The 288,358-nt window shown below is 41.9% G+C and overlaps 4 protein-coding genes and 2 non-coding genes across 21 annotated transcripts; 5 read left to right on the top strand and 1 right to left on the bottom strand.

The window, feature by feature from the left end:
* The first annotated feature begins 58,380 nt into the window (after window positions 1-58,380).
* Window positions 58,381-74,835, top strand: clptm1l (CLPTM1 like). Of its 3 annotated transcripts, none has more exons than XM_034161042.1 (18): window positions 58,381-58,605; window positions 62,105-62,330; window positions 62,541-62,635; window positions 63,439-63,628; window positions 64,632-64,807; window positions 65,867-65,945; window positions 66,286-66,403; window positions 66,601-66,695; window positions 67,122-67,206; window positions 68,986-69,089; window positions 69,216-69,281; window positions 70,149-70,199; window positions 70,302-70,384; window positions 70,477-70,511; window positions 71,019-71,074; window positions 72,379-72,423; window positions 72,669-72,784; window positions 72,868-74,835. In XM_034161042.1, exons 2-18 carry the CDS (start codon window positions 62,166-62,168, stop codon window positions 72,950-72,952), a joined length of 1,644 nt encoding a protein of 547 aa, XP_034016933.1. In that variant the 5' UTR covers window positions 58,381-58,605; window positions 62,105-62,165; the 3' UTR covers window positions 72,953-74,835. The 3 variants fall into 3 exon arrangements, with proteins under 3 accessions (XP_034016933.1, XP_034016932.1, XP_034016931.1); XM_034161041.1 differs by having other exon boundaries at window positions 64,629-64,807; XM_034161040.1 differs by having other exon boundaries at window positions 64,623-64,807.
* Window positions 74,836-77,997: 3,162 nt separating this feature from the next.
* rplp1 (ribosomal protein, large, P1) lies at window positions 77,998-85,628 on the top strand. The gene is made up of 4 exons (XM_034161277.1): window positions 77,998-78,226; window positions 80,226-80,300; window positions 85,240-85,351; window positions 85,500-85,628. The coding sequence occupies exons 1-4, from the start codon at window positions 78,155-78,157 to the stop codon at window positions 85,580-85,582; spliced, it is 342 nt and encodes a 113-aa protein (XP_034017168.1). The 5' UTR covers window positions 77,998-78,154; the 3' UTR covers window positions 85,583-85,628.
* A 1,860-nt stretch (window positions 85,629-87,488) lies between these two features.
* On the top strand, window positions 87,489-87,561 carry trnav-cac. The gene has a single exon. It is a non-coding gene; the product is annotated as a tRNA-Val (tRNA).
* Window positions 87,562-94,778: 7,217 nt separating this feature from the next.
* On the bottom strand, window positions 94,779-202,618 carry LOC117502231 (focal adhesion kinase 1-like). Of its 14 annotated transcripts, none has more exons than XM_034161272.1 (37): window positions 202,431-202,618; window positions 153,384-153,410; window positions 145,471-145,715; window positions 143,665-143,834; window positions 139,623-139,710; window positions 139,252-139,331; window positions 138,957-139,019; window positions 135,803-135,857; window positions 132,860-133,000; window positions 132,551-132,628; window positions 132,181-132,288; window positions 130,411-130,528; window positions 128,966-128,996; window positions 128,144-128,208; window positions 127,648-127,734; window positions 123,253-123,270; window positions 119,839-119,895; window positions 119,012-119,032; window positions 117,271-117,368; window positions 116,969-117,053; window positions 116,434-116,534; window positions 113,939-114,054; window positions 113,423-113,523; window positions 112,607-112,696; window positions 111,982-112,186; window positions 111,750-111,861; window positions 111,587-111,661; window positions 108,398-108,499; window positions 107,377-107,481; window positions 103,434-103,496; window positions 101,959-101,998; window positions 101,768-101,871; window positions 99,709-99,717; window positions 97,416-97,571; window positions 96,374-96,454; window positions 95,422-95,507; window positions 94,779-95,342 (listed from the first exon to the last, which is right to left on the bottom strand). In XM_034161272.1, exons 3-37 carry the CDS (start codon window positions 145,669-145,671, stop codon window positions 95,216-95,218), a joined length of 3,237 nt encoding a protein of 1,078 aa, XP_034017163.1. In that variant the 5' UTR covers window positions 145,672-145,715; window positions 153,384-153,410; window positions 202,431-202,618; the 3' UTR covers window positions 94,779-95,215. The 14 variants fall into 14 exon arrangements, with proteins under 14 accessions (XP_034017163.1, XP_034017157.1, XP_034017164.1 ...); XM_034161266.1 differs by lacking the exon at window positions 202,431-202,618 and adding an exon at window positions 175,779-176,006; XM_034161273.1 differs by lacking the exon at window positions 153,384-153,410.
* A 3,097-nt stretch (window positions 202,619-205,715) lies between these two features.
* trnah-gug lies at window positions 205,716-205,787 on the top strand. The gene has a single exon. It is a non-coding gene; the product is annotated as a tRNA-His (tRNA).
* An 11,439-nt stretch (window positions 205,788-217,226) lies between these two features.
* On the top strand, window positions 217,227-285,250 carry dennd3a (DENN/MADD domain containing 3a). The gene is made up of 30 exons (XM_034160797.1): window positions 217,227-217,375; window positions 221,354-221,446; window positions 223,663-223,818; window positions 223,946-224,078; window positions 230,283-230,398; window positions 230,492-230,610; window positions 230,703-230,814; window positions 230,912-231,031; window positions 231,127-231,225; window positions 231,320-231,439; window positions 232,901-233,016; window positions 236,071-236,226; window positions 237,991-238,087; window positions 254,719-254,822; window positions 257,385-257,590; window positions 257,660-257,819; window positions 258,045-258,201; window positions 261,149-261,371; window positions 264,124-264,203; window positions 264,461-264,640; window positions 265,376-265,546; window positions 271,622-271,751; window positions 272,071-272,178; window positions 274,084-274,181; window positions 278,639-278,793; window positions 281,585-281,651; window positions 281,823-281,895; window positions 281,992-282,110; window positions 282,220-282,357; window positions 284,924-285,250. Exons 2-30 carry the CDS (start codon window positions 221,366-221,368, stop codon window positions 285,116-285,118), a joined length of 3,789 nt encoding a protein of 1,262 aa, XP_034016688.1. The 5' UTR covers window positions 217,227-217,375; window positions 221,354-221,365; the 3' UTR covers window positions 285,119-285,250.
* The last annotated feature ends 3,108 nt before the right edge of the window (window positions 285,251-288,358 follow it).

The following is a 288,358-nucleotide window of genomic DNA, read 5'->3' as shown; positions in this document are numbered from 1 at the left end:
CAGAGAATTTGGCAGTACATCCAACCAGCCTCACAACCGCAGACCACGTGTAACCACACCAGCCCAGGACCTCCACATCCAGCATGTTCACCTCCAAGATCATCTGAGACCAGCCACTCGGACAGCTACTGAAACAATCGGTTTGCATAACCAAAGAATTTCTGCACAAACTGTCAGAAACCGTCTCAGGGAAGCTCATCTGCATGCTCGTCGTCCTCATCGGGGTCTCGACCTGACTCCAGTTCGTCATCGTAACCGGCTTGAATGGGCAAATGCTCACATTCGCTGGCGTTTGGCACGTTGGAGAGGTGTTCTCTTCACGGATGAATCCCGGTTCACTCTGTCCAGGGCAGATGGCAGACAGCGTGTGTGGCGTCGTGTGGGTGAGCGGTTTTCTGATGTCAGTGTTGTGGATCGAGTGGCCCATGGTGGCGGTGGGGTTATGGTATGGGCAGGCGTCTGTTATGGACGAAGAACACAGGTGCATTTTATTGATGGCATTTTGAATGCACAGAGATACCGTGACGAGATCCTGAGGCCCATTGTTGTGCCATACATCCAAGAACATCACCTCATGTTGCAGCAGGATAATGCACGGCCCCATGTTGCAAGGATCTGTAAACAATTCTTGGAAGCTGAAAATGTCCCAGTTCTTGCATGGCCGGCATACTCACCGAACATGTCACCCATTGAGCATGTTTGGGATGCTCTGGACCGGCGTATACGACAGCGTGTACCAGTTCCTGCCAATATCCAGCAACTTCTCACAGCCATTGAAGAGGAGTGGACCAACATTCCACAGGCCACAATTGACAACCTGATCAACTCTATGCGAAGGAAATGTGTTGCACTGCATGAGGCAAATGGTGGTCACACCAGATACTGACTGGTATCCCTCCCCCCCCCCCTCCTTTGCTCTCTCAGCAAAGGAGAAGTGCTCACTATCACAGATTTAGACTGGTTTGTAAACAATATTTGAGGGAAATGGTAATATTGTGTATGTGGAAAAAGTTTTAGATCTTTGAGTTCATCTCATACAAAATGGGAGCAAAACCAAAAGTGTTGCGTTTATATTTTTGTTGAGTGTAGATACACTGTAAATGAAGTGCAAGATGCTGTCAGTTACTTGGAAATGTTCATGTATCCATCAAAGAGGACTGACTGTAAAAATGATGATTTGCATTAACAACAACGCTGATGTTTAGTTTGTCCAGTTATTTATGACCTTTGAATATGGTGGAACTACATATAAAAATGGTTGTAAGTCCTAAATGGTTAATCTGATGTTTTTGTTAATGCCCTTGAATTAAAGCTAAAAGTGTATTCCTCCTCAGCTCCCCCCCAAAACCCAAAAGCATGAAAGCTGCTTAAGATGGGTGATCCATCACGGTGATATTTAATCAGCTATATTTTGATCAAAGTTATGTTATGGTTGCATGGTAATGTAGCTGTAAGCATATATTGTTTGTCATGCACAACTGCACAAAAACATCCTTTATTAATGCAATAAACAACAAAATTCACATTATCTTTTTCATGTCGACACTTCATGTTTGCCTTTAAGGTTTAATTCTTTTTCAGAATACCTCATAAGTGCTTTTGAGAGGTCAACTATTGAATCTCAAAGCTATAATACTGCTATAAAATCTTAAGGCTCTTATTGGTTCATTGCAACATAATGCAGAAAGATTAATTTATTGACTTTTAGCGACACTGTGTGTGCTTCTCACTAAGTGACATATTTTATTCTTTAGTACCGTATTGGCTCATATTCGTGCATCAGCTCATTTTTTGAGTTATCACATAATTTCACAGTTTATAAGTTCCTTTATTTAGTTAGTTAGTTATTTATTTTGCCCAGCAGGACACCAATATGGTTGTGTGTTGACTTCAAGGTTCAAAATATAACAAGTTTTGGTTCTTTCAGTGGGACATATATAGTGCAGCAGATAACTGAAACAATCCCTCACATGGTGATACACGCATCAGATTTGGCATGAATGTTCTTCATAAATCGGTGTTTGAGAAAACAGTGTTGGACACTTGAAAATCCAATATTGCGGCCAGGTTGGCGGTCAAAATTTAAAAATGCTGCCTATACCACATTATTTGTCTGATCACAATGATTCCAAAAAGGTATAGTTTGGACTATCTGTGACTGAATGTTATGGAGTTATGGGGCAAAAACATTAAGAATGGTGACAAAGGTCAGTTTCAGTTTCTACAGGGCTTAAAAGTTAAAGTCGCTCCAGTTTTCGTAAAAAGTGGCGCACATTATTGGTTGAACTAACAGGATTAACAAATGGAATATTTTTGAACTGTGTTGAATGCTTGGTTTGCAAATTAAATGTCAAACAATGTCAACGTCCATTGGATTTTATATAACGGCTGAGTGGATCATTGTCATTAGATTGGTGCTTTGTATGTCACATGACATGGATTATTCGTGTTATGTGCCGACGTGGGTTGAGGAGCGGACCTGCGTCTGACTGAACCCAGCGCTAAATAACCAGAAAGTGGTTCCAAAAAAACAAAACAATTTTATTATCCCCCTCTTGTGCAATACTCGGTGTACAACATAAAAGTGCGTTTGTCTGGCGGAGTGAAGGACGGCGCGCTGTCCAGCGCCCAAAGGGATCGAAGCCCGGTGCTTCTGGACTCACATTCACCGCCAAACACCCCCCAGGTGGACACGACAAACTGACTCTGTGAAGGATAGAAGAGGTGAGGTAAGTCAACAGCTACAACTAACATCCTTCACAGGCACACACTATCAGCAACACATTCAGGTCTGAATGTAAGCTTTATGTAAATGAGCAGCTTCTCACAACAGGTGGAGGATCATCAGTCCGCACGCCACGGCCGTGAGAAGCGAGCTGCACAATTCTCATCAATGTTCAAATATACTGCGTAACAAAATACCAAATTACTATTAACACTTATTCAGACAATCAATCACCTCTGATGTGTGCTGACAGCATGTGTCCCTCACCCGTCCTCCTTCACAGGCACGGTCCTCAGCGTCTCACAAACGAACATCACAAGGTCGAGTTCCCGGCAATTCTGCTTGAATCACTCATGGCTTAAATGCAGAACGCCATCTCATTATCTGCTTCAGCTGAAAGTCTTTAAGTTTGCACGTGAGCATCATCCACAGGTGCTGCAAATCATGCTGATGAGGGTGAAGGACTCTTCTGCCAGCACCTTCTCCACAGACAAAAACCAGTTTGCATACCACCTGGAGAGCAAAGAAAAGAAAACAACACAAAAACATCCAGCCAAACCCCCCAACACACAACAGTACCCCCCCATCAACGGGAAGCCTCCCGGCGACTGAACAAACCAGGCCCGAGAACAGCACCCCCCTCCGGGGTCCATAACAGCAAGTAGATGGCGTAACGCTCCCAAGGTCCATAGCAGACAGCAGGACAGGGCACCACGGCTGGAAGGCCGGCTGGCATCAACAAAACCCCAAAAAAGTCCCATATATAACCCAACATACAAAAAAAACACAAAACCCACCCAAAACCTCCCCAGGGGACCGTCCCATCCAACCCCGGGAAGAAAAGAAAAACTCCCAAATATAAAAACCCAACACAGCCCCAACAACACAATACAAACATAAATTCACAAAGAAAAATAATAAACAACCCCCCCAGAACGACTTGCAGAGCCCAACACCCCCCAGAAGGCCTTTACCGCCAGTACCAGGAGAAACAGCCAAAGCCGGAATCCCACAGAGGTCCCCAGGTACACATGGAGCAACAGCGCCCCCCAGAGGACCGTACCATCAACCCCAGGAGGCACCCTCCCCACAACCCAGGAACCCCAGACCCGGCCACACTTGGCTAGTCGGCCCCACAAGCCAATTCCCCCCCAGAGGACCGTCCCATCAACCCTGGAGGTGGAACCTGGAAGGAAACACAAGAAACACAAAAATCCAACCCCCGGCGGACTTCATTAAACTACCCCGGGGGCAAATAAAACAACCAACAAACCGTGTTACCTCCCCCAGCACCCTGAAAGACCCCAGATCACTCCCAGAGCCCTTCGTCAGCTCAATTTTGGCGAACGGCACAAAATTACTAAGCCGGGGAAGGAAACAGGAAAAACTAACCCAGTCCCAACCCCGAAGCGCAGCGGAAAACCGGAAATACGTCCGGTGCCCCTACCCGACCATACCACCAGCCTATCGGGTGGGGCGGAACTACCGAAATGGCGAACGGCAACAGATTGTCCCACCCCTCCGACTGAGGTATGTTCCCGCTGCACCACACCCCGGCAACACCAATGACGAACGGTCAAAGGCCCACCGAGGCTGGAGTGGAACTGGGTCCTAACCAAACCCAAAAAAACGCCCCTGACAACCCCCCCCCCAGATGCAGAGGTCTTCTGAGAAACACTCAGCGTGACCAACCTGCACCACCCCACAACCCACAAGACGAACGGTCTTAGGGCGAGTGAGGTTGGGGTTAGGGAAGCAGGGAAATAAAAAACAACAAAACAAAACGACCCCATCCCAAACAGAAAATACCTAAACTCAAATAATAAAAACCAACGCTTGACTGAGTCCAGCCGAGCTCCGAACCGCCAGTCATTCACTCCACCAGAACCGCCTCTAAATCCCCAAATTTATAACCCCTTACAAAAAAACAAAAACAGCCCAAATAATTTTTTTTTTTTTGTGTGTCCACTATTATGCCTGTCCCAGAACACCTGGAGATACGTCATCACTATTTTTCTTGACGCTTATGTGACGGGGCAATATGGCGGCTTCAGCTCGTCCGAGCTGCATGGACTCATCCGCAAGAGGAGCCAGAGGTCCCGTCGGAGGAGTCTCAGTAGGGCGAAGAAGAGGCAGCCCAGATCTGTGTCGGGGAAAGCCCCGAGACGAAAAGACCCGCTCTGATGTCCGCCCTCTCTCGCATCCATGCTCCTTTATCCGATCATCTAGACGAATAACCAAAGATATTAGCTCATCTAAATCTTTTGGTTCGTCACGGACGGCTAGCTCGTCTTTTAATGAATCGTTTAAACCATCCACAAACACTCCTCTTAAAGCTGCGGCATTCCAACCGGACTGAGCAGAAAAAATTTGGAAATCCACAGAATAATCCACCGCACTCCTCCTCCCCTGCCTGAGATTCAGCAACCGTTACGCAACGGCGTCACCTCGGAGCAACTTCGTCACATATGAGACACGGCTACCATCAGAAGAGAAGGAAGCCGGTCGCTGAGCAAAAACCAGAGAACATTGCATCAAAAACAGAGCACAGGCTTCTACATTTCCCACATAAGGCTCCGGATAACAAATAATTGGTTCGGAAGCCGAATCTCTGGGTGACGGAGTTATCTGCACCGGTATCGATGGTGCCGCAGCTGGAGCAGCAGGAAGCGGAACGGCTTGCGCTGCTAGCTCCGTAACGCTGGCATCTGTTTGTTTAATTTGGTTTGCGAGATGCTGTAATTGCTCCCATATTTTCTCCAAGTGTTCTTGAACTCTTTCGGCAAATGGAACCGCTTCTGCCGCTGGGTCCATTTTAGAATGGCCGGGAACTACTGTTATGTGCCGACGCGGGTTGAGGAGCGGACCTGCGTCTGACTGAACCCAGCGCTAAATAACCAGAAAGCGGTTCCAAAAAAACAAAACAATTTTATTATCCCCCTCTTGTGCAATACTCGGTGTACAACATAAAAGTGCGTTTGTCTGACGGAGTGAAGGACGGCACGCTCTCCAGCGCCCAAAGGGATCGAAGCCCGGCACTTCTGGACTCACATTCACCGCCAAACACCCCCCAGGTGGACACGACAAACTGACTCTGTGAAGGATAGAAGAGGTGAGGTAAGTCAACAGCTACAACTAACATCCTTCAAAGGTACACACTATCAGCAACACATTCAGGTCTGAATTTAAGCTTTATGTAAATGAGCAGCTTCTCACAACAGGTGGAGGATCATCAGTCCTCACGCCACGGCCGTGAGAAGCGAGCTGCACAATTCTCATCAATGTTCAAATATACTGCGTAACAAAATACCAAATTACTATTAACACTTATTCAGACAATCAATCACCTCTGATGTGTGCTGACAGCATGTGTCCCTTACCCGTCCTCCTTCAAAGGCACGATGTGTCAAACCCAGGCGCGGTCCTCAGCGTCTCACAAACGAACGTCACAAGGTCGAGTTCCCGGCAATTCTGCTTGAATCACTCATGGCTTAAATGCAGAACGCCATCTCATTATCTGCTTCAGCTGAAAGTCTTTAAGTTTGCACGTGAGCATCATCCACAGGTGCTGCAAATCATGCTGATGAGGGTGAAGGACTCTTCTGCCAGCACTTTCTCCACAGACAAAAACCAGTTTGCATACCACCTGGAGAGCAAAGAAAAGAAAACAACACAAAAACATCCAGCCAAACCCCCCAACACACAACAATTCGTCCCATTTGTGTTGCATTGCATTTAGAGTGCGATTTGGTTCCATTTAGAGTGCAAATTTGGTTCTATACGTTTGGTACCATTGCACTCGGTATGCGCGCACACACTTGCACGCCTGTGACCATACACGCACGTGCTCACACACACACACACACACACCGAGCACGTGCGTACACACGTGCAGCAGTGGAACACCAAAATGTAAGTCCCTTTTTTGTTGTTTATAAATTAATAAAATGTCAAATGACAAGGATCTGTTTTAGCCGTTATATAAAACAAATAATGAATGTTTTTACATTCTTTCGATGGTAAGAATGAGGTAGATGGCTACTTCGCCTCGTTGAATGGTATGTTCCAGCTTTCACCTCATGAAATATTCGTACCATTGAACTCATAAACATTCATTATTTGTACACTATGGCATGTGACATATGTTACCCTGTAACGTGACAACTGAGCATGACATATGGTGCAAACTATTCCTTTTTAAAACCCTGTTAATTCAACCAATAATTTGCATCACATTTTACAAAAATTGGAGTAACTTCAACTTTTGACCCCTGTACAAGCTGAAACTGACCTTTGTCACCATACTTGTTTTGTTTTGTTGTTTTTTACCCCATAACTCCATAACATTCAGTCATAGATAGTCCAAACTATACCTTTTTGGAATCTTTGTGATCAGACACATAATATGGCTTTAAACATGATTTGAACATTTTTTCAATTTTGACCCCTGTGTAGTTTTTCATTGACTTCTACATGGCCACCATATTGGATTTTCAAGTGGTCAACACTTTTTCTCAGACACTGATTTGTGAAGAATATTCATGCCAAATCAGATGCTTGTATCACCAAGTGAACAATTCTGGCCAAAAGTCATACTTATCTGATCCACTAATAAACTGAATGATTGCCATAAAAACATCAAAGCTGCAGTATGGAGGATTTTACGAGGGTACTTGAAAAAATTCTTGGCCTTGCCCAGAAAATGTAATTGGAGAAAGAGTGTACTTGCATTATTTTTCCACATGGTCTCCCTTAATTTCACTGCTCTTGGTCCACTGATGTTCAAGTGTCACTATGTCTTCACAGCGGTAATGTCACATGTTGAGACAAATCAACAAGGCCTCCTCATGGAGGCAGCCATGTTGCACCGCCATGTTGATACAGTAACCCTAAAGAAATACACATACATCAGTATAAGTTTGTGACAAAGACAAAGTTTGGTTTAATTAACTAGAGTAGTGGTTCTTAAACTAGACATCCATCATTCTATGCCTGAAAACCTCCAAAGGCAGAAGTACTTGTCTGATACTCAAATCACTTTACTCCTTCAAGCAGCACTTACACCTCAAGATCATATTGAACATCAGAAGTCCTCACTCTGACCCTAAAGGTCAGTCCCACCACCTCATTCACCAGAGTTCCTCACCATAGCTGAGTGTTGCAACGTACCTCAGCTGGTACGTTGAAGGAGTCTTGCCTTGGGGTCTAGTGGTTAAGCGTTGGGCTTGAGACCAGAGGATCCTTGGTTCAAATCCCAGTCTGACCAGAAAATCACTAAGGGCCCTTAGGCAAGCTCCTTAATTCCCTAGTTGCTCCCGGTGTGTAGCGAAAGCCTTATATGGTAGCACCCTGACATCAGGGTGAATGTGAGGCATTATTGTAAAGCGCTTTGAGCGTCTGATGCAGATGGGAAAGCGCTATATGAATGCAGCCCATTTACCATTTAAAGCAGTTCTGTGAAGTGATGGATCCAACAATGTGCAATACAAATATATGCTCCCAAACCTGACCTGACTGTCCAATTTAGAGGTGGTGATGCTCATCCAAGCACCGCTTCACATTTAGGTGCAAATCTGTTGCATCACCTGCAACAAGCAACAACAAAAGGCCACCATGTGAACACTCAATCCCACATTTTGAGATTCTGGTTGTGAAAATTACAAATAGCATCCATGTGAAAGTGCACAATTACAAACTTTAGTGTCTGTTTGAAAAACCTACATTAGTTTGCTGAATCAGTTCATAAGGTGACTCCCATAGTAGGTCAGTTCCTACAGATAACCTACTTGCCCAAGAAAAATTTCCTTTTCCTTAGTCAGCAATTGCAAAAGGCCACAGTTGACTCTCAGCACGGAGCTGCTGAATCCATCCCCAGTCATACTCCTTTTAGCCGCTGATCAACTACACTGAAGCACTTGGAGGTCAGAGGGCCTGGAGCACATCAGCAGGTATTGACAGGCACAAGACCGGCTTCTTCACTTTTCACCACATATTTTCCTCCAGAGTCCTGAGCTTTTAGGAGGTACTGAGGTCACATTTTGTTCTGATAAAGAAGTTGTGCTGCAGTGTAAAGTTTCATGTTATTCCAACAACTGCGTTAAGCAGCCTATCAAAAGTTGTAAGTATCGAGTTGAATATTGGGAGCAGGGGTGCTGCCAGGAATTTTGGACCACATGAAAAGAAATCTTACTGGGCCACTCCCATATTATTTTGTCAGAATTATAATTGGGCCCCTAGAATCCTTCTCCATATTCTCCTCTTTTCATCACCCCTGGTTGGGAGATATGAGAGTTAGATTCAGGTCAGTGAGAGGGTTAACGTCAACCTGGCTTCATTTGATGGGTCAAATAGGTCAGACAAGCCACAGTTTCACATAAATATTAACTGCATAAAAAGAAAGACAGTAGCTCTGGCTGCTCCCTTCTTTTCACTCAGGGTCACCACAGCAGATCCAAGGTGGACCTACTTGTTATAACTTCAATTCCAATGAAGTTGGGACGTTGTGTAAAATGTAAATAAAAACAGAATACAATGATTTGAAAATCCTCTTCAGCCTATATTCAGTTGAATACACCACAAAGACAAGATATTTAATGTTCAAACTGATCAACTTTATTGTTTTTGTGCAAATGTTTGCTCATTTTGAAATGGATGCCTGCAACACGTTTCAAAAAAGTTGGGACAGTGGCAACAAAAAACTGGGAAAGTTGATGAATGCTCAAAGAACACCTGTTTGGAGCATTCCACACGTGAACAGGTTAATTGGAAACAGGTGAGTGTCATGATTGGGTATAAGAGGAGCATCCCCAATAGTCTCAGCCATTCACAAGCAAAGATGGGGTGAGGATCACCACTTTGTGAGCAAATGCGTGAAAAAAATAGTCCAACAGTTTAAGAACAATGTTTCTCAACATTCAATTGAAAGGAATTTAGGGATTCCATCATCTACAGTCCATAATATAATCAGAAGATTCAGAGAATCTGGAGAACTTTCTACGTGTAAGCGGCAAGGCCGAAAACCAACATTGAATGCTTGTGACCTTCGATCCCTCAGGCGGCACTGCATTAAAAACCGACATTACTGTGTAAATGATCTTACCGCGTAGGCTCAGGAACACTTCAGAAAACCATAGTCAGTTAACACAGTTCGTCGCTACATCTACAAGTGCAAGTTAAAGCTCTACTATGCAAAGTGAAAGCCATACATCAACAACATCCAGAAACGCCGCCGCCTTCTCTGGGTCCGAGCTCATTTGAAATGGACAGATGCAAAGTGGAAAAGTGTGATGTGGTCTGATGAGTGCACATTTCAAATTGTTTTTGGAAATCATGGATGTCGTGTCCTCCGGACAAAAAAGGAAAAAGACCATCCAGAATGTTTCCAGCGTAAAGTTCAAAAGCCAGCATCTGTGATGGTATGGGGGTGTGTTAGTGCCCATGGCATGGGCAACTTACACATCTGTGATGGCACTATCAATGCTGAAAGGTACAACCAGGTTTTGGAGCAACATGCTGCCATCCAAGCAACGTCTTTATCAGGGACTTCCCTGCATATTTCAGCAAGACAATACCAAGCCACATTCTGCACGTGTTACAACAGCGTGGCTTCGTAGTAAAAGAGTGCGGGTACTAGTCTGGCCTGCCTGTAGTCCAGACCTGTCGCCCATTGAAAATGTGTGGCTCATTATGAAGTGAAAAATACTACAACGGAGACCCTGGACTGTTGAACAACTGAAGTCGTACACCACCCCTGCTAATAAATAGCAAATGTATTATGATCCTCAAATATGTAGTTTTACAATTTGGTATTTTACAGTCAATAGAATTTGAAAAGAAACACATCCAAGATTAGCAATTCTCTGTTTATTAAACCATAATGTTACAATGTCTGTGTGTCAGTTCAGGGGCGGAGGAGCGGCATCCTTCGAAGGCTGCAGATTTGATGTTCTGAGACCGTGTATGACAAATCAACCGTTCTGAAATGAGACGGTCTAGCCCGTGGTGCATTCTACTATTGTGTCATTAGCTTTTCCCGCCCATACACCCGCTGTCTAGCAACCTTAACAGTTGCATGCAACAAACAAGCATAGTGGATGTAACCCGTAGTTTAGTAATAATTTTCAGTAATTAATTTTCCTTTAAAGATTACTTTAAAGATTAAAGTATTAAGGATCACTTACTAGATTTGTTTTTTTTTTTTGTTTGTTTGCTTGCTTGCTTGTTTTTTGTTTGTTTGGGTTCTTTATCAACCATTTTGTCTTGGAAAAAAAAATCATATAATGACTTTTGGTATTGTTTGTGCCATGAAGGATGCAACTGTTGTATCCCTCATTTTCAAAGGACAGACGACTGCACGTCAGCCTCATTCCAAGGTGCCTTCAAAATGAGACAACCTCGTCCTGCCAGTGTGACTAATGTAGTAGACAAATGCAGGTTTCAAAGGATGCTGCCTGTGAATTGGGACATAGCCAAGCAAGCTCATCTGGAAGAGGGACACATGGCACACAGTGGAAATTAAATACTCCCTTACAAGCCTGACATGTATATTGTCCTAGGCCAGTAGCCTTACTAGTCTATGATGTAAGTCTTCCTAGGTGAGTAACCCCCAAGAAAATGCCCTGGCATTTGCAAGAGGTTACTGGCTGCATGTTAGCTGGTATGGCAATATTTTACCCTTCAACAACATTTTTACGAGCCACAAAACTGGATTTGGTTTTGTGACATTAACTGCGAAATGTGTAGCAGGTCCTCGCGTCTACCTCTTGGAGATCAGATTTTTGCGACTGCACTCTTTGAAATATCATCCTCTAAATACACTGATGGCTTCTCAACCTTCCAAATGGATTTAAATCTGCTTTATGTATGAAAGAGTGATGAGGAGTGGGTCATCAGCACCACTTAATGTTGCCATCCTCACTTTCCAAAGGCACACACGCACGTGTGGCGGCTCACACGCACAGACACACTCGCTCGCTCTGCACGGCTTTCACCACGCCAGCTGCAGAGAGCCTCCTGCCCCGAGACGATAAACTTTATCAGCCAACACACACCTGTGCGTGTGTACTGCTGTGTGTGTGTGCACTGCGGTGCATGTGCGTACACACATGCACACAGGCCCGCATTTGGTGCTTTGCTCTCTGGATGAAGTAGACACCTGTTCCAGAACACGTGTGTGTGTATATGTGTGTATGCTCTATAAATGATGTCTGAGGGAGTCAGCTAACACTCCTGACATGAGTACAGCACACACATCATTGCACACGACGTACAAACACACACTTTTAATGATCACAAATGGTGCAAAGGAATAATGTTTGAATAATGGGAAACCAAACGCTTCTATCATTAACAGTGAAAATAATAATGAATTCACAGTCCAAACTAAATGTGTAGATCCATATTCAGCATGTTTTACTGTATGTCACATTTACAACTGTTGTAAATGTAACATACAGTGTTGTTGTAATGACACTAGAACTTGATATTCCAATAAAAGGATGGATGTTCATGAATTGAAGGTATATTTTAAAAAACACATTATTTAATGCTCTGGAGTGATTTATTTCCCCTAAATTTTACATTTTCTATTCTTATCATCTCTATATTTTGTTCTCTCTATATGATATTTATCTAATAGATTACAATTTGTTCATGTAAATGGGGAATCTGTTGTGGCTGGGGTGTCTGGCGTGCCTGGCTGGCTTTTGTTCTGTCTTCTGTTTCTGTCTTTTGTTTTTCCTTCCAGGTGGCACGCGTTTAGGACTGAGTGGCTGTGTGGCTGAGTTATCAGGACCTCACCCTGATCACCTGAGGCTGATCATGTGCAGCTCATCAGGACTCACAGCTGTGGTGCATCTACATGGATTGGAGCATGGTGGCATTTAAGTCTGGAGTACACAGTGTGTATTTGCCAGAGACTCGACCTTGTGACCAGACGGGTGAGATCGTCGTCTTGAGAGCCATCTCATCATTATGGATGCAGAGAACGTCCAGGTTTGATGCCATGGTCTGTGAAAGAGGAGGGGGTGAGGTCTCACGCTCGTCAGCACACTTCCTGAGGTACGTTAGGTTTTGTGACTAACATTTGTACAGTCAGTAAATGTGGTGTCCCTCACACCGTATTATATTGAGCTGTTATGTTAGTCGTTTAATCAGCTTCCACTGCAATGATAATGTGAACTGGATGTTCCATGCCTGCAGGGTGGGAGGCTGATTAGTAATTAAGCCAGGAAGTGTTTGCTGTTTGTGTACACCTTTGAGCGGTCTCTCTGTGTGTGGAGTGTGGACTCACATGATGATTTCTTCTTTCACAGACTCGGTTTGTCGCGGCCACCTGGGGGGTGTCGGCGGGGTCCTTGGGTCCGAACTGTTTCTGGCTCCGGACCGTTTGTGCAGCTGGGAGCGCACCGTATACCCACCTCGCCAGTCCGCGCACTCATTTGTTATACTTTAGCACGTCACTGTTATGTTTATTAAATTTTGTTATCCTTTGTACTGTGCTCTGCTTATTTCATACTGGGTCCTTCAAACGCTGGTCGGTTCTCAGTCCTGCGTCCAACACATAACAGAATCTTCTTCACAGACTAAGGTTAATTATGGAGTTCCACAAGGTTCTGTGCTAGGACCAATTTTTATTCACTTTATACATGCTTCCCTTAGGCAGTATTATTAGACGGTATTGCTTAAATTTTCATTGTTACGCAGATGATACCCAGCTTTATCTATCCATGAAGCCAGAGGACACACACCAATTAGCTAAACTGCAGGATTGTCTTACAGACATAAAGACATGGATGACCTCTAATTTCCTGCTTTTAAACTCAGATAAAACTGAAGTTATTGTACTTGGCCCCACAAATCTTAGAAACATGGTGTCTAACCAGATCCTTACTCTGGATGGCATTACCCTGACCTCTAGTAATACTGTGAGAAATCTTGGAGTCATTTTTGATCAGGATATGTCATTCAAAGCGCATATTAAACAAATATGTAGGACTGGTTTTTTGCATTTACGCAATATCTCTAAAATCAGAAAGGTCTTGTCTCAGAGTGATGCTGAAAAACTAATTCATGCATTTATTTCCTCTAGGCTGGACTATTGTAATTCATTATTATCAGGTTGTCCTAAAAGTTCCCTAAAAAGCCTTCAGTTAATTCAAAATGCTGCAGCTAGAGTACTGACGGGGACTAGAAGGAGAGAGCATATCTCACCCATATTGGCCTCTCTTCATTGGCTTCCTGTTAATTCTACAACAGAATTTAAAATTCTTCTTCTTACTTATAAGGTTTTGAATAATCAGGTCCCATCTTATCTTAGGGACCTTGTTGGGAAAGTGTAGGTACACGGACCCACAACAGGGGGCGCAAATGAACGGACAATGGAGGAAGTCAAATAACAACACTTTACTGTTGTGAATGGGCACAACAAACACAACAGATTACAACAATAGACAACAAGTCAAATCACAGAAGGTGTCGTGTGGGCAGGCTGGAAGATAGAAGACGTCTGTCCAAAGCAGAACCGGAACCACACGATTTCCTCCGCCACCAGACCCCGGGAATACTGGAGCCGCCAAGTCCCGAACTCCCAGGTGGCCACTGCCTTCGCGTGTCGGACCTGGTACTGCTGGCGAGGAACAAAAAAAAACAATTAAATGTGGGCGCGTTTACACCCAGCAATCCACACGGCAGGAAAACTACCTCCACCTCTCGTTGGAAAGAGTCTGCTATATAATGCACAAAAGTCACAAAAGGTTACTGAAAAGATCTCACGGTCAGCTGAGAACGTTACCTTCCAGGTAGAACGATATCTCGGCAAAGAGGTGGAGACGTCGTCCTGCTGATGTACCCCTGCTGATCAGGTGATTGGTAACAGCTGTTGCAGGTGATGCGTGACAGCTGTCACCCTGGCTGCTCCTGTGAGGCAGCTGCGCCCTCTGGTGCCTGGAGCCCGCACTCCAGACAGGGCGCCCTCTGGTGGTGGGCCAGCAGTACCTCCTCTTCTGGCGGCCCACACAACAGGACCCCCCCCTCAACGGGCGCCTCCTGGCGCCCAACCAGGCTTGTCCGGGTGGCGGCGGTAGAAATCGGCCAGGAGGGCCGGGTCCAGGATGAAGCTCCTCTTCACCCAGGAGCGTTCTTCGGGACCGTACCCCTCCCAGTCCACCAAATACTGGAAGCCCTGGCCCATCCTACGGACATCCAAGAACCGGCGTACAGTCCAAGCCGGCTCGCCATCGATGATCCGGGCAGGAGGCGGTGCCGGACCCGGAGTACAGAGGGGTGAGGTGTGATGCGGTTTGACACGGGATACATGAAACACAGGATGGATCCGCACTGAGGCCGGAAGCTGAAGCCTCACTGCGGCTGGACTGATGACCTTAAGGATCTTGAATGGGCCGATATAACGGTCCTGTAGCTTGGGGGAGTCCACTTTGAGGGGAATGTCCTTTGTGGATAACCACACCTCCTGCCCTGGCCGATACGCAGGGGCCGGGGGCCGCCGACGGTCTGCATGGGCTTTTGCCCTCGTCCGGGCCTTTAGCAAAGCAGAACGGGCGGCACGCCACACCCGACGGCACTTCCGTAGGTGGGCCTGGACCGAGGGCACACCGATCTCTCCCTCAACCACCGGAAACAACGGGGGCTGATACCCCAGACACACCTCAAAAGGGGAGAGGCCGGTGGCTGAAGACACCTGGCTGCTATGGGCATACTCGATCCAGGCCAAATGGGTACTCCAGGCCGCCGGGTGCGCGGCAGTCACGCAGCGCAAGGCCTGTTCCACCTCCTGGTTTACCCGTTCTGCTTGCCCGTTGGTCTGAGGGTGGTACCCGGACGAGAGACTCACCGTGGCCCCCAGTTCCCGGCAGAAGCTCCTCCAGACTTGCGAGGAGAACTGGGGACCGCGATCGGAGACTATGTCTGTTGGAATCCCATGCAGCTGGACGACGTGGTGGACCAGGAGGTCCGCTGTCTCCTGGGCTGTTGGGAGCTTCGGGAGGGCCACGAAGTGGGCCGCCTTGGAGAATCGGTCCACTATCGTGAGGATGGTGGTGTTACCCTGGGACGGCGGGAGGCCCGTGACAAAATCCAGGCCGATGTGGGACCAGGGGTGATGAGGCACAGGCAGCGCTGGAGTAGTCCTGATGCCCTGCGATGGTCAGCCTTGCCCCTGGCGCAGGTGGTGCAGGCCTGGATATAATCCCGGACGTCGGCCTCTAGGGACGCCCACCAGAAGCGCTGCCAGACAACTGCCACGGTTCTTCGCACCCCTGGATGACAGGAGAGCTTGGAGCCGTGACAGAAGTCCAGGACTGCAGCCCTAGCTTCTGGTGGGACGTATAGTTTGTTCTTCGGCCCAGTTCCGGGGTCCGGGCTTCGTGCCAGGGCCTCCCGGACGGTTCTCTCTACGTCCCAGGTGAGGGTGGCCACGATAGTGGACTCCGGGATGATGGGTTCCGGTGGATCCGACAACTCCGCTTTGACTTCATCTTCATGTACCCGGGACAAGGCATCCGATCTCTGGTTTTTGGTCCCGGGACGGTAGGTGATCCGGAAGTCAAAACGGCCGAAGAACAGTGACCAGCGGGCTTGCCTGGGGTTCAGCCGCTTGGCGGTCCTGATATACTCCAGGTTCCGGTGGTCAGTGAAAACCGTGAATGGCACAGACGTTCCCTCCAACAGATGTCTCCACTCTTCAAGAGCCTCTTTCACCGCAAGGAGTTCTTGATTGCCGACGTCATAGTTCCGTTCGGCCGGGGTCAACCTGCGGGAAAAATAGGCACACGGGTGAAGGACCTTATCGGTCTTCCCGCTCTGGGAAAGCACAGCTCCCATCCCTGAGTCCGAGGCGTCCACTTCAACCACTAACTGGCGACTAGGATCAGGCTGCATCAGAACGGGTGCAGACGAGAAGCGCCGTTTCAACTCCTTGAACGCGGCATCGCAACGATCCGACCAGGTGAAGGGGACTTTTGGTGAGGTCAGGGCTGTCAGGGGGCTAACTACCTGACTGTAGCCCTTAATGAACCTCCTGTAGAAATTTGCAAAGCCGAGGAACTGTTGCAGCTTCCTACGGCTAGTGGGTTGGGGCCAGTCTCTCACCGCCGCAACCTTGGCCGGATCAGGAGCGACGGAGTTGGGGGAGATGATAAACCCCAGGAAGGACAAAGATGTGCGGTGAAACTCACACTTCTCGCCCTTCACAAACAGCCGGTTCTCCAACAACCGCTGCAGGACCTGACGTACATGCCGGACATGAGTCTCAGGATCCGGAGAAAAGATGAGTATATCGTCTAGATATACGAAGACGAATCGGTGCAGGAAATCCCGCAAGACATCATTAACTAATGCTTGGAACGTCGCGGGGGCGTTTGTGAGGCCGAACGGCATGACCAGGTACTCAAAGTGACCTAATGGGGTGTTGAATGCGGTCTTCCATTCGTCTCCCTTCCGGATCCGAACCAGGTGATACGCATTTCTAAGATCCAGCTTAGTAAAGATTTTGGCTCCATGCAGGGGGGTGAACACGGAATCTAATAATGGCAACGGGTATCGGTTGCGAACCGTAATCTCATTCAGCCCCCTGTAATCAATACATGGACGAAGTCCGCCATCTTTCTTGCCCACAAAAAAGAAACCTGCCCCCATCGGGGAGGTGGAGTTCCGGATCAGCCCGGCAGCTAATGAGTCCCGGATGTAGGTCTCCATTGATTCGCGCTCAGGTCGTGAGAGGTTGTACAGCCTGCTGGACGGGAACTCAGCGCCTGGAACCAAATCAATGGCACAATCGTACGGACGGTGCGGGGGAAGAGTGAGTGCCAGATCCTTGCTGAAGACGTCAGCAAGATCGTGGTACTCAACCGGCACTGCCGTCAGATTGGGAGGGACTTTGACCTCCTCCTTAGCCTGGGAACCGGGAGGAACCGAGGATCCTAAACACACCCGATGGCAGGTTTCGCTCCACTGAACCACCACCCCAGACGGCCAATCGATCCGGGGATTGTGCTTTAACATCCATGGGATGCCCAAAATCATGCGGGAAGTAGAAGGAGTTACAAAAAACTCAATCTCCTCCCGGTGGTTTCCAGACACCACCAGAGTTACTGGTTGTGTCTTGTGTGTGAGTAAAGGGAGGAGGGTGCCATCTAGTGCCCGCACCTGCAATGGCGAAGGAAGCGCCACCAGAGGGAGCCCTACCTCCTTTACCCATCCGCTGTCTAGCAGATTCCCTTCTGACCCCGTGTCCACCAGTGCTCGGGCTTGAAGGGTTAAATCCCCGCTCAGGATTGTGACTGGGAGTCGTGTGGCAATTTGTGTGTGTCTCACTTGAATGTCTTGACCCCCCCTTAGCCCAGTCTCTAAGGGCGAGTGTTGACGTCTTGGCCGTTTGGGGCAGTCTCTCTGTGTGTGCTCTGTTGAGCTGCAGAGAAAACACTCTCCACGGATCAGCCTCCCCATTTTGGCCCTATGCGTTTCCCTAACAACGTCAACAGGGGGAGCTGTTGCCCCACAAAGCGCTGCGGCTGTGGAGCGTGGGGAGGGCGGCCCCTTTTCGAACCCGGAAGGGAGAGGGGCGGCGCGTATCCGGTCACGTCCTTCGCCTCGCTCCCGACGGCGTTCCTTTAACCGATTGTCTAATCGTATAACGAGATCAATAAGCCCGTCCAAATCCCGCGGTTCGTCCTTAGCCACCAGGTGCTCCTTCAGGACCAACGATAGTCCGTTTACGAAGGCGGCGCGGAGGGCAGTGCTATTCCAGCCGGACCTCGCAGCCGCGATGCGGAAGTCGACTGCATAAGCAGCTGCGCTCTGGCGCCCCTGTCTCATTGACAGCAGCACGGCTGAAGCGGTCTCTCCTCTATTTGGGTGATCGAACACTGTTCTGAACTCCCTCACAAACCCATCATATGTCAGAAGGACCCGTGAATTTTGCTCCCAGAGTGCTGTAGCCCAAGGGCGTGCCTTGCCGCGAAGCAGATTAATCACATAAGCTATCTTACTAGCATCAGTCGCGTACATGACGGGACGTTGTGCGAAGACGAGCGAACACTGCATAAGAAAGTCAGCGCATGTCTCCACACAACCCCCGTACGGTTCTGGAGGGCTTATGTATGCTTCAGGGGAAGGTGGGAGGGGTCGTTGAACGACCTGTGGAACGTCACTATTGTGCACAGGATCGACAGGAGGGGGAGCCGCAGCAGCGCCCTGAGGGCGCGCTTCCACCTGCGCGGCGAGAGCCTCCACCCTGCGGTTAAGGAGGATGTTCTGCTCGGTCATCCGATCCAGCCGAGCCGTAAAAGCGGTGAGGATTCGCTTCAACTCACCGATCATTCCTCCTGCAGACGCCTGTGCGCCCTGCTCTTCCATTGGCCGTTCAATGGCCGGTCGACGCCCCTCGGGGTCCATGACGTTGGCCGAGATATCCTGTTGGGAAAGTGTAGGTACACGGACCCACAACAGGGGGCGCAAATGAACGGACAATGGAGGAAGTCAAATAACAACACTTTACTGTTGTGAATGGGCACAACAAACACAACAGATTACAACAATAGACAACAAGTCAAATCACAGAAGGTGTCGTGTGGGCAGGCTCGAAGATAGAAGACGTCTGTCCAAAGCAGAACCGGAACCACACGATTTCCTCCGCCACCAGACCCCGGGAATACTGGAGCCGCCAAGTCCCGAACTCCCAGGTGGCCACTGCCTCCGCGTGTCGGACCTGGTACTGCTGGCGAGGAACAAAAAAAAAACAATTAAATGTGGGCGCGTTTACACCCAGCAATCCACACGGCAGGAAAACTACCTCCACCTCTCGTTGGAAAGAGTCTGCTATATAATGCACAAAAGTCACAAAAGGTTACTGAAAAGATCTCACGGTCAGCTGAGAACGTTACCTTCCAGGTAGAACGATATCTCGGCAAAGAGGTGGAGATGTCGTCCTGCTGATGTACCCCTGCTGATCAGGTGATTGGTAACAGCTGTTGCAGGTGATGCGTGACAGCTGTCACCCTGGCTGCTCCTGTGAGGCAGCTGCGCCCTCTGGTGCCTGGAGCCCGCACTCCAGACAGGGCGCCCGCTGGTGGTGGGCCAGCAGTACCTCCTCTTCTGGCGGCCCACACAACAGACCTCATAGTACCATATCACCCCAATAGAGCGCTTCGCTCTCAGACTGCAGGCTTACTTGTAGTTCCTAGGGTTTGTAAGAGTAGAATGGGAGGCAGAGCCTTCAGCTTTCAGGCTCCTCTCCTCTGGAACCAGCTCCCAATTCGGATCAGGGAGACAGACACCCTCTCTACTTTTAAGATTAGGCTTAAAACTTTCCTTTTTGCTAAAGCTTATAGTTAGGGCTGGATCAGGTGACCCTGAACCATCCCTTAGTTATGCTGCTATAGACTTAGACTGCTGGGGGGTTCCCATGATGCACTGAGTGTTTGTTTCTCTTTTTGCTCTGTATGCACCACTCTGCATTTAATCATTAGTGATTGATCTCTGCTCCCCTCCACAGCATGTCTTTTTCCTGGTTCTCTCCCCTCAGCCCCAACCAGTCCCAGCAGGAGACTGCCCCTCCCTGAGCCTGGTTCTGCTGGAGGTTTCTTCCTGTTAAAAGGGAGTTTTTCCTTCCCACTGTTGCCAAGTGCTTGCTCACAGGGGGTCGTTTGGACCGTTGGGGTTTTTCCGTAATTATTGTATGGCATGGCTTTGCCTTACAATATAAAGTGCCTTGTGGCAACTGTTTGTTGTGATTGTTGTGGCGCTATATAAATAAAATTGATTTGATTTGATTTGATTCTGTTGCTGTATCTTCAGAGTGCATCATTGATCTTTGGGCCCTGTCCCAATGGCGTTTAGGAGGATTTGCGTATGGATTGCGCACAAAATTGGCCCATATTCGCCAAACATCCGCAATATCCATGTAACATGCCTGTATGAGTCGGCCATTATCCGAACATGTCCGTGATCATCCACAGAGGCACGCATGTCCACAGCCAGGATATTTGAGCTGTTCAAAAATCTGGATGCGGATAACATCCGCCTTACATACTCCATACATACTCAATTCATACACAATACATACTCACTCTATGCGCTATATATCTGCCGTTAACCGCTGATATCCACAACTGATGGGGATTTGCAAAACAGATATATATCGTGCCCATCATGTCCACATCACAAACTAAAATATGTTGTAGCGAATGCATACAGATTGGCCACAAATAAAGCGGTTTTATTACATCTGCTTTGCAGCTGATTTGCGGACAATCTCTGAATGCATAACAAACACGTCACGTAAACCCAAAGTACTATATGTGTTGTGTGTTGGGGGGTGTGGCTGGATATTTTGGTGTTCTTTTCTTTTCTTTGCTCTTCAGGTGGCATGGAAACTGATTTGTCTGTGGAGAAGGTGCTGGCTGAAGAGTCCTCACCCTCATCAACATCATGTGCAGCACCTGTGAATGGTGCTCACATGCAACCTTAAAGACTTTCAGCTGAAGCAGATAATTGGATGGCGTTCTGCATTTAAGTCATGTGTGATTCAAGCAGAACTGCCGGGAACTCGACCTTGTGATGTCCGTTTGTGAGACGCTGAGGACCGCGCCTGGGTTTGACACATCGAGCCCATGAAGCAAGGAAGGGTGAGGACACTTGCTGTCAGCACACATTAAAGGTGATTAAGTGTTCGACTAATTGTTGATAGTAACTTGGTGTTTTGTTACGCAGTATACTGGAATTGTGATGGGAATTGTGCAGTTTGCTTCTCACTGCTGTGGCGTGCAGGATAAGTGATCCTCCACTTGTTGTGAGAAGCTGCTCATTTGCATAAAGTTAAAAAATACAGACCTGAATGTGTTGCTGATAGCGTGTGTCTTTTGAAAGATATTGTTGTAACTGCTGACTTACCTCACCTCTTCTTTGCTTCACAGAGAGTCAGTTTGTCGTGTCCACCTGGGGGGTGTTTGTCTGGTGGTAGTGGGTCCAGGAGCGCCGGGCTTCTATCCTTTTGGGCGCTTAAGAGCGTGCCAACAGTCACTCCACCAGAAGGATGTTCTTTTAGTTTTGTACACATTATTATGCACAGGTGAAAAATAAATTGTTTCTGTTGTTGGAACCGCTTTCTGGTTATTTTTAGCGCTGGGTTCTGTCTGACGCAGGTCCGCTCCTCAACTCGCGTCGACACATAACAATATGAGGCAGAAAGCGACATACCTGCCAGTCAGTGCCGGTCCAGCTGTGTAAATCCACAAAGACGTAGCTGCTGCAATCCAGGACTTTTATTTAACACCAACAAAAGGAAGAGTTGCTGTTTAGCCACAACTCATGCTGAAGTCTGTTCTCTGTGATACTCTCAAAAAAAAAAAAAAACACATCCTACACCAGAGTGGCTTCCCCCCTCCCGCTATCCAAACTCATGAACAGTTAACCCTCGCATGACAAAATGGACATTAACTCTGTGATCAACTTGTCCAAGTCCAGCGCTTGCTCCAGAGGCTGTATTGTTGGTGTGAATAGTGATGCCGAAAGGAGCGAGTGCACTTATTTTATGACCGTAATGCAGATGCCGTGCACGCGCAACACGTGCGCGATGCATTCATAATACACTCGTAATACTGCTGTGATAATCTCAATGTGTCGGATCAGTTTCCTCACTACATGCGTTATATAACCGTGATTGTTCATCATATATTCGCTATATATTATTAATATATCCGTAATTCATACTGGGACATTTGTCATTTTTGGCCATTTTTGTTGCAGACGACAACGAACGCCTGCAGTTTGTGTCCTCAATTCATGCTCAATTAATCCTCTCCCCAGTGGGACAGGGCCCTTACATTACGCTGACAAGAAGACAATCTGATCTGGAAGGGTCTACATGTCTAATAATTTCCTACCAAACTAATTTTTTTGTAGGAATTGAAAACTCTTTTGCATCGGCCGTGTTTGTTTGCAAGTTATGTTGATTTTCATAAAGTGTAGAGTCAGTTGACCACCGCATATTAGTTTGGGGTCTATGTGGCGCTGATGCAACTGTGCACATTCATGAAATCAGCACGTCTACCATTCTTTGTTTTTTTGGACCATAAGTTGACAAAAAACAGCAGTGTAATGGTACACAAAAATCACAACTTGGTATGTTTTCAGTGCAGTGGAAACAAGAAGCACAACATTAACTCAGCCACATGGGGTGTGCAGCCAGTACATTCTGAGTGCCGGTCCCAAGCCCGGATAAATGAGGAGGGTTGCGTCAGGAAGGGCATCTGGCGTAAAACAAGCCAACCGAATTATGCAGACTCAGAATCGAATTCCCATACCGGACCGGTCGCGGCCTGGGTTAACAACGTCCGCCACCGGTGCTACTGCCCAACAGGGTGCCGGTGGAAATTGGGCTACTGCTGGGCAAAGACGACGAAGAAGAGGAGGAAAACGTTACCACGAACAGCGGGAGAAGAAGAAAACTAGAAGGGTGGAAATGAGAGTGGGGACTTTGAATGTTGGTAGTATGACTGGTAAAGGGAGAGAGCTGGCTGATATGATGGAGAGGAGAAAGGTAGACATATTGTGTGTGCAAGAGACCAAGTGGAAGGGAAGTAAGAGCAGGAGCATCGGCGGTGGATACAAGTTGTTGTACCATGGTGAGGACAGGAAGAGAAATGGTGTTGGGGTCATTTTAACGGAAGAGTATGTTAAAAGTGTGTTGGAGGTTAAGCGAGTGTATGACAGGGTGATGAGTGTGAAGTTGGAAATTGAAGGGGTGATGATGAATATCATCAGTGCATATGCCCCACAGGTTGGTTGTGAGATGAAGGAGAAAGAAGATTTCTGGAGTGTGTTAGATGAGGTGGTGGAGAGTGTGCCCAAGCATGAAAGAGTGGTGATAGGAGCAGACTTCAATGGCCACGTTGGTGAAGGGAACAGAGGTGATGAGGAAGTAATGGGTAGATATGGTATCAAGGATAGGAATGGGATGGAAATGGCTGTGGTGAATACCTACTTTAAGAAAAGGGAGGAGCACAGGGTAACATATAAGAGTGGAGGAAGGTGCACACAGGTGGACTACATTCTTTATAGGAGATGCAAGCTAAAAGAAATCACAGACTGTAAGGTGGTAGCAGGAGAGAGTGTCACTAGACAGCACAGGATGGTTGTTTGTAGGATGACGTTAGAGGTAAAGAAGAAGAAGAGAGTGAGAGCTCAACAAAGGATCAGATGGTGGAAGCTGAAGGAGGAAGACTGTTGTGTGAAATTTAGCGAGCAGGTGAGAGAAGCACTGGTTGGAGGGGAAGCAGTTTTGGACAACTGGAAAAGTACTGCAGATGTGGTGAGGGAGACTGCTAGGACAGTACTGGGTATGACATCTGGACAGTGGAAGGAAGACAAGGAGACTTGGTGGTGGAATGAAGAGGTCCAGGAAAGCATAAGGAGAAAGAGGTTGGCGAAAAAGTTTTGGGATAGTCGGAGAGATGAAGAAAGTAGACAGGAGTACAAGGAGATGCGGCGTAAGGCGAAAAGAGAAGTGGCAAAAGCAAAGGAAAAGGCATATTGTGAGCTGTACAAGAAGTTGAATAGTAAGGAAGGAGAAAAGGACTTGTACCAATTGGCCAGACAAAGGGACAGAGCTGGAAAGGATGTGCAGCAGGTTAGGGTGGTAAAAGATGCACATGGTAATGTGCTGACAAGTGAGGAGTGTGTGCTGAGAAGGTGGAGGGAATATTTTGAAGAGTTGATGAATAGTGCAGTTACAAGGAGTAGAAGTGGTGAAAGTAGATGAGTTTAAATATTTGGGGTCAACTGTTCAAAGTAATGGAGAGTGTGGTAGACAGGTGAAGAAGAGAGTGCAGGCAGGGTGGAGTGGGTGGAGAAAGGTGGCAGGAGTGATTTGTGACCGAAGAATATCAGCAAGAGTGAAGGGGAAAGTTTACAAAACAGTAGTGAGACCAGCTATGTTGTATGGTTTAGAGACAGTGGCACTAACAAAATACAGGAGGCAGAGCTGGAGGTGGCAGAGCTGAAGATGTTGAGATTCTCTTTGGGAGTGACAAGAATGGACAAGATTAGGAACGAACATATCAGAGGGACAGCTCAGGTACGACGGTTTGGAGACAAAGTCAGAGAGGCGAGATTGAGATGGTTTGGACATGTGCAGAGGAGGGACCCAGGGTATATAGGGAGAAGGATGCTGAGGATGGAGCCACCAGGCAGGAGGAGAAGAGGGAGACCAAAGAGGAGGTTCATGGATGTGCTGAGAGAGGACATGCAGGTGGTTGGTGTGACAGAGGAAGATACAGAGGACAGGGTGAGATGGAAATGATTGATCTGCTGTGGCAACCCCTAACGGGAACAGCCGAAAGACAAAGAAGAAGAAGTCTTTAATGTCTTTCCAGATTGTTAGAAATTTTTTTGTTCCTGAATTCTTGTGAGATATATGTTTCAAAAATAAATACAACTTATACTCATGTGTGACTTAAATATCTTCATGATGAATGTTTTTTGACAGATGCGAACATTTATCCTTTACAGTCTGCACATAGATACATAGCTTTCCCAAATATGTGCACACTCAGTAACCCATATAAAACTCTGCTATCATCCTGGCCACCTCCTCTGTTACACATGGTGTGTTGCTTGTTTCTCTAGCTCTCTTCACTGTCCTTGGTCTTGCTGCAGACACTGCCATTGTCAGCATTAGTCACTGTCACTGTTATTGTCATTGTCACTGTTTGTTTAATGGTGCTTTTTTGTGTCACCCTCTTAATTCATGGAAAAAGAAAACTTGGTGCTGCAATATTAAAAATTATATGTATTCTTAATGGCAAGAGACAGCTGTTACTCATACTAGAACGATATGTACAGATGAGGGGTTAAAAAATTATTCGGTTGAGCAGGCTGTTCTCTGGGACATACTGAGAATTTGTGGGATTCTCCTCGAAGTTGCTGACATTATACCCAACCTATAGCATGGTACTGTGAGGGCTGTGCAGAGCTGGAGTGAAATATCATACTTTTTCCAACTGAATTCTGGTGTTCCTCAGTGATGTATTCTGGCTCCTACACTGTTTGATGCTAGCACTGACTGGGATTGTTGTCGAAGCCCGTGGCTTAGGTGCTTTTGCTGGTGAGGAAAGGTTAACTGTATGGTGCTGTGATCTATGAGGATCTAATGGATGTCCTGATCCTGCTTACAACACTTGATTAGCTGAGTGAGGAACTGGAATGCCTGGGTTTGTGATCATTCTAGATCAAGACTAAAAGCTAGGCTTTTAACCCTTTGCGTGTTTTTAGGAATCCGCTAGCTTAGCGTAGCTACTAGCTCTTAGCCGATTTAGCATGGCGGCTTCTCCTGTCTCTCCCGCACTTTTCTGCTCTGGGTGTGAAATGTTTAGTTATTCCTCGGCCTCCTTTAGCAGTAATGGTACTTGTAATAAGTGTAGCTTATTCGTAGCTTTGGAGGCCAGGCTGGGCGAATTGGAGACTCGGCTCCGCACCGTGGAAAATTCTACAGCTAGCAAGGCCCCTGTAGTCGGTGCGGACCAAGGTAGCTTAGCCGCCGTCAGTTCCCCCCTGGCAGATCCCGAGCAGCCGGGAAAGCAGGCCGACTGGGTGACTGTGAGGAGGAAGCGTAGCCCTAAACAGAAGCCCCGTGTACACCGCCAACCCGTTCACATCTCTAACCGTTTTTTCCCACTCGACGACACACCCGCCGAGGATCAAACTCTGGTTATTGGCGACTCTGTTTTGAGAAATGTGAAGTTAGCGACACCAGCAACCATAGTCAATTGTCTTCCGGGGGCCAGAGCAGGCGACATTGAAGGAAATTTGAAACTGCTGGCTAAGGCTAAGCGTAAATTTGGTAAGATTGTAATTCACGTCGGCAGTAATGACACCCGGTTACGCCAATCGGAGGTCACTAAAATTAACATTAAATCGGTGTGTAACTTTGCAAAAACAATGTCGGACTCTGTAGTTTTCTCTGGGCCCCTCCCCAATCGGACCGGGAGTGACATGTTTAGCCGCATGTTCTCCTTGAATTGCTGGCTGTCTGAGTGGTGTCCAAAAAATGAGGTGGGCTTCATAGATAATTGGCAAAGCTTCTGGGGAAAACCTGGTCTTGTTAGGAGAGACGGCATCCATCCCACTTTGGATGGAGCAGCTCTCATTTCTAGAAATCTGGCCAATTTTCTTAAATCCTCCAAACCGTGACTATCCAGGGTTGGGACCAGGAAGCAGAGTTGTAGTCTTACACACCTCTCTGCAGCTTCTCTCCCCCTGCCATCCCCTCATTACCCCATCCCCGTAGAGACGGTGCCTGCTCCCAGACTACCAATAACCAGCAAAAATCTATTTAAGCATAAAAATTCAAAAAGAAAAAATAATATAGCACCTTCAACTGCACCACAGACTAAAACAGTTAAATGTGGTCTATTAAACATTAGGTCTCTCTCTTCTAAGTCCCTGTTGGTAAATGATATAATAATTGATCAACATATTGATTTATTCTGCCTAACAGAAACCTGGTTACAGCAGGATGAATATGTTAGTTTAAATGAGTCAACACCCCCGAGTCACACTAACTGTCAGAATGCTCGTAGCACGGGCCGGGGTGGAGGATTAGCAGCAATCTTCCATTCCAGCTTATTAATTAATCCAAAACCCAGACAGAGCTTTAATTCATTTGAAAGCTTGTCTCTTAGTCTTGTCCATCCAAATTGGAAGTCCCAAAAACCAGTTTTATTTGTTATTATCTATCGTCCACCTGGTCGTTACTGTGAGTTTCTCTGTGAATTTTCAGACCTTTTGTCTGACTTAGTGCTTAGCTCAGATAAGATAATTATAGTGGGCGATTTTAACATCCACACAGATGCTGAGAATGACAGCCTCAACACTGCATTTAATCTATTATTAGACTCTATTGGCTTTGCTCAAAAAGTAAATGAGTCCACCCACCACTTTAATCATATCTTAGATCTTGTTCTGACTTATGGTATGGAAATAGAAGACTTAACAGTATTCCCTGAAAACTCCCTTCTGTCTGATCATTTCTTAATAACATTTACATTTACTCTGATGGACTACCCAGCAGTGGGGAATAAGTTTCATTACACTAGAAGTCTTTCAGAAAGCGCTGTAACTAGGTTTAAGGATATGATTCCTTCTTTATGTTCTCTAATGCCATATACCAACACAGTGCAGAGTAGCTACCTAAACTCTGTAAGGGAGATAGAGTATCTCGTCAATAGTTTTACATCCTCATTGAAGACAACTTTGGATGCTGTAGCTCCTCTGAAAAAGAGAGCTTTAAATCAGAAGTGTCTGACTCCGTGGTATAACTCACAAACTCGTAGCTTAAAGCAGATAACCCGTAAGTTGGAGAGGAAATGGCGTCTCACTAATTTAGAAGATCTTCACTTAGCCTGGAAAAAGAGTCTGTTGCTCTTGTTGTGTGGGCCGCTGAAGAGGAGGTACTGCTGGCCCACCACCACCAGAGGGCGCCCTGCCTGGAGTGCGGGCTCCAGGCACCAGAGGGCGCTGCCGCATCATGGGAGTAGCCTGGGTGACAGCTGTCACCCATCACCAGACACAGCTGTTCTACTCAGCACCGAGGTATATCAGGAGGACGGCGTCTCCACCTCAGTGCCGAGATATCGCCTAAGACCAAGGTAATATTCTCTGCAGGTACACATTGCATTATCAGCTAAAACTGCTAAAACCTTGTTTTCAGGACTGGTGACTACTAAAAACCTCATTTTGGGATAAGTACTCACCTTCCTGCTATTCTTGCCAAGAGGTGGAGGCGGCTTCTCCCCTCTCTGTTACGGGGTGCGTTCATCCACTCCTGTGTGTTGTTGCTCTCTCCTGCCAGCAGTACCGGATCCGACGAGCGGAGGCAGTGGCCACCTGGGAATTCGGGACTGGCGGTTCCAGTATTTCCAGGGTTCGGTGGCAGAGGAGATCTGGGTGGTTCCGGTTCGACTGAGACAGACGTCTCCTACCTTCGAGCCTGCCCACACGACACCAGCGGATTCGACCCCAAATTGTGTTTGTTGTATTACTCGTGCTGGTTTCTGTAGTAAATCTTATTTACTCTCTCCATTGTCCGTTCATTGCGCCCCCTGTTGTGGGTCCGTGTTCCTACACTTTCACAACAGGATATCTCGGCCAGCGTCATGGATCCCGAGGGGCGTCAACCGGCTGTTGAACGGCCAATGGAAGACCAAGGCGCGGCGGAGGCTTCGGGAGGGGTAATCGGTGAGTTGCAGCGGATCCTCACCGCTTTCACCTCTCGGATCGACTTAATGACCGAGCAGCACGTTCTCCTAAACCGCAGGGTGGAGGCTCTCGCCGCACAAGTGGAGGCGCGCCCTTCGGGCGCCGCTGCGGCTCTCCCTCCCGAGGACCCTGCGTGCGAAAGTAACGTTCCACTGGTCGTTCAACGGTCCCTCCCTCCGTCCCCAGAAGCATACATAAGCCCTCCAGAACCGTACGGAGGCTGTGTGGAGACGTGCGCGGACTTTCTTATGCAGTGTTCGCTCGTCTTCGCTCAGCGTCCCGTGATGTACGCGACTGATGCTAGCAAAGTAGCTTATGTGATAAATCTGCTTCGCGGGGAGGCACGCGCTTGGGCTACAGCGCTCTGGGAGCAGAACTCACGGCTCCTTCATTCATACGATGGGTTTGTACGGGAGCTCAGAACGGTGTTCGATCATCCCAACAGAGGAGAGTCCGCTTCAACCGCACTACTGTCCATACGACAGGGACGTCGGAGCGCAGCTGCCTATGCAGTCGCCTTCCGCATCGCGGCGGCGAGATCCGGCTGGAATAGCACTGCCCTCCGCGCTGCCTTTGTAAACGGACTGTCTCTGGTCCTAAAAGAGCACCTGGTGGCTAAGGACGAACCGCGGGATTTAGATGGGCTCATCGATCTAGTCATACGACTCGACAACCGGTTAGAAGAACGCCGTCGGGAACGAGGCGAAGGGCGTGGCCAAGCACGCGTCGTCCCTCTCCCTTCCGGGTCCGATCGAGCTCCGCCCTCCCCACGCTCCTCTGTTCCTGCGCTCCGTGCGCCCATGGCTCCCCCTGCTGACGAAGCTATGGACACGAGCAGGGCAACATTTAGGGCACCTGGAGCACAAAGGAGGCGGGCCCACGGAGCTTGTTATGTTTGTGGCTCGAGTGAGCACATGGCAAACGACTGCCCCGAGCGGTTAAACTCCAACGCCCGCCCCTAGAGACTGGGCCAGGGGTGGGCCAAAACATTCACGTGGGACACACCCACATTGCTACACGACTCCCAGTCACGATCCTTTATGAGGATTCAACCCTGAAGGCCCCAGCACTGGTGGACACGGGCTCTGAGGGGAATCTGCTTGACAGTAGATGGGCCAGGGAGATAGGGCTCCCTCTGGTGGCTCTTACCTCGCCTGTGCAGGTTCGGGCGCTAGATGGCTCCCTACTCCCACCAATCACACATAAGACACCTCCAGTAACTCTGGTGGTGTCAGGTAACCACCGGGAGGTGATCGAGTTCTTCGTGACTCAGGCCACCTCCCGTGTGGTTTTAGGGTTTCCATGGATGCTAAAGCACAATCCCCGGATTGATTGGCCGTCCGGGGTGGTGGTTCAGTGGAGCGAAACCTGCCATCGGGAGTGTCTAGGTTCCTCGGTTCCTCCCGGCTCCCAAGCTAAGGAGGAGGTCCGAGTCCCGCCCAATCTGAAGGCGGTGCCAGCCGAGTACCATGACCTCGCTGATGTGTTCAGCAAGGATCTGGCTCTCACGCTTCCTCCTCACCGCCCATACGATTGTGCCATTGATTTGGTTCCAGGCAGTGAGTTTCCGTCCAGTAGGCTGTACAACCTCTCACGGCCGGAGCGTGAATCAATGGAGACCTACATCCGGGACTCATTAGCTGCCGGGTTGATCCGGAATTCCACCTCTCCGATGGGTGCTGGTTTCTTTTTTGTGGGTAAAAAGGATGGCGGGCTTCGTCCATGCATTGATTATAGGGGGTTGAACGAAATCACGGTTCGCAATCGATACCCGTTGCCCCTGTTGGATTCGGTGTTCACCCCCTTGCATGGAGCCAATATCTTCACCAAACTTGATCTTAGGAATGCCTATCATTTGGTTCGGATCCGGAAGGGAGACGAATGGAAGACGGCATTTAACACCCCGTTGGGCCATTTTGAGTACCTGGTCATGCCGTTCGGTCTCACTAACGCTCCCGCGACCTTCCAAGCATTGGTAAACGATGTCCTGCGGGACTTCCTGCACCGGTTCGTCTTCGTGTATCTGGACGATATACTCATCTTTTCCCCGGATCCTGAGACTCATGTCCGGCATGTCCGTCAGGTCCTGCAGCGGTTGTTGGAGAACCGCCTGTTTGTGAAGGGCGAGAAGTGTGAGTTCCACCGCACTTCTTTGTCCTTCCTGGGGTTTATCATCTCCTCTAACTCCGTCGCCCCGGACCCGGCCAAGGTTGCGGCGGTGAGAGATTGGCCCCAACCTACAAGCCGTAGGAAGCTGCAACAGTTCCTCGGTTTTGCTAATTTTTATAGGAGGTTCATTAAGGGCTACAGTCAGGTAGTTAGCCCCCTGACAGCCCTGACCTCTCCAAAAGTTCCCTTCACCTGGTCGGACCGGTGCGAGGCCGCGTTCAAGGAGTTGAAACGGCGCTTCTCGTCTGCACCAGTTCTGGTGCAGCCCGATCCTAGCCGCCAGTTAGTGGTTGAAGTGGATGCCTCGGACTCAGGGATAGGAGCGGTGCTCTCCCAGAGCGGGAAGACCGATAAGGTCCTTCACCCGTGTGCCTATTTTTCTCGCAGGTTGACCCCCGCTGAACGGAATTATGACGTCGGCAATCGGGAACTCCTTGCTGTGAAAGAGGCCCCCGAAGAGTGGAGACATCTGTTGGAGGGAACAGCCGTGCCATTCACGGTTTTCACTGACCATCGGAACCTGGAGTACATCAGAACCGCCAAGCGTCTGAACCCCAGGCAAGCCCGCTGGTCACTGTTCTTTGGCCGTTTTGACTTCCGGATTACCTACCGTCCCGGGACCAAGAATCAGAGATCGGATGCATTGTCCCGGGTGCACGAAGATGAGGTCAAAACGGAACCGTCGGATCCCCCGGATCCCATCATCCCGGAGTCCGCTATCATGGCCGCCCTCACCTGGGACGTGGAGAAGACCGTCCGGGAGGCCCTGACCCGTGTCCCGGACCCCGGAAACGGACCAAAAAAACAGACTATACGTCCCACCAGAGGCTAGAGCTGCAGTCCTGGACTTCTGTCACGGTTCTAAGCTCTCCTGTCACCCAGGGGTGCGAAGGACCGTGGCAGTCGTCCGGCAACGCTTCTGGTGGGCATCCCTGGAGACCGACGTCCGGGACTACGTCCAGGCCTGTACCACCTGCGCCAGGGGCAAGGCCGATCATAGGAAGACCTCAGGGCAGCTACAGCCATTGCCCGTGCCTCATCGCCCCTGGTCCCACATCGGCCTGGACTTCGTCACGGGTCTCCCGCCGTCCCAGGGAAACACCGTCGTCTTCACGATAGTGGACCGTTTCTCCAAGGCGGCCCACTTCGTGGCCCTCCCGAAGCTCCCTACGGCCCAGGAGACAGCGGACCTCCTGGTCCACCACGTCGTCCGTCTGCATGGCATACCATCAGACATCGTCTCCGATCGCGGTCCCCAGTTCACCTCACATGTCTGGAGGAGCTTCTGCCGGGAACTGGGGGCCACGGTCAGCCTCTCGTCTGGGTACCACCCCCAGACCAACGGGCAGGCAGAGCGGGCGAATCAAGAACTGGAGCAGACACTTCGCTGTGTGACAGCCGCGCACCCGACGGCCTGGAGTACCCACCTGGCCTGGATCGAGTACGCCCACAACAGCCAAGTGTCATCAGCCACCGGCCTCTCCCCGTTTGAGGTGTGCTTGGGGTATCAGCCCCCCTTGTTTCCGGTGGTAGAGGGAGAGGTCGGTGTGCCCTCGGTCCAGGCCCACCTACGGAAGTGCCGTCGGGTGTGGCGGGCCGCTCGCTCTGCCTTGTTGCAGGCCCGGACGAGGGCGAAGAGACATGCAGACCGGCGGCGAGCCCCGGCCCCCAAGTATCGTCCTGGGCAGGAGGTCTGGTTGTCCACGAAGGACATTCCCCTACAGGTTGATTCGCCCAAACTGCAAGAACGGTACATCAGACCTTATAAGATCCTCAAGGTCATCAACCCCGCCGCAGTGAGGCTCCAGCTTCCGGCCTCACTGCGGATCCATCCAGTCTTCCATGTTTCCCGGATCAAGCCTCTTCACACCTCACCCCTCTGCACCCCGGGTCCGGCGCCGCCTCCTGCCCGGATCATCGACGGAGCACCGGCTTGGACTGTCCGCCGGCTCCTTGACGTCCGTCGGATGGGCCGGGGTTTTCAGTATCTGGTGGACTGGGAGGGGTACGGCCCCGAGGAGCGCTCCTGGGTGAAGAAGGGCTTCATCCTGGACCCGGCCCTCCTGGCCGACTTCTACCGACGCCACCAGGACAAGCCCAGTCGTGCGCCAGGAGGCGCCCGTTGAGGGGGGGGTCCTGTTGTGTGGGCCGCTGAAGAGGAGGTACTGCTGGCCCACCACCACCAGAGGGCGCCCTGCCTGGAGTGCGGGCTCCAGGCACCAGAGGGCGCTGCCGCATCATGGGAGTAGCCTGGGTGACAGCTGTCACCCATCACCAGACACAGCTGTTCTACTCAGCACCGAGGTATATCAGGAGGACGGCGTCTCCACCTCAGTGCCGAGATATCGCCTAAGACCAATGTTGGGTATTTTCTCCTCCAAACATTTTTAAACCTTTAACAAGACAAACAGAGTCAAGAAACACCAGTGAGACAGAAAGTCAAATATTACGCGCGGAGTGCGGCCAGGCTGTACACCAAGGCTACACTAAAGTCTGGCCTGCTTTTCCGCTCTTTTTATTAAGAGACGCCCTCATCACATAAACAAAAAACTTGTCCTAAGGGTGGGGGTGATGACGCAAGACAAGTTTCTTCCCGTAACATAAACGCATACGTCAATAAGTGCAGCTGTAAGGAAGGACACTTTCTTTTACACAGGTCAGCACATCTCGTTCGTCTGTTGCAGTTATCAGCTGTTCTGCATCTGCCTGAAGTGTCCTGTCCTTCACACTCCTTCACACTAAGCACCACATCACAACAGTCAAAACGTTCTCTTACTCCCAGTCGTTAAGAGGCTGCGAAAACAAAGTTATATTATAATAATAAGTACATCCAGCCCTTCATTCCCAGCTCAGATTGACCCCAGAGTGCTAAAACAAAATTGAATTCTCAGGCTTGGTTAAGACAGGTGCAAAACAGCACAACACCGTTCTCATGAGAAAGAAGACAAAGCTAAAACAAGGTTGAATAACACATACATTCTCAGGGTGAAGTGCAAACAGCACAACACCGTTTTCATAAGACAGAAGACGAAGGTACAAATGTTTAACAGTGATAACATATATATATATATATATAAAATCCTTAACAACCAAGGTAATATTCTCTGCAGGTACACATTGCATTATCAGCTAAAACTGCTAAAACCTTGTTTTCAGGACTGGTGACTACTAAAAACCTCATTTTGGGATAAGTACTCACCTTCCTGCTATTCTTGCCAAGAGGTGGAGGCGGCTTCTCCCCTCTCTGTTACGGGGTGCGTTCATCCACTCCTGTGTGTTGTTGCTCTCTCCTGCCAGCAGTACCGGATCCGACGAGCGGAGGCAGTGGCCACCTGGGAATTCGGGACTTGGCGGTTCCAGTATTTCCAGGGTTCGGTGGCAGAGGAGATCTGGGTGGTTCCGGTTCGACTGAGACAGACGTCTCCTACCTTCGAGCCTGCCCACACGACACCAGCGGATTCGACCCCAAATTGTGTTTGTTGTATTACTCGTGCTGGTTTCTGTAGTAAATCTTATTTACTCTCTCCATTGTCCGTTCATTGCGCCCCCTGTTGTGGGTCCGTGTTCCTACACTTTCACAACAGCTCTATAAAAAAGCCCTCCGTAAAGCTAGGACATCTTTCTACTCATCACTAATTGAAGAAAATAAGAACAACCCCAGGTTTCTTTTCAGCACTGTAGCCAGGCTGACAAAGAGTCAGAGCTCTATTGAGCTGAGTATTCCATTAACTTTAACTAGTAATGACTTCATGACTTTCTTTGCTAACAAAATTTTAACTATTAGAGAAAAAATTACTCATAACCATCCCAAAGACGTATCGTTATCTTTGGCTGCTTTCAGTGATGCCGGTATTTGGTTAGACTCTTTCTCTCCGATTGTTCTGTCTGAGTTATTCTCATTAGTTACTTCATCCAAACCATCAACATGTTTATTAGACCCCATTCCTACCAGGCTGCTCAAGGAAGCCCTACCATTATTTAATGCTTCGATCTTAAATATGATCAATCTATCTTTGTTAGTTGGCTATGTACCACAGGCTTTTAAGGTGGCAGTAATTAAACCATTACTTAAAAAGCCATCACTTGACCCAGCTATCTTAGCTAATTATAGGCCAATCTCCAACCTTCCTTTTCTCTCAAAAATTCTTGAAAGGGTAGTTGTAAAACAGCTAACTGATCATCTGCAGAGGAATGGTCTATTTGAAGAGTTTCAGTCAGGTTTTAGAATTCATCATAGTACAGAAACAGCATTAGTGAAGGTTACAAATGATCTTCTTATGGCCTCGGACAGTGGACTCATCTCTGTGCTTGTTCTGTTAGACCTCAGTCCTGCTTTTGATACTGTTGACCATAAAATTTTATTACAGAGATTAGAGCATGCCATAGGTATTAAAGGCACTGCGCTGCGGTGGTTTGAATCATATTTGTCTAATAGATTACAATTTGTTCATGTAAATGGGGAATCTTCTTCACAGACTAAAGTTAATTATGGAGTTCCACAAGGTTCTGTGCTAGGACCAATTTTATTTACTTTATACATGCTTCCCTTAGGCAGTATTATTAGACGGTATTGCTTAAATTTTCATTGTTACGCAGATGATACCCAGCTTTATCTATCCATGAAGCCAGAGGACACACACCAATTAGCTAAACTGCAGGATTGTCTTACAGACATAAAGACATGGATGACCTCTAATTTCCTGCTTTTAAACTCAGATAAAACTGAAGTTATTGTACTTGGCCCCACAAATCTTAGAAACATGGTGTCTAACCAGATCCTTACTCTGGATGGCATTACCCTGACCTCTAGTAATACTGTGAGAAATCTTGGAGTCATTTTTGATCAGGATATGTCATTCAAAGCGCATATTAAACAAATATGTAGGACTGCCTTTTTTGCATTTACGCAATATCTCTAAAATCAGAAAGGTCTTGTCTCAGAGTGATGCTGAAAAACTAATTCATGCTTTTATTTCCTCTAGGCTGGACTATTGTAATTCATTATTATCAGGTTGTCCTAAAAGTTCCCTAAAAAGCCTTCAGTTAATTCAAAATGCTGCAGCTAGAGTACTGACGGGGACTAGAAGGAGAGAGCATATCTCACCCATATTGGCCTCTCTTCATTGGCTTCCTGTTAATTCTAGAATAGAATTTAAAATTCTTCTTCTTACTTATAAGGTTTTGAATAATCAGGTCCCATCTTATCTTAGGGACCTCGTAGTACCATATCACCCCAATAGAGCGCTTCGCTCTCAGACTGCAGGCTTACTTGTAGTTCCTAGGGTTTGTAAGAGTAGAATGGGAGGCAGAGCCTTCAGCTTTCAGGCTCCTCTCCTGTGGAACCAGCTCCCAATTCAGATCAGGGAGACAGACACCCTCTCTACTTTTAAGATTAGGCTTAAAACTTTCCTTTTTGCTAAAGCTTATAGTTAGGGCTGGATCAGGTGACCCTGAACCATCCCTTAGTTATGCTGCTATAGATGTAGACTGCTGGGGGGTTCCCATGATGCACTGTTTCTTTCTCTTTTTGCTCTGTATGCACCACTCTGCATTTAATCATTAGTGATCGATCTCTGCTCCCCTCCACAGCATGTCTTTTTCTTGGTTCTCTCCCTCAGCCCCAACCAGTCCCAGCAGAAGACTGCCCCTCCCTGAGCCTGGTTCTGCTGGAGGTTTCTTCCTGTTAAAAGGGAGTTTTTCCTTCCCACTGTAGCCAAGTGCTTGCTCACAGGGGGTCGTTTTGACCGTTGGGGTTTTACATAATTATTGTATGGCCTTGCCTTACAATATAAAGCGCCTTGGGGCAACTGTTTGTTGTGATTTGGCGCTATATAAAAAAATTGATTGATTGATTGATTGATAATGTCCTTACCTTTTTCAATAGAATGTAGTATATATCAATATGTTCTACCAAATGGTTGACTCAGAATCAGAATGGAATTTATTGCCATGTAAGTTCTCACATCCAAGGAGTTTGATCTGGTGTTGTTGGTGCATAAACAACAATAAAAAAGAAAAGGGGAAAAAAACACGTCTGTAAGAAGTAAAAGAGTCAGATAGCCAATTAGGCAAAAATATGTTCACTGTAAAATAAATATAACGTAGTGGAATGAGACTGTGCAAAAGCGTATGATTGGTGTGCAGATGTACAGTACCTTTCAGTGCAGGGATGACCAATCTGTACTGTACTTTGTGGAAGTGGGGGGGCAGGGTAAATGGAGGTCTCCGGCATTATTAGTCTAGCTGCGGATGGAAAGAAGCTGTTTTTGAGTCTTGAGGTTTTAGTCTCGATGGACCTCAGCCATCTGCCAGAGGGGAGGGTGACAAAAAGTTGGTGTCCTGGTTGAGAGGAATCGGTCACAATCTTCCTTGCTCGCTTCAGGAGGTGTACGGGTCCTGTAGGGATGGCAGGCTGAGGGGAACATTAAAGGACTAAGAGCTTTCTGGACTTTCTGGACTCAACCATCACAAATCTATGCATATATGGTGAAAGTGTTGAACCTTGAGAGACATTTACTTATCGCGGCAGTGCCATTCATGGGTCCTCTGTGTTTAAGATCAACAGACACCTGGAGAGAACATATGGAGTCCTACGGTCATTAGACAGAGGTGTTAGACGATGTCTGTCTTTAGGGTGCTGGTGACCGCCTATTTAAGGCAACTACAATTAGTCTTTGGTACAACCCCAATTCCAGTGAAGTTGGGATGTTGTGTAAAATGTAAATAAAAATAGAATACAATGATTTGCAACTCCTCTTCAATCTATATTCAGTTGAATACACCACAAAGACAAGATATTTAATGTTCAAACTGATAAACTTTATTGTTTTTGTGCAGATATTTGCTCATTTTAAAATGGATGCCTGCAACACGTTTCAAAAAAACTGGGAGAGTGGTATGTTTACCACTGTGTTACATCACCTTTCCTTCTAACAACACTCAATAAGTGTTTGGGAACTGAGGACACTAATTGTTGAAGCTTTGTAGGTGGAATTCTTTCCCATTCTTGCTTGATGTACAACTTCAGTTGTACAACAGTCCAGGGTCTCTGTTGTCGCACTTTGTGTTTCCTAATGCACCACACATTTTCAATGGGCGACAGGTCTGGACTGCAGGCAGGCCAGTCTAGTACCCAGTCTAGTACCTGCACTCTTTTACTACAAAGCCACGCTGTTGTAACACGTGCAGAATGTGGCTTGGCATTGTCTTGCTGAAATAAGGAGGGACATCCCTGAAAAAGACGTTGCTTGGATGGCAGCATGTGTTGCTCCAACACCTGGATGTACCTTTCAGCATTGATGGTGCCATCACAGATGTGTAAGTTGCCCGTGCTATGGGCACTAACACCCCCATACCATCACAGATGCTGGCTTTTGAACTTTACGCTGGTAACAATCTGGATGGCCTTTTTCCTCTTTTGTCCTGAGGATACGACGTCCATGATTTCCAAAAACAATTTGAAATGTGGACTCAGACCACAGCACACTTTTCTACTTTGCGTCTGTCCATTTCAAATGAGCTCGGGCCCAGAGAAGGCGGAGGCATTTCTGGATGTTGTTGATGTATGACTTTCGCTTTGCATGGTAGAGTTTTAAATTGCACTTGTAAATGTAGCGATGAACTGTGTTAAAAGACAATGGTTTTCTGAAGTGGTCCTGAGCCCATGCGGTAAGATCCTTTACACAATGATGTCGGTTTTTAATGCACTCCTGCCTGAGGGATCGAAGGTCACGGGCATTCAATGTTGGTTTTTGGCCTTGCCGCTTATGTGTAGAAAGTTCTCCAGATTCTCTGAATCTTCTGATTATATTATGGACTGTAGATGATGGAATCCCTAAATTCCTTACAATTGAATATTGAGAAACATTGTTCTTAAACTGTTGGACTATTTTTTCACACAGTTGTTCACAAAGTGGTGATCCTCGCCCCATCTTTGCTTGTGAACGGCTGAGCCTTTTGGGGATGCTCCTTTTATACCCAATCATGACACTCACATGTTTCCAATTAACCTGTTTACCTGTGGAGTGTTCCAAACAGGTGTTCTTTGAGCATTCTTCAACATTCCCATTGTTTTGTCCCATCTTTCTTGAAATGTGTTGCACGCATCTATTTCAAAATGAGCAAATATTTGCACAAAAACAACAAAGTTTATCAGTTTGGTCACTAAATATCTTATCTTTGTGGTGTATTCAATTGAATATAGGTTGAAGAGGATTTGCAAATCATTGTATTCTGTTTTTATTTACATTTTACACAAGTCTCAACTTCAGTGGAATTAGGGTTGTACTACGTCATTTTATAGGATCCTCTGGAAGCACAGGAATGGCCTTGTGTTAAACTTATAGAGACTGAGATAAGGAGTACCACTGATTTGCTGAAGAATGTCAGCAGTGACGTTTTGTCTGGTGCATTTCTCTGGGCATGATCCATCGCACAGGTTCTTGAGCACTGAGGATCCCAGAGGTTGCAGAAGGCCAAGATGAAGCCCACGTTTTCCCTGGCTGCAACAGATTTTGAGATGTAGTGCTGAACCTGGGCTATTTGGTTAGTTGCCATCTGGGTCCATGCAGTTCTCAGATGTAATGCATGGACCTGAACTGTACCATCCTCATCATTCCGACACAAGTTCTGAATTCAGCCATTTTATTCCAAAAGTTGAGTTTATATGAGACATTTCAGTTCAGATTCTCAGTCATTGTGACTATTGACAAATTATTAAGTTCAACATAAATGTAGGTAATTGAATCCTGTCAGCGGCAGAGTCCCTTACTCGAGTCGTTATGAGTCAAGGGTTAGGAGACCTTCACGCTCACAAATAATCCACCAACCCTGAAAAGTGCCTCCACTGATATACCAGCTCATCTCACTGTGCAAATATTGACCGTTTATTTTTTTCTGAATCTGGTGGTTGGGTGCAACATGAATATCAGAGAGAGTAATGCTTTTTATCTCCACATGTGGCTTTCAGAAACGCATTAAACTAGTTGATGATGTATTCTGAATTCAAAATTCAAAATGAATAAATTGGGAAAAGTCAAGGAAATGTTTCCAGCAGAACGGCATGTATTAAGCATGGATGGCGTTTATTTTGAATTTACTCTGCGCAACACCATCAAGGTGCCACACCAATGTCACCAAAACACACATAAACAGACATCCATGCATGCACACAAGCTCCAGCTCTACTTTAACCAACCGGCTCCGCGCCATCATTTTCTCTGCCACAGTGCAACAGTGACTCCTACTGGTGGATAACCAGTACTGCAGCTGTGCGTGTGCGTGAGTGGGTGCGTGTGGGTGTGGGTGTGTACTGTAATTACTGAAGATAAATCTTGTTAATGAAACAGACGGAAAGAAGAGGACTCTGGAGAGGGAGAGGATGGGCACGAATAGAGTCGAAGGAAAGAGAGAGCAAAAGCAATACAGTGGGAGAGCAAGAAAGATGAGAGCGAGGGCTGAGTGAGAAAGAGGTGTGCAGGGGGAAGACGAATGTGGAAGGAGAGAGAGGTGTGACGGGGAAGGAGAGAGTGTGGCGTTCGGTTTTGTTGCATCATACAACAGTAATGAAAGAGTGGTGAAGAACAGAGTGGGAAGACGAGGAGGACAGTTTGAGAGAAAGAGATAGAGACGAGAGAGCAGAGAAAAGGAGGCAGACACTACAGGAGAATCTGCATTTTTGCTGGGATATGTGCACAACAGCATCACCGGAATGCAAATGTTCATGCAGATGAATGTGAGCAGCCTGCTGGCCAGACAGGGAACAAATGTGCAAAACCTGCACATTTCATGCGCGCACAACAGCATGTATGTGGCGTCAACAGGCAAACGCATCGATATTACAAAGAGAGTTTTCATCGACGTTTTCCCACGCAAATCTGAAAAATCCAAGAGGTTTGACGTTGTATAAAGGAGCAAAGATAAATCTCAATTTGTTAAAAGATTAATCATAAAGGAATTTTTTTAAGTTGTTCGAGCAGAAGCATGTAAAATGTGCAGGTCTGACATTTACTGACCGAATGTATGCGCTTTGAAAAGTGTGAACCGGTAGAATTGAACTGTCACAGCCAGAATGTGCACTTTGATCATTTTCTGTTTAGAGGAGAGGAGGATAAAAAAAAACAGAAAGGAAAAAGAAGGAAACCAGAGAAGAAAAACAAAGGAAGGAGGAAAAACAAAAAAGAAGAATGGGAGGAAGAAGAGTACACGGAGGAAGAGGGGATGGAGAGAGACGGAACGGCTGAAGGATGAAAGCCATCATCCACTAGGTGACGAGGATACGCTCACATCACATACTACTTACCCAGGATTCATAGTGTGAGATGAGTTCCCAGCATCCCTTTCATCTCCACAACACCAGGTAGTGGTCTATCAGAAAGGACCCGGTGGACACACTGTGCCACAGAGAGTGTCGTATCCAGTTTGGTCCATAAGTATTTGGACAGTGATACATCCTTTTTTGTAATGTTGCCACCTCACTCATTCATTCATTCATTTTTTTCAACCTACTTATTCCAGTTAAGGGTTCAGTGCAACTAATAAGGTGAAATGAAGCAGCTGAGATGTGATGAGCACAGATTTTCATCTTTAAGTCAAAGGTTTCCATTGGATTGAATTGGTTGATTCCTTCCCCACTCACTGAAATATTTCCCTCTTCATTCTTTTTCATTCATACGTGCACTCCGCACTCCGCGATGTTCATGTGCTCTCTTCTGATAATCACAGGCAATGTGTGAACTCTGATCACACCATTAACCCTCAAGCGACCAAGTGGGATCATTTATGACTCCTGGCATATATTTTTGTGCACCATTTTTATAATTTTAATCATAAAAAAGTTTCTTACCATTAATTTGTCAATCTATTTGTCTGGCATTTGTTCATAGAATTTTGCAAGGATCGGCCGTTCCGTGTGGCAAGTATAATCCAAAGTTGTGCAGGATCACTTATGACCCTGGGAAGATCCATGAGATTGTCGACATTATAGCTTCAGATCACATCTCTCTATCTCTATCTCTCTCTCTTTAAACTTTAAATAAATTACTCTTATTCTTTATATAATCATTTGTCACATTTGCACAAAGAAGAATCTAATTTCTTCTGTTGGTTTTCTGTGTGAGAGGTTACAGATTTCCCTTGTGCTCATTTCCCAGCTGTGTCTGTTTTTAAATTCTTATTTATTTATTCTTCACAGATTGTATCTACACTCATGGCTGCCTCAGCGAGAGAACATCAGATGTCTCTCTATTTCTCCTCCTCCATCTCAATCCCATACATCTGTCCCTTCAGCCCTCCGTCGGTTCGTCCCGCTACATTCCACCCGTCTCTGCATCGCCACCAGGACGAAGGCTGCTCTTTCCAAATGACACACAGAGATGAACAGATTGGTGAAGGAAGAAAGAGGAGAGGGAAAGACAGGATGATGGCAGGAAGATAAATTGTAAAAAGAGAAGAAAGGGAAAATGAAGTGAAAGATTGAAAAATGAAAGAATCACAACAACAGATTAAGAGACAGTCTGAATGTGTTGAAATGAAACAGTGAAGCAAAAGAGCAGCATATCTACAATGTCTACATTATTTGGAGCATTAATTTCAAAAGTGAAAGTAACATATGTAATGACAGCATTACACTTAAAAAAATGAAGCATTATTTCCCATTGAAATAAATGGACTGCATTTAAATAGCACTTTTCCATCTGCATCAGACGCTCAAAGTGCTTTACAATAATGCCTCACATTCACCCCGATGTCAGGCTGCTGCCCTACAAGATCCTCACTACACACTGGGAGCAATAGGGGATTAAGGACCTTGCACAAGGACCCTTAGTGATTTTCCAGTCAGGCTGGGATTTGAACCGAGGATCTTCTGGTCTCAGGTCCAACACCTTAACCACTAGACCATCACCTCCCCTGCTGAACAAATTGAGAGAACACTGCAGTTTTGTCCTGTTATGTGATCATTTTCACATTTGACAAACAGCCAAATACAAATCTATTGGGATGCACAGACTTGTAAAGTCAACAGATTAAACTACCGAAAAGTTCTATAAAGCTGATGATCGTGACGCTTATGAGACATGCATAGAGACATTTTATAGTACAAAAACTTTAATTTACATTCTTAATAGAATCTAATGAGAGAACCATTTCCATAATCTCAAGTATTCTGTCTAATATTCTGCAGTCATGGAGCTTCGATGCTGAACTTCAGTTCATCATCCAGCGTAGTAAAATCTACAAATACACCTTTTTATTGCGTCTCAGTCTCTCCCACTTTAAATCTGAGTAGATGTACATAGTATGCACTTAAATGGTAGGAAGACTTGAGGGTGTTCAGGAGATTCTTTCCCCTCAGGCACTTTGATTTAACTTCAGTCTATGCAGATTGGGGGGGGCTGAATCAGCTGTGAGTTGAAACACTGTTGGAGAATATTACTATGTAATGAACTGTAAGTAATAACAGCGCTGCAGAGTTGTCACTACTTACCGTATTATTCTTCATTGATGTCCTTCTGCATGACAAAACAGAAAATGTATTGGCTTCTGCATATTGTTCACCAGCTGAACAGATCAGTCAAAATACAGCCCGTGTGCCACTGCTCGGAATGCATATGAGGCATTGCAGTTGGCAGCAAAGTGTCTGCTGTGCAGTTATTGGAATGTTTCACTTTTAATTTTACTGATGTATTTTCTGGAGCACAACAGGGACAGTGCAGAGGAGCATGCATTTACACTGCGGATACCCTGAGGGCAGCAAGACACCTTGACCCCTTCCACCCCTGAGTAGGACACTGCCGAGGTCTCAGTAACACAAGAAAAGCAGTAACACATGGTAGTGAAACCTTTCTCTGCATAGAAGTAGCAATTTACACAACAAAGTGCATGAGCAGAATGAAAAAGAACCTGGTAAAGCCCATATTATTGGTGAAGTGGCAATAACTGTGATGCATGAGGACTATATGGAAAGCTCTCATGCTCTTCCAAGGGCCCCTTCACACATAGTATGAATAAGTACAACTCAGGGTGACTCACAGCGGAACAGCTCATATGAGTCAACCACGAAAACATCGAGCCGACGGGCAGGTGTGTACAATACCGCTGCGACGGTTCATGCACATGGGAACAGAGTACAAGTAGCTGCTGTGAAAATAAAAAAAAAAATAAAACTGCATGTCACCCATCGGATTCGAACCTGCACTTTCCAAAAGCTCTGATTGCCAGTCAGAAACTTTACCACTAAGCTACCATCTCTGTCCAATAAAAGCTGTGGGGACATGGACATATTCAAAAAAACTAAATAAATAAAACCACACATCATATAAAAACACTGCATTTTATTGAATCCCTCTTATCAAGCGGGCAATACAAAGTATGATCTGTTTGTTCCTCTGTAGATGACCCATGGTCACAGACGTACAGTCATGAAATAACATGAATGAGAAGCAGGGTGCTCTTCTAATGTCCACATCTGCTGGCGGTGTGTCCAGTTGGCCCTGCATGCATGTCCTGCCCGACACACGTGTCTTGTGGATGGCGCGCCACAGGACAGACACCGCGTCATGTGGAACAGAGCTTACGTGGGTGGCGTGACATTCATATTGCCCGCTGTGTGTTATGATCTGACGGTCCAGATCACCTGGGGTAGCCTGTCAATGTGTGTGGCATGTGCGCACTCTTTGCAACAGTGATATATGTTTTTATGTATGTCCACGTAATGAAAGCAAGCAGACACACGCACGTCACAGTGGGCGGTTGTTAGTTCATGTCCGTCCAAACACGGTGCGTGTTCCCCAGCCATGATGTCCAGAATCACAGATCTCCACATCTGCTGATGTAGGCGGCCACACAACCTGTCAGTTCAGCACACACACCAACGTGTCACTGTGTCTGTTTCCAAAGCCACACTTGTGGGGCACAAAGACAAATTTCACATCCACGTGGACAGTGGTCGTCTGCTGACTGTTTTCGTGATGACAGTATGAATGGCTACATGAGTGCTGTTAGATGTTCGTGCGTGTCAGTTGGAATTTGGCCGACCCCTGCCGCGAGAGGGTTCGATGGGCTCTCACAGCGCACACTCTGACTTTCAGCTGCTGGTGTGCGCAAATAGTTGTAGCAACAGGTGTACGAGGCGTTGGTGGCAGCTACGATTTTACACGTATTGTATACGATTCCTGCTTCATACGCACTTCATGTGCAATTCGACCAAATTCACTCTATGTGTGAAGGCACCCTAAACAAAGGGAATAATGAAAATTGTTGAGTGTGACTGGTTATGTGCTGCCGCGGATTGAGGAGCGGACCAGCATCTGACTGAACCCAGCGCTAAATAACCAGAAAGCGGTTCCAAAAACAAAACCAATTTATTTCCCTCCTGTGCAATAATTGGTGTACAATATAAATATTCGGTTGTCTGGCGAGGTAAAGGACGGCGCGCTCTCCAGCGCCCAAATGGATCAAAGCCCGGCGCTTTCTGGACTCAGATTCACCGCCGAACACCCCCCAGGTGGATACGACAAACTGACTCTGTGAAGGACGGAAAAGGTGAGGTAAATCAACAGAACTACAATACATATCCTTCAAAGGCACACACTATCAGCAACACATTCAGGTCTGAATTTAAACTGTCTATAAATGAGCAGCTTCTCACAACAGGTGGAGGATCATCAATCCGTACGCCACGACAGTGAGGAGCAAACTGCACAATTCTCGTCAGTGTTCAAATATACTGCGTAACAAAATACCAAATTACTGTTAACACTTATTCAGACAATCATCACCTCTGATGCGTGCTGACAGCATGTGTCCCTCACCCGTCCTCCTTCACAGGCACGATGTGTCAAACCCTGGCGCGGTCCTCAGCGTCTCACAAACGAACATCACAAGGTCGAGTTCCCGGCAATTCTGCTCGAATCACTCATGGCTTAAATGCAGAACGCCATCTCATTATCTGCTTCAGCTGAAAGTCTTTAAGTTTGCATGTGAGCATCATCCACAGGTGCTGCAAGCCGTTAGGCCTGCACGTGAACATCCTCCGCAGGTGCAGCCAATAGTTCTAATGAGGGTGAAGGACTCTTCCGCCAGCACCTTCTCCACAGAAAAAAACCCAGTTTGCATACCACCTGGAGAGCAAAGAAAAGAAAACAACACCAACATGTCCCGCCACACCCCCCAACACACAACATGACTAGACAGAAGAAATCAAGTATTTGTTTTGCTTCTTTCAACCATCAGACTTCCAAAGGTTGAATAAAGCAATGAAATTCATGAGTGATGTGCAGCTGTGGCAAACAGCCGCTAGATCACCAACAAGAAATTATTCAATCAACCATGTTCTATGTATGTAGAAGAAGTAAGTCCTGTAGGCCTTGAGGCCCATTGGTGCTAATCCCTGAATTCCAGAGTGTGACGCAGATGAAGGATGGTACGCCAGTCCATTGTGTGATTTTGTGATTTGTAACAAATTACAGCTGGTTGAACTGACACAATGCAGATGAAGTGTCTTATTTAAGGACAGAGACAGGTAGCATGAAAGGGAACTGAACCCATCTCTAAGCAATGGTTACCTGTTGGGAAAGTGTAGTGACACGGACCCACAACAGGGGGCGTAAATGAATGGACAATGGATGAGCCAAAAACAACAATTTACTGTTGTGAATGTGCACAACGAAATACAGACTTTCACAGAATTTGTATGCAGTCAATATACAAAGGTGATGTGTGGGCAGGCTCGAGGATAGAAGACGTCTGTTCAGAGAAGAGCCGGGTCCCACACGATTTCCACTGCCAACGGGTCTGAAGCACACCGGAGCCACCAAGTCCTGAGTCCCCAGGTGGCCACCGTCTCCAGCTGTCGGACCTGGTACTGCTGGCAGGAAGCAGAAACAGTTAATGGTGGGTGTGTGTGTACACACCCAGTAAACAGTCAGCAAAAACATTCTCTCTGTAGTCGGATGGGAAAAACACCTCCACCTTGAAACCCAGTTCACAGTTAGTGCGGAGTCAATCTCCTACTTAACGTAGTTCGGAGTGAGGAGTGAAATCCGTTCACAACTCGACCATCCACGAACCCCAGCCTCCAGCTGGATGTAGCGAGCTGAATCACTTGCAAACAGATCACAAACGAGAGAAGCAAAGCACGTGCGTAGGCACAACTACGGCTGAGAAGTTACCTATTTGGTAGACGATATCTTGGCAGCGAGGTGGAGATGCTGCCCGGTCTTTAAGGTGATGGTGGTTTGGTGAAGATGAGTGACAGCTGGTGTTGATGATGATGAGTGACAGCTGTCACTCCCGGTTTCTCCTGTGAGGAGGTTGCGCCCTCTCGTGCCTGAAGCCCGCACTTCAGGCAGGGCACCCTTCTGGTGGTGGGCCAGGAGTACCTCCACTTCAGCGGCCCACACAACAGTTACCGCTGAACTACCATCTACCATCTGAGCTTCTATTTAGGTTCATATTAATAAATGGTGGTGTATTCATTACGTCTCTGCCTTTTCCTTCTAAAGTGAACTTGTTGCCTCACCTGACTGGTTCTGTGAAACTTCAGTTTGTTCCACAAGCTGAGATCCCACCTGCATGGTAACCATTTCTGGGGTGAAGACGATGTCATCCAGCCAGCTGAAGCAGTTTTGTTGGTTCAAATAGCAACCCCCCTTTTGTGACGGGACAGCATGGCTGACAATTTTGGACCTGTTTAATTTAGGGTTCACAGCATTTTGGCCAAGCTGCCTATTTCTCAGGACATGATCCAGCATGTAGGTAAATTAGTGCTGAGGAAGCCACTGATTGGAGAAGGCCATGGGGACGTTCATGTTTCACCTGGTTATTTACAAGCGGTGAGGATGGACCGGTTGTCAACCTGAGCGGTTACTATAAATGTGGGTTCCCAAATTGCCAAGCAAGGTCAAACTTGCCAAAGGTTAGTCACTGGGGCCAAGATCATGTATGCCAGCCTGTTTGCCCGTCCACTCCTCTCAGGTCATTTACCTGATGATTCTAATCTTACTAAATCAGTGAAGGTTGACCCTGAAATTTTTGCAAAGGACAAGCTCAAGAATTTGATTTTCAAGACCATTTGGACCAAACTTGACACACACTTAGATGTATATCACAACTGCCCTGGCAAGGTCAGCCAGAGGTCAAACATTTAGGTGAAGGTCAAGGACATTGGAGTCTAATGTCAGATTGCCGTTGCCCATAATGTGTAAAGGCTATTTCAGGCACAGCAGCCAAAAAGATGGAGGAATTAGTTCAGAAGTGAAGCATTATCCTAAACATTAATTTACATGATGAGAATCAGTTATATAAATGTTTGCACATTTTCTTACAAATGCACATTTGTAAGAAAATTCTACAAAGTGTAAGAACAAATGAGATTCTTTCAGAAAGAAGCAGATGTTACAGTTAAAAAAAAATATCAGAGCAAAATTTCTTTTGACAGGGTGTTGGGAGAGGCAAAATGTAAATGGACCCTCTTCATACCCCAAGGGTACCATCACCTAGTAACAAACAAAAAGGAAATGACTTTAGCTTAAAGTAGACCAAAAAACCATCACTGCATCGCTTCTGCATATTAATTATTTATATTAACCTGGGACAAAGAGCAGACAAAATCTGGGGGGAAAAGTAGAAGAAAGACTTGTGTATTAAAGCTGCTTTGCTTGGAGGTGACTTTGGCTCCTGAGCGTGAGATGAGGTTCGGTCTGTCAGATCACTACCCTGGATAGATAGCTGCCAAGTCACATGAGACAATGTCCATCTCTCTCCTCTTTCCATCCTCTTTTTCTTCCTTCTCCCCTCTTCCTCTGTCACTTGCCCATCTTACTCTCTCAGGTACGTGACTGATAATTGATATGTTATCAGCCAATGACCTTGTGTCACAGGCAGCTGCCCTCCAATTAAAAGCAGGTATATTCCTTGCCAGCAATGTGCAATGAATGGAAAATATAAATGAGAAAAATGCACATTTGCAAAGCTCACCTGCACTCCCGTGCAGTAGGATATAGATGTTTGCCATGCAGGGTCATAGGTCTGTGTGTGTGTGTGTGTGTGTGTGTGTGTGTGTGTGTGTGTGTGTGTGTGTGTGTGTGTGTGTGTGTGTGTGTGTGTGTGTGTGTGTGTGTGTGTGTGTGTGTGTGTGTGTGTGTGTGTGTGTGTGTGGTCTTGGAGGACAGTAGAAGGGTATCCAACTAACTTTTCAATTCACTCAATCAGAAAGAGTCAGAGAGGGGGTGGCGTCAGACAGACAGAGTGGATGAGAAAGATGGAGTGAGACAGAGAGTGACGAAGAGAGAAATAGTGACAGCAGAGAGGGAGGATGACATAAAGACAGATGGAAAGAGGTTAAAGATTCAGATAGACGGAGACAGAGCAGGGCGAGGAGGCAGAGACAAGAAATTAAAGGAAGGCTGTAGGAGGCGAGAAGACTGGCAGCGTGAGAGAGGAAGCCTGGAGTTGTTCAATTAGTGGGAAACTATAGGAAATGAGGAGGGGGGAAGGAAGGACACAAGCAGGAAGCAGAAAATAAACAGAAATGTTTGAAGGAAAGAAGGGGTTTTAAATGTTGCTGTGGTTCATGTTAGTTTAATAGTGTTGTTAGTGTTATTGATTTATTGTGTTTTTGTAATTCAATTGGTTTAGTCAGTTTAGTTAAGTGTCATGCTGCCATTACCGTGAGTGAAAAGTGTAGTGCTTTTGATGTCTTCTGCCATGTTTGTTTGTGAGTGTGTAAAAGTTAAAAGCACCTGCTTGTGGCAGAATGCAGAAAAGACAAAAAGCTCTGTGTGCGTGCGTACATGTGTATAATTTTGATTACAAACAAACTGGGGAGAGCTGACGTTTACCATTTGGTATGCTTATGTATTTTGTGTCAAGGACAAACAGCGCCAAAACGGAACATTGATAGGACTAATATTTTTGGAGAAACTACGGATATTAACTAATAACACTGAATAATGAGATCGTTACATTCTGAACAGCGGGTGGTAAATTGTGTATATATTAAAAATGTGCATGCATGATTTTATTTAGTAAGTTCAATGTAAGTACATAATATAATTGTAAATGCATTAAAAATGCATGGATGACACAAGAAAGTGAAAGCACTTATTTCCATTGTGATCCATTTAAAAATCAAATTATGAAATAGAAGTAATAATAAAACAAAATAATAATAATCATATGTATATGATAACAAGAACCTAAACAATTTATAAATACATTAAGACAGCAAATTAACATTAAGAAATTATGTAATTAACAGGAAATAAAATGGTTGAGTTCTTCTAAAAACATTCTTGACTCACACACCATTCCAACTCATTATAGAAACTTTCTAAATTTATTACCAAACTTGAAAAATGTCAGCTACCTATTTTATAAATGCTACCCACTCTAGAACCCATGGATCCCCACAGGCAACATGCTAGTTTGATTTTAACATTGAAAAGCCCGTTTGATGTATATTTTGTATGAGATTTTAGCTCATGAAAACCCACGTCTAACAGGACTTTCACCTTGAAACTTTTTCTAAGGTAAAAATTTATGGAATTGGAAACTAGTGTTGGCTGAGGCTCTATGAGCACAGTGCTCTAGTTTTTCATTTGAATCCTCTCTGAATCACAAAGGGTGTAACTAAGAGGAAAAAAAAAACGGTGCCATTTTCAATGTTACTGAACCAGAAAAGGCAGAATAAAATTGTTCTTATTTTCTGACACATCACGCTCACAAACGTACCCACTCAGTAGCCTGCAACCACAACCTGCTAAACCTGGCAACATACTGCTGAAATGATGCAAGCTGTTGCCGAAAGGACCACTCTGATGATTATTTTCAGCCTCATCGGGAGTATGTGCACACCACAGAGATTCTTTAATACACCTTTACACCCGGCAGGACACAAATCACCTCCCAAATCCTGTACAGGATGATGGATTCCAGCCTGAAAATGTACCGTCTGGTAAAAAAAAAAAAGCATCACATTAATCTCAAAGTTGAACTTGCTTTGATGATGTGGAGTTTATATTTGATGTAATCGATACATTTCAATTTTGCTCAGAGTTACTGAAAAAGTTTCAACTTCTCATCCTGTAAATGATAAATTCCCTGCATGCCCATATTTTTACATGCATTTCTTGCTTTGCTGTAGATGCTGCAGGCTGGGAAATGTCTTTTTGCCAGAAGAAAACAATCGAACAAACTAAAGTCCAAAATGATGGTTGTCATATGAACTAGCCATCAAATCCCCTCATAGATTTTATGGGGGATGTTTGTTATTATTTATCTGCTGCGGTCGCTAGAACACTAACCTGGCCAATACATTACTGCTGAGTTCCTTATAATTCATAGGTGGGAAGTCCTAACTCAAAACTTCATCACTTTAGGCCAAGGGAGACCTGGGGCCTCATGTACAAACACTTGCTTTGTCTTTCTACTAAAAGTTGGCATACGCCAAAACCCTGAATCAGGTGCAAGCACAAATATATTCAGATGTATCAAAGTGTGCATAGGCATGAATCCACACACATTCGGTTTGTACATCCCACTGAACGTGGAATTTAGCACACATGCACACACACCAAACTCCTCCCTAGCCACGCCTCTATCTGAATATGCAAATGTATTCAAATAGTCTGGTTGTGTCATGCTGCTGGTACTATAAGTGTAAAGTGTTGTGTGCTTGATGATGATGTTGTGTGTAAAAATTAAAGAACTTTTAGAGACAACAAACAAAACCAACGAAAGCTGTGGTTAGATCGCCATACTCTCACCTCGCTGGAAATGGAAATTAAATAAGTATGTTTGTGTGTGTAAATGCTGAACTGAGCTGTGCGCACACACACTGAAGTAAAAAGATATTTGGTGCACAGCAGCTTATAGTGTGTAACATTAACATTACACATGCTTTTATTGACAAATACTGAACACAGTCAGAGGCTTGTTAAGAGGCTCTCTAGTTCCACCATCAAAAAAAAGAAAACATATTAATAATAATAAAAAAAAAACATTTGAATGTGCACATGCCCAAATGTGTCCGCGCTGGTTTTCATTAGGAACAATTACACAGATAACTTATTTAACCACCAAGCAGCTCCTCCATCACGCACCATGCAGCCTCCAGCCTGATGCGCATTTGTGCACCACACATGATTTGAACATTGATGGAATAAAAATGTTTTCTATTAATAAAAACAAATTCATCATGTGATGGCGCCTTTATAGCAATATGTGTGCACTTAATAGTTCCGATTACATTTGGGAAACCGGCTCTGGCTGCAAAATGCGCTGTAATGTTGGAATGTACTTGGATGAGATTCGGATGACTGTGTTCCACACAGCTGGCATGGTTCAGTGCAAGGTTGACTGGCACACACCTGACCGATCAGCCATTTCACGCTGGAATGCCCATGATGGATGCCTTCATGGTCAGCACCTGTGTGGGCACAGACAACCCCTGGCTCCTCACCGTATTGCGCTATGGGTCCACCGAAGTTCTGCGCGCAACTCCAGTAACAATGGCCTTGGTAATCGAAATCGGTTTATGAGCCAGTTATCGTCATTTGCAAGTAAATCCTCACGTTCCCTGAATGCATGCTCACGTTGGATTGCACCATTTGCAAGGTGCTTTAACAACACAAACGCAGCCATTGTTAGTGCCATTTTACGCATCACTTTGCGCATGCTTTTATATCCATCCATATAATTGCAAACACGAGTGCGTTAATTGTCCATCACTGTGTCTCTGATGTGCACATCATTCTGATGACTTCTTGTTTTCACACTGTTAATGGTTTCCAGCATCACCTTTACATGTCCACAGTGGAAAAATAGCTGTAGAAACGTACGTATGCCACCCAGGATTTTTGCATGACGCACCACTCATTTCCACGGTCATTTCACTTTTGATACATCTGAAAATTGGCATGGAAACGGACATACGCCAGGTTTTTGTGCATAAACACGCTTTGTACAAGGCCCCATTTATAACGTTTCCAATTCACCTAACCTGCATGTCTTTAAATAAATATAAGTACATATAAAGTCATTATAATGTCATTTGACTTTATAGCATTTTATGTTCTGCCAGGGTACAGACCATTTAAAAAACAGATTGTTAGAGTTTTCACTTAATTATAAGGAAGTTCGGCCTATTACAAACACACATCCTTCAAATAATTTACCTGTTGGCTAGCAACTGTGCTGGCTAGAGGTGGGCGATACCAGGAATTTTCGTATTGATCCGATACCAAGTAAATACAGGCCCAGTATCGCCGATATCAATACTGATACTGATACGTTTTCATATTTAAGCTTCATAGATCCAAAGGATCCAAAAGACCTAGGATAGAATTTCACCAAACATTGTACGTGACAACAAAATACTTTATTATCACAATCAACATTTTTTTTTAAAAATATCACTCAACACAACTTAAAACAAAATCTCCTGAGGTAGAGGGCTGACAAAAGACAATACAAGGGTGCGCTGCTCTGTGTTGTGTGAGACGGCGCAGTGCTGCTCTTACAGACAGAGAGTAGACTTTGACGAATCTGTGTGCGCAGCAGTCAGTGTGTGCAGGAGAGGAAAAAAGCTTGAGTATCGATCTTTACACGAGGATCGTTCAATATCAATACCAGCGTTGGTATCGATATTAGCGATATTAGGATCGATCTGCCCACCTCTAGTGCTCGCAAGCTAGTCCTGTCATGCCCTATCTACTGCTATCTATGCTAGCTAAAGGCGGTATTGTAATGTTACATAAATGATACATCACATGCATTTAGCTGTATGGCAATACTGGTAGTACTAATACATTGTTTTACATGTTAATCTATTTTTTCTAGCAGCTGTGCCAACTAACATGAAGTTTAACAGGTTCAGAAATGCAAAAAATACATTCTCTGGCCACTTAAGTAACATTAAGGTGCTATCCAGTTAATAACGTTATTAAACTGACCTTGCCATTATAATGTCATGTATTTGTGTAACATTTATTCCACATTAAGAATATAATTACTATAACACCATACATTAAATCTATTTCTATAGACAAATTGAATTTATAATTAGCAGCAATATGTTCATGAGAAAACGTAGTGGGGAGGTGATGGTCTAGTAGTTAAACAGTGGGCTTGAGACCAGAGGATCCCCAGTTCAAACCTCCATCTGTCTGGAAAATCACTATGGGGCCTTGGTCAAGGTCCTTAACCCCCAAGTTACTCCTGGTGTGTAGTGAGCGCCTTGCATGGCAGCACTCTGACATCAGTGGGTGAATTTGAGGCATTACTGTAAAGCACTTTGAGCTTCTCATGTAGATGGAAAAGTGGTATATAAATGCAGTCCATTTACTATTTTTGACAAATAGGCCCTGAGGCCCATTGGTGCCAATGCTTATCGCTTAATTCTGTAGTGTGAAGTGGATGGACAGGATGGCAGTTTAACCTTAACAAAGGCGTAAACCATTTACAGCTGGGTGGACTGAGACAATGCAGATTAAGTGTCTTGTCCAAGGACACAGACAGGTAACATGAGCCAGATTCAACCCCAGGTCTACATATTGTTAGGCCAGCTCCTTAACCACTGAGCTACCTGTATATGGAGCTACATATTTTTGTACAAGGCAGCTTATAAAGTGAGCAGATCATGATGGTTCTTTTTTCCTGGAGCTGTAATACCTAAAGACATAGCGACTGAAAACATGTGGCCAGGGACACATTGTTTCTGTATGGGAGGTCATTTGGAAATGGAGTGCAGAATAGCCTTCTCTCTGCCCCTGACTGGAAGGCTGTCTCTGTCTCCCCCTTGGTTTCTACATGCCCCTGACTGTGAAAGCCCATAAAGAATGATGGATGTTGATGGAGACACACAGAGAAGCGATTATAGATCATCACAGAGTATCGAGGAAGGACGGAGACACAGAGAAACTGAAAGCAGCAGATGACATTAACAGACTCAGCAAGTCTAGCAAGTCCAATACCTCGATTTTCTGGACATGGAGCAGTTGCACCACAAAGTGGTGAAGAATTTAACACCCACCACAGCTATAAAATTGTAAGAATATTTACTGTATAAGCACCATGAAGTTTCAAACTAGAAATAACTCATTGTGGCCTAGCAAGTCAAGAAGACCAGTCCTTAAAAATAAATAAATAAATAAATAAATAAATGAAAGCATCTCTGACTTTCAATTTTGTAACAAAAGTTTAAAATTATTTTTTTTTAAATTATGATTTTTGAAATGTAATCGTAATTGTAAATGTAATGCAATTGGGGATGTTATCGGGCGGTGGAAGGAGTACTTCGAGGATTTCCTCAATCCCATCGTCACGTCTTCCGAAGAGGAAGCAGAGACTGGGGACTCGGAGGTGGACTCATCCATTACCCAGGCCGAAGTCACCGAGGTGGTTAGAAAGCTCCTCGGTGGCAAGGCTCCTGGGGTGGATGAAATCCGTCCTGAGTACCTTAAGTCTCTGGATGTTGTGGGGCTGTCTTGGCTGACACGCCTCTGCAACATCACGTGGCGATCGGGGACAGTGCCTCTGGATTGGCAGACCGGGGTGGTGGTCCCTCTGTTTAAGAAGGGGGACCAGAGGGTGTGTTCCAACTATAGGGGGATCACACTCCTCAGTCTCCCCGGTAAGGTCTATTCCAGAGTACTGGAGAGGAGAATTCGACCGATGGTTGAACCTCGGATTCAGGAGGAGCAGTGTGGTTTTCGTCCTGGTCGTGGCACACTGGACCAGCTCTACACGCTCCATCGGGTGCTCGAGGGTTCATGGGAGTTTGCCCAACCAGTCCACATGTGTTTTGTGGATCTGGAGAAGGCATTCGACCATGTCCCTCAGCGAACCCTGTGGGGAGTGCTCCAGGAGTACGGGGTCCGGGGTCCTTTGCTAAGGGCTATCCGGTCCCTGTACGACCGCAGCAGGAGCTTGGTTTGCATTGCCGGTAGTAAGTCAAACCTGTTTCCAGTGCACGTTGGCCTCTGCCAGGGCTGCCCTTTGTCACCGGTTCTGTTCATTATGTTTATGGACAGAATTTCTAGGCGCAGCCAGGGTGTAGAGGGGGTCTGGTTTGGGAACCACAGAATCTCATCTCTGCTGTTTGCGGATGATGTGGTTCTGTTGGCTTCGTCAAATCAGGACCATCAGCGTGCACTGGGGCGGTTTGCAGTCGAGTGTGAAGCGTCCGGGATGAAAATCAGCACTGGATGCCCCCTGGACGCCTCGCTGGAGAGGTGTTCCGGGCACGTCCCACTGGGAGGAGGCCCCGGGGAAGACCCAGGACACGCTGGAGGGACTACATCTCTCGGCTGGCTTGGGAACGCCTTGGGGTTCCCCCGGAGGAGCTGGAGGAGGTGTGTGTGGATCGGGAGGTCTGGGTCAAGCTTTGCTTGAGCTGCTGCCCCGTGATCCGACTCCAGATAAAGCGGAAGAAAATGGATGGCTGGATGGATGGATGAAATGTAATCAGAAGTAATAAAACAAATTCATGGGATTTAAATTATGTTATTCTTAATTTGATTAAGTTAAACATGTAAATGCTGTTCAAAATTGTGATTACAGGTTTGGGTTGGCCAGTATCTACTTCTATAAGCAACAGATCTCATCATAGTGTCTCAAGGTTCTTGAAATGGAACAATATCTCCACCTGGTGGAATTTTATCTTTAATGCAGGTACAATAGAATAAGCAAAGTGGCAATGCATCTGCACATGTGTGGGTCAAACGGGGTCAACAATTCCAGCTACCAAACACACACCACCACCACCACTGAATTTTGTATACGGTACCGTTAGCGGACTGTGAAAGTTAAGGCTTACAGGGATTGTTTCAAAGGCTTTAAGCCTTAAGCAATGTATACAGTAATGACAGGTGCACATTGTGCTGTTTTCAAATGCTCAAACGGAATTTATAGGCTTCAGAGGTGGCTGAAAACACGATTGCAAGGCTCCGCCAAGTCCACTCAAAGATGGAAAGAAGAAGAAATGTGGTTGTAAACCTCTGTTCATTCTACACAAATTCCCCACAGAAGAGAAAGATCCAGACGGACGTAAAAGATGGACTAAAATTGTAAGTTTCTTGCAAACATTTATTTTGTTAATATCCTGAAACCGTGCCGAATGTGGTAGATGGCGCCGTTTTCGTGCATTGGCTTATGACTGTAATGTTGCACCATGATTGACATGGCGCGTAATATTGACATGTTCTATAAACAAACTGTATGCATGCACAAACGTGACACCAAAGAGGTTATATGTGAGACCCACCTTCCTTGTAGTCATTACAAAGCCGGTGGAGTAGCAATTTCTCATCCCTGCTTAGCAAATATTCTGCAGTATCGGCTAACATGCACTGTGGCCATAGTTTCAGACTCTGGACTTCGTCTAACCATCCGTCAGTTGCCTTCAAGGGGTCAGAAATTTGTTTGTCTCTAACTATCAACAAGGAATGGTGGACATTTTCGACAGTATATTCTGTCGACTTATATTCGACAGTAGCTCTCTCTTCCTCCTTTGTCAACACCAATGGTAGTTTCTGCACACGCAAGAGCAGCCAGCTCTTCTTTCTGTTTCTGTCTACTGCCATATGCAGTCCTGGTTGTAACAGGCAATCCGTGGAGCTTACAAAAACACTTTAAATCGTCAACTTTCCAGCGGTTGAAATGGTCCAAATCACAGCACTCCTCGCTGCTTTCCGCCATCTCTGAATGTGGATTGGTAGCCGAAAAATTTAGCGTACCCATAATGCACCGAGATGTGCACTTCGCTTATTAATGCGGGCACAGCAGAGTTTTGCCAAGAGCTTTGTATGATGTAACTAAAAAATCTGCTCTCCTGTGATTCGAAGACTGGGACTTTCAGAGCCTTGACTGTGAACAGACGGTTTTGTCTTAAGCCAAGACTGGAAAATTCCGCTTGAGGATTTCAAGGTGCACTGTGACTCCCAGAATTTCCATGTGATTAAATTTGGGTTTTTAATTTGAGACTTAAAATATACTTTCAAAACTTGGACCTTCAGTTAATTTTTTTTTATATATATATAAGATGTATGATCTTTTTTTTTTTCTTCGACGAAGAACTAAATTTACGGCAGGATTTGATTTATTTCAAGGCTTCTCTTGCTTGTATTCCCACTCCGTGCCGAGTGGTGGCGGTAACAACATCATTTCATGAAATCTGTGATTTCGTTAACAGCACGTCTCGCGTTATCGTCGCTCCAAATCTCGTGTGAGAGACAAGGAAGCGAGTCGCGGAAATGAAATAAGTCCACCTCATACTTTTGTTTAGCAGGTTTCGGGCGGACCTGGTTTTGTTGTCTTTTTCTCCTGACACGACGAACATGGCAGAATAGCCGACATGTCCAGCAGCGCTGAGGGAATAATGTGGCCGCGTTTCGCCGCCGTTCCGTCGTGCTGAGGTCGTTCTGTCACTGACAGCTTCACCGGTACGTTTATATTTTCTGCAGAATGACACAAACTACTCACAAAACTCATTTATCTGCTGAAAACCTCAACGTACGTCAATGTGTTATACATACAGCCTTTACTCGGCCAAGTCCACATGGACAGCTCCGTATTTACAGTTTCTGTGATTTCTTTGTATCTACTGTATATGTGTTTGTAGAATTTCAGCGTTAATTCACAGGTTTTAGTGAAAGTATTGCCTTTGTCATAAAGGAATTACAGCATTTATGTACATGGTGCTTCTATTTTCACACCTTTTTAAATGATCAGGATTGTTCTTAATGAAGATAATCACTTTTACAACCAAACAGATGGCTACATGAATGTCTTGGTCTATATTTATAAAGACCAAAACATGTACTCATTAAGAGGTACAAACGTTATTGTCCTGTATGGAAAAATCTGCTTGGAGTCAGTTGTGTTGTTTTTTTTTTTTAACGTTTGCCAGATGTTTGCTATCCATGTATTTTAAGGGCAAATAAGTATGTATTTTGTGTATTACTGTCCTAAATAAATTCAATCAAGAAATTCTCAGAAACGGAGTTGCCATGCAAGAACGAGCTCAGTGAGGGAAGCCACCAAAATAACTCTAAAGGCATTACAGATGTTCCATACTGTATGCAAACTGGGACAGTCTTAGATTAATTTTTCTCACGGGTACTAATCGGCAGAACCGGAATGATAATACAGTTGACGGAATGATTGACAGAACAGCGCCTTACTATGCCCCCTACTCTCAAGATATTGATAACCAATCTCAAGATAATGTAATAAAATGTTATCATACAAACCAGAAAGTCCCCCTGTTATGTTCAAAGCAGAAACTTGTCTCTTTTCAGTCCCAGTTAGCACTAAAGGCTGGAATAGCAATCAACAAATTGGAAAGTTTACCCTCACTAACACTAGATGGCACCACACAAGCTCCCATTCTGTCATTCCGTCACTGTTTTGTCAAGAGTTTGGGGCTTCTAATTAGGGAATATCACATATAACAGATTGTGGAATATTTCCAAATCACAAACTGTGTTGAACACTGGGTTCTGTGGCTGTGGTTGAAGAAACTATACATAGTGCAACTTTTGTCTGTTGCATCATCAGTTAGACAGCTTCATGGTGAAGTAACACAGAGCAGGATTTTCATACAAGAAAACAGATCAGATCTAGGCAAGCGCGTCCCGTGTACCTTCTTGCAAATTGTAGCTGATATCCTAAATGTTATTTTTAAGAAAATCCTTCTTTGGTCCACTCCACTGTGGTGTGTAACTGACAAAGCAACAGACAAAACCTGTACACAGATTCTCTCATCACAGTTACAGAAAAAGGTGGCTTCCCTCATTTGTCACCTTCTAAAATTAACAGGGTCCGATGGTTCAGCCTTAGAATTCCTTGATGATGGGAATAAAGGGTTTTCTGGGCTCTGTCACCGGAAGAGGATGGTTTTGAAAACATAAAATGCTTATTTATTGTTTCCTTCTCGTATGCATTAGCTTTCTGTAAAGCTCTTTCACAGTTACCGCTGCCAAGGGTGATCACTTCAGGGTATCTCTAAATATATAACGCACTCTGATTAGTGTCCATCTACTTGCAAATATTTGTTTAATTTTACAGCTAATCTTGTCTAGGGGTAAGTACAGTGGGGTAAGAAAGTATTTAGTCAGTCCCTGATTGTGCAAGTTCCCCTCCTTAGAAAGATGAGAGAGGTCTGTAATTTTCATCATAGGTACATTTCAACTATGAGAGACAAAATTAGGAAAAAAAATCCAGAAAATCACATTGTAGGATTTTTAAAGAATTTATTTGTAAATTATGGTGGAAAATAAGTATTTGGTTACCCACAAACAAGCAAGATTTCTGGCTCTCACAGACCTGTAACTTCTTCTTTAAGACGCTCTTCTGTCCTCCACCTGTTACCTGTATTAATGGCTTCTGTTGGAACTCGTTATCTGTATAAAATACACCTGTCTACAGCCTCAGTCAGTCAGACTCCAAACTCAACCATGGGCAAGACCAAAGAGCTGTTGAAGGGCACCAGGAAGAAAATTGTAGACCTGCACCACACTGGGAAGAGTGAATCTACAATAGTCAAGCATGTTGGCGTGAATAAATCAACTGTGGGAGCAATTGTAAGAAAATGGAAGACATACAAGACCATTGATAATCTCCCTCCATCTGGGGCTCCACGCAAAATCTCATCCCATGGGGTCAAAATGATCATGAGAATGGTGAACAAAAATACCACAACTACACAGAGGGACCTGATGAATGACCTGCAGAGAGCTGGGACCAAAGTAACAAAGGCTACACACTACGCAGAGAAGGACTCAAATCCTGCAGTGCCAGGCATATCCCCCTGCTTAAGCCAGTACATGTCCAGTCCCGTCTGAAGTTTGCCAGAGAGCATATGGATGATCCAGAAGAGGATTGGGACAATATCATGTGGTCCGATGAAACCAAATTGGAACTTTTTGGTAAAAACTTGCCATGTTTGGAGGAAGAAAAATGCTGAGTTACATCCCAAGAACACTATATGTACTGTGAAGCATGGGGGTGGAAACATCATGCTTTGGGGCTGGTTTTTCTGCAAAGGGGACAAGACGACTGATCCGTGTTAAGGGAAGAATGAATGTGGCCATGTATTGTGAGATTTTAAGCCAAAACCTCCTTCCATCAGTGACAGCATTGAAGGTGCAACGTGGCTGGGTCTTCCAGCGTGACAATGATTCCAAACATACCACTCAGGGAACGGAGTGTCTCAGTAAAAAGCATTTCAAGGACCTGGAGTGGCCAAGCCAGTCTCCAGACCACAACCCCATAGAAAATTTGTTGAGGGAGTTGAAAGTCCATGTTGCCCAGCGACAGTCCCAAAACATCACTGCTCCAGAGGAGATCTGCATGGAGGAATGGGCCAAAATACCAGCTACAGTGTGTCCAAATCTGGTGAAGACTTGCAGGAAACGTTTGACCTCTGTCATTGCCAACAAAGATTATGTTACAAAGTATTGAGTTGGACTTTTGTTATTGACCAAATACTTATTTTCCACCATAATTTACAAATAAATTCTTTAAAAATCCTACAATGTGATTTCCTGGATTTTTTTTTTTTCCTCATTTTGTCTCTTAGTTGAAGTGTACCTATGATGGAAAATTACAGACCTCTCTCATCTTTCTAAGTAGGAGAACTTGCACAATCAGGGACTGACTAAATACTTTTTAACCCCACTGTAAGTCCCTTCAGCTGTTCCCTTGTTTGCACTTTGGGTTGCGACAGCAAATTCAAGGTGCATCTGCATGTTGAATTGGCACAGGTTTTATGCCAGATGCCCCTCCTGATGCAGCATTAGTGTCTTATTCACTCAGTCTCTGCTTAGTGTCAATTATATGGCAGGTGTTCTAGTTTCTGGGGGAGGATATAGTCAGAAGATGGTTGTGGTTTTCGATACGAAACATTTTCACACACTCTGTGCGACTCTTCTTTTGCAGATGTGCAGCCTTGTTCTTCAGCTCGCCGAGGGAGACAACACAACGGTACAATTGTAGGAAGATGTTCCTGAAAACATCTTTCACCACTCTGATTGTCGGGGTGTTTGTGGTCTACGTGCTGCACACCTGCTGGGTGATGTACGGGATAGTCTACACTAAACCATGCGACAATCCCAAACATGACAAATGTATCACGCCCTTCCTTGCCGGGAACCCGAAGCTGCAGGTCAGTAATGTGATGGATGAAGGTTTTCAGTGATTCATCAGGTTTGATTTCAGCCTTGCTTCTGTGTTGGTATGGGTCTCTGAGCACCAGACCTTTATAAATTTGAGTCTCATCTTTTTGGTTTGAACCTGCCTGAACAGTGTATGTGTGTCACAAACACACACATCATGCAATGACTTGTTGATTGAAGATCATCTTTCTGCCTCCCAGTTAAGTATCTACACTGCGTTACGGCCCAATGCAGATGGAGGACACATGCTGATCCACAAAGAGGACGAGTTTGATATCAACAGCAAGTTTGAAAGGTTAGTGCAACTCCCATAACGCATAATTAGATCCATAGGTAAATGGACACTGACACGGTTTTTGTCATTTTGCTTTTGTACGTGACCACAATGGAGTTGAAATTGCGCTAATTTGTTCCTGTGCTGTAAATCTGGAGTAGGTCATTCTCAAAAACTGGGTGATTGTGCAAAAAGGGGGCAGATGAGGGAAGCCACCAAGACACCCATGACAGCTCTGAAGGAGTTACAGGCTCCTGAAGGGGGGTGCATAGTGCAAATTTTGACCAGTCCTTTCATGGTGAAGCAGAGTAGAGGATGATTTTCTCTGTGCTGTCTGGTAGTTGTGTTCTTTTTAAGAAAAATTTTCTGTGTCACTCCACCATGAAACCATTTAATAACAAAAATTGTCACTGTCCAAATACTTATGGTCTGACCTGTGTTTTTGAAACAATACCCGGCCTTGTCAATGCTGTGAAGTATGAGAAGCATTTAACTTCATGACTATTTTTAGCCTTGTGTATTTAAGTTGTGACAAATGTTCAGTTTTATGCTCGACTTGATTTGCCACACTGGCAGTTGTAGATTATCTTACTAATGTGCCCATCTTTTCATGTGCATTTGTGTTGCAAATGTATTGTCTCTGATGAAATCCAGCACAAAATGATGTACAGAATGCCCTGTCTGTTGGCCGTTTTGGTAGCGCACAATGTTAGCGGTGAGACATATTCAGTCAGGATTGGATTTAACTGTCCCACATCCAGATCATTGTGTTTTATTGTTTAATTTATGTAAACATGCTTTTCTTTTTTTCCTCCTTCTTCCAGGACAGTAAATGTGTCGCTCCCAAAGAAAACCCGTCACAATGGAACTTTATATGCAGTGGTGTTTGTCCATCAAGCTGGCGTGACTCCATGGCAGGACCCAAAACAAGTCCATATGGTGGCTCAGCTCACAACCTACATGGTCCCGAAGCCACCTGAAATTTCTCTGATCACTGGAGAGGATCAAAATCAGGTACTGAGATTTTCAACTCATTTTCAGGTCGTCTGCATTATAGTCAAGCAGTAAACTAATGCTGAAACGATTAGTCAAGTAATTCGATTACAAAATGTTAAAGGCAAATTCTGTGCCTCGAAGCTCTATTTAACATTGTAGTACATATGCCAGGCCTGTATTTGGTGCTGTAAAGTCCTCAGAAAAAAACCAGAAAACTACAGCATGCACATAAACCATGTAAGAACTAATCAATGTAGTGCCAGAAGCTACAACATTCCAGTGCGGCAGAGTGAAATAAAGCCTTTTAAGAGAAAAAGGGTCCACGCTGTTCATCTGAAATAGACTTACTGCGCATTTAAAGTGAAGCAGTGTGGTTGTGTATTTAAAATAAAAAAAACACACAGTTTGGTCCACTGGCTGTTCTGCTCTCTATGTGCACTTTAACCCTGTACCACCCGCCTCATTTTGGCTTGTCAGTATCTCACAAAGAAAAAGTGAAATTTCCCATTGATGGGATATACAGCTTTAGAAGGGGTTAAGTCACTCAAGTTTATTCAAAGACCACCTTTATTTGGTGGATTTGATCAGAGTTTTCATCGACAGGGTGCAGTGAGGATTTATCAATGTGGCTTTTGTGGAAAAGCTGCACTCCAGCTCCCAGTTTTTCACAGGCTGTGTTCACGTGCAGCCTGACTGACTAGATTACACTGACCGCCTGCACTTATGGTCCGGGAAAGATGTGAAAAAATAACAATTACCAAGGAAAACAGAAAGGGATACCCTAAATTTGACAGTGGCGCAGCGACATTGCTTAGGGATAATCTTGGACTGTTGATGTTTAAAAATGCAAAGGTACTTTTTATGCAATTACTCGAATAATAATTGCTAGAATACTCAATTTCAAAAATATTCTATAACTGCAGCCCTACAGTAAGTGTATCTGTGGATGTCCTACTGTAATTATCACTTTTTTTTTTTAATTAAGTCTTCCACCTGTCTGTGTGACACTCAGGGCCAGAAGGAAGAACCCCTGCAGAAGAAACAGCATCGTGGCAAACCTGAATTAGGAGGCGACGCTTCCATCTCGGATCACCCAGTATCCCACTGGCGTTCCCGCCTGACGTTCAACATTGTCGGCGACCACTTCCTGTTTGACAGAGACTACCTGCCCAGTGATGTTCACAGATACCTCAGAGTGTAAGTTACAAAAAGTCACTGTGAGAATGAAGCACAAGGTGCTGAGTTTAGAAAGTGCCATCACTGTATAGGTTATACCCGTGCATGAAGACAGCGCAATAACTCGAAGAGGTTTGGTCCAATTATGACCAAGATCAAAACTGTTAACCCAGTGCTAATTTTTATATTATATAATTTGGATTGGCCATTTGAAGGAATCTGTTATATACCTATAGCCAAGGTTGGGTAGGATTACTTTGAAATGTAATCAGATTACAAGTAATTCAAATGTATATACATACATGTAATCCACATGTATTCTTTCAAATTAATCCCACCCAACCCTGCCTATAGCTCCCGGTGCTGTAGACGCTGGTGAAACAATGTGAAGTCAGTGAAATTCTATACCAGGGACCCCAGGAGCCCAGTCTTTATGACATTTAAATGGAAGTTTATGTAAGGACTTCATCAGTTTTACCAAGGCTGCACATTTTTGCTAGTTTTAGACAAGATAAATGGATTAAAACTGGTTTTAGACCAGTTTTTCCCAGCATCCTGGGGAAAACAGGTTTTAACTGTCTAAAACCCGACCCTGTTTTTGTCAGAAGTGGTGGAATGGCAAGGCCACACATGTTCACGTTTTGTTTTCACTGATTCTCGAACTGCCTATTAAACATGTGAAGCATGCATGTTCCACCAGTTTTTTTTTAATGTGCCATCTTTAGTTTGAACAAGGTATAAACAGAACAGAAGTGATCATTTAAAAATGGGAGTGAATCAGTCCCACAGTTTGACTGTGGCACTGATTGCCAAGCTATTATTATGGATACTTGATCAAGTTCAGAGAACCACGTTCACAATCATTCTGCTATATTTTAGATTTTTATGGTTTTTCAGGAAATGTTGGCCAGCTGCTGTGAACTCTTTGTTTCACTTTTGAGGGAAGGGGTTAACATGCAGCGCTGCTTGTACTTGCGTGTACTGCACTATGCAAAAACTGCACCTCCATGATATAAATAATCACAGTAAAATTTTAATTGAAGAACATGAGACATCAGAAGATGTTTGTCTTTGTTTCAGATTCCAGAATGGTAAAAAGATGGTTTATCTACCTCTGCTGTTTATCGATGAGCTCAGTAACCGAGTCAAAGACCTCGTGGTGAGTTTTCACATATGATGAGGACGACGGCTTTTTGTCTTTGTTTTTTCCGCGGCTGATTTCCAGGTCCTTTGTTTCCCAAACATTCATTTTGCTTATAAACTAGTGTTGATGAGTTTCAGTGACCCCCCCCCCCCCCAGAAAGAAATTACTTGCCACCAAAACTGATTTAGTTCGATTTATGTATTGAAATAAAAGCAAAACTTCAAGAATGTACAGAATAAATCCTGGATGAACTGTCTCGTTGAAGAATGTTGATTTGATTTGTTGTGCAGTGTGACTGTTGGCCATTGTGTTGCACCACTGTTACACACTCAAAGGTGTGTTTGTATGTGTGTAGGAAATCAACAGCACCACCAAAGAGCTTCCTCTGATTATCTCGTACGACTCCATCTCCTTGGGCAGATTACGGTTCTGGATCCACATGCAGGACGCCGTGTACTCACTGCAGCAGTTTGGTACGACACCGAGTCACACCGGCGTGTAAACAGAAACCTTTTGCTTTGCTTTTAGATTTGCACTTGTGTAACGATGCTTGTTTCTAGCTGTTAGATTTAATTGCAGTATGATTAATTACCAAAAAAAAATTGCTGTGTAAGAAGCAGCACTTCAGAAGTTTTTTTTTTTTTCTCTCTCTCTCCATTATGTGCTCCAGGTTTCACAGAGAAAGATGCTGATGAGATTAAGGGGATCTTTGTGGATACAAACTTGTACTTCTTGGCTCTCACCTTTTTTGTTGCTGCCTTTCATGTGAGTCTCACCAGACTAAAATTTCTTTCTTTTTCTTATCTGTTTGGAATGCCACGTCTGCTTTCTGGTTTGTACCTTATGACACTCTTAAAAAAAAAAAAAAAAAAAAAAAAAAAAAAAAAAAAGGTTGATTGGACATATTGGTGGTCTTGGAAGATATAATGCAATAATAAAATACAATAACTGTGTGATTTTGATCACAAATCTCCAGGTGAAATCAAATTATAAGCACATTTTTTAAAACCAAAATTTGATCATCTTTGACTTTGTGGTGACTTTGAGGATTTTGCATAAGGGCTGTCCATGTGCAAGACGTCAGATTTCTAAAAATATGTTTTGCATATAAATATTAAAATCTCAGTAATAAAATTAGATGGGTATAAGTTTGAGTGATTACAAATTATTTCCTGTCTCTGGTTTTTCCAGCTCCTCTTTGACTTCCTGGCCTTCAAGAATGACATCAGCTTCTGGAAGCAGAAGAAAAGCATGGTGGGAATGTCGACCAAAGCAGGTATCACATTACATCACACAGCTTAACTCAGTCTTTGTGTGAGAGATCGCTTCCGTACTTCCAGTTCCTCGGTAAAGACAAGCGTGAGAATTCCCGAGTCATAATCGAAATCGGCCAATTTGTAACCTCCGACATTGCACTGTGATCACACACCACGGCGCACTCAAAGTGTGGAAGACACCCCGTGGTCCTCCCTGGACATTCATTCGGGAGCACTTCAGGAGAAAATCCCCACTTTGTGTTTAATTGCAGTGTGTTATCATCGGCTGAGCTCAACCCGCTTCCTTAATGAGGGACTGGAAGTACGAAAGTATATACATAAAACAATTTAGACACATGATCTTTTCTCATAATTACGAGATCCTGATGTCGTAATTATGAGAAAAGATCTCATAATTACGAGATCAGCGGTCAAATTTTTTTTTTTTAATCCAGTGAATGCAATACGCTTCCATAACGTCAAACAGAACTTTGACCTTGAAAATTTTTTCCAAGGTAAACATTTGTGGAATTGGAAACTAGCGTTGGCAGAGTTTGCACTCTACGAGCGCAATACTTCTAGTTTTATTTTGTTTGTGGTTTTTTTTACCCAATTTCTGTCTGGATTTCAAAACTGAGGAAATCAGGCCCAATTTATTTTTGGTATCACAGGTCTTACTCTTCCGTACTATTTTTATATCCACTTACATACAATTTTAACTAATTATTGCTGATTACACCAGATTATATGCCATTCCCATTGTACTTTTTTTTTTAACTGTTTGCAAGTTTTTCCCCACACTTTTCCAAAAACCTAAAATTTCTCTGTTTATAATTTCAAAAATGTTTTCTGTTGAAGAACACATGCTTTTCATCAGTTTCATGTTGAGGAGAATAATCAGAAGGAGGCTTCTGCTCAGAGAGCAGGAAGTTCCGATTACTGCATATTCTCCCCGATTTTCCATGTTAACCTACTTTTACGCAAGATTCTCCCCAATCTGCACCAATTAAATCTGATCTTTTTTTTTTAAATCACGATTTCTCTCTGCATCACCAACATTTTTTAAGTATGTATATAACTTTCCCCGAATGATCACAATGTTTTACGATTCTACTTTTACTACCAGTTACGACCGTTTTCAGGCCATGATTGGGTATCTGCTCCTAATTTCCACCATGCATGCATTATTATTCCCTGCAACAATCCCAGACTTGGCCAGCAGGTGGCAGACAGTTATATGGTGTATTGCATAAGCAAACTTTCTTTTTGTGTTAATAATCTGCTGCATCAACTTTGACTATTTCCAATCAGTTTTTTATCACTATATACTCATTTAAAATTTGGAGGCTCACAATATAAAATAACTTATTGCTTTTGACTAAGGGGATGTACTGATTGATCGATGTTTTCACTCATTGCTTTAGATTAGATAACTAGAATTTTGCCAAAGCTTTTTAAAAAGCATGGCCATATGCAAAATGCTGCTTATAATATTTTACCTGCAGCAATAAAAGTGAGAATTTCCAGCTGCACGTTTTGATTCTTGTCTCTTTCTGATGGTGCTGTCTTACTTTTCTCCTGCATCAGCACTGCGCAGATACACACATCTGGCAGTGTGATTTGTAAAATCTCAGAGTGGGCAGTGTAAAATTATTGACGTGGGCAGAATATGACACTGTAAAACCCTGCAAATGTCTCTAAATTTTTGAAAATGTCAGAACAGTTTGTGCTACGTGACATGCAGTTGGGCAGAACAGCTCCAGTCTGACTTTGGATTTGTGCGTTTTTTTGTGTTCCAGTGCTGTGGCGATGTTTTAGCACCATAGTCATATTCCTGTATTTGTTGGACGAGCAGACCAGCCTGCTGGTCCTCATACCTGCTGGCATTGGTTCTGTCATTGAAGTGAGTACTTGTAGAAATAAGCAATTCTACTGTTAATTTCATAAGTATTTGGACAGTGATGCCATGATTTAAGTAGAGACTTTACCCCAAGGGTCATTACAAAAATGTATGTCTTGACTTTTGCAGGTGTGGAAAGTAAAGAAAGCTTTTAAAATTCATGTTTTCTGGAAAGGAGGAAAACCAACATTCCTGGTATGTGTCTGTGTGTTCACCTGGTTGGTTTTGGTTGTGTAGGTGGTTCATCACACCAAGTTAATGATACTATGGGCAGTTCTTCTGAAAATTCCTTTTTGCCAGTGTCTCTGATCACTACCTCTTCATTGTTAAATCAAAATACAGTGCGTCTGGAAAGTATTCACAGCACTTGACTTTTTTCACATTTTATGTTACAACCTTATTCCAAAATGGAGTAAATAAAATTTTGCCCTCAAATTTCAACTATGACAACATAAAAATGTTTTTTGTCCATTTGTTTGTTTTGTAAATTTAATAATAATAAAAACAAAACAAAAAAACTTAGAAATCACATGTACATAAATATTCACACCCTTTGCTCAATACTTTGTTGATGCACCTTTGGCAGCAATTACAGACTCAAGTCTTCTTGAATATGATGACACAAGCTTGGCACACCCATCATTGGGCAGTTTTGCCCATTCCTGTTTGCAGCACCTCTCAAGCTCCATCAGGTTGGATGGGGAGCGTCGGTGCACAGCCGTTTTCAATCAGAGATGTTCAGTCAGATTCAGGTCTGGGCTCGCTGATCCACTCAAGGACATTCACAGAGTTGTTCTGAAGCCACTCCTTTGATATCTTGGCTGTGTGCTTATGGTCATTGTCCTGCTGAAAGATGAACCGTTGCCCCAGTCTGAGGTCAAGAGAGATCTGGAGCAGGTTTTCATCCAGGATGTCTGTGTGTAGAATTTTGAGGGGAAAAAATTATTTCATTCATCTTGGAATAAAGCTGTAACATGACAAAATATGGAAAAAGTGAAGCGCTGTGAATTCTTCCTGGACGCACTGTATGTTCCAAATACTTTTTTCTTTTCTGTGGTGTAGTTTGGGAAGTCGGATGAATCTGAGAAGAGAACCGAAGAGTATGACACGCTGGTAAGACACAGTCACACTCAACATCTGCACTCTTCAATCAGTAATCCTCTCATACTGGCACATAGAGTTAGATAAATGTATTATCATTTTCATTGTCTGCAGGCAATGAAGTATCTCTCGTACCTGCTTTATCCTCTGTGTATCGGTGGGGCTATTTACGCCCTGATATTTCTGAGATATAAAAGGTAGGTCTCCTTGCTCTTTCCAATCTTAATATTTCCGACATTGCATAATATTGTCTTGGTTGCTTGACTGGCTGTTTTCCCGTCTCTTGTAGTTGGTACTCGTGGTTGATCAACAGTTTGGTTAACGGTAAGGTGGTTCTTCCTCTGATCCAGAGATACACAATATTTTATGGCATAAATTAGTGCCACACCTGCTCCTCTCGTGTTTGACACAAATCCATGCAAATTAATTCTCTGTGATTCAGCAATGACATATTTGGTTCTGTATGGGCATGACATTAGATCAATTCTCTCCAAAGTTGTACCACTTAATTCTTGACTAACATACAATCCTTTCACTGTGTTTAAATCATAATTGTTCAAAACAGTATGAGTTAAACTGTTATGACCTTTGACCTAAGGTGATATATGACTTATTATGGGTGTTTAATAGTAACCGTAGTATTGCACATGACTAAAAACCAAACTTCTGCATGCACTCCCGCTGCACACTGGTGTAAATATTCAATGAAACAGAAGGCCTGCACTATTGATTTTCTGTATTTTTCCTTAAAATGTAAAATCCTTTGTCTAGCAAAGTGCTCATCCTGATGAAATCAGATTTATTTACATCTACAAATCTTGATCATTCCAGGTGTGTATGCCTTTGGATTTCTCTTCATGCTTCCTCAACTGTTTGTCAACTATAAGGTGAGGTGTGTTTTTTTTTTTTCTTTTTTTTTTTTTTTTTAAGTGAGCTTGCTTTTTTCTACCTCTTTACAATGAATCATGCACCATAAAAGACTCTTAAGAGTCAAGTGATTGTTAATCAACAACTATTTTGATTACGAGGACTGCTTTCTTCCGCCTGCGAAATATAGCGAAGATTCATCCTGTCTATGGCTGATGCTGAGACTCTGATTCATGCATTTGTCTCTTCTAGATTGGATTATTGCAACGTTTTATTTTCTGGGTTGCTGCAGTCCAGAATCAGGACTTCAATTGGTTCAGTATGCTGCTGCTAGACTTTTGACATGAAGCAGAAAGCTTGGCTACATTACCCCCATTTTGGTGTTTCTTCACTGGGTTCCTGTCTCAGATTTTAAGCTCCTGCTACTGGCCTATAAAATTGTTCACGGTCTGGCACCGTCCTATTTGGCTGATCTGCTTAAACCCTATGTACCGGCCAGGGCTATGCGTTCACAGGACGCAGGCTTACTTTGTGTCCTTAGGGTGAATAAAACATCTGCTGGAAATAGAGCCTTCTCTTATCGTGTCCTGGTTCTGTGGAATGCTGTCCCTGCATTAGTGAGGCAGTCAGACTCTGTTGAGACTTTTAAGTCGCGATTGAAGATGCATTTGTTTTCTATTGTATATGATTAACATATTGTTTTACTTTGCTTTTTATTCTTTTTACTTTTTATTATACTTTTAATCTTTTAATACGCTCTTTGATCTTCTGGTTTAATTTGTTTGTTTTCTGTGAAACACCTTGAGGCAACGTTGTCGTGATTTGGCACTCTATAAGTTTAATAAATTGAATTGAAATGATCAGCCAGTAATTTTTAAGTCCTTTTGTAATCTACAGCTTCCTAGATGTGAATACTTTCTGGTTCATTTTAGGCGTTTCTTTACTCTTCTCTGGAGTAAATGGAATATTTCTGGACCATTGCCAAACCAAGACATTTGAAGGCATCATCTTTGGCTCTGAAGACATTAAACAACATTCACAATTGTCTGACATTTTATGTCTACTACTCTGTACTAATCGATTAATGGAGAAAATAATCAATCAATTTTAATCAATTCTGAAAATAATCATGAGTTGTATTTCTGGAGTCAAGTCAAATTTCACTTCTGCAGGATAAAAATTAGTTCAGTTTATTAATGTCTAATGTTGGAAGTTGGACCTGTACTGATCATCTGAAATAGCAAATTTATGACTATTTACTATTTTTATTTATTTATTCCTAAATATTCTACTTGTGTAATATCCTATGTTCTTTATTCAACAGCTAAAATCTGTGGCCCACCTGCCCTGGAAAGCCTTCATGTACAAGGTAACAGCAAATCCGCAGATTATCATCACCAAATAATAATCATCTTCGTATCATATATTTAAAAAAAAATCCTATTGAGGCATTCAGTTTATATTAATGTGGATCTGATTAATTCTTGGAACACCAACTTGTTTTAAAAGGTATTTAATTACATTTTAATAATATTATTTTGAATTAACCTGCAGATGTTTTCATGTGAACCTCAATGTTGCCATTGATCATTTCTTTGGACCGGTCTTTTACAGGCTTTCAACACTTTCATTGATGACGTATTTGCGTTCATCATCACCATGCCGACGTCTCACAGACTGGCGTGTTTCAGAGATGACGTGGTGTTTCTCATTTACCTCTACCAGAGATGGTACACGCTGACACATGCTGCTTTTTACATTTACTGACTTGAACCTAGAAAGTCTGTTCATTTTTTTGTCTCCACCTCTTCAGGCTCTACCCAGTGGACAAGACACGAGTCAATGAATACGGAGTTTCTTATGACGACAAACCCAAAGGAAAGCATCATGAGGACTAGAGAGGATGAAGTTATTGGCTACCATCTTGGAGTTTTTTTTTTTTTCTTTCTTTCTTTTTTCAAACACACTGGTGTTGTTTGTTTTCTTCTGAATGGTGCAGATTTAAACACACAAAAGAAACTTTTTTGTTTGTTTTAATTGTTGTTGTTTGTTTGTGTGTTGACCCTTAAACATCCTCATGATTTTCACTTTTCTTTCTCATCAAATTCACTATGTCAGGTACTAGCATTGATTGCAGTTTTGTGGTGATTTGCAAAACTGTACCTTTTTGGCTCGTGCATACAGTAACCTATCAGAAAATGGATGATTGTATCCACTGGCTAAATGCAAATTTTCAGGGCCAAGGAATCCAGTGGTACTAATTACAAAAATGTATATGTGGGCCAAGTCACATTTATGACCGCCCATAAATGTGACTTTGCCCACATATACATTTTTGCTGTCATTTTCTGATTGGCTTTTGCATGCACCTTTTAAAAACATAGCTTTACTGGTCTCCACAAAATCATGTCACGACCTTAACTGTTCTGTTACATGAAATCTTGACTGTTGTAATATCGGTGTTTTTTTTTCTTTACAGTTTGCATGTTTTCTGCAATATGTAGATCTGACAAGATCAAAGTCAGCCATGTAACTTTCTTTCTTTTCACGATGCCAAAATGAGCCACATGAAATGAAACGTCTGATTTTACCGGTTGTTTGTCTAATTCTGGGTTTTGTTTTGCTCCCCAAAATATGCTTCTGTTATGTTTTGAAGCTGCCGAATAATGAACTGCCACATTCCTTGTCCATGGGACCACCATCTTAATATGGTTGGTGTTTTCTTTCTGGGTTTGATATGTTTTTAATGCAGTTGTAACTGTTGTTCACATAAGCTCTGATTCCTACCACTGAAATGGCCAGTGAGCAACGTCATGTTTGCAGGTATTTCATATCAATGACAAAACTTTTTTTTTATGATGTGAATGTCTCTGAAACTGCCGATAAGACTTTTCAAAACCAAGTAACATCTGAATACAGGTGAACCTCGATAATTCGCACAAGTTGGGATCCACAAAGTCAAACCGCGAGTTATCTTAAATTGTGAGTTATTGAGGTTGACCAACATCTCTAATGTTGCAGCTGGTGTAATTTAAAGAGCGATTTTTTTGCAAAATGATTTGCTCTTAAAATCAGAGTTGATTGAACGTGACATATTCCTTGGGGCAGAATTGTTGAAACATTTCAGTGAAATGTCACCTGATCCCAAAATTAATTTACACTTAAGTAGAAAAATCTAAAATGACAGATCTTTAAATTACAAATGTGGTCAGAAGTAACTAAGCCTATAGTCAGAAAGTGCAAGTCAAAGTAATTGAGAATGGTCAAAAATGGAAAGCACTTCACGTTTATTAATTTTAGTTATACTTTTTTTCATCAATGCATATATGTTTGTTCTTTTTATCTCTAGGGGTATTTGTACATATTGCAACCAAGATAAGCTGTGCCAAATATCAGAATGATGCTTTGAATTTTTTTTGGTGGGGAAGTTCTTGCAGTATATTCCATCGGTGTGTATGCCCCCCATTTAAAAAAAAAAAAAAAAAAAATTACTGAAATTCTAAGGGAAAGACAAATGTAAAATTTAAGAGAAGTATTACCACATTTTGGATTTCCTCTATATTTTATTTTTACCCCTGTATGTGCAGTTTGTGTTTGTTAAAGAAAAGACTTCTTTGAATGATTGTAGGTGTCATTCTTATATCAGAATGTTGGGTCTGTGCACACAGGTTTGTTCTTGTTGAAATGCAGCAGACACACATTTGCCAGGATTTTTGCTTATGTTTGCCATGTTTGTTTTATATTAAATAAAACTGACGGGATATGTAGTTTGCACTTGATTTTAAAACATGGACCTCTTTTTTTTTTTAAGTATATTCTTTACAATAAATGCCATCTGTGACTGTTTAAATTTTCTTCACATTCTGTGCAATAACTTGTAGAAAAGCTTTTTAAAGATGTTTATTTTGTGTTCATTGAAGATTTTATTGATTCGAATGTTTCACACTGTACAAATAAAATAACTTATAATGCCTAAAAGGGAAATAATAGGAAAACAAAATGAAAATAAATGAAACTGCAGTATTTGAACACACAACCTAATTCAAATAACGTTCCTTCTTAAAATTTAAAATTTTAATGTACTTTGTAACAATCACATTTCTACAACCCCTGGCAAAAATTATGGAATCACCGGCCTCGGAGCATGTTCATTCAGTTGTTTAATTTTGTAGAAAAAAAAGCAGATTACAGACATGACACAAAACTAAAGTCATTTCAAATGGCAACTTTCTGGCTTTAAGAAACACTATAAGAAAAAGAAAAAAATTAGTGGCAGTCAGTAACGGTTATTTTTTTAGACCAAGCAGAGGGAAAAAATTATGGAATCATGAAAAACAAAAGAACGCTCCAACACATCACTAGTATTTTGTTGCACCACCTCTGGCTTTTATAACAGCTTGCAGTCTCTGAGGCATGGACTTAATGAGTGACAAACAGTACTCTTCATCAATCTGGCTCCAACTTTCTGTGATTGCTGTTGCCAGATCAGCTTTGCAAGTTGGAGCCTTGTCTTGGACCATTTTCTTCAACTTCCACCAAAGATTTTCAATTGGATTAAGATCCGGACTATTTGCAGGCCATGACATTGACCCTATGTGTCTTTTTGCAAGGAATGTTTTCACAGTTTTTGCTCTATGGCAAGATGCATTATCATCTTGAAAAATGATTTCATCATCCCCAAACATCCTTTCAATTGATGGGATAAGAAAAGTGTCCAAAATATCAACATAAACTTGTGCATTTATTGATGATGTAATGACAGCCATCTCCCCAGTGCCTTTACCTGACATGCAGCCTCATATCATCAATGACTGTGGAAATTTACATGTTCTCTTCAGGCAGTCATCTTTATAAATCTCATTGGAACGGCACCAAACAAAAGTTCCAGCATCATTAATGATGGCTTTCGTTGAGCTTTTTTGTATGTAAATCCCATTTTCTTTAGGTGGTTTCTTACAGTTCGGTCACAGACGTTGACTCCAGTTTCCTCCCATTCGTTCCTCATTTGTTTTGTTGTGCATTTTCGATTTTTGAGACATATTGCTTTAAGTTTTCTGTCTTGATGCTTTGATGTCTTCCTTGGTCTACCAGTATGTTTGCCTTTAACAACCTTCCCATGTTGTTTGTATTTGGTCCAGAGTTTAGACACAGTTGACTGTGAACAACCAACATCTTTTGCAACATTGCGTGATGATTTACCCTCTTTTAAGAGTTTGATAATCCTCTCCTTTGTTTCAATTGACATCTCTCGTGTTGGAGCCATGATTCATGTCAGTCCAATTGGTGCAACAGCTCTCCAAGGTGTGATCACTCCTTTTTTAGATGCAGACTAATGAGCAGATCTGATTTGATATGGGTGTTAGTTTTTGGATGAAAATTTACAGGGTGATTCCATAATTTATTCCTCAGAATTGAGTGAGTCCATATTTTTTTCCCTCTGCTTGGTCTAAAAAAGTAACCGTTACTGACTGCCACAATTATTTTTCCTGATTTCTTATAGTGTTTCTTAAAGCCAGAAAGTTGCCATTTGAAATGACTTTAGTTTTGTGTCATGTCTGTGATCTGCTTTTTTTCTACAAAATTAAACAACTGAATGAACATCCTCCGAGGCCGGTGATTCCATAATTATTGCCAGGGGTTGTATAATGTGATGAGGTTAAAGCATAATTTTGTTAGTTTTTATTAATCAGTTCATCCCAAAAAGCGAATACTACACATAATAAAGGGTTATTAACCGAGTGAGAGGTCTGTACGGGGAAATATCAGACCAAGGTGACCTTCGGTCCGTACGAAAAACACTGAGGTCTGATATCCCCGTAAAGACAGAGCAAATGAGGTTAACTGTCTATTATATGGCTGTTATACATATAAACACGCAAACTTACAGTATCACCCAAATACGTTGCTGACAGTGTTGAGCCTGTTCGCTTTCTTCACCTCCATTAATTACTTGCCAACAGATGGTCCAGTCATTAGCTGGTAAGCTTTCAGTCTGTGTTTTTTCAGATGCTGTTTAGATGTTTATGGAGTTCGTTCATGTCAAACTTGGTTTTTCTAATCGTGTTTTTATCTTCCTGATTTGTAATGAAAATATGCGTTGCAGACCGATTGTCATAGTCACCGGTCCAGATATGGGAAAATATCCCATCGGTAATCAGCCAATCAGAGTGCACGTAGCATCACAGCCATATAATAAGTATACCTTATCACATGTCTATGTATCACGCCCTGTATCATGCCCCAATGTATCTGTATCAGCCTGAGTCTGAAAGGATGGCGGCTCATACAGATACCAGGGCATGATACATAAACAGACGTGATAAGATATTTATCACATATTACAACAAAAATAAAGAACAAGAACCATATAATTATCGTCAACTCCATTTGTCAAGTTCCATCGGAGAAAGAACAAGGAGCCCTCTATTCTCCTTGGTTCCACTCAGCCATTCAGTGAACAATTCACATCAGTCTCCATTTTCCTGATGGTGGTTTGTTCTTATGTCTCTCTATAAAGTCATGAGTGTCCTCTTCACTAACTTCGTGGTTATGTGGCTACACATGTTGAGTTAATAAGCCACTTATTATTATTTATTATTATCTTTGCCTATATGCTGGAACAAGGGATAGAACTTTTCAAGTTATTCATTACTTCCCACTTCAATCACATTTACAGGTGAAATGTTCGTCCACAGCCTTTGAACTGGCGATTTGCGCAGTTTATAGCTGCACTGAAGGTATTTTTTAACAAAATTGCAAAGAATAAAGTTGCGTGCGCCTCATTAAAGATCAATAGAAAAAAGCGTTGAGGAGCGGAACATAGGAGTGGTAATATGGCGGCCGGTTTGCTTAAAAAATAAACGTTCACTTAACTCGAACGTCTGACGTGTCGCTGCGTGCGTCTTGACGTCAATGTGACGCTGTCTCCACGCACTATATATTACCCAAAGTCCCGCCCTTCTTTCTTCCTTTTCCGCTCTTGAAAGTTGACGTGCTGAAAGGTGCTCGGTTCTTCATCTGAAGCTAAGGCTCACAATCCGGCGACTAGCACCCTCACATTTAGGCATCCGACCTTACGACCCTAAAGTCTAACATCTACAATGGCTTGCGTGTCCGAGCTCGCCTGTATTTACTCCGCTTTGATCCTCCATGACGATGAAGTCACCGTCACCGTGAGTGTCCCACTTCACACCGCCGCTTGAATGAAGCGCTGTGCCTGGAAGTACCAGTAAAGAAAAAAAAAAAAACACATTGATGTGGACTCGACCAGCAACATATGATGAAGTCGCTTTAGTCCGGCGTTAATATCTTTGGTGATCAAAACAGTTGCTTTTGACGGATATAATCATGGCGGCGTGTTTGTTGCTAACATCAAACTAGCTAACGTGTGTTGTGGCTAATGATTCCAATGTACAGTCTTCTGGCTGTGAATACGATAACAAAATTCATAATTAAATTGACAGTTCTATCCTATTATCTTACTACGTGTGTGACAGTGGTGATTTTATTAGGTCCTGATATAAACACGTGGTTCTTCCACAGTTATCAGGCTGCATATGTGATCAGAATGTGTACAATGTTGTAATTAACCCTGTTATAACAATCACGTTATAACAGTGCAACAGAGAGTGCATGTAGAATGATGGAGTTGCCAAAATATTGACCTTACCAATAATTCGTTACATTTGAGAAGCTGGTCAGTTCAGTAACCAGCTATTTTGTTTCAGCTCAGTTAGTGGAGTAATTTTTCTCAGTAACTTTCTAAACTCGGTCAGGAGTGAAACTGCTGAAAATGTCAGTTGTTAAGAGACTTGCTTATGTTGGTAGTCACGTTCTCATCTCTGGGTCCTCCATTTATGGGATCCAGAGTTTACGGAGCCAAGAGGAAACTCCGCGTTTGATGATGTCCATGAGTTACAGACTTCAGGCAGTTACTTTCATCCACCTGTTAATAATCCTTACATTAAGGGTGTGTCACACTGTGACAGTGAGAGCAAATGGATTAGTTGCGTATTTAAATATTTTGTTAGGTGCCAGTATTGTGTAATCCTTTGGTCTCCAGTGGATTTGGGGCTCTGATGGACAGATGATGTCACATTTCCACTGTCAACACAAAGAACTGCATTCAGCAAAATTATTTTCCCAGTTTCAAGACATATGGGCACTGGGCGGAGCTATAGTTGAACACAATTTGCAGAGATCTGATTGCACGTGGCGAGAATCTGGCTTGTTTGGGGTCGTGACGTCATACTTCCTCACTATGTACATGCACTGACAGCTTTGCCAGTACTCACTACAGCTGCACCAGTGAGGAGATCAAACAATTCTGTTTCACCTCCTCACCAAGAGACTCCGCCGAGTGCAGTCTCACAACCAGATTTTTAAAAAAAGGGCACAACCATGCTTTTTCTTGAGTGACCTTGGCTACAATACCAGCGCTGCGTGTTGCTGCATTGAGAACTGTCCTGTCTTTACCCGTGTAGAATTCACACTCCACGCTGGAGCTTTGGCCAATCAGAAGCCCAGTCTGAAGCATTGGACAGCCATAGGATATAAATGCACGAGTATCGTAAAAGTAAATAAGTACAGAGGGGAAGAAACTGTAAACAAATGTGCAGGCAGTGAAAAAGCTCTCCACCTGATGTCTGCTCAACGGTTTGAGCATCTACAAAAAATTTTGACAGGCTTGGTGGACATGAGCTGATGTGGAATTCATTTTGTAGATGGGAAAAGGATGTTTGTAGGACAAAAATGAACACAAACAGATCCCCAAAATACGTATCAGCTCCTCATACGTTTCCTTGATCCATCATGGTGTGACACGGGCTTTAACAAGTGCCAGTTGTCCAGTTAGTTTTGGCTTTTGAAATTCGAGGTACTGTTAAATTTATTAACTTTCTTAATTGTTAATGAAGACAAAAAAAAGGTTAAGCCCTTTGATTTAAAGCGGAAGCTCTCCTTTTCAATCACATCTTGGTTGCATCTTTTCAACTACAGAAGCAGGATGATAAGAATGGTCAGTGTCCAAATATTCCTTACTATTAGTGAGCGTGTTTACACCACCTCGGATGATCCACATTATACGAACATGGCTTTTTATCTTTAAGACAGCTGTTTAAGGAAGGAGGATTATCGAGGTATGTTTCTGTAACACTGTGTGTATGTGCGCAGGAGGACAAGCTGAATGCTCTGATCAAGGCTGCTGGAGTCACCGTGGAGCCTTTCTGGCCAAGTCTGTTTGCCAAGGTGAGAAACGTGTTTACACACTGTGCAGAAATATTTCATGTGATTTGGAGGAGGGAGAAAACAGGGGGATTTGTCTCGCCATCGTTACTGCTTACTTCAACCGTCAGTGCTGAGGATTTTAAGGCACTGATTGGAATGTCCCAAAAAAAAACCTGCTATTCTGTGACACAAACTGTGTTTCCATATCACATATTTACATATCAGTTAAGCAATATTTTCAGGATGTCGGAAAAAAACAATTATGAGATGACAGCGTTTCCATGACTGAATGACAGTTTGGTTTTGTCATCTCGCGATAACTGACATGCTAGTGACTCCCTTTCTGCAAATGTCATTTTAAAGGTCATGGCAATGGAGCAGTGCATCCAGCTAAATATTGACATTTTGTTGTTTTCCTTTTTAATTCAATATTGCTATAACGTTTTCTATTCCAGGTTGGTCATGTGACCTGTAATAGTGGCAAAAGCTTTTCCATTGTAGTTTTGCAGAATAAAGCTTTTTAGATTCACCTGTGAAAATCTTCTTGCAATGTTTGAGGATATTTTTTTTTTTTTTTTTTCAGAATGCAATTTTTTTCCATTAGGTGTATTTTCAATTTGCTGTTTCAAATTGTGCAGTTTGGTGGGTGCTGGAAACCCGTCTACAGAGCAAAAAACACATCTAACTCTAACTATTATTATCTATCGTCCACCTGGTCGTTACTGTGAGTTTCTCTGTGAATTTTCAGACCTTTTGTCTGACTTAGTGCTTAGCTCAGATAAGATAATTATAGTGGGCGATTTTAACATCCACACAGATGCTGAGAATGACAGCCTCAACACTGCATTTAATCTATTATTAGACTCTATTGGCTTTGCTCAAAATGTAAATGAGTCCACCCACCACTTTAATCATATCTTAGATCTTGTTCTGACTTATGATGTGGAAATAGAAGACTTAACAGTATTCCCTGAAAACTCCCTTCTGTCTGATCATTTCTTAATAACATTTACATTTACTCTGATGGACTACCCAGCAGTGGGGAATAAGTTTCATTACACTAGAAGTCTTTCAGAAAGCGCTGTAACTAGGTTTAAGGATATGATTCCTTCTTTATCAATCAATCAATCAATTTTTTTATATAGCACCAAATCACAACAAACAGTTGCCCCAAGGCGCTCCACATTGTAAGGCAAGGCCACACAACAATTATGTAAAACCCCAACGGTCAAAACGACCCCCTGTGAGCAAGCACTTGGCTACAGTGGGAAGGAAAAACTCCCTTTTAACAGGAAGAAACCTCCAGCAGAACCAGGCTCAGGGAGGGGCAGTCTTCTGCTGGGACTGGTTGGGGCTGAGGGAGAGAACCAGGAAAAAGACATGCTGTGGAGGGGAGCAGAGATCAATAACTAATGATTAAATGCAGAGTGGTGCATACAGAGCAAAAAGAGGTGAATAAAAAGAAACAGTGCATCATGGGAACCCCCCAGCAGTCTAAGTCTATAGCAGCATAACTAAGGGATGGTTCAGGGTCACCTGATCCAACCCTAACTATAAGCTTTAGCAAAAAGGAAAGTTTTAAGCCTAATCTTAAAAGTAGAGAGGGTGTCTGTCTCCCTGATCTGAATTGGGAGCTGGTTCCACAGGAGAGGAGCCTGAAAGCTGAAGGCTCTGCCTCCCATTCTACTCTTACAAACCCTAGGAACTACAAGTAAGCCTGCAGTCTGAGAGCGAAGCGCTCTATTGGGGTGATATGGTACTACGAGGTCCCTAAGATAAGATGGGACCTGATTATTCAAAACCTTATAAGAAGAAAAATTTTAAATTCTATTCTAGAATTAACAGGAAGCCAATGAAGAGAGGCCAATATGGGTGAGATATGCTCTCTCCTTCTAGTCCCCGTCAGTACTCTAGCTGCAGCATTTTGAATTAACTGAAGGCTTTTTAGGGAACTTTTAGGACAACCTGATAATAATGAATTACAATAGTCCAGCCTAGAGGAAATAAATGCATGAATTAGTTTTTCAGCATCACTCTGAGACAAGACCTTTCTGATTTTAGAGATATTGCGTAAATGCAAAAAAGCAGTCCTACATATTTGTTTAATATGCGCTTTGAATGACATATCCTGATCAAAAATCAAAAATGACTCCAAGATTTCTCACAGTATTACTAGAGGTCAGGGTAATGCCATCCAGAGTAAGGATCTGGTTAGACACCATGTTTCTAAGATTTGTGGGGCCAAGTACAATAACTTCAGTTTTATCTGAGTTTAAAAGCAGTGCCATATAACAACACAGTGCAGAGTAGCTACCTAAACTCTGTAAGTGAGATAGAGTATCTCGTTAATAGTTTTACATCCTCATTGAAGACAACCTTGGATGCTGTAGCTCCTCTGAAAAAGAGAGCTTTAAATCAGAAGTGCCTGACTCCGTGGTATAACTCACAAACTCGTAGCTTAAAGCAGATAACCCGTAAGTTGGAGAGGAAATGGCGTCTCACTAATTTAGAAGATCTTCACTTAGCCTGGAAAAAGAGTCTGTTGCTCTATAAAAAAGCCCTCCGTAAAGCTAGGACATCTTTCTACTCATCACTAATTGAAGAAAATAAGAACAACCCCAGGTTTCTTTTCAGCACTGTAGCCAGGCTGACAAAGAGTCAGAGCTCTATTGAGCTGAGTATTCCATTAACTTTAACTAGTAATGACTTCATGACTTTCTTTGCTAACAAAATTTTAACTATTAGAGAAAAAATTACTCATAACCATCCCAAAGACGTATCGTTATCTTTGGCTGCTTTCAGTGATGCCGGTATTTGGTTAGACTCTTTCTCTCCGATTGTTCTGTCTGAGTTATTTTCATTAGTTACTTCATCCAAACCATCAACATGTTTATTAGACCCCATTCCTACCAGGCTGCTCAAGGAAGCCCTACCATTAATTAATGCTTCGATCTTAAATATGATCAATCTATCTTTATTAGTTGGCTATGTACCACAGGCTTTTAAGGTGGCAGTAATTAAACCATTACTTAAAAAGCATCACTTGACCCAGCTATCTTAGCTAATTATAGGCCAATCTCCAACCTTCCTTTTCTCTCAAGAATTCTTGAAAGGGTAGTTGTAAAACAGCTAACTGATCATCTGCAGAGGAATGGTCTATTTGAAGAGTTTCAGTCAGGTTTTAGAATTCATCATAGTACAGAAACAGCATTAGTGAAGGTTACAAATGATCTTCTCATGGCCTCGGACAGTGGACTCATCTCTGTGCTTGTTCTGTTAGACCTCAGTGCTGCTTTTGATACTGTTGATCATAAAATTTTATTACAGAGATTAGAGCATGCCATAGGTATTAAAGGCACTGCGCTGCGGTGGTTTGAATCATATTTGTCTAATAGATTACAATTTGTTCATGTAAATGGGGAATCTTCTTCAAAGACTAAAGTTAATTATGGAGTTCCACAAGGTTCTGTGCTAGGACCAATTTTATTCACTTTATACATGCTTCCCTTAGGCAGTATTATTAGACGGTATTGCTTAAATTTTCATTGTTACGCAGATGATACCCAGCTTTATCTATCCATGAAGCCAGAGGACACACACCAATTAGCTAAACTGCAGGATTGTCTTACAGACATAAAGACATGGATGACCTCTAATTTCCTGCTTTTAAACTCAGATAAAACTGAAGTTATTGTACTTGGCCCCACAAATCTTAGAAACATGGTGTCTAACCAGATCCTTACTCTGGATGGCATTACCCTGACCTCTAGTAATACTGTGAGAAATCTTGGAGTCATTTTTGATCAGGATATGTCATTCAAAGCGCATATTAAACAAATATGTAGGACTGCTTTTTTGCATTTACGCAATATCTCTAAAATCAGAAAGGTCTTGTCTCAGAGTGATGCTGAAAAACTAATTCATGCATTTATTTCCTCTAGGCTGGACTATTGTAATTCATTATTATCAGGTTGTCCTAAAAGTTCCCTAAAAAGCCTTCAGTTAATTCAAAATGCTGCAGCTAGAGTACTAACGGGGACTAGAAGGAGAGAGCATATCTCACCCATATTGGCCTCTCTTCATTGGCTTCCTGTTAATTCTAGAATAGAATTTAAAATTCTTCTTCTTACTTATAAGGTTTTGAATAATCAGGTCCCATCTTATCTTAGGGACCTCGTAGTACCATATCACCCCAATAGAGCACTTCGCTCTCAGACTGCAGGCTTACTTGTAGTTCCTAGGGTTTGTAAGAGTAGAATGGGAGGCAGAGCCTTCAGCTTTCAGGCTCCTCTCCTGTGGAACCAGCTCCCAATTCAGATCAGGGAGACAGACACCCTCTCTACTTTTAAGATTAGGCTTAAAACTTTCCTTTTTGCTAAAGCTTATAGTTAGGGTTGGATCAGGTGACCCTGAACCATCCCTTAGTTATGCTGCTATAGACTTAGACTGCTGGGGGGTTCCCATGATGCACTGTTTCTTTTTATTCACCTCTTTTTGCTCTGTATGCACCACTCTGCATTTAATCATTAGTTATTGATCTCTGCTCCCCTCCACAGCATGTCTTTTTCCTGGTTCTCTCCCTCAGCCCCAACCAGTCCCAGCAGAGGACTGCCCCTCCCTGAGCCTGGTTCTGCTGGCGGTTTCTTCCTGTTAGGGGGGGGGGTTTTCCTCCCACTGTCGCCAAGTGCTTGCTCATAGGGGGTCGTTTTGACCGTTGGGGTTTTTCTGTGATTATTGTATGGCTTTTGCCTTGCAATATGAAGCGCCTTGGGGCGACTGTTTGTTGTGATTTGGTGCTATATAAATTAAATTGATTTGATTTGATTTAACTTTGTACTGTTGGCGTTTCTTTAACTGTCCTTCCTTTGTGATTGTCAGTCTTTAGCCGATTTAGCAGTTAAAAGATTTATGTATACTACTTTAAAATGTGACTGTTAACAATCACCTCTGACCTTTTCAGGCTCTGTCCAGCATTGACATTGGCAGCCTGATCTGCAGCGTTGGAGCTGGAGGCGGAGCTCCAGCCGGAGCTCCTGCAGGAGGAGGCGCTCCTGTTGCTGGAGAGGCCCCAGGTAAAGATTTGGTTTGACTTTTGTGGCTTTTAAGACTTGGATACTTAAGCCATTGATCCAAAAGTATTAAAGTATTTTGATGGTCTCAGGAGTAAAAGCCAACATGTTAATCAAAGCCGTCATTGACTCATCTCATTTGTCCATGCAGCCAAAGAAGAGGAGAAGAAAGAAGAAAAGAAGGAGGAGTCTGAGGAGTCTGACGACGATATGGGCTTTGGTCTGTTTGACTAAGACTCCTGATTTTATAACAAAACACAATAAAAGTGTAAAAATAGCATAATTTGTCCTTTCTTTCCTTGTTCTGATGCAATTGAACACAGTCACTCAACTGGAATGTGAATGAACATAAAATGTTCTGCATTCTGTTAATCTGATGAAAGGCAGCAGTTGGTGCACTTATCTCAAGAAGGTCCGCCGGTGTAGTCTGGTCCGTAGGGTTCTGCTATAGTGTCCCTGAGAGACAAACCCAAAAAGGAAAACAAAAAAACTGTTTTGCATGTGCTTTGTTGCATTGTTTTCTATATGTGTGCAGTGTAGTTGGTCAATGAAATATGAAATTCAGGACTTTAAGAATTTTTACACTAAGCAAAAGTCATAAGTACAGTGGCTGGGAAGTGCAAATCAAAATTACAAAATGCTAAACAAATGTACAAATGGAAGAACATGAGTCCTGAAACAAATTTACAAATGGCAGAACACCTTAACAAGTAGTCCCCCCCCCCCCCCAAAAAAAAAAAATTACAAATGGCAGAACACTTTCACAAGTCTCAAAAAAATTAGAAATGGCAGAACACTTTCACAAGTTCTGAAACAAATTTATAAATGACAGAACACTTAAGTCCTGAAGGAAAATTTACAAATGACAGAACACTGACAAATCCTGAAACAAATTTACAAATGACACTTTAACAAGTCACAAAATTTAGAAATGGCAGAATGCTTTCACAAGTTCTGAAACAAATTTACAAATGACAGAACACTTAAGTCCTGAAAGAAAATTGACAAGTGGCAGATTCTGAGGGAAAGGGAAAGTACCAAATGCTGAATGTGACGGAAGGGGAATGTCTGTCATTTGGTGCATTCCCCTTCCGTCATATTCAGCATTTGGTACTTTCCCTTTCAATTCTGCCATTTCTAAAAGTTGTTGCACTTCCCAGCCACTCTACATAAGCAATTTTGTCCCCAAAGTAGTCAACAATCTGGTGTAGTAACAGTTTGGCTTTAAATGAAGCTGCCCATTTGCCAATGTGCTTGCTCAAGGGATGAGTAAGTCCAGAAGTCTTCCCAGCCCAGTTCCTGCAGATCACCTGCTGTGTGTTTTCTAATTCCATACTACCCAGTGCTGAGTCAGGGGTGTTGAGCTAATCAAGCTTGGAAAAAATAAGACATTGCTAATCTATGGAGAACATGCAGGAGCAGGGTTGGTGACCCATGGTCTAAAAAAAAAAAAAATAGGTTCTCCATCTGAAGGAGAATCTCAAAGCGCTACTGCCAACATTGGACTACACAGGAACATGGGATCTTTGATTTTCTCAGTTTGACAGAGATTTCAACCAAGGATGATCGGGTAATGAAAAGGATACAAAATCTGATTTACTTTGATTTGCGTGCCTGATAAAGATGATGCTATTATGGCATTTCATGTGATGCATTCAAATTGTTAAAAACAACGAGACCAACTCTTCATATCGATTGTACCGTGAAGATCTGCCATCGACTACTCAGCCTGGACAGGAAGCGCCGCCCATAAGTTTGAAGCGTCTTGTTGACTTTTCGGTTTTACGAGTCAAAAATTAGGAATAGGCACAATTAAACTAATATAAACGTAATTACATTAAACGTTTTTTAAAAAAAGACAACACTTATGGTAATCAGAAAAAAACAGTTTTTGAAGTTTCGCTTAAAGAACATCTGTAGTACTATCTTTTGCCACTAGGAGGCACCGTGGTAACGTCGCTATCTGAGTAGTTCAGTGGTCGCTGTAGAGACCCAGATTTTTCTGTGGTGAAAATGAAGAAGCTTTGTAACTCGTCCGTCACAAATTTAGCAAGCAAGACGATTGATTGGGAAATAAAGTGATAACGTTCTCTATGTCTGTTTATATTAAAAGCATTAACAGAGGGTACTGATATCAGAGGTTTCCGTAGTGTAGTGGTTATCACGTTCGCCTCACACGCGAAAGGTCCCCGGTTCGAAACCGGGCGGAAACAACTTTTCAAAGTTCTTCTTTTAAGTCCCAAATCTTTTTGTTTTTTTTCATGCTAATAAAATGTATTTAACACCTGGCGCAAACCTTGCTTTCTGAAATGATAAAAATGCAATATAAAGCAGAAAACGTATTTGGTGTCATGTGACATGAAATAATATTTAATAAAGTCTTAGTTTCGAAATCTTAAAAAAACATTTAGTTGTACAACGGTACTTTCTGGATTTGAGTTAATTTAATCAGTTTAATTGTATGAATGAATAAAAATCTGGCATTGGAAATATTTTGCTACAGTTCTTAAGTATTTATCATAATGTATATGAACAGGTCTAATTAATCTCTGTGTTATCCAGGATGACCACAATGAGAATTTTAAAATCTGTTCTGAACCCACTGTCAAAACAAACCCCATGTGCAGCCTGCTCCTATAAACTGTGCTGCTGTCATTTGATATGAACGCACATTCCTGAACCATCCAGCAGGTGGCAGTGCTTAGCAGATGGTGGACAAAGTTGCTTTTTTTGATTGAAAGTTGACCACCACTGCCTGTTCAAAGAATCAACAAGGAACCTATAATTCATGCAATTTTTCAATATTGCTTAATTCTTCTTCTTCTTCTGTCTTTCGGCCGTTCCCGTTAGGGGTCGCCACAGCAGATCAGTCGTTTCCATCTCACCCTGTCCTCTGTATCTTCCTCTGTCACACCAACCACCTGCTTGTCCTCCTTCAACACATCCATAAACCTCCTCTTTGGTCTCCCTCTTCTCCTCCTGCCTGGTGGCTCCATCCTCAGCATCCTTCTCCCTATATACCCTGGGTCCCTCCTCCGCACATGTCCAAACCTTCTCAATCGCGCCTCTCTGACTTTGTCTCCAAACCGTCCCACCTGAGCTGTCCCTCTGATATGTTCATTCCTAATCTTGTCCATTCTTGTTACTCCCAAAGAGAATCTCAACATCTTCAGCTCTGCCACCTCCAGCTCTGCCTCCTGTCTTTTTGTTAGTGCCACCGTCTCTAAGCCGTGCAACATAGCTGGTCTCACTACTGTCTTGTAAACTTTCCCCTTCACTCTTGCTGATATTCTTCAGTCACAAATCACTCCTGCCACCTTTCTCCACCCACTCCACCCTGCCTGCACTCTCTTCTTCATCTCTCTACCACACTCTCCATTACTTTGAACAGTTGACCCCAAATATTTAAACTCATCTACTTTCACCACTTCTACTCCTTATAACTGCACTATTCCACTGGGCTCCCTCCCATTCACACACATGTACTCAGTCTTGCTTCTACTGACTTTCATTCCCCTTCTCTCCAAAGCATATCTCCACCTCTCCAGACTCAACTTGCTCTCTACTCTCACTACAGATCACAATGTCATCTGCAAACATCATAGTCCATGGGGACTCCTGTCTGATCTCATCCGTCAACCTGTCCATAACCACTGCAAACAAGAAAGGACTCAGAGCTGATCCTTGGTGTAATCCCACCTCCACCTTGAATGAGTCTATCATTCCGACTGCGCATCTCACCGCTGTCACACTATTCTTGTACATGTCCTGCACTACCCTAACATACTTCTCTGCCACTCCAGACTTCCTCATACAATACCACAGCTCTTCTCTTGGCACCCTATCATAAGCTTTTTCTAAGTCCACAAACACACAATGTAACTCTTTTCTGGCCTTCTCTGTACTTCTCCAACAGTATTCTCAGAGCAAACATTGCATCTGTAGTGCTCTTTCTCGGCATGAAACCATATTGCTGCTCACAGATCTTCACCTGTTTTCTAAGCCTAGCTTCTACTACTCTTTCCCATAACTTCATGCTGTGGCTGATCAGCTTTATGCCTCTGTAGTTACTGCAGCTCTGCATATCACCCTTGTTCTTGAAAATAGGAACCAGCACACTTTGTCTCCACTCCTCAGGCATCCTCTCACTACTGCCATCTCTCCTAGACATTTCCATGCCTCCACTGGAATGTCATCTGGACCAACTGTCTTTCCACTCTTCATCCTCTTCATAGCAGCCCTCACTTCTTCCTTACTAATCTCTTGTACTTCCTGATTTACTCTCACCACATCATCCAGCCTTTTCTCTCGCTCATTTTCTTTATTCATCAGCTCTTCAAAATATTCCCTCCACCTTCTCAGCACACACTCCTCACTTGTCGGCACATTACCATGTGCATCTTTTACCACCCTAACCTGCTGCACAACCTTTCCAGCTCTGTCCCTTTGTCTGGCCAATTGGTACAAGTCCTTTTCTCCTTCCTTACTATTCAATTTCTTGTACAACTCGCAATATTGCTTTTCCTTCGCTGTTGCCACTTCTCTTTTCACCTTACACCGCATCTCCTTGTACTCCCCGTCTACTTTCTTCATCTCTACGACTATCCCAAAACTTTTTCACCAACCTCTTTCTCCTTATGCTTTCCTGGACCTCTTCATTCCACCACCAAGTCTCCTTGTCTTCCTTCCACTGGCCAGATGTCATACCCAGTACTGTCCTAGCTGTCTCCCTCACATCTGCAGTACTTTTTCAGTTGTCCAAAACTGCTTCCCCTCCAACCAGTGCTTCTCTCACCTGCTTGCTAAATTTCACACAGTCTTCCTCCTTCAGCTTCCACCATCTGATCCTTTGTTGAGCTTTCACTCTCTTCTTCTTCACCTCTAAATTCATCCTACAAATAACCATCCTATGCTGTCTAACGACACTCTCTCCTGCCACCACCTTACAGTCTCCGATTTCTTTTAGCTTACATCTCCTATAAAGAATGTAGTCCACCTGTGTGCACCTTCCTCCACTCTTGTTACGCTGTGCTCCTCCCTTTTCTTAAAGTATGTATTCACCACAGCCATTTCCATCCTTTTTGCAAAATCAACTACCATCTGTCCTTCCCCATTCCTATCCTTGATGACATATCTACCCATTACTTCTTCATCACCTCTTTTCCCTTCACCAACGTGGCCATTGAAGTCTGCTCCTATCACCACTCTTTCATGCTTGGGCACACTCTCCACCACCTCATCTAACACACTCCAGAAATCTTCTTTCTCCTTCATCTCACAACCTACCTGTGGGGCATATGCATTGATGATATTCATCATCACCCCTTCAATTTCCAACTTCACACTCATCACCCTGTCAGACACTCGCTTAACCTCCAACACACTTTTAACATACTCTTCCTTTAAAATGACCCCAACACCATTTCTCTTCCTGTCCTCACCATGGTACAACTTGTACCCACCGCCGATGCTCCTGCTCTTACTTCCCTTCCACTTGGTCTCTTGCACACACAATATGTCTACCTTTCTCCTCTCCATCATATCAGCCAGCTCTCTCCCTTTACCAGTCATACTACCAACATTCAAAGTCCCCACTCTCATTTCCACCCTTCTAGTTTTCTTCTTCTCCCACTGTTTGTGGAAACGTTCTCCTCTTCTTCATTGTCTTCGCCCAGCAGTAGCCCAATTTCCACCGGCACCCTGTTGTGCAATAGCACCGGTGGCGGACGTTGTTAACCCGGGCCGCGACCGATCCGGTATGGAAATTCAATTCTTAGTCTACATAGTTGGGTTGGCTTGTTTTACGCCGGATGCCCTTCCTGACGCAACCCTTCTCATTTATCCGGGCTTGGTACCGGCACTCAGAATATACTGGCTGCACACCCCATGTGGCTGAGTTTCCATATTGCTTAATTATTGTTTATAAATCAAAACACTGTTCATGTTTCAACCCCAGAGGATCTATGTGATGGAGAAACAAGACAAACAAAGGAGGAGTTAAGTGGATAAATGCTCACAAAAGTATATATCAATGTGTTTTTATTTGCATTGTTTTGGAACTGTACATGTGTCTCCTTCCTAAAAAACCGCTCAGCAGAATGAAAAAAATCATCATAGAAGGAGGAGACAAATAAAGAGCTGAAGGGAGGGATGACAGGAGAAAAATAGTAAAGGTAGGACAGAGAGGCCACAAACGAATAAATAACTCCAAAGAATGGAGGAAAAATGGTTTTAGAAAAATGAGCCTGCGGTCCATTTTAACCGTTTTAAAAAAGTTTTTGCTTCCGTAATTTTGATTTTACAATTAAAAAGTATGATGTAATACAAGCATCAGTCTTCCTAGATATAAATGATGCTGTAATTAGAAATCATTAAATAATGCTGATTTACTGTCAGTGTTTTCAGAATGAGATGTTATCCTAATACAAACAACAAAACTTAAAAAATAGAGTTAAAACCAACCAACCTTTTGTTGACAAACTGTACAAAGAAAAATTGAAAACAGCTGATGCAACAGTGCATTTGGCTAAAGTATACAAAGCAAATAAGAATAAAGTAACCATCAATATTCATGACATTTAAAAAAACAGAAAGAAATGTTATTAGATTATTGATTTAAACATTTTGAAAATGTTTCTTTTAATCCAATCAGCTACAGTTGCCGAATGGGGCCACAACACTTCAAAAATTAATACACCGCCAGCAAAAGCAGAAAATAGCTGCATCAATTCAACAACAGATGGCTGCATAAAAAAACAAAAAAAACAAAACAAAAAAAAAAAACAAGAGCAATCAGAGATTTCTGACATCCGCCAATCCGGATCCCATTCACCTCCAAAATGCAGTGGAGTCTTTCACGCCCTAATCTGTGGTGCAGATTTGGTGAGAATCTGTGAAGTCGTTTTGAAGTAATCCTTCAAAGCCTTTATAAAGGGAAATCTTGATCCAGAATCTGGATCTGGATCCAGATCACCTCCAAAATTCCGCAGTCTTCCATGCCATAATATCTGTGTGTGTTGCAAATTTAATCAGAATCCATGAAGTTGTTTTGATGTGATCCTTCAAACCTTATATAAAGGGAAATTTTGATCCAGATCCTGATCACCTCCAAAATTTAATGGTGTCTTTCATGGCCCAATATGTGTCTGTGGTGAAAATTTGGTAAGAATCCGTGAAGTAGTTTTGACGTAATCTTTCAAAGCCTACATAAAGTTAAACTTGATTCAGAATCCAGATCCAGATCACTCAAAATTTAATGGAGTCTTCCATGGCCCAATATGTATCTGTGTTGAAAATTTAGTCAAAATCCATGTGGTAGTTTTGACTGTTAAAAGTAATCCTTCAAATTGTTTATAAAGTGAAACTTGATTCAGAATCCAGATCCGGATCACCTCCAAAATTCAGTGGAGTCTTCCATGCCTTAATATCTATCTGTGGTGCAAATTTGAAGAGAATCCATGAAGTAGTTTTGACGTTGGACCCAAACAGAGACGCTTTGCAAAGCTCCATAATACAGCTGACGCACTCACAACACAAACAGCGTTTGTTTTTTCCCAGAGAACTGCTTCTGCACAGCTAAATTTATTTGCTTTATTCATGATTTTACGCTTAAGCTAGCTATATTTTCACATTTTATTATTTTATTTGTATAGCACTGAGTAGAAGTCAAGTTCTCGTCTCAGAAACTTGATTGTTCTCAACACTTGAATTGTGTTGTGAAACTTTGCAGAGCGTGTTTGCGTGTTGCCTGAATTTCAAACAGACATCAAAATGTTACGTGCAGTACGTTATGTTTATAATCTCGATGTTTGCAAGGGTTCTTCCATTTGCAGGGGTTGCAGGGATGCAGGGGTTTTATTTATTTATAAATGTTTTCTGCATTTGCTCCTGCTTTTTTAAATTGGAAGTGTTCTGACCCCTACTGGCCACCGTACAATCAGCATAGGACAAACACACAATATAATTAACAACTCTTCCATGACAGCTACACTTTATTATATAACAAATTGTGCTTCAGCAACATTAAAAATATAGCTTCTTTGTATATTTCATGTTATTAACTTAAAAAGTGTCTTGTATTTTTCTGTTAAAGTGTTCTACAAAATTTGACTTCCATAGTATTTTTTTTAATGCTTGAGAGTTTGTTGTTATTTTAAAAACATCTTTTGAGGATGATTTATGAGCAGATATACAGTAAATTACTAACTGCTGCTTATACAAAAGGAAGACTGAATAAAAAGACTGTAAACAGGCTGAAAATAGAGATAGTAATAATTAAGTGTACAATTTTGTCATACTGTACGAGGTCTGTCCAAAAAGTATCAGACCTTTTTATTTTTTCAAAAACCTTATGGATTTGAATCACGTGTGCTTGCATGAGCCAACCTTGAACCTTCGTGTGCATGCGTGAGTTTTTTCACGCCTGTCGGTTGTGTCATTCGCCTGTGAGCAGGCTTTGAGTGAGCACTGGTCCTCCCCCCTCGCTGGATTTTCATTTCGAGGAAAATGTCTGAACAATTGGAGCAGCGCTGAATCAAATTTTTCCAGAAACTGTGAGAGACAGCCAGGTGGAAACCATTCAGAAGATTCAAACGGCTTTCGGTGGCTTTTCAGTCGAGTGAGTATCCGAGGAATTGTGTAAGAGCTGGACATGTCACAACATGTCCAGAGACTTCCAACTTCCGCACGTCTTTCATTACAAAATCTCCTGTAACAGTGGAATGTGCCAAAAAAGTGCTGATGTCCACCTCTTCTGCAATTGCTCTGGTAGTCAGACGACGTCCCGGATCAACACAGCGTTCACTTTGGAAATGATCTGGTCGTTTCAGCCTGTCGATGGCCGCTCGTAGCGCGGCGCGCCCTCAGCCATTGTGCGCCGTCTTTAAACCGGTTGTAACACTCCTTAATCTGTGTGATGCCCATAGGATCGTCACCGAAAGCCATCTGAATCTTCCGAATGGTTTCCACCTGTCTCTCACAGTTTCTGCAAAAATTTGATGCAGCAAAGCTCCAAATCGTGTTCCACCTCACAATGAAAATCCAACGAGAGGGGAGGACCAGTGCTCACACAAAGCCTGCTCACAGGCGAATGATGCAACCGACGGGCGTGAAAAAAATCACGCATGCGCATGAAGGTTCAAGGTTGGCTCATGCAAGCAAACATGATTCAAATCCATATGGTTTTTGAAAAAAATAAAAAGGTCTGATACTTTTTGGACAGACCTCGTATATAACTTATGATTCCATACTGCTGGACTGGCTGAGACGGAGACAGGTGATTGGCTGTGACAACCCCAAACAAACAGGATCGGCTGAAAGAAGGAAAGAAAACAATAACTGATATAACGGTATTTATAAACGTCATCTTCATCGTCGACATTCTTCATCGTCGTTATTCTTCAGTTCCAGTTCTTCCGTCTCTTCCTGCATATGAAACGTTAGTTCTGTTTATTGTTAAAAGCCACGAGCACCTCAGAGAAACAAAAAGATGAGCATCACAAAGTGCATATTTAGATTCACTTTCTTCAGTTGTTAAAAACAGTTGCAGGTGTTTTTTTTAAACTGATCTCCGTGGATTCTGGGTGAAAAATGTTTCTCTGGATATAAAAACCAGTAAATAAACAGAAATAGAAGATGACAAAATGTTGCAGTGAGAAAAATGGTGAATGTTTGAAGCTGATTGTTTAAGTCAGTCACATCCGCTGTTCATTCGTTCATCACAGACATCCATCATCTCCTCTGATTGGCCAGGATCCTTCACACGTCTTCTGTAGAAAAGCCAACTGTCCGCCATTTCTCCGTCCATTTGTCAAACTGGCTTTGGCAGAGACTCCCGGCCCCGCCCCCTTGTCCTGATTACATTCTGGGCTAATGCGGGCGTGAATGGGGTATCATCTTCAGCCGCGATTGGTCAATCACATCCAACAGGTTCTTGGCGTCGACGGCGAGTGCATGAGCTGCCATCAGCATCTGTTTCTTGTAGTCCTGCTGTAAGCTGAACACAACACATCGATAATCAGCATTTTGTGTAAATGTTTTGCGATCAATCATGTAAAAGGCGTGTTTGTTTCTACCTCGTCATGACGTACTGCTGCGCCAGTTTCATTTTCCCTATTAACTCTGCCAGGTCTGAATTCAACAACTTCTGCGCCATCTCAATCTGCAATAACACAGACAAAAATATATATATATATATTTGATAAACGACGAACATGTCGTGTTCTAAAATAACACCTGAGCAACAACTGATGGCAAGACGAGCTCTCGCCAATTATTAGTTCTCTACTTTTGGCATCCTGAAATCTTACTGTCTATAAAAGTCATTATAAACAGCAACATACATTTTAAACAGTCAACAAAATGAGATTATTGTGAGTATTATTCTAAATTACACTTTTATTCTCAGATGTCGTGTCGTTTTTCAAAATTCTGTACTTTAGCCAGCATAGGTGATGTGTAGAACAAGGCCACAGTCTCTGACATCTTCCCAACTGGTGTTCCTCAGGGATGTGTTCTGGTTCCTACATGTTTTCATGGACTGACCCACTCTCTGTCGTGGACTTTGCATTTTTTATTATTTCCACTCACAAGTCTTTGATTTTGGTCAGCTATCGCAGAGGAAAGGGTCACTGCTCAAAGTTTGTCCTTCTACAGCTCAAGAAACAAAAGTGAGACTCTCACTAACCTCATTCTAGTTTCTATTTTGTCTCTGAGAATTATTTTACATGTTGGTGAGACCTTTTTTCAAACTTAAAAGGAATTTTTTGTTTTCAAAAAATTGGACAAAACCGAGATAAGAGAAATAAGCCATCGTCTCATTTTGGTTTCACACAGACCTCAGTCCAGGAGAAATAAAAGAAACATTTTTGAGATCTCATCTGTGATTTTCTTTTCGTATGAGCGCGCATGTGTGTGTGTGTGCGTGCGCACGTGTGGGTTTATACAATTTAACCTACTTATTAATTGTCCAACTAATTATATTTTAGTAGATGTTTAAATTTGTGTATTTCTGACGTGTGTGTTTACCTCTCTGTGTGTGCTGGCTGGTAGCACAGGAATCGTCTCGTCCACCGTCGCCAGCAACGTCCTCAGGGCTAGACCCACATCCTGCCACACACATCTTACCATCATACCAGAACTTACACAAACCTAAGCCCCATTCTGACCTTCACTAATATATATCCCAGATGTTCAGGAATTTGATCTGGCACATGGTTTCATGACATAACGTAGCCATAATACGCCCGATATGTACAACAATGTTAAACGTCTGTGATGGGGAAAAAAGCAATTTATGAAGATCTTAAAAATCCCGCCATGGTTAATACAAGATAATGGCATTAGTGCACCCTGGCAGACTCTTCTCAGGCAGAGGTGGGCATGAAGAGCAAAGGCGGTGCAAGTTTTCCTTGCTACTGAACACCTTCCCCTTGTCACTAATCCGAAAGCTGATTTTTCATGGGCAGGATTTTAAGGCAGTCAGGGACTGGAAGGTGTCCTGTTTGGTGACCTCAGAATTGCATCTCTCCTTTTTGCAGATGATTTGGTTCTGTTGGCTTTATTAGGCAGTGACCTCCGATGCCCACTGGGCACAGAGTGTGAAGTAACAAGAAGGGAAGGATCAGCACCTCTAAATCAGAGAATGCCCAGACATCCCCTACAACATCTTTCATGGCCTGGTCAATGATTTGCAAGCGTGGGATGAGCTGTTTAGCCTGTTGGCCCTACAACCCAGAACTGGATAATCAACAGAAAATGAATGATCCCCTCTGCAGGTGATTTCACAGATGATCTGGACTGTAAATTGAGGGAAGGAACTCATCAGTAAATCCAGCTGCTGAGTATATCAGTCGCAAGGAAAACCTACACTGTTTTCATTGTTCATGGCAAACTGTTGCCCACCTCTGCTCTAAGGCTTTCCAAAGTATGGGGCGAGGTGTCAAACTGTGACCTCCAGGGACACATATTCATGAATGGGATAGTGGAGCTTTACACTTTTTTATAGAGATTTCCAGGTTGTTGTTGTTGTGGTGGTTGTGGTGTTTGTTTTTTGTGGAAACAAACTTACCTTGACCATGGGGACGTATTCCTCAGGGGATGCAGGCTGAATCCTGTTGGACATCTCAATGACGGCTTTAACCAATCCCGTCACATTCTCATATACCTTGTCATTGGAACGATCCAAATTGGCGGTAGGGGGCGGGCTGATCTCCTGGGGTTGTAACTGGACCGTTAAAAGGAGCCAATGAGAAGAAGACAACACATTTATTTATTTTGCGTCTGTTCGGTTTGGTACCAGTTAAAACAATAACAGTCGTTATACAAAGATCCTACACTGGGTGGCAGCATTTCACCAAAACTGGAGGCTGAGAGAGGAACGCTACACACAGAACATCCAAAACACACAAGGAGTGTAAATGTGTTAACATGCACTTCTATGTACATATTACATGGTTGTGATGCTTATAGCAAGACAGCAAAACTCTACTAGTCCAGAAAGACAGCGTTAGTTGTTTAACAATCTACTTAAACCTGCTTTAAGTCATTCTGTTAAGTGTTTCATATATAAACAAGTCAAGTCTGGGAGTATGCGCTGGTGATGCACTTCACTGCATCCATGACACAACGGAACTTCCTTGGGTCCTGGATGGCAACCACCAGGCAGACAACCAATCCACTGTCACATCTCTAAAATAATCTGCCGCAGCCAGGTGAAACACTTTCTACATATAACAACTTGAAAAGTGAAACGCATACCAGGGCTGGAGCAGGACGGTGTCTTAGTAGTTTGCACTGTTGCCTCACAGCAGGTTTCAATCTGACCTGGTCCTTTTTGTGTGGAGTTGAGATGTTTGTCCTGTGTTTGCAAGGGTTCCATTTGGGCATGCAGGTTAGGTGAAATGGAAACTAGAAATTGGCCTTAGGAGTGAGTGTGAATGAGTTTGTTAGCTCTGTGACAGACTGCAGCCTGTCCAGGGTGTACATCACTTCTCGGACAATGACTGCTGTGTTGATGGATGAAAACAATCTAAGCGTGGCTGAAGTGATGTGCAGTTCACTGCTTCATGGAGAAAAAGTTCCAGATTCTCTTACATAGTCAGTTAAAAAAAAAGAATCAACAAAGCCAAATCAACAAGGAGAAATTTTACACTGGAAATAAAAATTATAACTCACAAATATTAAGCCAGTACCATATTGTTGCAAATATAAGACGGTGTCCCCCCGCTGAAGTACCTTAATTCCTGCATTCTGGGTCTAGACATTTGCTTTAATACAGCCATCATAGTAGGTGATGCTGTATTTAGTGTGCTTCCCAAGACTGAAGTTACCTACTCCTCTGTCTTTCAGTCGACACAGTTGGACAGAGCGTACATGTTGATGATATTGATTGCAGCACCATGCCAGAGCAGGACAAAAATGCTATATAGACACAGGGCCAGCACACCGGAGGACAACTTATGATGCAGACTTTAAGATAATGGCGATAAATGTAGCAAAGCCATCAAACAACTCTCAAGCAGCCAAACAATACAGTGCACCAGACTGTAATGTTTGAAGATGATGAGCCCAAAAACACATCTTTAAATGTTAACAGTTTGGAATGATTACAGTGGTCCTAAAATTGATCAATACCAAAACAGATAAGTGAGTGCCTCAGTAAATAGTAAGTCCCTTCAGCGACTCTCTTGTTTTCACTTGGGGTCTCCACAGCAGATTCAAGGTGGGTCTGCATACTGATTTGCGGCTCAAGTTTTACACCAGCTGTCCTTCCTGATGCAACGCCACATTACATGGAGAAATGCGGCAGGGGTGGGGTTTGAACCAGGAACCTTTTGCTTTGCAACCAAGTGAATGTCTCAGTATATGGTTGAAAAAAAGGGTACCCATAAAATATGCTTTTACTAACACTATTTTTCAAGAAAAGCATTTCTTCATTTAAAAAATAAATTAATTAATAGAGGTGATCCTCAGATAGTCCTTTTCCAAAATATGTCGTGGCGGGGGTGGTGAGGTCATCTTATAATCAGAAGAATGTGGTGGGTTTCTCTTCTTGCACCAAACCCCAGACAACAATCCTGCTAAAATGCTTCTAACAGTGTACTGTGACTGAGATTTCAGGTTTATTTTTCTTCACTGGGGATACGTTTCTTCACCTTTGTACACTAAATAAAGTTATTAAGTGATATCACTGGCTATAAACTCTTAGCTTGTTAGCATTATGCGTATATGGGTGTTGGTGGCATGTTGGCAAAGTCTTCTTCAAAGGTTTTTTTTTCTGTATCTGTGTCTAGTGAAGAGAAATAACTCAAGAAATTCAGTTTACTAATGCTACAAAAAACAAGGCACAAAGATCAGCTTACCCTCCATGGCTATGTGGTTCAGCAGTTTGACAGGGAAGAAATGAGAGGATGATGGGACAGATGGAAAGAATGATGTGTACAATAACAGGAGAGAAACAGGGTGAGGGGTGGACAGGTGTTAAAAATCAAACATTGAGGACAGATGACAGCAGAGGGAGAGAAAAGAGAAGGGAGGAAAAGCCTTAGGCAAAAGCCAAGACATGTCACAGCATGCAGCTCGCCAAACCTCCAAACCAACACACAGGAGAGAAAATTAATACAAGAAAGCAAAGTGAGAGGATTCTCATTCTGAAAATATCCTGATTGGTACATCTGATCACATTAAATACATCTGATTCAAAGGTGCATTTATGTCACAGGGTCAAGGAGCTCATAATAATACTGTGCATATTTCCACTAGCGGGACAGCTAATTAATCTGTGGTTCATATTTACCGTGTTAAATGACTTCACAATCATAAATATAACGCAATGCTAAAATACCCTCAGCTGTCTGAGCATTATGTTCTTTATAATTTGCAGTTATTTAATTCATTATTAAGATCCAATTGCTCCATAGGACTTTAGCTTTGAGTTAGCGAAAGTTAACGTGCAAGCTAACCTCTGTAAAATGTCTTGTGAATAACTCCAGATGTGTTATCGGGTTACAAAAACATTGTTTTCAGTTTCAGAAGTGTTTATTTCTCATTAGCTTTTACATAATATATCAGAAATGAAGCTGTTAACAAGTAGCTACACCAGGAAGTGATGTCATCATGCTAAACTGGGCAAAATGTCTTGTAAATAAGTTCAGAGGTGTTATTAGGTTCCAAAAACAGTGTTTATTTCTCACTAGCATTTACAAAATATATGAGAAACATGTATATAAATACACAAAACGAAGCAGATTTGAAGAGACCCACATCAATGGATCAGATTGAAACAGAATGAGCACATTCTCACGAGCGCCACTAGCTTAGCTTATGACAAGCTAAAAGTAGACGCTCTCGTTAAGGCCAAACAACTTTCCAGTTTCTGGGGATTCTGTGTTAGTACGCACCTGCAGCCAATGTGCTTGATGAATTCCTGCGCAAAAAGTAGTTCCCAGATAATTGTGATATATTCTTGTGAGATAATGAGTATACCTCATCTAAATCAATTCTAAAATTTACCAGTAATAAAATTATAAAGAGAACTGAAGTTTTAAGAGTGGCCATAATCAATATTTAAGAAACTTAAAAGTTTATGAGCATTGTAAACATTGACACAATGGAGTTTGATGCGGAAGAGTTCAGAATGATACGATTGGAATGTTTTGATTACAATTTACTGTTGTCGATGAAAGACTTGGGTGTTAAATTCATGTTAAAGTCAGAACAAGAAGCTGCACTGAAAGACATCTATCTGGGAAGAGACACATTCTGTGTGCTGTCGCTCCTACGAGAGCATCACGCTGAGCAGTTTCGCAAAAGTAGTCCAGCGAGCTCAATCTGTGGGCGAGCTATCCCACAATGCTAAAATAGCAGAGATGTCGGTCCAATGAGAGCAGCACTCTGAGCAGGGTGCAGAATGTGACTTTTTAGCTAGCCCGACAACTGGCCCTGAATTGGGCCAGATACTGGCCTCTCTCTCCTAGCTTGCGATTGGTTGGCGGCTGAGATGCCGACGTGAGTCTCACTTTTGTGTTGCACGAGCGCTGCTCTCCTATTGGTTGTTCAGGAATGGGAAATCTCGCCCAATTCAGGACTGGTTGTCGGGCTACTTTTTAGCCTCTTAAAATACATCAAGGTTAGCCATCTTTGAACTTGATCAATGTCTGTGTCCTAAGAATTTTCTCTGTGAATTTCAAGAGTCTGGCAGTAATAGGACTGGACTTTTTCTGAGCACAGACATACAGACAACGGACGAAAAGCCTTTACAATACACGATGGCCATATTTGATGCCCTCGGGTAAAAACGGCTCAATCCAGTCTGAATCTGGAACAACCCGTAGGAAGACAGGTGGTACAGCACTCAGGGTTTAGTCCCTCCAGTGGAAAAGTGCTTTTCGTTAGGTGTGTTTTTGCATGTTTGTAACGTACTTTGACTCCCTCGTTGTAGCTGTCCACAGGACAGAGACTTGCCAGGTTGCCGAGGTGACCAGGTGCTCCTGGACGAGGTGGCTTTTTAGGGGGTGCCACATGCTCTAAATGAACAGGGTAAAATGTATAACACTGTAATAACATGCGTATTTGTACAGCACGGTGCAATGTCAGTAGACGAGCCGTCTCACCTGGTTTTCCTACAGGCTGATAAATATGTTGGCTGCCACCCTGTGCAGAGAGGAAATACAACAATAAAGTATTAAAGAGTAAAGGTCATTATACACTTGATCATGACATCATTAATATTTTTTGCGTACACGATTCTAAGTTGGAGAATATCCCATCGATTTGAATTAATTTCCAACTTTTTTGCCTGTAACTACACATCTGCACCAATTCAAGGTTAAGTTGCAAGAAATGTGACTTTTACAATGTTTCAAATACAAACAATACTGGTACATACGGTGAGTAATATGTACCATGTAGTATTATCACTGCATTGGCCCACATATTAATGAGGTTTCTGAGTAATGAGCATTAATGAGTTCTCTGCTCTTTTTATTTTTGTTTTTACAGGAAGAAACCTAAAGCAGACCAGACTCACTGGGGTGGTTATCTATGGATATTCTACCAGGAGAAAAAACACAAGGTGCAGAACATGCAATAACAACAAAGGTGCACTTAGAAAGAGAGTATATCTGTGCTCTCATCCCCTCTTCTGCAGGAATGCAGCTGGAATCTTACATTTTCATTCTTTTATTGAAGAATTCTCCATCAGCAGGTTTGAGGAAGCATTGTCTTTGTTGTTGTTGTATTTGTTGCTGCTATTTTTTTCTTCAATTGTTGCATGTTATTTACTTAGATTTAATTGGCCTTGCCAAAATTTGATTCCAAACATGTATGATTTTTGTTTTGTTGTTGGCTTATGGTTTTAAAAGGGGAAGAAACTGAACCACATTTGGCTTCTTCACTGGACAAATCTGCTGAAGCTCTTCAGACATATGTTTTACCATAAATTCTCAAATATTGAACAAAAAAATTTTAATTATCATTGATGACGCTACATGTTAATTTCTGACACAAAACTGAAAATATAAAAACCTATTAAGATGCCAAAATAAAACAGGCAGACAGACATATTGTTGCTAATCGCATGGTCCTGATGGCCACTGGGGGTCCCTGCTACTTGTTTCAAAATGTGGACATGAACTTTAAACCTTCTTCCACTGTACACTGTGCAGCACTTCTGGGTTTAAAGTTCCCATGAGCCCTCTGTGGTCATGTGGATGGCATGTAGGCAGTACCCTCCTGGCTCAATGACAGAAATACTTTTATTTCTTCTTGCATTCTAACCCTGTCCCTGCCCCCGCTCCTCACCACCACTACCTCCCTCTTGGTTTTTATCATTCTTTCTCCCCTTGAATGCTCCAGCAGTAATCTCTCACTTTTCTCCTATGTCTTTTTTTCACTCCCTTGTTTCCTTTCTTCTTGAATGTCGGTAGGCAATTGTCCAGCCCTTTTCCACCTTAACATTCCTCCGTCTGTGTGGGTTAAGGTGTGGCATTGTCCCAGATGTCTTGTTTTTTGTTCATGTAAATATGAACAGAATGCACATGCAGAGGATGATTTTAATCTGTGTACAAAGTGTCTGCTGCTGACAGACCGGTGCTTGTAGTGCGCCGTCCTCTTTGTCGATGCTTCCACGACTGTTTCTGGACTCGGCCTTCTACAAAAAGACGGAGACAGAAAGGGTGGCAAAAATCTAAATATACATTCCTTTCAAAATCACATGCGATTCATTCTAGTAAATTCCCAAGAAAACGCAAAATATGAAAAACATACTGTGACTTCTGGTTTGATATCCATTCATTCAGACAAAAATATAAACAAACTGCTTCTGCCAGCAACTAAACACATTTATCCCATAAAATCATTTCAGCGTCAATTTTCCATTGACATCACCTAAAACGACATCAGAAGCAGAAATATTGTGTTCCCGCACAGACGGCATCATAACTTCAGCATGTCTTCAAGCTACAGAGAAAATTCACCTTCCAAACCTCCCCAATCTATCCCTCTTTTTCTGTTTCATTACCGTTTTTGTAAAGCACGCCTTGAAGAGATGCATCCTGGGAGAGTAGAGCCCAAAGAAGACAGGAGGAGGAAAGAAGAGAGCAGGGGCCATCGATAGAAAAGCAAAGACGAGGACAGAAAGGGAGATCCAAGAAATCCAGAGAGAAAAATGACAAAAGAGATAGAAACTGGGAATCTGGAAGGACGTGTGCAGACGCGGAAATAAAGCGAGTGAGGAAGACAGAAAAGATGAGTCAGAAAAATGGAAGGAGAGGTTAAGACATAAATACAAAGTTTTTCCAGAGGAAGAAAAAAGTTCCAAGGAGCCACAAAGCCAGAGTCCAGCCGAGAAAAGATCCAACCGCCTTATTCTCCTCTCCGTCTGAGTCTGCGCCTCCCTCCCACTCTTTCCATTTCTGAATCTCTCTCTCTCCGTCCTCTCTGACTCCTCACTGGCTCCACCCTCTCCACTGCATTTGCCAATCCCACTTCCTTCCTTCCTTCCCTCCTTCTCTTTCTGTTCATCCTCAAACATCCATATCGTTCTGTAAATGTTCCTTCTCTCATTTGCTTTGTCTCCCCCTTTTCATTTATTCCCTTATTCCTTCTCCCTGTTTGTTTACAATATCTTCCACAACTTATTTCGGACAGTACTCTAGGCAAACAACCGTGCAAAACTGTAATTAATATTAATGTTTGAAATAGATGGTTTCAGACTTCCGTGATTTGTGTTGCAGGAGTTCATATTCTCCTGCTTACTCTGGGACGTGTGTACACTGTTTGTATGACACGGGCTGTTCAGTATAGCAGTGCACCTGCCTTTGCACAGCGGATGCAGCAAACAGCAGCTTCTTTCCATTAAAAGTGACAGGCACAAAAAAGTTTGTTTTCCAAGAAGAATCTTTCTTTAAAGGGGAACTATGCAACATTTTTACCTTTGTTTTACAGTAATCGTAATGGTTAAATTTGTTCCCCTAAATGATTTGTTTTGGGGAGAATGTGGACTCCCCCCCCCCCCCCCCCCCCCCCCGCCAAAAAAAGAAACTGACCAGAATTGCATAGTTCCTCTTTAAAACCTTAATCTCATAAAAACATCATCATAATGACTGACCCTGAAGAAACGAGAATATAGGATCCTAATGAACGCAATTAAATTTGACAAAATTTAATTGGTGCAAATATTCCTTGTGTAGTTGATATGGATTAATCTAATTCAACTGAGTGTAATTAGTTGAAGCACTTTATTAGGCTGGTCCAGTAATTCTCTTTGTCGGTTTATATAAGCTTGCTGAAAAGCTACAGCTTTGTTACTTACAATGAAATAAAGTTTGAACCACTTTGCATTATTCAGCTGGTCAGTTCCCAGTGAAACAGTTTATGAGTCGCTGTGTAACAGTTACATTACATTAAAATCTAAGCTTAGGAGACACAATGTTTAAGTTATGCAGCGCAACATGAGAACTAGAGGAATGAGGTTGCACATAAACTGCTTGGAACGTAGTTAATTTAAAAAATCAATGTTATAAAAATAATCAATGTTTATGAGTTCAATGGTACGAATATTTCATGAGGTGAAAGCTGGAACAAACCATTTAACGAAGCACAAACCATTCAACAAGGCAAACAGCACAGTGGATTTGTTTTGCTTTGTGTGTGTGTGTGTGTGTGTGTGTTATGTGTGTCTTACAAGCAGCGTCAGTTAGCTCAATCAAATTATGTTTCAGGTGAGTCGTTGTCCCCCGCGCACGCACACACCCAACCTGGTCAGTGCTTGTGCGTGCGTGTACTACCAAAAAAAGACTGTGTACGTCCTCAGTGCAGCGAAAAAAAATCGCTTAAGGCTAACAGCCTCCAGACAGCACAGTGGATTTGTTTTGTGTGTGCGTGCGTGTGTGCAAGAGCGCGTGTATGTGTGTGCGCGAGCATGTGGGGGGGGCGCGCACATGTGAGCATGCACAAGGATGCGCGTGCGCGCGCGCGCGTGTGTGTGTGTGTGTGTGTGCGTGTGCATGCAGAGTGCAATAGTACCAAATGTATGGAACCAAATTTGCACTCTAAATGCAATGCAACACAAATGGGATGAATTAATCCATGTCAAGTGACATACAAAGCACCAATCAAATGACAAGGATCCACTAATCCATTATATAATATAGATTACCAAATGTTTGCAGACACCTCTGTGATAATGCAATGTTTTGCTGATTTCTGAGGAGAATGTCTCGTTTGACTTTCTCATCTCCACATGAGAAAGACGGTTCCCCAACCAAATGTGGAGTGACATCTGGAAAGGCGGGTGCACAAATGAGTAAACCAACCAGTAAGCATATTTTCTGGGGTCACCATATAACAAATAAGACAAAAGTAATTCAGCAAGAACAGTCTGATCTGTTCGATTTCCTGTGCAGAAATAAATGTGTTTTTCAACAGACGAAAGCCGAGCAGATAGTGAAAGATGTTCACTGTCAGTCTCCATCACTCATCACATTCCTTTCTATCCCGCTCTGTCTAAACCTGGCCCAAAAATGAAAACACATCATGGCAAAATGTGGCGGAAAAAAAGACGTGACCAGAAGAGAGAAGAAAAACAGACTCATTTCCTGAAGTGTTTCAGTCTGAACTGATGAGATAAACAAGCACAATGGAAGCAATTCACCAATCATAAAATATAATGACAAATGTTGAAAAGCATCTGTGTAATCCCACAAGGATTATAAAATATTAATACCAAAAAAAAAGGAAGAAAGCAATGCACTCTTGAGGAAATTTTTTATTTATTTATTTATTTATGCCTTTATTAATATAGCTAACGCATAGCAAAAATATATCTTACCTATATTAATAAAGACACTCTTAAAGAGAACCTTGGATTTTTTTTCTAATGTTAAAATTAGGGAATAACCCTGTTGTGTCCGATGATTTGCGGACGTTAATGCTGGATTTTACAGTCACAAATTGAGTTTGTGACCATAATCCAGCATTATCGTCCGCAAATCATCAGACATAACAGGGTTATTCCCATTCTAATCCAAGTCCATTGTTTGCATGGTTTAGTTTTCTGTAAGTACGTAATTTGACCTGGATCCGTGTTTTCAGTGAAAGACCGCTGCATCACTGAAGGCTACATCTAAACCCGCATAATAATATAGTTAGTAAAACTGTTACGCAGACCGTAGTTTTAGGGAAATGTTGCTAGATTCCAGGTCCCGAGTCATCATATAATCACCATTAGTATTGTATTTATCGGTTATCACAGCAGTAATTGCAATATTTACATCGGTTGGCGAAGCTTACTGTAGCAACAGACCCACAGATTTCTCCATCTCGCCAACTGCAATGAGTAATTCTGTATCAGAATCCACATCAATACTTCCATACGACAGCTTAAATTTACCCATTTCAGCATCGTCGTCGCTCCATCAGTTTCTCTCACTCTCAGCTGATAGCGCCATTATTGACATTTGTGCAGCAACACAGTCAGGACGCGGAGTAATACATCAAATGTTAAATGCAGAACAATTGCACGGTGTTACCATCAAGCTCTCCTCCTGCTCCAGCCACCGCTGGTCATCCTCCATCTGTTGTTGCTGCATCATCAGCCTTTCCTCCATCAGAGCCTGACCGACGCACCCGCTGTCCTGTAGGACACGGAATCAGCCATATATATAAATATATACATATATTAATCTTTTCTAACATTTACTTGTGCAACATCATAAATTTGAATCTCAGCTTCATTTTTGATTGCTTTAGAGAACAGAAATGGAATAAAGTGTTTTGGAAAGCAGCTTGATTCATTTAATCATGATTACTTAATTATTATACTGATTACAGTAAAGTGAAATGGCAAATGTAATCAAAGTGAGCCAAAATCTGGTTAAAAATATTGAACAGCTGTCCTTCCTCAAATGTAATTATTTTATGTTTTCCAGCAAATATGTCAATACCACACAGGAATTAAATTAAATGTGGCCTAAATGAGTTTTTGTACCACTAGATGCCACATTAATTTATATTCTAAATCATGAGAAACCTTCCCTTCTCAGCCACTCCTCCCCAACCTTCCCTCCTCCACACTGAGCAGAAGAAACAGCAGTTGGAGCCTTTTAATGGGTCGAACACCTCTCAATGTGGAAAAAGCCACATGGAATTGGACTCTAGTCTAACCATGTTCTTGGTCGAATGCATTTTTTTGTCTCAAAATTATTTTTGGACATATTTCTAGAAAGGTGCTGTCTGCTATGTGGTGAGTACTCCAGTCTCTTTATGAACTTAGGAAGGAGCAACGGTTTTACAGAGCGGGCCTCACATGCACAGAAATGTCATGCACTAAACATGTATGTGCAACCAGACCAGGAATGTTAACAGGGAACAGAAAAGCACAGAGCACAGAGGGAGTGTTGCTTGATTCTCTACACAGAATGTCATTAAGGCAATAAATAGAAACTGGCTGCAATATTAATGTGCAACATGCCATTTAGTGCACCTTCAAGGTTTTCCTGTCAAATCCAGCAAACAATACCATGAATACTGTAAATATTTGTGAGAGTATACCTCCATGTTCCATAGTGCAGAATGTTCAGGTCGGTGTTGATTCCAGGAATCAGCAGGAGCATAGTTGCCTCCTACCCCTCCTACACCCCCATGAGCTGATGACTATCAATGGACAAGACAGTGACGCACAGACGGAGTCAAATATAAAATGTCAATAAATCATTCTCTGCAGTCAGGACATGGTTTGTTTCTGCTTCTGTGCAAGACCAATTTATGTGGCAGTAAAGCTAGTGAGTGTGTGAACGAGAAAGGTACTAATTAAAGTGCAAAGATTAAGTTTTTACTAGTGCAAAGATTAAGTTTTTTTCCTTGTTCTGTCCTTTATATGAGTATGAACACTTTTTAATCTATTTTGTGAAATTTACTGAATTAGTTTTTGGGCAATCATGTTAAAACAATGCTGTGCAAAACCTTCAGCCACATTTTTAAATCATGAGGAAAAGATACTGCAAAAATAATGAAAATCTTCTGAATATAAAACAACTTACACTGTAAAAATTGCCATGATGGTTCTACTTAAAAACCTTAGTTCAACTGCTGCCTTAAAAACATGAGTAAAGTTAACTTCAAAATGAGTTTTAAGTTGTGTGTCTCAAACTGCTGAGTTGAACTGATACAACAAAATTTTCATTTCACTGAAGTGACTCACAAACCTAAGTTTGTACGACGATAACTGTTTAAATTTCATTCAATTCATTAGGTTAAGTGGAAATAAAATAAAGAAACGAGCTATGATGACTTACTGACCATATCTTTTTTTTTAATAGTGTATGATTTTTAAAAAGTGCCAAGCATTAACCCTCTGGGGCCGACGCCGTTGGCTAAGACCAAGCTTTACTAAATTATAAATACCTTTTGAATGATATGAGATAGAAACTTACTTTTTTTTTTTACTGAAAAGTTAACTCCACGGACTTTTGAGCCGGCCATCGGCCATCTTTGTACTCTCTTTGTAGAAGTTGTGTGATGACGTGTGCAATGTGAGTGTCCAATCAAAATTGGTTCACCGTTACATGGTTTTCCAAAATCCAGTCGTAGGGCAGATTCACCTCACATGAAAAGCCAAAGATCATTTTCAGGAGTGATATGTTACTTGTTGGCCCGTCTGAATAGCCCCATGGGTGCTCCAATGAGTACATACTATTGGGATCCAATGCGCCCTGCGCCATTACGCACAGCGATCAGTGAAAGCAGACGGAGAGCCTCTGATGACAATCTCATGTGCTCAAACAAAGAGTGTGTAACTATCAGGATTGCTCCACTAGTTTGCATGTGAATGTTACTGGATAACTCTGTTGCTTTCTCTGCGTAAAGCACTGTTTACCATATCAAACTAACAAATAGGCCATTTTGTATATACTGTTCAAAATGTGCATTTGTGTTTATTGTTTGAACCTTTTTGTTGTACAGTCTTTCACACAAGACCTCAAATTACCTTTATAAAGTGTCAAAACAGTTGTTTATTATAGTTTGCTGTGTGTTTTGAATAAATGTTTGTGGAAAATTTTTTTTGCTTTATTTTTTCCTTGCCTATTTTTGATTGTAAATCTTTATTACACTTATAAAGCACAACAAAAACATATGTATTCTGAAAGCACAGGCTGTCCTAAAGAAAAAAGAGACATAAAACTTGATTGTGGGATGCAGGGAGAGCTGTTAACAGCAATAATAAAACATTTGTGCCAGGCGAGTGAACTGTCCAAAAAATGCCCTTGGACCTCAGAGGGTTAATAACTAAATAACACAAATGTCTTATGTCACTTTCCTTTATCTTTAAAGCTGAGTTTATTATTTTAGTTGAAATATCTGACAATCATGTTGATTAGGGTTGGGACAACTAATGATAATCATTAGTTGAATAGTCGGGTACCATTAGTCATCGACTAGTCAGCGACTAAATTTTACATTGAACCAATTAAGCCAATTTTGAATCTTCATGGTGAAACTCAAATGTGACATTCATTTTAATAATTTTAAACACAAAATCACAAATAAAAAAACAACATTCGCATGAAGACAATATCTGCACTGATTTACTAGGCACAGACTACTCTAAATTACTGTTTGAAAATTTTACATTTTGTGTTTTACTTTAACTAACAAAAAACATGAAACTCGCATTTCCACAAAAACAATTTTGCTCAGTACTGTACATCAAGAGCTAAATCCACTCTTCCACAAGTTTATATAAAAAAACATAATAATAAAATCCTAATAAAAGGGAAGTAATAATAAGAAATACAGTACACAAAATAAATAAATAAATATTTAATTGGCCAAAATAAAAAAGCATTTCATTTGTATTCATTGACTATTCTTCATTTCCATAAATACTATACAAAACATATCCGTTAATGTAAATGATATAAAATGTAAAACTGCCATCAAGCGGCGAAGAGAGGAACAAACTCAAACAACCAAATAATTACATACATTGGCATCTTTGAGCTTTATGAAATATTGTAAAATCTTAATCCTAACGCCACTGAGCCAATAACTGAAAATAATAATAATGACTGTGGACTTCATGGAATCTTATGATTCCTTATTTGGTGCTTTGAAAACTCCTCCTTCCTCCCATCTGTGAAACACATGCTCCCAAAATATATGGATGTTATTGGAACTTGTGATATGATAAAGTTTGACTTAAACAGCAGCTAAATTAAGACACTCCCAACAGAGTGTGCTGCTTATAAGAGCTTGAGAATGGGTTTGATTTGTGAGCGTGGGTGAGTGGCTGCTCGCGCCACAGGAAATGCCTGCTGTCTGCTTTGGTTTATGAGGAAGGGAACAACTGCAGTGAAAATCTCTTTTTCTCTTCCATCACATTTCTGTCTTTGACACATGCATGCCAAAGCCCTCTAAATGTTCCAAGACATTTAGAGTTTATTTGGTCTTACTTTGCTGGACTGGTCTTTAATTATTAATTATTAAAGTTTACAAGCCGTGACCATAAGTGTGTTTTGTGATAATGAGCAGTGTTTGCTTTCATCATGCTTTTTCAATGGACATTTTGTCCTCAAATCTCCCATCATCCTCTGCACACTGGTGCCACCTAAACTCTCTGGGTGCCAGATGCAAGCACCACCATGCCGCCATGGTGGATGAGAAGGAACAGAGAGGCACAGTTTCCTCAGTGCTGATGCTCTGCATTTGTGGGTACATTGTGTATGTGTGTATTTGCTTTACCGGGTAGTGGTTATGTTGGGGGCTGGAGAAGAAACCTTCGCTGGAACGAGGACTGGGGTAGCCCGGTCTGCTGGGCTGGGGACAGAAAGTCAGAGTTTGGGTCTGTTGCACACAAAAAGTAATGAGAGAAGGAAATTGCAAGAAGCTGATACGCCGATTTTACTTTGGGTGGAGCTTCATCAGACCCCCCGGAGTCCCACGACACTGTGACTTGTCTCCTCATCTCCATTCGAAGTCTTTCCTCTTGTTGAAGCTTCTCTTCCTCTAGTATGGTACTGCAAAAATGATACACAGCACTAACAGTTACATACTTTAATATATTGCATTAAAGCATAAGACTCATCTTGACACCTAATTACTATCTAACAACCTTTTCTCTGATTTCTTCTTCCTACCTGAGCTGCGTTTTTAGTTCTGTGAATCGCGGCCGCTTGCTGGGGTCATACGACCAACATTTGGTCATCAAACTGTAGAGGGTGGGCGGGCACTGGGGAGGCATAGCCAGTCGCTCGCCGTTCTCTATCCTGCCAATCACGTCATTGTTCTTCACCCCCTGGAAGGGCTTGATACCGTACATCAAGATCTCCCACATACACACACCTGCAAAGATGCACAGACAAAAACAGGCTTTAGCATCTTTAACAAATAAGCAACAAATGTTCAAAATATACAGTTGCAACTAATAAACAAAAATAAATGTATTTCACATGAAGAGGAGAAACCAGTGGTATGCACCAACTCAGACTCATTTGAATCCATGTGGTAAATTTGGAAGAGGTGCATCCAGTTGGAGAAAAGTGGGTTTTGTTTTCTTCTATCTATTTTACGTTGATGACATTTATGTTTGTGGTAAGAGTGTGATAAAATTTAAGTAAGATTAGCTCAGGAAAACTCAGATACAAATATACAAAAACAAGTACAACACTCTGGTTATTATAGAGCATATCAGACTCATTTCTGGAAGATTAGTAAAGAACAATTTCTTAACAAACACAGATTACACAAATTGGGAGACCTGACCAAACATCCAGACGTCACTGGCTGAAGTGAATCTCCTAAAGTTGATCGATTCGGGAGCCATCCACTTGATAGGCAGTTTACCTTTAGAAGCTGACACACAGACACAAACAAGACAGTGAAATTAACTGAAGAGAGCAGCGTGATTGAAGCAACACATCACTCAATCACTGGCTCTCTGGGGAATGCTGTATCCACCCATGTAAAACATATCTGACTGGTGACTAATGTTAAACTTGAGGTAAAATGCGTTAGCCACATGTAACCAGTAGGGGGTGGTAAAGTATTAGCAACTACAGAAGTAAGTTGCTTGTCAACAATTTTAAGGCAATAGCATCTATTTTTGAAGGTTACTACACATTAGATTATTTAGTGATAATGACATGCTACAAATATGTTAAAAATGTATTTATTAGAATATATGTCCAAACCTATGTCTTAATAAAATGCCCTACATGTATGCATGGATGGGTGTTTGGAAACTAACGAGCAAATTCGGAGATGTGCAACAGACGGCCTACAGTCAGCTGGTTGTCATTATGAACAAAATCCACTGCAGACTGCTTTTGCGTATCTCTGAAACAATGTTTATGAAACATGGAAATATCAGTTCTTACAAGTGTAACGACTTATTTTATTTCAGTGGCAATCCAGATGTAGACTGAGGAGACTTGACCTTCTGAAACATTGCACTGTAGGATTTTTCTGACAATTTGGTCTAGTTCCAGACAGAGGTCCAGATCTGGCAGTTTGTTGGTCCTTGGCAGAGGTACATACTCCTAATGAGTGCTGCACCAGCATACGTTTGTGCATCCCTACCTTTGTAATATGAGCTGTCCTCCATGTATCGCGACAGGCCAAAATCCGCCAGCATAACACAGTCCAACGAAGAAACTAACACGTTACGAGCTGCAATGTCCCTGAGAGTGAAGAGGGGCTAAAGTTAGCCTGGAATTATAAATGCTGATTGTTCCAACACACATCATAAAGCTAATGACTGTATGTATGAGAATAAAATATCCAACAAGTAGAATACTGCCATCACCACAGCAAGATGATATACTTGATTGGCTCAAATATAAGACGGTCCTGATTATAAGACAACCCTGTATGTTTCAGATGTATTTTCCGAAAGGAAAAAAATCTTATATTCAAGCTAATATGGTCATCCTCATTAATTATGCAGAGGGTGTAAACTAAGAGTGTTATAAATGTTCAGTTACCAGGTGTACAGGTAATTCAATATCATCTCAATGCAATTAGAATATATGCAGTCGTATAATGTGACAACTTGCACATCTTACACATACTTCATACGCCCAAGTACATGTGTACCTGTGTACGAAGCGTTTGCTCTCCAGATAGGCCAGTGCTGTGCTGAGCTGGTAAGCGAAGAGGATGAGAGTGGCCAAGTCCAGACTGTATTTCCTCACCTGAAGGAATGAGCGCAACTATAGACGACACACACAATTGAAAACACACAAAGGCAGAGGGATAAGAAATCACTCAGAGAGCCCAGACCTCCACAAGCCTGAAGAACCCCTCAGTTTGTACACCACAAATGCAAAAATCCTACGTCATATTCTTTCTTCATCAGGGAGCTGATGGTCTAGTGCAGGAGTGGCCAACTTGTTCCCGAAAAGGGCCAAGAGGGTGCAGGTTTTCTTTGCAGCCACTGATTACGAGGTGATTACACCAGGTGATTTCACTGATTAACTGATTCCATCTGCTCAAAGTGACATTAATCAGTGAAATCACCTGGTGGAGTCAGTGGCTGCAAAGAAAACCTGCACCCTCTTGGCCCTTTCGGGAACAAGGTGGCCACCCCTGGTCTATTGGTTAAGTGTTGGGCTTCAGACCAGATGCTCCTCAGTTCAAAACCCAGCCAGAACAGATAATTACTAAGGGTCCTTAGGCAAGGTCCTTAAGCCAATAGTTGCTCCCGGTGTATTTTGAGCTCCTTGCGTGGCAGCACCCTGACACTGGTGTATGAGTGTGAATGCGAGGCATAATTGTAAAGTACCTTGAGCTTCTGATGCAGATGGAAATGTGCTATATAAATGCAGTCCATATATTCTTTATTTAAAGCACATTTGTAATATTATTTAACTTGAACTAAATCTGTTTTGTATTACAATTGATGCTGCCAAAAAAAAAAAAAAAAAATGCGTGCTACAACCATGACCTGTGAGCAGCTTCTTCAGTTTTTCATTGATAAAGTGTTATCAGTCAGACAGAATGCTGATCAGAAATGTAATGTTGAACTGTCTGTTACTCGTGGACATTCTGCTGTGCTCGAGCAGTTTGAGCCCGTTTCGCAAAACCTACAAGTTGTCCTTTAGATGTTAGCTAAGGTGCTGAAAGAGGTTTTTAATACTGTCGGGTTGGGTCTGATAACTTTTATCAACTCTTGTCCAGGGTCTGTTCCAGCTGCTTTTAAACACTCTGTGGTTCAACTATGACTTAAAAAATCCCACCTCAACTCATCATCTGCATCAGAAGCTCATCAGTTTTATCCCATTTTAAACCTGTCTTGCATCTGCCATTTCTCTCCAAGATTTTAGAAAAAGCTATTTTTATACAGTTACAGTCATTTTTAGGAGACAATCACATCCTTGAAAAATTCAGAGGGGTGACCCACTGCTTAGGCCATTCTAACAGTTACAAGGTTTTTACAAAGTTTCACAAAGCTGAAGAAACAAAAAACAGGAAATTAAACAACATGAAAACTAGGTGCAGTTGTGGCATGGTAACATCTAGACAAAATCTAAGGTAGGCACTTCTCTTGACACATCCATTTTATTTGAACAAAATTCTGGTATTCTCATCTGTCCTCATCAAACCTGAAGACTGTTCTCAGATCTCCATTTCTTCTCAAGAAGGTCACAGAAAGTAATAGATGTCTTCCCAGAGCTTGGGGCAGTTTAGCGCCACACCACTCCTCCCTCACTGCATGTTAGAATTAATTCTCAATTAAATTAATATATTGACAATATGAAGATATACACAATACTAACACTCATCACAAGTACTTTTTTTGGGATTGAAGGTGTCATACTTGCCGAGAATAGAACTACTTGAATCAGCTATCCGGCTACTTACCAAGTCATAACAACCAAGACATAGTGATGGTAGGGAAAGGTGGAGCTGCAAGATACGTTATCCAACCACCCGATTTTTACCTCAGTTAGACCCCTCTGGAGGGATTTGAGAAGAGCCTTATTCAATATTTAGAGACTAGTAAAATGAGTGATGACAGCCTAGTTTGATGGAAATTCTATAAAAATGCTTTCAGACCATAAACAAACCAACCCATGGTTCAATTTGATCCACAGCAAGACTCTCTCTTTTGACCAGATCCAAAATGGGCTATTTGGAACATGGTCCAGGGTAGCACAAACACATCTCAGACCAAAGAGAAAAGCCTGAATGTCTGAACTAAATGAGAGCATGTGGGAGAAAAAAAGGTGGAGGATAAGTTCTGATATGGCAGAAAAAGAAGACCAATTTTAAACATATCATTTGCTTCCTTGTATAGGTTTGTTTGCTTCCATGTAGGCAGTTTGGACACATTTCCAGGGTTCTCCAGTATTCTTTAATACTCTCTGATGTAATGCCAAATATTAATGTTACAATTTTGCCCCACCTCTCAATGATGTTGACATACATTTTCAGTATTAACATTTCTGCAATATTTCATGAAAACTGGTTTAAGTCTTTTCTAGTTACCCTGCTAAGAAAAAGACAAATTGCACCAAAACCTCCATGACAGAGGTTATCAGCTCAGCATCGCCTCAACAGCTGCCATCACAACTATTCCTCCAGCGTACCTCTCCCAGCGTACAGAGCTCCATGATGATCCACACAGGGTTCTCTGTGATCACACCAATCAGCTTAACGATGTGGGGGTGGTCGAACTGACGCATGGTCACTGCAAGGTTAAATGACACGGACGTATTAGCACAGATGACAAGATGAACAGGAGGAGCGTTGCTGCAAACACATGCATGGTGTGTTCCAGCCCAGTCTCACGTTTTTTGTTTTTTTTTCGTGCTCCCATGACGAAATGAGTCAAATTTTCATGACAGGGTTTTTTAACTCACTATTCCTAACCCTACTCCTACCTCCAACCTGAACCATAACCATAACCTAATCTTACTCCTTCTCCCCACCCTAACCATAACCACCCCGACCCCCCGCTTCACTTTTAATTTCATGCAGCCATCACGGAATGAATTAGAATGAATTTGTGCTGCTGTGACGAAAATGAGGCGCTTTTGTCACAATATCACGAACCAATAGATTAATGTATATTTCATGCTGCTGAATCACGACTTGCCATGAGACTGGGTTATGTGTTCTTACGTGCTTCCTGCAGGAACTTTTCTCTGACGCTGTCCGAAGTGCAGTTTTTACACGTCTTAATAGCGACAGGTAGCAGTGGTTTGTCCTGCAAAAACGCAGCACAAATATCAGGCTATTAGAAAGCAGACAGAATGTTCTGTCATCTTAAGCGACTGAGAGGTAGGTGAAAGTCAATTCAGGAAAGTTTTCTACCATTCTTCTGTATCTTAAACATTCATTTTCTGACTTTTATTTTATTATTATTGTTTTGGTTCCTTCATCTTAGTTTGGCTTTGTGTAAGTCTGTGTGTATTTCCACATACCGGACTATTATAGACTCCTTGGTGCACGTCTCCAAACTGACCCTCCCCTATGCAGCGTCCCAGTTCTATCCTGTCCCTCTGGATCTCATAGTCCCGTGCTGGGAAAGAGCAGACAAAAAAAGATGACCAAAGAAGTTGTTGTTTGTTTTTTTTTGGGGGGGGGGTGCAGAACCACTTATGAATGTCATCCTAATTTTTCAGTTTTCTTTGCTTTTTTTGAATGATGTGCTTATGATCTTTGACACCAGCCATTTTTGCAAGCCCCACTCATTGGAATTAGAAGATGAAAAGCACAATAAGTCCAATACCGGTACAATGCTTTTCCCCTGACACTGTCGCACAAAGTGTATGAGAGTCCCACCACTCCTGCCTGACAGGTTGCTAATCCATCACAGGTTAATTCGCCAGCTAAGATTGGTACCCATTTACACCTGGGTGGACTGTGACAATGCAGAAGATGTGTCTTGTCCAAGTCCACTGACAGGTAGTGCGACTAGGAATCAAAACCTGTTGACATATTGGCAGCTGACCTCCTGTCCACTGACATACCTGGTCTGAAACTCAAATAAACCATTAGGGCAATTCTACAGTAACGGAATTACAATCTGAGCTAATCTGTCATGGTTAGATGCCATATGTCCAGATTTTGCTGCTGTTGTAATTCCATTACCACAGAATTGCCCATTAGTGATATCTGCAAATGCACTCAAGACAGCTATAAAAGAACATCTATAACATGCAAACAGTAGCAAAAAAAATAGTGTGCAGACCAACAAATAAATCAATTTAGCAGGCAGGTGTAAGATTCATAAACAGTTGCAGTGTTTGCTGTTCACACAGGCCAGTGTCTGCCAATTGTTGAGACAACACTCTGGAGTTCTCAGTGCAAGTAAACATGAAAAGATCATCTCCAAGTCCTTTGCAGAGGAGAGAAATTAACTTGGAACAGAAATGACTTAAAGAATAATGGTAGGTGTTTCTACTGAAATGTTTAAAAGACAAATAAAACTTGATACTAATGCACAAACCACAAACCAACAAAACCATTTCTAAAGCTGACTATGTAGAAAAGAATATTTTCTTGTCCCTGTTGAAACCTGCATGTTCTGACAGTTTCACTGTTTATACTGAAAGGACCACAGAACAAACAAAAGAATGAAAATGGACTAAACACTGGGATCAGTAGGTTTATACAGCATTTTATCCAATACGGGTTTGACTCCACCTATAGGAAAACAAATTTAAAGTCTAACCAACCAATTCAAAAGTTAAAAAAAAATCCTTTTGGTGATAATAAACCCATCTTGCTTGATTGCAGAAAACTATATTATTATTTCAAACACAAGCACAATTCATAGTGGCCTGCATGAACATGAGCACAGTAATAAATCAAGATATTAGGATTGTGAAATGAGAACCAAATCAATAAACAGCTCCTCATAATTGCTTCACTTCAACAAACAAGAACTGAAAAAAAAAAAAAAAAAAAAAAAAAAAGTGGACATGAGATGCTGAATTTTTCTTTGCCAGGTGAAATGAAACTTTCTACACTGGTTTTCTAACAACCCTAAATTAGCCTTATAAATCTGATAGCATTATGTGCTTCAATGTGGGTTTGCTTGTTGGTTTTACTGGAGTTACGGCAGGGCAACAGCCTGGCAAAGAAACATTTTCAAACTAAATTTAACATTTAGAGCCATTTGAATAGAACAGAATGAGAGCGAGGGACAGTAAGTTTTACCTTCAACTACTCCATAGCTCACTGTGGAGGCGATGGGGGGGAAAAAAGAGGAAGAAGGACAGATGAAGACAGACCCAGACAGCTGCTTTAAGATTGAAAATAGCTCAGAAATCACAGAGACCATCTACCTAGTTTGCTTTTGATATTACTTAATGTTAACACAGAATGATTCAAACAGCAACTTCACTATATTACTGTTATACAACTATATTTTATCGGCATTTCATGAAAAAATGTAAAAACAGAGGCACAGAGAAGAGAAGAAATATCTCCAGAGACTAGTGTGCTTCAAGCAAGAGGATAATAAAAGAGAATGAGACAAAGGAAGAAATAAAAGGCAGTTATAGAAAGACAGAAAAAGACTGCGGGAGAACAGTTTCAAAGTTGGCCACGCAATCAAAAAACACACGTGGCCAAAATATCCTGATTACAAGGATAAAAAGCTACTATTACATGAAGTTTTTGCCATTCAAAAGATGTGAGCTGCATTTATCCACAAATTCAGGGTTTCGAGCAACATCTGAATGGATTTCCCAGATATAATATGCCTGCAACCCGCCAGAGTTACAGAGTGCAAGCTGCAGCTTTTCTGATCTAAAGCTCATGTTGGTCAAAGTGGCCTGGCCATGATTAAATGTGGTTTAATGAAAGCCAGTCTTCGTCCCCTTTGCTTCTAGGAAATGTTTCACATCGCGTTCAACTCCAGAGCAATAAAATCAGCAGTAGAAGTGAAACTGTTTGTTCTCTTGTGCTGGTGCGAACTGTGCAAAATGCTGACTGAATCCCTGCTGTCGGTGCTGAAAGAGAAAACAGAATGAGCTACTTACTGGACGGCATGGTGTATGTGTCCTCCTCATCCACTATCTCAGCGTAGTCATCAGTTTCTGCAACATTAGACAGGCAGACAAACTGGAATTACACTACAAATATCAACGTGAGTCCCAAAAAAAATAAAAAATAAAAAAGCAAGCGTAAGGTTCAGCTGACGTGCAAACGTTGTGCAAATGTACGATCGCTCCTTGCCAGCAAAAGTGGCCAAAAAGTAAAGCTGGGACGCTGCACAAAGCAACACCCCCACGTCGCTCCTCTCTCAGTAATGTGGCTCTCTCCTACAAACTGCACACTTGGTGCAGTGTCAGCTGAGCATGTGCTGTGTGCACGTCTACGAGAACAGCTGGGCTGCAGGGACGAACTGTGGCGGCGGAGGAGTGGCAGGAGAGAGGAGATGGACAGAAGGAGAGAGCAGGATCAGAGTGGAAAAAGAAAGGCAGGGGAAAAATGGAAAACCAAAGTGGACAGCGCTTAAAATATGCCAAAAAGAAGAGGCAGTCAAACAGGAAGAAAAAAAAGAGCGTTTCAATATCGTGCATCCAGGTGGGAGTGTTTACGAGCACATCTGTGCAGGAGCAGACAGATGGGCAGAGAGGAAGAACGACTGAGGAGGAAAGAGAGGAGAAGATGGACGAGGAGTCTCTCAAAACCAGATGGCAGTGTTTAAAACTCCATCTGCGTGCTGGAAACAAGAGTAAACACCTGCTGCCCCAAACGTTATCAGCCTTCATAAGAATGTGTCCCCAAACTCATCAGAAATCTAAAAAAATAAATAAATAAATCCTGAGTGGTGACTGCCAGTATTAAAGTGAGTGAAACGTTTTGTGTTATATTTACAGTCAGGTCCATAATTATTTGGACAATGCCAGAGTTTTTGAGCTTTTGCCTCTGTACATCACCACAGTGGACTCGAAAATCGCATTAACCTTTTGAAAATTACAAGCATCATTATATTCGGTTCTTTCCACAGAGATGAAAGAAGACGAGAGCAAACATCACAGTTGTTTCTACAATATTTACATCTGCCATCTTGGATAAGGAATCATCTTCTTGGCATTTTTAGGTGCAAATCAATTAATGCAAATGGACCACAGTAGCCTTCTCTGTAAATAGTGATATTAGGTAAGTGATTGTGATAACGGTATTTTTTACTCAGTCACTCATAGTCAACCGCTTAGGGTCCCGGGGGGGTGGGGGTGGAGTCTAGCCCAACAGTCATAGGGCATAAGGCGGGGCACACCACGGACATAACGCCAGTCTATCGCAGGACCGCATATAGACAAACAAACACATTCACACCCGCACGCACACCTACAGACAATTTAACGTTTCCAATCCACCTAACCTGCATGTGTTTGGATGTGGGAGGGAGCACCCAGAGAGAACCCATGCAAACATGGGGAGAACATGCAAACTCCACACAGAAAGGTCACAGGTGGGAATCGAACCAATGACCTTCTTGCTGTGAGGCCACCGTGCTCTCAACTGTGTTTTTGTGCATGGAAAATTAAATACTTTGAACTTTCACTGGCCTCTGTGATCACTCAAACAATGGCTGTGGTGTTGTTATGATTCAGAAGCATTCAGTGACTGGTCCCCTTCCCAAACATTTGTGGTGAAGACATTTGGCTTTGATGACATTGTCTAATTCCATTCTTTATCGTTAACAAGCTGGCAGCCTGAGCTAATCATTACTGGCTGGTTCTCTGTGAGTCCTCCATTTTCATACAGAACAAGTAACTGGACAAGCAAAATATAAGGATTGTCATTAATATAAATCATTACTTTTACTGCCAGTTTTCTTAAGACAAGTCAGAATTAGTATGATACTGTATGGCAATGCTGCTTTCCATTTACCTCGGAAGTCGTAAATCACGACTGGGAATGATGTCGCATCCGAGGTAAATGCGTTCCCAGTTCTACACAACACAGCAAGTCGGAAAATTTGATTTTGGACTATAGTGTCCTACATAAATATGCAGCCCACCAAAGAGACCTCATGGAAGAGGACAAATGACAAATGACACAGAATTTAGAATTTAGCGTTTTAACTGATTGGTCAGTTTGTACCACTGTGTACCTAGTCCATGTTAGCAACATGGGGTTAGCACGGGTTAGCCAATATTAGTGGCACCAGCTTATGAATGTCACATCAGGTGGTATGCTTTAAAATACTGTACCAACATGTCCACAGACAATAGTCGGACAGTACTGTCTGTGGGATTTATAGACAGAAGTGCTCATGTGGATTGTTGTATGTGGGGGGTTACAACAAGTTAACATGTTGAAAATCCGACTGCAGTGGGAGTTCCTGGGGAGGGGATCGCACCATAAATCTCTGGAGCAGGTGGGCGGCTCCCCAAAAGCAAAGTGATTGAGCAAGAACAAGTCTAGTGATGGAAGCCAACCAGGCACTCAGACAAACGTGAAGGAGTTATAGGCTTCCATGGCTGCGATGGGAGAAACTGCGCATAGTGCAACTTTTGAGGAAGCTGAAAAATGCATAGTTCAGCACTGCAAGTCAACTTCATTGAGGCAAAATGTTAAACTACCTACATATGCATATGTGTTTGACAATGACCTGACTTCAGTGCACTTCCAAAAGCATTGTTTATACATAAGTTAAAATAAAAAAGGCTTTTTCAGCTACTAAATTGTCAATGCTCACTGATGAAAAACATGTTAACAAAGTAACCGTACACTGAGGAAAAAACTGATTTGTGTTTCCTGCGATGTCCACATTGTGTTTCTTGTGCTGTATCTTCATGTGTTTTCTGCAGAACAAAACCTTGTGTGTGCGTGTGATTGAATTAGCCCGTTATAGCCAGGAATGCACCCACTCCCGAGTCCAGCAAATCTCTCCTTACTCACTACTCTGTGTCTCGGCTTGCGACTTGTGGTTGTGTGTGTGTGCACATATGATGACAATGCACGTGTGCATCATTCTTCATGTGTATGCCTCTGCGTGTGTGTGCTTGTGTGTGTGTGTGTGAGAGAGAGAGCGAGAGCGAGTGAGTCAGCGAGGGAGAGCTGGAGAAGAACAGTTAAACAGAAATACCGCTTAAATTAATGAATGCAGTTTTTGTGCTTTGTTGGGATTAAGAATTAAAATTAAGCTGCAGTTTATTGCCGCACACAATAAGAAGTTGCTCTGATTGAAGCTACTGATGAATTACGATTTCACGTTTCCAATTCAAACACTAAAACATATGAGGTTGACCAAATAATAGCTGTTTTCTAAATAATTCCATGTAATTTTGGTCCTGATAGAGTGGACGCACTCAGGCTGTGCATGCACAAACATCAGCCCACACATACACACACACACACACACACGCACACACAAGCGATCATCTTTTGCCAAAAGTGTGTGACACCAGAGAGATTGATAAACAACAGCATAACTTTACCATCCCCACTAAGATCTTCTGCAGGGTCCAGGAGAACACACAGGAAACAGGACAGCAGAGCAGGAGAAAGAAAAGCAAGAGGCAGAAAGGAGGAGAAAAGAGAGAGAGTGTTGAGGTTAGAGCATACAAAGAGCAAACACACCAGAGGAAACGTTACCACTGCAGAGCCCAACATTCAGCAGGCTGTTAGTTCATGTCCAAATTATTTCCAGTGAAAAGGCAGTGTTAACGTTAATGCTCAGCAGAGAGAACGAACACAGCAACAATATGCAACACAAGTCAGCACGAGGGTTCAAGTGCGGTTAGATTAAAGCCTGTTGTTTGTGAAAGAGTCAAGCTGCTGAGGCTTGTGAGTGGGCGAGTAAATGTTGGTTCGTCGATACAGGCCACAGCTGTGGATTCAGGGGCAGCACTGTGTTTGAAACAGTGATCCACGTCCTCACCGGGCAAGATTTCTCACAAAGCTCCAAAATTATTTTGTTTTATTCAATATGTGTAGCCGACTCTTCAGAGAAATACTGCAGCTGCAACTTGCTCACAGTAAATCTGATACAGATCCTGAGGCCCAATGGTGCTGGTGTTCTGTGGCTTGAAGCAGGAGGGAGTGTACGACGCCAGTACATCCCAGGTCACATTCCCATTCCAGACTGGTTACCATTTACAGCTGGGTGGACTGAGACAATGCAGATGAAATGTCTTATCCGAGGATACAGACAGGGAGCATAACTGGGAATTGTGCACATGTCAGCAGCCCAACTCCTCAGCCAGCTGAGCCACCTGCTCTCACAGGAATGCACACTTATTGCAGACCTGAAAAACACGATGTCATGTCTACTGTCACATTTGGACTCACCATGTGAAAGGGCTTGAGGGGAGCCGCTAGCTAATGGTAAAAGCTACCAAGGTGAGAACAAATCGCGACATGTTTACAGTAGTGTGAGCATCTTGACTTTTGGTACAATCAAGACATCCAATAATTTTTGTGTGACTGAACATCGTTCATCCTAATACACAAGCTGAGTGGATAAAGAGCTAACCTGCCAATATGTTCAAATCCCACTCGTGCTATCCGCTCTACCCAGCTGTAAGTGGGTAGTGGTGTCACCGACCGAACGGGCCATCCTGCATTCACTGCACATGCGTCATTTCGGACAGCAACGTCATTTCTGTCCGTCAGCCGCGATTCACCGATTATCACCTCGTTTCTGCTTCAAACTGCACTCCAGTCATCATCTATCTCAGCGACAGATATCTGAAGCGTTTGTACAACAATCATTTCCACATAAATTCACCATCATTTCATAATAAAAGATGGGGGATTGATCAGAGCGCCGCAGCAGCACGTCTGTTATTTCGGAGCGCCAGCAGCGATTCTCCGATTATCGCCTCGTTTCTGCTTATAACTGACTTTAGAATGATTTAAAAGGTTTTACTTTGTCATTTGATGGTTAATAATTACATTATTCCCTTTGATCGCTTTGGGTGTAGCGAGTCACACTCAGACGTGCTGCTGTGGTCCCAAATGATGCATGCACAGTGCAAGCAGGGAGGACCAATTGTTATGTGGGACCGTTCGGTCAGCAACACTGGCCTTGGCTGTGGAAGTAACCTGTGTCAGATTAACATCCAATCTAGGGGCAGTTGTAAACTAATCTAAACTAAACTAATCCACTTCAGAATCTGGAGATAAACACCAACAGTCTGTTGGTGTTTATCTCCAGATTCTTGGAGACCTCAAGTCCTCTCTAAGACTTACTACTACTACTACTACTACTTCTTCTTCATCATCTTCTTCTTCTTCTCATACACAAACAATTTTAGAAGCAGCTTCTTCAGCCAAACAACACCACCCTTGAGGTGGTGGTAATCAATTACTCAAAGACACTATAACAGTTAAGGTCCAGTTGGGAATGCAGCTCATGCGAGACTACAATGACAAACAAAACTCTGACAATATATATTAACTGACATAAAACACTGAAAGACAAAAACTGCCAAACTGTGAATTAAACACCAAAGAATGTGCTGAAACCTCACAGAACCTTTTTTTGCTGTGGTACGCTGAAATCACACCTTTGAGCGTTTTTACAATGAGAGATTCAAAATGTGGAAAATATTTTTTTAGCAGACAATGTTGGCATTCACTTCTAAATGCTGAGAAGTGGGTGGTAAAATATAGATAAGGTACATATTACTGATGATGCATCTGCAACAAAGAAAAGCCTCAGTGTCCATGCACTGGATTAATTGTACGCAGCAACACAATCAGCTATTGCGATGATTTGTGAAAGTGAATTATTCAAAGCAATCAAGCAATGAAGGTGAAGACAGTTTAGTACAAAACAGAATCTTTATAAAATGTGGCAGAAGGAAAACATTATTTTAACATTTAGCTCAGCACTGCGAATATAAAACACAAAAGGTGCTAAAATTTAGAATAAGCTAACTTTTTGAATGCAACACTGGAGCAAAGGTACATCAAAGAAGCTCAAACCATTTTTAAAGTGGTCATATGATACATTTTTGCAGCACGCTAACAGAGGACACAATGTGTTGGTAAAATGGGCATTAAAATTGCAAAGGGAGAGCAGAAACCATAGTTTGACTCCCATTCACAAACTGTCTCGACATAGCATGCAGGCCAATGTGTGTGACATACATCACAGGTGATTAAACCTCAAACATATTTAACTGTGTCACACATTTATGAAAAACTGATTCTGCACAATATGACCCCTTTAAAACAGCACATAGATGTCAGGTTGTGTTATATGGCACATTTATCAATAAGTCACGTTGGGTTTTTTTTGGGGGGGGGGATACCATATCTGTGTATTCTTAATGCACCAACAGCTACATGCATCTAATCAGGCCTTTAATTCTGCCACATAATGATTTTGGTGATAAGCTCCTCTACCACAGTTGTGCTCAGAAGTTCACGTGCACTAATCTTCCACATGAATGTCATGGCAATAAGAATTTGGTGAACATTTGACTTTCCGTTGGATTTTCTGAAATCATCACAGGGTCAAAATTACACAAACATGGCAAAAATATTCATACACCCACTTAAAGTATTACAGTAGTTCAGTGTTTGTGATCAAACAGCACACACTAGAATGTGAATGTCCAAAGAACCTCAGTGCAGAGCTGAGAAAGATGATCATTGATTTAGACGTCACAAATGGCTCATTAGTTAAAATAGATGTATATAAGTACAATTTACTGAGGTGTAGCCACTTTGCAAAGGTCTGCAAGAAGACCCACATTTTTGACCTCAGCTGAGAGGAAATCACTTTGGCTGGTTAGGAACAACCCTGGAACTACCAAGGCAACAACCTGCCATGAAAGGAAGCTTCTGGAACACCAATGTCAATGCCTACAGTCAATTAAGTTTTACATTGTCATGGACAGAGAGGCTCCAAAATCAACACCTTCAAGCTCGACTAAAGCTTGCAACTGACTACTTGAACAAAGAAAAACCCTTCTTGGGGAACATACTGCGGTGAGATGAGACAAAGATTGAGTTGTTTGGTCACAATGACCAGTGTTATGTTTGGAGGAGTAAAGTTGAGGAACACTGTACCAGTTGTTCAGCATGGTCTTAGGCTATTTATCTGCAAGTGGAATTGGTGTGTAGATGGAAGTAGATGGAATAAAGAATAAAGAAGATGACCTCAGAATTCTTCAACAAAATCTCAAACCACAGATGGTTGAAACTTGGACACAACTGGGTGTTCCAACAGGATGATGACCCCAAACACACATCAAAGCTAGTTGGAGAATGGATAAAGCAAACTACCATTAAGCCTTTGGAATGGTCTTCCCAAAGTCCTGACCTCAACCCCAATTAAAACTATCTGGATTGTGATTAAATGTTGGGTCTGTGCCAAGAAACCAACAAGTTATTTGATCACTAATAAATCTGCCAAGAAAAGTGGCCACATGTCCAAAATGAATTCAGCCAGAAGGTTATTGATGACAACCACCAGCATTAGGTGTGCTGTAAATATAGTTTTGACTCTGTGCTGAATCCAGGTCAGGTCTGGAAGCATGTGCTGTCAAGTGTCACCACATCCACTGCACTATAAAACTGACAAAATTACAAAGACTCCTGAAAGGCAAACAATTGGTCCATCCCCACCTGTCGAAAGTTGCCATCTATCTGTTAATTGAACCAAAGATGCCCCGTTGTTTGATTTCAGAAAACCCAAAACAAAGTTAAACTTGTGCACCACACTCTAGTTTTTCTATTGAAGATGTACAATATACATTCTACTCCAGATAATGAAAAGTTCTAAGAAATTACTGAAAGCTCAATACTGGTGACATTAATTTTCATGACTATATGTAAACCTCTGACCACAACTGCAACTATCATTTAAAACCCAATACCATTTGGTGGCGAATCGGAACAGAAGACAAAAGGGAGGAGGAAACGTCGCGCCTTGGTTGGCTTGGGAGGTGTTGATGTCACGAGGTCTTCAGCCCGTCAGGCAGAAAAGGAAGCAAAGAGTGTGAGAAAAAAACAAACAACCAACAGAATGAGTATGGAGAGGTGATGTGAGAAAGCACAAGAGAATATAGATGAAGGCAAGAGGAATGAAATGAGACAACATAACAGAACATTATCGAGGCTGGAACACAGAAGAGAACAGGATGAGAAAGAATGAGATTTGGCAATCCCAAAAGTGGGCAAAACAATATGAGGGTGTGTGTGTGAGGATTTCTTTGAGATTTTGGACTTGATAAAGAATTGAGACTTGACTATGAAAAGAGAAACATGCTGGAGGATAGTGAAAGAAAACAGGAGCTTTAGCCATGGAAGCCATCAGGACCAACACTAACAACTCAAATAGACTTATTTGTGAATGTGGGTGTGAAGTCTTACCTGAGACAGAGATGGTTCTTACTCCACTCCTGACTGCTTCTAACTTTTTCTCATTATTGGACAATCTGGTGAAGGACAAAAGGAAAATACAGCAGTCACATTTAAAGACTAAACTCTCGCATGCTATCGTTGTATCCTCAGATATTTAAACTGAGGCTTACTGTTCCAATTCTCTCTCTCCCTCTCTCTCTTTGCCTTCGTCTGTTTTTTAGCTCTGCTCTACTACTATCTTTACATCACAGACCACAACTAGCAGAAAGAAAGAAAAAAGAGTCAGAGTAAGGAGAAAAAGGAGGAGACAACTCGTGTTTAAAAAGCCAAAGTGGAAAAATAGTTGGCTCAAACTTATCTCCTTATTTGACCAGAGACTGAAAGTGGGAAAGAGAGAGTGAAAGAGGGAGAGATTTCAGTTGAAATGACCCAAAGTAAGCAAAAAGTGTTTACATTTGAACAGCTGACCAACAGAGTGAAATGTGAACGTAATGTAATGTGCAGAGACAAACAAACACAATAGACGCTACAGTCCCAAAATCAGGAAGTGCCAAAGATTTCCAGAGGTTTTTTTCAGGCTGAAACAGAAAATGCTTAAAATGATCTTTCTTTCTTGTTTTAGTTTGTTGAAAAAAATATTAAATATAAATATAATTTTGGGGGTGGTGGAGGAGGCGTAATTTTTGACAACTGCATTACTGCGAAGTTGTTCTGGGGCCCATTCCTGCAGAGTGATTAATTGTACTGTTTTCAAGTGACATCTGCTAATTAAAACAAAGTAAATACTATGAAATCATGTTGGATTATGAAACGTTGAATTCAACCGCTTACTTTGGGATGGACGGCAGTGCTCTCTCTCCCTCTAGAGGACAAAAACAAACAATCAGAATCATGATTGGAAATTAGGTCATTAGAGGACAAGAGAACCGTACATGCTGAAAATAGAAGGGGAACAGCTGATCACTGAGCAAACAAAATCTAAACTAAACACAATATGCATGATAGAAGAAGTAAGTCCAATACAGGCCCAAGGCCCACTGGTGCCGGTGCTCATCCGCAGATTCTTTTCTTTTAAGCAGATGAGAATCTACGACTCCCCTTGGACAGGACACCAGTCTGACACAAGGCTGGTACCCATTTACAGCTGATTGGACTGAGACACTGCAGAAGAAGTGTGTGGTCCAAGAACAGACAGGTAGTGTCACCAGGAATTGAGTCCAGTTCCACATATTGTTAGCCCAACCCTTTACCCCACTGACCTGCTGTGCCCTCCGAAAGTATTGGAACACTTGCTGTTTCACACATTTTACTTTGTTTATGCCATTTCAAATACAAAAAAACCCCACAAAAAATAAAAAATTATAAAATTATCTTCCTTAAACTCAAACTGAAGGCAAATCTCTACAACTAGATATAAGTTCATTCAAAATATAAAAGCCAAGATGATGGATTGCATAAGTAGTGGAACGCTTTGGTATAATACCTGTAAGTAATCTTTTATTGCCAGTTTTTTCAAACAAGGCAGGGAATGGATACATGAACATTTCCCAGTCACTGAATATGTCTTGAACTTCATTTACATCAGTTATGAAGAAATACAAACAGTATGACACTCTATGGTAAATCTGTGTGGAGTAGACAGTTTTCAAAAACTGAGTAACTGTACAAGAAGGAGAAGAGTGAGGAAAGCCACCAAGACACCCAGACAACTCAGAAGAAGTTATAGGCTTCTCTGGCTTTGTATCCTCAGTTACACAGCTTCATGATGAAGTGGTATAGAGGAGGACTTTCTTTCACCCAAACATCAATTCTAGGCTTGCATCTCAGATGTACCTTCTGGCGAATTGTAGCTGAACTTTCAGGTCTTCTTTTTAAGAAATGGCACAAACAAATTAAAATGTGTGAAATACCAAGTGGTCCAATGTTTTTGGAGGGCACTGCACCTGCTCTGCAATATACACAATAATTACACTAGAAATAGACTGTTGCAATGTCAAAGTGGAATAGTTTTTTCTCATTTTAAAGTGTCTGCGCGCAGATGGAAAAGCCCAACACAAATGCAGTCAATTTAAGATTTACCATTTTAAAATTAAAACAAAAAACTCATTTGGAAAAGTACAATTTCCTGATGCTTTTCCGAGGCAAAAAAATGCATTAATCAGTAATGTTGTTGAGGCTGCAACATCATGTAATCCTCTTTGTTTCTTTATTTATATTCTGTTTATTCATTTATATTGGATCAACTGGACAGAAAGGGAGCAACATCAGCTTCGTACCTTTCTGAACTCTAATGATGAATGAATGAGTTTCCATGGATACCAGTCGACAATAACCGTCAATCAAATCAGCCAAGTTCTCTGCCATGGTCAATGATGCTGTTGTAACTGTGAGAGGCTACACACACACACACACACACACACACACACACACACACACACACACACACACACACACACACACACACACACACACACACACACACACACACACACACACACACACACAAACACAATAGCAGGCATGTTACAAAGTGCCATTAAGTGAAAAGACACATATCCACGCTAGACAGGATGGAGGCGTCTGGTTACCTCGTACATCAGAGGAAACTCCTCTCTCATATTGGGAGTGTATTTGCAGTATTAAAAAAACAATAAATAAGCAAGACTCCAGTCATGCAGTTGTGAGGAAGTATCCTTCCTCTAATCACATTATTATGTGTAATCGATTTATATGAAAGCTTTAATTTGTGAGTCTTCTTTATATTGGACATCATTCATGATTAGAATGTCAGCAAGTATCAGTGGTCATCTTCACTAATAATATCACTATGATCTTACAGTGGTATTTCCTGACATTAGTTTTTAGTGTATATCAACTGCCAGAATTTGTAACTTACTCTTTGCAGGCTTGCAGAATATTTGGGGTTGCAGTTGGCTTGGATCAATTCAAAGATCCAGGCTTTCAATAACTTCCTGAATTCAAAGTGGTGAAGTTATTGAGAGTTTTGCCTATCTCAGCAATGAAATTTGTGGCTCTGGATCCTCAGACTTCCACATCTCCAGATGCCTGAGAAAACCTTATGGTGCCATGAGGTCCCTGGACAGAGCTGGTACCTCTGCAGGGGAACAAAGGTCCAAGTCTTTCAGGTCAGGGCACTTCCTGGCTTACTGTATGGTTGTAAGACTTGAATGTTAACCAGGTCTCTTTGGAGGGCCCTTAGACACCATGGGAATCACTTTGTGTCAAAGGAACGTTACCTGGGAAGACTCAGATGAAATGTGAAGGAACATCAGTTCCAACATTTTGGCCATATTGCACACTTCCCTAGATATGATCCAGCATGCAGGTGCCTCAGTGTTGAGGACCTCAACAACTGAGACGCCCACATTTCACCTGGTGGCAACAGACAGATGCTACTTTCAGGAGGTGAGGATGAAGTGGTTCTTTGCTTGGATGATTGCTGCCAAGGACCTAGCTAGCTCTGTTCCAGAGTGTGGTAGATGCAGTGATGACACACATGCTCCCAGACCAGACCTAGCATTCCAAAATACCTTTAAAACAATTATGACCAAAAGAACTAGATTGCGGGTACAAGCGGCCAAAATGGCTTTCCTTAGAAGGGTGGCTGGTGTCTCCCTTAGAGATAAGGTGAGAAGCTCAGTCATCCGTGGAGAGCTCGGAGCAGAGCTGCTGCTCCGCCGCGTTGAAAGCAGCCAGCTGAGGTGGTTCAGGCATCTGGTAAGGATGGCCCCTGGGCACCTCCCTAGGGAGGTGTTCCAGGCACGTCCATCTGGGAGGAGACCCCGGGGAAGACTCTGGACAAGGTGGAGAGATTACATCTCCACACTGGCCTGGGAATGCCTCGGGATCCCCCAGTCAGAGGTGGTTAATGTGGCCTGGGAAAGGGAAGCCTGGGGTCCCCTGCTGGAGCTGTTGCCCCTGTGACCCAATCTTGGATAAATGGTTGAAGATGAGTGATTTCACACTGACAGAAAATACTCAAAGAGGAGTAGTAGTAGTAGTAGCCATAATAATACTTCTCATACCTCAGCAGCACCCGCTACATTGAGCTGCAGCATCCCTTTCCTGTCCTTCTCTTCTGTAGCAGAGTACTGGATGGACTGAACTTGATTAAAGTTTGCTAGATGGGTGGGCTGGACACAGAAAAAAATGGAAGAACTGTTAAATATGATGATTATTATCCTTTTTTTGCTCATTCATATGAATATTAATGAGTGGAATATTTAGCTTTTTATGCCTCAGGTGTCAAAAGTTTACATTCACCTGATGTCAATGTTGGTGTTTGTAGCCTGGAACACTTTTAGTTTACATAACTGGGGAATGAAGTGAATGAAACCTTTCATGATGTGTAACTTAGACATGTGGTACGGTGACGCGCTCTCAGCTGGAACTTACTGTGGATCCCTTGTCTGTGAGGTAACTTATCCCTTCCTCGGGTCCGATAGCTAACTCCACCTGAATCACCCAGCTTGACTGTTACATGTAAGTAGCAAAAGAAGTGAGGGGGTGAAAGTGAGGTAGAAAAAAATAGAGCAAGAGGGCAGGAGCAGGGGAAGGAAAAAAGAATCATTCATTCAGATTTAAACACATCAGCACAAGAGAAAACATGCAAGGCCTGGTACCAACAGAAGGGGTCACCACAACACAACTGATAAGAGCGTCACATAACAGCACAGCAAAGAATTATGAATGAAGGAAACGTACCCCGAGGGCACATTTGAAGCACTCCTTGTCATATCGGTAAACTGGTGCAAGGATCTCTAGGAACTTCAGGATGCACTGCTCGTCGTTAAGATTGGCCACCTGCTTAAATGTTTGCTGGATCAACTTGCGAAGCGTCTTAGCCTGGAGAGAACAGTGTGCCAATACGAAGGAAGAGAATGAATTAAACCGAGCTTTGTTTTAATTGTCACCTTGACTGAGAATAAATACTCTAAGGCTGAAAAGAAAAGTGATATGGATGTGGATTTGTATAGCTGGAGAGCGATGGAAACATGATCAGAGGAAGATATTGATTAATGATCTCTGTTCCAATCAAACTGACTTCAACAGCTCATTTCTGGGGTGTGCTGAGTTGTGATCAATATCTTAACAAAGACACGCTGGTGGAGTTACTTACAACTCCATTAAGCATCGCTTAGGACAGAAGAATGATTGAAGTGAAACCACAGATCTTCAAGCCTTAGGAATGACACTTCCACTTGCATTATGGTTTTACCTTTAAAACAAAAATCACTCTACAAACATATTATAAACTTGTCAGTACATCATAGACATGCACGCATATAAACACACACACAGACACACACACACACACAAAATAAATGCCATTTCTAATCCTCTCTATCTAAAAACATCACAGCTGTCCAGAAGGTCCACCCTTCCTGAGAGAGTGTATCACAAGTGGCTGTTGCCCTGTGCGCCAGATCATCTATATGACAACCTGACGGACCTGTTATATCACCACACTGACAACGTAGCAATGTGGACCAGTTTTCTTGAAAGATCATCCAGATACAAGTGCACCCAACCGTTAACACAAGTTATGCAGAGAGCCTTCTTATGTACCGTATGGTATATCTCAATATAAACAGGGTTAAAAAAAGAAAAACCATAGGCTCTGTTTAGGAAAAATTCAAAGAAAATCCATTTACAAATAATGAGTTGTTTCTTCTGTCGTAAATGTGTGTTACGTGTGTCTCATGAGAAACAGTACTTCATCCCAAAACGGTACTGAAATGAGATTTTGGTCAACAAAACCACCAAAGGACCATTTTACTTGACCTGCTGTCTGAGCCCGTCCATATGACTGAATAGACTTTGCTCTTTAGAACGCATTCACTGCAGCCAACATCAGTCACCGTTTACTACCACAGCCATCTGCTCTGGGGTTATATGTGTGTGTGTGCGTGTGTGTGTGTGTGTGTGTGGGTGCTCATGAGTGTAAAGTGGAGTCCATTGAGAGAGAATAATCCCATTAAAAGACTACCATTCTGCTTCAGCAAAGCAAACGACCAAAACCAAAATGACAGCTGTGCTTTCACCCCTCCCCCAAAAACATGCACACATCCATGCGCACCACAGAAACAGCAGTGTTAAACTTATTTACTCGTCCTCAACTGTTTCAGCTGCACATTTACTATAAAAATACTGCATTTAATGACAAACCCAGTCACATTACAAATTAGTTAAATGTAAGAAAACTTTGCTTGAGCTGCTGCCCCAGCGACCCGACTCCGGATAAAGCGGAAGAAAATGGATGGATGGATGGATGGATGGTAACAAAACTTCCATCCGTCCCTCCTTGGTGCACTTATTACGAAATGAACATCTAAATGTTCCTGAAATAGAAGTGCCTCACCTCGAACCTCTACGATTCAAAAGTACAATCTCCTTTGATTTTCTATAACATGAAAGGTGCAGCACATGTGCAAGGTGCCAGGCTTATCTTGGACTGTGTGCAAAATGACTCATTTTGGCAAACCAAATAAAAATTGTCACTGTACCGAACACACTTATGTGAGCCTATGCGAGTGATTTACCTGTCCAGCAGATATCAAGCAAAACCTTTGTGTGAAATATGCGCATATTTTGTTCAAAATTCTTTCCAGTGGCATCTTTTCTTGCTTATGCTAATGCTGTGTCGTTCACTTTCACTTTGCTTCAATTTCACATTGGGATTTTAGTTATTTATTTATTTTTATTTGTACTTTCAACAGCAATTGTAGGTCTACCACGTTTCTTCGGCTCCACGATGCTGACACTGGCCACGTCTGCTATTCCAAGGTCGTAAAAGCCCCCTACATTATTTGTGGTGTCGCCACAGAAAGTGGGGTATGGCATCTTGTTGCTGTATTTTATTTTTGGGTTCGAATCCTAAGACTTCTGGGTAAGATAAAGTTTGACCATACTGGTGATGAAAGATCCCGAATACTTTATTTGAACACTAAGAAACAAAATTATAGTGGTGCCAAAGAAAATCCGTTTTATGACTTCAACAGTAAAAAAAAAAAAAAAAAAGAAAAAGAAAAAAGGGGACTACACCTTTAAGGAGGAGGAGGGTGACCCGGAAAGTGTGCAGCTGAAAAAGAGGGAGTTTGAATGAGCTTGCATACAGCTCGAGATCCCAGAAGGAGACACAAATTGACAACTCCTCTCTCCCTCCCTATTGTTGAAAAAAGAAAGTGGGTTTAAATATGGCCCCAGGGTCACGCACACACAAAGTTTCTGTTTTTCTGCAGAGCATCTGTCTGCCTGCCTGCTGACACCAAGACCTTTACAGGTCACCGGGTTTTAATTCACAAACACATTCACACACAAGTACACACACACACACTCACTGCCCTCACTATAAACACGTGCCGCATATTCATCATTGGCGCAAGCGTTCATTCATCACACAAACCCGGTCGTCACATTCAAATGTACAATCAAAAATCTCAATCTTGAAAATCTAAGTGGAGTTTACATTCTAACACAAAACCAAACTTTGGTACATGACTGACAGTCAACAGGCACTGATGCCCGACTGAGGAGAAAGTGGAAATAAACTCCAGCGCAGCAATCAATCAGAACTCCACTTTCTGAAGTATTTGTTATTATCAGAAAGCTTTTTGCTCCATATATGGGTTCAAAACTCTTTCTCACCTTGACTGAATCCAAAAGCTCTTTTGGGAAAAAACGCCTCAATCCAACATCTTTCCTGAAAAGAGAGGGGAACGGGGGTGCAGGAGGGGCAGGATGTTGAGAATACTTACGATAATAACACTTTGGAATGTTCAATAACAAACACTGCTATCTTCATCTGATCTCCAAAGAAAAAAACAGTGCTGTTATCCTCTTCTGAGAAATTAACAAGGCAGAACTGCACAGAGTTTCAGTTAGAACATGACTACTCAACTTTCCCTACGAAACACAATGCAAAGAATGAGCAAGAAATGGAGAGCCAGGGGGAGAGCACAAAAACAGACCACAGTGACAGAGAAAGATGTGTGAAGCTAAAACTGGAAACAACCTACTGACTCAACGTCTTCTGAAGAAATGACAAAGTGGAGGACGGGATGAAGAGTGCAAAGGAAAAGTGGTTTACATCACTCTCTCCCATTTTAGGCTGCTGTACACTTCAGCATCGCTGCACATCAGTGTCACCATTGAATTATATATTTATACATGTACACACACAGTAACGTGGGGATCCTGTAAATTCTAAGGACATGCCAGTGAAGTGAGCACAGTCAACCTAATGCTTTGGGAAAACCACTGCCACTGCACTGACATTCAGGATACGGGTAAGTACTCACAGAGTTATTCCTAGAATACATCAAATTGTTGAGTTCTTGGGTGCAAAGCCAGACTACTCCAGTCACAGGTCTATACACAGCAGAGGTTTGACAAAGTCACTCTCAAGTCATTCTCAAGTCATCAATCTGCAAGTCCCAAGTCAAGTCTCAAGTCAGCTTGCAAACAATCTGTGGTCATTATAACTTGAGATTTGATTCGGGATTTGCTTATTCATGACTTGAGAGTGACTTGATGGTGACTTCCTCCCACCTCTGATACACAGATACTGTGAGAGCTGTGCAGAGTCTCTGAGTCTTTCCCAGTGAACTCTGGTGTTTGTCTGGCTCCTACTGGACTGAGTGTTGGGTAGGTTTTTGGAGACCACTGGCATAGGTGTGTTTTTGACAAGGAAAGGTTGACTGACCTTGACTTCACAGTTGATGCTGTGTTATTAAAAAGGTGACTGGAGAGTCTGAATGGTGGAGTTGGGATTGTCCTTGATCAAGAATAAGATCTAGCTTTTCAATTACTTTCTGGACTTGGCCATTCAGAAGTGCAGTGAAAGTGTTAAACTCGAAGAGGTATATCGGTATTGTCACTCATGTTCTATCCGAGTCTTCAGCCTTTGAGTTTGAGAGCTTATGGATACATGAAGCCCCTGGACAGTGTTCCTTTGCAGGAACATGAAGGTCCAAGCCTTCAGAATCCTTGTCCTGCTTTCTGTCTTACAGTATGGTTGTAAGATGTGCATGTTAACTAATGACGTAAGGCAACGACTGGATGGCTTTGGTCCTAGTTCTCTTCAGACAACACAGCTGGAATGATGTCATGTCAAATAAATGGTTAAGGAGGCTCGAATGGGGCATACCAACTGCTCTGTGAGGGAACATAAGCTATGAGATCGTGACCATATAACATGCTCTTCCCTGCGCATCATTCACCACCCAGCTGCCCCAGTGCTGACAATCCTAGCACCTGAAAAAAAGCCAAAGGGATTCCCACATTTCACCCAGCTGCACCAGATGGTTGCTTTCAAGAATGGGAATAGACTGGTTGCTGTCAATCAAGGACCCAAAGAGGTTCCATCATGTGGTGGATGCTTTGATGTGCGGCACCAGTGCATGCTGCCATGTAAGATATGCTAGCAGACTAAAACCTGGTTACACTCCTGGCTTCAACTGCATTTTCTGGTCCTGCATGAGATGATGTTAAACTGGAGAGGACATCCATTACGATGTGCAGCTTTGCTGTAGTGTGCTCAGGCATTTAATCCCTTGTCTTCTTAATTTTCCTTTTTCTTGCTTTACAATCTAGCAAAATCAAACAACACTCAAAAACTCTACTATATAAAACATTTGAGATCTCAAGGAAGTTGTAAATCAGGAAAAAATGCAAGTACATATACAGTGGTTGTCTAAACATTCAGAAATTTCACTGTCCTTTTTATAGTAAATTAAGGGATGAAAATATTATTTACAGACTTGCAGACTATCTGATTAAGGCTAACTTCATAAAACACGCTGATAGAGACCAAATAAAACAAATTACAGGAGAAAAAAAAGACCAAACAGAAGATGAGCGCAACAACATAAAGATAGATAAAAAAGAGGAGTGTAAGAGTGAAAACTAAGCGACAAAGACAAACTGGTGGGCAAGAGACGTAGAAGACAGTGGACATTCTTAGTTAATTGGAGTGCTCCTTATTCTGATGTCCAGAAAGAAACACTTCACTGGAAAAGTATCGCTCATTAGAATCAGTCATCATTCATCAAGATGAGCTCTGTAAAGGCCACAGTTTGTTCACGTTCACCATCAAAATTCATCTTGGAGTGAACTCACAGTGGATAAACTCAGTGAGCAACAACACACAAATCAACATTTTAAAATAAATTAATGCGCAATAAAACAATGTTTTACTTGTTTCGTCCACCAAGGATGCAATACACTCACTGGCTTTTATTTGTCTGGCTGTCTGTTAGCAAGATTATGTCAAAACGTCTGCACAGACTTTGGTAAGATTTTCACCACAGATAGATATCAGCATGGAAGATTCCGCTGAATTTTGGAGTTGATAAAGATCCAGATCCCGGATTCTGGATCAAGTTTCACTTTATATAGGCTTTGAAGGATTACATCAAAACTACTTCACAGATGCTCACCAAATTTGCACCACAGACAGATATTACAGCATTTCATATTACATGAATTTTGGAGGTAATCTGGATGCGGATCCAGATTCTGGATCAAGACTTCACTTAATATAGGCTTTGGGGGATTCCGTCAAAATTACTTCACGGATTCTCACCAAATTTGCACCACAGACAGATATTAGGGCATGGAGGACTCCACTGGGGGTTTTACATAATTATTGTATGGCCTTGCCTTACAATATAAAGCGCCTTGGGGCAACTGTTTGTTGTGATTTGGCGCTATATAAAAAAATTGATTGATTGATTGATTGATTGAAGTGAAGTTACATTTTTGTGTGCGGTGCTGCAGGACACATGAAGGAAATACTTACTCTAGTAGTTCATAGTTGGATTTCTTGTCAAGAGCATTTCCTCTCATTTCTTTGAAGAACCTCCTGTAATTGAAACCAGATGAAGTTTCCCCCCAAATTTGCAAAAGACAGTAATCAACTTCTTAAGACAACATTCTCAAAGGGTTACAGTATCATTTTAATTTCCACTTTTGAAAAAACAGTCAGCTTTTGAGCTTGGAAAGGGGGTGGCAAGCTTAAGTTCTAATTAAAAAAACTGTTGACAAAGGACCATCAACAGAAACAATGGAAAGGGTACATGATCGATGAAACATACCTTATTTCTAGACAACCCAATTTGAGAGCTACATCATGTTCAACCTGATCTCCAGTCTCTGTCATGTAGTCATTCTTAACCTGCACAACAGAACAAAAATATATTTCTTCAAAGAAAAGGAACATTTTAGCTCACAAATACACAGAGCACAAACGCTCCTGACCTCAATTAGCAAGATGCAAACACACATAGTCTTCTAGAAGCACCATATGTCTGAGTGTTGCTGTGGGCTATAAACTAAATATGTTTGTGTGTCTATTTCTGGGTCTTGTGTGTGTGTGTGTGTGTGTGTGTGTGTGTGTGTGTGTGTGTGTGTGTGTGTGTGTGTGTGTGTGTGTGTGTGTGTGTGTGTGTGTGTGTGTGTGTTGTACCTGGTGGTAGAAGTAGTTGAGTGTAGGTTTGTCTTCTGTAAACTGCCGCACAAAGCCCTTTGGAAGATACCTAATCCTTAACTCATACCTGTAGAAATAGGACAAGGAAAAGAATACAGTTAGAGTAGACTCATAGTGCTGAACCAGTTTTCCAGATTTAGGACTGGCCATCATATTGGTTTTAGTCCTTCTTCTTCCTTCATTTACATACCTAACTCTATTTATTTCTCATTTCAAACAATGTAACCATCAGTCTGTCACTGCCCACATACCTCCATACATCCTTTACAAAAGGCACAGATGTTAAGAAAATACCACCTAGTTGGCACTGTAGACCATCTTGAAAGTTTCCAATAACACTGTGACAGTCGTTAAAAGCCATTATAATGTTTGTACTGCAAAAGAGACAAAAGCGTAGGCAGGTGTGTACACTGTACAGTAAAAAAATGGCAGCTGTAGTTGCCAGAATAGTTCTGTAAAAAAAAAAAAAAAAAGTACAAATATGTAAAAACCTATACAGAACACTGTGTAAATTTAACGGTATAAAGCTGTTGTAATTTACAAATAAATAACTAAATAATCATTTTAAGCCAGTAAATCCAACGGTTGGGATTTTTTTTGGGGGGGGGGGGGGGGGGTGCTGCCAATTTCACATTATCATGTTGTTTTTAAAGAAAAATTCAAATGCAGTTGTTACTTAATGTACACTGAATTTCAATTTAATTCAATTCAATTTCAAATCAACGCTGCCTCAAGGCGCTTCACACAAGTAAGGTCTAACCTTACCAACTCCTAGAGCAAGCACACAGGTGACAGTGGTAAGGAAAAACTACCTCTGATGATTTGAGGAAGAAACCTAAAGCAGACCAAGCTCAAAGGGGTGACCCTCTGCTTAGGCCATGCTACAGACACTTGACAATACAAATAAACAGGAAATTCTGGAGTCCATGCAGGTGTCCAGGACGGGAGGCAGGACACCAACCAGCATGGCAGATACAAAGAGTGGATACAAAGACTTGCATGTATTTCCTACTGAAACATGGCATACGCTAAAACCCAGGAACTGTTGTACAACCCCTGGCAATAATTATGGAATCACCGACCTCGGAGGATGTTCATTCAATTGTTTAATTTTGTAGAAAAAAGCAGATCACAGACATGACACAAAACTAAAGTAATTTCAAATGGCAACTTTCTGGCTTTAAGAAACACTATAAGAAATCAGGAAAAAAAATTGTGGCAGTCAGTAACGGTTACTTTTTTAGACCAAGCAGAGGGAAAAAAATATGGACTCACTCAATTCTGAGGAATAAATTATGGAATCACCCTGTAAATTCTCATCCCCAAAACTAACACCTGCATCAAATCAGATCTGCTCGTTAGTCTGCATCTAAAAAGGAGTGATCACACCTTGGAGAGCTGTTGCACCAAGTGGACTGACATGAATCATGGCTCCAACACGAGAGATGTCAATTGAAACAAAGGAGAGGATTATCAAACTCTTAAAAGAGGGTAAATCATCACGCAGTGTTGCAAAAGATGTTGGTTGTTCACAGTCAGCTGTGTCTAAACTCTGGACCAAATACAAACAACATGGGAAGGTTGTTAAAGGCAAACATACTGGTAGACCAAGGAAGACATCAAAGCGTCAAGACAGAAAACTTAAAGCAATATGTCTCAAAAACCGAAAATGCACAACAAAACAAATGAGGAACGAATGGGAGGAAACTGGAGTCAACGTCTGTGACCGAACTGTAAGAAACCGCTAAAGGAAATGGGATTTACATACAGAAAAGCTAAACGAAAGCCATCATTAACACCTAAACAGAAAAAAACAAGGTTACAATGGGCTAAGGAAAAGCAATCGTGGACTGTGGATGACTGGATGAAAGTCATATTCAGTGATGAGTCTCGAATCTGCATTGGGCAAGGTGATGATGCTGGAACTTTTGTTTGGTGCTGTTCCAATGAGATTTATAAAGATGACTGCCTGAAGAGAACATGTAAATTTCCACAGTCATTGATGATATGGGGCTGCATGTCAGGTAAAGGCACTGGGGAGATGGCTGTAATTACATCATCAATAAATGCACAAGTTTACGTTGATATTTTGGACACTTTTCTTATCCCATCAATTGAAGGGATGTTTGGGGATGATGAAATCATTTTTCAAGATGATAATGCATCTTGCCATAGAGCAGAAACTGTGAAAACATTCCTTGCAAAAAGACACATAGGGTCAATGTCATGGCCTGCAAATAGTCAGGATCTTAATCCAATTGAAAATCTTTGGTGGAAGTTGAAGAAAATGGTCCATGACAAGGCTCCAACCTGCAAAGCTGATCTGGCAACAGCAATCAGAGAAAGGTGGAGCCAGATTGATGAAGAGTACTGTTTGTCACTCATTAAGTCCATGCCTCAGAGACTGCAAGCTGTTATAAAAGCCAGAGGTGGTGCAACAAAATACTAGTGATGTGTTGGAGAGTTCTTTTGTTTTTCATGATTCCATAATTTTTTCCTCAGAATTGAGTGATTCCATATTTTTTTCCCTCTGCTTGGTCTAAAAAAGTAACCGTTACTGACTGCCACAATTTTTTTTCCTGATTTCTTATAGTGTTTCTTAAAGCCAGAAAGTTGCCATTTGAAATGACTTTAGTTTTGTGTCATGTCTGTGATCTGCTTTTTTTCTACAAAATTAAACAACTGAATGAACATCCTCCGAGGCCGGTGATTCCATAATTTTTGCCAGGGGTTGTATGCACAAAAATATCCAGATGTATCAAAGTGTGCGTACGTTTGTAGAACCCAGTCATCGTGGAATGACGGACGTATGCCACATTTTGTGCGTACACAGCCTTTGTACATGAGGCCCCAGGACTTTTAAGCGGAATGGAGGAGCTAATCCATAAAACCAACTGCAGAGGTGGCTGGGTGCAAGGAAAATCTGCACCATCTTGGCCCTTCATGGCACACTATTACCCACCTTCTGGAGTTCTTGGTGGTTTATTGTGATGCACTAATTTCCAAAGACTGTTTATGGTAATGAGTCATAACTCAATTGCGTGTTTGTTTTTTTTTTACAACACAGTGTTCAGAATGTTTGTTTTTTTTTACAACACAGTGTTCAGAATGTATCATCTTTCAAGTCAACAACAGTGCTGCAGAGTTGCACCTATTTTCATCCTCAAAAACTCTTTGTCAGAGGAGAAAAACCTCACACAGCAACATAGTGTTAAACGTTTTTATGCTGATAGGAGGGGTCTTTTCCATTATGGCAAGACCCCCCCCCCCCCCTCCCATAAATGGGGCAGGACGGCAAATCAAAGCTTTGAGGATGAAAATAGCATCAACAGGACTGTACCCTAATGCAAATGTGACTGGAGTGAAATAGTCATTGCTCTGATCAAATGTACCATTGCCACCTAAACCTCCCGGACAAAATACAGGTCCGCCCCCAAAAACAGAATCAAATACGCCACCACCAGAACCATCATGTGCATTTTTCCCTCAATGCTAAGAGCCTAACACCCCACACTTGTCTAATGGAAAGCTATCCGCCATGTGCTGATACCATCTGAGTGATGCCAAGTGGTTGTGACAATACATTACAATTTGACACCACGGAAATGAGAAGAGACAGGATGATGAGGAAGTGGGGAAGAGAGAACGTGAGAGATGAGAAAACACAAAGTGGCAGGTGAAGAATAAAGTGATCAGTGAGACGGAGGGATAGAGAAACAAAGAGCTGTTGACTTAGTCAGACAAAGCCGGCATCTGGTTCACTCTCTCGTTATGTCCACAGTACAAAAGGTCTTCACCGTACAATAGCATTAGCACCCACACCACCACAATAAAGCTAATATATACCCAAGTATTTGCATCCAAACTGCCAAACCAACACCACACCACATACAAGACCTCCCATCAGCATGCAGCAGATGGCAATTAATCACTTTTGTTCCTTAGTGTCTGAAGAGTAGACTGTGATTGGGGAATTCACAATCTCACACCTTTGTTAAATTGAATGTACACCTTCTCTCACCTCCACTCCTCCTGTGGGCGTGTCTGTTCATATTTCTCTCTGACGTGGGACACGCCCATATCCGGGTGAAGCCAGTGCACCTGATCTCTGGACTGGCTGCTGCTAAGGCGCAGGCCAAAACATGACGTCCAGCGCACTTTGTGGATGTCCAGAATCTTCTGCATGATTCCCTGTTGACACAGAGTAAATGTTTTTAGTTTGGTATAGCATGGTTTTAAATGTTTGCTGTATAAGTTGAATTTCAACCTGACAGCTGTTCTATAATTTTTTTTTCCAAGCTAAAAACAATGCAATAAAAAAAAATGACAACCAGACTGGGACTGATCCAGTCAGTCATAAATCAGTCAGCTGTATATCTTCTATACTGGTTCAACCAGGGCATAAATATTTATTTGTAGGGGTTACGCCATGCAGTTCAACATGACAATCCCACTCAGGCATCATGTACACACACACACACAATAATGCTCATAGAACCGTGTACGTTGTGTAAAACACTAGAGGGTCTGACCGACATACTCAAGAAGAGAATGATGAGAAAGAAGGGATTATTTGTAGAGCAGTGTGTCCTGTACCCTCTGAAGTTTGAAGAGTCCGAGCTGGTTCACCACCGTGAGATAGGCGCTAAGAGTGTACTTCGTAGTAAACCTACACTGGTACTCATTTGTACGCACTGACCACACTGAGAATACAGAGATCTGCCTGCAAGATACTGTTATGGTGTTGAGTGTCCTACATGATTTTTAATAGAAATCTACCTTTAAATGTGTTGCAGAGGATAAACTGTAGGAAATATCTACTTGGCAAGGCACAGGATCACAATCAACTAAACAATTTAATGCATTTTAATACATCTGCAGCACAATTGTTGATTGAATGCAAATGATGCTGAAGCATCAAACCATAAAGTCGAGTTAATAAACTGTGATATAATGCCTCACAATGTAAATTTGTATACTTGGTATTTCCACAATATCAACAATTACAGCTCTGAGTTTCTCTTTTTAAAGCCCCTTTCACACCGGGCCAACATAGAATTGCGTAATGCGGCGTACCGACTACGCTGAGCTTATGCAGCCCTAGGTGGTAATACACTGAGGGATGCAAAGAGGTCCGCGAAATGGACGCAAAAACATGTTTAATTTTTTTTTGTGGACTTCCGGTGTAGAGCACTGGATACAAGTCAGCACTATGCTACTGTATGCAAGCCTATGCAACACTACGCTACTGCACACCATGCCTACGCAACCCTACGACAGTCTGGCGAAAAATCCTTTTAGGTTTTTTTATCAGTACATACCTGCATTGCTAGATTTTGTTCACCCCGCTGGACTCTATTATTGCTGCTCGATACGCAGCACAATGCAACTCTACGCAGGTCTGCTGTGAAAGGGGCTTAAACTAAATACTGTTGATATTTAGTAATAAAGGCAATGTCACCTTATTTTGCCTTCTTTTGTCGTGTTTTAAGAATGCATCACTGTCTCTTATCACTTCCTGGGTAATATTTCCAATTAAATTCAAGAAGACTAGGCTTGACTATATGACTGGAGCTGCTGGATGCATTATTGTTGCTGCAACGCTGTGGTGTGACACTGACATCAGCTTCATTGCACACAAAGTAAAGTGCAATCGTCAGTCTATTACTTGTGCTGCAAAGAGAAACTGAGAGAGACAGAGTGGCTCATATGACATGACCCTGAAGAATAATAATAATGCTGTCTTAATTTTATCAAGATAATTTGCTCCAGCCACTTTTAGCATTAATCACTGTATCTACGTAGTGAGAGAAGATTTTTTTCTTACCCTAACATCCGTTGCATCGCCGTATCTGATATTTGATGACCAGCAGCTGGTCTCGGTGTTGGTCTCAAAGTGATGGAAGACTTTCAGAACCCTGTCCACAGACCCGCCAATTGTTCGATCTGACCCCCCGGCACTCAGCCGTGACTTGGCGCCACCCAGGAGGGCATGGTTCAAGTTGGGGTCCAGGTAGGCCGTCGCCATGTTTTTACGTGCCGATACTGCTGCTGCTAGGTGTCTGTCATATTCTGAGAAGGAGAGCAAATTACAGTCATTAAAAAGAAGGGAGAATACAGAAGATAAAGTCTGCAAACATTCACTCCTAGCTCCCACCCAAAAAAATCTGCTTGACTACTACAGAAGTGGAAAAGCAGTGAAACAATGTTTTCATTCCAAATATCTGCTCATGATGTGACATTTGTAGGAAATTCGAAGTTCCCTGAACAAGAGAAGTAGAGTCTAGGTCAAGGCTCAGCATGTGACCATCCTGTCTATAAAAGAAAGAAGACAATGCACCTTAAGTAGCCATTTTTCCTGTAAAAGAAGTCCTGTCATTAAAACACTTCCTGGAATTTCATAGCAGAGCAGTGGACCAGCTTTGTGTTACTATGTATGGAACGACAGAGGTTTCTGCTCTATCCTCATTACGGGAAATGTGATATGTTCCAGCAGGTAATTACACCTGAGAGAGACTGGGTACACACAAACACACACACACACGCACGCACGCACGCACGCACGCACGCACGCACGCACACACACACTATAATACTAGTAAAAATCTGCTGACAATTTGAAATGGTCAACGCAGATCAGTGCACGGACTTTCAGCACTCTCTGTCAACTCCCATGGAGTCAGATATCTCAGGCTTCAGGCTACTTTGTGTAAAAGGAGATTACTTTCATACCTCTGTCCCAACACATGGGGAAGGGACTACAGCCACGGGTCGCCATGGAAATGCATGTCTGTCCCTCCCCGTGTGCCTCTAGGCCGAAGACAGAAAGGCAGCCAGCGGTTTCAGAACTGCGCATCACACACTACAACTCTTCGTGGAGAAATGTGCAAACACACAGATGCACAAACTAAAAGATCCTGATACAGGGGAAGGAAAATAAAAACAACCACGCAAACTGGTTCTTGTTTGTCTCCAAGCCAGAAATGTTTATAAGTTTTTTCAGCAGCTTATGTAGCCAACGTTCTAACACACACTTTGTAGAGTCTACAGTCGATGAAGAGGACACACGTTGGTCCACTCCGCAGTTTGAAAGCTGACCCAGGCTTTTAAAAATTGAAAAATCACCATCCTGTTAAGTCTCCTGAATCTTTTCCTGTTGGTAACGACTACAGTCGGCACTTGCACAAGATAACATCGTTCCTCTGCGAAATGCAGTTGCTTTCATCCATAAACTTCTTTCCCTTTTCCAGCCCACTGCTTTCTTCTTCTCGCTCCTCTCTGATGACAGAATCCACGGTTATCAGGCGATTTATGCCTCATGCCTGCACTCCATAGTTACAAAGTTGCTGTGGAAGCATCAAGCGCCCGTTGCTCGGGAGAGGATTCGGTTTATTGTGCTACGGCAGTTGAATTGATAGTGAGAAGTCTGCTTCCAGCCAAATCCAAGTTCTCCAGTGTTGATCCAAAGTTGGTTAGCGGTTACACAGAGACAAATATTGTGCTCGGAGTTAGAGGGAAAAAAGAAAGCATGGACAAACAAAAAAAAGGTGGTTCACTTTGAAACAGAAACTGAGACGGCGTAGGAGCCAGAAAACCAAAGACAATGGAGAGGGAGCAACGCAGAGACACTGGAAGTAAAAGCAATTGTTTCAAAATGAATGACAGGAAAAGGAGGACAGACCAGCACAACAGAGTTGAGCAGGGACTGAAGGAGAAGAAGGGTGGCAGAGACGCTGCTGGAAGAGGAGGCGCCAGAAACTATTAATATGCTAATAACATCTCTTGTCCCCAACGCAATCCCCTCCCACTTCGTTTTAATAAAATGACCTCAGTGAAGCTCTTATGTAACACTGATGTTGCGAGTGTCACAGCAAAGCGAAGGGAATAATGAAGAGCTGAAAATCCTAAAAAAGTGACACAAAGAGAACTGAGGAGGGCATTTTGGGCTCAACAGTGACCAGCATGCAAAGCAGCGTGGCGCCAACATATCCAATACATCTTCCTCTTAAGGATCAGTCATTCTGATATCACCGCCTACAAAAACCTGCGACACCGACCCCTGAACCTGCATGAACCAATAATGCGTCTGAACACATCCGAACGATGAACCGCACAGGCCTCAGAGGGTGAGTGCGCGCATGCATTTAGCTGAATCACATAAAACTGAAATCACAATGTTATCTTACATGCCAGATGCTCTCTGTAGAACACTAAACACCACTGTGCACACGCACGTGCATGTACAAGTGGGGGGTTCCTGCAATTTCAGTTGCACCTCAGGCACTGGCCATTGTTATGAAAATTTGGTGGAAGCAGGGGTTTTTGTGTGGGTGAGCATGCATGCATGCACGCGCGTGTAATGTTGAAATCCTTTTTTCAAAGTGCCGGATGTGGCCATGAATGGGAAGAGCTCTTCTGGGGCTCAGCCAGAGACTCCTCCTTTCTCTTTCTCTCTCCCCTTTTAGTATTTATGAACATATAAATATTTTAGATTTTAGTGAGGGCAATATAATACCAAGTACCCTTTAAATTAATGTAAAATATTAAAGAGGCAAGTAAATCTCTGTAAAATCACTGTGTTTGTTCAAGGTTAAAGGAAAACTACAAAGGCTATTTTTAAACCAAAATGGAACTCAGTAGAGGGCTTACGCTCTTACCCACTGGTGGTAAGACTGAACTACAAATGCTTTGTCCAGGTCAACATGCTTCACTCTACCATTAACAGCAGCAAATCTTCAGTCAGACACTCAAGCTGAATTGATACCTCATGCCAGAGCTTTGACCCATCAGAAGCATCAGACAACCACAAGATATGAATGTATGAGTATCGTAAAAGTAACAAGTACAGGACCAAACTGTGAACAAACAAGCAACAACCTGGGAAGCTCTCCATCTGATGTCTACTCAAAGTTTTGAACACGCACAATACTTTCTGATGGATTACCTGGACATCAGCTGACAAGGTACACATTTAACAAATGAGAACAGGAGTTGTACAAAACAAAAATGAACACAGATATCAAAATTTTGCACGTCACTCATGCATTTCCTCAATCTTTCACAGTGTGACAGACAATTATTGCTGTGTCTGATGCTTCGGTCTTGAACAGGTCTCACAAGCAAATACAATTTTAAGTTTTAAACCTAGTTAAATCATAGATGTTGCACAAACTAAGGGCCCTGTCCCACTGGGGAGAGGATTAATTGCGCATGAACTGAGTGTACAAATTGCGGGCGTTCGTTGTCGTCTGCAACAAAAATGGTCAAAAATGACAAATGTCCCAGTATGAATTACGGATATATTAATAATATATAGTGAATATATGATGAACAATCACGGTTATATAACGCATGTAGTGAGGAAACTGATCCGACACATTGAGATTATCACAGCAGTATTATGGGTGTATTATGAATGCATCGTGCACGTGTTGCGCGTGCATGGAATCTGCATTGCAGTCATAAAAGAAGCGCACTCGCTCCTTTTGGCATCACTATTCACACCAACAATATAGCCTCTGGAGCATTTGCTGGACTTGGACAAGTTGATCACAGAGTGTTGTCATGCGAGGGTTAACTGTTCATGAGTTTGGGGAGCAGGAGGGGGGAAGCCGCTCGGGTGTGAAACGGTGTTGTTTTTTTGTTTTTTTTTGAGTGAGTTGTGGCTAAACAGCAACTCTTCCTTTTGTTGGTGTTAAATAAAAGTCCTGGATTGCAGCAGCTATTACGTCTTTGTGGATTTACACAGCCGGACTGGCACTGACTGGCAGGTATGTCGCTTTCTGCCACACTTTGGGTTTATGTGACGTGTTTGTTATGCATTCACAGATTGTCCACAAATCAGCTGAAAAGCAAATTTAATAAAAACGCTTTATTCATGGCCAATTTGTATGCAACATATTTTAGTTTGTGATGCGGACATGATAGGCACGATATATATCTGTTTTACACTGTCCCAGTCCTCTCCAAGCCACAAATCCCCGTCAGTTGCGGACATCAGCAGTTAACGGCAGATATACAGCGCATAGAGTGAGTATGTATTGTGCATGAATTGAGTATATATGGAGTATGTAAGGCGGATGTCATCTGCATTCAGATTTTTGAACAGCTCAAAAATCCTGGCTGCGGACATGCGTGCCTCTGCGGATGATCACGGGCGTGTTCGGATGACGGCCGACTCATACAGACATGTTACACGGTTATTGTGGATGTTTGGCGAATATGGGCCAATTTTGTGCGCAATCCATACGCAAATCCTTCTAAATGCCAGTGGGACAGGGCCCTAACAGAATACTCGACTCTTACTGCCCTACATTGAACAAGGACTGTTCTTCAGTAAGCTTGATGTCAGCATGTCACTGATCATGTGAATAAAGGTGGCCTTCCACTGTGGGTTTTTGGCCCCAAGTTGCATTGAGATTGCAAAGTTGAGGAAATGTATTAAAATAGCAAAGCAAAATTTCTACTGTATTTGCAACTATTATATGACCTCTTACAAGTGTAACTGATAATTGCTGAGTACTGCCAGTCACTGCCAAATACACGTGAATATGTAAGAATTCCACTACATGAGTGTTTGTTCTCATGCACTGACACGTGCGCAATTCTACTCCATTATTTACAAGACTTTTCCACACAGCTAAAATGTATCTGCTTACATCTCAAAACTGTCTTCTGTTGAAGAGCACAACATGCTTTTCATGGGATTTACGTATGTTGCAGAAGATAATTCATAGGAGGCTTCTGCTCAGAGAACAGTAGGTACCAATTACTGTATTTTGTAACTGGATGTTCACAGTCACCTACTTTTGCAAAACTATTGCTCCTGCTCCACGCAAATTAAAGCCAACATTTAACTATTTGGAATAACATTGTATCCTGACATCACAAATTTTTTAAATAAGTTTAAAAATTTCCTGATTGATCTCAGTGTTCTACAACGCTACTTTCACCAACACTTACACCAGACGTGAGGCCCCAACTGGTTATCCATTATTTTTTTCAACAATAACGTAGACAGTCGGGCATCACAGGACACACTGGCTGCTGCACTGTTGTAGGAACACACCCCAAGCACTCCAGAGGAGGAGTCACACAACCCCAAGACAACAATGTCAGGACTGACCGCAAAATGCCTTTCACTTCATGTGCACATTTGCCTTGAGGTATTCAATACTACAAAATGATGCAAAATGAAAACCTTTGACCTGAAGGACTACATCCATCCATCTATTTTCCATACCCGGTTACTCCAATGAAGGGTCCCGGGGGGAGGGGGAGCTGGAGCCTATCCCAGCAGTCATAGGGCGTGAGGCAGGGTACACATTGGACTTCATGAAGTCTGCCAAACATGAAAAAGATGAGCTTCATGCACACGACCAGCTGGAATTTACACATTCATTTTCTCTTACACTGACATGTCAGTTTCGCTTCTTTTGTACTGAAATGGAACTCGTAACCTGTTGCTGCTGAGCTGCAATCTGTTGCTGTTTCTATAAAACATGTAACTGAGCCATTGGAATATCAATTCATTTTTGCGAATAACAGATTACCGCTGTCGGTAAGGCCTTCTCTTCTCCGGTGCGTTTATTAATGATGGCATCAGTGGTTAGTCAAGCCTAAAAGTAATAATAATCATAATATAAAGTCGACTGGCGTTCTACCAGTCTACCCTGCCTCACGCCCTGTGAGTGATGGAATAGGCACAGACCCCCCATGACCTTTAATTGGAGTAAGCGAGTGTAGAAAATGAATGGATGGATAATCTGAAGTCATGTGACTGCTAGCATTCTTTTGCAGCTGATTCTATAATCATGAAGAAACATAACAGCATAATAGACAAGAGCAACCAGAGATTTCTGACGTCCGCCAATCTGGATCCAGATCACCTCCAAAATTCAGTGGAGTCTTCTACGCCCTAATATCTATCTGTGGTGTAAATTTGGTGAGAATCTGTGAAGTAGTTTTGACGTAATCCTTCAAAGTCTATATAAAGTGAAACTTGATCCAGAATCCGGTTCTGGATCCAGATTAACTCCAAAATGTAATGAACTCTTCCATGGCCTAATATGTATCTGTGGTGCAAATTTGATGAGAATCCGTGAAGTACTTTTGATGTAATCCTGTAATCCAGTAATGCTTCAAAACCTATATGAAGTGAAATTTGATCCAGAATCCAGATCCAGATCCTGATCACCTCAAAAATTTAATGGAGTCTTCCTTGGCCTAATATCTATCTGTAGTGAAAATTTCGTCAAAATGTGTGCAGCAGTCTTGATGTAATCCTGTTAGCAGACAGACAGACAAATAAATAAACGCCGATGATTTTGTTAGTGGACGTAATAATTTTTATTCCATCAATCGTGCCTCCCAACACTGACACAAACACCAAAGGTTTATACAGTATAAGAACGCTTAACTCAGTTCCACCAGAAGGGTGATTTTCTCACTGAAATAAATCACTGACAAGAGAGCTTTCAGAGTGAACATAATGATTCAATGAAAAATGTTCATTTAATTGTGAGCTTTATATACTTGTGAAGGAACTTTAAAAATACAGGGCCAGTCTAAACACCTGCCAAAAACAACAAAAAACACAAACTGTCCCTTAAACATCCTGTGCAGCTGTGCTTCCACACTGACAATTCACTTATTATTTTCTTACTTCCTCACAGCAAGACACGACGACTGTCATCCTCAAACCGCAGCTCTGCCCGGAAGGAACTCCATTATCACACACTGCACATTAAAAGTGCATGGTATACAACTTTATCATGATTAATCAAATATGTTTGAGGAATTCTTGAGCTGATCAGACAAGTTATTAAGTGGATGGATCAAAGTAACGGTTTTAGTCCACACATCAACAGCAAAATGTCAGTGATATTAAAATTTAATGCGTCACACTGGATATTGTTCCACTGTATCTGGACAGCAAAGCTTACGCACATGACATCATCACAATCATACAAAACATGCTTCTTTACTAAATTAACTCCAGTGTATCAATGTTAAATTTCACAGCAGTTATGGGAGCCTAAAACTAATTTACACCCTCAGGCTGCTGGAGATAAATGTCAACTTTAATGTGTCAACTATGATGCAAAGATTGTAAGTAATCGCACACTCCAACTACAGAGATGATGCATTCATTAAAAACACAACTCAAATAATTGCTGTATATTCTCATTAGTGACAATTAATATTATTGTCATCCAGACCTTTGTCTTTATTCATTGTGTTTCACACTCTACCATCTCCCTGTTCTGTTGTTTTTTGCCACTAAATTCGTACAAAATCCTGTCCACAGAGCTGTCAGGCAGGTTATTATTCAGTGAGGACAAGCTGCAATAATTCTTACTTTCCCTTGGGCAAATTTTTGAATTTTTTACCTTTGGATGGCAGCCACATCTGGCTAAAACTCTTGTGCTGCTACATAGAGTGCAGAGTAAATTTTAACATTTGGTCCCAGTCCAAATAGAGTTAAATATACTCTATCACAGTGCTAAACCAACTCTATCACAGTGTAAAATCAACTCGTATTGGAGTAGAAAGACTTGATTTGACAAAACGTTAGAGCTGATTTTACTCTAAAATAGAGTGTATTTTACTCTATTTAGACTGGGACCAAATGTTATCCCAGCACAGTGTATTTTACTCAGGGAAATTTGCTGTGTGTCCTATAAGTGAAATAAGCCGAAACACCCTAAACGGTGTCGGTACAAATGCACAGCCACTCACCTGTGTAGTAGGCAATCCGAGAAATATCTGCAAGACAAAGAAAATGGCATAACCGTTAGATAGCGTCCTTAAATATAAACGACAGCATAAATTAATCACAGCTCTAATTTAACATTCATCGACTTTTACAATTCTATATACAATGTTTTTTTTTTGGGGGGGGGGGGGCAGAATGCTGCCTGGATGACAATTTACTGTCTTAGTGCAGCAGATAAGAGAATATTTACAGAGGGATCCTACAAATGTGATACAAGCATCAAATTTGGCACAAGTACTCCTTAAGCCCCTTTCACATTGGCGTATTCATAGAGCTGCATATTGCAGTGTTGTGTTTCATTTAAATATGCCCGAAATGTGCACGTACACAGTCATTTTCTGTGTTCGTTTTATACTTGCGGCGGCGTGTGTTCGCTTTTTAATGTGTGCACACAGTACCATGCCACTATTAAACCAGTTCAGTGCCATTTTCTGCCTCTGTGGAAGTGCGCTCTGTTCTCTACTGTAGGTGTGGTGCGGCTCAAAAACAGAGTCATTTAACATTATTACCTCCGCCAAGGAGGTTATGTTTTCGGTTGCGTTTGTTTGTTTGTCTGTCTGTCAGCAGGATAACTCAAAACGTTTTGAACGGATTTTGATGAAATTTTGTGGAGTGGTTGGAAATGACAAGAGGAATTAGCATGTCTATGGCATTTTCAATGTTAAAAGTTAGCATTAAGCAGTTGCAGCTGTCATCACATTCGGGTGCATTTGTTTTCAAATTGTAATATTTCTTAAATTTATTTTTGTTTATATATTATCATTAATCTAATGATTATTACATACACTTTTAGAGAAAGAGACAGAAAGAAATAGATCACTGTGCCAAGGAGGGAATCTCTTTAGGGTCAGTGACCCTATGGCCTTGTTTAGAGAAGTGTTTCATAAATGTTAAAAAAAATCATATATTTGCAGTTTAATTGAATAATAAATTGAATTTTGTCTCTTATTTGTTTTTGTCTATAAGCACATGCAATATCAATATCAATGCTAAGATGACAGTAGCTTCTGGGAAAGGTGCAAGTTGCAATAAACTGTGATGCCAAGCGCAAAGGATACATGCAATCCAGTCACAGCAGATGAAACTTTTTTTACTACTGAGCAAACATCACTGTTAGACTTTTTTAGGTTCAATGATTCCACGGCGTGTAGATGTTATGGCGTCAGTGACCCCATCGCCTTGGCGGAGGTTTGCACTCTCTGAGTGCTTCTAGTTATTATTATTATTTATTTATTTTTGTCTTGGTGGATCACTTTCATTGTGTCCAGATGCTGCTGAGTTTGGCTGGGGTAAAGGCTGCCGTGAACGAAACGCTGTGAATCGTTAAACTTTTACACCTCCGGTTGCTCCAATCAGGTCCGCTGATTTGATCAGACCTGATCGATCAGGACGTTTGATGAGCGCACAGATATGCAGCGACTGCATGTTTATTTTAAAGAGTCACAGCTCTTTTCAGGTTTGATCAGAGCTGATTGATCAGGGCGTTTGATGAGCGCACCGACATGCAGCGAGTGCGCTTTTATTTTAAAGTCACAGGTTCGATCAGACACAGAGAGAGAGTGAGGGACAGCGCGCGAGAGAGTGAGCGACCGACCTGCTGTTTCTGGATTTCTGAGCTGAGGTTCGATTCCCTGTTCTGATCACACACAGGTGCTGTGGGCTGTGTGATCATGTTTTCAGCTAATTCCTCTGGATTCACACACTCAGTTTTTGGTTGTGTACAGAAGCGCAGTGTTTCACAGACTTGCTTGCAGTAACGCTGTGCTGCACAGACCTGCTTAAAACTGTGTCCAGCGCTCTACGCCGAGGAAAATTAAACATGTTTAATTTCTTCTGTCCTACGCACGTAGCCCTCAACATACTGCTGCGTAGGGAGCAAAAACTCGACATAGAGCTGCTAAAAGTGGGCGTAGAACTGCTCAACTCAGCATAGACGATACGCTGCAATGAGCAGCTCTATGAATACACCAATGTGAAAGGGGCTTTACACATTACTTATTTGAAAAAGCAGACAGGCCACTTGAATTTTCAATAGGTGGCCAGGTAGGGGTCAATGAAGAATTACGCAGAGGTCAAAACTTAAAGTTGCTCCAGTTTAGGTCAAAAGTGATGCAAATTATTGTTTGCGTTAATATGGTTTTAAAAAGAAATAGTTTGCACCTTGTGTCATGCTTAGTTATTACAGGGTAACATATGTCATATGTCATAAAACCCAACCTTGTTAGATCTTTACTTTGGAGGCCAAACATTCAACACAGTCAAAACTGTTCCATTTATGAATCCTATTAGCTCAGCCAATAATTTGCATCACATTTTTACCAAAATTGGAGCAACTTTAAATTTTGACCGCTGAAATCAACCTTTGTCACCATTTGAGCTGTTTTCATCCCATAAAAGGGCTGGGTATCAAGAACCGGTTCCTTTTGGGTATCGTTAAGAAATGATTCCATCCACCGACATCAATAACCTTTTTACTTAACGATTCCCTTATCGGTCCTTCAGAGTGGCCGTTGTTTTTAGGGATATTTTCAGGAAAATTATAATTTCTCTACATTGATTACAGACCCTGCGGCGGGTCTGTAATGAACTTTTCTGCAGCACAGCTTTGCTTTGAACCTTGAACCAATCGAAGCAGTGCTTCGATCATTGCTTCGTTGATTCATTTTTTTCTTTCGCGTTATCTTAATTTTTGCCCCGCTAAAACCCTAAAGAGCATATGGCTGTGAGTATTATTTACCTTTTTTATGTTAAACCGACCTGTTATGGTCTTCTGAAACAGCTGATAGATGTATTTCATAACTTAAAAACAGGACCAATGCTAACGTGTTAGCATGTCTATGGCATTTTCAATGTTAAAGTTAGCATTAAGCAGTTGCAGCTGTCAGCACATTCGGGTGCACTGTTTTCTGTATAAAATAAGCGTTTGTTGTCGTAAAAGAGTCAAATGTATTACAAATTGTAATATTTTTAAATTTATTTTTGTTTATATATTAATAATAGCAACCACAACAATAACAGTAATAATAACTAATCTAATGATTATATACAATTTTAGAGAAAGAGACAAAAAGAACCTGAATAAAAACACAACAGAAAAAAATATAAAACCAACTAACAATGAACATACATAAATAAATACATACATACATACATACAGAAATAAATGTTTCCTGTGAACACAGAGTGACTCTTACACCTCCATTTCATCCCTGTCTTATTTAAGTTTAATGAGAGTTTGTTTTCGGTCAAACCATATTTTCAATGTGTTAATTTCTTCAGTAATTTCCTCCAGAACTATCTGCCAAGCTAGAAAACTGCTGCATCCTAGTAAGAGCAGAATACTACTGGAATAAATATGAATAAGGAAAGTTGGGTTTTTTTTTTCCTCACTAAATGGATGCTGCACTCACTGCAGTTTATTGTCTGGAATAGTCACAAATTGCATTTCAGAGCTTCTAGAATTCAAACATTTTCGTGCAGGTGGTGTTGGGGGGTAATTTTGGGTTTCAGGTTTTTTTTGTTTTTCACCACTTTCATCCCTGAACATGTCAATCGTGAGTCACTTTTGTGCGGATTAATGTTACTAACTGGGACTCCTGTCTTGTTGCGAGAAAGAAACGTGAATCATCCTCCGTTCTGTTCACACAGCTCCAAACGCTGCGCGGCTCTCTGACGAGTCAAGTTAGAACGATAGAGTCCAGTTGGAATTAATAACTTCAAAGCGAAACACTGTTTTGTTTATTTTTATTTATGTCCAGAGATCAAGGATACAGTGACCAATTTCATATTTATTTACTTTAAGACTCAATGAAATACATAGAAAACCTGTAAAGCCTACTTTTAGTACAAAATTCACAAGAGGTATCGATAAGGGAATCGGATCGATAAGCAGAATCGATAATGGCACTGATATCGATAAAATCTTATCAATATCCATCCCTAGTCCAAACTATACCTTTTTGTAATCTTTATGATCAGACAAACATTGTTTGTATGCTTTCAATATGAGTGGAGAATTTTTGAATTTTGACCCCGTGTAATTCTTCAGACTCATACATGGCGTCCCACTGAAAATTCAAGGACTAATGTTTAAGGAGAATATGTGCCAAGTCTGGTGCTTGTATCACTATTTGACAGTTTGTTTCACTGATCTGCTGCACCACTTCTGAAGTGTTTTTGTTTTTTCAATGCGAGTATAATCCTGTAGCTGTATGCCTTTTAATAATATGCCAAGGAAAATAACACAGATGAAATAATGAAAAAATAATGACAAATATGAATTAATTTTGAGATCAATAAACATTTAGCTGTTGTGATCAGAGCCACAGACTGAGGTGGTCTGTGTGGCCATCATCACCCACCCCACAGCACATTAGGGTGAGTCGAAGCATCTGTTAAAATGCTTTTCTTATAGACATAACTCGCAAAGTAATTTTCACATTAACACACAGGAGTCTTGCACGCCACATTTCCTGCACCCGCCCCTTGGACGGGGATTCGGTGCTGGGATCTTAACTCTTTGCTCACTGCTTATGTGGGAATCCTGGTTAGTTTCTTTTCCTCAGTCCTGTAATACGCTTAAATTCAGCAGGTTGTCTCGTCTGATCTGATGTCATAACTGAAAGAAGTGGATGTATGGCATTCACGGGGCATCATGGGAGCAGAGAGCCAAGCACTGTACAAGAAGGCTGTCCCCACCACCAGACAACGCCACCCGAGGGCTGTAATCCCAACACAGGCGGGCGACTTGGGGAGGAAGGATGCGGGCAGTGCTGAGAGATTGTCCACTGGCAGCTCTCCTGACACATGCTTGCGTGCCCACTGGGCGCCCCCTCCCTGTGCGGGGAGATGAGGGAAGGCAATGCAACCCACCACGGCTGGCCCACCGACAGACATTTCGTGTGTGTTCATATCGTGGAAATGGTTCAACTGAACCAGCGGACCTTTTGCACCATCAACTTGTTTAAGTCTTAATCATTAAATAACAGAGACACAGACATTTTAGCATTTAAAGTGGAAAACTCTTTAATTCATTATGTTTCTCACCCAGATTTTAACTTTGAAGGAGAAGATCTGAAAACAATGCAGCTTAAACGTTTGCTCAAAAAATATAAAGGGGTCATATGCAAAATTAATACTGTAATATAATAATACCATCACAGTCTAAAAAGTGACAAATACTATGATAGTAATTCTAGGTCATATGGCCAACCCCTAGTATGCAGCCACAGCTACTTTAATATGACTTACAATTATACAACAATATTTGTGTAAAAATGTTATTGTAAAGTATTCTAAGTCCAAAATAAAAAGTGTCATTCATTCTCTTCGTGGTGGTTGAGCACTGAGCAGGATTGTCATTAATACTGTGTGTGGGTTGGTGCGATATACTGTATGCATTACAGCCTCCAGAATCCCACAGGAAGGCCCGGAGAAGACTTTTGGAACCTGACACCCGGTTAGAGCACATGCACTGATAGGCCAGTGTACAGGAAGGTCAGAAGGACAAGTGCTTTATAGACACTCTGATGTACACACAAATCAAGAGTGCTCTCTCTCTCTCACACACACACACACACACAGTATAAAATGATATAATTCTAAAGAAAACCTGCCTTCACTGCATGTACGTACATAGAATAGGGAAAGACACCAAACTTTGTGATGGTAATGGAATTAAACATCAAAACAACTATTCACTTCAAAACAACTATTCACAATCCATAATGCCATAGTTTGTGCAATTTATGGGTTTACCACAAGCACGCATCATTTATTTTCAGCACATTTACAGTGCAGAGCAGTATTTTCTCTCATGTTGGTAACACTGAGCACAGTAAACTGACACAGTCAGTCACAACGTGTCCATAATGGCATGTGAACAAGCTGACACCTACATCGACCATCTGTCTCGTGGACGCTCAAGAGATTCGCTCTGTCTTATATCTGTCTTTTCTCATCTGTGTCCCTGGAGTTCAATATGAGTTAAGTGCAATGAGCCATCTTGCTGTCTAGACTAAAAGACTCCACATGTCTACGAAACAAGACGAGGCAGCGCCTGAAGATCTGTAAGAAAGAAAAAGATGTTATATGACTAAAAATGCATTTCATAGACAGGCTTTTTCATTATTTATATCAGTATAAATACTGCAGAGAAAAGTGTTAAGTATAGCTCAGCATCTGATTTTCTTTTAAGCAAAATGTTCTGCAGGAGTGCTAACATGGTGCTAATTACACACCAGTTTTCTCCACAGCCTCTACTGTACATACATCAAAGACAGTCGTGGTCACACTCGACACTTGTCTGTAGACTGGCAGGCAGCCCAAAACACCTGCTCCTCAAGCTGTTCTCAAAAACCTGACACACGCTGGAGACCAGATGAGGGGAGACAGGGGCGTCGGACTGGGGGGGGTAAAGGGTATTATGTATTCAGGGCCCAGAGCATGGGGGAGCCCACAAAAAACTGGCATTAAATACATTTTTGTGTTGCATGTTATTAATGTCCATACAATTCATGTTGTAAAAGAATATAATTAGAATGAATGTATAAATGTTGCAAAACATACTTCTGCTCTAACAATAATATTGAAAGGTCTCTGAGGGCCCTTCCACCCCTGCACAGTTGTACAATGGTTTAGTCCAGGCGCACAGGCGATACTCCCCCCCACACACACACATCCCAAACGGATCTGACAGAAAGAGGAGGTGTTTAGTAGTGCTGAAACAACTAGTCGATTTAATCGATTATTAAAATAGTTTGCGTTAATAAAAAAGAACATAACAGTGGGGGGGGGGGGGGTCTTCAATATGGCTAGTACCTAGGGCCCAGAATTTGGTGCTACGCCCCTGAGGGGAGATGCCACAGCAAACACAGAAAGAGACTGAGACGAGAGCTGGCGAGAAGCACGAAAGCAACTGTGAAAGTGAACTAATAATCAATTAAAGCTGAGGAAACTGTTGACAAAAAAGTGATCTAACTGAGGGTTACAGCTGCAGCAGGATTTATAAATAAGACACGTAGGCTCTGTTGTACGAAAAAAGACTTAGCAAAACTTTGCCACACTGAAGTCACAGTCAAGCAACACACAGATAGACAGAGAGACATACCTCCTATCTCCCCTTCCATAATAAAAGCCCAAGACATGCTGCAATATACCCATAAAAATAAAAGTAACAACATCTATTTGTGTTGTAGTTTCTAACCTTCTATACAAATGTTTAATTAACAAATCCTCAGGTTTCTTCAGGTTGCACTAATTATAACCCGAATCCACAGGGCCCACAATCCAAAAAAAGTGCAAAAATGCCTCCTGACTGGTTTATACAGTGCAGATCTGGCAACCCACCTGAAAATGAAAGAAAAGGAGCTGTGCTCTTGGCCAGATAAGCAACAAACACTGCTTCAGCTTCAAATTTGTACTCTAATGGAGCACGATCAAACATGTTTCAGGCTGTCACTATGAATACCCTGTTTAAAAAGTATGAGCATGATTGAAGCTGTTGAGACTATGAATACCCGAAGTTACTACATACTATCAATGAGTTCAAGAAACAGGATGAAATTTTTGAACAGTTCAAATATTGGATCCCAATTTCAAATCTGGTGCCAATGTTCGCCGTAACTACTATGCATATCAAGTCTGTTCAAGACTGACAAAGATGTATCAAGAAGTTACTACAATGCTTCAAAACATGAGACAAATATCGAACATGATCAATATGGAAGAAAATATCATGGTCATCAGGGTTCTTGCCAGTACAGTTGAGCATAGGGGGCCATTATGCTGTGATTTGGGCTCCTATGCTGTGATTTAACCAGAGTAGGGGGTTTTATGTGTTGTTGTTTTTTTTCCTTTTGTTAAAGGACATATCACACATTATTTAGAGTCCCAGTTAGCAACACAGAAAACAGTGTTTCAATGGGTTATAAATTTCAAAATTTTCTAGGGGGAGATGTCCCTCTGACAATACTTGTGCCTGCAACATTCATTGCACAGCTATGCCCCGCTAAGTTCCCCCCCACGCTGTGAAAAAATCCTGGTGAGAACCCTGGTCATATTTTCTTTGCCATATCAGCCAGTCCTAGTATTTATGAAGATAACTGATTTTCAGATCATCATCTCTGATCTCTCATACTGTTTTTGCAGATTACCAGGGTAACTGTGTTGTGTGGGCCGCTGAAGAGGAGGTACTGCTGGCCCACCACCACAAGATGGCGCCCTGCTTGAAGTGCGGGCTTCAAGCACGAGAGGGTGTCGGAGCAACCAGGAGTGACAGCTGTCACTCATCATCCGTACCAGCTGTCACTCATCCACTACTCATCACCACCACCATAAAGGCCGGACTGCAACTCCACCTCCCCGCCGAGAAATCAGCTACCATTCAGGTAATTTCTCTGCTGACTGACACGTTGTGTACTAATCTGAACTTCTGTTGCAGCCGTTTTCCTGGTGTTTTCCTTGTCTGTGGGATTGGCGTTTAGTGTGACAGCGACGGCTTCGCCTCACACTCCAAACCAGATAAGTGGTTAACCAGGAGCTGCACGAGTGTGTGATTGGAGGTGGAGGTTCTCCCTCCTTTACTAAACACTGACTGTGGGATTACTGAGTGTGCGAACTCACACTCATCAGGACTGTCTCTGTTCTCTGCCAGCAGTACCGGGTCTGACTGCTGAAGACAGCGGCCACCTGGGGCGCAGGGCTTGGCGGCTCCGGTGTTCTTCAGCTCCGTTGGTGGTGGAAGCTGTGTGGGGATCCAGCTCTTCTCTCGCCAGGCGTCTTCTATCGTCGAGCCTGCCCACACGTCACCTGGTGTATGATTGACAGTCCACCATATTGTTATTGTCTGTACGTCGTTGTGCGATTCACAACATTAAATTGTTACTTTTGGCTTATCCATTGTCCGTTCATTAACGCCCCCTGTTGTGGGTCCGTGTCACGTCACTTTCACAACAGGATTTCTCGGCCAGCGTCATGGATCCCGAGGGGCGTCAACCATCGCTTGAACAGCCAATGGAAGAGCGAGGTGCACAGGCGCCAGCAGGAGGCGTGTTGGGTGAGCTGCAGCACATCTTAACCGCCTTTACCGCTCGGTTGGACTTAATTACCGAGCAGAGCAGTGTTCTCAATCGTAGGATAGAGGCTCTCACCGCCCAGGTGGAAGCGTGTGCTCAGGGCGCTGCTGCAGCACCTCCTCCTGCTGACCGTGTGCCAGAAACAGACATTCCGCTGGTCGTTCAACGAACCCCCCCACCGTCCCCTGAAGCATACATAAGCCCTCCGGAGCCGTACGGAGGCTGTGTGGAGACATGCGCGGACTTCTTGATGCAGTGCTCGCTCGTCTTTTCACAGCGTCCCGTCATGTACGCGTCAGACGCCAGCCGGGTGGCTTACGTTATAAATTTGCTTCGAGGAGAGGCACGCGCCTGGGCTACGGCGCTTTGGGAACAGAATTCACGGCTCCTAACGGTTTATACTGAGTTTGTGAGGGAGTTCCGACAGGTGTTCGACCACCCTCATAGAGGCGAGACCGCTTCAAGTGTGCTGCTGTCGATACGGCAGGGGTGTCGGAGCGCAGCGAAGTATGCAGTCGACTTCCGCATCGCGGCAGTGCGAGCCGGCTGGAATGCTGTTGCGCTCCGCGCCGCCTTTGTAAACGGACTGTCTCTGGTCCTTAAGGAGCACCTGGTGGCGAAGGACAAGCCGCGGGATTTAGATGGGCTTATCGACCTGGTTATACGGTTAGACAACCGATTGATAGAACACCGACGGCAGCGAGACGAGAGGCGTGGTCAAGTACACGCCGTCCCTCTTCCTCCCGGGTCTGAAAGGGAGCCGACTTCCCCACGCTCCACTGCCAGGGCTCTCCACGTGACAACAGCTCCCCCTGCTGACGTTGCTATGGAAAGGAGCAGGGCCAAAAAATGATCAGATCAGAGACAAAGGAGGCTGATCCGTGGAGAGTGTTTTCTCTGCAGCTCTACCGAGCACATACAGAGAGAATGCCCCAAACGGTCAAAACAGCAGCACTCGTCCTTAGAGACTGGGCTAAGGGTGGGTCACAACACCCACGTGGGGAAACACAGACGATCTGCACGAATCCCAGTCACGATCCTGAGTGGGGATCTAACCCTTCACGCCTCAGCACTGGTGGATACGGGGTCGGAGGGGAATCTGCTGGATAGCAGATGGGCAAAGGAGGTTGGGATCCCTCTAGTGGCCTTACCGTCACCATTGTCGGTGCGGGCACTAGATGGCACCCTTCTTCCACTAATCACACACCAGACTCAGCCAGTGACATTGGTGGTGTCTGGGAATCACAGGGAGGAGATTGTGTTTTATGTAACACCTTCTACCTCCCGAGTGATTTTGGGTTTTCCATGGGTGTTAAAACACAATCCCCAGATTGATTGGCCATCTGGGGTTGTGGTTCAGTGGAGCGAAACCTGCCACCGGGAGTGTTTAGGATCCGCGGTTCCACCCGGTGTGACAGCTAAGGAGGAGGTTTTAGTCCCCCCCAATCTGGCGGCGGTGCCGGCTGAGTACCACGACCTTGCTGACGTCTTCAGCAAGGATCTGGCACTCACGCTGCCCCCGCACCGTCCGTACGATTGTGCCATTGATTTGATACCGGGCGCTGAGTACCCGTCCAGCAGGCTGTACAACCTCTCACGTCCGGAACGCGAATCAATGGAGACCTACATCCGGGACTCGTTAGCTGCCGGGTTGATCCGGAACTCCACCTCCCCGATGGGTGCTGGTTTCTTTTTTGTGGGCAAGAAGGACGGCGGACTCCGTCCATGCATTGATTACAGAGGGCTGAACGAGATCACGGTTCGCAACCGATACCCGTTACCTCTGTTGGATTCAGTGTTCATGCCCCTGCATGGAGCCCAAATTTTCACGAAATTGGATCTTAGGAATGCTTATCACCTGGTTCGGATCCGGGAGGGAGACGAGTGGAAGACGGCATTTAACACCCCGTTAGGTCACTTTGAGTACCTGGTCATGCCGTTCGGCCTCACCAATGCGCCTGCAACGTTCCAAGCGTTGGTTAATGACGTCTTGCGGGACTTCCTGCATTGGTTTGTCTTCGTATATCTAGACGATATACTCATCTTTTCTCCGGATCCTGAGACCCATGTCAAGCATGTACGTCAGGTCCTACAGCGGTTGTTGGAGAACCGGCTGTTTGTGAAGGGCGAGAAGTGTGAGTTCCACCGCACTTCTTTGTCCTTCTTGGGGTTCATCATCTCCTCCAACTCCGTCGCCCCTGATCCGGCCAAGGTTGCGGCGGTGAGAGATTGGCCCCAACCAACGAACCGTAGGAAACTACAACAGTTCCTCGGTTTTGCAAATTTCTACCGGAGGTTCATCAAGGGCTACAGTCAGGTAGTTAGCCCCCTGACAGCCCTGACCTCCACAAAAGTCCCCTTCACCTGGTCGGATCGGTGCGAAGCCGCGTTTAGGGAGTTGAAACGCCGGTTCTCGACTGCACCGGTTCTGGTGCAGCCCGATCCCAAGCGCCAGTTTGTTGTTGAAGTGGATACCTCTGACTCAGGGATAGGAGCCGTGCTATCCCAGAGCGGGGAGTCCGACAAGGTTCTCCATCCATGTGCCTACTTTTCCCGCAGGTTGACCCCAGCTGAACGGAACTATAACGTCGGCAATCGGGAACTTCTTGCGGTGAAGGAGGCTCTTGAGGAGTGGAGACACCTGTTGGAGGGAGCATCGGTACCATTTACGGTTTTCACGGACCATCGGAACCTGGAGTACATCCGGACCGCGAAGCGTCTGAACCCCAGGCAAGCCCGCTGGTCGCTGTTCTTCGGGCGTTTTGACTTCTGGATCACCTACCGCCCCGGGACAAAGAACCAACGATCTGACGCCCTGTCCCGGGTGCACGAAGAGGAGGTCAAGACCAAGCTGTCAGACCCCCCTGAAACCATCATCCCCGAGTCCACTGTCGTGGCCGCCCTTACCTGGGACGTGGAGAAGACCGTCCGGGAGGCCCTGACACGGAGCCCGGACCCGGGGACCGATCCGAAGAACAAACTGTACGTCCCACCAGAGGCCAGGGCTGCGGTCCTTGACTTCTGTCACGGTTCCAAGCTCTCCTGTCACCCAGGGGTGGGAAGGACCGTGGCAGTGGTCCGGCAGCGCTTCTGGTGGGCGTCTATGGAAGCCGACGTCCGGGAGTATGTCCAGGCCTGCACCACCTGTGCCAGGGGCAAAGCCGACCACCACAAGGCCCAAGGCCTCCTCCAGCCTCTGCCTGTGCCTCGTCGCCCCTGGTCTCATATCGGCCTGGACTTTGTCACGGGCCTCCCGCCGTCCCAGGGAAACACCACCATCTTAACGATAGTGGACCGGTTCTCCAAGGCGGCCCACTTCGTGGCCCTCCCGAAGCTCCCGACGGCCCAGGAGACTGCAGACCTCCTGGTCCACCACGTCGTGCGTCTGCATGGGATTCCATCAGACATTGTCTCGGATCGTGGTCCTCAGTTCTCCTCCCAGGTCTGGCGGAGTTTCTGTAGGGAACTGGGGGCCACCGTCAGTCTCTCGTCTGGGTACCATCCCCAGACGAACGGGCAGGCAGAGCGGACTAACCAGGAACTGGAGCAGGCCCTCCGTTGCGTGACCTCCGCGCACCCGACGGCCTGGAGTGACCATCTGGCCTGGATCGAGTACGCTCATAACAGCCAAGTCTCGTCTGCCACCGGCCTCTCCCCATTTGAAGTGTGTTTGGGGTACCAGCCCCCATTGTTCCCGCTAGTGGAGGGAGAGGTCGGGGTGCCCTCGGTCCAGGCCCATCTGAGAAGGTGCCGTCGGGTGTGGCGTACCGCCCGCTCTGCCCTGCTCAAAGCCCGGACGAGGGCCAAGAACCATGCAGACCGCCGGCGTGCCCCGGCCCCTGCGTATCAGCCTGGGCAGGAGGTTTGGCTTTCCACAAAGGACATTCCCCTGCAAGTGGAATCCCAAAAGTTGAAGGACAGATACATTGGACCTTTCCCCATCCTCAAAGTCCTCAGTCCAGCCGCAGTGAAGCTGAAGCTGCCAGCTTCACTGCGGATCCACCCGGTTTTCCATGTGTCACACATCAAACCTCACCACGATTCACCCCTCTGTACCCCCGGACCGGCGCCGCCTCCTGCCAGGATCATCGACGGGGAGCCGGCTTGGACCGTGCGCCGGCTCCTGGATGTCCGTCGGAAGGGCCGGGGGTTCCAGTATTTGGTGGACTGGGAGGGGTATGGACCCGAAGAACGCTCCTGGGTGAAGAGGAGCTTCATCCTGGACCCGGCCCTCCTGGCCGACTTCTACCGGCGGCACCCGGACAAGCCTGGTTGGGCGCCAGGAGGCGCCCGTTGAGGGGGGGGGGGTCCTGTTGTGTGGGCCGCTGAAGAGGAGGTACTGCTGGCCCACCACCACAAGATGGCGCCCTGCTTGAAGTGCGGGCTTCAAGCACGAGAGGGCGTCGGAGCAACCAGGAGTGACAGCTGTCACTCATCATCCGTACCAGCTGTCACTCATCCACTACTCATCACCACCACCATAAAGGCCGGACTGCAGCTCCACCTCCCCGCCGAGAAATCAGCTACCATTCAGGTAATTTCTCTGCTGACTGACACGTTGTGTACTAATCTGAACTTCTGTTGCAGCCGTTTTCCTGGTGTTTTCCTTGTCTGTGGGATTGGCGTTTAGTGTGACAGCGACGGCTTCGCCTCACACTCCAAACCAGATAAGTGGTTAACCAGGAGCTGCACGAGTGTGTGATTGGAGGTGGAGGTTCTCCCTCCTTTACTAAACACTGACTGTGGGAGTACTGAGTGTGCAAACTCACACTCATCAGGACTGTCTCTGTTCTCTGCCAGCAGTACCGGGTCTGACTGCTGAAGACAGCGGCCACCTGGGGCGCAGGGCTTGGCGGCTCCGGTGTTCTTCAGCTCCGTTGGTGGTGGAAGCTGTGTGGGGATCCAGCTCTTCTCTCGCCAGGCGTCTTCTATCGTCGAGCCTGCCCACACGTCACCTGGTGTATGATTGACAGTCCACCATATTGTTATTGTCTGTACGTCGTTGTGCGATTCACAACATTAAATTGTTACTTTTGGCTTATCCATTGTCCGTTCATTAACGCCCCCTGTTGTGGGTCCGTGTCATGTCACTTTCACAACAAACTGTGGAATACTACAGTTTCATGTAAAATCAATGATGAACAAGCCATCTGAAACCTGCCTCTCTTGTTAAAAAAACACACCTCAAGTACAGCAATTATACTGCCATTGTTTAAAAAGATAAAGAACTACCAAGTAAATGTGGAGAAAAACCTCTAAATTTCTTTATATGGATACTTAATTTTAATTTACAAGTGGCATCCAGTATTCCAGCAATACACTCGCTTCTATCTCTGGATATGACAAGCTAATTATCACGAAAGAAATGACACTGATTCTTTTGCAGCCTTGCCATTTCCTCACACCTAAATGGTTCAGAAACACAGTGGCACCCACATATCACCACATGTCCTTGAATGCAAGCAGTGTATAATTCTATATTAACTAGATTTTTTGTTTACAGTAATTAGAATTTATAGAAAAAGTCTGCTCTCTCTTAGCATCTAAGCTACTTGTTTTAGATCAGCAGTTAATTAGGATTCAAAGCTTGACAGCACAGATAAAAATTACAAATAAAAAATGCAAAAATAGCTTTGCTCACAAACAAAAGACAAAAAGCTCTGAGATCCTGAATCATTAAAGTAGACCTGCATTGAAATAAATGTGTTCAGATCTCAGAAAGAAATAGCTGATATGTATTTATAAGACCCTTATGAATGCAGTAAAGTAAATCTGCAAGCCCAAATTTGTAATTCAGCGGAGAAATCTTCGTTTAAAAATGACAAATTTGCAGCTAAAATTTGGCCCTCAGCAAAAACTGTTTGTACATCCGGGTCATTGCAGTGACGTCCGGCAGAAGATGGAGCGCTCCCGCCTTCAGTCCGATCCCGCATTGAAATTGATTTTATCTGTTAGTAATGTTACTGTTATACACATCCTGGTTTCAGCATCCAAAAGTAAGCTGCAATGAATGTGAGATAGAGATCTGCATGCTCAGATCAGCAGCGACATCGACAGCGGGCGACATTCTTCCCCGACGCCTCTCTCTCTGCCTCCGCTGCGCTTACGGAGTCGTGCTCGGTAACCGCCGAAGCAGGCCACTCACACCGCCCCCGTGTCTGCTTTGCAGCCGGCATCACCTCTCTGTGTACTGAATGGAGGTGCAGCCAACTTGACACAAGTCCAGAGACTACGCTCGCTGTTTTGATGCGGAACGGCCGGTAACACCTGTTGCTGCAAGGACAGACTTTCCGCAGCGCCACACGTCTCAATAATCGGAGCCGCAGAGCTCCATGGCAGCTGAGAGAGGTTTATATCTTTTTAATGACTTGAATTCTTTGCAGGTCTCGCCTCCGTACACCGCGACAGTAACACCGGAGGCGAAAGAAAGTAGATTTTCAATGAGACACCACTCAATCAAACGGGCGTATGAAAAAGTCCCCCAAAATAATTTTCAAGCACAAATAAAAGAAATGTGTACTCACCAAACGTGCCGCAAGACAATATGAAGTTTTAAAAAAGTAGATCCTTCCGTATAAGACAAGAAAAAGGTGCAGATGCAAACTGACGTAAATCCACAAATTACAGTTGGTGCTCGCAATGCATGCTGGGAGAGGGTGTTTTCCCTGACGTCTCGGCAACGTCCCGGATGTGATGACAGTTTTGCGGAGGGCTAAATATTAGCTGTAAATTTGTCATTTTTAAATGAAGATTTCTCCGTTGAATGACAGATCTGGGCTCGCAGATTTACTTTACTACATTCAGAAGGATCTTATGTGTAAATATAAGTCATTTTTTGGTCCAAAGATCTGACTGCATTTATTTCAATGCAGGTCTACTTTAAACTATAATGTTTTTGTGCCCTAAAAACAACAATAAAACACGTACAAGCGGTGGACCTGTGAAAACCTAATTCCTATCGACTACCATATTTTCCAGAATGTGAAACGCACTTTTTATTTTACTTGTTTGACTGGTCCTGCAACTTTATGTCTAAAAAGTACAGCATTATCAGCTACGGCCACAAGACAGCAATGTCTACATGTCTGATAAGCTGCTCCTGTATATTGATCTGAATGAGGTATGGTTTGATCCGCACTCCAGAACAGAAGGTGGGGGTAATGCAGCATTAAGGTGGACGCCAAATGCCATAAAACAAGAAGATCTGAAAGAGGAGGATGTGTTAGGTCTTAGAGAACAAGTGTTGGTTGTCCATTCGGCTGCTCCTGTTTTTTGTGTTCGGGGTCGCCACAGCGGATACAACCGCATTGATATTTGGCACAGGTTTTACACCGGATGCCCTTCCTAACGCAACTCCAGTGTTACCTGGAGAAACACACACAGCCGCTGGTGTTCCAAAGAGGTCTCCCATCCAAGTAGTAACCAGGTCCCGCACTGCTTAGCTTCTGAGATCTAACGGGATTAGGCTTACACAGAGCAGATCGGCTGCGTCTTAGAGAACAAGTATAATTATTAAATCACGCTCTCAACCTGAAAGAAAGAATGACCCTCAGCACTTCACTTGTTTGCACTTTTGTGGGACAGCCGGAAGGCAATGAGAACCATGACCATGTTTTAAAACTCTAAAACCAATTAAAAAGTTTATTTACGTTAGGTGAAGCAAATGTCCACACGTTTCTCCTTCTGATTGTTTTAGTCTGTTTAGTGGCTACAAGAAGCAGTTCACTCTTGAGGTCTTTGTGCCACATACAATAACATTAATTAGCCCATTAGCTTCTGCTCACTAACATTGTGTTTGCCTGATAAATAAATAATCTGTTGATTGAATTCAATTAACTTCTTGTTGCATACATGAAGCTGTAGCACTACATTTCGAATATAAATTCAAATTATAGACAGACGCAACTTGTTTTTGCTCCCATGATGCAAATTTAGACAGATGCAACCAATTATCAGTGCAATACACAAGCCCGGCGCCAGAAAAAAAATATTAAGGGGGCGATGAGGTTATCACAGGGGGCGGGGTCGCCCGCACCCAAAAAAAGTGCGCACCGGAGGGGACGTGCCTCTGAGCATGCGTAATGAAATGGGTGCGCTCCTGGAAAGCTCATGTATTTAGGCTACACCGTTGTAAGAGACTGACTGAGTAAGAGTAAAGAGTGATGACTATTTTTTTTTATTATTATTTGAACGTATAGACCCTCGTTCAAGTGATCTCCTGCATACCACAAAACCAAACCAACAACTGATCTGAGAAACGACACGAGACGGTAGATTAACCCCACATACAGCCCTCCATCACAAGCGCAAACACAGCGCAACTGGGCATGTGTGCCACTCCATGGCACAGAGCCCAACTACACATGCAGTCACAAAGTTCTTCTGAAAAACTGGAGCGATCTGAATTCGGTTGGATGAATATGTGTGTGTGTGGAGACAATTCACCTCGTTCACAACGTGACAGAACTTAACGATGCACTGTTACGTGCAATAGTGCGCAACAACACGGAACACTATTCTTGACCGTGCATAATGGTTCCTGATAATTCTCCAGCAACACGTGCCATTAATTTTAAAGTGTGGTAACAGGTTGCAGCAGTTCCTGAGGACACCTGACACCTCTGCCCCGAACATCACATTCGTGATCAGTGGCCAAGAATGTGTACTTCGTGGCATTCGTCACTTGTCGTCGTTATGTGTAAACACAGCATTAACACCCTCCCCAAGTGAGTCGTGCTGCATGATCTGCCTTTTGCTTGGTGGACTTGACGAATCCCAGGAACTCCAGCTCTGACACTGCTTGAATAAATTGAGCATGCTTTAGTTTGTCCACCTTGCCATAATCGCTGGACTCAGGATGCTTGCCCTCTGCCGCACTGACAAGCGCAACCCTCAACCTATCAAATCACTTGAACACAGACACATGCCATATCCGTTTGTTTTAAAATTAATTACTTTAGTTAATTAATTTGGTTTATTTGTTAAATACATGGTATTATTGAATAACTAATATTTTGCTATATTTTCCAGTATTTCTTTTTCTTTCTTTTTTATTTTTATTTTTTGATAACTCTCACATCAGAGGGGGCGGGGTTGATGACGTGAGGGGTGTCGACCCCAAACGCCCCCTCGTGGCGCCGGGTCTGGCAATACACATTCCGAAAAACAGTAAAATGGCACATTAAAATGCACACTTTCTAGCTTTCGATTTTTTACTGCCACATTTTCTTTAAATGGAATAAAAAATGGAAAGAGCAAACCAGCTGATCAATAAAAGTCTGCAGAGATGTAAAAGTGACAGCCCAAACAAACCGCTGAAGAAACACATGAGCAATGTTTTTATTCACCAATTAACCACTTCTGCCGCATGAATGAACCGAATTATTCAGAGGAGAGCAGACAGCTGTTCTAACGCAGGGCTCTGTGTCTAATAATTAACCTTTTAGCTGAGCTGGCACACAGCTGGATGTGTCTGTCTGACCCTCTGAACAAAATGGTGTTACTGGAGCGTGCAGTCTTATGATGGACCAACCACACCTGCATTTCATTTTACAATTCACCCATTCACACAATCGCACAACAATGTCAGGGTGCTGATATGCTATGTGCTCTCGTGCACCCGGGGAGCAACGTGGGGATTTAAGGACCTTGCTCCGGGACACTTTAGTAATTTTCCTACTGGGAAATTGAAGCCATGGCCCTCTGGTGGTAAGCCTACTTCCTTCAACTAGTGATCACTTTACCTATATTGTTCCTCAGCCTCACCATCCAAGAGTTCAATGTATTTACAGAGGGGCAGGTTTCATTCTAAGAGCGATAGGCTTGTTTGTGCAGTGGATCCAGCAAATCTCTTATTCAACCATCTTGGAGACCACAGCACTGAAAGTCATGTGGTTGCATGGGGTCAAGGATTATAAGTGGGTACTCAACACGCAGACTTCCACTGAGACCAACAGTCCACTCTTCAATGATTTGTATATTTAGCCCTGTGTACTACTGTACATTGATTGAATTGTGTGAATTGGGCAGCGTAGTCTCGTTTGAGGATTGGCACTAAATGGGTAAAATATGACGCATATGATGTAATTTTTCTACTTCTGGGGACAAAAACACAGCATTTTCTCTGAGTTTTTGGGCAAATTACATGCAAATAAAGTGAAAATGCAAAGAAAAAGTGATGATGTGGTGGAAAGTGGACATGTATTGCAGTTTTTTTATGACCTGGAGCACAAACAAGTCGAGGCGGTTTTCCAGGCAAGAGCACCTAGCTACTCTGGTTAGTTGTGTAGGCTAACACTTACTGACACAGCATCTCCCATTTGCCTCATCTTCCCTTCTCCACTGGGAACCAAAAAAAAACAAACTTTTCGCGACTGCTTTGGTGATTGCAACCAAAAACAAAACAGTCCAGCAATTTTCCATGTGAAGTTATGCTGTGTCAATATCGCACAACAGATCGCAGGTCCTCATAAGTGGTCAAATCCTGCGATATCACGCAGGATTCAAATGAAACAGTGCCCTATTATGACTCCCCTCCACCCGGCCTTGAAGGTGTGTTTTGTTCCATTAGATCTCCCAAAATCTCCCAAAATTTCCTGTATAATTTCCTGTATTGTCGATTGTGTCTGTACCATGGCCCAAGCAGAGGGTCACCCCTATGAGTCTGGTCTGCTTGAGGTTTCTTCCTCAAATCATCAGAGGGAGTTTTTCCTTACCACTGTCACCTGTGTACTTCCTCTGTGGGTTGGTAAGGTTAGACCTTACTTGTGTGAGGTGCCTTGAGGCAACTTTATTGTGAATTGGCACTATATAAATGAAAATAAACTGAAAACTACAGTATATCCACACTTTTATCCAGAGCCTCAGAAAATCCGACACAGTATTAATAATAACACATATTATCCCAAAGAGATGTGCAGTGCATCATCAGAAATTAACAAAAATGCAGAAAAAAGGAAAAAAGAGAAAGTTATATTCTGCAATGTTAAAGCAAATTTAAAAAAAATAAAACCTAGATCCACCTCATGATCCAGATCAGTTCCAAAATGTTACGGCTTCTTCCTTGGGGGAGGTCTGTGTTCTTCAGGTGCCCTTTTAGTTTCTCAGAGACTGATTTTTTTTTTTTTATCCCCGCAAAGACGGTAAGATCCAGAAAAGCAACAGAGTGAGTATATTTATGTCTTCACAACATGATTAATTACATGTACTGACACATAAATGATGCATACTCCAGATAATTCCAACATGTGCAACACAATAAGGTCATGGAAGTGTCTCACAGCTCCTACATATTTATCTTCAAAAGCACACACAAGCACAAGCACATGCAGTGAAGCGTGGATACTTCAGATGCACTGATAAACAGGCTTACTGGAGCAACACACATGTTAATGTGTCACACTAAAAGAAGCAGATGCACAGTGTGTTATTCAGCACGGCAGCTTAGCACGACTGGAGTTGTGAGATAGAGTAAGCTTTGAAATTATGAGTCCGATCTGATCTTTGATACACGTGAAACAAATTTAACTCTATGCATCAAGTTTGCACTTGATCCATGTTCTTCAAAAAGAAGAAAATCTGACGTTACATTAAATATGAAATTTGAAGGTAAACTTGACTATCTTGAGCGTATTCACTATGGAGCTCATGCACACAACATCTGTGACTGATCGACTGGTCACCGAAGGCAGTGGGTTATCAGAAGATAATGAACCTGGAAAGAAAAATGTTTTCCTGGCTGACTCACAAGCTGCCGCAGTGACAGGACCATGAACAGTTGACATTACACTGCCACTACAGAAAAAACTGCTGCTTGATTGGTACATTGTACATTATTCTACAAATAAGCAGTAATCTTGTCCTCCTTTGAGTAAGGATCGGGTTCAATGCCAGCTAAACATCTTGTTCAGCAAACATCCATCAATAATAAACTAAGATCAAAATATGAAAACACACTGAAATATGGATGATCTAACCCAGAAACAAAGTGCCACAGGGGGATTGTTACTTTCATGGTGCAGTTTACACACAACACAGGCACACATGCACAAATGCAGATACGCATGCCTACACGGCACAGGGTTCAACACTGCATAAAAAAACACACTTATATTTAAGCACAACCAACTAATTCAACATATGCACACCTCGTTTTTCATGACAGAATATGTGTTTATCACTTCAGAGTACAGTTTTTCCTATAAATAAATACTAAACTCATTATCGACACCTGAAGTTGAAGCTACAAAAGTACGACTTTGAAATAATTCCAATTTCTTTTTTTTTTCTTTTTTCTTTTTTTGGATTATAATTTTCAAAAAATGTAAAAAAAGAAAAAAAAAAGAAAAAGAAAAAGTGTATGTCGCAATTTTCACAAGCCACTTAAAATTTCTTCAAATTAGAAATTCTGTCCAATCCAGAATCCAACAGCCAGTTGTTTTTTTTTACATAAACAATCATTCAAATTTCATTTATCTCAAAATCAAGCTAATTTTGAGTTGTTTATTATGTTGTGTTATTTTTAACACAATTTAGTTTGATTAAAAACTGTCAACTAGTCTATTCTTGACAAACAAGTGCATACAATTGATCAAAAAAGATCATCTCAAAATTTACCAACAGTTTAGAACTGTTTAAAAACACTACAAAGTAAAGCTAATGTCTGACTGAACATGTTTGAAGTAGGGTAAAAAACCCTTTAAACCTCTCTGTCATTAGTGTAGAACAGATTAAAACTGATTGAAATCTGATTATTTCAAATAACAGACAGAGCGAATCATCATTTAAAAAGCTGGAACAAATCAAAATGTAGATTTCTTCAGCATTATTCAAATGACTGCGATGAAATAGTTGACAATTATTTGTACCCATATTGATGAATTAAACAATTCACCAATTAATAAAGTAGAATTTTCTGATGGATAACCAGTAAAATACTTTGAATAAACTAGCGCTGTTTTTGTGATGTGTTCAGTGCGTGTTTCCTCCGTCTTCAACACCAAAACTGCTTTATCATCATTTCACTTCTTTTAATGACAGCAACTCATCTTAAACTTCAACAAATGTTCAAATTAACAACTATTATAATGAATTACTGTATTTTTGCACACATTAATTCGATCGCAAACAACTGTTTTATTATTGTTGCAAAATATGTTTGATGCTCTGACACACAGTAAACAAGCTGCACTTCACACATGCATGTCCGTATGTGCACAGATAACGAGATGTGCGAGATAAACAACCACACACGCATTAATATTCAGTGTATGATAATGATCTTACCATGGTACAATCCTTCCATTTAAGCTCTCAGCCAGAAGAGAGGAAGAGAGACAAGACCAGTAAGTGTAATCCGTCCTGAAGAAAACTGCTAAATTGGGGAAAAACACTAAATCCCAGGATTATGTAGTGCTTGGTTAGTGTGTAATGTGCTGGCCAGCTACCTCAGTAACGGTGTGTAATTCCAGTTTACGCTTACAATCTCTTTCTCCTTCCTCTTAATACTACAACAACTACTGCTGCTACACACGCACACCGATCCAGGAGAGGAAGAGTGGGAGTAAAGCGGGGAGGAGGGAGAAGGCAAGAGGTAGCCCTCATACGACAGAAAAGGAAAAAAGACGGGGGAGGAGAATGAGAAAAAGGGAGAACAAGCAGGAGGTGGGGAGGAGCATCTCCATCTCCCAGGCGAGGGATGGGGGGGGGGGGTGGAATCGAGAGGCAGATGCACAAGAGACAGAAATTAGAAAGTTCAGAAGAAAAGATGTGACGGAGTGAGATGATATAACATCTAAAAGAGAAAAAAATTAACGAGATGAAAGCACAAAACAGGAAGGAAAAGCATAGAGGACACATAAATGAGAAAAAAGAGAGGTGAAGATAAGAGGAGAATAAAAACTCAGCATGGGTTAAACATGTGAGTGTGGGTGTGCTGTTCCGCCCCAGGCTGTTCCCCCTGCCTGTTACAAATGTGCCGATGAGGACACAATTAGTCAAACTGTAATGTAAAACTCAATACTATTCCCCAAAATATAATTTATCTTCAGACCAGAAACAAAAAAACAAGTGAGTGAGTTATTTTAGAGGAGAGTTATTCTAATACCATATCAGGATTTCAAGGGGCCTAATTCAACCAAAACTCAGATTTCCCCCAGTAGGCTCAAATCACAAAAATGCATTTGAATTAGTGACTATATATGGTTGGCAGACATGAAAGTTATTCCAATATGCTTTAAAGGTTACAATATAAAATCGACACATTTGTGAAAATGTCATTTATTTTTTAGTTTCTTACTTGTGATGTGACAAATTGTTCAGATATAGAACAGGTTCGGTCTTTGTTCAAATGTCGGTTTCTTAGCATTTTAGACAAAGTAGCTCCGAATAAACTCTTTAGAGTGAAACGGAAATCAGAACCTTGGATCAACAGGGACATCACATATTTTGCAAATGAAAAAAAATCTCCAAAGTTGAATAAATCTAAAGATCCACAACAATATGACAAGTTTATCTACTGTAGAAATCAGTTTCAGTATAAGAAAACCAAGGTTCAAGAGCTCCAGAGCAAGCACAGACAAATGTGAAAAGATTTAGGTGTATTGGGAACTAAAAAAAACTGTGAAAACAAAGCTCAGCGTATACATCTGGTTAAAGATGGTATAATAACTTTTGATTGTCAGAGTGCAGCCAATATATTTCAGGCGTACTTTTCAGATATTGCTTCTTCTTTGGTGCAAAAGTTACCGAATTGTATCGGACAATATGGTACCGACCACATTAGACGGTTTTACCAACAACGAGGTTTTGTGAGCAAGGGAACTAAGTGGAGTTTCCGAGGACAAAATGCTGGACTTACTGTCTTCCTTACATTCAGGTATACCCACTGGACTGGACCTATTGCCTTATAAATTCATCAAGGATGATGCTAAATCCATATCCTGCCCTCTAACCAGCATTCTAAATGTATCCAAATTTTCAGGTAAAATTCCAGAAGACTTGAAAACAGCAAAGGCTGTCCCCATGCATAAGAAAAATTTGAGGACCGACCCTGGCAACTATAGACCAGTTTCGATTTTGAGCACTGTCACCAAATGTCTGGAAAAGATAGTATGTGAACAAATTAGTACTTACCTTCAGGACAAAAAACTGTATGAGTTACAGTCCAGTTTTTGGCCACTGTTTTCTACAGATACCTGCTTGGTCCATTTAATGGATTATATCAAACTTCAGCAAGACAAAAGTAAATACACAGGTATGATTCTTCTTGAGGCCTTAGGATTTCAGAAACCTACCATACCTTGGTTTCAGTTCTACCTTTATAGGAGGCTGCAGTCAGTGGAGGTTGAGGGCATCCTCTCCACTCCTGAATTTTGTTCTTGTGGGGTACTTCAGGGCTCCATCCTGTGGCCCCTATTATTTCTTATTTATGTTAATGACATGCTCTCAGCAGTTTCGTGTTTGATGCTTTTGTATAATGATGATTCTGCTTTAGTGGTAACGGCAATAATGTTGCAGAGATTCAGCAAACCTTAACCTCTGAACTTGAGTCTCTTAGAGAATGGATGGTTGCCAATTAATTGTCCCTCCATTTAGGAAAGACAGCGTCAATTCTGGTAGTCAAAATTCTATTTCAGTAGCTTGTGCTGGTTGTGAGATCAGGAACAAATCCTGTGTTAAATATATTGGGCTGGATAATGACCAGACCCAATCAAGTGATCAGATAGTTGATAAAATTATCAACAAATCAAGTGCCAAATTGAAGTTTTTTTGTATCGTCAGGCCAAGCATTTTAATATGAAGATGAAGAGGCTACTTGTTTCTGTGCTCATTCAATGTCACTTTGATTAGGTGTGTCTTGGTTCTTTGGCCTGACCAAGACAAATAAGGGGAGGTAGCAAATTATGCAGAATAAGATAATATGCTTCCTCCTCAACACTCATCCTTGGTCACATATAGGTCTTTACCAATTCAATATGGTTTGTATGTTGCCAGTTAATCTTAGAGTGGACCAACTTAAATTAAATCACGTTCGCTGTGGTACAGAAATCTGCCGCAGATTATTTAATTTCTTCCTTTAAATTCAATTTAGAAAAGCACAGCATTAACACTACATCTAGTGCTTTGTCCTTGTTTATCCCCCCGGTCGGGTTTTTTGGGGCAACAGCTTTCTTTTATACTCGTGCTAACGTATGGAACTGCCTTGATCTGCAAACAAAAATCTTGTAGAAATAAAACAGACATCTTTTTTTCCTCTGATGACCAATAGTTTTACTGATAACTTTGTCTATTTGTCTATTTTTAGACTTATATATATATATATATATATATAATTTAATATATTTAATAATGTGAAAATACTCTATTTATTAGATTTTATGTTTTTATTGTTGACTGTTAACTTTTGTTGTATTTTGTCTGTGTTATATATTTGGCCACAATTGAAACAAGTGCATATGGCGCTTTTTTGTGCTACCCTGAATATTAGTGTATTTTAATCTCTACATTCTTATATAAATCAAATCAAATCAAATCAAAAATACTTTCTAAAGTGATATATTACAAATTTACATTTACAGAAATCTGTCTTCATTGAAAGCTTTATTCATATACTTTTTAGAACCCTGACTGATATGGATTTTTTGGAGACTGATGCAATAACGATTTAAGGAGTAAAAAAAATTCTGATACCAACATATATATGCTGAAATATACATTAAAAAGGCCACAATTCTTATCACTATTATTGTTATGAGTTGTATTAGCAGTAGCAAATAACTTTAACGTTAAGGCTGTAATAATGTGTGATGTATCATTTTTCTTCGTGTGGATGACAGTTTAATGATATCCTCATGTTTTATGTTAACTTCATGATGAAACACCGATTGTGCACCATGAAGAGATTTTAATTTGCTTGACTTGGTGGCAACTGAATTCTATCAGAGGTCTGCTGATGATGTCACCAAGCTTACAGTATTGTGTAAGAATTGCATTATATCCTAAAATCAGTTTGTGCAAAGATGAAAACCAAGACCACAAATGCACAAACTTTGTTTGGAACATTTTACTACAGAAAAGCTGCTACCTTGTAATGATAGATGTTTTCAACATTATTGAGTTTAATTTCATGCACCTACAGATGTACTTGGAATAAATTACTAAAATGTAATGAAGAAGCTCTATTGGTTCCTGTTTTGTAAAATGTATGAAAAGTAAGATATGCTGGAAAACAAGCAGACAGACAAGATGGCAGTTACTGAGGAGTAAAGAAGATTAATGGGCTACTGGATTAGAAGGCCAAGATGTCAAACACACACACAGATAGGCAAGCACACACTGAGATACACGCTAAGGACTCTGACTCTGATTCATGAGGTCTATCTAAGCTCTGTCCTTCTGTCCATCTTGGTGTCTCTGCTGGAGATGGTGTGTTAACACTGTCCTCTAGTGGTAACTGATGTTAAGCTAAAGACATTCTCCAATGGTTGTGTCAGAGGCCCTTTTTTGATCATAGTCCTTCTATAGACCACAGTTTATTAAATCTGTCAGACTGCACATGCACAAACACACCTTTTATACAAAACTGCACAGTTTTCTCTTTGATGTAACTACATCATACAGTATAAGTGATGTTTGTAGTGTAAGCAAACAACAGCATCTCTGGTTAAATTTCCAAACTAGAAGTCTGACTTTTCCCATGTACACTGTACAATAACAGCAACACAACCCCAACATACTGTAGGTCTACTGCTGAGAAAGCATCCCATGTGATGTGGATAAGAATTTATTGCTAAATCTACAAGAAAGGGTGAATTAGCACTGTTATGAACATTCAGTGAAGGCAAATTAACATGTAGTAAGAGCATATATACGAGGTCTGCCAATAAAGTATAGGTCCTTTTTATTTTTTTCAAAAACTATATGGATTTCATTCATATGTTTTTACGTCAGACATGCTTGAACCCTCGTGCGCATGCGTGAGTTTTTCCACGCCTGTCGGTGACGTCATTCGCCTGTGAGCACTCCTTGTGGGAGGAGTCGTCCAGCCCCTCGTCGGAATTCCTTTGTCTGAGAAGTTGCTGAGAGACTGGCGCTTTGTTTGATCAAAATTTTTTCTAAACCTGTGAGACACATCGAAGTGGACACGGTTCGAAAAATTAAGCTGGTTTTCAGTGAAAATTTTAACGGCTGATGAGAGATTTTGAGGTGATTCTGTCGCTTTAAGGACTTCCCACGGTGCGAGACGTCGCTCAGCGCTCTCAGCTGCCGTCGTCAGCCTGTTCAAGCTGAAAACCTCCACATTTCAGGCTCTATTGATCCAGGACGTCGTGAGAGAACAGAGAAGTTTCAGAAGAAGTCGGTTTCAGCATTTTATCTGGATATTCCACTGTTAAAGGAGATTTTTTTAATGAAAGACGTGCGGACGGGTCGGCACGTCGGGACGCAGCCGCCGCGACGCTCCGCCACAGGAAAAACACCTCTGTTGGAAGCCTTAAGGACAAGTTGGAACATGTCCTGCTGTTAAACAATTTCTCATATACTCACTCCACTGAAAGCCATCAAAAGCCGCCTGGATTTTACAAATGGTTATCAACACGGAGGTGTTTTTCCTGTGCCGCCGCACCGCGTCGGCTGCGTCCCGACGCGCGGACCCGTCCACACGTCTTTCATTAAAAAAATCTCCTTTAACAGTGGAATATCCGGATAAAATGCTGAAACCGACTTCTTCTGAAACTTCTCTGTTCTCTCACGATGTCCTGGATCAATAGAGCCTGAAATGTGGAGGTTTTCAGCTTGAACAGGCTGACGACGGCACCTGAGAGCGCTGAGCGACGTCTCGCACCGTGGGAAGTCCTTAAAGCGACAGAATCACCTCAAAATCTCTCATCAGCCGTTAAAATTTTCACTGAAAACCAGCTTAATTTTTCGAACCGTGTCCACTTCGATGTGTCTCACAGGTTTAGAAAAACTTTTTATCAAACAACGCGCCAGTCTCTCAGCAACTTCTCAGACAAAGGAATTCCGACGAGGGGCTGGACGACTCCTCCCACAAGGAGTGCTCACAGGCGAATGACGTCACCGACAGGCTTGGAAAAACTCACGCATGCGCACGAGGGTTCAAGCATGTCTGACGTAAAAACATATGAATGAAATCCATATAGTTTTTGAAAAAAATAAAAAGGACCTATACTTTATTGACAGCCCTCGTACATTGTTGGGGTGTTAATTTGGCACAAGCCTCGAATCTGGGGCCTTCTGTTGAGAAGGCAAGCACCCTAATCTGTTGCATCTTGCTGCTATTGCTGTTACACTGTATTATAGCATGGATGAGACGTCTCTTCAACATTGTGTTGAGGTCTGGGACAGTGCCTATGGAGTGGCAAACTGGGGTGGTGGTCCCCATATTTAAAAAACGGGACCAGAGAGTGTATGCCAATTACAGGGGCATCACACTACTCAGCCTCCCTGGTAAAGTCTAATCCAGGGTGCTGGAAAGGAGGGTTCAGCTGATAGTCGAACCTCTGATTGAAGAGGAACAATGCGGGTTCTGTCCTGGCGTTGGAACGACCGACCAGCTCTTCACTCTCACAAGGCTCCTGGAGGGTGCCTGGGAGTATGCCCATCCAGTCTACATGTGTTTTGTGGACTTAGAGAAGGCGTATGATCGGGTACCCCGGGAGATACAGTGTGAAGCGGCTGGAATGAGGATCAGCCCCTCTAAATCTGAGGCCAAGGTTCTCAGCAGGAAACCGATGGACTGCCTACTCCAGGTAGGGAATGTGGTCTTGCCCCAAGTGACATTCGCTCTACCGTACTGTTGTGATGAAAAGAGAACTGAGCCAAAAGGTGAAGTTCTCGATCTACTGGTCAATCTTCGTTCTTACTTTCACCTATGGTAATTGTGCCGTTGCTTAGGGAGAGCCCTGGACTGCTGATGTTCTTTAAAAATGCAAAAGTACATTTTATCCGATTACTCATTTAATCGCCAGAATAATCGATAGAATACTTGATTACTCAAATAATCAATAGCTGCAGCCTTATTGTAGACAGGTATGTGGCTTTCTAAATCATGTCCAATCAACTGAATTTACCCTAGGTGGACTCCAATTAAGCTGTAGAAACATCTCAAAGAGGATCAGTGGAAACAGGATGCACCTGAGCTCAATTTTGAGCTTCACGGCAAAGGCTATGAATACTTATGTACATGTGTTCTCTCTCTCTCTCTCTCTCTCTCTCTCTCTCTCTCTCTCTCTCTCTATATATATATATATATATATATTTGCAAAAATCTCAAAAAACTTTTTTTTCACATTGTCATTATGGGGTACAGTGTGTAGAAGTTTGAGGAAAAATGTATTTATCCATTTTGGAATAAGGCTGTAACGTAACAAAATGTGGAAAAAGTGAAGCGTTGTGACTACTTTCCACATGCAGAGTCAGTAGATTTGTGATGTTAGCTCCACTGTTACTTTGAAAATAAGATGGTCATAAATTTTAATGCCCGCACCCAAACCTCCCATCACGAAAACCCCTGTCTAGTCAACAAAACTATACGTTAATAAAACACCTGAACCAACCTTAGGCTATTACCTTTAGCTTGTTCGATAACTCTGAGATGGGGTGTGTTCAGGCTTCATTTATCCCACCCAGGTCGCTCATGGACTTGCCTATACTCAACCTCTTTATCCATTTGTTGGTTGACCGTAACATTGGCAGAGTAAGCACTGCCAATATGGCAACACCCAGAGCCACACTATTTGAGCTTCAAAACCATTCTTCAGAAAACCTATGGCGACATCATGGATGGTTTGTCCAGCATATAATGTTTTACAAAGTGACTAATTCAGTAAAAAGGAACATACATTTCATAATTAAAGCATGCACTAAAATTTGACACTGCTTTGTTTGTTTGTTTGTCTTTGAAGCAGACAAATGTAACAATTCATCCATCCATCCATCCATCCATTTTCTTCCGCTTTATCCGGAGTCGGGTCGCGGGGGCAGCAGCTCAAGCAAAGCTGCCCAGACCTCCAGATCCACACACCTCCCCCAGCTCCTCCGGGGGAACCCCAAGGCGTTCCCAAGCCAGCCGAGAGATGTAGTCCCTCCAGCGTGTCCTGGGTCTTCCCTGGGGCCTCCTCCCAATGGGACGTGCCCGGAACACCTCTCCAGCGAGGCGTCCAGGGGGCATCTGAAAAAGATGCCCGAACCACCTCAACTGACTCCTTTCGACATGGAGGAGCAGCAGCTCGACTCCGAGCTCCTCCCGAGTGACCGAGCTCCTCACCCTATTTCTAAGGGAGCGCCCAGCCACCCTGCGGAGGAAACTCATCTCGGCCGCTTGTACTTGCGATCTCGTTCTTTCGGTCATGAGCCAAATCTCATGTCCATAGGTGAGGATCGGAACGTAGATCGATCGGTAAATCGAGAGCTTTGCCCCCCTACTCAGCTCTCTCTTTATGTATACATGAGTGTAAAGGTGAAGCTTGAATTAATTTAACAAACTTGAAATTTTATGAGTGGAAGAATCACAGATACCTTCCCTTAGTGCTTATTTATTAATGCTTTATTTAATTAATATTCATTAGTACTAATGCAAAGCAGTGTTATCTTTTAGTATCACTGTGCACAAAGTGTTTGCTGTACATGTGGGAAGAACAGGGATGAGGAACAGATTAAGAAGAACAGAAACATTCACATCCATTCATCAATGAAGCTTTGTTGCAGCCTGCTCATGACTAATTACACACACACTGCATTTACAGCAGGACGTCACTCTGGAACTGTGTGTGTGTGTGTGTGTGTGTGTGTGTGTGTGTGTGTGTGTGTGTGTGTGTGTGTGTGTGTGTGTGTGTGTGTGTGTGTGTGTGTGTGTGTGTGTGTGTATGTTGTCATACCTATGGCTGACTGTGTGACCTCTGTGTGTTTATGTGTCTGTGCATGAACCTGTAGACATGATGAGTTCATATGATTCACTGAAACATCTGTTTGGATCTTAACTAATGTCTCACACACACACACACACACACACACACACACACAGATTCAAACTAACATAATCTGCAATGAAAAAAGAGAATTCTTGGACCAACCACATAAAGAGCTTCAACTAGTGAGATTATGATTAATCAAGCTGAGGCAATTTAACCAAACAATATTTTCACAGTCTTTTTAATGTAATCTGGACAAATCATTAATTTTTCCAACATGAATTAAAATGTTTAGCTGTTAAATATCAGCTCCTGGTTCAAGCAAACATGGGATGCAACATCACAGATGGCCCAAAGCAGCGCACCAGCGCAGCACAAATGTAACTGCTAGTTTCCACCTATCATTTTCATGCACAGCACCGACGTATGCCCACGTGTTTAGTTCCTTGAAGACGTGTCACTCTGACGAAGCTTTTCTAGATGAAGGGTGAAACGTCTACAAGGAACTAAACAAGACCAGTTAACCTGACTCAACCTGCTTGGATACCATGACCTGGATGACTGAGAAAGTCCACAGACATTACACACTGTCTAAGTAGCAAAGTGGAGTTGGACACAATCCAAATGCACTTGTGCTATGTACCTTTGCTCATGTGCTGTAGATTGTCAAGATAGGGCCCACAGAGTTTTTAAATGATCAAATGAATTGTTATATTTTAAGCAAAATTACTCAGTTACATCATGTTTTAGTGCCATCAGTGCATTTGTTAATGTTTAAACACAGTGCATTGTTGTGTCTTAGACATATCCTGAGACGGCATAATTTGTGGGCAGCTGAACAAATGGAATGACTGGCAGAGCAGGAAACAAGGAAAACCTTTTCCCAAAGGCTTTGACAACAACAATCTGATGAAAATAAAACATCCTGTCTGTGAAGTTGAAATCTTGATGTCCGTCCAACAAATAAAGTGGGTTTTTTGTTGGTTTGTTTGTTTGTATTTTAAATACTTTGGCAGAAAGAGACAAACGTTAGGTGCATAATGTCTCTTGAGACCTGTTGTCCCTCACACAGTGCTGTGCTTCTGTCTTTCTTTCTCCTCCTCCCACCTCTTTTTCTCTGCATGTCTATATGACAAAACCCAACAATTACTTCTTTCTTTCGCCCCCTCTGACTCACTGCAGTGTAATTACACTGTCCTCTCAAACACACACATACACACACACACACACACACAGAGGGGGATGTATCTGCAGCCGTTTCCATAATGTTGTTCATTATCAGAAATGCGACAAAACAAGGGAATGGTGAAAAATGTGATGTCATGTTGGTTGAATCAGAGGGGGATTCCCTGTTTCTTATGAGTTAAACAATAAGTGAAGTGAATATTAATCAACCAACAGAAAAATAATCACTAACTATTCTGAAAATTAGCTCATCCTTTTTGTGTTTTTTTTTTCAATACTTTTTTTTTTACTAGTTTTGACTGGAGTTCACACAATTGTTGATTTACGAGGTCTGTTAGAAAAGTATCCGACCTTTTATTTTTTGCAAAAACCTGATGGATTTGAATCACGTGTGCTTGCATGAACCAACCTTGAACCTTCGTGCGCATGCGTGAGTTTTTTCACGCCTGTCGATTGCATCATTTGCTGGTAAGCAGCCTTTGTGTGAGGATGGGTGTAGTCTCTCGTCGTTTTTTCTTTTCAAGGAAAATGGCGGAACGACTGGAGCAGCGCGACTGCATCAAATTTTGCCAGAAACTGGGCGACAGCCAGGTGGAAACCATTCGGATTATTAAGACGGCTTTCGGTGATGATCCTATGGGCATCACACAGATTAAGGAGCAGTACAACCGGTTTAAAGATGTCCACACAACGGTGGAGGGCGAGCCGCGCTCCGGTCGGCCATCAACATGCTGAAATGACCGGATCATTTCCAAAGTGAACGCTGTGGTGATGTGGGGCCGTCGTGTGACTATCCAAGAAATTGCAAAAGAGGTGGACATCAGCACTTTTTTGGCACATTCCACTGTGACAGAAGATTTGGCCATGAAAAGAGTTGCAGCGAAATTCATGCCGATGGCTTCGGCACAAAGCTGATGGCGAAGCAAAAGCGCCACCGTGTTGAAGCCTCACAGGACATGTTGTGACATGCTCACCTCTTCCACAATTTCTCGGATAGTCATATGACTGAAAAGCCACCGAAAGCCGTCTGAATCTTCTGAATGGTGGAAGAGATGGGCATCATTTTTCGGAGTCCAGCATGTCCTGTGAGGCTTCAACACGGAGGTGCTTTTGCTCCACCGTCTGTTATGTGTCGGACGCAGCTCGGAGAACCGACCAGCGTTTGAAGGACCCAGTATGAAATAAGCAGAGCACGGTACAAAGGCTAACTGAATTTAATACATAACAGTGAAAATGTAATAACAGAAAGGTGCGGCCTGGCGTGGTGCGCTCCCAGCAGCGCTAACGGTCCGGAGCCAGAAGCTGTTTCGGACCCAAGGACCCCGCCGACACCCCCCAGGTGGCCGCAACAACCGAGTCTGTGAAAGAAGGAACCATTATGTGAGTCCACACTCTACACACAGAACACTTAAAGGTGTACAAACAGCAAACACTTCCTGGCTTGATTACTGATCAGCTTCCCAACCTGCAGGCATGGAACATCCCGTTCACAAAACTCCACCGCAGTGGAAGCTGATACATGACTAACATACAGCTCAATACAATAAGGTGTGAGGGACACCACATTTACTGACTGTATAACTGTTAGTCACAAAATCCAACGTACCTCAGGAAGTGTGCTGACGAGCGTGAGACCTCACCCCCTCCTCTTTCACAGACCGTGCATCAAACCTGGACATTCTCAGCGTCCGCTGCTGATGAGATGGCTCCCAAGACGACGATCTCACCCGTCTGGTCACAAGGTCGAGTCTCTGGCAAATACACACTGTGCATTCCAGTCTTAAATGCCAACATGCTCCAATCCATCCAGATGCACCTCAGCTGTGAGTCCTGACGAGTCGCAGGTGATCAGGGTGAGGTCCTGACAGCCTCAGCAACACAGCCACTCAGTCCCAAATGCACGCCACCTGGGAGGAAAACAAAAAGACAAACAAACCGGCAGCCAGGCCCCCCCAGCCATATAACACCGTCAGCTTCATGCCTAAACCATCGGCATGAATTTCGCTGCAACTCTTTTCATGGCCAAATCTTCTGTCACAGTGGAATGTGCCGAAAAAGTGCTGATGTCCACCTCTTCCACAATTTCTCGGATAGTCACACGACGGTCCCACATCACCACAGCGTTCACTCTGGAAATGATCTGGTCATTTCAGCATGTTGATAGCCGACTGGAGCGCGGCGCGCTCTCCACCGCTGTGCGGTCATCTTTAAACCGGTTGTACTGCTCCTTAATCTGTGTGATGCCCATAGGATCGTCACCAAAAGCCGTCTTAATAATCCGAATAGTTTCCACCTGGCTGTCACCCAGTTTCTGGCAAAATTTGATGCAGTCGCGCTGCTCCAGTCATTCCGCCATTTTCCTTGCAAAGAAAAAACGACGAGAGACGACACCCATTCTCATACAAAGGCTGCTTATAAGCAAATGACGCAATCGACAGGCGTGAAAAAACTCACGCATGCGCACAAAGGTTCAAGGTTTGCTCATGCAAGCACACGTGATTCAAATCCATCAGGTTTTTGAAAAAAAATAAAAAGGTTGGATACTTTTCTAACAGACCTCGTACATACATGTACACTCACTGGCCACTTTATTAGGTACACCTTGCTAGTACCGGTGTCAGGGGCTCAACCCCCCCGATAGGTCCCCCTGCCTTCACTGCGTATGCGTCATTTCAGAGCGTCAGCAGCGATTCATTATAGCCTTGTTTCTGCTTAAAACTGCCCTCCAGTCATCATCTATCTCAGCGACAGATCTCTGAAGCTTTTGTACAACAACCATTTCCACATAAATTCAGCATAATTAACAATAAAAGACGGGAAACTGATCAGAGTGCAACACCGGCGCATCTGAGACTGTCTGACTCTCTACACCCAAACTGATCAAAGAGAATAATGTGATTATTAACCATCAGATGACAAAGTAAAACCTCTTAAATCATTATAATTTCAGTTTTAAGCAGAAACGAGGCAAAAATCTGTTAATCGCTGCAAACACTCCAACATGATGCATGCACAGTGAAGGCAGGGGGACCGATCAGACTGCAACACCAGGTTCGCGCATGCGCAGACTAATGTAGGGGATCACTCAGACTAGGAGAGTGCTGAGCCCAACATCAGGTTGGACCCCCTATTGCTTTCAGAAAGGCCTTAATACAGTAGTGTTTAGAATAATAGTAGTGCTATGTGACTAAAAAGATTAATCCAGGTTTTGAGTATATTTCTTATTGTTACATGGAAAACAAGGTACCAGTAGATTCAGTAGATTCTCACAAATCCAACAAGACCAAGCATTCATGATATGCACACTCTTAAGGCTATGAAATTGGGCTATTAGTAAAAAAAAAGAAGAAAAGGGGGTGTTCACAATAATAGTAGCATCTGCTGTTGATGCTACAAACTCAAAACTATTATGTTCAAACTGCTTTTTTATCAATCCTGTGAATCACTAAACTAGTATTTAGTTGTATAACCACAGTTTTTTATGATTTCTTCACATCTGCGAGGCATTAATTTTGTTGGTTTGGAACCAAGATTTTGCTCATTTATTAGTGTGCTTGGGGTCACTGTCTTGTTGAAACACCAATTTCAAGGGCATGTCCTCTTCAGCATAAGGCAACATGACCTCTTCAAGTATTTTGACATATCCAAACTGATCCATGATACCTGGTATGCGATATATAGGCCCAACACCATAGTAGGAGAAACATGCCCATATCATGATGCTTGCACCACCATGCTTCACTGTCTTCACTGTGAACTGTGGCTTGAATTCAGAGTTTGGGGGTTGTCTCACAAACTGTCTGCGGCCCTTGGACCCAAAAAGAACAATTTTACTCTCATCAGTCCACAAAATATTCCTCCATTTCTCTTTAGGCCAGTTGATGTGTTCTTTGACAAATTGTAACCTCTTCTGCACGTCTTTTATTTAACAGAGGGACTTTGCGGGGGATTCTTCCAAATAAATTAGCTTCACACAGGCATCTTCTAACTGTCACAGCACTTACAGGTAACTCCAGACTGTCTTTGATCATCCTGGAGCTGATCAATGGGTGAGCCTTTGCCATTCTGGTTATTCTTCTATCCATTTTAATGGCTGTTTTCATTTTCTTCCACATGTCTCTGTTTTTTTTTTTTGTTTTTTTTTTGTACATTTTAAAGCATTGGAGATCATTGTAGATGAACAGCCTGTAATTTTTTGCACCTGTGTATAAGTTTGCCCCTCTCCAATCAACTTTTTAATCAAACTACGCTGTTCTTCTGAACAATGTCTTGAACATCCCATTTTCCTCAGGCTTTCAAAGAGAAAAGCATGTTCAACAGGTGCTGGCTTCATCCTTACATAGGGGACACCTGATTCACACCTGTTTGTTCCACAAAATTGACCAACTCACTGACTGAATGCCACACTACTATTATTGTGAACATCCCCTTTTCTACTTTTTTTACTAATCGCCCAATTTCATAGCCTTAAGAGTGTGCATATCATGAATTCTTGGTCTTGTTGGATTTGTGAGAATCTACTGAATGTACTGGTACCTTGCTTCCCATGTAACAATAAGAAATATATTCAAAACCTGGATTAATATTTTTAGTCACATAGCACTACTATTATTCTGAACACTACTGTACTTCATGGCATAGATTCAACAAGATGTTGGAAACATTCCTCAGAGATGTTGGTCCATATTGACATGGCGACACCGACATCATGCAGTCGCCCCTTCAACCAGTCTGCCCATTCTCCTCTGACATCAACAAGTTGTCCACAAAACTGCTGCTCGCTGGATGTCCTCTCTTTTTTTGTACCATTCTTTGTTAACCCAAGAGATGGTTGTGTGTGAAAATCCCAGCAGATCAGCAGTTTCTGAAATATTCAGACCAGCCCGTCTGGTACCAACAACCAAGCCACATTCAAAGTCACTTAAATCCCCTTTCTTCCTCATTCTGATACTCAGTTAGAACTTCAGCAAGTCATCTTCACCACGTTTAGATGCCTAAATGCACCAAGTTGCTGCCGTGTGATTGTCTGATTAGCTATTTGTGTTCAAAAGCAGTTGAACAGGTGTACCTACTAAAGTGTATGGTATCTTATCATGAGCAAAACTGACATAAAAATCATTTATTTTAGATTTATGTGGCATTAAGTTGATTTAAAAGGGTTTAAATCATATTACTGCTATTATTTTCATACTAGATATCATGACATATGAGGTGAAGTGGTTACTAACAACTGTAAATACTTGATAAACTGATTTAAACTGGATAAAATTAAGAAAAGACTGGCAATGCGGTGAGTTGTGCAAAACTGCAACAGATGTGTTTTTATTTGAACTAAACAATAAATCAAATTATTCCAAAAATAACCAAGTCATGAATCAATACTGAAAATAGTCACGTGTTTCAGCCCTAAGGGCTGAACATAGCGACCAAAAAAACCCCACATACAAACATGTACCACAGGGAATCACTGCATCCCAGCTTCATTCATCACATTCTGAAAAGCTGCAAAAGCAACACAGCTGACCAAAAGTAGCCCATTCTGTGTGTGTGTGTGTAAGCTCCTGCCCGAAGGAAGGACATGTCATTAACTATGATGTCATTTCCTGCCATTGTAACAAATTTCAGAGTCCACAGCCAGCAAGCTCCACTGCACACAGCAGGTCGACACACTGACTGCGCTAAAAACAACTGTGTTAAGCCGAGAAGGACAGGGGGAATATTAATCTGATGCAAATAAACGGTTTAGGAAACCTGCTAATATTCAGTTTTCTATAAATATGATGCAGATGGTTCGGAAGTGCAGAAGATATAGCATGTGAGCTGGGGGTGTAACGGATCACAAAACCCATGATTTGGATAAGATCACAATTTTTCTTCAAGGATTGTATAATTTTTCGGATCAGCAAAGGAAAAAAAAAGTGAGCCAAATATAACTTTGCTTTACACTTCGAAAAGAAGGGAAAAGCCGAAGGGACTTTAAAGAAAAATGAAAACAAGGAATTTTTGCTCATAGTCCTGGATGAAAACAAGATGTCCATTGTTTTAAGAATGGTTTAAAATAAACTACTTAATCGTGAATAAAAATAACTCCATCATAAAAAGGTAGTAAAAAAGAAAGAAATACAACAAAACAGACCTTAATTTATCAATTCTAATTCTTTTTCCAAAAACATGACAACATCTAGACTGTCTGGTGCTGAGATGGTAATAAAATAAGATAAACTAATAGTAATAAGCTCTATATTGTTTCTCCAAACTTGATATGACAGTGTCACTGGGCCTCCGATACTCAATACATATCAAGATAGTGATACATTTATGTGCTTAATACTGCTCAGATAAAGACTGCACAAACTGTAGTGCAGGGGTGGTGGACAAGTGGTTAAGTGTGCTTGTTTTCAGTGCGGAAGGTTCCCGGTTGCATCAGGAAAAGCATCTGGTGTAAAACTTGTGCCAAATCAACATGCAGATCCACCTCAGATCTACTGTGGTGACCCAAAGTGAAAACAAGGGAGAAGCTGAAGGAATATACTTACTGTCCATAAAATGTGATGTTGGTGTGTGTATACCTGCTTTTTAATACTTTATTTATACTGCTTAAAGTAATCAAAAGTATTAGTATTGTTATTCTCATTATTATTACTTTTATTAGTAGTAGTAGTACTAGTAGTAGTAGTAGTAGTAGTAGTAAATGCAAAAACTGTCTTCAAAACTGGACCTTTACAATAAGTATATTGGGAAGGGGTGTTCTATCCTCTATGTGATCTGGCTACATCCCTGGTCTGCACACTCTGACCAGAAAGAATGGAGAACTTATGTATTTATGTGGAAAGGGCTACCTGATTGACAGGTAAGAAGGTTTTTATCTCATGCCATCCTGAGAAAGAAACACTGTATGTATTTGGGGAAAAAAGCAAATTGTTAATATCTTTTTAAACTCACCATAGGGGTGCTGCTGTTCTGTTTTTAGCTGCTGCACCAGCTTCACTCTAACACAGCTAAATAACACATACAGACGTTATGAGTATTTGAAAGAAAAAGCATAAATATGTTTTCAAAACTCACCGTGGGTATGCTTGTTGGTATATGCTGGTTGCATCTTCACTGGGCAATGAGACACAGTGAGATGACTGTTTTAAAGTATTTAAAGCTAATATATTGAAAATATGGGAGGGGATTATCAGTACATATACCGAATGTCTTTTACCAGTGATTCGATAATACTGCGGCCACGTATAGACCTCTAATAATAATAACTTTGCTACTTTGCTAACAGCTACTGCCATTACATCCTCAGCGGAGAAGGTGAAACGACCGATCACAGCGAGATCCTTGCGACAAACACCAAGGTCTGATAATCCCATACAGACCAAGCAAGCGAGGTTAATAATACGTTTATTATATGGCTATTATATATAAACACGCAAACTTACGGTATCACCCAAATATGAAAGCTGCTGACAGTTTTGGGCTCGTAGTCAGACCTGTTCGCTTCACCTCCATGAAGAACTTGCTAACAGATGGGCTACGGTTGTTAGATGGTAAGCTTTCAATCTGTGTGTTTTTTCTGATGCTGTTTAGATATTTATGGAGTAAGTTCATGTCCGATAGGGATGTGAATCGTACAACAACTAACGATTCAATTCGATTCCGATTCTTGGGGTGACGATTCGATTCAGAATTGATTTTCGATTGAAAGAGCTCTGAGAAATAGTTATATTACTTAAAAAATATTTATGTTTAAGAAAATGCAGCTTTACAAGGTTAATCAAGTGATTCTAGATGTAAATTTACTCATCTGCTTTGCTCGTTCAGAGTTGGCTGGCAGTTTAGCGATGTGCTGGTCAGTAGTCGGCAGATACCGCTGCTCCACTTCTTTTAGCTCCAGGTGACAGCGTAGCATGTGGGCTTGCAGATTTGAAGTGTTTCCGAAGTACTTGACTTTCATTTTGCAGATTTTGTACACTGCATAAGTCATCTCCTTCTTATGGAGCAAATAATAAAATCCAAAAAGCACCCAAACATTTGCCTTCAGCAAAGATGGTGTTGGCTGAATTAGCTCTTCGTCCGCTATGCTAAGCTGCAGCTCACGAATGTTTGAAGCACGCCGGACCCTCCCCTCGCGGGGACGTTGTAGTACGGAGGCCGTTGCCTGACAAACAGTACACGCAGCGAGTAAGCAAGAAAATGTTTAAATAAAAATGCTTTTTAAAAATCGATTCTTGGACATTTTGGATTGATTCAGAATTGAAATAAATAAGAATCGCGATTTGGACGTGAATTGATTTTTTCACAAATGTTTAAAGCACACCGGACCCTCCCCTCGCGAGGACGCTGTAGTATGGAGGCCGTTGCCTGACAAACAGTACATGCATCTAGTAAGCAAGAAAATGTTTAAATAAAAATGTTTTTTAAAAATCGATTCTTGGACATTTTGGATCGATTCAGAATTTAAATAAATAAGAATCGCGATTCGGACGTGAATTAATTTTTTTCCGGCACCTCTAATATCCGACATGGTTTTTCTAATTGTGTTTTTAGCTTTCTGGTTTGTAATGAATCTGATCCGCGATCTGGACCAAGTGTCATGGTAACGGTCTGATATGGGAAAATATCAGACCGAAAATCAGCCATTCAGAGAGCGCGTAGCGTCAAAGCTATTTTATTATTTTCCTAAAATTTATAATGGATGGATCTGACATTATTCTCTGTCTGCTGGCTGTGTAGATGGTTTGACGATTTGAAAGAAGCACAAGTGGGGTTTTTAGTTTTTTTTTGGGGGGGGGGGTGTTTCTCAAAAATGAATTTAATGATTCACAACAAAAAGCACCTGGACTAATCTCTGATTGTTATCATGGGGATGGATGTTTAAATGATTAAGGGTACAGACGCTTCACTCGACATTCTCAAATGAAGATTTAATCTTTGGAAACAACTTCCAAACATCTATACCCATGGGTTAGTGAATTCCTTTCAAAAGACTGCAGCTGTAAAGTATGACATTACATCACTCACAGCACAATGTGGTCCGACTAACTGAAAGAGAAGAGAAATGTACATGACTTTAAGAATAATCACCCCATTCTTCAATGATTTTATACATTTATTAGTGAAAAGACACTCAAATGAGTAAAAGTAACATCTGCCAAAAAGTGAGGTACGTGATACTGCAGAATTCTACATAAAAGAGTAACCATATGCACACAAAACTGCATGCACATCCCCACATGCAAACTCAAATATTAAGGATTCCGCAGACAATATCAGCACACAAAATTTAGATAGTGTATAAAATTTTCTCAAAAGCATCACACTGCAGCAACATATAAACAAACCAGTAGAGTTGGTGCTACCGAGAGGAAGAAGGCGTTTTCCTTTCATCTCCTGGGGGACGCTTGCATGTTCTGGGATGTACAGTAATGGCGCTTTGTGTGGGGGGGTGTGAGTTTGCATGGATGGGTGAGGGGATTGCTTCCTGAATGCAACCTAGAAGCAAAAGGAATCAACTTTCACCCTTTGCAGTTGAAGCGGCATGCAAGAGGAAAAATGTCAAAAACTTCCACAGGAGTACAATTTGTAGAGTTTACACAGATCTGCAAGTGTCCACACAGTGTGTCAGGTTTGCACATGAATTTGCAAATACTGAGGCAAAACAATAAAATATATTCATGCCTTTTTTTACCCCCAGTTTGGAAACTGCAACAGCTCTGACCTTCACACTGCTGAATGTATTTACACAGTAAGCGCGAAGTAGCCAATCACCGCAAGATCTACCACCGTGTTTACCAGGAAACAGCAAAGCTCACTGAAAATAAATTCAGGGTTGTTTTAATAGTTGAACATACAGTCACTGGAATTTATCTGAAAAAAAAAAATATATATATATATATATATATATATATATATATATATATATATATATATATATATATATATATATATATATATATATATAGAAAACAATACTGTGGCATAGTTCAACAAATTTATTTTTGAGTGTCAAATGTTTGTACATAGCTACTGAAATGGGGCAATTTGTGAGCTTTTTGAAAATATTAAAAGTAGAAATAGATCATTTTGATTTTGCAGCAGGACAGCACAGATAGTCTCTCCCATAAAAATGATACAGTACAACACATATCTAGATAATTTGATTTGCCATGCAATGCAATCTGATACAATTCTTTGTTTAACACAAACATTCATTTTCTATGATAAATTAGAAATAACCCACAAGTGACCTTCAAATATTTATTTCATAATCAACCTTCTTCAGGTTTTTTTTCTACTGTGTTGTAGCACATGGTGCTGCCTCCTGCTTGCCTTTTGGTCACCACTGGGGGCAGCACCACTAGCACGGGGGTGTAGTAGTGGAGAGAAAAGGGGGGCTGTGGGGAAGGCCTTTGAAAAGCTTTGGTTTTGTGGGTGTACACTTACAGCAACATGAGAGTCAAGGTTTCGAGGGGCCCAAGATTATATTCTGTCATAGGGCCTAAAATTTCTAGTGGCGCCACTGGGCACCACATAGAAGAAACCCATAAGACAACAATGTCGACACAGCATAGCACAGTATGACCTTCTCATTCTGAACCAGTATGACGGTATTAATAAATTGTGAGCTGAACATAAAAACTTCCTGTGACCCGTCTCGCGAGAGACTCATGCTAACCTTTGAAATTTTACGAGAGTTTGAAGGCATTGAAATAGCAATGAAACAACCTTAACCGATTTAGAAAGTTAAAGTCGAGCCATCAACTGGTTCATAGTACGTTTAGGTCAACTGAATTTACCAGTAGTTGTATCTATTACTTTAAAATCAATTTTCGATTTGTATCAAACTGTTACACCCCTAACAGATATGCATCACATAAATTTAAACAATAGTCGACACACTGTATGCACAGAATGCAAAACATAGGTATAGATTTTTTTTTTTTTTTTTTTTTTTTTTGTCTTGATTTTAAATGGGCCAAAACAGTGCACACCCTTACAGGGAGAAAACAGAACACACAGTAAAGTTTATGCAATGAAATGGGCCACTCCTGCCAGATATGAGTGTAGTTAAGCGTTGCTATAAATACTGGCCTCCTGCACTGCAATTTAAACACACACACACACACACACACACACACACACACCACTGGCACGTCTGTATTAACCAGCTTTAACAACAGTGGAGTCAGAAAGGTGTTGCTATTTTCTCAAAATGCACTGTCACGCTCAATCACATTAAAATCGCTCATATTTTACTGTTTATTAGAAAGTATTCACGGCATTTCACTTTTTACACACTTTATGTTACAGTCTTATTCCATAATGAATGAAATTCATTTTTTTACTCAAAATTCTGCACACAATACCCCCATAAGGACAATGTGAAAAAAGGTTGTTTTGAGATTATCGCAAATGTATTAAAAAAAATGAAGAAATCACAGGAACATATGTACAGCCTTTGCCATGAAGTTCAGAACTGAGCTAATGTGCCTCCTGCTTCCACTGATCATCCTTGAGATGTTTCTACAGCTTAATTGGAGTCCAGCTGAGGTAAATTCAGTGGAATGGACATGATTTGGAAAAGCACACACCTGTCTACATATGAGGTCCCACAGTTGACAGTCAGAGCACAAACCAAGCATGAAGTCAAAGGAATTGTCTGTAGACCTCAGAGACAGGATTGTCTTGAGGTACAAATCTGGGGAAGGATACAGAAACATTTCTGCTGCTTTGAAGGTCCCAATGATCCCAGTGGACTCCATCACTCATAAATGGAAGAAGTCCAGATCCACCAGGACTCTTTCTAGAACAGGCCGCACATCTAAACTGAGTGATCAGGGGAGAAGGGCCTTAGTCAGGGAGGTTACCAAGAACCCGATGGTCACTCTGTTACAGCTCCAGCATTACCCTGTGGAGAGAGGAGAACCTTCCAGAAGGACAACCATTTCTCCAGGAATCCACTAATCAGGCCTGTATGGTAGAGTGGCCAGACGGAAGGCACATGGTAGCCTGCCTGGAGTTTACCAAAAGGCGCCTGTCAGACCATGAGAAACAAAATTCTCTGGTCTGATGAGACAAAGACTGAACTCTTTGGCGTGAATGCCAGACATCATGTTTGGAGGAAACCAGGCACCATCCCTACAGTGAAGCATGGTGGTGGCAGCATCATGCTGTGGGGATGTTTTTCATTGACAAGAACTGGGAGACTAGTCAGGATTTAGGGGAAGATGAATGCAGCAATGTACAGAGACATCCTGGATGAAAACCTGCTCCAGAGCGCTCCTGACCTCAGACTGAGGCAACGGTTCATCTTTCAGTAGGACAATGACCCTAAGCACACACCCAAGCTATCAAAGCTTCAGGACAACTCTGTGAATGTCTTTGAGTGGCCCAGCCAGAGCCCAGAACATCTTTGAAGAGATCTGAAAATGGCTGTGCACAGACACTCCCCATCCAACCTGATGGAGCTTGAGAGGTACTGCAAAGAGGAATGGGCAAAACTGCCCAAAGATAGGTGCACCAAGCTTGTGGCATCATATTCAAGAAGACTTGAGGCTGTAATTGCTGCCACAGCTGCATCAACAAAACACTGAGCAAAGGGTGTGAATACTTACGTACACGTGATTTCTTAGGTTTTTTTATTTTTAATAAATTTGCTAAAAAAAATAAATAAAAAAAAACCTTTTCATGTTGTCATTATGGGGTTCTGCGAGTAGAATATCGAGAGAAAAAAATGCATTTACTCGTTTTTGGAATAAAGTTGCAACATAACAAAATGTGGAAAAAGTGAAGTGCTGTGAATATTTTCTGGATGCACTGTATACGAGGGCTATTAGAAAAGTATCCGACCTTATTATTTTTTTCAAAAACCATATGGATTTGAATCACGTGTGATTGCGTCAGCCAAGCTTGAACCTTCGTGCGCATGCGTGAGTTTTTTCACGCCTGTCGGTTGCGTCATTCACCTGTGAGCAGGCTTTGAGTGAGGAGTGGTCCACTTTGGTGTCCCTCCCACTTTGATGTCCCTCACAGTTTCTGAAAAAATTTTGATCAAGCAAAGCGGCAGTCTCTGAGCCATTTCTAAACAATGAAAAAAACGACGAGAGGGGTGGACCACTCCTCACTCAAAGCCTGCTCACAGGCGAATGACACAACCGACAGGCGTGAAAAAACTCACGCATGCGCACGAAGGTTCAAGCTTGGCTGACGCAATCACACGTGATTCAAATCCATATGGTTTTTGAAAAAAATAATAAGGTCGGATACATTTCTAATAGACCTCGTATTTATACACAAATGCAGTAACACTCTTGCAGGTACTTGGAGACTAATCCTGGCAAAATAAAGTGTTCATATCACACAGTTTCACAGTGAATAAAATCTGACAGAGAACCACATAATATTACAAATATGTCAGAATCAAGCACAGTGGCTTAGTGGTTAGCACTGTTGCCTCACAGCGGGAACGACATGGGTTCAATTCCCGCCTGTGGCCTTTCTGTGTGGAGTTTGCATGTTCTCCCCGTGTTTGCGTGGGTTTCCTCCTGGTGCTCCGGTTTCCTCCCACATCCAAAGACGTGCGGGTTAGGTGGATTGGAATCTTTAATAAATTGTCCGTACGTGTGCGTGTGGGTGTGACTGTGTTTGTTTGTCTGTTTGTGGCCCTGCGACAGACTGGTGTCCTGTCCTTGGTGTACCCCGCCTTTTACTCTATGACTGTTGGGATAGGCTCCAGCCTCCCTGCGATTGGACTAAGCAGTTGAAGATGTGCATGTCAGAAACAGAATTAAAGCAATGTTATTTTTGTTGTTGTTCTCATGCACTGAAATTAAAGTCATGTTTTTACTGCAAGTAATGGATTACAAGTGAGTGGTTTTGGTCTCATGGTGCCTTGCTCGCTCCCGTGGTGTTCATAACACACATGAATTTCAACCTAATTAATGTAGTGCTGGCTGTGTGCTATAATTTGGACAAATTACCAAAATCAGTTGGGAAAAGTGACCTCAGCTCATACCAGTTTACTGTTATTGACCACTGAAAATAATATTGCCGCATATAGCCGAGCACTTAGTTAAATTAAATGACCTGAGTAGCAGCAGAGTGGAACTAAATTCAAACTCATCCGCGAGATAAGCTTATTACCGTGGCAGTGCAAGATGTGCTTGCTAGTCTGCTATTTCAGAACTATGACTCAAAATTTGTTTAAAACAAAGTAATATCTCAACAAATCACTTGCAGGAAACAGTTGGAGTGAACAGATTTATGATTTATCCCAAATAATGTGTTAGCGTACAAACTAAAATGAAATTAGACATACAGTTTAAACTGTCTTGTTTTTCTGACAAGAAGCATGAACGTCTGAAGGAAATCGTGCTCGCAAAGATTTTCTTCTAACTAGTTCGCTGACGTCAGACGTCAAACCGTGCCAAACCATGACCTTGAACCAAGCGGTCACACTTATGCAAAAGTCATGGATAACAACAGATATGGTGAAAATTAATCCTTTAATTTCAGCCAAATCTCAGAGGAATAAGAGTAAAGCAAAATATCTTAGTGGTGATGCGGAATAACACTCAGAGAATGTAGACTGACTACAGGCATTAACCTCAGTATTCCCAAGAGAATTCAATTTGTTTATAATTGTGTGCATGTGAAAACTGAAATAAAGACAAATCAGTCTCAACACCACACAGCCTTTACACAGTTAAGCTACTCTCACACCTGGTGGAGTTTGGCACTGTTTCACTCAGTAATTGGCTGAGTTGAAACTTGGCACACCGCAGCTGACTTCCCCAAGCAGTTCTCACCTGGCGCAAAGTCCCAACTGCTTTTGGCAAAAGTTAGAAAAAGTATTTTTTTTCCAGAGCTCGGTCAGATTCACCCCTGCCTTGGCCTGGCCAAGGCTTCATATCTCAGGTTCAGGCTTTCCATGCTTGATTTAATTACTGGATGCCGAACTGGACTGACTTTGATCTAACCCAAGCCAAGAGTATGTGAGGCTGGCCAGGAGTCTGGCAGAAAATTTTCAACATGTTCAAAACTGGAACGGGTTTAACTGGCCTTTCATGTATTTTGGCCAACTTGGGTCTGACGAAAGTAGACATTTACACCTACACTCACAGCAACTCAATCCATTTAGACATTTAGTGGTGAGGACGACTTGCTGAAGTTCAACCTGAGCATCAGAATGGGGAAGAAAGGGGATTTAAATGACTCTGAACGTGGCATGGTTGTTGGTACCAGGCCGGCTGGTCTGACTATTTCAAAAATTGCTAATCTACTGGGATTTTCACACAGAACCATCTCTGGTTCTTCTGCTTACAGAGAATGCCCTGAAAAAGAGAAGATATCCAGTGACTGGCATTTGTGTGGACAAAAATGCCTTGTTGATGTCACTGGTCAGAAGAGAATGGGCAGACTGGTTGAATGGGCAACTACATGATGCTACTATCAATATGGGCCAAAATCTCTGAGGAATGTTTCAAACACCTTGTTGAATCTATGACACAAAGAATTAAGGCAGTTCTGGAGGCAAAAGGGGGTTCAACCTGGTGTCTCTGCTGACACTGTGAAGGCAGGGGAACTGATCAGAATCAGACTGTAACACTGGTACTAGCAAGGTATAGCTAATAAAGTGGCCGGTGTGTGTATTTGTTCTCTTGGATATGAAACGCCAACAGTATTTTCCTCAAAATACGATCATTTAAAGCATCTGGTATGGTAACAGTTCCCATCTGACAATGCTGATCAGACACATCATTTATAAATGATATAAATAATCAGCAGTGGCTATCCGTATGGAGCCGTATTCATAGCGTGTAATTGTATTGGTACGTAGTGTCTCTCTCATTGGTCAATGCAGATTCCTAAACTATGTTAACCACAACCACTAATCCTAACCCTAACCAGAACCAGAACCCCCAACACTAACCAGTGTTGGGACCCTTGAGCAAGGTCCTTAATCCCCGAGTTGCCCCTGGTGTGTAGTAAACGCCTTGCATGGCAGCACCCTGACATTGGGGTATGATTGTGTCTGTGTGAATGGATGAATGTGAGGTATAATTGTAAAGCGCTTTGAGTGTCTGATGCAGATGGAAAAGCATCATAAATGTAGTCCATTTATCATAACAATAACCCTAAACCCTAACAAGGCTGAATTTGGAGTTATTACGTACATACAAATAGCCAATTCCTAAATACGAGATGTTCCAGAACACACTATGAGATTTCAGATACTACTTCCTGCCATGGGACATCTCTGTGTTCTTCCTAAATCCATTGAAGCACTTTTCCAGTAATTATGTATATTTCCAATATCTTAATATGTCTTGTGTTGCACACTGTCAAACGCCTTAAATCCAGATATACCACTTCCACACACTCCGTGTGCAGCAGGTATATTCCCAGTCCTACATGGTGTCCAGGTATAAAACCTGTGACTGCTCTGGGTGTATGTTTGAAGCCAGAAACCAAATGAAGGTAAAAGCCTCCAATCCATTACACGGGATACAAAAGAATAAAGAGATTTACGGGGGAAAATGTGGGTTAATCCGGTGTACGGTGGGTCAGACTCGTTCCACACTGAGAGTTGAGCGGCAGTAACTTAGGTCAGTCTTTTCCACGCCAAGTTAGCTAAAGGAAAAGTACCTAGGAGTAATGGCGTCCTAAAGCAAAGTATAGGCAAAGTGAAGCGAACTGATTATAAAACAAGACAAATTATTAAGGAAAGGCAACGACTGTCGCCACCCAGAGTGGCGTTTAAACCAACCGCATCCCATAATATGTTTCAGCTTTTGAAATAAAAGCCGGAAAAAAACGTTATACTCACGTTGTTTTGTTCCAGAGGACGACAGAGAGAGAGATAGATCTCCGAGCCGACTTCAACAGCGACAAAAACCTCCCAGAGTCCACAAGTAATCCGTTATTTTAGTTGTAAAGCAGACAGGAGAGTTGGTATTCTCTCTCTCTCTCTCTCTCTCTCTCTCTCTCTCTCTCTCTCTCGTCTGTTCCCACTTCCCTTCCACATTCAGCATTCCAGCATGGCTGCTGGAGAGAGAGAGTGAGAGGAGAGAGAACGAGTGAACGAATGTATAGATAAAATATAGTACGAGAGGCAACACAAACTATAATTCATACTTGCACAGTAAACTCACCAGTGCAAAACTAATACTGTCAGTGTTAAATTAACACTACCAGTGTACATATGGTCCTACTCCGGCCAGAGTGGGACCATATGTTCACTGTCAGCGTTAATTTAACACTGGTGATTTTACTGCATATATATATACTCACTTTTATACACAGAGGTGCACATAACTGGTGCTCATGGTGCTCGTGTGCACTAAACATCATTGATGCACAGCAGAGGGAAACACTTTTCTTACAGTCTGTCATTTCTTTCCTCTTATGAAGCACTTTCCTTGTGTTTTCTGCTGCGCATCATTTATTTTTAGCATGCACAAGTAGAGGCGAGCGATACCGGGAATTTTGGTATTGATCCGATACCAAGTAAATACAGGCTCAGTATCGCCGATATCAATACCGATACCTTTTCATATTTAAGCTTCATAGATCGAAAGGATCCAAAACACCTAGGATAGAATTTCGCCAAACATTGTACATGACAACAAAATACGTTATTATCACAATCAACATTTTTGTTTAAAAAAATATCACTCAACACAACTTAAAACAAAATATCCTGAGGTAGAGGGCTGACAAACCACAATACAAGGGTGCGCTGCTCCGTGTTGTGTGACACAGCGCAGCGCTGCTCTTACAGACAGAGAGTAGACTTTGATGAATGTGCGTGCGCAGCAGTCAGTGCGAGCGGGAGACAAAAAAGCTTGAGTGTCGATCTTTTTACACAAGGATCGTTCAATATCAATACCAGCGTTGGCATCGATATTATTGATATTAGGATAGATCCGCCCACCTCTATGCACAAGCACCATGAGTACCAGTTATGTGCATGCCTGTTTATACACAACACTGGCTCTTTCGAAAGCATCAGCCATATGCTCATATCTTATCACTCACGCCTTAATATACAGCTGTTACAATAAACCAAAAATGCTGGCATGACCAGGATTTGAACCAGGGTAACTGCGGCTCTCGAAGGATACCAACACAAGCTTTGAGTAAAGATGCAGATAAATGAAAAATAATGTGACAAGTGCTGTCTATTATTTCTATAATACCATACTGTTATTACTATATATTTATTTTATTATTACTGCAGTGAATATAATTGCAATGATCCAGACCAACCTTTTCCAAACTGTGCTCTGGGGCCAACTGGTGGTCCATGAGCGACCCTAGTGTGAAATATATATATATATATCACACATTGTGTTCATGTTGACACTGTGTGTACATGTAAAATATATGTTGGAACCACTGTGGTTCATGCCATAGTGTTGGTTGACCAAATTCTCCACAGTGAGCACAATTAATAGCTTACTACAACAAAGTCATGTAACATAACAATTTAATATCCTGTGTGCATATGACACTGATTTGCAAACTCTCAGAATAATTCAGATCAATCGTTGAAACTTTAACACACTTGGTTTTTCAACAAGACAATGGACCCAAACACAAGTCAAAATAGAAACACCAATGATAAGGTTCAATTTCAATTTATTTTCATTTATATAGCGCCAAATCACAACAAAGTTGCCTCAAGGCGCTTGACACAAGTAGGTCTAACCTTACCAACCCACAGAGCAAGCACACAGGTGACAGTGGTAAGAAAAAATTCCCTCTGAGGAAGAAACCTCAAGCAGACCGGACTCAAAGGGGTGACCCTCTGCTTGGGCCATGTTATAGACATAAATTACAAAACAATTCACGAATATACAGGAAATGTTGCAGGTGCACAAGACAGGAGGGTTTCAGGAACAGACACCACACCCATCTCTGGATGGAGCTGCACCTCAAACAGAGAGAAAAGAAAAACACAGAATCAGGCATGAGAAAGACAACAAATACAGTACAATTTGTCAGCATTAAGCAACAAGAAAAACAAAAGAAATAAGTTTCACTAAAATACCGAGAATTTAGATAAAGTTGAGGCCATGACCTGCTCTGTTTACTAATAAAATGAATTAAAAGAGTAAAAAGCATAGTAACACACTATGCCAGTATGCTAGCCATACGAAAGGGAAAATAAGTGCGTCTTAAGTCTGGACTTGAAAGTCTCCACAGAATCTGACTTTTATTGACGTAGGGAGATCATTTCATAGAACAGGGACATGATAAGACAAAGCTCTGTGACCCGCAGACTTCTTATTCACCTTAGGGATACAAAGTAGTCCTTCACCCTGTGAACGCAAAGCCCGGGCCGGTACGTAAGGTTTAATTAGATCAGTTAGGTCGGGAAGTGCCAGTCCATGAACAATTTATAGGTTAGTAACAGAACCTTAAAATCTGATCTCACAGGGACAGGAAGCCAGTGAAGAGATGTCAAAATGGGTGTAATGTGGTCAAACTTTCTGCTTCGTGTCAAACGTCTGGCAGCAGCATTTTGAACCAGTTGGAGAGCCCTAAGGCTGAACTGAGGTAAACCAGAAAATAGAAAATTGCAGTAGTCTAATCTAGAAGAGACAAACGCATGAATCAGGGTCTCAGCATCAGTCATAGACAGGATGGGACAAATCGTCACTATATTTCACAGGTGGAAGAAAGTAGTCCTCATAATATCTCTAATGTGGAGGGGAATTTTTGATGGCCAAGGACACAGCCTGGTCAAGGTTTCTAAATCAATTTTAAAAAACGTTTAAAATTCCCTCACTTTTACGAACAAAGAGTAATTGTTTTACTAATTTGTTTTTTAATGTTTTTATTCTGTTTATTTTTGGTGGTGGGTGCTTGTTGCTTTATGGTTGTCATGGTGACACGGCGGATGAAGCAACCGTCGTGGACGACACCTGCTGGAGACGCAGCGAAATTAGATTTAGTAAAACTTGAATCAGTATGAGAATAACTCAGATCACCTTTTGCTCACTTTTTTTCTCCAGTGTTAAATACACAACACGTCGACATCAAGTACGTCGTTCACACATCATGGTAAAAAATACTTCAAAATGTAAAATAGCCCAGCACATGACGTGCCGTGATCGTATAGTGGTTAGTACTCTGCGTTGTGGCCGCAGCAACCCCGGTTCGAATCCGGGTCACGGCAGCATTTTATTTGATTTAAAATATGAGGAAGGTCCTGGCGTCGCTTCCCCACTGGTCCTTTCTGTGTGGTGTTTGGATGTTGACCTCGTGTTTGCTTGGGGTCCCTCCTGGTGCTGTTTTGGTGGATAGGTGATTCTGATGAATCGTTTCCACATGCTGCTTTTCCACATTGATTGATTTAAAAAATTTACATGTGAGGATAACAAGTGCACTTCTTTAAATTGCCGTCCTGGAAGAAATTGTTTTTAAAAATGCAAACACCGAGGAGAAAATTAAGTAGATTAAATGATGCAGTAATACTAATAGCAATTTATCGAATTAAAGAAAAAATACATTTGACCAGAAAATTAGACAATATATGAATTAAACATTGAACATGCAAAAGGAAAATAACAAATTATTCTCGATGATGATAATAATGTCAAAACGATTAATAAACGTATGTACACAGTAGTAGCATTTTGGCCAACACGATTAGAATTCATACATCAAAATCTGTAGTATTTTAAAATGAAATACCTTTGGAGCCGATCAGGGGTTAGGATGTAAACAGTTATGCCTATGCCCATAAAATAAATCAATTAATTTGTTAAATAAAATAAAATAAACGCAAAATTTTATCGTCTTTTTTTCTAAATTAAATTATTAAGCAGGTATGTCTTCCAGTGTTGAGTTTATTATCTAAAGTTAATCAATGTCGCTGACGCGGTACTCGTGGTCGGTTATATAGTCTTGGGATCCTTTTTAATGTTCTATTACAGCAAACATACAGAAGATGGCGACATTGAACGCTGTAAACCAATTTCAGATTGGCAAAGGCTATACGCCCAACCGTTGGGCAGATAAATATGATGTCTTTCCTTATTCGTCCAATAGTGCAGCAGATAAGTGAATATTTCCTGGGGGATCCTTCAAATGGTGATGCAAGCACCAAATTTGGCACACATACTCCTTAGACATTACTCTTTTAAAAATGCCGGGTACCCACGTGAACTTTCAATAGGCGGCCAAGAAGGGGTCAATTGAAGTATTACACAGGGGTCAAAATTTAAAAATGCTCCAATCATATTGAAAGGTATTCCATATTATTTGTCTGATTATAAAGATTCCAAAAAGGTATAGTTTGGACTATCTGTGAATGAATGTTCCGGAGTTATGGGGTAAAAACAGCAAGAACAGTGACAAAGGTCAATTTCTATTTGTACAGGGGTCAAAAGTTAAAGTTGCTCCAATTTTGGTAAAAAGTGATGCAAATTATTAGTTGGGTGAATACGGTTTTAAAAAGGAATAGTTTGCATCATGTATCATGCTTAGTTATGTTACAGGGTAGCATATGTCACATGTCATAGAATCCAATGGATGCTGATATTGTTTAACCTTTACTTTGCAAACCAAGCACGCAACACAGTCAAAACTATTCTGTTTATTAATCCTATTAGCTCAACCAGTAATTTGCACCATTTTTTACCAAAATTGGAGCAACTTTAACTTTTGACCCCTTTCTCAGTGTTCTTGCTGTTTTTACCCCATAACTCTAGACCATTCATTCACAGATAGTCCAAACTATACCTTTTTGGAATCTTTATGATCAGACAAATAATATGGAATACCTTTCAATATGATTGGAGCATTTTTAAATTTTGACATTGCATTTTTAAGAGTAATGTCTAAGGAGTATGTGTGCCAAATTTGGTGCTTGCATCACCATTTGAAGCATTTTTTTTTTTTTCAGTTATCCGCTGCACTACAACCGTTGGGAAGTTAAGTCATATATTGAACGTTACATGCACAACCGTTGGGCAGAAATATGTGTGTGTGTAAATAATGTAAATGTAATGTAATAATGTAAGTGTAAATAATAAATGTGTCTTAAGACACATTTATTATTTACACAACCGAGTCGTGTATTTGACACGTTTTCTGCATCTAAACTACGTTTTTTACACCACTTTTTAAGGCTCTATTGCGGCGTATGTTTGACACATTTAACGGCGCCGCCTTTAATTATTGCGAAAACACCCCAATGAATGAAAACAGACAAACTTCATAAGCATTTTGAACGGAAGCCTGTTAACAACGAAACAGTTTTTGAACAAAATGCTGCTTGTTGGCTGTAAGATGGTGTTATTTTGACACTGTTCCCCGGGTGTGATGAGCCAAACAGAACCACTTTAGATCACAGCTCCTCCGCGGGCTGCGAACCCTCCCGCAGCCGGCGAGAAAATATCCGTATTTTTTCCCTCCCGGAAAAAATACCGGAAGTGAGCTTACAAGCGCGCTCATTGGTCGGTTGTGGTTGGGCGTATATGCTCGCAAATTTACTTTATTGACCCAACGCTATGTGTTATGAAAGCGTTTCTGTCCCGGTTTCTATATGTACGTCAGGTGTGAAGAAACACCATGTATGAATTATCAGCTGTGGTTGCAGCAGGTACACGTGAAAAAGTTTCAGGAGCAGGACAAATAACCCACTGACTGAAAAAAGGCATCAACAGAAAAAAACGAACTCTGACAAGTCTGTGCATCTTGCTCAACATTTGATCTTTGATTTAATGTGATATGCGCATGCGCACGACTCGAAGCGCAGAAACTGACTAAAAAAGCCCCAAAGCAGCGCTGTGGTGAATTGTGGAAACGACGAAAGGCAAATGTTTACATTATTTAGGTTTAGCATAACATTTGTACGTTTTTATTCAGAGGACACGCCGAAGATTAGGGAAAGGAAGAGGTTTTCAAGAGAGCAGCGATCATGGAACGCATATTCCCACAATGCCTTTCGGCGAATTTGTAGGTTAACGAGCAAACTTCAGAATTAACAAAAAGCCAAAGACGTGCGATATTTTCACTTTGTGAAAATAACAGATGTACATTTACTGTCGAGAAACGATCCAGAATCTTTTTGATGGTGGACTGAGACCAACCCATGAGTGAAATTGATTGGACCATTCTGTAAGAGAAGCAAGGGCGTAACAGCTGTACGAAAAAAATTAATTCCATGTGATAATCAATTTTTGGTTGCCCTTTGGGCAAGAAGAGTTTGTCAAATGTAAGTGATTTTTACGTGTTTATATTTCGTCTCGTTTTCTTCCAACGTTTTTTGTTACCTGCCTCAAACTGCTACTCTGTCATTCAAAGTACTAAAAATAGTGCTGTTGGTTTGCGGTTCTACACTGATTGGGTGAGTCTCTGAGCGCCCCTCCCCCCCCAAAGAAAAACAAAATTTTGCACAAAGACAATTTTTTTTATTGTTTTGATGTTATTTTTAATATTTATGAATTGCCCCTGAAAGTGCAATTGAAATTGACATTAAAATTTTCCTCAGGCTACAATATAACGCTCATACAAAATATCCATGAATTGCAAATTTGAATAAACATGACCTTACGTGCTAAATGTCTGTCATAAGACGCTTTATTAATATGTGTTCAGGGACGAACAATTAGCTCTTAGCTTAAGTAGCTCAGTGAAGGTCCCCTCTGGTCCTTTCTGTGTGGTGTTTGGATGTTCACCTTGTGTTTGCTTGGGGTCCCTCCTGGTGTTGGTTTGGTGAATAGGTGATTCTAATTAATCATTTCCACATGCAGCTTTTCCACATTGATTAATTTTAAAATCTGTTCATTTGTAGATTTAAAAGAAAAAAGTATAATAGGAAGCAGGAAATTAGACAAAATATGAATTAAACATTGTACATAAAAACATGTAAGAAAATTTAATAAAATATTCATGGTGATGATAATATCACAAACATAACGCCATCTCGAGTTGACTTTCTCGTCTCTCTACTTCTATACACACACGAAACATGAATTATTCAATCACATGCACTTCACTTTTATTTCCTGTCCAAAAAACAGCAAAAGACTATCACACACAAGATTTTTTTTTTTTTTTTTTTTTTGCTCAGCGTGTCACTCTCATTGGTGGGCCATAAAATGACTGCGCACTTGCCCATCTTACAGAACGATCCAATCAATTTCACTCATGGTTTCATTTCTCCGTGAAAAAGATATTCCAAGACAACAGTAAATGTACATCTGTTATTTTCATAAAGTGAAAATATCGCACATATCTTTGACGTTTCGTTAATCCTGACGTTTGCTCGTTAGCCGACAAATTCGCCGAAAGGCATTATGGGAATATGCGTTCCATGATCGCTACTCTCTTCCTACTTCTACCTCTTCCTTTCCCGACGGGTCCTCTGAATAAAAACGTATAAATGTCATGCTAAACCTAAATAATGCAAACATTTGCCTTTTGTCGTCTCCACACCACAGCGCCGCTTGCGGGCTTTTCGTCAGTTTCTGTGCTTCAAGTCGTACGCATGCGCATATCACACTGAATCAAAGATAAAATATTGAGCAAGAGGGTTCAGACTTCTCAGAGTTCACTTTTATACATAAATTCAGCAATATTTCATAATAATAGACAGAGGAAGCGATCCGAGCGCAGCAGCGAGGCGAGCTGCTGCCTGCTGCGTTCACTGCGCCTTTGTCATTTCAAACCGTCAGTAGTGACTCACCAATTATCGCATCGTTTTTGCTTAAAACTGACTTTAGAATGATATAAGTAGTTTTAAGTTGTCATTTGATGATTAAATAATCACATTATCCTGTTTAATCGCTTTGGGTGTAGAGACTCAGTCTTAGACGAGCTACTGTGGTCCAAAATGATGCATGCACAGTGAAGACGGGGGACAATTTTTTATTTATTTATTTATTTATTCGTGGGGGGGTGGGATGGGGGGACTGTTCAGTCAGAGACATCAGCAACCTCACTGGCAGAGACCAGAGGTCTAAAAAGTAGGCTGTAGGCTCACAGTTAAGCAAATTCTTTAAGCAGCACAGACAAGCACAAAGTAACAACAGTGCAATTTTAATATGCATATGTCGTGGACTTGAATGAGCGAAGCTCATCAGCATCTCACCATGTCATTTAGGTTCTTCAGACTTTATTTTGAGTAAATGCTTCAGGGGAGCATTAGCATGGCAAAAACCTTTCAGCGTGGGGGGGGGGGGGGAGCTCCTCCCAGACGCCCCGCCTTTTTAAGCATTTTTCTTTATTTGCCTCTCACATACTTGGAAAAGCCCCTCGCCATCTAACCATGTCCTTTAGGTCCTTCAGACTTTTTTCAGTAAAATGGTTCTTGGGAGCATGAGCATGACTAAAACTTTTTAGCTTTTGGGGGGAGCTCCGCCCCCCCAGACCCCCACCTTTTTAAGCATTTTCCTTATTTTGCCTTTCAGCTTCTGGAGGGGCTCTGCTCCCCATATTCCCTACCTTCTTAAGCATTTTTCTTTTTTTGCTTTTCAGCTGACCCCCCTCATTACAGCCCTCTTAACCCTCTGCCACTTTAAGCATTTTTTTAAAAATGTAGATATAAATTAATATTCAAAGTTTTCAGCTAGTTGACAGTAGGGCTGTACAATATGGCCAAATTATCGTATCTCAATATTGTCAAATAAATTGTCATGTAAATGTCAGTTATATACATGCTGTCCATATTCTTGAGCCGCTTAGGTGGGTAGGGAGAGTTCCCATGGGATAAAAAAGCTTTTCAACCTGCCATCCCTGGTTCTCAAGACCAGGCACCTAATGGCTCTACTCTTTTTTTTTTTTTTTTAGATATTTAGGTGTACCTACCTTAGATTTGGAATGTATAATAGAAGATATAACTTACAGAATTTTCATATCAATATGATATACGATATGACTATGATTTGGCACAAAGTGCAGCAACAGTGAAAATTAAACATTCTTAAACAAAACAGTAATAATATCACACTCATTTTGCACTCATTATAAGGTCAGGATACGGTGCCCTCCAAAAGTATGGAACAGTTGGAATTTCACACATTTTAATTCGTTTATGCCATTTTAAATACAAGAAATACAAAAAAAGTAAAGAATTAAAATGTATAAAATTATCTTCCTCAAACTCAAACTGAAAGAAAATCTCTAAAAGTTGATAATAGCTGTAAATGATAATCAGTTTTATTACCAATTTTCTTTAGACAAGTCAGCGGATGGAAACATGAAATTTTCCAAGTCACTGAATATGTCTTGGACTTTATTTACATCAATTATGAAGAAATGAAAAAGTTTCTTTCACCAAAACATCAAATCTAGGCTTTCATCTCAAGTGTACTTTCTGTCAAATTGTAGCTGAACTTTCAGGTCTTCTTTTTAAGAAAATCCTCCTCTACACCACTTCAGCAGGAAGCTGGATTTCATATTTTTAATTAATTTATATCAAGTTGCAGAGATTTGCTTTCAGTTTGAGTTAAGGAAGATAATTTTAGAAAAAAAAATGTATTTGAAGTGGAATAAACAAATTAAAATGTGTGAAATACCAAGTGTTCCAATACTTTTGAGGGTAATTGAGAAACACTGAGGAGCAGCATGTTAACATCTCATACATAGTGCAGCAGATAAGAGAATATTTAGATTGAAATCCTGCAAATGGTGATACAAGCATCAAATTTGGCACAAATAATCCATAGACTTTAACTCTTAAAAAAACTGATTAGCCACTTGAATTTTCAAGAGGCAGCCAGGTAGGGGTCAATTGAAGAATTACACAGGGGTCTAAATCAGGGGTGGGCAACTTGTTCCAGAAAGGGCCAAGAGGGTGCAGGTTTTCTTTGCAGCCACTGACTCCACCAGGTGATTTCACTGATTAATATCACTTTGAGCAGATGGAATCAGTCACAACAAGCACTTAAAAAATCATTGTGCGTCACAAAGCAGTTATCATATCACTGTGTGAGGAATTGACAAAGTGATGTTCCATAGCTGTATGCTGACGTGCACAGAACAGAAGCAGTGACAGACGTTCAGCAATTGTCTCCTGCGTAACTGGCAACAGACATGCTCCTTCCAAGGCTGTGTTCCCTGCTCCGTGGCTGTTCCATGCTGCTCCGCTTCCACGGCGTCTCCTCTCTGGCAGAGCAAAGTCCATTTAGGATGCAGCAGAACCAGAACTCCAGGGAACAAGGCAGGCAGCTTGCTTATGTAATAAAAGGTGTTTGAAAGCAGACAAACAGGGTAGAACAATGGGTTTGAATCTCACTGGAGAGGACAGGAGCTCTGTTTACATTTCTAGCTGAAGTGACTTGAATCTGACCTTTTTTGTATGTGTTATCCAATTTTTACAATAATTTTTCAGCAGCTGGAAACTCTCTTTTTGTTGCCATGTACACTGACAAAATAATAATAATAATAATAATAATAATAATAATAATAATAACAACAACAAGAGCAATCAGAGATTTATGATGTCCACCAATCTGGATCCAGATTACCTCCAAAATTCAGTGGCGTCTTCTGTGCCCTAATATCAATCTGTGGTGCAAATGTGGTGAGAATCCGTGAAGTAATTTTGACAAAATCTTTCAAAGCTTATATAAAGAATAATCTTGATCCAGAATCTGGATTCAGATCCGGATCACCTCCAAAATTTAATGGGTTATTCCATGGCCTAATATCTATCTGTGGTAAAAAGTTTGTCAAAATCCATGCAGTAGTTTTGACATAACAGTCAGAAAGACAAATAAAATGGTGATGATTTTATGATGTCCTTGGCAGATGTAATAATAATAATAAGAAGAAGAAGAAGAAGAATTATAATAAAATTTAAAATGAGGCCTATCTTCATAATTAACTGGTTTATTTGATGGAGAAAAAGAATCACATTTGGTTTCATTGGCATGGAACGCTACTAACATTTTAGTTTAGATTTTTTTTAAATCCACAGATAAAGACCTTAAATTAGGGAAGAAAAAAAGGCAAACACTACATGATTTGAAATTCTGTCAAAACTAAAACTTTTGCAGATTAGTTCATGCTAAATATTTACACATGTACCCTAATATTTACAAACACAAAGCTCAATATTTAGCTAAATGTTGAGACAAATATGCACTTAATAAGAGCTAATTGTTTGTCCCTGAAAGACAGATTAATAAAGCGTCTTATGACAGACATTTAGCATGTAAAGGCATGTTTATTCAAATTTGCAATTCATGGATGATTTGTATAAGCATTATATTGTAATAAAATATAAAAAATAATAAAATAATTTTAAAAAATGGCTGTTTGCACAAAATTTTGTTTTTTGGGTGGGCTCAGAGAATAATTCAGTGTAGAGCTGCCACTGTAAACCAACAACAGCATAAATGAACCATAAATATCAAAACACTTTATATTTACATTTTTATTGCCCAAAGGGCAGCCAAAAATTGATTATCACATGGGATTTATTTTCGCAGAGCAATTGCGCCCTTTCTTCTCTTATAGAATGGTCCAATCAATTTCACTCATGGTTTCAGTTCAGCATTTAAAGAAAAAATTCTGGACCGTTTCTCGACATTAAATGTACATTTGTTATTTTCACAAAGCGAAAATATCGCACATATCATTGACTTTCCCTTAATTCTGAAGTTTGCTCATTAACTGACAAATTCGCCGAAAGGCATTATGGGTATATGCGTTCCATAATCGCTGCTCTCATGAAAACCTCTTCCTTTCCGTAACCTTGGGCGGGTCTTCTGAATAAAAACGTATAAATGTTATGCTAGACCTAAATAATGCAAACATTTGTCTTTTGTCTTCTCCACAATTCACCACAGCGCTGCTTTGGGGCTTTTCGTCAGTTTCTGCGCTTCGAGTCGTGCGCATGCACACGTCACACTGAATCAAAGATGAAATGTTGAGGAAGAGGCTTCAGACTTCTTAGAGTTCGCTTTTTCTTTTGATGCCTTTTTTCAGTCACTTTCATAAAACATATCAGTTATATTGTTAAAAAAAAAAAAATCCCCAAACATGGGCAGAATTGTTATTCTTACAATTGAATTTAAACCTGGAAAAAAATGCTGTTATTTCAGCATATGCTCCAAAAGTTTTTGACAACACTTTTTGCTGTTAAAATGTTAGAGTTGACTGACCATGCTTTTACTGTAGGTGCAGATTTGACACCCAGTTTTAGACGGGTCACATGCTTCATCCTCAAGAGATCAGCACCTGGACACGAACGTCTTCAAATCGTGGGTGAGTAACTTAGGTCTTACAGATATTTGGTGATTAGTTAACCCATCTTTTAAAGATTAAATCATTTTCTCAGGCAGACACAAATCTTCTTCTGGGATTGATTTTCTTCTCACCGCTCCCCAACTATTTCTGTGTGTGATTAGTGCTGTTCTACCCCCAATAATCTTGTCAGATCACAAAGGAGTCTTTTGCACTGCTGTGCAGGGCCATTTGTCTAACGGGTGGACTGAAGAAGAACAGAGGGTAATGTTCTGTGATGTTGTGTAATATACTGTATTGTGCTTCCAGGGCAGCACTCTGGCATCAGTATGTGTGTGAATGTGAGGCATCAGTGTAAAGTGCTTTGAGTTTCTGGTTCAGATGGAAAAGCATTATATCAGGCCATAAGGTGAACCAAGAACAAGTGGTTAGAAAATGATTTTTGTTCCCATGTCTGGACACTACATTTGAAATGCATTTTTGTATAGACTATTTGCTGTTTCACAGTTGTGAATCTCGCGCTGTCTCGCGGTCCGTGACTCACGCAAGAGGTCGTTTTCAACTGAGTTCCATGTCGCTGACCGAACAGTCCCCCCTAAAAAATCGGCCCTCCCTGCCCTGCCTTCGGTGCGCATGCGTCATTTCTGTGTGTCAGCCACGGTTCATTGATTAACACCTCCTTTCTGCTTCAAACTGCACTCCAGCCATCATCTATCTCAGTGACAGATATCTGAAGTTTTTGTACAATAATCATTTACACATAAATTCAGCATTATTTCATAATAAAAGATGAAGGAAGCGATCAGAGCACCACAACCAGATGAGCTGCTGGTGCTGCATTCACTGCGCTGCCGTCATTTCAAAGTGTCAGTAGCGACTCACCAATTATCACCTCGTTTCTGCTCAAAGCAGCCTCGTTTCTGCTTAAAACTGACTTTAGAATGATTTAAGAGGTTTTACCTTGTCATCTGATGGTTAATAATCACATTATTCCCTTTGATCGCTTTGTGACACATGTACAGTGAAGGCAGGGCAGACCAGTTTTTAGGGGGGGACCATTCTGTCTGTGACACCAGTTCATTGCTCAACGTAAATGCACCTCCTGAAGTGTGGACAACAAGACCACGGCAGAAGTCCATCACAGCCACTTGAACTGTATAATCTGATTGCTTGGATTATAGGTGCTTCAAAGGAACCCACACCAGACTGTTATGTTAATATACCACATAATCTGAGTCTTAAAGCCTTATCCATTTGAGAAGATGTGGCGTATCTTGCTTCTGAGGGCCGTAAGCAGACACCCAAGTCTCTGTGTCTTGGCCTAACTTTTCGCCATCTGTTTGAATGTTCAGAAGGAAGCAGAATATATAGCTACATGGGATGATATTTCTGACAGTGATTTGGATGATTAGAGACATTTACCTGTGTGTGTGTGTGTGTGTGTGTGTGTGTGTGTGTGTGTGTGTGTGTGTGTGTGTGTGTGTGTGTGTGTGTGTGCGTGTGTGTGTGTGTGTGTGTGTGTTTGTATGAAAATTCACCATGTATAATGTATCAGTTGAAGTGTTTTTCCACAAATTTGCAAGATTTCATGGTCTAAAATTCACATTTCATTGTAATAATTCATCAAGACGTGTCTAAAATGTTATCATACTTATATAAATGCCAATTTGGTAAAGTGAATGTAAAATCAATAAAACACATAAAACTAGCACTATACAATTTTCGTTTTTTAAATTTATACTTGTTTAGATTCATGACCCTAATATCTATCTGTGGTGCAAATTTGGTGATCATCTGTGAAGTGGTTTTGAAGTAATCCTTCAAAGCCTATATAAAATGGAACTTGATCCAGAATCTGGATCTGGACCCAGATCACCTCCAAAGTTTAGTCCATGGCCTAATGTATCTGTGTTGAAAATTTCGTCAAAATCCGGGAAGTAGTTTGACATACCGTAATCCTCCTTAACAGACAGACAGACAGACAAATGCAGGTGATTTTATTACGTCCTTGGCAGACGCCATTATTCATTGGATTCTCCAAATATGAGAGTACAAGTGCACTCTGCACAGTTTTTAACATACAGTGTAGTCTGTGATCAGGAATTTGGTATATTGGTTCATGCAGCGTTGAGACAAGTTTGTGAATCCCATCATATGGGCAATTCTTGACACCAGATTAAAATATAGGTCCAGGGTCAGGACCCTGTAACTGTGTACTCATGAGTCTGGAATAAACTCATTATTATTATTATTATTATTATTATTATTATTATTATTATTATTATTATTATTATTACAGCAAATATACAGAAGATGGCGTCATTGCACACTGAAACCCAATTTCAGCTTTGAGCTTTTATTTTGAAGTTAGAGAGGAAGTAGTGGTGGTGGCTTTGTACCGCGCCGAGTTTGACGCTCAAACGAGCAGCAGATGTGATCGTTTGGAAGTGTTGAGTCAAAGCAGGTCGAATCTCTTATTTAGTCTTTTGACTTATAAAAGTGAATCTTTAATGTCAGAGTCCTTGTCGTTGACTGAGCGTCGGTGGAAATGTTCGAGAAATAAAGGTTAGTGTTTGTTTGTTTGTTTTTTAACTCTGCTATGTAAAGAATCTTGTTGGACGGGTTGATATTTTGTGTTGCCATGTTAACCTGTTAACAGTTTTTGTATGATTGTAATCCAGTCGGGGGTGGTAGCCAGTGCGCTTGTGTTTCAGTTTGGACCGTTCCCGGTTCAAACTCCACCCCTGCCACGTTTCTCCATTTAATGTGGAATTTCGTCAGGAAGGGTATCCGGCGTAAAACTAGTGCCAAATCTACACGCAGATCCACCTCTGCTGTGGCGACCCCTAGTGAAAACAAGGAGCAGTCGAAGGGACTTACTTTTTGTAGTCCAGCCCGAAAAAGTTGAATTGAAGTTATTAGGGCAAGACTAACTAAAAGACTAAAAACTAACTGAGCAGCGGAAAATCAAGTAGGTTTTTTTGTTTTGGTTTGTTTTTCTCTCTTCATTCTTGAAAACAGATTCTGTTTCTTTTTGCCATATTGTTAGGATTTTTTGGGATTTTGGTGTGTTGGTCTGTGAAAACAAGGTAACGGATGCAACAGCCAAAAGTTGAATTATACAGTTTGCCCAGTCACAGATGACTGTAACTCTTTCAGACTCGTCATGGGTGTCTTGGTGGCTTCCCTCACTGGTCTTCTTACACAGTCACTCTGATTTAAACTGTTTTATTCTCCACCACAAACTGGTGGGGGTTGGGGAGCTTGACCCCCTATAGTGAGAAGGGGGTTAGGGCTAAGATTGAAGGGGAATAATACAGGTAACTCCTTTTTTTGAGTGCAGCCTACCCTACCAGCATTTACCATACTGTTTTTTGTTTTGTTTTTTAAATTTCTTATTGACTGATGTAAATGAAGTCCAGGGCATATTCAGTGACTTGCAATTGCTCATGCATCTTCCTTCCTCTGACTTGTCTAAAGAAAACTGTATGGAAAAGTGATCATTACAATAAATTGTATCCAGTTACTTATGGACCTGACTGTAAATGATGACTTCTTATCTAGTCCAACTTAAAAAGCAAAAAACAAAAACCCCTCTGGAGCAGCCACTGGTCTTTGGCCCTTCATTGTTTGTTATATTTATAGACAGTATGCCAAAAAACAAAAACCTGCCTTGTTAGCTCACAATGTACAAACCAAAATGAATAGCTTTGGATTGTAACAGCACTGAAAGAAAAAAAAAATTGCTTTGAGTCATTGTTTTTCCATGAAATGACAGCGAGTCTGTGGTCTGTTTAGTCACGTTTGGCATTTTGGCCATATGTTATACCAGTATTCATTTGGCAATTGCAAATTTAATTCCTGAAATTGCTGACATTACTTTTACAGCTTTGAAACCAAACTACTTACAAAAGTATTTTCAGTTGTCTCTCTCTTAAAAACAAACAAAAAAAACAGAAGCCCAATGTTCCTGCAAATCTGTTGAAAAACTGGTGACATAGTTGTCTGCTCCATCAAAGTGGCTTCCTGTTTGAAAGCTATGTGGTCAAACATACATATATAAAACCTATCTGGCAGGGTCAGGATCATATGACACAATTACAGTTTGTCACCTCCTGTGCTTCTGACATGATTTTTTAAATGTTCTTTAATGTTAAAATTTAAAAACTGTGTGGACTTAAGTTTTCAAAAATATTTGTATTTGTCTGTTGGCATCTTGGTCTCACCATCTGCTTTTTGTTTGTGGCTGGGAGGAGGTGGTGTTTAGATGTGACCTCATGCAGAGAGAGTTCGCAGAATGAGGGGTTTAACTAAGGAATGCACGTTTGTGACACAGTAGTATAACGAGAACACTTTGAAGTTGAAAACGAAACAAGTTTGTCCAATGTTGGGAAAGGAAGCGAATAATGCCGCTCAGATGTTCATATTAATTAGATGAATGGATTCAGTCAGCTGGCAATTGTGTTTGTTACCCTCCGGCCAGTAGACCCAGTATTGAGGAGGGTACATTCTTGGCTACACTATAACCCTATGGATAAGGAGTTGTGAAACACTTCCTGTTGACAGTCCTGTCATTTTTTTCACCAACTTTAATGACTGTACCTCTAACACCACTAACAGATCAAATTTGGAGGTGTGTTTGTACATGCAGCTTTTGACCTGTTGCATTGCTTTCCTTGGATCAAGCCACGTTCAGTGTTGTGTCCCTATGACATCATTTTTGCCATACCAAATTTTCTGCTCTATTGAATTCTGTGGAAAAGTTATAATGGTCATAGAAGTTGATATGACATGAAATCACTACTACTCAGGAAAAGATTAGATATTTTTCACAGGTCTTGTAGGTGACAGTCTTCATGAAAATGAATGCATCTGATAGGTTTCAGCTCCTCCGTGACCCTTCAATAGGGTATAGAAGATTAATGAATGAATGTATGGCTATCTATATGTCACAGAAGTCAAAAGTAGGCTTTGCAGGCTTAAATGGTGCTTAAAGCAGGGGAGTTTCTACATGCCCAGACATAGAACTATGAACATTTAAAGATGGTTCACATGGAAATCTTCACTGTATCAATAAAAAGTGCACAGAAAGTTATGTTGTGTACATTATGAGCACTTTAAACATTTAATTGGCACAGTAGTTCAGGATCATGTTTGATCTAATAATTAATTAATGGACTGATTGTCACATTAAATTGAAACAGTTTTACTGTTATTTGTTGATTTGTTGTCTTGTCTGGTCATGGCTTAATAATTTAGCAGTAGTAATAGTTGTACAGTCATTAGGCCGTTGCTTTTCTCCGGAGACCGTAGCATGGATGCAATTCCACAACTCCCCCTGGATAGAGCGTCAGACAATCTCAGGTCCATTTATAGACAAATCTGAAATATTAGCATCTACAGTTTAGTCGTTAAAAGATGAGTAGTAATGTGCTGAAGCTACTGACCATCCCTCCATGTTAAATAGTGTTTAACAGAATGAGTTGGTTCCTCTCAAAGTCAATGAGCATGTATCTTAGCCCCCCCCCATTTTCATATACAGTTAAGTACAGTGTCAGTAATTCAGTAATAAAGTTTGTTTTATGTGTAAAATGTAATGAACTATATGCAGGTTTTTTAAGGTTACTGTTTTATTATTATTGTTATTATTATTATTCACGTGGCCCTATATTTTATATCATGTTTTCTGGAGTATGAGCAACAATATTTATGTATTTATTTAGTTTACTAGTTTGGGTTTTGCGACTTATACTCTGGTGCAACTTGTATACTTAAAAATCATACATTCATTATTCATAGTTCTAATAATAATGACTATTTATATAGGGCTTTCCCAGGAATCAATGCACGAAACAAAAGAAACTCTAATAATAAAAGTTTACTACAACAATGCACAAAAATTTCAATTTAAAGAGCTGGTAATAAATGGACTCACATTTTTATTGTTGTGTTACCAATACTGTGGATTCAGATTCAGCAGTCTGTATTCATTTGCCTCAAATAACATCCATCTTGCTTATTTTAGGAATTTAAAAGTCCTTTTGGCACACACCACAAGTTGAGGGCTTCTTGCAAAAATGTACTGTTAGCTTCTCCAGCCGTGTTGAGCTGGCATTTAACTGCATTAAATAACTTCAAACGTTTTGTTCATTACACGTTTGTTTATTTTGCTTATTTTTGGAATTGAAAAGTCATTATTTTAAGTAGCAGCACACACTGTGGTGTGCACGTGCTACACTGAGCGCCTGTCTGTTAAACATGCCCCCAGGGAAACACTGTGTTTAAAAAGTGAGTTCCACAAACAGAAAGAAGTTGCGATTTATAGTCCTAAAAATACAGTATAAATAAGATTACTTATGCTTGTTTTGCTTAAACTTTGCACTTTTGTGTCTTTTGTGAAACACAGTGGCACATGTGTCTATTTTAATGTAATGTTTCACCTCCTTTAGCTGGTGTGGAGATTTGTGATGTCAGAGGTTGATGGTAGCTTTTACGCAGGGTAACATTTCCCCTAAACTCCTATTGCGCATGTGTTTTCTTCAGTGTTTCTATGTAATGGCAGAGCTCCCGTCTGGACTACTGGAGGCATGTGTTGTGGTTGGAGCCAACAGCGATAAGCTTCGCGAGATATACCAGGTACACAGACGCAAACTAATCGGAGCCTTTACAGCCTGCATGCTTCTTATTGTACAGAGTTGTGTAAGTACTTCAGGTTCTATTAAAACATAATGTTTCTGATGATCCAACAAAAATTATTAACCTCTTGTTATAAGCTGCCAGTCCTTCTTTGTATTCTCCTGAAAGTGACCTTATAGCCCTGGTTTCACCTCTGACCTCAGTGAGGTCACCTGTCGCTTAGTTTCCACCAAAGTTAGAGAGCAGGTTTTAGGCTTAGTCCCTCAATTCCTAAGTTTCTGTTTTTCTCAATTGAACATTTTTTTTAATGATCAAAAGTGCCTGTTTTGATATTTGACCCAAGTGAAAAGACCCTTGGCTGTATGTCAATAATCAGTGATGTTAGAGATGAGAAATTTCTGTCTTAAATTATTCAGAGAATCCAAACTGTTATTTCATCCATTTGAACATTTTGCTGAAAAGGACTGAAAGCTTTGATTATGACCTTTGACCCAAATGAAATGTGTCTCAGTAACCACTGATGTTAAAGAGTAGATATTTTGAACTTGAATTACTCAGGTATCCCAAACTGCTATTTGATTCTTTTCAACATTTTTGCTGAAAAGAATTTGAAGCAATATGACCTAAAATTCATATTGTGGTATAAATTGAATCCCTTCATAGTAACGGTATATCTCGATACAAACTTAAGTGTAAAAATTATAATGAAAGTGTTTCTGAATGAGTTACATAGTCCCTTAGCAAAGCTAAATTGATAAAAAATAAAATAAATAAAAACAACAACAACAAAAAAAATAAAACAAATATGTCATTTTGAGAACATTTATTGTGCATATGTTAAAACGCAGCACTCTGTGGTGTAAAATAGTGCAAATGAACACAAACAACATTTTTATAACTTAGAATGCAAATATAAATTGTAAATTTCAAAAACATGAACAAATGTAGCAAAAAAAAGTTATATACAACTGTTTACATTAAAATGCAGGAAATGCTTCAGGCGTTTTTTGTACAACTATGTACATTGAATAAGATGCCACACAAATTATATTTGTGCCACTCAGAAAAAACAATTCCTGTCCAAAACAAGACCTCTCTGACTTGTTTTGGACATGTAATTTTTGACACTGGAATGACCTCACACTTTGTCATTCCTGCTTCTGTCCAGCTGGAGACAGCGTTAGTACTAGTTTTGTCTGCCTTTGGTGGTGTTTTGTCCAGAAAGTCCTCAGAGACATCGCACATGAGTTGGTGATCCTGATTGGCTTAGGTTGTGTGTTTCCACCAGTGATAAACGGGAAGGCATGTTTTGTTTTGTTTTTTTTTTCTTTCCGTCTCCTGCCCCGAGAGGGAGCTGAATGAGAAAATGAGACTGTTTGCTGTGGCTTTCTGCAAATACACACACACCAAATATAACCATAAAATTCACAAAAAAAACATTGCGGCAATTATTCATCATAGTTCATGTTATAGTAGGCCTATTAACAGAATTTAAAAACTGGTTTAGAGCTTGAATTGCGCACTTTTTTAACCATCTCCTGCTCTGTGGTCTCTGTGCTTGCATCAACAAGTGTTATGGTGATTGGTTGGTCGAGTCCAAATCTCTACCATAGGCCAAATTTATATAATTTATACGTCTACCACATATACCGCACACCCCTAGTCTCAGTTTTGACCATTAAACTTATTGAATTAACCCTTGCTATATTTCAGTAGCGGGTGAGAAATTCTGTATACATACTTTCATATGTGTCACAATCTATTTAGATTTATTTAGGTCAGCATGCTGCTTGACACAAACTGGCACAAGAATGCCCCCTTATGTAAACTTGTGCTGGTTTTGAACAAGATTTTGGGAGCTCGCCCAGACTCCTACCTGGCCCGGGCTCTGTGTAGGCACAAAGCACCTCAGTGTCCAATTTGCACACCAAGCACAGAAAGAATTACTCCAAGATATCAAGAGCTGAGGAGAGAATGCACACAAAGCCCACCCAGAGTTGCAAGTTGCTCCTGAGGTGTGCCGAACCCACCCTGGGCTGTCCTGACTCCTGAGCCAAACACACGGATGGCTGTGGTGGTTAGGTATCCACTGAGCTCTGAAAATCCACCAACTTTTGCCGAGTGTTGTACTTGTTCAGGTGGACTTGCAGTTGAATGTGAAACAGAAGCTTAACACTGCCAAAACACTAAAGCTAAAGGCTCTCTGTGCCTGTCAGCTTCACCAGCAGAGTAAAATAAAGGAACTCCCACTGTTGGAAGCTGAAGTACTGCAGGTCCATGCCCCGCCCTTTGTTTCCAAGGGGAGCAACTCCAGCCACGTGATTAGTCCAGCTTTTGGTCGTGTCCAGAGGAAAAAAAGTTTCATCAAGAAGGTATAAATATTTTGAAATCTACCTCAGAAATAATGTGTTTGGTCTAATTGTTTTTAAGGTTCTTTCACTTTTTAAAAATGAATTGGGCCCATTTACTGTGTTTATAGAAGCAATTGTTTTGTTGCAGAAGAGGCGAGAGCGCGGTGTGGAGTTTCCGAATGGAGAATCGGCCAGTCATGCAGAAACTGTTTCAGTGGCGGAGGATATCAGTGTTCCAAAGGATCTGGATCTCATTGCTTTACCACACCTGTGTTTCCCCGGTAAAGATGTTTGTTCTGTGGCAAACTCATCAATCAATCAATCAATCAATCAATCAATCAGTTTTTTTATATAGCGCCAAATCACAACAAACAGTTGCCCCAAGGCGCTTTATATTGTAAGGCAAGGCCATACAATAATTATGTAAAACCCCAACGGTCAAAACGACCCCCTGTGAGCAAGCACTTGGCTACAGTGGGAAGGAAAAACTCCCTTTTAACAGGAAGAAACCTCCAGCAGAACCAGGCTCAGGGAGGGGCAGTCTTCTGCTGGGACTGGTTGGGGCTGAGGGAGAGAACCAGGAAAAAGACATGCTGTGGAGGGGAGCAGAGATCGATCACTAATGATTAAATGCGGAGTGGTGCATACAGAGCAAAAAGAGAAAGAAACAGTGCATCATGGGAACCCCCCAGCAGTCTACGTCTATAGCAGCATAACTAAGGGATGGTTCAGGGTCACCTGATCCAGCCCTAACTATAAGCTTTAGCAAAAAGGAAAGTTTTAAGCCTAATCTTAAAAGTAGAGAGGGTGTCTGTCTCCCTGATCTGAATTGGGAGCTGGTTCCACAGGAGAGGAGCCTGAAAGCTGAAGGCTCTGCCTCCCATTCTACTCTTACAAACCCTAGGAACTACAAGTAAGCCTGCAGTCTGAGAGCGAAGCGCTCTATTGGGGTGATATGGTACTACGAGGTCCCTAAGATAAGATGGGACCTGATTATTCAAAACCTTATAAGTAAGAAGAAGAATTTTAAATTCTATTCTAGAATTAACAGGAAGCCAATGAAGAGAGGCCAATATGGGTGAGATATGCTCTCTCCTTCTAGTCCCCGTCAGTACTCTAGCTGCAGCATTTTGAATTAACTGAAGGCTTTTTAGGTAACTTTTAGGACAACCTGATAATAATGAATTACAATAGTCCAGCCTAGAGGAAATAAATGCATGAATTAGTTTTTCAGCATCACTCTGAGACAAGACCTTTCTGATTTTAGAGATATTGCGTAAATGCAAAAAAGCAGTCCTACATATTTGTTTAATATGCGCTTTGAATGACATATCCTGATCAAAAGTGACTCCAAGATTTCTCACAGTATTACTAGAGGTCAGGGTAATGCCATCCAGAGTAAGGATCTGGTTAGACACCATGTTTCTAAGATTTGTGGGGCCAAGTACAATAACTTCAGTTTATCTGAGTTTAAAAGCAGGAAATTAGAGGTCATCCATGTCTTTATGTCTGTAAGACAATCCTGCAGTTTAGCTAATTGGTGTGTGTCCTCTGGCTTCATGGATAGATAAAGCTGGGTATCATCTGCGTAACAATGAAAATTTAAGCAATACCGTCTAATAATACTGCCTAAGGGAAGCATGTATAAAGTGAATAAAATTGGTCCTAGCACAGAACCTTGTGGAACTCCATAATTAACTTTAGTCTGTGAAGAAGATTCCCCATTTACATGAACAAATTGTAATCTATTAGACAAATATGATTCAAACCACCGCAGCGCAGTGCCTTTAATACCTATGCATGCTCTAATCTCTGTAATAAAATTTTATGGTCAACAGTATCAAAAGCAGCACTGAGGTCTAACAGAACAAGCACAGAGATGAGTCCACTGTCCGAGGCCATAAGAAGATCATTTGTAACCTTCACTAATGCTGTTTCTGTACTATGATGAATTCTAAAACCTGACTGAAACTCTTCAAATAGACCATTCCTCTGCAGATGATCAGTTAGCTGTTTTACAACTACCCTTTCAAGAATTTTTGAGAGAAAAGTAAGGTTGGAGATTGGCCTATAATTAGCTAAGATAGCTGGGTCAAGTGATGGCTTTTTAAGTAATGGTTTAATTACTGCCACCTTAAAAGCCTGTGTACATAGCCAACTAACAAAGATAGATTGATCATATTTACGATCGAAGCATTAAATAATGGTAGGGCTTCCTTGAGCAGCCTGGTAGGAATGGGGTCTAATAAACATGTTGATGGTTTGGATGAAGTAACTAATGAAAATAACTCAGACAGAACAATCGGAGAGAAAGAGTCTAACCAAATACCGGCATCACTGAAAGCAGCCAAAGATAACGATACGTCTTTGGGATGGTTATGAGTAATTTTTTCTCTAATAGTTAAAATTTTGTTAGCAAAGAAAGTCATGAAGTCATTACTAGTTAAAGTTAATGGAATACTCAGCTCAATAGAGCTCTGACTCTTTGTCAGCCTGGCTACAGTGCTGAAAAGAAACCTGGGGTTGTTCTTATTTTCTTCAATTAGTGATGAGTAGAAAGATGTCCTAGCTTTACGGAGGGCTTTTTTATAGAGCAACAGACTCTTTTTTCCAGGCTAAGTGAAGATCATCTAAATTAGTGAGACGCCATTTCCTCTCCAACTTACGGGTTATCTGCTTTAAGCTACGAGTTTGTGAGTTATACCACGGAGTCAGACACTTCTGATTTAAAGCTCTCTTTTTCAGAGGAGCTACAGCATCCAAAGTTGTCTTCAATGAGGATGTAAAACTATTGACGAGATACTCTATCTCCCTTACAGAGTTTAGGTAGCTACTCTGCACTGTGTTGGTATATGGCATTAGAGAACATAAAGAAGGAATCATATCCTTAAACCTAGTTACAGCGCTTTCTGAAAGACTTCTAGTGTAATGAAACTTATTCCCCACTGCTGGGTAGTCCATCAGAGTAAATGTAAATGTTATTAAGAAATGATCAGACAGAAGGAAGTTTTCAGGGAATACTGTTAAGTCTTCTATTTCCATACCATAAGTCAGAACAAGATCTAAGATATGATTAAAGTGGTGGGTGGACTCATTTACTTTTGAGCAAAGCCAATAGAGTCTAATAATAGATTAAATGCAGTGTTGAGGCTGTCATTCTCAGCATCTGTGTGGATGTTAAAATCGCCCACTATAATTATCTTATCTGAGCTAAGCACTAAGTCAGACAAAAGGTCTGAAAATTCACAGAGAAACTCACAGTAACGACCAGGTGGACGATAGATAATAACAAATAAAACTGGTTTTTGGGACTTCCAATTTGGATGGACAAGACTAAGAGACAAGCTTTCAAATGAATTAAAGCTCTGTCTGGGTTTTTGATTAATTAATAAGCTGGAATGGAAGATTGCTGCTAATCCTCCGCCCCGGTCCGTGCTACGAGCATTCTGACAGTTAGTGTGACTCGGGGGTGTTGACTCATTTAAACTAACATATTCATCCTGCTGTAACCAGGTTTCTGTTAGGCAGAATAAATCAATATGTTGATCAATTATTATATCATTTACCAACAGGGACTTAGAAGAGAGAGACCTAATGTTTAATAGACCACATTTAACTGTTTTAGTCTGTGGTGCAGTGAAGGTGCTATATTATTTTTTCTTTTTGAATTTTTATGCTTAAATAGATTTTTGCTGGTTATTGGTAGTCTGGGAGCAGGCACCGTCTCTACGGGGATGGGGTAATGAGGGGATGGCAGGGGGAGAGAAGCTGCAGAGAGGTGTGTAAGACTACAACTCTGCTTCCTGGTCCCAACCCTGGATAGTCACGGTTTGGAGGATTTAAGAAAATTGGCCAGATTTCTAGAAATGAGAGCTGCTCCATCCAAAGTGGGATGGATGCCGTCTCTCCTAACAAGACCAGGTTTTCCCCAGAAGCTTTGCCAATTATCTATGAAACCCACCTCATTTTTTGGACACCACTCAGACAGCCAGCAATTCAAGGAGAACATGCGGCTAAACATGTCACTCCCGGTCCGATTGGGGAGGGGCCCAGAGAAAACTACAGAGTCCGACATTGTTTTTGCAAAGTTACACACCGATTTAATGTTAATTTTAGTGACCTCCGATTGGCGTAACCGGGTGTCATTACTGCCGACGTGAATTACAATCTTACCAAATTTACGCTTAGCCTTAGCCAGCAGTTTCAAATTTCCTTCAATGTCGCCTGCTCTGGCCCCCAGAAGACAATTGACTATGGTTGCTGGTGTCGCTAACTTCACATTTCTCAAAACAGAGTCGCCAATAACCAGAGTTTGATCCTCGGCGGGTGTGTCGTCGAGTGGGGAAAACGGTTAGAGATGTGAACGGGTTGGCGGTGTACATGGGGCTTCTGTTTAGGGCTACGCTTCCTCCTCACAGTCACCCAGTCAGCCTGCTTTCCCGGCTGCTCGGGATCTGCCAGGGGGGAACTAACGGCGGCTAAGCTACCTTGGTCCGCACCGACTACAGGGGCCTGGCTAGCTGTAGAATCTTCCACGGTGCGGAGCCGAGTCTCCAATTCGCCCAGCCTGGCCTCCAAAGCTACGAATAAGCTACACTTATTACAAGTACCGTTACTGCTAAAGGAGGCCGAGGAATAACTAAACATTTCACACCCAGAGCAGAAAAGTGCGGGAGAGACAGGAGAAGCCGCCATGCTAAATCGGCTACGAGCTAGTAGCTACGCTAAGCTAGCGGATTCCTAAAAACACGCAAAGTGAATAATGTGTAAATAATTTAGAGGTGATTCAGCAGAAGGAGTGCTTTAGTTAAGGCACGTAAAGATTACACTGGGAAACAAATTGTAATCTAGATAACTAGATCAATCTAACTGCGCAGATTAAACAGCTAACAGATACAGAAAAACACCGCTGTGCTCCGGAACAGGAAGTGATACAATACCGCAGTGAGAGCCACTAATGTTTTTGAAGTACCTGATCCATGCGTTCATCTCTTCTAGATTGGACTACTGCAATGTTCTATTTTTTGGTTTACCGCAGTCTAGCATTAGGGCTCTCCAATTGGTTCAAAATGCTGCAGCCAGACTTTTGACATGAAGCAGAAAGTTCAACCACATTACACCCATTTTGGCGTCTCTTCACTGGCTTCCTATCCCAGTGAGATCAGATTTTAAGGTTCTGCTACTAACCTATAAAATTATTCATGGACTGGCACCTCCCTACCTAGCTGAACTAATTAAACCTTAGGTACCGGCCCGGGCTTTACGTTCTCAGGGTGCAGGACTACTTTGTGTCCCTAAGGTGAATAAGAAGTCTGCGCGTCACAGAGCTTTCTCTTATCGTGCCCCTCTTCTATGGAATGATCACCCTGCGTCAATAAAACAGTCAGATTCTGTGGAGATTTTCAAGTCCAGACTTAAGACACACTTATTTTCCCTTTCATATGGCTAGCATACTGGTACAGTTTTGTTTCACGCTTTTTACTCTTTTAATCCATGTTATTAGTAATTGGAGCGGGCCGCGGCCTCAACTTTACCTAAATTCTGGGTCTTTTAGTGAAGCTTAGGGCTCGCGGCCAGCGATCACCATAGTATTTCTTCTGTTTGTCTTGTTGATTAATGCTGGCAAATTATACAGTATTTTTTGTCTTTCTGATGCCTGATTCTGTTTTTTCTCTGTTTAAGGTGCAGCGCCATCCAGAGATGGGAGTTGTATTTGTGTTGACGACCCTCCTGTCCTGTGCACCAACAGCAATTCTTGTATATTCGTCCGTGAACTGTTCTGTGAATTGTTTCTGTAATTTATGTTTGTAGCATGGCCCAAGCAGAGGGTCACCCCTTTGAGTCTGATCTGCTTGAGGTTTCTTCCTCAGGGAGTTTTTCCTTACCATTGTTGCTCTGGGGGTTGGTAAGGTTAGACCTTACCTGTGTGAAGCGCCTTGAGGCAACTCTGTTGTGATTTGGCGCTATATAAAGGAAAATAAATTGAAATTGATCTCACTTTGTTATGGCTCTCATAATGGATTGCAGATTTTTCATGTTTACACTTAGTCAGGTTCCAGATCGGTCTTAATTTGAATTATTGCACTTGTCTCTTTGCTCATTAACAGTGTTGATGTTCATCTTGTCAAATCTTAACTGACTTGCACTTTGTTCTTACCTATCTTGCGACTGTCATATAATCCAGCCGATTCACCTTTCCTTTCCTTTTTTTTTTTTTTTTAAGGCAGCTGACCGTGTCTGGCTCAGCACTTTATTTGGCCTCAGCTTCTGCAGTTAGCCAGCTGAGAACTTAAACAAATGCACCAATTTGAAGTATGGGGTTGAAATGACTGAGGCACATTAAGTTTACTTTATTACCGCCTTCAGAAATTCAGTATTTCTGATGCTGACTTGCTTTCAGCACCATGACGACCCCATGTGAATGATATCTATTCCTGCATCTATCGCTGTCAGACTTGTGAGATGTCTTGATTTTATTTGCTTAGGTGGTCTTCAGTTAGTGGAGGAGCAGAAAGAGGATTGTTACCACTTCCTGGTTTTTACTGACCTGCTTGGAAACAGGACCCATGGAGTTGTAGTGCAATACTACAGATGTGTACAGGTACCTGTACTAACACACTGATGAGTTTCTGTGGTGGTGTTCAATGCATTTTTGTTTGTTGGTTGGTTGCTCATTGGCTGTCTACCCTGTCAGGAAGGCATCCAGAATGGCCATCGGTGGACTTCATCAAAAACCCGTCTCTATACACCCTTTGCTGTGTGCATCATCTCTAAGTTCCCCTACTACAATGCCTTGAAAGACTGCCTGTCATGGTAAATATTTCTGCTGACTACATAGAGCTGATTGTGGGTATGATGTTGCCTAATTCCTCGTCCTCTTTATCTGTATAATTCCTTCCTGTCAGTCTTCTGGTCCAGCTACGACTTGCCAGACATGCAGACATCGAGGAGACTGTCAAGGAGTTTTCCGCCAAGTTGTCACTGGTGCCGTTACCTCCTCCGGGACACCTACATGTGGTCAGAAAGCACTTTGCCATCAGTCTCTGCATTTTCTCTTACCTTTCCCCTTTGGTAAATGTTGAGATTTGTGGGTTTTTGTGTTTCCGGGTGTTAGTCGTTCAACCTCCGACCCATTCAAGTGGTTCTACCATCTAGGGAGGATCAGGACCGGCCTGTTGTTGATATTGACCTGCATCTACCCTTCCTATGTTTCACACCAGCAACATTGCTGCAGGTAGATGGAACCTGCCGTGGAGAGGGTGTTTCACAAGCATATACTACTGTGCAAATACAAAAAAATAAATTAACCTTATGGCCTTTACCTTGTAGGTGTTGTCTTGTCTCCTGCAAGAACAAAGGCTGGTTTTGTTTTCATCAGACTGGGCAAGACTCACCCTGATAGCAGAGAGTTTGCTGCTGTACTTGCAGGTGGGTACAGAGAAACATATGCAGCTAATTGCACAAATAGACTTACTGTATGTTAGCATAGAGTTTGACTCCAGATTTTCTCTGCTCCCTACAGCCTCTGTCCTGGCAGCAGCCGTATGTTCCCGTCCTAGCCAGCGGAATGTTGGACTTCCTCATGGCTCCCACTGCCTTCATGATGGGCTGTCACAGCAGTCATTTTGAAGAAGTCGCGGCTGTGAGTACACAGTTTCATTGTCTGTAGTTTTTTGACACTTATAGACTGAGTCACTGAATGCTTTTGATCATTCTGCCACCGAAGTCCAAGCCTGTTCACACTCTGAAAGAGCTTTTGATTGTGTTAAACAAGATAAACATTACATTTTTTTCACAGAATCACCTGTGTTTTTGTTAGTTCATTGATTTTAAAAAGAGAGAGAGAGAATAAATCAGTATAATTTCTCTTGGTGTACCACTGGTACACTCCACCTTTCACCTCATGAAATATTCATATCATTGAACTCATAAACATTATTTGTATATTATGGATCTATAGGTGTGTGTGTTGTGCCTGAGATGACAACAAGTACAGTGTTTGTTCTTTTGAATGACCAAAAACATACTTTAAGAAGACAATATTCATAGTACAGCTCACAAAAGTCAGTACAAGTATGCACACCCATTACATGACTCATAAAAATAATCACTTTTATAGCTAGGTGTTTGGTTTTATTTTTAAAGAAATGTCATAATGTGGATACAAGAACATTTTCAAGTCACTCCTGATTTCTTGTAATTAATTTAAGTTAGTAATAAACAGAAACTGTATGGTAATTTTGTTTAGAGTAGACTCACTTCAAAAAGGAAGTGTTGGCAAAAACAAAAAGGAGACAATTGAGGGAAGCTTCCGAAGCACAGACAACAATTTTGAAGGAGCTACAAGCTCCTACAGAAAAAAAAAACTGTGAAATGTGAGCTTCAAATCTAGATTTAATCTTGTTTTGTATTTTTTATTTTTTTTTTTACCTTTCATGTTTTTATCACTTGTGGAGCATCTGACTATTTATACTGGACATTAATGGGCTGAAGCAGAGAAAATGCTTTGTGTGGTTAGCATTAGCATATGCAGTAAGGATTGATTGCAGTTGATGGGATGAAAAGTTAGCACAGGCTAATTAGGTTGAATCAGGGTTGATAAAAATGAAAGGTTAATTTTATCTTGCCTGATTATTACCTCATCATTTAGTGATCACAGCTGAACTGTTGCTTATTCAGCTAACAGTAATTATTGACAGTAGTTGGGAAAACGTTGATCGAGGGACCGGTTGTCTGCCTGGATGGTTTCCAACCAGGATCCAGGGCGGTTACATGGTTTGGTCGATGTAGTGTCATGCAACAGCACTGCGTTGGACCAGAGCTGACGGGGAATAAATATTAAAGTGTGTGTGAGATTCAGTATTTAGTGAGATTTAGTATGCATTGACAATCAAAAACATTCCATCCAGTTCATTCTTCTTGTGGCCTTGCGACATGGCAACTTTCAAGGCGTTGTTTTATTCAGTATTTTACAGAAGCTCGGTTCACGTATTTAACAGTAACTGCTTGTTTGGCAGATAGAGAGCTGCTCTGTCAGACTGTGTTGTAAAGAATTGTACCATTTGTGACTGTAGTGTTCATATGTTATTGTGGTTGTGTTTAGGAGACAGAGGACCTCGTCTTGGTGAACACTGACGACGGCCTCATTCAGTCGTCATGTTGTGAATCCATTAACCTACCAACTATTCCTCTGACTGCAGCTGAGAGCTTTATATCAAGGTAAAAGCACTTGCACATTGTTGTCATCATAGGCTATATATATATATATATATATATGAGGTCTATTAGAAAAGTATCTGACCTTATTATTTTTTCAAAAACCATATGGATTTGAATCACGTGTGATTACATCAGACATGCTTGAACCCTCGTGGGCATGCGAGAGTTTTTTCACGCCTGTCGGTTACGTTATTCGCCTGTGGGCAGTCTTTGAGTGAGGAGTCGTCCACCCGCTCGTCGATTTTTTTCATTGTTTAGGAATGGCTCAGAGACTGTTGCTTTGTTTGATAAAATTTTTTTCAAAACTGTAAGGCACAACTGAGTGGACACCATTCAATAAATTCAGCTGGTTTTCGGTAAAAATTTTAACGGCTGGTGAGAGATTTTGGTCTGGTAGTGTCGCTTTAAGGACGGCCCACGGCGCCTGACGGCGATCTGCGCTTCGAGGCGGCAGCGTCTCGCCGTTTCAAGTTGAAAACTTCCACATTTCAGGCTCTGTTGACGCAGTAAGTCGTCAGAGAACAGAGAACTTTCAGAAGAAGTCGGCATGAGGAGTTTATTCGGACATTCCATTGTTAACGGTCATTTTGTAATGAAAGAACGTGCGGGCAGAGTCGCATGTCGGGCTGGACCCGACCGCGGGGGGTCGCGGCAGGAAAAACACCTCCGTTGGAAATCTTAACGGGCAAGTTGGAACATGCCCAAGCTGTTAAACAATTTCTCAGTTACTCACTTGTTGAAAGCCATTAAAAGCCGCCTGAATTCTACAAATGGTTTTCAACACGGAGGTGTTTTTCCTGTCGCGGCGCACACAGATTTGCCGAGTCGTCACGAAAACGACTCGGCGAATTTGCGCACACGTCTTTCATTAAAAAAATGTCCTTAAACAGTGGAATGTCCGCATAAATTCCTCATGCCGGCCTCTTCTGAATCTTCTCTGTTCTCTCACGATGTCCTGGGTGAATTAAGCCTTAAATTAGGATGTTTTAAGCTCGAAACAGGCCGACGACAGCGCCTGGAAGCGCTGCAGGACGTCCCGCTCCGTGGGAAGCCCTTACACCGACAGAAACACCCCATAATCTCTCATCAGCCGTTAAACTTTTCACAGAAAACCATCTTAATTTCTCGAATAGTGTCCACTCGGATATTCCTCACAGGTCCAGAAAAAATTTTGATAAAGCAACGCGCGCCGTCTCGAGCAGCGTGTGAAACAAAGTAATTCAGCCGAGAGGGCGGGACCACATCTCACTCAAGGCCTGCCCACAGGGAAATGACGTCACCGACACGCGTGAAAAAACTCACGCATGCGCACGAGGGTTCAAGCATGATTGGTGTAATCGCATGTCATTCAAATCCATATAGTTAAAAAAAATAAATAAAAGGGTCGGTTTATTATCTAAGAGACCTCGTGTATATATATATACTCAACAAAAATATAAACGCAACACTTTTGGTTTTGCTCCCATTTTGTATGAGATGAACTCAAAGATCTAAAACTTTTTCCACATACACAATATCACCATTTCCCTCAAATATTGTTCACAAACCAGTGGAAATCTGTGATAGTGAGCACTTCTCCTTTGCTGAGATAATCCATCCCACCTCACAGGTGTGCCATACCAAGATGCTGATTAGACACCATGATTAGTGCACAGGTGTGCCTTAGACTGCCCACAATAAAAGGCCACTCTGAAAGGTGCAGTTTTGTTTTATTGGGGGGGATACCAGTCAGTATCTGGTGTGACCACCATTTGCCTCATGCAGTGCAACACATCTCCTTCGCATCATCCGTGAAGAGAACACCTCACCAACGTGCCAAACGGCAGCGAATGTGAGCATTTGCCCACTCAAATCGGTTACGACGACGAACTGGAGTCAGGTCGAGACCCCGATGAGGACGGCGAGCATGCAGATGAGCTTCCCTGAGACGGTTTCTGACAGTTTGTGCAGAAATTCTTTGGTTATGCAAACCGATTGTTCCAGCAACTGTCCGAGTGGCTGGTCTCAGACGATCTTGGAGGTGAACATGCTGGATGTGGAGGTCCTGGGCTGGTGTGGTTACACGTGGTCTGCGGTTGTGAGGCTGGTTGGATGTAGTGCCAATTTCTCTGAAACGCCTTTGGAGACGGTTTATGGTAGAGAAATGAACATTCAATACACGAGCAACAGCTCTGGTTGACATTCCTGCTGTCAGCATGCCAATTGCACGCTCCCTCAAATCTTGCGACATCTGTGGCATTGTGCTGTGTGATAAAACTGCATCTTTCAGAGTGGCCTTTTATTGTGGACAGTCTAAGGCACACTTGTGCACTAATCATGGTGTCTAATCAGCATCTTGATATGGCACACCTGTGAGGTGGGATGGATTATCTCAGCAAAGGAGAAGTGCTCACTATCACAGATTTAGACTGGTTTGTGAACAATATTTGAGAGAAATGGTGATATTGTGTATGTGGAAAAAGTTTTAGATCTTTGAGTTCATCGCATACAAAATGGGAGCAAAACCAAAAGTGTTGCGTTTATATTTTTGTTGAGTGTATAATGGGCCAACCCTCTGTGATGTCAGCAGCGTGTTGTCTTAAGAACGGGTTTGAAGTGTATGTAGGTAGTGTCTGACTCCTAAATGGGGAAAGGGTTAGCGCGTAGGGAAGGCCTATGTGTCGTCAGTGAGACAGACGAAGGCCTAACAATATCGTTGTTCTTCAGCAAAAATACTTGCCAGCTTCCTTAACATATTTGGCACAGCAAGGTTTCTTGAAATAAATGACAACGGCATATATGAGAACAAATATCTTGATGAGCAGAAATTAATCATGTCTTTTCAATATAGCTAAGATTAGTTGTTGCAGTGTTTGCATATTATAAATGCACAAAAGTTTAAAATGATTTAAAATCACAATGAGACTCACTTGAATAGAAAATTTCTGAAAATTCAGATTTGAGAATTTTCTGAGAATTTTAACTCTGATCTTGCAGATGCTGAAAGAGCGTGAAACCCCCACAACACGCCACACTGAGTGACGTTTTAATTGACGTGATTGTGTTTGTGTTTAGGGCAGAATGTCTGCAGCTGCACTATGACTTGGAGCTGTGCCACCTCGGAGCAGGCACTGACGTTGGTGTGCTGAGAGGCCAACGCAGAGACTGGCAAAGGCGACTCAACACGCAGATACAAAATATCACCCTGGAACTGGTGGTCAACATCTTCAGGTCTTTTCTTTTAAATGTGTTTATTTTTAAGATATAATTCTAGGATATAGTCTAATTATTATGGATAGCATTGCATAATGTGTCTCTAAGTAGGGGTGGGCGATATGATTGTTTATTCACATGGTGGTCAGCACGGTGGCTTAGTGGTTGGCACTGTCATCTCACAGGTTCAAAGCTGACCTGATGTTTTTTTGCTTCTTGCCCAGTGACCACTAGGATAGGCTCGAGCCCACTACAATATTTACTGGAATTAGCGGGTGTAGAAAATGAATGGTATTTGGAATGTTAACAGTAGAGAAGCTTGAATCTTCAACTGGACTGGGTTGCTTGACGCGAGGATGTTTTGCTTCAAGTCGCAGAAGCTTCCTCAGCTAAAATTCTTGCTCTGGTAGTCTGACTTCTGTCTTGACTCTTGTAGAGAAGAATAAACAGAAGCCACAAAAGCTGGAGTTTTAAACCTAGCCAGACCCCTCCTACCGAGAGGCAGACTGCTACAGGCTAGTGACTAAACAATAGCTCTAATTAGCACCTATTGTGCTCTAGTTAGCACCCTCCTAATGACAGGGCAGCTGTCCCTCCTAATGATGGGACGGACGCTTCTCCTGCTGGCTCCCTTGACGACTCTCCTGATGACGTGAATGACTCATTACCATGAACAAAAGACTGAAACTGCTTTGACCTGAGTACCCCATTGTAAAAAGGGGACAAAGCGTGTCTCAGACCCCCTCCCCGGTTAAGGCTGGGTTTCAAATGTTTCACATAGAATGCCTCCTTGACCCCTCTCTCAAACCATTTCTTCTCTCTGGCTGAGATTTTAACTTCCTTGTCCTCAAACATGTAGTTAGTGTCTTTAAGGTGGAGATGAACTGCAGACTGAGGTCCACTGGTGCCCTCTCTGCGGTGCTGTTATAGCCTTTTGCGTAAAGGTTGCTTAGTCTCACCTATGTAGTGTTCGTTACAGTTTTCCTGACATCTGATAGAATACACTACATTGCTCTGTTTGTAGCTAGGGATCCTGTCCTTAGGGTGAACTAATTTCTGTCTCAAGGTGTTAACCAGTTTAAAGTAAACTGGGATTTTGTGCTGTCTGAAGATCCTCTGTAGTCTTTTGTGGCTTCTGTTTATTCTTCTCTACAAGAGTCAAGACAGAAGTCAGACTACCAGAGCAAGAATTTTAGCTGAGGAAGCTTCTGCGATTTGAAGTGAAACGTCCTCGTGTCAAGCAACCCAGTCCAGTTGAAGAGTCAAGCTTTTCTACTATGGAAACCACCTGGACAACTGAGAGCCTACACAGAAACAATGTTAACAGTATTAACATTCCCATGAAAAAGTAGTCTGTAGTTCAAAACCTGCACTATATGACCCATTAATAATACATTTATTTGAGCAGAAGCTTAACCTGGGCTATTTTCATTCACATTTGCTCCTTCAAAGTTAAAATCTGCAGCTTAACAAATATGTGACTGTGTTTAAATGAACCAGTGGATGCAAAAGTCAGCTGGATCACTCAACAGAATTGCAGTTTTCATGGTTATTTATTTTGGTTATTTCTCAGGAGTTATTTTTTTGTTGGCATCATTTAAAGAAACTACTTTTGCCTTGGCGGAGGTTCTCTGTACTATTATGGGGGGGTGGGGATTTCTCATGGTGTTAGCAGTATTGCACAATCCATGTCATGGCCCATTGTGACATCAGTGATGACTATGACACTGACAAAGTGTGTTTCTGCTTCTCCAGTCCAACTGTCTGTCTTTCTTTGTCCAGAGGGGTCCAAGACTTTCTGAACTATGAGCACAGAGTTTTTAACAGTGAGGAGTTTCTGAGGACTCGGGAGTTAGCAGACCAGCCTTTTTACAAGAAGGTATACACACACACACACACACACCCACACACAGACTTTAAAGGAAATGTCGCACGTTATTTAGCGTCCCGCTTAACAACACAACATCAGTGTATTCATGACTGTAAGTCTATCCGCTTACATGCAGTAATAATTAGTGCCCACTGATGTATTTTACTGCTAATTACTCCTCTCCCTCGGCGGGTCAGCAGGTGCATTTCTGGAAAACGTCTTACTCTGCATTTCTTGCCATGTGAAGTATATTTTAGGAAACATCCCGATGGCCAACAGACAGAGTGAAACGAACACTGCTATGTCTGATAACAAAGCTTCTGGGCTTTCATTCGAAAGTGATGGCTTAGCTTTATCAGATATGGTCGGGAACTTCTCCCTGACATCTGGCAGTGAATTTGATGATGATGTTGAGGGAGCTGCAGCAGGATCTGCTGAAATACTGCCCTTCCGTTTGGAGCCAGAGGTAAAGCAGTGGTTTTGATTTTACAAGCTTTGGTGACGGTTCCACTTGGGATCTGTTTTAGCGTGGATCTGGACATTGTTTTCCGGCTGGCGATTGTGTGCCATCCATGCGTGATGGTGTCAGTCATGACCTCTTTAATGGCGTGAACCTGGACATTATTTTCCGACTGGCAGTTGCGCATGATCTGTGTGTGACGACTTCTTTGACGATGTGGACTTTACACATTTAATCTTGGAAATCATTCTTCAAGTGGGTGAGTGCCCTGTTCAGTTTTTTTCCTTTGTATTTTGTTCTCATCATTGGAGCTGGTAGGTTTTGTTAATTTTACTTTAAGATAGATTTTGGATCTCTGTGTGCAGAGTCTGCTGTCTACTGGAACAGCATGCTGTTTTAACCCCAATATAGCTCCCACTCTGAATGTGCACGTGAACCTCTCCACTGTTTTTCAGGGTGCCTGATCGTACAAAAGTATTATTTTTCACAGTTTTAGCAATGACAGCACTTACAAGCTTGCAAATTTACAAATTTGAGCCTCTGGCAGATTGTTTTTAACAGGCTGCGTTTGACTAATGCACATGCACGCACACTGAGTTTTTGAGAGCGGCTGCTATTTTTACTGTGTCTGCATCAAAATAAGTTATGACTGGAGACTTCTGCTTCCGGTCGTATGGAGTAAGCAGTGCGAAAGACCAGCTCCTCGCAAGTACAACTAAATTAAAAAAATTTCAGACCAGTAATTACAACTAAAGGTGCCGTAATTTCACTGGAGTAAACATGAGCTCCAAAAGAAACAAACTCTATACCCAGATGATGCTAGAAGCCGATACCCGCACCGCTGTTGGAGGAAAAGACGGACCGGCTAAAGCTAACACCAAGGAGCTAACAGATGAAACGCCGATATCTCTGGGAACTTTACGGGCAGAATTGAGAGCTGAGTTCGGTGGATACAGAGACAGCATGCAGACGATCATCAGAACAGGGATGGAAGGTCTCCGCAAAGAAATACGTGACGATATTTCTGCCCTGCGGGAAACCACCAAAGCAGACATCAATGCTATATGTGACGAGCTAACCGAGAAAGTTGATAAACTATTCTCACGGCAAGCAGAAGTGGCTCATACACAGACCACCATGGAACAGTCCCTTAATGACACCTCGGATAAACTCACGACTCTCGAGAAATCATACCAGTCTCTCGCCGCTGAGCATAAAAAAATGCAGGATAAACTACTTGATCTGGAGAACAGAAGCTGCCGCCAGAATATAAGAATTTTAAATATCCCGGAGGGAGCTGAGTCCAACAAGCCGACCGAGTTTACATCCAGATTTCTTTCTGAAGTGCTTGGTGAGGAAAACTTCTCCACTCCTATTGTTATTGACCGAGCTCACAGGAGCCCTGCCCCGAAACCGTGCAGTGGCGAACGTCCCCGACCCATAATCGCCCACCTCCACTATTACTCGGATATAAGTAAAATCATGTCTCTATCCCGGGCCAAAGGCAAGCTGTTATACGAAGGATCCCAGGTCCACATCTTCCCCGATATGAGCCCAGAGGTGGGAAAACAACGAGCCGCCTTCAACCAAGTTAAAGCCAAACTTTGCAACGCCGGAATCCAGTACCGAATGCTTTTCCCAGCGAAGCTCATGATCACGCAGGACGGCTCCAAAACAACTTTCACCGACCCGGATGCAGCGGAAAAATACCTGGCATCTCATCGAGAAGGGAATTGAAAAACTGCATCAAAATGGCACTCAATGCAATGGCCCAAGTTGACTGAAATAAACAATTTACCAGGTACCTCGCACATAATCTTAATTACATTTATAATTTGAAACAATAATATTATAATATTATCTGGTGTCTATTACATTTGTAATGGCCTAATCACAAGTAATATGGTCTGAAAAAACAGAAAAAAAGGAAAATAGGAGCTTAGTGGTAAGTCTAATGTTTCCACTCAAGCACTCCTCTGAGTTTAGACACTTTTTGACTCTGTTCAAGCTTTTGTTCTGTCATAGTTCTTACAGAGTAGTTAGTTCAGGGGAGCACAGGGAGGGATTGGGGTTCGTGGGGTTCAAGAGTTTTTTGTTTATATGTTTTTGCCTGCATCTGTATACAACTTAACCTTAGTCTTAATCGGAGGCTGTCCAAAAACACAAAAATGAGAAGCTATATTTTTCCAATTAAATAATCATGGCTAAGCGCTTAAAAAGTATTGGACAGCAAATCTTGGTTAAAATGATTTCTTGGAACTGTAAAGGTCTCAATGGTACCATCAAGTGTGGAAATGTGTTGTCACATCTTAAAAATCTAGAAATGGATATTGGATTTCTACAAGAAACTCACTTAAAAGATCAAGACCATAAATGATTACATGCTAAATGGATAGGTCAAGTATACGAGGTCTGTGAGAAAAGTATCCGACCTTTTTATTTTATGCAAAAAATATATGGATTTGATTCATATGTTTTTACATCAGCCAAGCTTGAACCTTCGTGCGCATGCGTGAGTTTTTTCACGCCTGTCGTTGTGTCATTCGCCTGTGGGCAGGCTTTGAGTGAGCACTGGTCCACCCCTCTTGTCATTTTTTCATTGCGAGGAAATGGCGGAATGATTTGGGCTTTGTTCAATCAGAATTTTTTCAGAAAGTGTTAGAGACAGGCAGCTGGAAGCCATTCGGAAAATTCACATGGCTTTCGGTGAAAATTTTAATGGGCTTCACAGAGATTAAGGAGTGTTACTACCGCTTTAAGGACGGCCCACAATGGCACATGGCGCGCCGCACTCCGAGCCGCGATCGACAGGCAGAAACGACCATTTCATTTGTAAATGGATGGCTGTATGGCTCCGGGACCATCGTGTGCAATTTCTCTGGTTATCACAAGAGCTGGACATCAGCCATTTTCCGGCAGATTTCACTTTTAACAAGAGATTTTGTCATGGAAAGCCGCGCGGAGACTTCGTGCGTCATGACAGATTCGCTGATGGAGCGAGACAAAGAAGACCTCCGTTTTGGAGTGTCAGAGGACAAGTTGGGACATGCCTATCTCGGCTTTCAGTGGCTAACCAGTCGAGTGAGCATAAGAGAAATTGTGGAGAGCTGGAGAGCCTTAATCTCTGTGAAGCCCATTAAAATTTTCACTGAAAGCCATGTGAATTTTCCGAATGGTTTCCAGCTGCCTTTCTCTAACACTTTCTGAGAAAATTCTGATGGAACAAAGCCCAAATCATTCCGCCATTTCCTCGCAATGAAAAAATGACGAGAGGGGTGGACCAGTGCTCACTCAAAGCCTGCCCACAGGCGAATGACGCCAACTGACAGGCGTCAAAAAACTCACGCATGCGCACGAAGGTTCAAGCTTGGCTGACGTAAAAACATATGAATCAAATCCATATATTTTTTTGCATAAAATAAAAAGGTCGGATACTTTTCTCACAGACCTCGTATCATTCAAACTTTTCTGGAAAAAATAGAGGGGCAGCCATTATTATTAAAAGACAGTTCCCTTCATAGCATCAAAAGTGATATCTGACCCTCGTGGAAGATATATAATTGTTGCTGGAAAATTATATAATAACCCTGTTATTCTAGCTTGTATATATGCCCCCAATGTTGATGATGAAACTTTTATTTCTACTTTTTTCACTGCAATCCCTAACATGGACTCTCATCGTTTGATTATTGGTGGAGATTTTAATCATGTATTAGACTCTACAATTGATAGATCCTCCCAGAAAGCACTTAACATATCAGAATCAGCCAAAGCTATCCAAAGATTTAAAAACACCTTCAAAATGATTGACCCATTCAGAACCTTAGCTCCAAACACAAGAAAATTTTCCTATTTCTCCCCAGTACACCATTCGTTCTCTAGAATAGATTTCTTTCTGGTTGACTACTCCTTTCTAACTAATATCAAACATTGTGATTATGAAGCAATTGTTATATCTGACCATAGTCCAGTATCATTTAATTTAGAGATAGGATACAGTCCACCAACTAAAAAATGGCGATTTAACAACACACTCCTATCAAACAAAAAAACAGTAGACGAATTGCAAAAGCAAATTAAACTGTTCCTCCAAATAAATGATGAACCTGAGATTAAAAGATCCACCCTATGGGAAACAGTAAAGGCATACTTAAGAGGCCAAATTATTTCAATGAATAGTCTGATAAACAAACAGCATAGGGAAGAGGAAACTAAACTAACCCAAGAAATTGTTGAAATTGATCAAATCTATGCCACTTCCCCATCACCACCAGACTTGTTTAAGAAAAGACAATCGATACAGATACAACTCAACCTTTTATACACAAATGAAATGATGAAACGACTGACACAACTAAGACACAAACAATATGAATATGGAGAAAAAACAGGCAAACTATTAGCTCAGCAAATTAAAGAAGTAGCAATGTCCAGGCTAATCCCAGAAATTAGAACAGATACAGGACAAATAACAAAAGATCCAGACATAATAAATAATACATTCAAGAATTTTTATTCTAAATTGTATTCCTCAGAATCCCAAAATGATGTAAAATTAATAGAAAACTTTTTCTCAAATCTTCAAATACCCACTATAAGCCTAGAAAATAAGAAAGTTTATCAAAGACAGACAGTTATTTTTTAATACCAGATGACTATTCAATATTATTTACACTCAAAACCCAAACAAAGACTTAGAAATACTACTTTCACTGGATGCAGAGAAAACCTTTGACAGGGTCGAGTGGGATTTCCTGTTCTCGGCCCTGTCAAGGTTTGGATTCGGCCCCAGTTACATTGCTTTGGTAAAATTATTGTATGCTCACCCAAGAGCTACCGTACGCACCAACAATAAAGACTCAAGTCCCTTCTCTCTCCACCGTTCCACATGCCAAGGATGTCCCTTATCTCCCCTCTTATTTGCTTTGGCCATAGAACCACTAGCTATTTCATTACGCTCCACAAAAGAATACTCGTACAAAGGGATTACTCGAGGAAACTCAGAACACAAAGTATCTTTGTATGCAGATGACTTACTGTTGTATATTTCAGATCCATCTCAGTCTTTGCCCAATATAATGACCATACTAAAAAATTTTGGAGATGTGTCAGGATACAAAATAAATTTATCAAAAAGCATATTGTTTCCCATCAGTGCTGAGGCAAAAAGACAAGTTAATACATTGACTGCCTATCCTTTTGCTGTCTCCAACTGTTTTAAATACCTTGGCATAAATATCACACAATAAATTTCTGGTCTCTTCAGTAAAAACTTTATGACCCTATACCAGCAAACTAAAAAACAGATTGAGAAATGGTCCAACCTGCCCATATCTCTTGCGGGCCGAATTAATATAATCAGAATGAACATTCTGCCAAAATACTTATTTTTATTTCAATGTACCCCAATTCTGATAAGTAAAATCTTTTTCACAATGTTAGATTCTTTATTTACCTCCTTCATTTGGAACAAAAAGACCCTGAGAATTAAAAAATCATTTTTACAAAGACCAAAATCAATGGGAGGGATGGATCTACCCAATCTTTGTCTTTATTACTGGTCTTGCAATATTCGAAGTATATCATTTTCGAATGGAAATCACAAATCTGATTGGGAACGGATGGAAAATCAAGCTTTCTCCCCTAATGCATTAAAATCACTAGTATTTCACACCTCTGATCTCTCCAGCTTTAAATGTCATAGCCCAGTAGTGTCACACTCATTGAAAATTTGGACACAAATTAGAAAACATTTTCACTGGAACCAATGCTCAATTCTAACACCATTAATTGATAACCATGCACACAAACTTCTCAGTCAAAATGTTTCAATCATGGGACCGCAAAGGAGTGCACTCCATTAAAGATCTTTTTACTGATAATATTGTCTCAACATTTGAACAGCTAAAGCATAAATTTAACATTGATAATAGAGACTTTTTTAAATATCTGCAGATTCGTAGCTTCACAAAGACAAATTTTCCCTCCTTTCCCAATCAACCCTCCGAATATCCCTTGAATAATATACTTTTAAACAACCCACTAAAAAAGGGATCGATAACTAAGGTATACAACAACCTTTCACAATTTGAATGTACAACCCCTGGCAAAAATTATGGAATCACCAGCCTCCGAGGATGTTCATTCAGTTGTTTAATTTTGTAGAAAAAAAGCAGATCACAGACATGACACAAAACTAAAGTCATTTCAAATGGCAACTTTCTGGCTTTAAGAAACACTATAAGAAATCAAGAAAAAAAGATTGTGGCAGTCAGTAACGGTTACTTTTTTAGACCAAGCAGAGGAAAAAAATATGGAATCACTCAATTCTGAGGAACAAATTATGGAATCACCCTGTAAATTTTCATCCCCAAAACTAACACCTGCATCAAATCAGATCTGCTCGTTAGTCTGCATCTAAAAAGCAGTGATCACACCTTGGAGAGCTGTTGCACCAAGTGGACTGACATGAATCATGGCTCCAACACGAGAGATGTCAATTGAAACAAAGGAGAGGATTATCAAACTCTTAAAAGAGAGTAAATCATCACGCAATGTTGCAAAAGATGTTGGTTGTTCACAGTCAGCTGTGTCTAAACTCTGGACCAAATACAAACAACATGGGAAGGTTGTTAAAGGCAAACATACTGGTAGACCAAGGAAGGCATCAAAGCATCAAGACAGAAAACTTAAAGCAATATGTCTCAAAAATCGAAAAATGTACAAAAAAACAAATGAGGAACGAATGGGAGGAAACTGGAGTCAACGTCTGTGACCGAACTGTAAGAAACCGCCTAAAGGAAATGGGATTTACATACAGAAAAGCTAAACGAAAGGCATCATTAACACCTAAACAGAAAAAAACAAGGTTACAGTGGGCTAAGGAAAAGCAATTGTGGACTGTGGATGACTGGATGAAAGTCATATTCAGTGATGAATCTCGAATCTGCATTGGGCAAAGGTGATGATGCTGGAACGTTTGTTTGGTGCCTTTCCAATGAGATTTATAAAGATGACTGCCTGAACAGAACATGTAAATTTCCACAGTCATTGATGATATGGGGCTGCATGTCAGGTAAAGGCACTGGGGAGATGGCTGTCATTACATCATCAATCAATCAATCAATTTTTTTTTTTTATATAGCGCCAAATCACAACAAACAGTTGCCCCAAGGCGCTTTATATTGTAAGGCAAGGCCATACAATAATTATGTAAAACCCCAACGGTCAAAACGACCCCCTGTGAGCAAGCACTTGGCTACAGTGGGAAGGAAAACTCCCTTTTAACAGGAAGAAATCTCCAGCAGAACCAGGCTCAGGGAGGAGCAGTCTTCTGCTGGGACTGGTTGGGGCTGAGGGAGAGAACCAGGAAAAAGACATGCTGTGGAGGGGAGCAGAGATTGATCACTAATGATTAAATGCAGAGTGGTGCATACAGAGCAAAAAGAGAAAGAAACAGTGCATCATGGGAACCCCCCAGCAGTCTACGTCTATAGCAGCATAACTAAGGGATGGTTCAGGGTCACCTGATCCAGCCCTAACTATAAGCTTTAGCAAAAAGGAAAGTTTTAAGCCTAATCTTAAAGTAGAGAGGGTGTCTGTCTCCCTGATCTGAATTGGGAGCTGGTTCCACAGGAGAGGAGCCTGAAAGCTGAAGGCTCTGCCTCCCATTCTACTCTTACAAACCCTAGGAACTACAAGTAAGCCTGCAGTCTGAGAGCGAAGCGCTCTATTGGGGTGATATGGTACTACGAGGTCCCTAAGATAAGATGGGACCTGATTATTCAAAACCTTATAAGTAAGAAGAAGAATTTTAAATTCTATTCTAGAATTAACAGGAAGCCAATGAAGAGAGGCCAATATGGGGTGAGATATGCTCTCTCCTTCTAGTCCCCGCCAGTACTCTAGCTGCAGCATTTGAATTAACTGAAGGCTTTTTAGGGAACTTTAGGACAACCTGATAATAATGAATTACAATAGTCCAGCCTAGAGGAAATAAATGCATGAATTAGTTTTTCAGCATCACTCTGAGACAAGACCTTTCTAATTTTAGAGATATTGCGTAAATGCAAAAAAGCAGTCCTACATATTTGTTTAATATGCGCTTTGAATGACATATCCTGATCAAAAATGACACCAAGATTTCTCACAGTATTACCAGAGGTCAGTGTAATGCCATCCAGAGTAAGGATCTGGTTAGACACCATGTTTCTAAGATTTGTGGGGCCAAGTACAATAACTTCAGTTTTATCTGAGTTTAAAAGCAGGAAATTAGAGGTCATCCATGTCTTTATGTCTGTAAGACAATCCTGTAGTTTAGCTAATTGGTGTGTGTCCTCTGGCTTCATGGATAGATAAAGCTGGGTATCATCTGCGTAACAATGAAATTTTAAGCAATACCGTCTAATAATACTGCCTAAGGGAAGCATGTATAAAGTGAATAAAATTGGTCCTAGCACAGAACCTTGTGGAACTCCATAATTAACTTTAGTCTGTGAAGAAGATTCCCCATTTACATGAACAAATTGTAATCTATTAGACAAATATGATTCAAACCACCGCAGCGCAGTGCCTTTAATACCTATGGCATGCTCTAATCTCTGTAATAAAATTTTATGGTCAACAGTATCAAAAGCAGCACTGAGGTCTAACAGAACAAGCACAGAGATGAGTCCACTGTCCGAGGCCATAAGATCATTTGTAACCTTCACTAATGCTGTTTCTGTACTATGATGAATTCTAAAACCTGACTGAAACTCTTCAAATAGACCATCCTCTGCAGATGATCAGTTAGCTGTTTTACAACTACCCTTTGAAGAATTTTTGAGAGAAAAGGAAGGTTGGAGATTGGCCTATAATTAGCTAAGATAGCTGGGTCAAGTGATGGCTTTTTAAGTAATGGTTTTAATTACTGCCACCTTTAAAGCCTGTGGTACATAGCCAACTAACAAAGATAGATTGATCATATTTAAGATCGAAGCATTAAATAATGGTAGGGCTTCCTTGAGCAGCCTGGTAGGAATGGGGTCTAATAAACATGTTGATGGTTTGGATAAAGTAACTAATGAAAATAACTCAGACAGAACAATCGGAGAGAAAGAGTCTAACCAAATACCGGCATCACTGAAAGCAGCCAAAGATAACGATACGTCTTTGGGATGGTTATGAGTAATTTTTTTTCTAATAGTTAAAATTTTGTTAGCAAAGAAAGTCATGAAGTCATTACTAGTTAGTTAATGGAATACTCAGCTCAATAGAGCTCTGACTCTGTCAGCCTGGCTACAGTGCTGAAAAGAAACCTGGGGTTGTTCTTATTTTCTTCAATTAGTGATGAGTAGAAAGATGTCCTAGCTTTACGGATGGCTTTTTTATAGAGCAACAGACTCTTTTTCCAGGCTAAGTGAAGATCTTCTAAATTAATGAGACACCATTTCCTCTCCAACTTACGGGTTATCTGCTTTAAGCTACGAGTTTGTGAGTTATACCACAGAGTCAGGCACTTCTGATTTAAAGCTCTCTTTTTCAGAGGAGCTACAGCATCCAAAGTTGTCTTCAATGAGGATGTAAAACTATTGACGAGATACTCTATCTCACTTACAGAGTTTAGGTAGCTACTTTGCACTGTGTTGGTATATGGCATTAGAGAACATAAAGAAGGAATCATATCCTTAAACCAAGTTACAGCGCTTTCTGAAAGACTTCTAGTGTAATGAAACTTATTCCCCACTGCTGGGTAGTCCATCAGAGTAAATGTAAATGTTATTAAGAAATGATCAGACAGAAGGGAGTTTTCAGGGAATACTGTTAAGTCTTCTATTTCCATACCATAAGTCAGAACAAGATCTAAGATATGATTAAAGTGGTGGGTGGACTCATTTACATTTTGAGCAAAGCCAATAGAGTCTAATAATAGATTAAATGCAGTGTTGAGGCTGTCATTCTCAGTATCTGTGTGGATGTTAAAATCGCCCACTATAATTATCTTATCTGAGCTAAGCACTAAGTCAGACAAAAGGTCTGAAAATTCACAGAGAAACTCACAGTAATGACCAGGTGGATGATAGATAATAACAAATAAAACTGGTTTTTGGGACTTCCAATTTGGATGGACAAGACTAAGAGTCAAGCTGTCAAATGAATTAAAGCTCTGTCTGGGTTTTTGATTAATTAATAAGCTGGAATGGAAGATTGCTGCTAATCCTCCGCCTCGGCCCGTGCTACGAGCATTCTGACAGTTAATGTGACTCGGGGGTGTTGACTCATTTAAACTAACATATTCATCCTGCTGTAACCAGGTTTCTGTAAGGCAGAATAAATCAATATGTTGATCAATTATTATATCATTTACTAACAGGGACTTAGAAGAGAGAGACCTAATGTTTAATAGACCACATTTAACTGTTTTAGTCTGTGGTGCAGTTGAAGGTGCTATATTATTTTTTCTTTTGAATTTTTATGCTTAAATAGATTTTTGCTGGTTATTGGTAGTCTGGGAGCAGACACCGTCTCTACGGGGATGGGGTAATGAGGGGATGGCAGGGGGAGAGAAGCTGCAGAGAGGTGTGTAAGACTACAACTCTGCTTCCTGGTCCCAACCCTGGATAGTCACGGTTTGGAGGTTTTAAGAGAATTGGCCAGATTTCTAGAAATGAGAGCTGCTCCATCCAAAGTGGGATGGATGCCGTCTCTCCTAACAAGACCAGGTTTTCCCCAGAAGCTTTGCCAATTATCTATGAAGCCCACCTCATTTTTTGGACACCACTCAGACAGCCAGCAATTCAAGGAGAACATGCGGCTAAACATGTCACTCCCGGTCCGATTGGGGAGGGGCCCAGAGAAAACTACAGAGTCCGACATTGTTTTTGCAAAGTTACACACCAATTTAATGTTAATTTTAGTGACCTCCGATTGGCGTAACCGGGTGTCATTACTGCTGACGTGAATTACAATCTTACCAAATTTACGCTTAGCCTTAGCCAGCAGTTTCAAATTTCCTTCAATGTCGCCTGCTCTGGCCCCCAGAAGACAATTGACTATGGTTGCTGGTGTCGCTAACTTCACATTTCTCAAAACAGAGTTGCCAATAACCAGAGTTTGATCCTCGGCGGGTGTGTCGCCGAGTGGGGAAAAACGGTTAGAGATGTGAACGGGTTGGCGGTGTACACGGGGCTTCTGTTTAGAACTACGCTTCCTCCTCACAGTCACCCAGTCGGCCTGCTTTCCCGGCTGCTCGGGATCTGCCAGAGGGAAACTAACGGCGGCTAAGCTACCTTGGTCCGCACCGACTACAGGGGCCTGGCTAGCTGTAGAATTTTCCACGGTGCGGAGCCGAGTCTCCAATTCGCCCAGCCTGGCCTCCAAAGCTATGAATAAGCTACACTTATTACAAGTACCGTTACTGCTAAAGGAGGCCGAGGAATAACTAAACATTTCACACCCAGAACAGAAAGGTGCGGGAGAGACAGGAGAAGCCGCCATGCTAAACCGACTAAGAGCTAGTAGCTGCGCTAAGCTAGCAGATTCCTAAAAACACGCAAAGTGAATAATGTGTAAATAATTTAGAGGTGATTCAGCAGAAGGAGTGCTTTAGTTAAGGCACGTGAAGATTACACTGGGAAACAAATCGTAATCTAGATAACTAGATCAATCTAACTGCGCAGATTAAACAGCTAACAGATACAGAAAAACACCGCTGTGCTCCGGAACAGGAAGTGATACAATACCGCAGTGAGAGCCAACCACCAGTAGAGGCAAGCAAGAATAAATGCACAAGTTTATGTTGATATTTTGGACAATTGAAAGGATGTTTGGGGATGATGAAATCATTTTTCAAGATGATAATGCATCTTGCCATAGAGCAAAAACTGCAAAAACATTCCTTGCAAAAAGACACATAGGGTCAATGTCATGGCATAGGGTCAGTGTCAATGAGCAGATCTGATTTGATGCAGGTGTTAATTTAGGGGATGAAAATTTACAGGGTGATTCCATAATTTTTTCCTCAGAATTGAGTGATTCCATATTTTTTTTCCTCTGCTTGGTCTAAAAAAGTAACTGTTACTGACTGCCACAATCTTTTTTTTCTTGATTTCTTATAGTGTTTCTTAAAACCAGAAAGTTGCCATTTGAAATTACTTTAGTTTTGTGTCATGTCTGTGATCTGCTTTTTTTCTACAAAATTAAACAACTGAATGAACATCCTCTGAGGCTGGTGATTCCATAATTTTTGCCAGGGGTTGTACAACATCACTTGATCACATAAAGGATGCTTGGAGCAAAGACTTGGGAATAAACATCACAGAAGACCAATGGACTGAAGCCCAGGAACGAGTTCACTCCTCCTCAGTTTGTGTGAGACATGTACTACTACAGTTCAAGATCCTTCATCGCTTACACTTGTCTAAACAAAAACTGACCAAGATGTTTCCAGGAGTAAATGCTGCCTGTGAACGTTGTGGGTTCTCTCCAGCTTCACTGTCACATACATTTTGGAACTGTCCTATCATCAACCCATATTGGACAAAAACTATTGACACTTTGTCTGAAATTTTCAAAAAGATACTCCCTATTGATCCAATAATGTCATTATTTGGTGTTCTTCCCACCGGGAGCTAAATAATTTTCAAACCAATGCGCTATGTTTTGTGCTACTTCTGGCAAGATGCTTAATTTTGCTTAATTGGAAAAATAAGAACCCTCCTACTCATCAAAACCTTTTAAGAGAAATTATGCAGTACTTGCAATTGGAAAAACTAAAACTCTCTCTGAGGAAAAAAAGAACAGCTGTTTTACTCAATTTGGCAACCTTTTATTAACTACTATGAAAAAAGTTAAACACTATAAATCAATTAATTAAACCACCTTGGATTTGGACAGCTCTCCTACTGGTCCTCGCAAGCATTTCATTGTACTATATGTCACATATTTATACTTTCGCAGGTCTTTTTATTTATTTTATTTTTATTTATTTTTTTATTTTATTTTATTTTATTTTTATTTATTGGTTCTGTTATCTGTTCTTGTTGTTTTATTTTTCTATAATTGCATATATGTATATTGCATTGAGTACACTCATGCATATATGTACATCATGATGGCAATATGTTTTGCCTACACCCCAATGAAGTGTACCTCTGTTAAAATTCTGTTATTTGAAAAACTTCAGTAAAGATAATTGGGGGAAAAAAAGTTATGACTTAAAAACGAGTCATCATAGCACGACATCACACTTATGTAAACTTTGCAATTAATCTACGGCTCCATTCTTAACATTAGAACCTACATTCCATTCAAGCGTTCGCTGCAACATTTCCTCAAAGCGATGTAAACTCTGTCAGAAACACTCTCAAAGATGAGTACTCAGAAGTACTCTGTTTTTGGCAGTCTTTGTAGCTGTTTGTTGCGAATGATGTGTTATGTGCAGACGCAGGTTGAGGAGCGGACAACGTCTGACCGAACCCAGCGCTAATAACCAGAAGCGGTTCCAAAAACAAAACAATTTATTTCCCTCTTGTGCAATACTTTGTGTACAACATAAATGTGCGGTTGTCTGGCGAGGTGAAGGACGGCGTGCTCTCCAGCGCCCAAATGGCTCAAAGCTCGGTGCTTCTGGACCCAGACTCACCGCCGAACACCCCCCAGGTGGATACTACAAACTGACTCTGGGAAGGATGGAAAAGGTGAGGTAAGTCAACAGAGCTACAACAAATATCCTTCAGAGGCACACACTATCAGCAACACATTCAGGTCTGAATTTAAGCTTTATGTAAATGAGCAGCTTCTCACAACAGGTGAAGGATCATCATTCCGTACGCCACGGCAGTGAGAAGCAAACAGCACAATTCTCATCACTGTTCAAATATACTGCGTAACAAAATACCAAATTACTGTTAACACTTATTCAGACAATCATCACCTCTGATGTGTTGCTGATAGTGTGTGTCCCTCACCCGTCCTCCTTCACAGGCACGATGTGTCAAACCCTGGCGCGGTCCTCAGCGTCTCACAACACGAACGTCACAAGGTCGAGTTCCCGGCAATTCTGCTCGAATCTCTCATGGCTTAAATGCAGAACGCCATCTCATTATCTGCTTCAGCTGAAAGTCTTTAAGTTTGCACGTGAGCATCATCCACAGGTGCTGCAAGTCATTAGGCCTGCACGTAAACATCCTCCACAAGTGCAGCCAATAATGCTGACGAGGGTGAAGGATTCTTCCGCCAGCACCTTCTCCACAGACAAAAACCAGTTTGCATACCACCTGGAGAGCAAAGAAAAGAAAACAACACCAAAATGTCCAGCCAAACCCCCCAACACACAACATGATGTATACTTTGAGACGGTCACAGATAGGGTTGGGTATCGAGAACCGATTTATTTTTTTTTTTTTCCGGTATCGTTAAGAAATGATTCGATCCACCGACATCAGTAGCCTTTTTGCTTAACGATTCCCTTATCTGTCCTTAAGAGCGGCCGTTGTTTTGGAGGGTGTTTATCGGGAAAATGATCATGTCTATACGTTGATTACAGACCCCCTGCAGGGTCTGTAATCAACCGTTTCTGCAGCATGGCTCTTCTTTGAAACTTGAAGCAATGAAGCATTGATCCAACCCGCTGCTTTGTTGGTTCTTTGTTTTATTTTGCTTTATCTTAAGTTTTCCCCGCTATAACCCCAAAGAGCATATGTCTGTGAGTGATATTTACCTTTTTTATGTTAAACCTACCTGTTACAGTCTTCTGAAACAGTTGATAGATGTATTTTATAACCTAAAAACGGGACCGATGCTAACGCGTTAGCATGTCTATGGCATTTTCAATGTTAAAGTTAGCATTAAGCTGTTCGCATCTCAGCACATTTGTGTGCATTTGTTTTCTGTATAATAATTAATGGCTCGGTGTTTGTTGTCGTAAAAGAGTCAAATGTATTACAAATTGTAGTATTTTTTTTATTTAATTTTGTTTATATATTAATAATAATAATAATAATTAATAATAGCAACAACAACAATAATAGTAATAATAACTAATAAGAACCTAATTAAAAACACAACAGAAAATAAAAAAACAACTAACAATGAACATTAATAAATATAGAAATAAATAAATGTTTCCTGTGAACACCTAGTGACTCTTACACCTCCAGTTCATCCCTGTTTTAAGTGTAATGACAATTTGTTTTGGTCAAACCATATTTTCAATTTGTTAATTTCTTCAATGATTTCCTCCAGAACTATCTGCCAAGCTAGAAAACTGCTGCATCCTAGTAAGGGCAGAATACTACTGGAATGAATATGAATAAGGAAAGTTTTTTTTTTTTTTCCTCACCAAATGGATGCTGCACTCACTGCTGTTTGTCTGGAATAGTCCCAGATTGCATTTCAGAGCTTCTCGAATTCAAACATTTTCGTGTGGGTGGTGGTGGGGGGTATTTTTGGGTTTCAGCTTCTTTTTTTGTTTGTTTTTCACCACTTTCATCCCTGAATATGTCAATTTTGAGTCACTTTTGTGCAGATTAAAGTCACTAACTGGGACTCCTGTCTTGTTGCGAGAAAGAGCTCCAAACGCTGCGCGGCTCTCTGCCAAATCAAGTAAGAACGATAGAGTCCAGTTGGAATTAATAAATTCAAAGCGAAAAGCCGTTTAAATCGACACCTCTTTCCAACATTGTAATACAAACAAACTGCAGTTGACCAGAACATTTTTTTTCCTCCCAAAATGAGACGTCCCTGCGCCGACGTGAAGCAGCCAGCTGATCTCAGCTCAGAGGTATGGAGAGACATTCATGCCAAAATGTCTGAAAGGAAATGCTTTTGACAAAAATTACAGATTTTGCTTATTTTTATTTATGTCCAGCGATCAAGGATACAGTGTCCAATTTCATATTTATTTACTTTAAGATTCAATAAAATGTTGACATAGAAAACCTGTAAAGCCTACTTTTATTACACAGAAAATTCACAAGAGGTATCAATAAGAGAATCGATAATGGCATCGATATCGATAAAATCTTATCAATACCCATCCCTAGTCACGGAAGTGCACAAAGTAATACCGGTGTATCAACAGATGGTCACCAATAGCTTAAATCTAAGTTGTTATGATTTCTGTGTGACATGTCCTTTAAGGTATGTGTAAAACTTTGTCTGACTATCCTGTATTTTTCTCTTTGTTGTTCTTTGCCAGGTATTAGACACTCATATCTTCCACTCATTCCTGCGAGACAGACTGAACAGGAAACTGGACACTTTCAGTCGCATGGAGCTCAACACGCGCCACCACGCACAAAGGTACAATGCTGATGTGATGTCATAACTGAGGGACAGGGATCAGCAGGATGCTGTTATATAGAATATAAATTACTGTTGTGTGTTTTGGCATTAATGTATATCAGTTCACAATGTACAAGATGTGAGAGTGATTTTGCATGCTTTTTGTCCATGTCCTCACTATGCTTCAGTGACAGAGATGTAAGTGCAATGGTCCTTAACACTTGAGCTATTACACATCTTAATTTTAAAATTCCGTCTTTTTTAAGACAGGTTTCTGTATTTGAAATTTCTAAAATAATGCCCTTTAAACTCACAGTGAAAGTTAATCTCTACAGCATGACACAAATTAAATAAAAATATAAAAGCCAAAATGATGGTTTGCATAAGTACTGGCGCCTTTCAGTAAATCCCCACTTTTACAGCCAGTTTTCTTCAGACAAGTCTGTATGGATACATGAACATTTCCAAGTCACGGAATATGTTTTGGACTTCCTTTGGATGAGTCACTAAGAAATACAAACAGTATGGTACTGTGTGGTAAACCTATCTGGGGAAGGCGGTTCTCAAAAACTGATTGACCGTGCAAGGAAGAGACGAGCAATGAAAGCCATGAAGACACCCAGACAGCTCTGAAGAAGCAGGTACAGTGCATCCGGAAAGTATTCACAGCGCTTCACTTTTTCCACATTTTGTTATGTTCCAGCCTTTTCCCAAAAAGGATTAAATTAATTTTTCTCCCTCAAAATTCTACTCACAACAAGCCCGTAATGACATGAAATTTTTTTTTGGAATTTTTGCAAATTTATTTAAAAATAAATAAAATAAAAAAAACTAAGAATTCACATGTACATAGGTATTTGCTCAGTTAGAGCCTTGCGTCTTCTTGAGTATGATGCTACAAGCTTGGTGAGCCTATCTTTGGGCAGTTTTGTCCATTCCTCTTTGCAGCACCTCTCAAGCTCCTTCAGGTTGGATGGGGAGTGTCCATGCACAGCCATTTTCAGATCTCTCCAGAGATGTTCAATCAGATTCAGGTCTGGGCTCTTAACTCACTCGATGCCATTGACTCTAAAACGCGTCTTTTCCGATAGTAACGCCCCGCACCAAAGACGAGCCAATTTCTTTTCTTCTCTTTTCTTTTCTTGTGATATGTTTGTTGTTGACATGGACATAGAACTCAATTTTCTGTGGGTCTTGAAAAAACACTCAAATGCTGAAGAAATCCTGGCACTGGCATGTTCTGAACTTTGAAAATGGCTGGCACTCAATGAGTTAAGGACATTCACAGAATTTTCCTGAAACCACTCCTTTGATCTCTTGGCTGTGTGCTTAGGGTCATTGTCCTGCTGGAAGATGAACTGTCACCCCAGTCTGAGGTCAAGAGCGTGAGCGGTTTTCATCCACGATGTCTCTGTTCATTGCTGCATTAATCTTTCCCTCAATCCTGACTAGTCTCCCAGTTCCTGCCACTGAAAAACATCCCCGCAATATGATGCTGCCACCACTATGCTTCACTGTAGGGAATTTTAAGAATTTTGTTTCTCATGGTCTGAGAGTCCTTCAGGTGCTTTTTGGAAAACTCCAGGCAGGCGGCCATGTGCCTTTTACTAAGGAGTGGCTTCTATCTGGCCACTCTACCATACAGGCCTGATTGGTGGATTGCTGCAGAGATGATTGTCCTTCTGTAAGTTCTCCTCTCTGCACAGAGGAATGTTGGAGCTCTGATAGAGTGACCATCAGGCTCTTGGTCATCTCCCTGGCTAGGGCCCTTCTCTCACGATTACTCAGTATAGATGGGCAGCCAGCTCTAGGAAGAGTCCTGGTGGATCTGAACTTCTTCCATGTACGGATGATAGAGGCCACTGTGCTCATTGGGAACTTCAAAGCAACAGAAATGTTTCTGTACGCTTCCCCGGATTTGTGCCTCGAGACAATCCTGTCTCGGAAGCCTACAGACAATTCCTTTGACTTCAGGCTTGGTTTGTACTCTGACATGCACTGTCAACTGTGGGACCTTATATGTAGACAGGTGTGTGCCTTTCCAAATCATGTCCAGTCAAATGAATTTACCCCAGGTGAACTCCAATTAAGCTGTAGAAATATCTCAAGGATGGTCAGTGCAGCTGGGATGTACCTGAGCTCAATTTTGAGCTTCAATGGCAAAAATCAAAAGAAGAAGAAGAAGAAAAAAATTTTACATTGTCATTATGGGGTGTGTAGAATTTTGAGCAAAAAAAAAAAAAAAAAATTCATCCATTTTGGAATAAGGCTGTAACATAACAAAATGTGGAAAAAGTGAAGAGCTGTGAATACTTTCTGGATGCACTGTATCTGCTTTTGTGGCTGTGACTGGAGAAATTATGCATAGTGTAAGTTTTACATCACCAATTATACAGCTTTCATGATGAAGCGGTGTTCTTAAAAAGCTTCAGTTTGCCAGAAGGCACATGGGAGATGTAAACCTACGTTTGATCCGTTTGGTTGTATGAAAATCCTTCTCTGTTTCACTCCTCTATGGGGCTGTAAGTTTTACTCCAGTAGCCAAAGTTCAACATGCATCTTGTTATTGAATGTCTGCAGGAATCGTGTGAAGTCGGAGTCTCCTCTGCGTCCTCATATGTATGAACTGTCCCGGAGTGGCTACAGCAGCTACGTCAACCCTGACAACAGGCTGAGCAAGAGGCTGGGAGCCAGCATGCCCAACCCGGAGAACTCTGTCACTGATGGCATGGCTCCCGTCAGCACCAGAAGGCCGGCGTCTCTCAGGAAAATGACTCCTGACATGGGTTAGTACTGAGAATCCAAGATTCAGTCACAAGACGATCAAATTCTCACTTGTTTTATTGATCCTCCAGGTTTGAAGTCTCCTCAGGCCACAGTGAAGGTTTTCCATCTCCCAGACTTCCCACCTCCCCTGTCCTATCATTTCGTGCAGAACTACTACTCTGATATGATTGCTTCGCTTGGGAAAGCTATAAATAAAACACCACCTGAGGATTTGGCTTTGCTGGCCAGGTACTACTCATATTTATTTGAATGATTGCAAAGCGGGGCAGAAAAACTCCACACAGATTAAGGGTTGGTTTTGTTTGTTAAACTAAAAATAAATGAACCTGCTGGAGTGTTCATATTCTGTTTTTCTGTGAATGAACAATCTCAAGCTCATTTCACTGACATCCAGACATCTGACTGACCCTTATAGATTGTGAGACACTTAAACCAGTTGGTCTGTTTGTCCAGATACCACTACCTGCGGGGTTTGGTGAACACTGTGTCCAACAGGCGTCTTATTGCACTGGAAGATTTCCAGAGTCTTTATAAAACGGACTCCGATATTTTCCCTTCTCAGATGGTCAAATCCCTGGTCGACTCCCTGCTGGATGTGGAACGCTTACAGGTGAGTTTTTAAAGCCCATTCCCAAATCCTGTCCATGAATACACTGTGTCAAAGCTGCTGTGTTGAATCAACTCTCAAGACTTCTCTGCAACAATGCCATGACATTACTACAGTGTAATTATAAAGTAGTAGTGGTATTATAGTATCATAACAGCTGGTCTTATATTCAAGCATGTCTAGGATTGCCTTCAGGATGGTGGCAAGACAAAGTAAGACTGTAGAATAACAGAAAGAGGATTATTAAAAGCTTCACAATACGTTCTCACAGTTTAAAACTCTTGTGGTGGTGTCTCGTGTCATCACGACTAGGGATGGGTATCAAGAACCGGTTCCTTTCGGGTATCGTTAAGAAATGATTCGATCCACCGACATCGATAAGCTTTTTGCTTAACGATTCTGTTATCGGTCCTTCAGAGTGGCTGTTGTTTTGGGGGGTGTTTGTCAGGAAAATGATCATTTCTCTACATTGATTACAGACCCTGCAGCGGGTCTGTAATCAACTTTCTGCAGGCGCGGCTTTGCTTTGAACCTTGAACCAATCGAAGCAGTGGTTTGCAGATTGAAGCAGTGCGTCGATCTATTGCTTCGTTTATTCTTTCTTTCTTTCGTTTAATTTTCCCCCGCTAAAACCCTAAAGAGCATACCTCTGTGAGTATTATTTACCTTTTTTATGATAATCGACCTGTTATGGTCTTCTGAAACAGCTGATGTATTTTATAAATTAAAAACGGGAGCGATGCTAACGCGTGAGCATGTCTATGGCATTTTCGATGTTAAAAGTTAGCATTAAGCAGTTGCAGCTGTCATCACGTTCGGGTGCATTTGTTTTCAAATTGTAATATTTTTTAAATTAATTTTTGTTTCTATATTAATAATCTAATGATTATTATATACAATGTATACTTATTATATACAATTTTAGAGAAAGAGACAAAAAGAACCTGAATAGAAACACAACAGAAAACATAAAACCAACTAACAATGAGCATACATAAATAAATAAATACATACATACAGAAATAAATGTTTCCTGTGAACAGCTAGTGACTCTTACACCTCCATTTCATCCCTGTCTTATTTAAGTTTAATGAGAGTTTGTTTCGTTCAAACCATATTTTCATCAATTTGTTAATTTCTTCAGTGATTTTCTCCAGAACTATCTGCCAAGCTAGAAAACTGCTGCATCCTTGTAAGAGCAGAATACTACTGGAATAATTTTGAACAAGGAAAGCTTTACTTTATTTATTTTTATTTTTTTTCCTCACCTAAATAGATGCTGCACTCACTGCAGTTTATCGTCTGGAATAGTCCCAGATTGCATTTCAGAGCTTCTAGAATTCAAACATTTTTGTGCAGGTGGTGTTGGGGGGTAATTTTGGGTTTCAGCTTTTTTTGTTTTTCACCACTTTCATCCCTGAATATGTGAAATCGTGAGTCACTTTTGTGCGGATTAAAGTTACTAACTGGGACTCCTGTCTTGTTGCGAGAAAGAAATGAGAATTGTCCACCGTTCTGTTCACACAGGTCCAAACGCTGCACTGCTCTCTGCTGAGTCAAGTTAGAATGATAGAGTCCAGTCGGAATTAATAACTTCAAAGCGAAACACCGTTTTGTTTATTTTTATTTATGTCCAGAGATCAAGGATACAGTGACCAATTTCATATTTATTTACTTTAAGACTCAATGAAATACACAGAAAACCTGTAAAGCCTACTTTTAGTACAAAATTCACGAGGTATCAATAAGGGAATCGATAAGGAATCGGATCGATAAGCAGAATCGATAATGGCATCGATATTGATAAAATCTTATCAATACCCATCCCTAATCATGACTTACCAAGACTGTCCCAAGATTCATCAAGATTTGACAATCATGGTAATGTTGAAGGGGGAAAAGTGTATGTGGGTACAGAGCTTCCAGACAATTGTGAGTTAGGACACAGCCATGACTTATGACCCACAATGGAAACTAAAATTACAGATTCTTTAATTTATTCAGTAACTTTTGGCATATTAATAATTAGGGTTGGGTAGGGTTGGGAAACGGTTCTTTTTGGGTATCGTTAAGAAATGATTCAATCCACCAATATCAATAGTCTTTTTGCTTAATAATTCCCTAATCGGTCCTTCAGAGTGGCAGTTGTTTTTGAGGGTGTTTGTCGGGAAAATGATAATTTCTCTACATTGATTGCAGACCCTGCAGTGGAACTCTTGTATTGTTGCAGTCAAGAAACGAGAATCATCCTCGATTCCGTGGGCACAGCTCCAAATGCTGCACAGCTCTCTGCCAGGACAGAGTTCGGTCAGAATTAATAACTTTAAAACAAATTGCCGCTTTAAATCAAATGACACCTCTTTCTTGTGTGTAATACAGACAACAAACTACAATTGACTAAAACATTTTTTTCCTCCCATAATGAGATGTCCTGCATTCTTTATGAATTACATCCTGACGTGCAGCACAGCCGGCTGCAAGAGCTCAGCTCAGATGTATGGAAAGACATTCATGCCAATAATGTCTGAAAGGAAATGCTTTTGACAAAAACTACAGATTGTGTTTATTTCTATTTATGTATCCACCATGTAGAGTTTATTATGTCCAGAGTTTAAGGATCCAGTGACCAATTTCACATTTATTTACATTAACACTCAATAAAAAGTTGTTGACATAGAAAACCTGTAAAGCCTACTTTTAGTACACAGAAAATTCACAGGAGGTATCGATAAGGAATCAATAAGGAATTGGATCGATAAGCGGAATCGATAATGGTATCGCTATCGATGAAATCTTGTCAGTACCCATCCCTATTCATAATCCAGTTTGAAGCTTTTCTTCAAACTGACACATCTGTGACAATGCCGTGGTTAGTTGGCTTGATTATGGATAGCATGATAAAGGTGAAGATGATGGAGATTCTTCTGACGAGAAATTTTAATCACTGCAGGCAGACAAACGCCCTGAACTCAAATGTCTCATCAGTCGGGTTAAGAGGGATCAAGAGCGGGAACAGGCATGCCACGACAACAGGCACGAGGAAAGTGGTGTGAAGCATTTCCAGTTGCCACAGAAGTACATGCAACTGGACGAGTTCACCCAATGCATGCAGGAGTCCGGCATTGTGAAAGACCAAGGAACCATTGAGAGACTGTTTGACGCTCTGACTGTAGGTGGGTAGTTTGTGTTCCCAAACTGTACAAAGTGTCAGTCCTTTTCCCGGATGATTGGTCAAACGGATTGGACTGTAAAGATTTTTATCTGTTTGATTTTCACAGCACACACTGCAAAAACTGTCCCTCTCAAAATAAGCCAAATAATCTGAAATCGAGCCAAATAGTCTTGCATTAAGCAAAAAAATCTGCCAGTGGGGTAAGAAAAATTTACTTGATTAGAATTCTCAAAACTAGAATAATGTCTAGGCACTGAATAATCACAATGTGCCTTAAAACTAGACAGAATTCCTATTTTAAGATTAGCCTCTGTCTTAAAATAAGGAAAACAATGTGGTCCTTTGCTTGGATGATTTGAAATCCATTATCGTTCCTCGTTACTGGTTAAATACAGCTAGAATATAGCTAGAAATATAGCTAGAAAAACCTAAGGAAAAAGTGAGATACATTTACCATTTTTCTTATGTAAGAAATGCTTGACAAGATTATTTTTCTATTTGGACAAAAATTAAGTCAAATTTTCGTCTTTTTTTTTTTTACTTTTAGATACCAGTTTTTGCAGTGCATGCACTCCTCCTCCTTCATTTTTTTTTTCAAGCAAACAATTCTTCCTCATTAATCATTACCCCACACTGCCTTGAAGAAGCAGATTTACCATTATATCCACAGGGCACTCATGGAAACTTCAAGAAGGACATTTGAAAAACACAGTACTCATTGAACCTCTTTCACTCATGCTTCTTTTCAGAGTTATACTCCTTCTTGTCAGTTTTGTCTGGTATCATATATATATATATATATATATATATATATATATATATATACACGAGGTCTGTTAGAAAAGTATCCGACCTTTTTATTTTTTTCAAAAACTATATGGATTTGAATCACGTGTGATTGCATCAGCCAAGCTTGAAACTTTGTGCGCATTCGTGAGTTTTTTTCACGCCTGTCGGTTGCGTCATTTGCCTGTGAGTAGGCTTTGTGTGAGCAGTGGTCCACCCCTCTTGTCGGATTTTTATTGCGAATAAATGTCTGAACGATTTGGAGCTTTGCTGCATCAATTTTTTCCAGAAACTGAGAGAGACCTCCAGGTGGACACCATTCGAAAAATTCAAATGGCTTTGAGGGACGATTTTATGGGGATTACACAGATTAAGGAGTGCTCCAGCCGGTTTAAAGACCACCCACAGCTGCTGAGAGCGCCGATCGACAGGCTGACACCCCGCTGAAACAACCAGATCATTTCCAACGTGAAGGCTTTGTTGATCCGGGACGTCGTCTGACTTACACAAAAATGGCAGGAGACGTGGACATCAGTACTTTTTCGGCACATTCCACTGTTACAGGAGTTTTTTTCATGGAAAGAAAAGCGGATGGATGCGCCACCGTGCCACTCACGGCGCGGCACAAAACCACCTCCGTGTTGGTCTCACAGGACTGCTTTGAGATGGCTTTCAGACGTCTGTCGGTGGGTTTTCAGTCGTGTGACTAACCGAGAAATTGTGGATGAGCCTGGACATGCCAGAACATGTACTGTGAGGCTTCATCACGGCGTTGCTTTGCACCATCCGGCTCCACCGCGACGCGCGGAAGACCTCGTGTGTGTGTGTGTGTGTGTGTATGTGTGTATGTATGTGTATGTATATATATATATATATATATATATATATATATATATATATATACTTGACATTCAGCCTCCAGCAGGTATTTCCCAAGCGAGAGCTGCAGTGCCTTGACAACATTCCTGGTTTGTTAAGAAAAGCTAATTTAGGAATCTGAGACTTAGAGTGTGTCACTGTTGTGCTTCTCTCACATGTGCAGGAAAAATGGTGCAATAGTCATTTATATGCAACACATGTTGCAGTGCCTTTACAGTTTTGTTGTAATCCCTTGCTAGTTTGCAGTCTATCTCGACTTTTTGAACATTTCCAAAATGCTGCAATAAACCCTGTACCTGTTGCAACCTTATTGCAATGTCGGCGGTTACCTGCAACAAGCAACTTTTCATTGTTTGTTTGTGGATGTTGCATTAGATCTGAGCAAGGAGGAGAAAGAGAGATGGGTAGCAAGATACAATTCACTGAGGTGCAGATGTTGTATTCCACATCTGCCATAATGTTTTGGAAGGTTTTTCTTGAGAAAGGAAGTTTGGAATGTGACTTTATCTTAGCCTCTTTTGTTTTTTTATAGGGAAAGGCTCCCATGTTTGGATTTAGTGAGCAAAAATGAAGCTTGTTTATCTGCAGAGGAATGAGATGGGGTCTGATTGGATTGTTTGACAAATTTAAGTGCAGATTTTTTTTTTTACTTTTGTGGGTTTGCTTTATTTTAATGGTCAACTGACTGCATTTTTATGTAATGCAGACTTTTAAAAGTGCTTTACAAGAAGGCCTCACATACTCACTCACTCACTCACACACACACACCAATGTCAGGGTGCTGCCATGCTCTGCTGCACATCAGGAGCAGCTTAAGGAAACCTTAGTGAGTTTTCTGTCTGACATTTAGTCATATTGAGAATCCTCTGATTACAAGCCCGTCTCTCTAACCTCCTGCCAAGCACCTCTGTCCTCACGAGTATGTGCACACAACCAGGACTCTTTCACAACAGTTTGCGCTTTCAACATTTTTGGGGGAAAAAAGGAAGGAAAAAAAATTCGTTTGTAAATTCAGTGACAAGGCTCAGAAACCATTTCGGGAGTAAATTTTCAGAATTTTGACACGTTTGTATGTGTACTTGTTGTAGGTCTGCAGAAGCAAGTTAGTCCTGATTTGTTTGGAGTGTTCTACACCATCTGGAAGGAGACTGAGACTGAAGCACAGGAGGTTTGTATCTGTTGTGGTGCAACATACAAGCCCAAATCTTTAATAATTTGTACATATTAATTCAAGTTATATACATACGCAACAGTGGCCTTAGTGGCCAGCAGGACCCTGCAGTTAGCAACAAGGCTTCATAAATCACATGTAAACAAAAGGCCTTCTTTACATTACCTGCTTGAACATGTCCCCACTGTGCCAGTGTTCCTAAGGCCCAAAGTAGGAGGTTCACAGTGCTCACTTGTGTTTCTGTGATATGTCAGGTGTGCCTCCCTGCATCTGTTTTGGAGCATATTGAGCCCAGCGAGTGCGTCTTTAAGCTCTCGTCATCAGTGAAGACGAGCCGTGGTGTTGGCAAGATTGCCATGACTCAACGACGGCTTTTTCTGCTGACCGATGGACGACCAGGATATGTAGATGTGGCACTGTACAGAGATATCGAGGTGAGATGGCAATGGAGGAGCCAGTATTCATTCAGTCATTCGGGATTTTCCTTCTACACCAAGAAGAAAAGAGAAGTTACAATCAAGTGGAGGAATGAGAATGAGAGAGTCATTGCAGAAGTCTCTTTAGCCTGGATTACAAATATACTGTGCGTGTTATTAATAGTGCTCCGAAGTGAGCTCATGTAGTGGTGTCATTGCAGCAAACTCCACTGTAAAACCCGTGTAGGAAGGTGTGTGTGTACAGTGTGACATTTATTACCACTCTGGGCATGAACTAAGTTGAAAATTTATCACTGAACTGACAGTTAGTACATTAAATATATATATGAAATAACTCTCCTTATTTGTTTAATCCATCAACGCTGCATATGAAAATTGGGGGGTGGGTGTCCACACTTTGCACTCAGATTGGTCTTCAAAACACAAAACTGTCATTTTGAAAAGCTAGTATAAAATTATTCCAGGTGTTGTCAGGGTAGTGACATCACACTTTGGAGCCCTATACTCACTGGAAGCTGTAGAAATACTGTCATGTAATTTATAGGGAACCAAAGTTTATCACTTGTATATTACCAACTAAGATAAAATCAGTATTTTATTCAAAGGATCCTGTTTAAACTAACCAGTTCTATCAGTGGTGATGCTGAGCACAAATGGGCCATCTAGTTGCATGGTTATGCTTTCACTGCACCCGTTTCACCCATTGTTTTGTTTTTTTTTACCCCGCTGTAGGAGGTGAAAGTATCCTCAACTCCCTTCTTGCTCCTGCGAATCCCGAGCCTGAAGCTGCGTGTCCGGGGAAGGAAGGAGGCATTTGAGGCCAATTTGAAAACTGAGACTGAGCTCTGGAACCTTATGGTCAAAGAAATGGTGGCTGGACGCTGTGTGGCCGACCAGCACAAGGTAAAGATATGAGTGTATCATTATACAGGTTGGAAATTAGCAGTAATTTCCTGTTATTGTGTGCCCAGGGCTGTGAAAACTCTGCGGATCCGTGGGATTCCGCGGATTTCATCATGGGGAGGGGAGGTGGGGTGTTAGTGATGTACTCTTTAATCATGAACATCACTGAGTTTTTAAAAAGCTTATCGCAAAGCGTTTTCTTTTTTACGACATCGTGTAAGTTTTATAAGTCCGCGGACACTGATCTGTGTGTTACAGATACAAATCAGTTTCCTCGGATCCGCAGAGTTTCGCGGAGTAAAAATGCCACTCAAAGTGTAGCTGTTACGACAGTTGTCGTAAAGCAGGACTGGTTGGTTGCTGCGGCGACGCTGTGTGGCTCCTGTGCTCCGCTTAAGCTAAACGTAGCATGTGGACATCCTATACTTCTAGAGCTTTCAAGTTTTTAAAAGATTTGTGCAGTATGTCTGTGTCACGGACCGACATCGCACAGAGAGAAGATGGCGAGAAAGACTGTTTGAAAAAGTCTGACAAGGACAAGACTCCGTGGAATCGTCGCTGACCTCATCAGCACACCTGAAAGGTAAAAGAAACGGGAAAAGTGAACTGTGCCCTCTCAGGAAAACACGGTAAGAATGTTTATCTCCCTGGAAAATAAACATTCTGCTGTTCAAACAGGATTTTAGACAAGATTATGTGACTTTTTTCACGAATCTAGACTTTCTTTCATTGTAAAAAAGACATTGTGGCTTTGAATGGATTTAGGCTATATAAATTTACACAAGAATATGTGACTTTTACTATAAGGTATGTTATCGATATTTTACCATGATTTTCCAAATATTGGTTTTTGAAATTCTGTAACAGTCTTTTCAGTCTTCATAAATTTCATGTAGTTTAATTGTTAATGCATAATTTGGTTTACAATTAAAAGGAAAATCATTCCAGGTCCTACTTCCATGTCATATTCTGTTATTTCAACATGATCATTGACAGGTCAAATAAATGGTTGAATAGAGGATCATTTAAATATCCACTAATTTTGAGATTTGTTCTTCCAGGAGATGTTGAAAAAGTATCATTAGATAAAAATTAAATTCTGGGGCCCCACAGGGCCCTAGACCCCGGCTCCTGGGGAGCTGTTACACCCCCCCACCTGCAAATTTTCCTCGGATTTTGCAGTTTTCATTTCACAGCCCTGTGTCTGCCTTTGTAGATTAAGCTTCTTCTTTACTCTCTTTCTGTGTGTGAGTGGACATTAATGGAATTTGTGAGTATGGGGGGATTTTTTTTTTTATCACAAATTAAGTGGTTTTTAAAATGCAGTAACCAAAAGTCAGAGGGTTCCTTTAGTGAAACCAGACTATGCAAATATGTAGCCACTGTTCTTTCTCTTCTTCTTTCTCCACAAAGCCACTTTGTTATGAAAGCGCACTTGCTTATAGGTTTCCCAGGAGAAACAGATTAGCAGCAACAATGCAGAGTAATGTCGCAACATAGACACAAGACTTAAAGCAAGTAATTAATAAACTCTTCCTGTCTATGTATGACAAAGCCTGCACGTGTTAATTCCTGACTGGATTTGGAATTAAAACAGTTTTAGCACATATGCCGTAAAATGACACTGTTGTAGACTTTAAGATGCATGGTCCCACCCCCAAATTAATAACAGAAGAAGAGTGAAGTGTAAATAAAGGTTATGATCCAGATTAAGTTGTGCTTGTTTCTCTTTGTGGCTGCTCAAGTTGGCACAGCATTGCAGGTGCTTGCTCTATTAAAATGATTCTTCACTTATGACATCAGAAATATCAGCGTTCTGACTGTTCCTCTCTGGATTTGTGTATTTGCTGTATTGGTGTGATCCATTGTTACTTTGATGGATATGCATCTGAGAAGCTCACAGCTTGAAACCTTGTCCGTATGGAAAATCTGAGATTACGGAATAGTGATGTACACTCAACAAAAATATAAATGCAACACTTTTGGTTTTGCTCCCATTTTGTATGAGATGAACTCAAAGATCTAAAACTTTTTCCACATACACAATATCACCATTTCTCTCAAATATTGTTCACAAACCAGTCTAAATCTGTGATAGTGAGCACTTCTCCTTTGCTGAGATAATCCATCCCACCTCACAGGTGTGCCATATCAAGATGCTGATTAGACACCATGATTAGTGCACAGGTGTGCCTTAGACTGTCCACAATAAAAGGCCACACTGAAAGGTGCAGTTTTGTTTTATTGGGGGGGGATACCAGTCAGTATCTGGTGTGACCACCATTTGCCTCATGCAGTGCAACACATCTCCTTCGCATAGAGTTGATCAGGTTGTCAATTGTGGCCTGTGGAATGTTGGTCCACTCCTCTTCAATGGCTGGTGTGAAGTTGCTGGATATTGGCAGGAACTGGTACACGCTGTCGTATACGCCGGTCCAGAGCATCCCAAACATGCTCAATGTGGTGACATGTCCGGTGAGTATGCTGGGACATTTTCAGCTTCCAAGAATTGTGTACAGATCCTTGCAACATGGGGCCGTGCATTATCCTGCTGCAACATAAGGTGATGTTCTTGGATGTATGGCACAACAATGGGCCTCAGGATCTCGTCACGGTATCTCTGTGCATTCAAAATGCCATCAGTAAAATGCACCTGTGTTCTTCGTCCATAACAGACGCCTGCCCATACCATAACCCCACCGCCACCATGGGCCACTCGATCCACAACATTGACATCAGAAAACCGCTCACCCACACAACGCCACACACGCTGTCTGCCATCTGCCTGAACAGTGTGAACCGGGATTCATCCGTGAAGAGAACACCTCTCCAACGTGCCAAACGCCAGCGAATGTGAGCATTTGCCCACTCAAGTCGGTTACTACGACGAACTGGAGTTAGGTCGAGACCCCGATGATGCAGATGAGCTTCCCTGAGACGGTTTCTGACAGTTTGTGCAGAAATTCTTTGGTTATGCAAACCGATTGTTTCAGCAGCTGTCCGAGTGGCTGGTCTCAGACGATCTTGGAGGTGAACATGCTGGATGTGGAGGTCCTGGGCTGGTGTGGTTACACGTGGTCTGCAGTTGTGAGGCTGGTTGGATGTACTGCCAAATTCTCTGAAACGCCTTTGGAGACGGCTTATGGTAGAGAAATGAACATTCAATACACGAGCAACAACTTTGGTTGACATTCCTGCTGTCAGCATGCCAATTGCACGCTCCCTCAAATCTTGCGACATCTGTGGCATTGTGCTGTGTGATAAAACTGCACCTTTCAGAGTGGCCTTTTATTGTGGGCAGTCTAAGGCACACCTGTGCACTAATCATGGTGTCTAATCAGCATCTTGATATGGCACACCTGTGAGGTGGGATGGATTATCTCAGCAAAGGAGAAGTGCTCACTATCACAAATTTAGACTGGTTTGTGAACAATATTTGAGGTAAATGGTGATATTGTGTATGTGGAAAATTTTAGATGTTTGAGTTCATCTCATACAAAATGGGAGCAAAACCAAAAGTGTTGCGTTTATATTTTGTTGAGTGTAGTTAGTGATTATTTTCATTATCAATGAATATGTTGGGTCTTGCTTTTTTTTTTTAATTAGTTGTTTGGTCCACAAATGTGAGAAACTGGTGAACAAAGACAGTTTGTGGTTCCCAAAACCCAAGAACAGTTATTCACATATATTTAGCTTGGTGTCAGAAATGATGGAAGAAACTCCAAAATATTCACATTTAAGAAGCCAAGATGAAAGAATTTGGATATTTAAAAAAAGACTCAAAATGATTAATCAGTTATCTAAATAGTTGGCAGTTACTTCAATAGTCGCTTAATTTGTTATTTGATTACTTGATGATTCGATTGCTTTAGTCCAGGAATATGAATGTAGTGAACCGGCATATTCTCTCATCGTCACGTGGCCTTGTTTTCAATTTGATTTTTTTTTTTTTCCCCCCCTGTCGTGAAGCACTTTAGTAATGTCCTGCATTTCTGTGCAGCCTGTAGCATTGTCATGCATGCCATAACATCACCTGCGATGTTTTCTGGAAGTGTTCAAGTGGTACTAGAGTGGTGTTGCGACTACGGTTATGTTACGGTTGCTTTGCGCACATTGCGTGGTACGATTCCCCAGAAGTGGAAAACCCCAGCCTCAGTGAGTAAAATTCTGACCATGTATTACTTCTATTTGTGCACCTAAAACAGGTTATTTAGCTGATAAGCTCATCTACAGTAGTGTTCAGAATAATAGTAGTACTATGTGACTAAAAAGATAAATCCAGGTTTTGAGTATATTTCTTATTGCTACATGGTAAACAAGGTACCAGTAGATTCAGTAGATTCTCACAAATCCAACAAGACCAAGCATTCATGATACGTATGCACACTCTTAAGGCTATGAAATTGGGCTATTAGTAAAAAAAAAAAGTAGAAAAGGGGGTGTTCACAATAATAGTCGTGTGGCATTCAGTCAGTGAGTTCGTCAATTTTGTGGAACAAACAGGTGTGAATCAGGTGTCTCTATGTAAGGATGAAGCCAGCACCTGTTGAACATGCTTTTCTCTTTGAAAGCGTGAGGAAAATGGGACGTCCAAGACATTGTTCAGAAGAACAGCGTAATTTGATTAAAAAGTTGATTGGTGAGGGGAAAACTTATACACAGGTGCAAAAAATTATTGGCTGTTCATCTATAATGATCTCCAATGCTTTAAAATGGACAAAAAAACCAGAGACACGTGGAAGAAAACAGAAAACAACCATCAAAATGGATAGAGGAATAACCAGAATGGCAAAGGCTCACCCATTGATCAGCTCCAGGATGATCAAAGACAGTCTGGAGTTACCTGTAAGTGATGTGACAGTTAGAAGACGCCTGTGTGAAGCTAATTTATTTGCAAGAATCCCCCACAAAGTCCCTCTGTTAAATAAAAAACATGTGCAGAAGAGGTTACAATTTGCCAAAGAACACATCAATTGGCCTAAAGAGAAATGGAGGAATATTTTGTGGACTGATGAGAGTAAAATTGTTCTTTTTGGGTCCAAGGGCCACAGACAGTTTGTGAGACGACCCCCAAACTCTGAATTCAAGCCACAGTTCACAGTGAAGCATGGTGGTGCAAGCATCATGATTTGGGCATGTTTCTCCTACTATGGTGTTGGGCCTATATATCGCATACCAGGTATCATGGATCAGTTTGGATATGTCAAAATACTTGAAGAGGTCATGTTGCCTTATGCTGAAGAGGACATGCCCTTGAAATGGGTGTTTCAACAAGACAATGACCCCAAGCACACTAGTAACTGAGCAAAATCATCCCTTACAAAAAAATAGTACTGATAAGTATATAAAAAGTAGACTGGAAGTATGCTTGAAACATACTTGCATGTACTACTTTTTGGTAAGGGATGGTTCCAAACCATCAAAATTAATGCCTCGCAGATGTGAAGAAATCATGAAAAACTGTGGTTATACAACTAAATACTAGTTTAGTGATTCACAGGATTGCTAAAAAAGCAGTTTAACATATTAGTTTTGAGTTTGTAGCGTCAACAGCAGGTGCTACTATTATTGTGAACACCCCTTTTCTACTTTTTTTTTTACTAATAGCCCAATTTCATAGCCTTAAGAGTGTGCATGTCATGAATGCTTGGTCTTGTTGGATTTGTGAGAATCTACTGAATCTACAGGTACCTTGTTTCCCATGTAACAATAAGAAATATACTCAAAACCTGGATTCATCTTTTAGTCACATAGCACTACTATTATTCTGAGCACTACTGTACCTGCTTGAGGAGTTGGACTAATTAAAATCAGATGGTTTAATGGGAGGATAAAACAAATACTATTACTTTCTGAAGCCGGGGTTTTCTGCATCTGACAAGCCCGGCGCGTTATGTCACATTCATGGGAAAGCGTGATATTCGCACACCACCTTGTTGCTGTTATTACACGTGTGCTTCCTTGATGCAAAAAAAATCAGTTAAAGTGAGAATGGAGGTTTGCTGCCTTTTGGTTTTTGTCTTTACACCTCTCTGTGACACAGTTTGTCAAGTAGAACTGATTGTGTCTGTCCAGGACCCCCAGTATATGCAGCAGGCTCTGACCAATGCCTTGCTGATGGACGCAGTAGTTGGCAGCCTTCAGAGCAGTAAAGCCATCTATGCCGCTTCTAAGCTGGCTCACTTTGACCGCATCAAGATGGAAGGTACTGAATATTACTGAGGACATTGATTTATGTGGCACCTTTAGTGAATTTTACATTTTTTCCATCTTTTGTGCTGCTGAACCTACTAATTGTGGTGTTACACTACAAGTCCAGGTTGATTCATGTAGCTTTGTCTTCAGTAAAGGGTTTTGATTGTGTTAAAGACACTCAGGTGAAGTTGAGACCATTTGTCACCCTCAGTACCCAGTAACTCATTACAAGCTGTCTGAAGATATTTATAGCTCTTTGGGGATTTTTTTTTTATTATTATTATTGTTTAAGTGTGTGACTGTGCATTCACCATGGTGGTTTGTTGCAGTTCCGATGATGGTTCCCAAGACGACTGCAGAGACGCTGAAGCACAAAATTAACCCTTCGCTGGAACTCGCGACTACTCAGACTGTAGATGTACTTCTGTACACACCAGGTACCTACCCACATGCCACACATGCTCCTGAGAGGTTCTTATGGCCACTGTGACAACCAGAGTTGGATAACTGCACAACTCTATAATTCAAGTGACTCTTTGGCGTGGTCAGTCGGTTGGGTTTCAAGTTTCACCTCTGACATCATTTCGCTGTATTCCCTGACACGCACTTAGATAACCTGTACTTTGTTATCTCATCATTCTTTGTTTCTGGTACAGCTGTAAAGCTGTGGGCTGGGAAAGTTTCACAACACTACTTCCTCCTTTTGTCTGTCTCCTCTTTTAAAGGAAAATTACAGAAAGTTAGTTGGCTAAAAATTTTGCAGAACACCAGCAAGGAGGCCTGTCTTCAAGGCTGATGCAAGAAAAGAATAGGAAATAAAGCATTTCCTTTTTTTGCAGCTGGACCTGATTGTACTGTAATAGTGTATTTTATTCTATTCTTTATTTTAGCATTTATTTTTCAAAACGTAACTAAACAATTTTTATATTGGCGGGGGGGAGTTGGGGGATTTATGTTCCCTTGGCCCTCTGGGACCAAGACACAACAGGAAGAAAAACATTTTATCTATGTGTAAACTGCAACTTGGTCGGTCAGTAATGATGCACCATGCATCAGAATCAGACTTTGTGTGTATTTGAAACAAAGGAGAACAAATTGTTTATAACTTACTTTGCTGCAGCACTGACTGTAACAGTAAGTGATAAACAACACTGGTTGTCATCACTGAGTTGGCATTGAGTTTATTAAACAAAGCCAAAATGATGTTCACTGTTGATGATTTGTGTAAATAAAACAGTCTCTGGTTGGCTGCCTTGCTGTGCCCTGGCCCAATGGCAACCCTGTTGTTGCAGAGTACCCATGTACTTCTAGTTTAGGCCGTTGAAAAGACTGGTCACCTGGTCTCTTGATAACAAGTAGTTTTGGAAGGACCTTTAAATCTGTAATTCCAAGGCCACTTTTGGACAAATTGGTACAGTTGTCTCTGCATGAATGACATCAGCTCTCCATGGAAATGACACAAGTAGTGAAAAGAGTGAAAATAAGAGTAGATCTCGTATAATGCCAGCATTGATGTGTATAATGTTCCCAGTGCCAAAAGCGGGCCGGGCGCACCATCTGGGAGCACTTAAAACCTCACTGCTGGCAGAGCTGACCTCAGTAATAACACATTCACACACTCAGCCATCAGAAGCGTGTGTGCACTTCTTCTGCAACACTTGGTCTTTGGGATTGAGAATCATGAAAAGAACAAATGTGGCTATTGATTTTCTTCTCTCCCTCCTTCATCCTTGTCTCTCGTGTCACATCTCTCCTCATATGAAATACAGAATTAGTTTTTCCCCTTTTTCTCCCAGAGCGCCACTTTTAATCAGCAGGAAACACATTAGAGGAAATGTGACCATTAAGTGAAGCTTGGGTAGAGTCTGCTACCACAAATATTATTGAACATGAAGCCTTTCCATTCAGACTGCTGAAGTTTTATATTATGTTGATGTAAATTCCATTGAGCAAGAAGATCCAATACTCACATGAATTCAGTTCATTCATACATACAGCGCCAAATCACAATAAATATCACCCCAAGGCACCACACATGAGTAAAGTTTAAACCTTACATACCCCATGGGAAAGCAGATATTTTTTTTTCTTCTTCATAATAATAATAATAATAGGAAGAAAACTCAAGCAGACCAGACTCTGTTAACTGATTCTATCTGCTCAAAATGATGTTTGTCAGTGAAATCACCTGGTGCAGTGGGTGGTTGCAAAGAAAATCTACACCCTCTTGGCCCTTTCTGGAATTAGTTTGAGACCTCTAGTTTAAAGTAAACAGGGCTATTTGTGGACGTGATGTTTGTGATTAGATATGGAGACTGATAAATGTTGTTCCTGTGTTCCAGGTCAGATATGGGTGTCTGTGAGCGGCGGGAAGGTGATGGTGTTTGATGCTTCCAGCTGGCTCCTCACACACACTTGCCAAGTTGGGAATGCAAGACTGGTAAACAAACAAATAAAAAAGACAGTGGCAGATATCCACATATAAAACACAAATAATATAAATGGCAACACAAAAATGTTTTCTTAAAATACAGCCGTTCAAGTATTTAAAGTTTGCATCGGCTCTCGGGATAGAGAGTAAACCTGTTTTTGACGAGGGATATTTGTCTGTTTGTTGATTTCTTTGTCTTTGTTTACTCTTGGCAAGATTGCACAAGTAATTTTCAGCCGACCTCTGTGAACTTGGTGGAATGATTCATTCGGTCAACAAGAAGAACCAAGTGTAGACTGATGGTAATCAGGATCAGAATGTGGACTCTGGATGTTCTTGTAACTTTCTTTAACATAGCCAGATGGGCCATTTTTCAACATTTTTGTCAATTAAAACCATAGTGTATAGGATTTAGTACCATCTAGTGTTTAAGCTGCAGACTGCATTATGTCCTGACTGAGAACAGTTTCAGTTTCAATTTATTTTCATTTATATAGCGCCAGATCACAACAGAGATGCCTCAAAGCGCTTCACACAGGTAAGGTCTAACCTTACCAATCCCCAGAGCAACAGTGGTAAGGAAAAACTCCCTCCGAGGAAGAAACCTCAAGCAGACCAGACTCAAAGGGGTGACCCTCTGCTTGGGCCATGCTACAAACATAAATTACAGAACAATTCACGGACGAGTATACAAGAAATGCTATTGGCGCACAGGACAGGAGGATCGCCAACACAAATACAACTCCCATCTCTGGATGGAGCTGCACCTTAAACAGAGAGAAAAACAGAATCAGGCATCAGAAAGACAAAAAAAATACTGTATAATTTGCCAGCATTAAACAACAAGAAAAACAGAGAAATGCTAAGGTGATCGCCGGCCACTAGCCCTAAACTTCACTAAAAGACCCAGAATTTAGGTAAAGTTGAGGCCACAGCCCGCTCCAATTACTAACAAATGAATTAAAACAGTAAAAAGCGTAAAACAAACTGTACCAGTATGCTAGCCATATGAAAGGGAAAATAAGTCCTTAAGTCTGGACTTGACAATCTCCACAGAATCTGACTGTTTTATTGATGCAGGGAGATCATTCCACAGAACAGGGGCACGATAAGAGAAAGCTCTGTGACCCGCAGACTTCCTATTCACCTTAGGGACACAAAGTAGTCCTGCACCCTGAGAACGTAAAGCCCGGGCTGGTACGTAAGGTTTAATTAGTTCAGCTAGGTAGGGAGGTGCCAGTCCATGAATAATTTTATAGGTTAGTAGCAGAACCTTAAAATCTGATCTCACTGGGACAGGAAGCCAGTGAAGGAATGCCAAAATGGGTGTAATGTGGTCGAACTTTCTGCTTCGTGTCAAAAGTCTGGCTGCAGCATTATGAACCAATTGGAGACCCCTAATGCTAGACTGCGATAAACCAGAAAATAGAACATTGCAGTAGTCCATTCTAGAAGAGATAAATGCATGGATCAGGGTCTCAGCATCAGCCAGAGACAGGATGAGACGAATCTTCGCTATATTTCGCAGGTGGAAGAAAGCAGTCCTAGTAATATTTCTAATGTGGAGGCCAAAGGACAACGAAGGATCAAAAATTACCCCAAGGTTGCTCACTTTGTCAGTGTGATGTATGACACACGAGCCGAGGCTGAGCGTTAACTGGTCAAATTGATGCCGATGTCTCACTGGACCTAGAACCATCATTTCAGTCTTATCAGAGTTTAAAAGTAGGAAGTTTCTAGACATCCAACTTCTCACTGCTGCAAGGCAATCTTCTAAGGATTTTATGTGAACGAGATTACCAGCAGTTATCGGCATGTATAACTGAGTATCATCTGCATAGCAGTGAAAGGTAATCCCAAAACGCCACAAGGGGTGCTATATAAAGGGAGAAAAGCAGGGGGCCTAAGACAGACACCTGTGGAACCCCAAATTTCATGTCACTAAGGTTAGAGCAAAACACAGTGAGAACGACTGGTCAAGTATGACGTCAGCCGTGCAAGGGCACTCCCAGTAATCCCAAAATGATTTTCCAGCCTATCAAGTAGAATATGATGATCCACTGTATCAAATGCAGCACTGAGATCTAACAGCAACAGAACTGTAGTGGTGTCCGAATCCATTGTAAACAGAAGATCATTCACCACTTTACTGAGAGCCGTCTCTGTGGAATGATATTTTCCAAAAGCAGACTGCAGTGGCTCAAAGAGATTATTCTCAGTAAGATAGTCTCCAAGCTGCCGTGACACCACTTTTTCCAGAATTTTAGAGAAAAATGATAGATTTGATATCGGCTGATAGTTTGTCAATACACTAGGGTCAAGATTAGGTTTCTTAAGTAATGGTTTAATCACTGCAGATTTGAAACATTTAGGAACAGATCCAGAAGTTAAAGAAAGATTAATCATTTCCAGCACAGTCGGCCCAAGAGTGGGCCACAGGTCCTTAAAGGGCTTTGTTGCCCTTCACATTTTTGCTTATTTGGTGACTGGAATTCATGCCCCCTTCTCTTCTTCTGTGACAAGTAATGCGAGGTCTGTTAGAAAAGTATCGGACGTTTTTATTTTTTGCAAAAAGATGGAACGACTGGAGCAGCACCGCATCAAATTTTGCCAGAAACTGGGCGACAGCCAGGTGGAAACCATTCGGATGATTCAGACGGCCTTCGGTGACTTTTCAGTCATGTGACTATCCGAGAAATTGTGGAAGAGGTGGGCATCATTTTTCTTAGTCCACCATGTCCTGTGAGACTTCAACACGAAGGCGCTTTTGCTCCGCCGTCAGAAGCAGCATGAATTTCACAGCCACTCTTTTCATGGCCAAATCTTCTGTCTTCTACAGTGGAAATCTTCTACAGTGGAATGTACCGAAAAAGTGCTGATGTCCACCTCTTCCGCAATTTCTCGGACAGTCACACGACGGCCCCGCGTCACCACAGCGTTCACTTTGAAATGATCTGGTCATTTCAGCATGTTGATGGCCGACTAGAGCATGGCTCGCTCTCCACTGTTGTGCGGACGTCTTTAAACCACTTGTACCGCTCCTTAATCTGTGTGATGCCCACAGGATCATCACCGAACGCCGTCTGAATCATCCGAATCGTTTCCACCTGGCTGTCGCCCAGTTTCTGACAAAATTTGATGCGGCGCTGCTCCAGTCGTTCCATCTTTTTCCTTGAAATGAAAATCCGCCGAGCGCACAGCACACATCCCACACAAAGGCTGCTTACCAGGAAGTGACGCAATCAACAGGCGTGAAAAAGTTCACGCATGCGCACGAAGGTTCAAGGTTTGCTCATGCAAGCACACGTGATTCAAATCCATCAGGTTTTTGCAAAAAATAAAAAGGTCCGATACTTTTCTAACAGACCTCGTATGTATTATTCTTCATTTCCAAACCAGCGGGTTTGAAAACCTCTTAGCTTGCGCTAACTAGAGAAGAATAGCCATTGAATCCTCTTCTTTTTTTTTCTGCAGTCTTTTGGCCACACTGCAATGTGTGAAAGGTGGAGTAAGTATACCCCTTTTGGGTTACTATAGCAACATGGTGGTGTAACAGGTGGCCTCCAAGAAGGGGTCCACTAGCATATAGATACATATAGTATGTAAGGCTCATTCTAAGCTTATGAAAACACACTTTCTTAATGCAGGCAATTACACAGTAATGAACAGATGGTTAAGAATGCTATATTCCATTTCTGCTCATAAATACCCCTAAATCACACTCTAGCTTTAAATTTATTTATAAAGCACCAAGTCATAAGTAATCGCAAAGCACCATGCAGGACCAAGGTCTAAACCTCACCCACCATAAGAGTCAGTACACTGGTGACAGTAGTAAAGAAAAACTCACTCAGAATTTGACTGTAAGAAGAAAGAAGATGAGACTCCATGTAAAATAAAATGCAATTAGTAAATCAGTGAATGTACTGATGCCAGGTTAGTCATTGAAATACTATATTCCTATAGAACATTTGGTGCTTACGTAGATTTTTCATTGTATGTAAAGGGTGCCACCTAGAGGGTGTATTAAGTATCTACATCATAGATTTTGTTTTTCATCCAAAACCAGAAAAGAGTAACTGAACATGCCTTTGTGTGTACCCACCTGTTAGAGACAAACCCACTCGATGGAAGCTACTGTCACTAATTTGTGCTATTAAACATCTAGAACAGGCTGTTTATGAGATGCTTCGTCTGGCTGTGCTGAAATGTTCGAGTCTCTCTGTTGTCTGTGTTTTTAAGATGTCCTGGATTTTCTTATTTGCCTCTCTAGGTTTAAGTGGGACACATGATGTTTTGGATTGTTGGTCAGACAGAACAAAACCTCTAAAAGTGTCATATTAGGGTTTGAGTAAATGGAATTTTCCCAAAGTATCTGGCTTTTTTTGGATAGTCAACAATGATCAAAAACATACTACTTGAAGTGATCCTTGCAGGCTTAATGCTGCCGATGTGGAATGTTGCAGAACTGCATGTTGGGAGTTGACAAGGACCAGATTTGGATGGGCTCTGAGGACTCTGTGATTTACATCATCAGCACGGTGGCCATGGTCTGTAACAGACAGCTGACCGAACACAGAGCCGAAGTCACTGGACTGACGGTTGACTTTGACAAATACAGGTAACTGACAAAACGTCTTGAGTTTCACATAAAGCATCATCATTTTTCCTTTGTACACTGCCACAGTGGAGTTTAAATGAAATAGTCAACATGTACTGATATTGGACACGATTAGCTTTGATTCCGAGGCTTCCACCTGGTCCTTTCTGTATGAAGTTTGCATGTTCTCTGTCTGTTTGCATGGGTTCCTCCCACTTTGAAAGACACACAGGTTAGGTAAATTGGAAACTTTTTAAATTAACTGTGGGTGTGAATGTGTTTGTCTACCTCTATACACTCACTGGCCACTTTATTAGGTACACCTGTTCAGTTGCTTGTTAACACAAATAGCTAATCAGCCAATCACATGGGAGCAACTCAATGCATTTAGGTATCTAGACATAGTGAAGGCGACTTGCTGAAGTTCAAACTGAGCATCAGAATGAGGAAGAAAGGAGATTTAAGTGACTTTGAACGTGGCATGGTTGTTGGTACCAGATGGGCTGGTCTGAATATTTCAGAAACTGCTGATCTACTGGGATTGTCACACACAACCATCTCTTGGGGTTACAGAGAACATCCAAAAAAGAGAGGATATCCAACGACCAACAGTTGTGTGGATGAAAATGCCTTGTTGATGTCAGAGGAGAAGGGGCAGACTGATTGAATGGGCGACTGTGTGATGCCATCATGTCAGTATATGGACCGACATCTCTGAGGAATGTTTTCAACACCTTGTTGAATCTATGCCATGAAGAATTAAGGGAGTTCTGAAGGCAAAATGGGGTCCAACCTGGTACTAGCAAGGTGTACCTAATAAAGTGGCCAGTGAGTGTGCGTGGCCCTGAAACAATCTGGCATCCCATCCGAAGTGTACCCCGCCTCTCGCCTGGTGACTGCTGGGATAGGCTCCAGCTTCCCTGTGACACATTTAGGAATTACAGCTAAATTTATGCATTCCTTTTTCTTAACCAGAATGCTGAATTGTTGTAGACAAGGCCAATTGTGAGAATATTGGTGTTATAAGGTTGTGAATCCTTGATTTCAATACTCTGGAATAAAACCATAGTAATATTGAAGAAAATGTTTAACATATACAACGCCTGGCAAAAATTATGGAATCACCGGCCTCGGAGGATGTTCATTCAGTTGTTTAATTTTGTAGAAAAAAAAGCAGATCACAGACATGATACAAAACTAAAGTAATTTAAAATGGCAACTTTCTGGCTTTAAGAAACACTATAAGAAATCAGGAAAAAAAAATTCCTGAAATATGGAATCACTCAATTCTGAGGAAAAAATTATGGAATCATGAAAAACAAAAGAACGCTCCAACACATCACTAGTATTTTGTTGCACCACCTCTGGCTTTTATAACAGCTTGCAGTCTCTGAGGCATGGACTTAATGAGTGACAAACAGTACTCTTCATCAATCTGGCTCCAACTTTCTCTGATTGCTGTTGCCAGATCAGCTTTGCTGGTTGGAGCCTTGTCATGGACCATTTTCTTCAACTTCCACCAAAGATTTTCAATTGGATTAAGATCCGGGCTATTAGCAGGCCATGACATTGACCCTATGTGTCTTTTTGCAAGGAATGTTTTCACAGTTTTAGCTCTATGGCAAGATGCATTATCATCTTGAAAAATGATTTCATCATCCCCAAACATCCTTTCAATTGATGGGATAAGAAAAGTGTCCAAAATATCAACGTAAACTTGAGCATTTATTGATGATGTAATGACAGCCATCTCCCCAGTGCCTTTACCTGACATGCAGCCCCATATCATCAATGACTGTGGAAATTTACATGTTCTCTTCAGGCAGCCATCTTTATAAATCTCATTGGAACGGCACCAAACAAAAGTTCCAGCATCATCACCTTGCCCAATGCAGATTCGAGATTCATCACTGAATATGACTTTCATCCAGTCATCCACAGTCCACGATTGCTTTTCCTTAGCCCATTGTAACCTTGTTTAGGTGTTAATGATGGCTTTCATGTAGCTTTTCTGTATGTAAATCCCATTTCCTTTAGGTGGTTTCTTACAGTTTGGTCACAGACGTTGACTCCAGTTTCCTCCCATTCGTTCCTCATTTGTTTTGTTGTGCATTTTCGATTTTTGAGACATATTGCTTTAAGTTTTCTGTCTTGACGCTTTGATGTCTTCCTTGGTCTACCAGTATGTTTGCCTTTAACAACCTTCTCATGTTGTTTGTATTTGGTCCCGAGTTTAGACACAGCTGACTGTGAACAACCAACATCTTTTGCAACATTGCATGATGATTTACCCTCTTTTAAAAGTTTGATAATCCTCTCCTTTGTTTCAATTGACATCTCTCGTGTTGGAGCCATGATTCGTGTCAGTCCACTTGGTGCAACAGCTCTCCAAGGTGTGATCACTCCTTTTTAGATGCAGACTAACGAGCAGATCTGATTTGATGCAGGTGTTAGTTTTGGGGATGAAAATTTACAGGGTGATTCCATAATTTATTCCTCAGAATTGAGTGAGTCCATATTTTTTTCCCCTCTGCTTGGTCTAAAAAAGTAACCGTTACTGACTGCCACAATTTTTTTTCTTGATTTCTTATAGTGTTTCTTAAAGCCAGAAAGTTGCCATTTGAAATGACTTTAGTTTTGTGTCATGTCTGTGATCTGCTTTTTGTCTACAAAATTAAACAACTGAATGAACATCCTCCGAGGCCAGTGATTCCATAATTTTTGCCAGGGGTTGTATATTGTTTTTAAAAAAAGTATTTTCTTGCACATGAAGACTGGCTGAGGATAAGTACACTTCTTCTGCATGTTTCAGCCATAAGGTGGCGTACTCCTGCAGTGCAGACGGCAGCATTATGATGTGGGACGTCTACACATTACAGGTTGGTTGAAAAAATGTTTATTTTATTTCTGTTTTTATTCAGAAATGATTGAAATTAAAGCATATATACTGCAGCTGTGCCTTTTGTTGGTATCATGTTTTATAGCACAGACTGTTGTCATCTTCCTCCTCACATCTGATATTTCACTTGTGTTTGCGTCAAATCTCTCAGGTGAAGAAACACTTCTACCTGTCCTGTGACCGCCTTCAGTCTGTCTACAGCTCTAACGGCCGGCTGTGGTGCTGTATGTTTCTCACACACGGAGGGGGGGAAGCTCACATTTACAAACTGAATTAAGACTTGACCCAGAACAGATTTTATTTTCTCGCTCTCGCCCCAGGTTCTACCAACAGTATCATGGAGTTATCCAGGAATGGCTCCTTGAGACATTGCCTGAGTTTGCCGGAGCAACAAACTGGATCCGTCACTACGTTTTGCTCTGTTGTGTTTTTACCTGAGGTATCACACACACTCTGCTGTGTTTCTGTTTGCTGTCTGTGACACTGGGTGTGTTTTTTTTTTGTTTTTTTTTTATACGACTCCCTTGGTGTGTTTTTGCACGTACCAGAGGGAGGAGCTGTGGAGTGTGCGGGCAGATGCCGGGGAGGTGTGCATCTGGAATGTTAAAGACATGAACAAACCTTATCAGTGTGTGGCGCTGCAGGACTGTACAGGATGCTATTGCATGATTAAAGTGAAGAACCAGGTGAATGCAAACACACACACACGGGCCCTATCTTCACATCCAAGGCAAAAACAAGTTGCACAGAGGCCACAGATCCAATTGGGGTGTGTCCAAGTGCTGGGTGCAAAGGGGTTAGATTGGGCATGTTGAAGTCTGAATAGAATATCAGCCTATCAGAGGGCCATATTAATTATTCTGTGTTGCCTGTTCCAGTAGAAAGAAATGACAGTGGCATCTAAATGATTCATTTAATGATTTTTTTTTTATATTATTATTATTTGGTCTTGATTATTTTCAGATTAGTTGACTTTTTTTTGGTTCATATATCAGTAACTCAAAACCATAAATTCTAACATTTATTTTCAACCTTACATTCACATATTTTGTCACAAAAATTATTCATTTTATTCATAAAAAAATATACAGCTTTGTCTCTACCCGTTACACTAAAAGACAGAAAATAAAATCCGGAAATATTTCATAGGACTGCATCTAACAATTATTGTTGCTGTCAGTTAATCTGTTGATTAAGGTGTTTGGTGCATAAAATAATTTTAAAAATGTGACAACTTTTGATCAGTGTTTCTCAGAGCCTAAAATTACTAAATAAATAAATCTTCAAATGTCTCATTTTTATGAGAGGCGGGGGGATGTTGTCGGGCGGTGGAAGGAGTACTTCGAGGATCTCAATCCCATCGTCACGTCTTCCGAAGAGGAAACAGAGACTGGGGACTCAGAGGCGGACTCATCCATTGCCCAGGCCGAACTCACCGAGGTGGTTAGAAAGCTCCTCGGTGGCAAGGCTCCTGGGGTGGATGAAATCCGTCCTGAGTACCTTAAGTCTCTGGATGTTGTGGGACTGTCGTGGCTGACATGCCTCTGCAACATCGCGTGGCGATCGGGGACAGTGCCTCTGGATTGGCAAACCGGGGTGGTGGTCCCTCTGTTTAAGAAGGGGGACCGGAGGGTGTGTTCCAACTATAGGGGGATCACACTCCTCAGCCTCCCCGGTAGGGTCTATTCCAGAGTACTGGAGAGGAGAATTTGACCGATGGTCGAACCTCGGATTCAGGAGGAGCAGTGTGGTTTTCGTCCTGGTCGCGGCACACTGGACCAGCTCTACACGCTCCATCGGGTGCTCGAGGGTTCATGGGAGTTCACCCAACCAGTCCACATGTGTTTTGTGGATCTGGAGACCGTGTCCCTCGGGGCACCCTGTGGGGAGTGCTCCGGGAGTACGGAGTCCGGGGTCCTTTGCTAAGGGCTATCCGGTCCCTGTACGACCGCAGCAGTAGCTTGGTTTGCATTGCCGGTAGTGAGTCAAACCTGTTTCCAGTGCACGTTGGCCTCCGCCAGGGTTGCCTTTTGTCACCGGTTGTGTTCATTATTATTATGGACAGAATTTCTAGGCGCAGCCAGGGTGTAGAGGGGGTCTGGTTTGGGAACCACAGAATCTCGTCTCTGCTGTTTGCGGACAATGTGGTTCTGTTGGCTTCGTCAAATCAGGACCTTCAGCGTGCACTGGGGCGGTTTGCAGCCGAGTGTGAAGCGTCCGGGATGAAAATCAGCACCTCCAAATCTCAGGCCGTGGTTCTCGACCGGGAAAAGGTGCTTTGCCCTCTTCAGGTCGGTGGAGTGTCCTTGCCTCAAGTGGAGGAGTTTAAGTATCTCGGGGTCTTGTTCACGAGTGAGGGATGGATGGAGCGTGAGATCGATAGACGGATCGGTGCAGCATCTGCAGTGATGCAGTCGCTGTATCGGACCGTCGTGGTGAAGAGAGAGCTGAGTAGGGGGGCAAAGCTCTCGATTTACTGATCGATCTACATTCCGATCCTCACCTATGGTCATGAGATTTGGCTCATGACCGAAAGAACGAGATTGCGAGTACAAGCGGCCAAGATGAGTTTCCTCCGCAGGGTGGCTGGGCGCTCCCTTAGAGATAGGGTGAGGAGCTCGGTCACTCGGGAGGAGCTCGGAGTCGAGCCACTGCTCCTCCACGTCGAAAGGAGTCAGTTGAGGTGGCTCGGGCATCTTTTCCGGATGCCCCCTGGACGCCTCGCTGAAGAGGTGTTCCGGGCACGTCCCATTGGGAGGAGGCCCCGGGGAAGACCCAGGACATGCTGGAAGGACTACATCTCTCGGCTGGCTTGGGAACGCCTTGGGGTTCCCCTGGAGGAGCTGGGGGAGGCGTTTGTGGATCGGGAGGTCTGGGCGGCTTTGCTTGAGCTGCTGCCCCTGCGACCCGACTCCAGATAAAGCGGAAGAAAATGGAGGGATGGATGGATGGATGGATGGATGGATGGATGTATGTATGTATGTATGTCTGTCTCATTTTGCACACAATCCAAATGTATTCGGTTTAGGAGGAGTAAAGTAAAGTAAAATGTGGCGTGTGAGGAGTAAAGTAAAATAGAAAACAGTCACATTTAAAAGGCTGAAATCAGAAAATATGGACATTAAAAAATACAAGGTACAAAGGTACAAAAATACAATAGTTGGCATTTCATTTAATATAACCATTTAATCGTTGCAGCTTTAACCCAGGTAGATTAATTTTAATAAAATCCTTTACAACCTTCCTTTCTAGGTGTGGGTCGGTGGTGTTGGTTTCAGCTCTACTAAAGGGAAGATTTACATACTGGACATAGAGCGCCACCAAGTGTTGAAAGAGCTTCACGGCCATAGTGACAAGGTGACTGCACTTTGCTCCGCTGAGGATCGCTACGTCCTCAGCGGAGCGGCCAAACATGACGGAAAAATTGCCATCTGGAAAGTTGAGTAGAGAGATTGACTGACAGGAGTGGACACGATCTATTCTTAGACATTTTTTAATGTATGTCAACATTGCACCGTTCAAGCTGCAGGACAACCTCCCGTGACTTGTTGAAGGACTCCAGTTGAAAGAGAAAGGAGGATCAGTGATTTATGTCGCAAAAATATGAAGGACTTTTGTGTAAGTTATGTTTGGCAACATGTTAAACATACTGAAATGAGTGAGTGTTTACTTTCCAAGTCACACTGGATTTTGCTTGGGGCATGATTTGATTGGTCAGTGTGAAAATACAGTGGTCCCTCGTTTATCGCAGGAGTTACATGCAGCCGGCATTTGCACGCGTGCAAACTGTCTGTGAGTGGAGATGTCCTCCGTGAGGAGTTATAGTGGATGTGGACATGTCCTGTCTCTGACAATCAGTCTGTGAACAGGACTTATGGACTTTATTTAACACAATTGTGAGAGAACCTGAGGAGGTGAGCGTGAGGAGCTGCAGCCAGGCTGCAATGAGCATTTTTTTTTCTTTTAATTGTTCACATGTGCTCTAGTTTTACTGCATTGTGTACACGGTATAAAAAGTTTAACAACAATCCTGTGTGATTTATAACTCGGCAACAGTGGAGCACAGCAGGAACCATAAATTGCCGTCTGGTAACTTTATATTGTGTGGGTGTGGCATTCCAGTCATATTAAGTACCGTTATGTTGCCTCAACTTGCGAGAAAACTAGTTCCTTTCTGCGTCCTGTGCTTGATGCAGAACAAATTAAACATGTTTAATTTTTGGCATCCGTTTCGCGTCGCCCGTTGCGTCCCTCACGGTGTTGTGGCATTAGGCTGCATCATCTCAACACTAGGTTGCATGAACTTGTAGGTGAACCTTCATTGTTAAATCTCAAAGTGCCTCAATTCTATGACTTGGAAAATATTGAATATCTGTGTCGATAATCAGTCAGCCCCTACTCGTGACACTTCACATATTCCCAGTAACACTTTACATAGCCACGTCCAGTGTGATTCGGAGCATCCCAAGAGAAGTGAGCTCAGTCTAAAGTACCAGAACTTTAAAACGCATATTACAGACTTTTGTCAAAATTCTTGGTTGACAATTTCTGTTTCACTTTTACATTTTTTTTTTCTTTACCAGTTGCATACCTCACTGTTGGGTGAATATAGTTTACTTCCCTAAAAAAAATGTGTGTATGTATGTATGTATGTATATATATATATATATATATATATATATATATACATACATACAAATATCACAGTTTGTGTTTATCTTTCTTACCAAGCAGGTGGTTTTAAAAATGACAGAAAATGTGCATTTTCAGGTATAAACACAATTAATGAACAAGCCATATAGTGCCTCACATGTTAAAAAATATATATCTTATAATCTGTACTGCATGAAAATCTGTAACAAGGTGTTATTACAGTAGTATTAGAAACACCACATTGTATCTGAGGGTGTAACTGTGAAATAGGACAGTCAATTAACACTTCTTGTTCTGTGAAGAACACTATTTTCTCTTACTTTTTTAATTTTTCACAGTTTTGTCTGCATAATGTTATAAATATATTTATTTTTAAAGAGAATATAGTCCAGTTGTAAAGTAATCTGATTACTACAGGGCAGCATCTCAGCCATTTATGTATTTGGTTATTGTTGCTGTTGTTTACATTTTTAACCAACTTTTACAAGACTCATGAAAATTGATGGTGCCATGAGTTGACAGAGGACAGGTTTTTAAATCCAGGTCTTTGTGCAGAATCTGTGCTGAATGTTGTGATGTCAGAAGGATTTTTTTTTTAAATGCCACATAATAAATAAAGGGAAAACATTTAAAATCAAACCTGGATTTGCCTCAAAATGAAATCATTTGCTCCTGAGCCAAGGATTATCTTTGCACATTTTTGTTAAAATCCCACATATATTTTTCAAGTTCATGTATACGTTCAAGCAGATGAAGGATCAGTGCCCGATCTGTGCAGATTTGGCATTTAAGTTTGCAGGACTCTGTACTCGTAGCAGAACTCTCTCTAATGGTGATGCAACTCCATCAGGCAGCTCAATGAAGAAGTGAGCCACATTCTGTTTTGATTTTTTGTTTTTAATGTAATTTTGAACCATTCATAGCATTATAAGCAAACTGAATTTGTTTCAGGCACACTGGTTCCACTACAAACTTGTCTCCATGGATACAACACTGAACTGATTCAATAAAATATTCGATATTAAAGCTGTGAAAGTGTCCTCATGCACTTCTATGCACTTGCCACAGCTCTCCAGAGGAGGGCGCTGTTTCATTTAAAGTAGGACTTGGTTATGAGTTGATTAACTGCACTGCAAATGCTTTAAACATTTGTTATTGCCAATATTAAAAATCTGCATTTGCACATTTGCAACAATGAAGATCCACTGTACTGGAAAGGACTGCGTATAAAACCCGTTATTTATGTTTGGCTGTACCCTACTGAAGTGCTCTCATGTAAAGCAATCCCTGTTACAAGATACCATATTTTGACATCAAAGCCCCACTTAATCTCTCTATTCTTATTGGCTTTGACCAATACCTCTGGAACCCATCTCTGTTCCATTATACCACCATTAAACACTGGGTTTGGGTGTGTAGTAGTGTGTACAGTGTACTCATGTGCAGGCAGCTGTTAATCACTGCAATTCTACTCAAGACTCAGCTGCAGTGCAAAATAAGTTGTTTTCTGTCATTCCTGCTCCTTGTAATCATTTTCCTTCAATCCACAAACATTTACTTAAACTAGTACCTTTTTGTGTGTGTGTAGTTGGTGGTGGGGAGTTATTACAAAAATCCTGTAAAGACACCCAGTGCCAAAGACATCTAGTTGTCACTGGTTTCCTCACAAACATACAGGAAGGACCAGAACCATAATGACTTGTCCCTTCATTCTGCAAAGATGCTTATACTGTCAAACACGAGTCCAGCAACCTCATGACTCCATAAGCAATTCCCAGGCATCTCTCAATCTCAAAGGCTGAGAGCCTAGAGACCAGAGCATCACTATCAGGGTAAGTAAGACTCTGGGCAGTTCCATGGTGACTGATGTTACATTCAGAGAGGAAGCAGCTGTTTTGAAGTGACCAGGACTTAAAGCATACAGCCCCTGAGTGTTCCTGTCTTGTGGAAGACATAATAGGACAAGGTCTACTTGGTAGGGGAAGGAAACTTTGTTTCTGCTTAGTACAAGTTGGTGGCACTCAATACTACGGG

This window comes from Thalassophryne amazonica, chromosome 20 (genome assembly GCF_902500255.1).
Source record: "Thalassophryne amazonica chromosome 20, fThaAma1.1, whole genome shotgun sequence".
NCBI classification, from domain to species: Eukaryota; Metazoa; Chordata; class Actinopteri; order Batrachoidiformes; family Batrachoididae; genus Thalassophryne; species Thalassophryne amazonica.
The sequence above is the reverse complement of the archived record's forward strand: the minus strand, read 5'-3'. Positions and strand labels throughout refer to the sequence as shown.

What these genes read in the sequence shown, in the direction of transcription:
- dennd3a (XM_034160797.1), top strand. Translation starts at nt 221,366, where the DNA reads ATGGCAGAGCTCCCGTCTGGACTACTGGAGGCATGTGTTGTGGTTGGA. An exon ending in GCTGAGAGCTTTATATCAAG is followed by an intron (nt 233,017 to 236,070) that starts GTAAAAGCACTT and finishes GTTTGTGTTTAG; the next exon opens with GGCAGAATGTCTGCAGCTGC. An exon ending in GTGTGGCCGACCAGCACAAG is followed by an intron (nt 265,547 to 271,621) that starts GTAAAGATATGA and finishes GTGTCTGTCCAG; the next exon opens with GACCCCCAGTATATGCAGCA.
- LOC117502231 (XM_034161263.1), bottom strand. Translation starts at nt 146,499, where the DNA reads ATGCGCAGTTCTGAAACCGCTGGCTGCCTTTCTGTCTTCGGCCTAGAG. An exon ending in ATGTAGCGGGTGCTGCTGAG is followed by an intron (nt 130,529 to 132,180) that starts GTATGAGAAGTA and finishes GTGTGTGTGTAG; the next exon opens with CCTCTCACAGTTACAACAGC. An exon ending in CAGCAGTACGTCATGACGAG is followed by an intron (nt 95,343 to 95,421) that starts GTAGAAACAAAC and finishes TGTTGTGTTCAG; the next exon opens with CTTACAGCAGGACTACAAGA.
- rplp1 (XM_034161277.1), top strand. Translation starts at nt 78,155, where the DNA reads ATGGCTTGCGTGTCCGAGCTCGCCTGTATTTACTCCGCTTTGATCCTC. An exon ending in ACGATGAAGTCACCGTCACC is followed by an intron (nt 78,227 to 80,225) that starts GTGAGTGTCCCA and finishes GTATGTGCGCAG; the next exon opens with GAGGACAAGCTGAATGCTCT. An exon ending in TGTTGCTGGAGAGGCCCCAG is followed by an intron (nt 85,352 to 85,499) that starts GTAAAGATTTGG and finishes TTGTCCATGCAG; the next exon opens with CCAAAGAAGAGGAGAAGAAA.
- clptm1l (XM_034161040.1), top strand. Translation starts at nt 62,166, where the DNA reads ATGTTCCTGAAAACATCTTTCACCACTCTGATTGTCGGGGTGTTTGTG. An exon ending in GAGGAAAACCAACATTCCTG is followed by an intron (nt 69,282 to 70,148) that starts GTATGTGTCTGT and finishes TCTGTGGTGTAG; the next exon opens with TTTGGGAAGTCGGATGAATC. An exon ending in GGAAAGCCTTCATGTACAAG is followed by an intron (nt 72,424 to 72,668) that starts GTAACAGCAAAT and finishes GGTCTTTTACAG; the next exon opens with GCTTTCAACACTTTCATTGA.